Source organism: Chiloscyllium punctatum, chromosome 45, assembly GCF_047496795.1.
Source record: "Chiloscyllium punctatum isolate Juve2018m chromosome 45, sChiPun1.3, whole genome shotgun sequence".
Taxonomy (NCBI): Eukaryota; Metazoa; Chordata; class Chondrichthyes; order Orectolobiformes; family Hemiscylliidae; genus Chiloscyllium; species Chiloscyllium punctatum.
Genome location: NC_092783.1, coordinates 37,215,467 through 37,503,824, shown reverse-complemented (window position 1 = coordinate 37,503,824; position 288,358 = coordinate 37,215,467).

Genomic DNA, 288,358 nt, shown 5'->3' with positions numbered 1-288,358 from the left:
CATTTTGTAAGTCACTCTTCCTCTGGAAGATCTTTTATCTTTTAGATATCCTTCACAGAGGGTGTTAGCATTGCTAAATGCAATATTTTGTCTATTACCTTCCTCCCTTTGCAGAGGCCTATTCTCTGTTAATTTAGGTAGTTGTCCCACAACCTCATCTGAAAGATGTTTTAAGAGCTGTTGTTGCACAATGGTAGTGTCCCTACCTCTGAGCCAAGAACGCCTTAGTTTAAAATCCCACCTGCTCCAGGGATGTGTAATAACTTACTTGAACAGGTTGGTTAGAAAATATCCTGAAAGATATCTAATCTCAAGAATGGAACACAGCTGCTGTGCTGAATGTTTCAATGAGCTCAGGGGATTGTCTTTCTAACTCTCCTTCTCAGTTTCTGCTTTTTCTGTCAAACTTTGTTGATTTTTGCTTTCTGAATTTTCCACAATGTTGATAGGAGTGAAAAGCATTTCTCCCAATTCTGTAAAGTCTACAATTTCATTCCCGCTGACAGTGTGAAAAAAATTCTATTGTGCTAATCTAGGTAATTGAATGAGATTGATATTGAATTGTGGTACTAAATCGTTATGAGTTCTGCATTGGCACGAACCATTGGATGATCCGGGGATGAGGAAACCCATTGAAATCTTCTACCAGTGGCACCTTGACAATTGGTCAACAATGCTTTATTCTGAACCAGTTGGTCTCTTGAAGCTTTCGAACTCCTGTTACTTTAAGAACCTTGAGGATAAGGTATGTCTGCAGGTTTAAAAGCAAGAAATGTTGTTTGTAAATGACAGGCATGTATTCAACTACTTTGTGTTGTAATGTTATATGTAGCATTAAGTATCAATTCGGTATTAGTTGGCTTTTGGATGGGACGTTAAATTTGATAAAGTTAGTTTGGAAGGTTTATTTTATGATAGCTTTGAGTTCAGACTTTTGGTCAGGATAGTGATCAAGAGCAGAAACAAGATAAAGTGCATGACTGCTATTAATTGGGGATGAGAGATTGTTTTCTGTGATAATAGAATCCTTTAAGTCAGCATTAGATAATCCAGCCAAAAGGATGATGTATTGGTTGTCTACACCTATCCTGATAATCTGCTTCCAACTCCTATCCAGCTCAGCTGCTGGTTGTATACCTGGTACAAAGGCTTTGCCTTTATAACAACATGTTGAATTATGATATGCATGGTGAGTACCTAACACTTTCTTCAGTGTCATAGCAGCTGAAGTATTGCTTATGTACATAGTTGTCTTCCTCCTTGACATTTTATGGGGCAGCATTACCCTTGTGAGATGTATACTGCCCAGATGTATACTGGGTTATGCAATAAAATCATAAGAAAGGTGGTCAATCAAGCTCTTGTGGCCAGTAGCCATAGTCTGGTCTTTCATGGTAATAAAAATAATGATAATAAAATAAATGAATAGGGAGTGTGGTTCTGGAAAAGCACAGCAGGTCAAGGAACATCCAAGAAGTAGGAGAGTTGACGTCTCAGGCATAAGCCCTTCGTCAGGATCACATTCCTGATGCTGACTGATCTGCTGTGCTTTTCCAGCACCACACTTTACAACTCTGACCTCCAGCATCTGCAGTCCTCACCTTCTCCTAAATGAGTAGAGAGAGACAAGACACCATAATTGTTGCTAGGGTGCAAGGCATTACTAAAAATTGAGTATGATTCAACATCAACTGTTCATTGAGGAAGTGGAACATTTGATGTTTGTGGTGCATCTCTGAACCAATACCCACAAAACAATATTTGTGTAGTCAATGGTACCTTGAACTTTCAACCTTCTTGGTAAAGCTTTATCTATGTTTCTCCTGTTAATCTCTGAAAAGAGGTAATATGATGTATTCCCATCTTCTTACAAACAGTGTACAGGTCATTTCCCTTGTAGAAGTGGACGGCAAAATGTGCAACAATCCGAATGCCCTCTGCCTCAGCTTGGAAAGATGTGAAATTGTTCATGGTCGTGTTTACCTTTAAGCTGTTGGCAACATCGACTTCTTCCTGCTCAAAGACGGCAGGTCTCTCTGCAGCAGGTGACAGGTTTCAGTAAACACTTCAGTCACCAAAGAGACTGCTCTTTACTTTGGTCGAGACAGTGAAATTGTTCCCAATATAGTCAGATCTCCTGCTGAGAACTCTTCTCTTCTCCCTCACCTCCTCCTTCCTTCTTATCTTCATTTGCATCACCACAACTTATTTTTCCTGTGATGCTACAGCGGAATAGGAAGTGCAATGCCCATGACTCAAGTGATTGGAGCTGAATCTTTGAAGTGAGAATCAAGGCTTTTGCAATGTGCTACACAACCCCCTGCAGTCTTCACCAACTTTAAATAAGCAGTGCAAACCTCAGAGTACCAGTTCAGCAACATCCATTGAATTCAATCAGCAATTCATTTGAAAATAGTTAATGATGCCTTTAAATAATCAAGTTCTTGGTGGTGTTGGTGGGGAGGGTTCCTTCCTGTGGCTAAATGCATGTTCAGTTGCACAAGTTTACAAGAGGGAGTTAGCAGGAGAAAACAAAAACAAAAGTTGCTGGAAAAGGGCAGCAGGTCTGGCAGTATTTCTGGAGCGAAGCCAGAGTTAATGTTTTGAGTCCAGTGACCATTCTTCAGAACTAATTGTAGCCCAAAAAAGATTAGTATATATGCTAAAGATAGGTGAGGGGAGCGGTGAGGAGGGAGGAGTAAATGATGAGTGGAGATGGAGCCCAGACAGAGAGGAAAATAGTTGTGCAGTCAAAGGAAAGGGGAAAGGTCAGCCTGAGAGAATCAGTAGCTGCTAATGAAGAGTGTCAGTGGCTGATTATGGATTAGCTCTGAGCCATATGATGACAAGGCCTGGTGCATGTGGTTTGGGGGAAGGACATGGGAGAAGTTGCTCATGTCTGAAAATTATTGAATTCGATATTGAGTCCAGAAGACTGCAGGGTTCCCAGGTGCCACAAACCAGGCCTGTCAACACATAAGCTGCTACCACAAACAACACATTGTCAGCCAGTAATGGCCCCCATTGACAGCTCTTCATCATCACAGGCTGACTTTTACTCTTTTGTTTGTCTGCCCAAATGTTTTTCTGTCTCTCTCTGGAGTCTATTTCCACCTATTGTATACTCCTACCCTCTCCCACCTCCACCCTCATGCCCATCCCATCTTTAGCATGCATCCCTAGCTACAATCAGTTCTGAAGAAGGGTTACTGGACCTGAAACATTAATTCTGCTTTTCTTCCATTAAGGCTACTGACCTGATGGGTTTTCCAAGCAATTTCTGGTTTTGTTTCTGATTTGCAGTATCCTCAGTTTTTGGGGTTTTACTGCTAAGCAGCAAGGTTGAGGTTGTAAGTCAACTATTATAGTATTAATATTGCCTATTGACTAGCATCACAACATGTCCACTTTGCTTATTGGGTGGATGTTGCCAAACAGAACACAGCAATTACCACTGCCCAAGAAAGACAGTCCACCCGTTGTCTTTCTCTTGCAGAGAGCTTACTGCAGCTCCCATACTTCTTTATACATTTATCTTGTTAATCAGCATTCTCTTCTAGCAGCAAATTCTCTTTGTCTGACAGGTTTTACATAGTCAAAAATCACAAGACACCTGGTTATGGTCCAATGGCTTTTCGAGCATAGCACCTTCATCTGGTACTAAGTTAACATTTTCAAATAAACCCGTTGGACTATAACCTGGTGTCCTGTGATTTTTGACCTTGTCCGACCCAGTCAAACACCGGCACCTCCACATCCAGGTTTTACATAAGCTTCAGTGAAAGTTGAGGAGGAAAACCATATTTAAGGAAATAGTCTCATCTTGCAGAACTAACACCTCAGCATCCTTGCAATTTGTATCGGTATGTAGCAGTTATCACATAGCACATTGTTAATACAGGCAGTTGTTGTTCAAGTGTGGATTGAGTCACTGTGAATGTATTCATTCTTAACAAACCTGTCAACTTTCATGTCTGCCTGTGTCATCCTGCAGTGGCATATTCATTACAAAGACACAGCATTTTTTTCTCTCAACTTCACATTCTTATCACTAACCACAGCTTCCATTTCCTTATTCATTTACTCACTCAAAAACTATCTGTTTCAACGATTTCCTTACACTCAGCTGCAAAATGGTAACTAGCTGGTGATTAGATATGACAAGACATTATAGTTTAAGGATTTACATTAGCAAGTTTGACAAATACAAGGTAAGGGTTACACTTGTATGAAACGAGATATAGCATTGCTAAACCAACAGATTTCCTCATCAATCAAGTCAATCGCTATTGCCATGACTAACTCTTTCCACACCATTTTATTACAGACTTCACATCTATTCCATCCAGAGGTAGAAGAAATAAAGCATTTGTATACAAAGGAATCAAAGGAGTGCATGTGAAATAGATAGTGCCATGTTTGGAGGAGATGATTTGGTAGTATTGTTGCTTAGCTATGAATCCAGAGACTTTGATAATCTGGGTTCAAATCCTACTGTGGCAAATGGTAGGAATTTGAATTTATCTTTTTTTTAAAAAATCTGGAATTAAGAGGATAATGATAAGCATTGTTGATTGCTGGGAACAACCAATCTGGTTCACTAATGTCCTTCAAGGAAGGAAATCTACAGTCTTTACCTAGTCTAACCTACATGTGACTCCAGGTCCAAAACAATGCTTTGAATCTTAAATGCTTACTGGGCAATTAGAAAAGGGAAATAAATGTTGGATTAGCCAGTACTGTCCATATCCAGTGAATGAATAAAATTTAAATAAAAAGAATTTCTTACCTGCCAAGTGCTGACAATCAGTTGAAAACCTTGTTTCCATGGCCTGTAGATATCATATGATGAGAAATTGAATTCCTTTAAGAACCTTTATTCTAAGTTATTCATTATCATTGTCAGGAGAGGACTTGAAGATTTATTGACAGATTTTAGACTAAGGTAAATACATTCAGATGAAAAAATATTCAGTTGGCCAATGTCACAGGCAGATTGGTTTCCTGATATTTATTCCTCTATACAGGATATCGGATCTGGCTGCTTTTACAATTAGTTTCTATCTTACATATGCTACAGATTTCTTACTGTGGGAAACATAGCAAAACTTATGAAATATCTGGAAAATCTGACACTTCTGATTATATTGCAGAGAAAACTGTACATGACCACATAGCCATTCCAATGATGAATCCACCTCTTTTAATGGTAACATGTGCAAGTTTTCTTCCAAAATCTTAAATGCAAAAGATAAATAGATATTTTTACTTTTATTCCAACCATTGACATTTGTGAGTGGCAGTTGGATGAATAATAATTTGGAGACATTATATCACAATATTTATCAATGTTATTGCTGTTTTGATGCAAGTAATGATTGATCAAGTTTATTGCTTCTTTCTGCTTTATTAGTCAATAAGCTTTAGAAGAGAAGTTCTGAAGAGGGGCCATTGGACCCAAAATGTCAACTCTACTTTCTCTCCACAGATGCTGCCAGACCTGCTGAGATTCTCCAATTATTTCTATTTTTTTTCAGATTTCCAGCATCCAAATTTTTTTGTTTTTTTTGTTTGACAATTTGATTTCTCTGTCTGTTTCTAGTGCAGTTACATCCATATCTTTCATCAACTAAGGAGAAGAAAACTGTACGCACCATTCCAGATGCTGTCTCATCAATATCACATACATCAGCAGTAAAACTTGACTGAAAGAAAAATCAGATAAATGTACTGGTTTGATTAGTCTCATATTCCTTAAAATGGAGCTCTAGCATGACCAGTGCTTTCATGTCCATGTCTTCCTGGTATATTTAATTTTTTATCTCTCTAAAATAAGACTCTATTAGAGGCTACTTGCTTTTCTTTTCCATTCATGTGCCAGCACACCCAGAACTCTCTCTACTATGAGGTTTGCAAAATCTCTCCATTTCATTAAGATGTTGCTTTTCTATTTATTCTGCTGAAATTAACAAGTTCATACCTTTAGACATTATACTCCATTTGCCAATATTTTGCTCACTCACCTTAACCTATCTCTACCCCTTTGCTGACTCTATTTGACAACTAAGTTTCCTTCCCATCTTACAGCCACCTGCAAATGTAGCTTCCACAAATTAGATCTCTTCATCAAAGTCAATGATATAAATTGCATGTAATTGAGGTCCTAATGCTGATTCCTGTGTTAATCCATTAGTTACAGCTTGCCAACCTGAAAAGACTCATTTATCCCCACTCTTTGTTAGCTAACCAATCCTTACTAATGCTAACATGCTACACTCTGTACCATGTGCTCTAATCTTGTTTTAGTACCTTGTAAAAGGTGTTTTGGTATCCCAGCACATGGCATCTATATCCACCTTGATTATTTCTTTCTCAAAAAACTCTGATAAATTAATTAAACATGATTTCCCCTTCACGAAGCTATGTTGATTATGTCTGATCATATTATAATTTTCTAGCTGTCCTGAAAAATCACCTTAATATTGGATTTTACAACTTTCCCTAAAACAGATATTAGGCTAACTGACCAGTGTGGAAATTTCCTAGCTCTTGGATGGCAAGAGAGTTGGGAAAATAGAATGAGGTTGACCAAAATGAGATTCTTGGCATTTCGAAATAAAGCCTGATTCACAGAGAATGACAAGATGCCTATCTGCGAACACTAACATACCATTGTTATCTAATTGCACCTCATTGATATATAGGTTCCTAATCTCCCATCCCTGATACAAACTAAAGGGAATAATTTCCCAATATGAAAGAATGATTACCTGGCATATCAAGCTCGCTGCTTGCTCCTCGGGACCCCAATTCTGGATTGTAGGACTCCACATCTCAGGACATGCTCCATGGGCATTAGTCGCTCACACTCCCTGTTCCACGGAGTTTTTCATTGTACGTGTACCAGCCTCACTGCACTGTCATGGCACATCTCCAAACCATTTACAGTGTAGTTCTGCACTTCAGTGTTGCACTTTTTACTGTAATGCTGCTGTCAGGACTGTTAGCTCACAGGCACAAAAGCCCATCACATGGATATGACCCAAGTGTAGCTTGCTTTCTCTCTAAGTATTGACTCACTTTGCACCTACTTGGATGCTCACAGGATCTCTGCCTTGCCTTTAGCTGCTTTGCCCTCTTGACCAGAGCTTAAAAGCCCCCTGCACATTTGTCTTCCCTTGCCATTTAGCACAGTGACAAGCTTGTCATGCAGTTCAGCAGACATCAGTTAAGGGAGTCAACATATTGCTGTACTTTGTCAATTGAAGATCTGCACTATGTGTTGGCAACTTATATGGAAAATGCACTGCATGCACATCAACCAAATGGCCATGTCTCAAAGTCAAAGTGGAGTGCCCCACAGTCAAGTCAAGGGAGGCATTGTTCAGTCAAACAGTCAAGTCAGGATCTGATGTTGAAGGCAGCACCTGAGATCAGTGCAGGGGTTTGGACAGGGTCAGTCAGCCATGGGGAGTGGTCAGGGTCAGGTCATCTGTAACACGATGGTTCATGGTTTGGGCCACAGTCAATCCAGTGGGTCCATTGCAACCAATCAGGGAATTGTAAGTCAGTAAGGGAGCTGTGCAGAGTTCAATCAGAAGTCCAGTCACTCTTGGGCTCAGTTCACTGAAAGTCAAAAGAGGGTTTTCAGGGGCCACCGCAATTGGTGGGGAAACTGGAGGATTCAATTCCTCAGCAGCACACTCAGAGGCAGAGAAGATAATAATTGTGAAAGGTGGTTACTCCGCATAGAACATGGGGGAGTCAATATAGCATGTAAGCAAATGTGGGTAGACTCATTGACAGTCAATATCAGCCTGAAGTCAATGGGGGAATGACAGTGTACTATTGTATCTGACATGATGATGTGGTATCACTAGCTGGCAAGGGGTAAAGTGGGGAGACAAGCAGTTAAATAAAGTGATTGGATAAGAATACGGAGAAAATCAAAACTTTGGTGTTTGATGAGAACAGCAACCAAGAAGATAATATGAAAAGTTGGAGCATCTTCAGACGAGAGGCTGAGTCTGTGACTCACTCCGTGAAGTGTGATCACTACTTCCTTCCATCATCATCAAAAGTTCAAGTGATCAATGGCTGCCTCCGCCATTGGAATGGATGGGGGTAAGTGTTTCATTCTGCGAAGGAAAGGATTTACTTTCCTGCGATGTGAGACCCTTCAAACGACAGAGAAAAACCCTGGCTCCAACCAAATTTACCTACATGTTACAGCATGACAAATCAATACCATTGAAGGCTTGGAGGCACAAGCAATGTTCTGCGACCTAGAAAAATTCACCTTCATTGCCAAAGTATCAGTTGCCTTCTAAGGTCCCGTAAACTGCACAAGGTGCAGTTGCTGAATTTCTTGGACTGTAATATGTCTACACCATTATCTTATATGCAATGCTGCCTTTATTGGGTACTGTGAGGGTTGGGATGGGTACAAAGCCCTCATTATTGATGTCAACTATACAATCTACTGCTGCATGTGTTCTAAAAGCTTGAGCAGCCAATGTCTGAATCAGGGCAATATGTACAGCTATCCAACTAGCTTCCTTGGCAGGGGCCACCATATCTCAAAGTTTGGAGGTCCCTTTTCAAATATTATTTGTGTCCTGCAACTGCTGACTGATAAATTTACTGAGGAGATGTTTTGTTTCTAATATTGCCCACAAGTGCTGATTGAAACTGACCCCAGTGGAACCAGGCACAGAAGATGAAGCTCTGCTCCAGACAACTGGAGGCTGCGTGAGGCTATAGGCTGAACAATGGGGATCCATTTGAGCCACAGCCTTGCAATGATGAGGATATTCTTCAGACAGAACAAAATTGTAAGCAGCCTGCAGGACAGCAGTGTCAGGCACAGACTTATTTGTGAACCTTCTTCAATGGAACGGAGCCATGGGAAGTTATCTTTCACTGACTGTAAATGTTTTGATGCTGCTGAGGCCAGCATCTCCTTCAAATGCAGCTTAACATTTTGATCTTTCTATGCAGTTCATGCTGTTTGGTAAATGTTAAAGGTTGATCCTTGCAAAGTTTCATACTGGTATCAGCAAAATGAACGCGATAATGATCATTCAGACAGGGTTAGAACATTATGTGCTGCTAAGGATGGCTACCTTCATTGCCTTCGCTCCTATATTTGTAACTAAAATGACATTCATTCACACATCTCCATGAGGAAAACTAAGATATATTTATAGATGTAGTAATGCATTTATAACATTATTATACTGCATATTTCTTTACATTTATTACACTACAAGTGCTATGTATGTGCCTTAATAAGGTTTTCTCTTTCTTTTCTCTCTCAAGGGGCAACTTTTTCAGCAGAGGTTGAAACTTGTATGGAATGAGCTGTCAGAGGAAGTGGTGGAGGCTGGTACAATTGCAACATTTAAAAAGCATCTGGATGGGTATAGGAATAGGAAGGGTTTGGAGGGATATGGGCTGGGTGCTGGTAGGTGGGATGAGATTGGGTTGGGATATCTGGTCGGCATGCACAAGTTGGACTGAAGGGTCTGTCTCCGTGCTGTACATCTCTATAACTCTATGACTATGTCTTGGTGTAATCCAGGCTCTCCAGCTGGAATGAAGGATGCTAACTTCCCTTTCTCAGCCATATCTAGGGAAATGCTTGAGAGACAGGAACCATGCAAGGCAGTTTCAGGCTGATTGCAATTGACCTTGAGCACAACTGCCTTTTTAAAATGGTCGCTAAGCCAGAAATCCCTGAGGTCTCAGCAGTGGCGAATGTCCATCTCTGGCAAGAGAGAATATAACCAAAGCAGGGTACCATAGACACATGGTACATAGCTAATGATGCAGATTGGTGTCACAATTTCAGGACAATCCCCAGTTTTAAAAGAAAAGCTTGAAAGAAAATGGCCTTTTGTGAAAAACTGGTCAACCTGACATCTGTGTAGGCAGGATTTCCCAGGAGGCCTGCCAGAATAAAGACACACCTTCTTCTGAAGACAGAGATCCACAGAGGTATCAGACAGCCCGACCAATAATATGGCACCCACCAGATATCGTATCAAGGCACAGGTATAGAAATGGTAATGAACTCCGAAACTAGGAACAATGGAGCCTATCTAGTTAATGGGATAACAATTTACTTTAATCTGAAAACAGTTTGGGAGCCTCCAGGAAGTCATCAAAATTTCAGTGAAGTAACTTTGGGACAGTATCAACCCTTTTGTTTCCACAAATGATGAGATTAAACCGGACCCAGCAAACACTGGAGATGCTTTGTGAAATGGAATTATCTGAGGGGCGGGGCTGGCCGGCTCTTTGGAATTGCAAGGGCAAAGGGGGCAGCAGGGCCAGCTATCAGGGTTCTTTTCCTTCATCATTCACATCACTCTGAGCTTGCTGCGTCTCTGAGCACCAACCCTTTGGGGCTGAAGACATTAACCCAATCAGTTACTTTGGATGTCCTCAACAACACCTGAGGCAGAGAGGGAGCCCCACCGAACAAGCAACAAGTCCCTGTGAGATCGTAAGAACTTTTCTCAGGCCTGGGACACTTGTGGTGCTTGCTTAGGCATGGGGGGAGAGTGGTTGTGTAATTCTTAAAGTGTAAGTACCCTGTAAATTGTGTAAGGCTAAAGATTTATGTTGCGCCCCCTTAGTTTTCTTATATTTTATATCATAGTATAGAGTATAAGTTTCATTGCAGTTTTGTACAGATTGGGCAAGTTGAATTTTTTTCTGTAATAAAGTTCACTTGTAACTTGGAACTCATATTTGAGTCCGTCTGGGTACACCAATTCTGGCTGAGTTCACAGCAGATCCCAGACTATAATTCCACTGTAAAGGCCTGAAGGGTGATCCAGGCGATTGGAACCGCCCACTCAAGGGGGATTGCTGGCCAGGATAAGCAGTTTGATCTCTTTTTCTCTCTCGGGGGTACTGCCCGAGTGGGTAGGTACCAGGTGGCTGCTGTCCCAACAACAAGAGAAGAAATCGTTCAGGCATTGGTGGCAGCTACAACTACTGTGTGGAGATATGTTCCGACTTGCTGTTCAGGCTAGAAACCATGAGTTTGGTTCAGCGCTCTCTCTCTCTCCAGCACAGATGCCCTAGTGCAGCATTCTGGGTCTTTGAAGTTTCAGAGCCTGCTGAAGAAAGACCACCACAGTTATCAGTGAACCCCAGACACAGGCCTGAGTGCGGAGTAAAGGAAAGAGGTCCCTCCACAGTGGGGAGAATGGCAGGAGAAAACATTTAATAGCTCATGCATAGAAATCTCCCATGATACTAGCCAGAATTGACACCACCATTTTCTGGGAAAAAGTGAGGACTGCAGATGCTAGAGATCAGAGCTGAAAATGTGTTGCTGGAAAAGCTCAGCAGGTCAGGCAGCATCCAAGGAGCAGAAGAATCGACGTTTCGGACATGAGCCCTTCTTCAGGAATGAGGCTAAATGAGGAAAGTGTGCCAAGCAGGCTAAGATAAAAGGTAGGGAGGAGGGACTTGGGGGAGAGGGGTGTTGGAAATGCGATAGGTGGAAGGAGGTTAAGGTGAGGGTGATAGGCCGGAGTGGGGGTGGGTGCGGAGAGGTCAGGAAGAAGATTGCAGGTTAGGAAGGTGGTGCTGAGTTCGAGGGTTGGGACTGAGACAAGGTGGGGGGAGGGGAAATGAGCAAACTGGAGAAATCTGAGTTGATCCCTTGTGATTGGAGGGTTCCTAGGCGGAAGATGAGGCACTCTTCCTCCAGCCATCGTGTTGCTATGGTCTGGCAATGGAGGAGTCCAAGGAACTGCATGTCCTTGGTGGAGTGGGAGGGGAATTTGAAGTGTTGAGCCACGGGATAGTTGGGCTGGTTGGTCCGGGTGTCCCAGAGGTGTTCTCTGAAACGTTCCGCAAGTAAGCGACCTGTCTCCTCATATAGAGGAGGCCACGTCGGGTGCAGCGGATGCAGGAAGTGATGTGTGTGGAGGTGCAAGTGAATTTGTGGCGGATATGGAAGGATCCCTTGGGGCCTCATTCCTGAAGAAGGGCTCATGTCTGAGACGTCGATTCTCCTGCTCCTTGGATGCTGCCTGACCTGCTGCGCTTTTCCAGCAACACATTTTCACCACCATTTTCTGGCAAATTTCTGGTTTCCTGCTTTCTGTTTCCCTCCTTTCTCGAATAAATCTATCCTATTACTTATTTTCCAATTCAGAGAATCTCTTCGTAGTCAGATCTACATCATCAGTGTGACCATTTATGATGATGACCAGATCCTTTCCATCCCACTGAAACTTTATTTCCAGCTGAGTCCTGGCTCTGGACTGACAGCACAGCCTTCCAAAAGCATGCTCTAATTTATACCACAGAGAAATGTTCTTATCACACTTATTAATTTGTTCTCCCTCTACCCCATCACCACATTTACTCCCCAGTTTCAATTGTTTCTAATACTACAGAACCATGATGAGTTCACTCATCCAAGTTGCAGCTCTCATTTTATGCATATAAGCCACCGGAATCTTGAACCCGTTGGACAATTGCAAATACTCAGACTCCTCTATTTTTACCATCTCAGTCTCCTTACCCAATACGCTTGCATTCACACCCTCCTGTCCCCGACTGCTGACCTAGTCAGGTGATTCTACCGTAAAGGCTATGACTATCTTCTTTCCAGGTAATTTTTCCTGACCCTGATGATTTGCAGCATCTCTTGCTCGGACACCTGCTAATTAAGTCAGAACTGAATTTCCTTCAGCTGTAGGCATATTGTTGCAGATATCATTGCCTTGGATCTCATTTTTACCCCTCAGATTCCACATAATCTGCAGCAAAACCATAATCATTAATTTACTTTTCTATCTTAATTAATTTCTATTAATCTTCCCTAATAATCATAATAGATTTTACTATTGTTACTAAACTTTACTAACATGAATAATGCCTTACCATTACTAATAAATCACATATATTTGTTTGGAGATAAGCAAGAAAATTATTCATTAAATAAACAACTATCTGTTGCCTGGTGACATTATATTGTGAGTTTTCTCAGAATGCAGCAAATGTCCTTTGCAGATGAAATCTCACTCTTTTAGGTGCTGCTGTTGTACTCTCCTCTTGTGCCCTTTATAAAATGAAGGGTAGTTGTCTAGAGTGGATGAGGTTGGTAGGTAATATGGGAGTTTGGGTGCAGAGTGGGTACAGTTAGTAGTTAGAATGTATAGCTGGGTGAGGTGGGTATGTGTCTAAGATGGGAGAGAGCTTTGTGGATGGCAAGGTAGTTGGATGGGTAAGTTAAGTATATGGGTAAGATAGACTTATCCAGTATGTTCAGAGGTGCTCCGCGAAGAGTTTTCTGGTCAGCCTTATGGTGTCATTGGGTTGAGTTGGGTTTTAGATCTGGGAGGAGGCTAGTCAGATGGTGAGGGGGCTAACTGGTGACTAGGTTGGTCACCAAGATTTGGCAGAGTAGTTTGATCAGGTCAGTGGACAGTCAGGTGATCAAACAGTGATAGCCAAGTCAGGTAAGGATATAGTCAAGGGGTCAGAAATGGTGATTTTCAGTCAGATAAACATTCATCAGTCTGGTTCAGTTTTAATCTGTCTAACATTTCCTGGGTAACTATTCAGACAAATATATCAGAATTTCTGGTGTCTCTGACTCCAGCTCAGCACCAGAAATATTTGAGGATGATCTTGGAGAGGAAAGCCTATTAGCATTTGAAACTTCCAAGGATTGGGACTTCTGCAGGATTCCGATGTTTATTTTCAGTCGTAAATCTGGTTTCTAATGACCCAGAGTTTGGAAGATTTGGCTCAAGTATAAATGCATGTTTGTTTCTCTCATGATCAGGTTGTCACTGGATTAACAATAAAATATGTAAACGCATACTTAAGTCCAAGCTCAGTACACCAGATCTGATGAAAGATCACAGATCTGGAATGTTCGCTCAGCTTCTTACTCCAGGGATACTACTCCAGGCTGAGGATTTCCAGAAAACCTTCTGTTTTCTTATCAATGAACGACAGCAGCTTTCCTGTTTTCCGTTCGTCTGTTAGGCACTGGGAATGATTTTCCTCACAGCATATGGCAATACAGTATTAGTTCCACATTAGCTTCTTAGTGTTGTGATTATTGATAAACCACACAAAGATATTGTGGAACACATTGAACCTGATGTTATGTTTCCAATTATTGAATTGAAATAAAGTGCCTTATGGAAACATAGATACATTGAGGCTGCAACAACGCTGGTTTTCTAACCCACAGTAGGTTCTCCTTTGCAAAGCTGTCATTTAAATAACTTGAAATGCATGAAACTTATTAAAATCTAACTAATTTGGCATGATAGATTAGATTTATGCTCCAGTGATCACAACTGCAGCTGTGGCTTTTTTATTAGATGATTCTAAAGCATCCATTTTATTAGAATAATGATTTACCTTTATAATTAATAAAATTTAAACGTTCTTATAAACAAAGATGTATTGGCAAATATTGTTTAGCATTTCACAGTTTGAAATTGTGTTGTGTTTTATTGTTTGCTTTAACCCTTTTCTGTATCAAAGTGCAAGTTTCCTGGAGCATTCATTAAAATGACTTTCCTGAAGAACATTGAATTCTAACTGGAAAGGAGGAAGAAATTTATTCCTTGAGATATTCATTAATGCAAAAATGCTTCAAGTAGACCATATGTGGTAATCTTGCTGAATTGTTGGGCTAAATTTGACCAAGAACTAGCTGAGATAATTTCTTGGAGTTTCATGAAGGCTTTCTCCCTATGGTCTAGCGAGTTATCTCATGTAATTCTTTGTAGCTCACTCATAATGTAAGCACCACACAACTGCAGCTCTGTGCTTCCTTGCTCTCAGCAGTGCCAGAAGTACTTGCCACTGCCACATGGGATTCACATTGCCAGAACCATATATAAAGTCCAACTGTGCACCAGGTCAAACATTACCAGCCACAAATAATCCTTTACAGTACATATAGTGGGAGGGAAATGAGAAAGGAAACCTTCTGACGGCACAAGTGACACCTCCTTGGAAATAGATCATCCCAGTTATAAATGGATTAGCCCTTTACATCGTCTCCTGGCTGATGGACTGTTGCAGAAACTGCAGCTGTGAGAATGAAGAATGAAGCAGGTGGCTCTAGTGATCACATTCGAACCCTGTTCAAAGGAGTGCTACTCCTTCCCCAATGCCCAGCATGGCATAACATCTTGCCATTGTTCAGTGTGAGAGCATCACATATACTAAAATCTTCAAACTTTTGATGGCATTAAGTTTTAATGAGCAACAGGAAAAGTGAGGAAAGAAGGGGAGATAACCTACATTTATTTCTGAGAATATCAAGGACTGCTTGCCTTCTGGTCAACATAAAATTTCAGTCAATGAATGATGTTCTCACATTTATTGGCAGTGGGTTGTATGGCTTGCTGTGCCTGACTCTACACAGCTCCACCTTGCTGAAGGTGATGTTCTTCCTGCTCCATGTCCTCCACATCCTCCACAAAAGTCTGCATCCTCTCTCCTGGCTTGCCATCATCCATCATATTGCTAGCTCTAGTTCAGTGACCACAGTATGAAAGGATTATGCAGCAGACTCTGTCTAGATTGTACTGCAAGCGCCCAATAAACCAATCCAAATATCAGAACCTTATCTTCACGAGGTCTATGAAGTGGTCCAGTCTGGCTCTAGGGGTGAAAGAATGAGCTGCAATTTTTAGGTTCTGCCTCATACTGGCGATGTGGAACAAAGTCATTCAACTATAGTCACAGAGAGTAGGCATTGTCTCCCAACAGCCATCCTTGTAAGGCAGCCAGCTGTTGAACTTAAGCAGGAACTTAACAGTTATCAAGAATATAGGCATCATTGCAACTTTCAGTGATTTTGGCACAGATCTCGGAAATGTTGCACCAAAGATCACAGATGACTTGTATATTTATTGAATGGAAGTCTTGTCTATTGGATGAAGTCAACTGCTTATGTATGCTGCTCTCAACACAACATGTGTAGAGTGCATAGTGCCCTGCACAGGAGAAATCCAGCAATATTGGTAAAGACTACTGCGGTTGCTGCGTCATTGACCTTGTCATGGGGAAACAAGGTAAAGGAGTGTGGCTACCAGAGATTGCAACAGTAACAGCCTTGATATGCCTGCTGTTGAATACTGAGAGATCCCACACAGGTCACAGTGAATCCTTGGAAGCAACCAGTTGCATAAAAATTTAGCACAAATGTCATGTTGCCATCCATTGTGAGAGGATGGTCAACCATCCTAAAAAAAGTACACTTTTCTGTGTGAGGATGTTTTGTGTCACCATCACAGAATGGTGCCATCTGTTGGAGCAGGACTTGTAAACTCGCAAATCCTGCCCCAGCAGATGGCACCATTCTGTGATGGTGACACAGAACATCCTCACACAGAAATGGTGCACTTTTCTTTGAGAAAATGCCATGGAGGATGATGGCCTCCAAACCTCCTGTCCCTCCCCTGTATCCTGAGGGGATCTTCAGGCTGCAACTTCTTCAAATGGAGGTTGTTTGGCAGCTGCTGAAGGTTGTTCTTTGTCCTGGGCTTACTGTTACATATTTCTTTGTTTTTTGTTGCACTGCGGCTACAATAACGATGACCATTTGCTGTAGATAGATGCATTGGTCACTATTCTGAACAGCCCTTGGAGGAGTATCAGAATCAGAACAAATTCTTAGTGATGGAAGTACTCAGCACTCACATCCCACAGAAATGACAGTTTAACATAGCCCTCCACACTGTCAAACATTATGGACTTAGGCAAGTAAGGCCATGGAATGCATTGCCACGGACCTTTGATGTAGTGGACCTTTATGCCAAAGTATGCAGCAGAAGCTATGGCACAGATTGTAACTACAGTAGAATTGTTGAAGCATTGCCTCACAGCACCCTCCATCTCAAAGAAACCTCACACCCCACTTCGTCCCCAGTAAAGGCAGCATTGCATAAAAGGGTACGTTGTCAAATATTTACAGTTCATGGTGACAGGAATCCAGTTCCATGCCCTTGTGCAGCTTTGAGACTTTGGTTTGTATTTGTGAAAAATCAAACAAAAAAGAATTATTGCTCACAGGTGAGACTTTTAAGGTCACCTGTGATTCCCTCTACCATATTGAGGTAACTGTGATCAAGTCATAAAGACCAATGACCTATTCAAGATGGATTGTGTTCAATATACGCTGCATGCAAGATACAATGATTGTAGGAGTCTTTAATCTGTAATGTGTAAGGGCCTAATTAATGCAATTGCCATATGAAAGGGAGCACATTACTCGCAAGTGGAACCCACATCCTCAGACAGAAATGAAAGTACTTAATCCATCCACTGCTGGTTTGGTGGCAGCCATTTTTCATTTCCATTGTACAATTGTAATCTAAATGGTGATGGAAAGCAATGCAGGTCACATTTTTCAGTGAGTCACAGGTTCACCCTGATAGTTCAGGTTACCCAGTACAACATTCATTCCCTCCCACCTTGGACTTCCTGTAGGACTTTCTGTCAACCTGTGTCACAAATACAGGTGAAGATGGGATTTTGTGCACTTATGGAATATCGTTAATCTTTGTGATGATTCTAGGAATTACAGGAATGATTTCTACTGTGTTACCCCAGTGAGGTTTAATAATATCTGAAAAATGTTTAAAAATCAACAGACAAAATATGCAACTCTCTTGTTTTCAAAGACACTTATAGAAAATAGAAGAAGAGATGGAATTTTGATTGTAGAACTAAAGCAGGCTGGAAAAAGGTTTCTTTCTCTCTTTGTCTCACCAAAAAGAAAAGTCCAGTGACAACACTGATTGGAGAGAAAGGTCAGGAAACTGAGGACATATATGATGCCAGCAATATTCTCTGCTGCTGACAGTGCCAGAAACCAACAAACCACATCAGGGTAAAGTGTTACACTTCAAGGACACCAACAGACTCAAAGTTTTTATTCTTTTAGATTCCTTTTGTGACTTTGAGAGTGAGCATAAGCGTATGTGTGTGTATGAGTATACACGTGTATATTGTGTGTAGATATGTATGTGTGTGTCTATGGATGTGGCTGTGTGCATGTGTATGACGGTGAGTGTGTGTATGTGTGTGTACATATCTAGGTGTGTCTGCGTGCATGTGTGCATGTGTACGTATAGACAATAGACAATAGACAATAGGTGCAGGAGTAGGCCATTCTGCCCTTCGAGCCTGCACCACCATTCAATATGATCATGGCTGATCATCCTTAATCAGTATCCTGTTCCTGCCTTATCTCCATAACCTTTGATTCCACAATCCTTGAGAGCTCTATCCAACTCTTTCTTAAATGAATCCAGAGACTGCGCCTCCACTGCTCTCTGGGGCAGAGCATTCCACACAGCCACCACTCTCTGGGTGAAGAAGTTTTTCCTCATCTCTGTCCTAAATGGTCTACCCCGTATTTTTAAACTGTGTCCTCTGGTTCGGCACTCGCCCGTCAGCGGAAACATGTTTCCTGCCTCCAGAGTGTCCAATCCTTTAATAATTTTCTATGTCTCAATCAGATCCCTCTCAGTCTTCTCAACTCAAGGGTATACAAGCCCAGTCACTCCAGTCTTTCAATGCAAGGTAATCCCACCATTCCAGGAATTGACCTCGTGAACCTATGCTGCACTCCCTCAATAGCCAGAATGTCTTTCCTCAAATTTGGAGACCAGAACTGCACACAGTACTCCAGGTGTGGTCTCACCAGGGCCCTGTAGAGCTGCAGAAGAACCTCTTTGCTTCTATCCTCAATCCCTCTTGTTATGAAGGCCAGCATGCTATTAGCCTTCTTCACTACCTGCTGTACTTGCATGCTTTCCTTCATTGACTGGTGTACAAGAACACCCAGATCTCTCTGTACTGCCCCTTTATCTAAATTGATTCCATTTAGGTAGTAATCTGCCTTCCTGTTCTTGCCACCAAAGTGGATAACCATACATTTATCCACATTAAACTATATCTGCCATGCATCTGACCACTCACCTAACTTGTCCAGGTCACCCTGTAATCTCCTAACATCCTCATCACATTTCACCCTGCCACCCAGCTTGGTATCATCAGTAAATTTGCTAATGTTATTACTAATACCATCTTCTATATCATTAACATATATTGTAAAAAGCTGCGGTCCCAGTACTGATCCCTGCGGTACCCCACTGGTCACTGCCTGCCATTCCGAAATGGAGCCGTTTATCACTACTCTTTGTTTCCTATCAGCCAACCAACTTTCAGTCCAAGTTAGTACTTTGCCCCCAATACCATGCGCCCTAATTTTGCTCACTAACCTCCTATGTGGGACCTTATCAAAAGCTTTGTGAAAGTCCAGGTACACTACATCTACTGGATCTCCCTCGTCCATCTTCACAGTTACATCCTCAAAAAATTCCAGAAGATCAGTCAAGCATGATTTCCCCTTCATAAATCCATGTATATGTGTGTATGTACATATATGTATGGGTCTGTGCATGTGCATACATACATGTGTGTTCGTATGTGTAGATATGTATGTGTATCTATGCAAGTGGCAATGTGCGTGTGTATGACAGTGAGTGTGTGTATGTGTGTGTCTATGCATGTGGGTGTGTGTATGTCTGTGAGTGTATACATATGTGTGCTTGTATGTGTGTGTGCATATATGTATGCGTGCATGCATGTGTGTGCATGTGTATGTTTGTGTATATGTACATATATGTATGTGCCTATGTATCTATGTGTATGTGCGTGTGTGTGTGTGCATGTGCGTGCATATTTATATGCCTGAAAGCCAAATATTTGACATCATAAATAATGAACTTGTTCCTTTTAATTAAGTAAATCTTGTGACTGGCTCCTGAGTGCTGCAGCAAAAATGAGTTACTCACACTTTACTTGGTGAAAGCTGTGGCTACTTGCTAAAAAGAGCTTAAATCATTACTGGGACAAACTGGGGAGGTAGGAAAAAGGTGAGCTGATTCACACCTGCTCACCTGGTCATAGCACATGCCAATGTACTGCATGCAGTTTGAAGCCAAGCCACAAAGTTCCAGAGCTCCTTGAGATCATGCTGCAGGGTCATTGGCAGTCTCTTCCATTGAAAGTTAACAATTCTCCATCAGTCCTCTCCTGATATTGTGATATTCCTTCACAGGAACACTAGATCAAACAAAGGCACCTGCTAAAAAGGAGAATAGTTCAGCTTATCATTGGAAGTGTTTTCAGAAGCGTTGTTGGATGAAATTGTTTTGAATTATTTTTCCTGCAATATTTTTAACTTTAGTACTTTGTTCAGGAGAACACTGTGACAGTCTGCAACATAGAAATGAAAAGGAGAGGAATGTTAAAACAATGCTGATGTGCAGATGGGGAGTTTGGTTAAACTAGTTGAATAGGTTGATCGTGAATCCCAACAGGATTTAAAAGGTGTTTCCTCTATCTCTGCCCATTCCTTATCCACTAGAGCTGCCCCTCACAGGCCTGGTGGCAAGGACTGTGCCATCACAGCAACAAGATTATGCAGAATGCAGCAGAATGGCATTAAATTGGACTCAAGCTCTAGGATGGACTGAAGGTTTTTATCCTTGGATAAAGTGTTTGCTCTAGGATGTTCCCAGTGGCAGAATGTCCCTCATTGTACTCATGGTGTGGTAAAGAAGGGGGAGGTGAGGATCGAGGGTGAGTGGAAGTTATTAACAGGATATAGAGCAAGTAGCCCTCACCACCAAGTAGGCAATCTCTGATTCATTGTGATGGATCAAATGCAAGTCAAGGTGAAAACTTTGCAATTACTACAAGGATTCATCGACATCATGTTCCATGTATAGTCATACACACAAACTACATACCGAGTGATTGGTAATCCATGTGGCTGTAGTATATCTCTCCGGTGATAGGTGGGGTTTGCAGATCTACATGTGCCATTGGGAACTCTGTTCGCTGATGCAAATAAACAGAAACACTCCTCTCCTGCCTACAGGGTCTCTGCAACCACTCAAATGTGGCATGCATTGACAATATTTGCCTGTTCCAGCCCGCAGGAACTCACTGGAATAGAAACTGAAGTTGTGAAGCTGTCAATCCGGCTGTGGAAGGTGGTAGAGTAGCTACCTCAGACACTATGCCTAGTTTAGCAGTAGCTTAAGAGAAATGTTCCATGTAAACACATGCTGGGTACAAGCTTTTATTCAGACCCCTCTTACTCCTCCCTCTGCATGAAGCTGTACCTCTGTGTTTCATTCCCTTGTCTCAAAGGACCTGTTGTAAAAAAGTATCATGCTGGAAAAGCACAGCAGGTCAAGCAACATCCGAGGAGCAGGAGAATTGACATTTCAGGCATAAGCCCTTCATCAGGAATGTTACTGTAGCTCCTGGAGGTTAGCATTCCACCAACAGGTCTTCAGACTCTTCCAAAATCCTTGTCAAAGTTGAGCACCATTTCCCACTGAACCCTAAATCTCTTTGAGCAGCACTGAACACAATGCTTCCATGCATTCTGTGGAAGCAAAAACAAGTAAAATGTATCTCAACTGCAAAGGCTTATGAATCTTAAACTGGCATGTTAACCATGAAATCAGTGTTAAATTTTGTATCATGTTACAATCTGCCCACTTAACTTTATCCCTGGTATGGCATGCCCTTAGTAGTGCCCTTCGAATCATGCGGCACAATATTATTGGGGCTGCAGCTTTTACAGCGCTGGCACCATGCTTTGCACATGATGTCCTGATTGTTGTGGCAGCCATTGGCCACATGTCCAATAGAGGATCAGGAATGGGAAGATTTCAAATGGAGTGGTGTCCTTGGCAGAATTGGCAGGGGTTGAGTGGGGTTGGAGCCACAGGCTACAGCAGTAGGATGAAACATGGGCTGGAGGAGGAGAGCCTCCAAGGAAGTGAGGGCCTAGGGTGGAATAGCACAGAACAGCATTAGGGTGTAAGCTGAGTCTCAAGAGGCAGTAGTTCAGTTCCCTTAAATAGAGTGCACCACCATTGAATCCAGCCTCTGGCTGGTTCCTCTCTGGGACTTATATTGTGTGGACTAACAGAGGCAGATCAAGTCCAGAGCAGCTAAGGACTTGTTGATAAAACATGTTATTCCCCAGAGAGACATTTCAGAAGCAAAGGCTAGCCTGTTAAAAGCAAGGCATTCCTGCTTCCCATTGTTTAATAAGCAAGTCCAGAACATTATCATTTCAAGACAGAGTTCAGTTCTTGATGGTTTTCTGTGGTTTGGAATGTTGAATAAGGATGATTCTCTGTAAGGAATTTGTCTCTTCAGGATTAGCTATTTTTGTTGTTGAATGTTTAGTACCAGTGGAATGAAGCATCATTGGGTTGGAAGCTTTTTCTATTTCAATTTTGTGACTTGAAACAAACACCAAGGCTGATGCTCCTTGCAGCTCTGACAGATAATGCCAGTGGCAAACTTTCATTCACAGTAAGAGGATTTGAGTGTCAAGTGTCTTGCTGATGTTATACAGAGCCTTGGTGAGGTCACACCTTGTTTGGTCTCCTAATCTGAGGAAGGACATTCTTGCTATTGAGGAAGTCGAGCAAAGGTTCGCCAGACTGATTCCTGGGATAGAGAAAGCGAGGAGAGCAGATGCTGGAGAGTCAGAATCAAAAAGCATGGCGCTGGAAAAGCACAGCCAGTCAGGCAGCATCCAAGGCGCAGGACAGTCAATGGCCTGATGAAGAGCTTATGTCCAAAACGTCAACACTCCTGCGCCTCGGATGCTGTCTGACCTGCTGCGCTTTTCCAGCGCCACACTTTTCAACTCTGATTCCCAGGATGGCAGGACAGACATATGAGGAAAGATTGGATTGACTGGGCTTGTATTCACTGGAATTTAGAAGAAAGAGGGGGAATCTAATAGAAATGTATAAAATCCTGATGGGATTGCACAGGCTGGATGTGGGAAGAATGTTCCCAATGTTGGGGAAGTCCAGAACAAATAATAAAAGGTAAGCCATTCAGGACTGAGATGAGGAAGAATTTCTTCACTCAGAGAATTGTGAACCTGTGGAATTCTCACCAACATGAATTTGATGGGCTTTTATTCCTGATGAAGGGCTTTTGCCCGAAACGTTGATTTCGCTGTTCGTTGGATGCTGCCTGAACTGCTGTGCTCTTCCAGCACCACTAATCCAGTATTTGATTTTCAGCATCTGCAGTCATTGTTTTTACCTTGATGAATTTGATGGGGCCAGTTCATTGGATATATTCAAGAGGGAGCTGTACATGGCTCTTGTGGCTAACGGGATCAAGGGGTATGGGGAGAGGGCAGGGAGGGGATGCTGACATTGCATGATCAGCCATAATTGTGGTGCAGGTTTGAAGGACTGAATGGCTTACTACTGTTATTTTCTATGTTTCCATGCTTCTAACTGCCAGAGGTGTTGTCTTTCAGACACCAAGGTGCCATCTACCTGCTTGGGTGGATGTAAAAGCTGCCCAGACACTAACCTGAAGAAGAGCAGGGAAGTTAGAACTGAAATCCTGGTCAATGCTTATCCCTCAATCACAAGAACAGTTTATCCAATCAAAATCTCATTGCTGTTTGTGGGAGTTCGGTAAGCACAAATTAACTGCTCTGTTTATTATACTAAAGTAGTAAACCTACACTTCGAAAGTTCTTTGTTGGCTGTAAAGCACTTTAAGACATCTGGTGGTCCTGAAAAGTGCAATATAAATGCAACTCAGTGATTCCCCAGCACAGAATTGTTTTGACTTGGTAAAAGTAATGTCAATGTTAGAAGTATCTTCATTTGTTTCCTATCTAGGATTTCAGTGCCTCTCCACCAATACTCATAATCAGGAGTGTACACCTGATATTTCTGCTGCTGAATTGACTCCTGTTGCAATCTCATAACTGTCCTATATCCTGCTAAAGCTTTTCCAATTGCCTACTAGATTACCTGCCATTTCTAGTTGCTGAGAAGGGTACACTTGAAGGATAGACTCAAAGACCTGTAAAGCAATTTCATTCCTCGTGCTTGACATTTACATTTTTAACCTTAAGTAACTACACTAAATAAAAAAAAAGCTGCAGTTATTTCTTTTAGAGCAGTGCTGGACCAGGACTGAATCAATCACATATAAAATAGGAATAGGATCATGTCACTTTGGCTAAAAAATCAAATATGGTTGCAGGAAGGTAGCTTTAAATGTTTCCTCTTTTTATCTATATTATTTTCTTAAACATTCAGGTAAAATCATAGATATGTATTATCTATTTCTGACACCTTGTAGTGTTTGTTATTACATGCCAGTAGATTATAAATGACTGAAACTTCAGAGCTAAGAAATATGCTGTTTACTATGAGGCCACCTAAATTCTATACAGAAGTTGGCACATCAAAATAAAAATCCAAGTCAGGAACTGGGAACAACGTTCCAATTTATTATTGATGAAGGTTTAAAAGAAGTTATCTGCAGCAAAAATATTTTTGAAATAACATTCGCTTCCTCAGCATTTTACACATGAAATCAAAACAAACACAAATTACAAGATTTCAGAAGTAACATTGTTCACTATTGTTACATGTTTTAACAGGAGGAACATTACAGCTGAGCTGTTTAGCATAAGCCGATGAATAAAATCACCAGGTCTCTGACTTTGATATCAAGAAACAACTTCCAAGTTGACATTTATTAATATTGAAGTATTTGATGGGTAGGTGAAGCACCAAAATTAATTAGGAGTCCAACTGACCAGAATTTTAAGGTTATTTGTGAACATTCAAATTTAATCTGATTCATAACACTAAGCCCAAGGTTGTTCAGGTTGATTGATTAAATGCATGCACATTCAATTCAAGGCAATTTAGATATGAGGAACAATTCTGTGTCTGAGGAAGTCCAATAATGAGACTTTCTACTTCTTTCTGGTGTTTACACATTCCTATACATAATGCGAATCAGTTTTCCACTTGGTAAACTTGTCAGCTTTGGGACCCATAATACTTTACAAAGTCAAAATTCTTAAAATTATTTATTTGAAAAAAAAATTAATCACTTATTTAGAATTCTTTTCTTACTTCACATTCTTCAAGTTGAACATGTTTGATGACACATGATGTGAGTTGATTCCTGATATCATAGGAACAAGATCCAGTGTTAAAGAACAGTGAAGTCCCAAACATTACATTACTGTGGTGCTTCCCTCTCTCCCTTTCCCTCAAACAAAAAAAGAACAGAAAGTGACAGCCTGTTGAAAATGTGGTTGTGACTTCAAAACAACAGAGCCTCAGCAGTGATTTCAAAATGCTGCTATTGAGGTCAACATGTGGGCTTTGATGAGCTTCGGGCTTCACTAAGGAAGGCGAGCAGCACTTAGGGATGTCAATGTAAGGTCTTTCTTTTTCTTTTAATCCAGTAGTTACTAGAGGGGTAGTAAAGGCAGTTAATGCAGTGGTATGTTCCTCCCATGAGACGTGGAAGATCAGGGACAAGTCAAATGTCCCTGACGACTGTGCCTGTAGGAAATGTGTCCACCTGCAGCTTCTCTCAGAACACTTTGGAGTTTCAGTTGGAATCACAGAGAAGCATACAGGAGGCACAATGTTTTATAGATAGCAGTTTCAGGGACGTGGTCACACCAGATGTTCAACCAGGCATATACATGATCATCAGGGAGGGTAGTATAGTACTCCCCTGTGGCTACTGCCTTCTCAAACAGGCATATGGTTTTGGATACAGTTGGAGGGTGATGGCTTCTGAGGAGAAAGCAACAGTAGCAGCCAGATCAATGGTTCCACGATTTGCTCTATTGTACGTTCGGAAGGCTTGGACTGCAGTAATAGGGGACTTTATAGTCAGGGGCACAGATAGGTGCTACTGTGTCAGTGACAGATTACAGGATGGTGTGTTGCCTTTCTGGTGCCAGGGTTAAGAATATCTCAACCATGGAGGGTGAGCAGTCAGACTACGTGGTTATACTGATACTAACAGCATTGGCAGGAGGAGTGATGAGGTCCTGCAAAGGGAATTTAGGGATTTAAGTAGAAATTTGAAAACTGCACCTCTAGGGTTCTAATCTTGGAAATGCTCTCTGTGCCACACACGAGTGAGGCCAGAAATAGAAAGATAATGCAACTGAATGTGTAGCTAAAGAGCTGGTGTCTTCTGCTTTCATTTGTTGACAGATACTCATTGAGTTGCTATTATTGGTTAAAATAAAAAGACTTGGTGACTTTTCTCTGCAATCCTTTCAAAGTGAATAACGTCTCTAAGGTTTTGTGGCCACTACTGAATACAGTGCTGTGGACATAAAAATAGAGGAAGTTAGAAACATTCAGCAGCATACATAGAGAGTTAAAGAAAATACCATTTCCTGTCACTAACCTTGCATCAGAAATAAATTCTACCTAAACCATTGGGCAGAACTTCCCAGCTTGTTGAATATGAAGCAAGTTGGAAAAAAGTAAGTTGAGTTAGGTGGATAAACAGGTGGAGTTGGTATCCCAACATACACCCCCATCTTATGGTTTTCCCTGGCCTAGTTGCAAATGCATCGAAGAACCGTTGTGAGTCAGGTAGAAAAATAACTTAGAAACTTAGATTGTTCAGATGTCAGTTTGCAGTAAATTCTGAATTTACCAATCGTGAAATCTGTTTTCTGACATCAACAACTCACCAGTGTCCTTGAGAAAAGCTTCTTCAGTGAAACTGGCAAGCTATAAAGACTCTGATCAGTTACACTGAAGAACTTTGACAAAAGGTACAACAAAATTAAGAGAGAACTAACATGACTTTGTCTTCACCAATCTATCTATTGCTGGTGCTTTCTGTTCATTACAGCATTAATAGGCACGGCCCAGCACATCAGTGAAAAGCACAAGGATGATACATTTGTAATCAACCGCAGCCAGAAGTGCAGAATAATAATCCATTTTAGCCCCTTCCTTCAATCCCCACTGTCATAGAAGTTAGTTATGAATACCACTTTTAGTTTTGGGAAAGTGGGAAAAAAAATGAAAATATACAGTTTTAAATCAAGGACTGTGGAAATTGCAATGCTTATTTTTGACTTGATGGGGCTCATTGTATTTTGCATCTACACGCACCCCTTATTCAAGCAGTATGGAAAGAGGCTACGCACCCTGGTTCTGTGTCCAGGAGCAGTTTTATATAGTGAGAAATGTTTGATTGCCTTTTCAACAAGGACCAGTTGTTCATGTGTGTTCAGCTTTACCCAGCATAACAACCATTTCTTCAAGGTGTGACAAAGCTGCTCCTTTAACAAGGGTATGCAGTCTTCGTTTTTTTTTAAGAGACGTCATAAATGACACAGACTCCAAAATGACTGGGGTGTAGGGCTTTAGGACCAATTTGATAATAGCCAACAGATATTGCCCCAGGAAGAAGCTTTCAGGTTTAAACAAATAAACACTTGTACAATGAAAGAGGTGTGGCCATTTCTCCCAGCTCAGCTTTTCTTTAGCTTGTTTTTTTTAGTATCAGTGTGAAAAAAAAGCTGCTGGACCCACAGAAGCAGGACCAAGCTGTTACTCTCTCTCTCTCTCCCTCTCTGACTTCTATCTTATAAGAACCTGTGTTTGATTTTACCTTTTGTGACAAGGGGTGTTTATGGGGATTTTTGCAAGTATTTGGAACAGCACCATTAATTTGAGATGATCTGTTGGGTTTTCGGAGAGCTTAAGTTATTCGGTAATCTGTTTTCTGTTATTTGTGTTTCATTCAGTAATCTTATAAATAAATTCTGTTTTGTTTAAAGCTAAGTGGGTTGACCAGTACCATCACTCCTGGAATATCCACTAACGCTTGTTTAAAACAACTAGCAAAGTTAGGGTCTGAGCTATCTTCTTGAAATGTTTTGAGGGGGTCTGGCCTGGTTGATAACAAATGGTTCTTAGACAAGTGGCTACAGCCTTGTGTTTGTACAATCTAACAGAAGCATTAAATCAGTGAATGAGAAAATATCCCTTTCTCTCTCTTTTGTGAATGGTGAAGAATATTCCAAACAGCAAGGTACTCTTCCTCAGACCCTGTGCAAGTTCCTTCTTGAAATAAAAAGAAACATCTTCAGAGACACTAAAGAGCAAATCTTCAACCGGTGAATGAAAGATTGAGAAGCTGAGTGTCCATAACCTCTTGTCCTCATTGAAGAGTTGAAAGGAACTGAATGAAATAGCTCATTAATGTCTGTAATCCAGACTGGTGCCAGAACTGTGCTTCAATGACATTTTTCTCTGATTTTCCCCACCAGCATTATTTGGTTGTCTCATTGTGTGCCTGGTTTATGTGTGTTTGGAACTTACTTTAAAAAAGGGTTGAATTTAAATTATAGAGTAATACAAGTTAGTATTTTGTGGGGTTTTTTGTCATTGTTTAAAAGCCAACTGTTTGCAAAAAATAGCTTTTTTTCCTCATTAAGTGTAAAAATATGATGAATGATTTCTATTTAACCTGGATTAAACAGTTCAGTATATTGGATAATTTCCTTAAGTCTTTTCACATTTGTGATGATCCTGAAAATAGCAGGGTTTAATTTTCAGTACATTACCCCTAGTGAATTGTGACAAAATTTGGCTTATCCAGGATTTTGGAACAAAGATAATGTAAGATTGTACATGTACTTAGAATAAGTGTTACAGGTTGGATAAACAACAGGTCTTGCACTACAAAAAAAAAACAGATAGCTCTAGAAGCTGATTAGGTTTCTTAAGAGCTGTCCCTGATGAACTTGCAAGAAATCTCAAAAGCCAGGTTGATTGATTTGGCAACCAGTCTAAAAGTGGAATTGTCTGCCAGAGCAAAGAAGGCAGAAGTAATTGAAAGATGAGCACAGCATTTTGTCTTAATTGAGATACAAGAGGGAACAGATATTCCAAATAATGAGGCGTCAGAATCTGTTCATATTGAGTTTCATTTAAAGCAGATAGAGATATAAAAAGACATGAGAGCTTAAAACCAGGAAAGTGAGACAAACTTGAAAAGAATGGAAATGGAAATGAATGGAAATGAAAACAAGAAAACTTAGAAAGGGAAAGAGAAACTAAGAGAGATCATAAATATAAGATTAAAATGCTAATGTCAGATGCTGATATAGGCTGTAATGAGAAAAATCCTTATCCTATGGTATCCATAATGAAATGTTTAAAATAGTACAGGTTCTACTAAGATTTGACAAATAGAATATGAAGACATACTTTATTTCATAAAAATATCCAGACAAATAAATTGATCAAAACAAAACTGACATTGCCCATGTAAAGTGAATTGACAGGTATAGCACTTGAAATTTATGCCTCCCCATCTGAGGAAGTTCTAGGGTTTATAATATGATTTGAAAAAAAACACTATACTACGGGCATGAGAGTTAGTTTCTGAAACACAAAGTAATATTTTCGTAATTTAAGGAAAGAGCCGGGACAAACCTACACTAAATTTGAAAATGTTAAGCAAAGTCATTTTAACAGGTGGATAATTGCATTCGAAGTTGAAACCATACATGAAGTCCTCAGAGATATTATTTTATTCAAAGAATTTAAAAACTCGCTACCTTTTAAGAACCTATGATGATAACTAAATAATTGTAACTGTAAAACAGGCAGCAGTGTTGACTGATAATTATGAGCTGATAGAGTAATAGAGTCATAGAGCTGTGAGCTGATAGAGTTATCACATCATAGAGATGTATAGCATGGAAACAGACCCTTCAGTCCAACTCATCCATGCTGAACAGATATCCTAAATAAATCTAGTTCTATTTGCCATCATTTGGTCCATATTTCTCTAAACCCTTCCTATTCATATACTTGTCCAGATGCCTGTTAAATGTGGTAATTGTACCAGCCTCCACCACTTCCCCTGGTAGCTTATTCTATACATGCACCACCTTCTGTGTGAAAAAGTTGCCCCTTAAGTCCCTTTTATATCTTTCCCCTCTCACCTTAAACCTATGCCCTCTAGTTTTGTACACCCCCCCCTTGTGATCTTGTCTATTTACCCTATCCATGCCCTTCATGATTTTATAAACCTCTGTAAAGTCACCCCTTAGTCTGCAATGCTCCAGGGAAAATAATCTCAACCTCTCCCTATAGCTTAAACCCTCCAACCCTGAGAACAACCTTGTAAATCTTTTCTAAACCCTTTCAAGTTTCACAACATCCTTTCTATAGCAGGCAGATCAGAATTACATGCAGTATTCCAGAAGTGGCCTAACAATGTCTTCTACAGCCACAACATGACCTCCCATCTCCTGTACTCAATGCACTGACCAAAAAAGGCAAACATACCATCTGCCTTCTTTATTATCCTATCTACCTCTAACTCCACTTTCAAGGAACTATGAACCTGCACTCCAAGGTCTCTTTATTCAGCAACACTCTCCAGGGTTTTACCATTAAGTGTATAAGTCCCGCTTTGATTTGCCTTTACAAAAGTAAGCCTTTTCCTATCATCCTCATTACCTTGACAAGAATAGAGGATGGGAGAGTAAAAGGAAGGTAAGCAATTGGGATAAAGAAAGGACAGCTAGAAGGACCTTTCCTAAAGGAATGTGCTGAAGGTGAAGATGAAAATTGAAGGCCAAAATACTTCCATTGTAGTAAAGTGGTACACAATTGTTCAGACTGCTGGAATGGAGAGAGAAGCCTATGAGACACACTGGAGTTTGTAACAGTGATTCTGAATAGGGAACTGAAAACATGATGGATCAAATTACACCTTTAATTGTAAGCAGGAAACAGAGGTATAAGTGCAGGTTAGGTGAAAAGGGCAGATGAGAGATACTAAGAATTTTTGTCAAGAGTGCAAATAACTTTTTCCTTCCAATGATGTTGCTAAACCCCTAATTATTTTGGTAAACATGATAGATGAAGTCTATATTCTGGTTTCACTGTACAATATGCAATTGGAATGTGGCAAATTATCTGGAGCAGTGGTTATAGGGGTTGTTAAGGAAATACCTATAAATGTAGGTGGCTTACTCCTGGGAAATTAGATGGCTATTGTAAAAGTTATACCGTCACCTATGTCACAAATCAAGTGTAATTCTGTAAAATGTATCATACATGCCGAGTGGTAGGTAAACCTCATCATTCAGTCCACTGTTCATAGGTTGTGTAGGACCATTACCAAAAACAAAAGCAGGGCATCCAAAAGATCCTTGTAATTATAGTCATGGCAACCCAATTCCTAGAGGCTATTCCTTGAAGGACAGTGAAAGCTAAGATAGCAATGGAAAAATGAACTCAACTTTTTTATTTGTTACAGACTACCAATTGAAATGAAATCTGACCAAGATTCTAAATTCATGTCTGAAATCATTCAAGACACAATCAGCAACTGGGTAAAAATGATTTAAGTCTACCAGCAATCATCCACAATACTAAGAGATTTGGAGAGATACAATCAGACTCTCAGAATAATGATTAAAACTATTGTCATGAATACCCAGAAGATTGGGAGGAAGGATAAAATGTCTTACTATTTGCTACCAGAAATTTCCCAAGTGAATATTCAAACTGATCTATGGCCTTGAGAGAAGATGCCATTAAAATTGATGAAGGCAAATATCTTAAGCCAAAAAGATGAATAGGACTATATGTTATATTTCTAGAGAGACTCACATGAAGATGGAAAGTCACGCAGGAATACGTAAAAACACAAGCAAAACTGAGAGAATTGATTAAACAAACAAGTCATTTCAGACGGGAGATGAAATGTTGGTATTATATCCACTACAAGACAGACTACTATCAGTAAAATTCAGTGAACCATAAAAAGTTGTTAGGTGGTCTAGTAAAGTAACTCAACTTTTCGATACTTATGAAGATAGGAAGAAAATATATTGAAATGATATTACAGCAGGAGACAAAACAAGAAAAAGATGTTTGTCACATGGTAAGAGTAGTATAGGATGATAGAGAGAGTAAGTGTGAGATTGAAGGACAAGTGGACATTTCACAAAACAAACTTCCTCCAATTTTACTCGTCAATATGAATACTAAAACATTTAGAAAGATATTCAGTTGGTTACATCTATGCTGTTTATCAAATTGCCCAGGTGAGGAAGTTTGGCAGTGTGATACATCATACTTTGCTTTTATTTCAAAACATCTTTGAACATTTTACAGCAGAAAATTTATGAATTTGGATGATTTTCTTTTCTGTAACAATTCAGGAATCAGGAAGGTAGATTCAGGAGGGATCTCAGCCAGAGATTTGACGCAGACCCATTTTAAACTCTTGTGGGACGTGGCTGGGCCAACATTTATTGTCCAATCCTAGTTGCCTTCCAGAAAGTGGTGCTGAGATGCTTTCTTGAATTGTAACATCCATGCGCTGTAGGTAAACCCAAAATGTCGTTAGGGAGGGAATTCCATCAAATAAAATAAAGAACTACAGATGCTAGCAATCTGAAACCAAAACAGCAATTGCTGGAGAAAATCAATGGGTCTGGCAGCCTGTGGGGAGAAAGCAGAGTTAACATTTCAAGTCCAGTTACTCTTCATCAGAACTGGAATTCCCTCAAACTGTTTCCAAGTCTTTTGTCTCCAGAAACAATAGAATTTCTAGCTGCAACTCAACAATTGGATTCAGTGAACATGGGTACAGACTTTTCCTTTTCTCCCCACTCACTGTAGAAGTGAGTGATGTGATTCACCCTGCATTCCATCCAATCTAGAGGTCGGCAATGTTATATTTTATACTTAGCAATATTACAGCAACATCATATATTCATCTGCGATAGAATCTTTTTCATTAACATTAAAGCTGTTAAAGCAGGTCAGTGTGACTAGTCCTGCACTACTCCAGCAAAGGTCTAGCAATATATTGTTTGGCCTCCTTGGGCACTGCAAGCTTTGTCATGATATAGATGAGAGAATGTAGTCTCTCAAGTTCCACCACTCCATGGCTCACTACATAATATAAAAATTACTATATCAAACAGCCAATTAGCCGATTACCTGTTTTCGCTGTGGTAGGCTTAGAATAAAAAGATCCATCAAGCAGGTTTCTTTGATAAGAAAATGATTAAATTTATTGCACAAGCTTATTCATTTATTGTACAATAAAACCCTTTCATTGAAGATGCAGAACTGGTTAATGTTCACAATGTATAATTTGAAAATTTAAATGTTTGTCCTTCTTAATAAACCCAAAAGGTGTAGATGCATACTCATATACATACAGAGAAACACATACGCTCTTCAGGTAAAGAGAAGAAATGGATTTCTCCATGCAAAAATTCACTTTAGAATCATAGAAACATAGAAATTTGGAGCAAACGATTTGTCCCTTTGAACCTGCTTCATTATTCAATATGATTGTAGCCACTCAGTCAACTCAGTATCCCATTCCTGCTTTCTCCTTTTCTTGTTTGGATCAGTTAGCATACTGAGATATGTGCCTAAGTATATACCTGCTGACCTTTTCGTGATTTAACAAGCAGGTCCCGAATACTCCATTTATGCAACCAGCACATTCAATTTGGAACCCACTGATAAAAATTGAATCCCTGCGATGCAACCAGTGATTTATTTTGATGCAGTAGGTTAACAACTGAAATCTATAGATTAATGTTAACACTACACTTTTATAGTCAAAATACCACAGATATGATCAAATCATAAAGAGGAAGCTAATAAGTAAGTCAATTACAATAAATTATGAAATGAGAAATTTGATTGTGTTATGCTTTTTTTTAATGATCTTTCTGTTGTGAATTTCAACTCTCCACACATTATTTGCAACATGTTGCCCTTATCTATAACCTTGACTCCTGCCATTCCTCAGATTTTTTTTTCCCCTTTCTCTGTGAATACACTTTTTATTTTGATCAAGCTAAGGTTTATTGACTAAATGTGCACAAGTTATGTGTATCCCATGGCTCACAGCTTGATTCATTCATGGCACAGCAAGACTCTCTTTCATCAGCAGGTTAAGAAAGAATATTGTGTGTGATAACACAAGAGAAAACCTTGCATTAAAACAGAAAAACAGACTCTGAATTTGTGGTGCTGGAAGAGCACAGCAGTTCAGGCAGCATCCGTGGAGCAGTAAAATTGACGTTTTGGGCAAAAGCCCTTCATCAGGAATATAGGTAGAGAGCCTGAAGGGTGGAGAGATAAGTGCGAGAAGGGTGGGGGTGGGGAGAAAGTAGCATGGAGTACAATAGGTGAATGGGGGAGGGGATGAATGTGATAGGTTGGGGGGGGAAGGGTGGAGTGGATAGATGGAAAAGAAGATAGGCAGGTAGGACAAGTCATGGGGACAGTGCTGAGCTGAAAGTTTGGTTCTGGGGTGAGGTGGGGGAAGGGGAAATGAGGAAACAGTTGAGGTCCACATTGATGCCCTGGGGTTGAAGTGTTCCGAGGCAGAAGATGAGGCATTCTTCCTCCAGGCGTCTGGTGGTGAGGGAGCGGCGATGAAGGAGGCCCAGGACCTCCATGTCCTCGGCAGAGTGGGAGGGAGAGTTGAAATGTTAGGCCACAGGGCAGTGTGTTTGATTGGTGCGGGTGTCCTGAAGATGTTCCCAAAAGCGCTGTGCTAGGAGGCGTCCAGTCTCCCCAATGTAGAGGAGACCGTATCGGGAGCAATGGATACAATCAATGATATTGGTGGATGTGCAGGTAAAACATTGATGGATGTAGAAGGCTCCTTTAGGGCCTTGGATGGGGGTGAGGGACGAGGTATGGGCGCAGGTTTTGCCATTCCTGCGGTGGCAGGGGAAGGTGCCAGGATGGGTGGGTGATTGAAGGGAGGCATGGACCTGAACAGGTATTCATGGAGGGAATGGTCTTTGCGGAAGGCGGAAAGGGGTGGGAAGGGAAATATATCCCTGGTGGTGGGGTCCGTTTGGAGGTGGCGGGTGATTTGGTTTTTGCGAAGATTGGTGGGGTGGAAGGTGAGCACCAGGGGTGTTCTGTCCTTGTTACGGTTGGAGGGGTGGGATCTGAGGGTGGAGGTACGGGATATGGACTAGATGCGTTGGAGGGCATCTTTAACCACGTAGGAAGGGAAATTGCGATTTCTAAAGAAGGAGGCCATCTGGTGTTTTCTGTGGTGGAACTGGTCCTCCTGGGAGCAGATACGGTGGAGGCGGAGGATTTGGGAATACAGGATGGCATTTTTGCAGGAGGTAGGGTGGGAAGAGGTGTAATCCAGGTAGATGTGGGAGTCGGTGGGTTTGTAAAAAATGTCGGTATCAAGTTGGTCATCATTAATGGAATTGGAGAGGTCCAGGAGGGGGAGGGAGGTGTCAGACATGGTCCAGGTAAATTTAAGGTCAGGGTGGAATGTGTTGGTGAAGTTGATGAATTGCTCAACCTCCTTGCGAGAGTACGAGGTGGCACCAATGCAGTCATCAATGTAGCAGAGGAAAAAGGTGGGGAGTGGTGCCGGTGTAATTACGGAAGATTGACTGTTCTACGTAGCCAACAAAGAGACAGGCATAGCTGGGGCCCATACGTGTGCCCATGGCTATCCCTTTGGTCTGGAGGAAATGGGAGGATTCGAAGGAGAAATTGTTAAGGGTGAGGACCGGTTCGGCCAAACGAATGAGAGTGTCGGTGGACGGGTACTGTTGGGGACGTCGGGAGAGGAAAAAACAGAGGACTTGGAGGCCCTGGTCATGGCGGATGGAGGTGTAGAGGGATTGGATATCTATGGTGAAGATGAGGCGTTGGGGGCTGGGGAAACGGAAGTCTTGGAGGAGGTAGAGGGCGTGGGTGCTGTCTCGAACGTATGTGGAGAGTTCCTGGACTTGGGAGGATAGGACAGTGTTGTGGTAGGTAGAAATGAGTTCATTGGGACAGGAGCATGCTGAGACAATGGGTCGGCCAGAGTGGTCAGGCTCATGGATCTTGGGAAGGAGGTAGAACCGGGCAGTGCGTGGTTCCCGGACTATGAGGTTGGAAGCTGTGTGTGGGAGAGCTCCTGAGGTGATGAGGTTCTGTATGGTCTGGGAGATGATGGTTTGGTGATGGGGGGGGGGTTGAGTCATGGTCGAGGGAGTGGTAGGAAGAGGTGTCCTCGAGTTGGCTTTTGGCTTCAGCGGTGTAGAGGTCATTGCACCAGACTATCACTGCGCCCCCTTTATCTGCTGGCTTGATGGTGAGGTCAAGATTGGAGCAGTGGGATTGGAGGGCTGCGCGTTGTGAGGGTGAGAGGTTGGAGTGAGGGAGGGAGGTAGACAGGTTGAGGCAGTTAATGTCCCGGCAGCTGTTGGAAATGAAGACGTCGAGGGCGGGTAATAGGCCAGCGCGGGGTGTCCAGGTGGATGCAGTGTGTTGGAGGTGTGCGTAGGGGTCCTCGGAAGGTGGGCGGGAGTCCTGATTGTGAAAGTAAGCTCAGAGGCGGAGACGGCGGAAGAATTGTTCGATGTCACGGTGTGTATTAAATTCATTGATGCATGGACGGAGGGGGATGAAGGTTAGTCCTTTGCTGAGGACTGATCATTCGTCCTCAGTGAGTGGAAGGTCTGGAGGGATGGTGAAAACTCGGCAGGGCTCGGAGCTGGAATCTGGTGTGGGTGTGGAGCTGGGAGTGAGGGCGGAGCCTGTAACTGGAGTGGGTCTGGTGGTAGGGGGAATGGGAGTAGAGCCATGAGCAGGGGTACTGTTCCCCTCAGGGTTCTGGGGGGGCGGGGATGGTGACAATGGGATCTGTGGGGGGGCGTGTCAGCAGAATGCAGGTGAGTGGCATTGGTGGGGGCGGAAGTGGTGGTGACCACGGCAGTGGCGGGGGCAGATGTCAATGAATGTGTGACATCAGCGATGATATAAGGGGTGGAAGTGATGTCAAGTGTGGTGCATGAGGAATTGTGAGGGGCAAAAGTGGCTGTGGGAGTGGCCATCATGGGGGCAGAAGTGGCTCCGTCCACGCATCAATGAATTTAAGACATGCCGTGACAGCGAACAATTCTTCCGCCGTCTCCGCCTCTGAGCTTACTTTCACAATCATGATTCCTGCCCACCTTCTGAGGACCCCTTCGCCCACCTCCAACACACTGCATCCACCTGGACACCCCGCGCTGGCCTATTACCAGCCCTTGACCACTTCATTTACAACTGCTGCCGGGACATTAACCGCCTCAACCTGTCTACCTCCCTCCCCACTCCAACCTCTCACCCTCACAACGCGCAGCCCTCCAATCCCTTTGCTCCAATCCTGACCTCACCATCAAGCCAGCAGATAAAGGGGGCGCAGTGGTAGTCTGCACTGACCTCTACACCGCTGAAGCCAAACGCCAACTCGAGGACACCTCTTCCTACTGCCCCCTCGACCATGACCCCACCCCCATCACCAAACGATCATCTCCCAGACCATACAGAACCTCATCACCTCAGGAGATCTCCAACCAATAGCTTCCAACCTCACAGTCCAGGAACCCCGCACTGCCCAGTTCTACCTCCTTCCCAAGATCCACAAGCCTGACCACCCTGGCCGACCCGTTGTCTCAGCATGCTCCTGCCCCACTGAACTCATTTCTACCTACCTCGACACTGTCCTATCCCCCCTAGTCCAGGAACTCTCTACATATGTTCGAGACAGCACCCACACCCTCCATCTCATCCAAAACTTCCGTTTCCCCACCTCACCTTCACCATGGATATCCAATCCCTCTACACCTCCATCCGCCATGACCAGGGCCTCCAAGCCCTTCGTTTCTTCCTCTCCCGACATCCCCAACAGTACCCTTCCACTGACACTCTCATTCGTTTGGCCCTTAACAATTTCTCCTTCGAATCCTGCCACTTCCTCCAGACCAAAGGAGTAGCCATGGGCACCTGTATGGGCCCCAGCTATGCCTGTCACTTTGTTGGCTACGTAGAACAGTCGATCTTCTGTAATTACACCGGCACCACTCCCCACCTCTTCCTCCCCTACATTGATGACAGCATTGGAGCCACCTCATATTCTCGCGAGGAGGTTGAGCAATTCATCAACTTCACCAACACATTCCACCCTGACCTTAAATTTACCTGGACCATCTCTGACACCTCCCTCCCCTTCCTGGACCTCTCCATCTCCATTAATGATGACCAACTTGATACTGACATTTTTTACAAACCCACCGACTCCCACAGCTACCTGGATTACACCTCTTCCCACCCTACCTCCTGCAATAATGCCTTCTCGTATTCCCAATTCCTCCGCCTCCACCGTATCTGCTCCCACGAGGACTAGTTCCACCACAGAACACACCAGATGGCCTCCTTCTTTAGAGATCGCAATTTCCCTTCCCACATGGTTAAAGATACCCTCCAATGCATTTCGTCCACATCCCACACATCCGCCCTCAGACCCCACCCCTACAACCATAACAAGGACAGAACGCCCCTGGTGCTCACCTTCTACCCCACCAACCTTCGCATAAACCAAATCATCCGCCATCATTTCCTCCACCTCCAAACAGACCCCATCACCAGGGATATATTTCCCTCCCCACCCCTTTCCGCCTTCCGCAAAGACCGTTCCCTCCGTGACTACCTGGTCAGGTCCATGCCTCCCTTCAACCACCCGCCCATCCTGGCACCTTCCCCTGCCACCGCAGGAATTGCAAAACCTGCACCCACACCTCCTCCCTCACCCCCATCCAAGGCCCTGAAGGAGCCTTCCATATCCATCAAAATTTTACCTGCACATCCACCAATATCATTGATTGTATCTGTTGCCCTCGATACTGTCTCCTCTACATTGGGGAGACTGGATGCCTCCTAGCAGAGTGCTTTTGGGAACATCTCCAGGACACCCGCACCAATCAACCACACCGCCCTGTGGCCCAACATTTCAACTTTCCCTCCCACTCTGCCGAGGACATGGAGGTCCTGGGCCTCCTTTACCACCGCTCCCTCACCACCAGACGTCTGGAGGAAGAATGCCTCATCTTCTGCCTCGGAACACTTCAACCCCAGGGCATCAATGTGGACTTCAACTGTTTCCTCATTTCCCCTTCCCCCACCTCACCCCAGAACCAAACTTCCAGCTCAGCACTGTCCCATGACTTGTCCTACCTGCCTATCTTCTTTTCCACCTATCCACTCCACCCTTCCCCCCCCACCCCCGGCCTATCACCTTCATTCCCTCCCCCACTCACCTATTACACACCATGCTACTTTCTCCCTACCCCCACCCTCCTCTCACTTATCTCTCCACCCTTCAGGCTCTCTGCCTGTATACCTGATGAAGGGCTTTTGCCCGAAACGTCAATTTTAATGCTCCTCGGATGCTGCCTGAACTGCTGTGCTTTTCCAGCACCACTAATCCAGAATCTGGTTGCCAGCATCTGCAGTCCTGTTTTTATTTACCTGAAAAACAGTCTAATAGTCGAGATACAGGAAGGTGGGGATAAATCACACATAATGAAATGCACAGCTCGTTCTATTAGTAGATTTCTTATATGAGCAACCTTTAAAACAGTAGATCAAATTAAAAAACAAAGAAAAAAATTAAATGCTATGCTTGATGTCTGCTAACAGATTCACCTATTCCCAGTCAATCTGTTTGTTATTGTATTACACATTGTTATTTCTGGTAAGAATATGAGGCACAGATGGAGCACACAAGCATCAGAGTTCAGAAAATAAGAAGACATTGTACTGTAGTAATCAAACTCTACTCACAACACCGACTAAATGATTTCTTTCCTACACAACCTGTGCTCTTTCCTGAAATTACATTGCACAGCAATAGGCAAAAATGAGTACTGGAAAATTAATTAGCAAATTCTTCTTTTGAATCTGGGAACAGTCTGAAAAACCCAAAAGGAATTAAAGCTTGTTCCTATTATCTGTAAAAAGACAGTTTCCACAGACTTTAAAGATTTTGTCTGTCATTCCAACATTCCAATCAGATTATTGCTTGCAAATTCATGAATAGTCCTAAGGTTTCTACTTTCTTTCAGTCTACCTGAGATAACCTTGGAAAAGTAAGGTGCCCAAAAATTTGAGCAACAAGTGAAGCTCACCATTTCATGTTGCTATTATGCAATAGCAACAAGTTATCCTGCACACTGCACAATAAAGTCATGTGGTAAATGAATTTCAGGGTTTGAGTAATGTCAGGCATTTATGTTATGCATCTAATGACCGGTAGATTATATTATATAGTTTTGCACTTGAGTTGTTCGCTACAGGCAAATTACTAACCATAGCCAATGCTTGCAAAACCGGTTGTATTATTGAATGGTTCTGAGGTGTTAATGTTCATGCTAAATTGGCTCCACCCATCTTATGATACCACACACAATAAGTAGAGACAAGGAGGTTTACTCTGGCTTTCAGAGACAGCAGATTTATTTGTATCAGCTTCCTAATGTCCTGGTAATTATACTTGACCAATGCGTAATGGTATCATGCAATAAACTTTCCTGTTAAAAAGTAGTACCTCTTCTGTAGTAGTTATCATGAAAAAATATATAAAAGTTTATATCCGAATAGATTCAAGAGCAGCTTCATCCATGCTGTTATGAGACTTTTGAATGGACTTCTCAAAGTTTAAATTTAATGTTAATCTTGCTCTCTGTGAAACTTCTCTGCAGCATTGCATTTTTTGCTCTGTTTTATTATCCTAATGCACTTTACATGGTATGATCTGCCTGTATAGGACACAAAACAAAACTTTTCACTGTACCTAGGTACATGTGACAATAATAAGTCAAATCAAACCAAAACACAACCTTGAATCCCCAGTCTCCAAATTATGTAGGAAATGAAGATTCAGTTGTAAAAATATGGTAAGTTGAAATAATGAGAATCTTTCCATCGAGAGAGAAAAGTCTTTTTTTACACCCAAGGTTTGAATGGTGAGATTAGAGTCTCATTCATGAGCAGCAAAAGACCCATTTTTAATCATTTACATCTCATTAATGCCTAATTGCATTTCACCTATAAACAGCTTCCTATTTCCCATGCAGTATAACAAAACTAGACAGTACCAATTTCTGACACAAAAGCCAGATGGTACCTGATGTCTCCAGCCCACTACTTGTTCCTCTGAACCACCATCTTGGACAGCATTACCCAACATATCAGGGTATACTCTGTGAGCAGCAACTGTCTGCACCCCACTCCATGGAGGTTGGCATCAAATATGTATTAGCCTCATCATATGGTCATGACATAACTCTGACCCACTTAGAATACATTAGAATGTAATTCTCCATTTAAATATTGCACTTTGGTGTGCACCAGTACTGGTTATTTCAAGGCCACTTTACCCCAGGGACAGGCACCCTTTAAATAATAGAATCCCTGCAGTGTGGAATGAGGCCATATGACACATCGCGTCCACGCCAATCTTCCAAAGAACATCCTACCCAGATTCACCCCCTATCCCTGTAACCCTGCATTCCCTATGGATAACCCGGCAAACCTGCACATCCCTGGATACTATGAGCAATTTAGCATGACCAATCAACCTAATCTGTACATATTTGGACAGTGGGAGAAAAATGGAGCACCTGGAGGAAGCCCATGTAGACAAAGAAAGAATATGCAAACTCCACACAGACAGTTGGCAGAGAGTGGAGTCAAACCCAGGTAACCTAGCCCATGGACAGAAGTACATCTAGGGTTACGTTGCTTGCTCTCTTAGTGCTCAGTTACTTTGCACCGATTTACTTCTCTGTCACACAGTGCTTTGCCACCACAAGCTCATAATCCTTCAGTTCTGCTTTGCCTTTTGGTGCAGGCATAAAGCAAGGCAACTTGCGATGGTTGTCAGCAATGATCAGTCAAGGAGAGGACATGTTGTTGGACAGCGCTATGCTACATCAATCTCACATCTAATAATATAAATACACTACACATGCTTCAGCCTAGTCATCATGTCTCCAAGTGGAATGGGATGAATCTTCAATCAGGTCTATAGGAAATGTCTTCAGTCAGGTGGTTTGTTGACTATACAGGCTGCTATGTTGACAAATATTGTTATAAATATGTTCTTTGCTGTTCTTTATTAAATTTAACATTGTTGCCGTCTTATTTGCTAATAGTTTCCCCATCAAACAATGATACTCCAAAAGAGCATTGGGATCAGTTTAGTTGAAACAACTGAAGAAGTGACATAAAAGACAGTCCTTGAGTTTTGGAGAAATGTTCAGCACGAAGGTTCCAGCTAATAGACTGTCAAGGGCCAGCTTAGCAAGGAGGTAAACTTTAAGTTTTGATACACTGAGTATTTGAAAGTACTGAGCTTTCAAAAAATTCAAACGTACACACCTGAAAACACACTAATGATTTTTCTGTAGATAGTAAAATAAACCCCAGTAGCCTATTTATTAATTGATGTCAACATAGCTACTGATGTATCAAACTGGAGGAACAGGAGTGAGGCAAACTGCATTGCAAATTTTCTAAATCTCAGACACTAATCAATTTATAAGAAATAGTTCTGCAATGTTAAGTTAATGGGCATTGAATCTTGCACATTTCCAATCAAATCTCATAACTTTGTATGTTTGGGACAATAGTCTCCAACATCACTGTGCGCTTATTGAACATTTTTTTTCCTTAATGATGCATTCTCCATTTGTCGTCCATCAAGGATCCCTGTAGTTCAATTCAATGTTTAACATTGCAATGATAAATGGATCTAATTAGAATTATATAGCCTCAAACTGCAGGGGTATTAGCTAGTTATATTAAAATGTTATTGTGAGCATATATACACAAAACTATACAGATCTGCCTTAATGTATCTCCAATCCCATAATCCTTGATTTGCAATATTTCACAAACTGGGCCTGTCTGGTGAACCATCATTAATTTTCTACGTTGAGGCAGAGCTATCAGCCATGGTTGATTTGCTGACGGAAATTGTTTCAGTTCAGCCGTGCATGACTCCTTTAGAACTTAGTTAGTAAAGGCAGACAAAAGGCTTGTTGAAGCTCCAGGCATGGTGTACAGCAGCTCTCCTTATTATCAGACATGCCTTAGAGCTGGAATTCAGCTTCACAGCCAAATAACAAGAAGGACACAGCACCCCATCTCAAATGTATGCATTGGAAGTTAACTTCATTCATAATTTACTTTAAGGCTGTAACTTAAATGGGATACAAAAATACTAGGACTCAAGGAAGCAAGTCATACATGGATATAATTTGGATAGCTATTTCTCCAGTTTTTGGTCTTGTCGATTTTTGTTTCATGATGCTCGGCTGCATAATACCAGTTGTATTAATGCAATGGAAATAGAAAACAAATGGTGCATTCAGAACTTCCAAACACTTCAAGTGTTGCTCACCCAGTGTCCTCTCATTGGTTGAGGGCACTGTATTCCTGATTAAGGGCTTTTGCCCGAAACGTCGATTTTACTGCTCCTTGGATGCTGCCTGAACTGTTGTGCTTTTCCAGCACCACTCTAATCTAAACTCTGGTTTCCAGCATCTGCAGTCATTATTTTTAACCGGCATTAACAGGTGTGTAATTTACTTGCAGAAATGTTTGATGTGGGCAGATAGAGTCATAGAGTCATAAAGTCATACAACATGGCAGCAGACTCTTCCGTCTAACCAGTCCATGTTGACATGTTCCTAGTTTGTACATTCTCTCCGTGTCTGCGTGGGTTTACTCCGGGTGCTCCAGTTTCCTCCCACAGTCCAAAAATGTGCAGGTTAGGTGAACTGGCCATGCTAAATTGCCTGCAGTGTTAGGCGAAGGGGTAAATGTAAGGGAATGGGTCTGGGTGGGTCAGTGTGGACTTGTTGGGCCGAAGGGCCTGTTTACACACTGTAAGTAATCTAATCTGATCTAATCAAACTAAACTAGTCCCATGTGATGCAAACTTCAAGGAATTATGTAAGTGAACCCCTAGGTTTCTCTATTGTACAGCACTATCCAAGGCCTTAGTTTAATTAAACAAATCCTGCCCAAAATACAATACCGTAATTTATCCAAATTAAACACCATCTGCCTCTCCTCAACCTATTGACCTGAATGATTAAGATCTCTTTGTAATCTTAGATGCCTTCTTCACTATCCTCTATATCATCAATTTTGGTGTAATCAGCAAACTTACTAACCATGATTTCTATATTTTCATTTACATTGTTTATATAAATGACAAGCAAAAGTGGACCCAGTACCGATCAATCCCTGTGGAACACTGCTGGTTACAGGCTTCCAGTCTGAAAACAACCTTCCATCATCACTCATGCCTTCTAGCATACAACCAATTTTCTATCCAAATGGCAAGGTCACCCTGAATCCCATATGATCTAACTTTACTGATTCATCTACCATGCAAAACCTTGTCAAAGGCTTTACTAAAGTCTAAGTAAATAACTCCACAGCTCTGCCCTCTTCAATCTTTTTGGTTACTTCATCAAAAATTCAATCAAAATCATGGTGTCTAATATTACTCTGCTTGATTTGACAGATTCCTTTCTCCAATCTAGACCATGCAAATTTGTGGGCGGCACGGTGGCACAGTGGTTAGCACTGCTGCCTCACAGCGCCAGAGACCCGGGTTCAATTCCTGCCTCAGGCGACTGTGTGGAGTTTGCACGTTCTCCCCGTGTCTGCGTGGGTTTCCTCTGGGTGCTCTGGTTTCCTCCCACAGTCCAAAGATGTGCAGGTCAGCTGAATTGGCCATGCTAAATTGCCCGTAGTGTTAGGTAAGGGGTAGGGGTAGGGGTAGGGGTATGGGTGGGTTATGCTTCGGCGGGGCAGTGTGGACTTGTTGGGCCGAAGGGCCTGTTTCCACATTGTAAGTAATCTAATCTAATGAACAGCTTTACTAACTAATCAGAGCTGCACATACATTACCTATACAAGGAACACCCTCCTTTAATGGACAGTATTTAAAGTTCTGCATCCAACTTGCAGGAAAGATACCTTTGATGAACTTTGAATATTGCAAAGATTTTGGAAGTGCTGTGGAAGTGACGTTTTTGTGAATTGTTGGATTTGGCAGGGAATTTTGCTGTATCATCTCATTGATGATAGATGATTTAATGACCTGGTGTTACAAATGATGCAACAGGTACAGAGACTGTAATTGCAATTGCTTGGCGCTGTCAATACCACTTACAGATGGAACAGAGGTTTCAGAGGGGGGCATAGGAATAAGAAGGAGGACTCTTCTCAGAAAGCCATACCCATCACATACTTTCATTAAGCACTGCTTTATCTCCATTCATCTGAAGATTTACCAAGACGACAGCCAATCCTGTGCTACCTCTTTCAATAGGACCTCCCATTCTCATATCAGGATATGGATGGTGCTGCCAGTTGCGCTCAAGACCACTGTGACTCTAAATCTCTATGGAACTAGATCCTTTCAGGTAGAGCAAGTGCCATGCAGACATATCTAAGTACACCATGCACTGGTGCATCCATGGTGTAATGAAGACTTAAATGTCAAGAAAAGCAGTTTATTGTTTTCTCTAACCAAAGAGAAGCAGGATGATCATTGTAATGGCTTTGCCACTGAGCTCCTGTTCAAAATAAACCCAAACATGATGTGAGCTGAACGGTAAAGGTTTAAATAGTCTGTTTCTCTTTCTCAATGAATTGTACTATATCTAACAGTGTCTTATTTTTTAAAAAAAATTACTAGCAAATGCAAGCACAAGCCCTAGGCTGTAAATGCTATAGTGGCAGAACAAATATTCATTATAACTTGGTTGGATTAGTTACTATGTGAATATATGCTAATTTGAAGAACTTGTCCAATGACATCCAACTATGAGCAATCAACTCTTTCTGCTGAATTATGACAAAATGATAAGTAGCAAACTGATTTCTAAAACTATTCACAAAATTATAATAAGGTGATTTTATTTCATGCAAGCTTAAACCCAAGTGAGCTTAATGCAATCCACTCTAAGGGCAAATAGATTGTTTAATTGACAAATGGAGCAGGACAAAACCCCAGCTGTCACTTTTCCATTTATTGTCTTTAGAAATAATGTAGCAAATGAGATGTTGGAGGATAATTAAGCTGTAATTATACAGTGATATGGGTAATTTCACTGAGTGTAAGCAGCTGAAACTGTGTCTGCAGATCAAACAAGGTGCTTCAAAAAATAACATTAGCTTTTTGGACTTCTACTGAAAGGAAAAAGAGAGAAAAACAACTTAAAATAGTCCAGTACAGAGATGAAATGCTGAGTAGATTTTATTGAGGAGTAGATGCTGTCCTGGCCACACCAATGGTGGAAGTGAATGACAGTTATTAAGGTCACTCACTTAAGGATCAATTCAACCATCCGCCTGTTCACAGTGGGAAAGATCTAACAGCTCATTAGTTTTAAACTATGAGCTGTCCATATTTTTTGTTTACATTGAAAGTACCATCTAATCATTAATCAGTTCAGGTTTTGGATAAAAATTTACGCTAGCATTTATTTCACTGGTCTCACATTTATAGAAATTATATTCCTAATGTTTTCCCAAGAATGATTTCGATGAGTCACCCGACATTATAACTGTAGAATTCCTTCAATACAGCAAAAGCTTTAGGAATCCCTGATGAAACCCAGGCGTGCTCCATGAATAGCACATTATGCCAGACCATTAAACAACAGAAACAAATTCCAGAAATTGCTGGGAAAATTCTGCAGGTTTGGCAGCAGCATCTGTGGAGAGAAAACAGAATTAACATTTTGGGTCCAGTGACCCTTCTTCACAACGGAACCCGCATTAAACTGCAGGTTTGAGGAATGCATCTCCACTGACAATTCAACTGACATAGTGGAATGCATGAAGATGAACTATGAATCTGTCAGTTCAACTGAGAAATCATGGTAAAAGGGGAAAATTGTTTTGCTTTTCATAGATCAGTGATTAGGTAAAACTTGATCAACATGTGTATAATCATCATCTTGTCAATCCCAATAGCACACCTCAATCCTCCTCCAAATTAAGCCAGGAGGAAAATGCAAACAAAAATATAGATGGCCTGTCAAACTTAATATCAATATCAAGTAATTCAAATACCAGCCAACAAATCTGAAGTAGAAAGAGGGATTATTTCTACCAACTAGTTACAAAAAGGATCACATGAACCAATGTGGTAATACCCTTTGGTCATCACATGGTTCAAGGCAAAACACAAACATAGACACAACTAGTTGCTGATATCCTTCCTGGTGATCTTGTGCGGACTCAAGGAAAGATCAATGGCTTAGCCAAACCCAGCAGCAACCCAAGTAATTTGACAGGATAGATGAAAAACATGTTTGAGGTAAAGATTGAAATACATCCCTTTGAAAAGGAAAAAAAAATGTATAATTAAAGCCTGCTGTAATCTACATGTGCTATATTTTCCTTTGAAGCTTTGATCTGCTATTTTCTTTTGAGAAGAACGCAGCATGTTCCAAAGTGCTTCAATACCAGTGACTATTTTGAAATATAGGCACTACCATAATTTAGGAAATGCAACAGCCAAATTGCGCACTGCAAGTCCCTGCAAACATTAATGAAGTTCATGAAGAACTCATCTGTTTTAGATGTTGTTTAAGGGATAAATATTGGGCAGAATGTTTTTGCAGAATATGAAAAGAAAAAGGTCCTAAAATCTAATTTGAGCTGTTTTACCTTTGACAAGCATTTCTTGAAAGTCTTCTATCTAATGCAAATATGTTGTCAATCATGATGACATCCAAGAAGTTCCAATTCATATGATTTACTTGACTGTTATAAGCATTTGATTGTCACCATGACTGACAACATATTTACTGGTCAGATCCTTCATAATACAATCAGTCAGTTTTTCAGTAACAGAAGCAAAAAAAAAATGCAAATGAGGAAAAATATAAGCTTCTTCAGTTATTACCATTGTATTCAAATTTATTAAGTAAAACAACTGCAGTTAATGGCTGGAGTTAATCTGGCAGATATAGTTATGATATACAGTTAGTGCTGATGTAACATAATACTTCCGTTCTCATGCAATTTTACATTATAAAAAAATCGTGCAATAGCTGTGCTATTTAAACTCATGAGGCCAGAATCGCATTATAGCCAATACAGGTAAGAAAAATTTGCATTCTACAAATAACAGCCTAAATTTTTCAATGCGTTAAAACCAATTCATGTTGAAGAAACACACATTATAGCATAACTGACTGTATTCAATATTTTCTTTCATTAACAAATGAAAACAAATATTTTTAGGCAGTTGCTATTATCAACCTTTTAATTCTAAATTATCGAACTATCAGCTATACAAATGACTATTTTTATGCTAAATTATTTCATTGCATGTGGGCATCACTGGCAAAACCATTGAACTGATGAACTCACTTGTAGGCAATTGAGAGTTCACCAGATCATTGTGAGTATGGAGACACTGGGCCAGGTAAGCATAGGAAATGTCCTCCCCTAAAGGATGTTGATGATTCAAACGGGTTTTCATGATAGTTTCATGCTCACTGTTACTGATACTAGTTTCACCCCAGATTTTATCCATTAAATTTAAATTCTATCAGCTGATCTGGAAAGATGTAAACCTAAATTCAAAGAGCTGGGTCTTTAGCTTCCGAGTTTAATGACATTTCCACCACACTATCATCTTCCCTTAGTAAACCATCTCATAAAACCAATGCCTACTGGTTTCGAGGGGAGGCAGCGATGTAGTAGCATTGTCACTGGACCAGGAATCCAACTCCAAGAGTAATATTCTGGGGCTGTGGGTTTGAAATCCCCCATTGCAGATGATGAAATTTGAAATCAATAAAAAAATTCTGAAATAAAATACTGACGTACTGACAACTCTGTAACTACTTGTCATTGCTGTAAAAACCCAACTGGTTCACAAGCATTCTTTAGGGAAGCAAATCTGCCATCCTTGCCTGGGCTGGAAAATTGTGACTCCAGACTCACAGCAATGTGGTTGATTCTGAACTGCCCTCTGGGTAATTAGGGATGGGCAATAAATGCTGGACAATGACACCCACATCTCATAAATGAATTTTAAAAACTATACATATGTTCTAGTGCCTAACTTAACAATAGAGAATGTTGATATATTTCTTGTCTTTAATAAAAAGTACAACCACCAAATGCTAATGCGTATGATGATAATTGTACATCAGCATCATCTCATGAATTGTTGTAACAATTTGTCATATCAGGACCCACTGCACAAATGAGCAGAACTCAAAATGGCAAAGTAAAGTTGGGGTGGCATGCTGTCTCAATGGTTAACGCTGCTGCCTCACAGCACCAGGGACCCAGGTTCCAATCCAGCCTTGGTGACTGTCTTGCACATTCTCCCTGTGTCTGTGTGGGTGTGCTCTGGTTTCCTCCCACAATGTAAAGATGTGCAGGTTAGGTGAATTGGCCATGCTAAATTGCCCATATCATTCAGGGATGTGTAGGTTAGACGTAAACATAGAATAACAGGGTAGGGTGGGTTACCTTCAGAGTAGACTTGTTGGGCTGGATGGCCTGTTTCCACACTATGAACATTGATTTGTGCAAAATACTACTTAATTTAAGAAATCTAATTGAAACTTAATGCCTTGCACTCTAATAATCATAATGGATTCAAAAATGCTCTTGAATTTATACTCAGAGAGCAGCAGATCTCTGCCAATCTTCATAACTGCTCTTTTTATAAAAACAACAATATTCCACAATCACATGAATAGAAAATGTGTGCAGAAATTGTATAATGAACATCATAGGAAGATTCAAATGACATACTTGTGGGCACTTGACGGATTGTCTTGAAGAGTTTCACATGAGTTAAGGAAAGCAAATTCTCCTTGAAGATGAATACATGAATATCTTGTTGTATTTATCTTCCACTGCTAACCTTATAGAAACAGTGCGAGAGAAGTATGTTATTCAGTTACCAAGGCCCAAGTCTTAAGTGGTGACCAGTCAATCTCAAGGACTAGCACAAATGTTTGTTACATGTTAAAAGAGCCAGAGCAGTCAGGTTTATCTTGTCAAAATGTTAAAAAAAAGAGTCAAACCTAAGTTTATTAGGTTTAATTACCTGGAGGCAAGTTTTAAACCCAGCTAATGAACTTCAGGTATACTTTGCATAGTGTAAATATCAAGCGTATTGTACAGTGAATGTTCCACTGATATATGACTGAAATCAATTTTGCAAAAACAGAGCCTCACAAGACAACAGTTACAGCTGTTTGGTGATCCCATTTCAAGTATGCCAATGGAGATATTGTAGAATCTGATAGAATGAGATCCAGGTCCTTAACAATGGATTCTCACCTGAAAATATGTCAAGTTTAGACATCAATCAAATACGGGATGACAGGCCATACATTTGACTACATCGGCACTAGTCATCAAAAGAACAAAGAGTGCATGAAACCCTTCAATCATGAACAATGTATGTGATTAGGAAAATACTTGAGATTATAGACCACCCACATATTTACTGAAAGGAGGTTTTTCAAAGATGACCTTGATTCTGCAGGTTCATTAAGAATTTAAGATTGCCATTTCATTCTACATTCTAATGTTTTTCTGCATTCCAAATTCAATAATTTAGTTTGTATAAATGGCAACTGCTGATGACCACTCACATAAATTGTTTGCCATTTCCAAGCTTGGCCCTGGAATGTAATTTCTAAGTAGGAAGAGAAATATCTGATCTAGAGACAGAAGAATACAGAAATAAGGCTGAAAAGAATGGCAAAGTATTTATGCTATTAGATGGCAATTCCCAGCAACAAAGTTGTTCACGATTTGTTTGCCAACTAATTATTCACTTACAGTTTAATGAGAAATAAAATGTCTTGTAGTATCAAAATCTTCATTATTCTATACAACAATATGTCCAACATCATATAAATTGCAAAGCAACAATTTGAAAAAAAGCCTGAATACATTAAAATGGATATTTCAAAGTCTGTATTGTGTTGTTTCAACATTTTTAAATCATCCTTTTCCACTTTATGGCATTATTTTCCTATTTTTTGCTTAAGAAGTCCCTACTTATTTGTACTCATTCTTCCTGAAAACAAGCGAAATTTTCAATTTGCTCATAGTTTTGCAGCACAAATACAAAATATACATTTAAGTGACAAATAAATTACCCAGTTTTATTCCTTTCCAAGAGCTAATCTCTTGCTTATTCATCTGAAAGGTCAACTAAATATTCATACTTTGCATAAGCCACAATGGACAGACACCTGGCTTCCATCAAGGAATTAAGATAGCCAGGTTGTTTTGATTCTGTTGTCTATCATTAATTCTCTATTCCATTATTGACAGTACCTACTTATTGCACTCAACTGTACTCGAGAAAGGAATTCTTCTTAGACTATAGTGTTCAATGGTATCATTTTCTTCTGCATTGCACATAGCTTTCCATATTATCAAGATAAAGATTAACCATGAAGGTGAGGAAGTACAGGACAAGACTTATACACAATGATCTGTCAGCTCAAGCAAAAATTTCCCAAATAGTTTATATTCATAATAAATAATTGTTATGCCTAGACCCTAGACAAAGTTCCCCAAATCATTATGATTCAAGCTGAGATGCATCCTGTTAAACTGTTGGGTTTAGGAGGAATGAACTGGCTCCTCTTCCTTATTCACCAACCCCTTGGATTGGTTTGAACAATGATCATTTGGAAAGGATGCCTTCCCATGTGGGTATCTTTCACTCAGACCAATTGCATTTCTGATTTAAGAAGGAGCTAATGTATCCAGATGTTCTTTAGATAACAAAAAATGTAACACATGAGAACAAATGCATGACATCTGTATTACTATATAAGAGAAGAAATATTAATGTAACACACATAAACACAAAATAGAAATAAGAGGTGAGCCCAAAAAGATAAAATTAAAATGAAGTATGGTTCTATCTCTGAATTGTTTATGCAGGGCAGCTAGAGTGATAGTGCAACTGTTATTAGTTAGCATCAGGAGCATTGATGAGTGCATTTGAACAGTCAATTTTCAAGTTTCTTGACATTGTAGGCTGATTGAAGTTCTTTTGCACAGATTCCTTTTTTTTAAACTGGTTTGCTGCACCTAGAGTAAAATAAAAGCAGGGGTGCTTATTGATTGTTCTCAAGATGTGACTTAAACAACATCCACAGTAACCTAATTATCAACATATAGACTCGTGTTGAAGTTCTCTTTTAGTCCTTCTTTTGTATAATCCTGAAAGAAGAAACTACAAAAATGTCAGCAAGAGCTGGCACTCTGATGGAAACAAAGGCATAGTCAATCACCTCATTATTTCAAGTTTCCACCTTCAGGTGTTACATTCCATCAGTTCCACAAAGATATCCTTTGCTAGACCCAGTGAATTTACACCTGTCGTGATTTTGTTGCTATAGCAGTCCTCTTTTCAAAAACAAAACACGATGTGGAGGTGCCATTGTTGGACTGGGGTGAACAAAATCCGAAGTCACATGATGCCAGGTTATAGTCCAATCTGACGAAAGTGCAGTGCTCTGAAAGCTTGTGATTTCAAATAAAATCTGTTGGATTATAACCTAATGTCATGTGACTTCTGACCTTGGGAAAAAAAACCTTTGAAATGAAGGCTGAAAAAACATTTAATATTTCATGGTTCTGATTCATCACCATAACAAATTGCAAATTCTATTCCATAGCTTCTCATATATTTTCATGGTTCTGTTCATGGTTTTTAGCAAGTTGGCTAGCTCAGTTGGATGGACGGTTAGTTTAGAGTCATAGAGTCATAGAGTCATAGAGATGTACAGCATAGAAACAGACTCTTCGGTCCAACTCGTCCATGTCAACCAAATATCCCAACCTAATTTAGTCCCATCTGCCAGTACCTGGCCCATATCCCTCAAAACCCATTCAGATGCCTTTTAAATGTTGTAATTGTCCCAGTCTCCACCATTTCCTTTGGCATTTCATTCCATACACATACCACTCTCTGCATGAAAAGGTTGCCCCTTAGGTCTCTTTTATATCTTTTCCCTCTCATCCTAAACATATGCCCTCAAGTTCTGGACTCCCCCACCCAAGGAAAGACAAGAATTGCATGCAATGTTCCAAAAGTAGCCTAACCAATGTCCTATACAGCCGCAACATGACCTCCCAACTTCTATACTCAATACTCTGACCAATAAAGGAAAGCATACCAAACACCTTCTTCACTATCCTATCGACCTGCGAATCTACTTTCAAGGACCTATGAACCTGTGCTCCAAGGTCTCTTTGTTCAGCGACACTCTCTAGGACCTTACCATTCAGTGTAGATATCCTGCTAAGATTTGCTTTCCCAAAATGCAGTACCTTGCAGTTAACTAAATTAGACTCCATCTGCCATTCCTCAGCTCATTGACCCATCTGATCAAGATCCCATTGTAATCTGCAGTAACCTTCTTTGCTGTCCATGACATCTCCAATAGTTTGTTATGTAAAATGACACCAATAATGTGGCACCTGAAATAACTCCACAGAGGCCAGTATCCTGTCACCACATTACTCTTTATTTGCACATGAATATTGTTGCATTTAGTGTCAAGTACCAGAGTGTCAGCACATCTGATACCCAACTTTTTTTATATGTCAGCTAGGGTTCCCTGATTGGACCTGATTAACAGCCCCAATCAGGGAACTCATATTCAAGAGCCCAAGCTGTCTGACCTCATTATAATTACTACAGGCTCACTTCTCACACTGGCTGAGGTTATCATGAAAGATTCTCCTTCTCCCCTCATATGAGATATGGTGATCATCTTATGGTGAAGTATGGTGAAGCCACCACCACTTGTCTCTCTCTAATGGGAGAGAAGCCTTCTAGTCTGGTAAGACAATGTCCACTTTACCTTTACAAAGTTGATTAAAATGGGAGTAGTAAAAAGCATTGGATGTAAGTTTTATACAGACACAGAATTACATATAATAAACTACTATGTCAATGAACGTCTCTCTGCCAAAATGTTAGGATTGGAGCTAGAATTGGAACACCATTTATAAGTCCTCCAGCGAGGAGACAAGCAGACTATGAATGCCCAGGCTGAGCCTACATTTGGACCTCATAAAAGCCAGGTAATAACCATCACCAAACCAATCATTACCATAGTACTTTGCAATTACAAGATGGATGGTCAATAGAATTATCAAGGTCTACAGCAAATTAACAAGGTCACTTCAATGCTTATTCCAAAAATAATTATTTAGGGACATCATCATCTCCTTGTTGCACATCATCTGACTAGGAAATATGCCATCTTTGCCTTCTTGTCTTTAGATTAATATTCTGGAATGACATAACTTCTTTATGAAAGCACCATTCTCATAACTGCAGCAAGTTAAGACAAAAACGTCTACAATTCCATTCTCAGAGAAAGGCCAGAAATGTGGGTGGTATCAGTTTAAATTACAATCACTTGATGTTGGTTAGATAATCAGCCATTCTGATTCATCTCCTGCTGTTTTCCAGTGGACCTGGCAGACATCCATCAATAAATCTTCTCCATTTCAGACTGCATTTAGTCGATGAGCACAAGGGTGACCAACATGAAAGAATTTACAAGATGGTTTACTCACACTTACACAACCAAGACAAATAATACCTGCAAAAACCAACAAGAGGGAGAAACAGACTTGACCACATCATCATAATCTGCCTGCTACAGATGTATCTGTCCACGATAGTACTGATAAGACTAACCACTACTCAGTCCTTGTGGAAATGAAGTCCCATTTCACATTAAGAGTATCCTCCATCATGTTGTGTGGCACTACTATAAATATGATAGACTTCAACAGATCTACCAACACAAGACTGGGCATCCATGAGGCACTGTGGACTATTATCACCAGCTGAGATGTACAATATAGAACCTCATGGTCCGGCATATCCTCCATTCTACTATTACAAAGTCATGGGTTCGAATCCTGGTTCAATGAAGAGTGCACGAGAGCATGCCAGGAGCAGCACCTAGCATAAGATGAGACTGAATCTGATGAAGCTACAACACAAAACTGTTTGCACTTCAAACAGTGGGAGAAGTATGAAACATACAGGTCTAAGTAATTGAACAAAGAACTGTTCAGATCCAATTTCTGCAGACTGCCACATCAAGTCATGAAGGTTATTGGATAATTAAGCAACTATCCGGAGGTGGAGCTTTCACAACCACCCAATGTTTGTGGAGCCCACCACATCAGTGCAAGAGACAAGACTGGAGTATTTGCATCCTCCTTCAGCCAGAAGTATTGAATGAATAATTGATCTTGGTCTCTTCTAGAGGTCTCCAGCATCATAGATGCCAGTCCTCAGCCCATTCAATTCACTCCATGTGAAATAAAGAAACAGAAGAAGGTATTGTCTGCTGCAAAGATAAAGAGCCTTGACAATAGCTACATCTAATGGACTGCAGCAATTCAAGAGAACAGCTCACCATTACCTTGTCAAGAGCAATTAGAGATGGGCAATGAATTCTGGCCCAGTCAGCAATACCCACTGTGAATGAATAAAAAACAGCACAGCAAGCATATAATGCAAAACTGGTCATGTCCCCAGCTAAACTGTTCCAGTACAGCTACAATACTGGAACCTATACCTAATTCTCGTATACCTAGTCAACAAAAAGTCTGTACTTTTCTCTCACTTACTCCTAGTCATTATAACCTTACTGCAGAGTCTCTTCCAAGGATGTCCACCTTGAAGAAGTTCTCCTCCTTCCTTCACAAGGATCTCAGTGAGTCTCTCTCTCTCTCTCTCTCTCATTGCACCCTCCAGGTCATCTCCTCTGCCCTGAAGCTCTTCAACCACGTCCTGAAGCAGACTTGCTACCACAGCTGCACCTCCTTCCTCAGCGCCTGCCTACAGAACCGACTGATCCCGCAGGGATTCCGGGCTACATTCAGATCAACACAATTTGGATCTGACCAGAACAACCACTATCTACAGCAAATCCAAAGCCTCCAGAAATGGCTCTTTCTCCAGATCCTCTGCTCCACACTCGCAACCATGCGCTGCTATCTACTCTCCCTGCACTCAGCCATACCCCAGCTCAGGGCTACACTGTCCCAGACCTGCAAAGGACTCTGCTATTCACCAGTTTCCTCATTGCCCCAACCCTCATCTCATTCCAGATCAAACCCTCCAACTCGGCACCATCCTCTTGACCTGTCTTATCTGTCCATCTTCCTTCCCAGCTATCAGCTCCACCCTCTGCTCCAACCTATCACCATCATCCCCCAACCTGCATCTACATATTGCCTTCCCAGGTACCTTCCCCCCAGCCCCACATGCCTTCTTACTTATCTCTCAGCCCCTTGCCCGCACCCTCCACATTCCTCATGAAGGGATTATGCCTGAAACATCAACTCACCTGTTCTTTGAATGCTGTCTGACCTGCTGTGCTTTTCCAGTGCCACATTTTTCGACTGATCTCCAGCATCTGCAGTCCTCACTTCCTCTAAAAGTCTACAAAAGGCAGCGCTAATCCAACCCAGTCAATTACTATGCTGTCAGTCTACCCACTCATCAGCAAATTGATGAAAGGGGTTGTCAACAGTGCTATGAGGTGGCCCTTGTAAAGAATTACCTGACAACATTTTGTTCCACAAGGACCACTTAGTTCTTGGCTTCATTACAGTCTTGGGCTAAACATGGACACAAAAACTGAACTCGAGACATGGGCTGAAAGTGATTGTCCTTGGCATCAAGGCCCTTGCAAAACTGCTGTAATGGGGATCGAAGAAAACCTCTCTGTTGACTGGAGTCATGCCTACCCAAAGGAAGCTGGTCATAGAGTCATAGAGACATACAGCACGGAAACAGACCCTTCAGTCCAACTTGCCCATGCCAACCACATATCCTAAATAAATCCAGTCCCATTTGCCAACACTTTGCCCTACCCATCCAGATGCCTTTTAAGTGTTGTAATTGCACCAGCCTCCTCCACTTCCTCTGGAACATTATTCCATATGCACACCACTCTCTGAGAAAAAGTGGCCCTCAGATCTCTTTTAAATCTTTTCCCTCTCACCTTAAACCGATGCCCTTTAGTTTTGAACTCACCCAGCCTGATGAAATGACCTTGACTATTCACCCTATTCATGCCCCTCATGATTTTATAGACCTCTGTAAGGTCACCTGTTCAGCCTCTCCCTATAATTCAAACCCTCCAACACTGGCAACAGAGTTGTAAATCTTCCCAAACCCTTTCAAGTTTCACTACATGTTTCCTATTGCAGGGAGACTAGAATTGCATGCAGTATTCCAAAAGTAGCCTAACCAATGTCCTGTACAGCCATAACGTGACCTCCCAACTCCTATACTTAATGCACTGATGAAAACAGGAAGCATACCATGAAGGATGGAGGTCAATCATGTCAGCCTCACGACATTGTTGCAAGACTTGTTCAGGGTAAGATTCCAACCATCTTCAGCTGTTTATTCAGTAACCTTCCCTTCATCTAAAAGTCAGAAACAGGGACATTCAGTGATGATTGCAAAATGTTCACTACTGCCATGATCACCACCACTTCCGCCTCCACCAGCGCCACTCACCTGCATTCTGCTGACACGCCCCCCACAGACCCCACTGTCACTATCCCACACACCCCAGAACCCCGAGGGCAACATTACCCCAGCTCATGCCTCCATCCCCATTCCCCCCACCATCACACCCACTCCAGGTACTGGCTCTGACCCCACTTCCAGCTCCACACCCACACCAGATCCCAGCTCCCGGCCCTGCCGAGTTTTCACCATCCCTCCAGACCTCCCACTCACTGAGGACGAACGATCAGTCCTCAGCAAAGGACTCACCTTCATCCCCCTTCATCCACGCATCAATGAATTTAATACACGACGTGACATCGAACAATTCTTCCGTCGCCTCCGCCTCCGAGCTTACTTTCACAATCAGGACTCCCGCTCACCTTCCGAGGACCCCTTCGCCCACCTCCAACACACTGCATCCACCTGGACACCCCGCGCTGGCCTATTACCTGCCCTCGACCTCTTCATTTCCAACTGCCGCCGGGACATTAACCGCCTCAACCTGTCGTCCCCCCCTCCCCCACTCCAACCTCTCACCCTCACAACGCGCAGCCCTCCAATCCTTCTGCTCCAATCCCAACCTCACCATCAAACCAGCGGATAAAGGGGGCGCAGTGGTAGTCTGGCGCACTGACCTCTACACCGCTGAAGCCAAACGCCAACTCGAGGACACCTCTTCCTACTGCTCCCTCGACCATGACCCCACCCCCCAACACCAAACCATCATCTCCCAGACCATACAAAACCTCATCACCTCAGGAGATCTCCCACCCACAGGTTCCAACCTCATAGTCCGGGAACCCCGCACTGCCCGGTTCTACCTCCTTCCCAAGATCCACAAGCCTGACCACCCTGGCCGACCCATTGTCTCAGCATGCTCCTGCCCCACTGAACTCATCTCTACCTACCTTGACACTGTCCTATCCCCCCTAGTCCAGGAACTCCCCACATACGTTCGCGACACCACCCACGCCCTCCACCTCCTCCAAGACTTCTATTTCCCCGGCCCCCAACGCCTTATCTTCACCATGGATATCCAATCCCTCTACACCTCCATTCGCCATGACCAGGGCCTCCAAGCCCTCCGTTTTTTCCTCTCCAAACGTCCCCAACAGTACCCTTCCACTGACACTCTCATTCGGTTGGCCGAACTGGTCCTCACCCTTAACAATTTCTCCTTTGAATCCTCCCACTTCCTCCAGACCAAAGGCGTAGCCATGGGCACACGTATGGGCCCCAGCTATGCCTGTCTCTTTGTTGGCTATGTAGAACAGTTGATCTTCCGTAATTACACCGGCACCACTCCCCACCCCTTCCTCCGCTACATTGATGACTGCATTGGCGCCACCTCGTGCTCCCGCGAGGAGGTTGAGCAATTCATCAACTTCACCAACACATTCCACCCTGACCTTAAATTTACCTGGACTATCTCTGACACCTCGCTCCCCTTCCTGGACCTCTCCATCTTCATTAGTGACGAACGACTTGACACTGACATTTTTTACAAACCCACTAACTCCCATAGCTACCTGGATTACACCTCTTCCCACCCTATCTCTTGCAAAAATGCCATCCGTATTCCCAATTTCTCCGCCTCCGCCGGATCTGCTCCCAGGAGGACCAGTTCCACCATAGGACACACCAGATGGCCTCCTTCTTTAGAGACCGCAAATTCCCTTCCCATGTGGTTAAAGATGCCCTCCAACGCATCTCGTCCACATCCCGCACCTCAGCCCTCAGACCCCACCCCTCCAACCGTAACAAGGACAGAACGCCCCTGGTGCTCACCTTCCACCCTACAAACCTTCGCATCAACCAAATCATCCACCGACATTTCCGCCACCTCCAAAAAGACCCCACCACCAGGGATATATTTCCCTCCCCATCCCTTTCCGCCCTCCGCAAAGACCGTTCCCTCCGTGACTACCTGGTCAGGTCCACACCCCCCTACGACCCACCCTCCCATTCTGGCACTTTCCCCTGCCACCGCAGGAACTGTAAAACCTGTGCCCACACCTCCTCCCTCACCTCTATCCAAGGCCCTAAAGGAGCCTTCCACATCCATCAAAGTTTCACCTGCACATCCACTAATATCATCTATTGTATCCGTTGCTCCCGATGCGGTCTCCTCTACATTGGGGAGACTGGGCGCCTCCTAGCAGAGCGCTTTAGGGAACATCTCCGAGACACCCGCACCAATCAACCAAACCGCCCAGTGGCCCAACATTTCAACTCCCCCTCCCACTCTGCCGAGGACATGGAGGTCCTGGGCCTCCTTCACTGCCGCTCCCTCACCACCAGACGCCTGGAGGAAGAACGCCTCATCTTCCGCCTCGGAACACTTCAACCCCAGGGCATCAATGTGGACTTCAACAGCTTCCTCATTTCCCCTTCCCCCACCTCATCCTAGTTTCAAACTTCCAGCTCAGTTACTGTCTCCTTGACTTGTCCGACCTGCCTATCTTCTTTTCCACCTATCCACTCCACCCTCTCCTCCTTGACCTATCACCTTCATCTCCTCCCCCACTCACCCATTGTACTCTATGCTACTCTCTCCCCACCCCCACCCTCCTCTAGCTTATCTCTCCATGCTGCAGACTCACTGCCTTTATTCCTGATGAAGGGCTTTTGCCCGAAACGTTGATTTCGCTGCTCGTTGGATGCTGCCTGAACTGCTGTGCTCTTCCAGCACCACTAATCCAGTATTTGGTTTTCAGCATCTGCAGTCATTGTTTTTACCCAGGAACGAAGAAGCACCTACTGTGGATCAGCGGTCAAAACTAAAATCTTTTCCCTAGTACTTTCCACAGTCATTGAAAAATTTATCCCTTTTAAAGTATTATTAGAGATCATAACAATCAATTGAACTTTAAGTTAACTTGCACTGCTACTTTTGGGTATGACTATGCTTCAGTTTAAATAAGTGAAAACTATTTTTCCGGAAGATTGTTGATGCCAGCTACACTGATTGCAAATGTCCTATTAACAGCATACTACATCGAACAAATCAAATTCAGACCCAATAATTGATAAGAAGGCACATTGGTTAAAATGGTCAAGATTATTATATGTTGAATTGAAAATATACCAACTACAAAACCGTGTTTTATTCAACATTATCTCAAGATTGTTATCTTATATGTAATGTTAGTTCAAAATTGGAAAGTAATCTCACAATTAGTTGCCTATATCAGCCTAGACAGCTGCAATAGAAATACAGCCTCTCCTTCAATCCATCTTTTTTTTAACTTGTATAATGTCAGAGTGACATTATACAATGTCAGAGTCTTACGAGGCCAAGATGTTGTTTTCTGGATGTAAGCACCTGCTTTTTCTCAATGTCTGTTGCAAATTGTTTGAGAAATTGTTTTTCAAATAGTTGCTTTCCAATTGGCTTAATTCACTCTCCTATTTCCAATAGACAGGAATGTGGACCTGAAACACTTTGAGAAGTCTGACTGTGGCCTGTTATGCAACTATGTTCCTTTCATAGTCATACAGCACGGGGAAACAGGTCTTTCAGTCCAACCAGTCCATGCTGACCATAATCCCAAACTAAAGCAGGCCCACCTGCCTGTGCTTGGTCCAGATCCATCCAAACATTTCTTATTCATGTCCTTATCTATATGTCTTTTAAATGTTATGACTGTACAGCATCCTCCACTTCCTCTGGAAGTTCATTCTACACACAAACCATGCTCTGTGTGAGAAAAATACCCCTCATGTCTTTTTTTAAAAATAATTTCTCCTCTTATCTTAAAATATTGCCCCCTAGTTTTGAAATCCTGCACTTTCGGGAAAAAAAGACACCTGCCATTCATCATCTATACCCCTCATGATTTAATAAACCTCAATAAGGTCATCTCTCAACCTCCAACACTCCAACACTCCAGTAAAAAAAGTTTCAACCTATTCAGCCTCTCCTTATAACTCAAACCTTCCATTCCCAGTAAATCTGTCCTGAACATTCTCCAGCTTAACGATATCTTTTTGTTGTCCATCTCTGAGAAACAACAATACATACTTAAACAAAGATATAGTGAAGACTCTATAAAACCACTATTCATTTATGAAATACTTAAATGGATAACACACACTTTTAACTGCTAGAGATATCTCAATCACTGTCATTCACTATCCTGATTTCTGTATCTAAACCCAATTGTTATTACCCGGGACAGTTTGCAGCTGGCCAGGCTGAAACTGCTTGACATCTTCACCATGCCTCCTGATGTAGGGAACCTTCTCACAACATGAGTCATTGAGGTGTTGTTAAACAAAGAGATTTCTGCAGGCTTTTTATACACAAGTCTCTGAGCCAAGTACATGTCTTTCTTGGAATTATGCTTCCAAACGTTTTGTCCAAATGCATACTTTCTTGGGATTGTCTGTGCATGTGAGCAATCGCAAATGCATGCTTTATCTGATACAGCCAGCAGTTTCTGGCTTCCTGCAGTTTTAACTCTTCGTTGATCTGACTGATTCAGCATAATTCCATTCATAAAGCAGCCCATTGTTTGGCCTCCTTTTAGCTCCTGTTATCTTCAGCCTTATCCAACACTCTCGATCTCTCTGCCCACAACATTCCCAAGGCCCTACTTTTAATTGTGTAAGTCCTGCCCTTGTTAGTTTTAACAAAATACAATCTTTTACATTTATTCAAATTAAACTCCAACTGCCACTCTACAGCCCTTTTGACCCAACTGATCAAGATCTCTTTGTAATCTTAGATAGCCTTCTTCACTTAGATAGCCTTCTTCACCAATTTTGGTGTCAGCTGCCTTCTACATTCTCATCTTAGTCATTTATATAAATGACAAGCACAAGTGGACACAGCACTAATCCCTGTGGAACACTGTTGGTCACAGGCCTCCAGTCCGAATAACAACCCTCCACCACTACCCTCTACCTCCTACTGTTAAGTCAATTTTGTACCAATCGACAAGGTCACTTTCAATCCCATGTGATCTAACTTTACTAATTATTCAACATATGGACCCTTGTCAAGGTTTTACTGTAGTCCAAATAGACAATGTCTATCGCTCTGCCCTCAATAGTCTTCTTGGTTACTTCCTCAAAAAAACTCAATCAAGTTTGTCAGATACAATTTCCCTTCTGTGACTATCCCTAATCATTCCTTGCCTCTCTAAATACATATAAATCCTATCTTTCAGAATCACTACCAATAACTTACCCACTACCAATGTCAGACTATAATTCCTCGGCTTCTCCTTACATCCCTTGCTAAACAAAGGCACAACATCAGCCACACTCCAGTCATCCAGTGCCTCACCCATAGTGATAATTCATACAAATATTTCAGCAAGTGGCCCCATAATTTTCTCCCTAACTTCACACAATTTTCTGGGATACACTGGATCAGGTCCCGGAGATTTATTCACCTTTGCATATTCTAAGACCTCCAGCACTGCCTCTTCACAAATGTGAACTGTTTTCAAAACATCAATATTTACTTCCCAAGGCCCTAGCCTGCATTTATTTCTCCACTGTAAAAACTGATGTGAAATATTCATTTAATATCTCTCCCATTTCCAGAGGTTCAACACAAAGACAACCTCTTTGATCATTCAGGGGCCCTACTCTCTCTCCAGTTGCTCTCTTGCTCTTAATGTACTTGTAAAATCTCTTTGGATTATCCTTAACCTTATTTGTCAAGGCTACCTCATGTCCTTTCTTTGCCTTCCTGATCTCCCTCTTAAGAATGCTGCTGCACTCCAGTTGTCTACATCTAACATGCGATTCTTTTTTATTCTTAATGCAATTTTTTTTTCATCCACAATTAGGAATTATGCTTTCAGCAGTCTAAATTGTAATCTCTGAAATTTCTTTCCTAAATCTTTCTACCAACCTTTGCTCTTATAAAGTCATAGAATCATAGAGATGTACAGCATGGAAACAGATCCTTGTGTCCAAATCGTCCATGCTATCCAGATATCCTAACCTAATCTAGTCCCATTTGCCAGCCTTTGGCCCATATCCCCCTAAATTCTTCCTATTCATATACCCATCCAGATGACTTTTAAATGTTGTAATTGTACCAGCCTCTACCACTTCCCCTGGCAGCTCATTCCATACACACATCACCCTCTACGTGAAAACGTTGCCCCTGAGGTCCCTTTTATATCTTTCCTCTCTCACCCCAAGCCTATGCCCTCTAGCTCTGGACTCCCCCACCCCAGGGGAGAGACTTTGCCTAATTATCCTATCCATGCCCCTCATGATTTCATAAACCTCTATAAGGTCACCCCTCAGCCTCCAATGCTCCAGGGAAAACAGTCCCAGCTTACTCAGCCTCTCCCTGTAACTCAAATCTTTCAACCCTGGCAATATCCTTGTAAGTCTTTTCTGAATCCTTTGAGGTTTCACAAAATTCTTCTGATAGGAAAGATACCAGAATTGTATGCTGTATTCCAAAAGTGGACTAACCAATGTCCTGTACAGCTGCAACATGAACTCCCAACTCCTACACTCAATGCTCTGACCAATAAAGGAATGCATACCAAAAATTTTCTTCACTATCCTATCTGCCTGTGACTCTACTTTCAAGGAACTATGAACCTGCACTCCAAGGTCTCTTCATTCAGCAACACTCCCCAGGACCTTACCATTAAGTGTATAAGTCCTGCTAAGATTTGCCTTTCCAAAATGCAGAACCTCACATATATTGAAATTAAACTCCATCTGCTACTCTTCAGCCCATTGACCCATCTGATCAAGATCGCATTGTAATCTGAGTTAGCCTTCTTCATTGTCCACGACCATCCAATCTTGTTGTCATCTGCAAACTTAATACCATTACCTCTTATGTTCACATTCAAATCATTTACATAAATGACAAAAAGCAGTGGACCACGCACCGAACCTTTTAGCACTCTATTGGTCACAGGCCTCCAGTCTGAACAGGAACCCTTCACGACCACCCTCTGTCTTCTGCCTTTAAGCCAGTTCTGTATCCAAATGGCTAGTTCTCCCTGTATTCCATGAGATCTAACCTTGCTAACCAGTCTCCCATGAAGAACCTTGTCGAACACTTACTGAAGTCCATATAGATCACATCTACCACTCTGCCCTCATCAGTCCTCTTTGTTACTTCTTCAAAAATACTCCATCAAGTTCGTGAGACATGATTTCCCATGCACAACATCATGCTGACTGTCCCTAATCAGTCCGTGTCTTTCCAAATGCATCTATATCCTGTCCCTCAGGATTCCCTCCAACAACTTTCCCATGACTGATATCAGGCTCACCAGTCTATAGTTCCCTGGCTTGTCCTTACTATTTTTCTTAAATAGTGGCACCACATTAGCCAACCTCCAGTCTTTGAGCACTTCACCTGTGACTATCGATGAAACAAACAGTAAGGGGCCCAGCAGTCACTTCTTTAGCTTCCCACAGAGTTCTAGGGTACACCTGATCAAGTCCTGGGGATTTGTCCACCTTTATGCACTTCAAGATATCCAGCACCTCATCCTCTGTAATACGGACATTTTTCAAGATATCACCATCTATTTCCCCACATTTTATTTTTTCCATGTCCTTCTCTACAATAAACACTGATGCAAAATACACGTTTAGTATCTCCCCATCTCCTGCAGCTCCACAGATAGGCTGCCTTGCTGATCTTTGAGGGGCCTTATTCTCTCCTGAGTTACCCTTTTGTCCTTAACATATTTACAAAATCCCTTTGGATTCTCCTTAATCCTATTTATCAAAGCTATCGCATGTCCCCTTTTCGCCCTCCTAATTTCCCTCTTAAGTATACTCCTACTGCCTTTATAATCTTCTAATGACTCATTCAATCTCTCCTGTCTACACCTGACATATGCTTCCGTCTTCTTGCCCAAACCCTCAAATTCTCTAGTCATCCAGCTTTTCCGACACCTTACCAGCCTTTTCTTTCACCCTATCAGGAATATACTGTCTCTGGACTCTTGTTATCTCATTTTTGAAGGCATCCCATTTTCCAGCCGTCCCTTTACCTGCAAACATCTGCCCCCAATCAGCTTTTGAAAGTTCTTGCTTAATACCATCAAAATTAACCTTCCTCCAATTTAGAACTTCAACTGTTAGATCTGGTCTAGCCTTCTCCATCACTATTTTAAAACTATGGAATTATGGTCGCTAGCCCCAAAGTTCTCCCCCACTGACACCTCAGTCATCTGCCCTGCCCTGCCCTTGTTTCCAAAGAGGAGGTCAAGTTTTGCACCTTCTCCAGTAGGTGCATCTACATACTGAATCAGAATATTTTCTTGTACACATTTAACAAATTGCTCTCCATCCAAACATTTAACACTATGGCAATCCCAGTCTATATTTGGAAAGTTAAAATCCCCTACCATAACCACTCCATTATTCTTACAGTTAACTCAGATCTCCTTACAAATTTGTTTCTCAATCTCCCGCTGACTATTAGGGGGTCTATAGTACAATCCCAATAAGGTGATCATCCCTTTCTTATTTCTCAGTTCCACCCAAATAACTTCCCTGAATGTATTCCCAGTAATATCCTCCGTAAGTACAACTATAATGCCACTCCCACCTCCGCACTCCATTCTATCTTTCATACAGCATTTGTATCCTGGAACATTAAGCTGCCAGTCCTGTCCATCCCTGAGCCATGTTTCAGTAATTGCTATGATATCCTAGTCCTATGTTCCTAGCCATGCCCTAAGTTCCTGTGCCTTCCCTGTTAGGCCTCTTGCATTGAAGTAAATGCAATTTAATATATCAGTCCTACCATGTTCTCTGCTTTCCTCCTGCCTGCCCTGACTGACACACACCTTTTCCCAACTGTGCCAATCTCAGATTGATCTCTTTCCTCATTATTTCCTTGGGTCCCACCTGCTTTACCCCAACCTTATTAGTTGAAGTCCTCTAGCTCTAGCAAATCTCCCTGCCAGTATATTAGTCCCCTTCCAATTCAGGTGTAATCCATCCTTCTTGTACAGATCAGTTCTACCCCAGAAGAGATTCCACTGATCCAAATATGTGAAACCTTCTCCCCTGCAATAGCTCCTTAACCACGCATTAATCTTCTCTATCCTCCTATTCCTACTCTCACTAGCCCGTAGCATTGGGAGTAATCCAGATATTATGACCGTCAAAGACCTCCTTTTTAAATTCCTACCTAACTTGCTATATTCTCCCTTCAGAATCTCATCCTTTTCCTTTCCTATGTTGTTAGTTGCAATGTGTACAATGACCTCCTGAAAGTTTTTAGTTGATATTTGCAATTGTTGCTTTTTTGGTTCAGTATTAATGTTTGTCTGATTATACTCCTTGAGATATTGCTCTATGGCAAAGTTGGTATGTAGATGTTACTTAGCTCAATTGACTGGACAGCTGGTGTTTAATGCCTATAGCCTACGTTCAATTCCCACATTGGCTGAGGTTCCTATGAAGATCTCTCCTTTTCAACCCTTGTCTGAGGTGCAGTGACTCTCTGGTTTAATCACCACTAGGTGTCTCTCTTGCTCTAATAAGAGAACTTCCCTCTGGTTACCTTACCTTAGCCTTTGAGTTGAGACTTTGACTTCTGACAGTCCACCTGCTGGTAATTCATCCTCTTTTGTTCGATGAACTATGGAAGTGCCTTGTCACTCATTGTTAATTTTCTCCTTTATTTCAATCCCCAGGAAAGTACTAATCTTCTCATTAAAATTCACTTCTTGACCTCTTACTATCTTAGTGTTTCTGCTCATTTTATCAGTGAGTCTGACCAATTTTGACGCTGGAGTGCTAGTCCATAATTCAGGTGAGCAAATTGCTCAACTACTTGGAAACTGATTCAACCTGTTTGTATTTGAGCTTGCTCCTGTTCAGAAATGTGCAGTACTTGGATTGTGGACAAACTAATGCTATCCATCTGGGTGGACAGGAAATCTACAAGTTGCCAAAATTTGATAATTGCTTGGGATCAACACACAATGAGGTGCTTTTGAAGCATTATTCTGCTGCTTCACTACAGTTTTGGCTGAGTGAGCCCAGGATGTCTCCATGTTTTTCTATAGTCTGTTTATAATCCTGTTTGCCCCCTGTGTCTCATTTTCTGTTCACTGCACCTGCCCTGTAGAGCTGCGAACTGCTGGCCAACTCCTGCAGGTTTGCCATTATGTTGAATGCTTTCCTTCCAGATTTTTTTTCCCTTTTGCAATCATTACTCAGTTGAAGCTGTTATCTTGTGTGTCATTTGTCAAATATCTTTCTGCACATGTAAGTTCAATGGCAACAAAGTTTTAACATTACAAAGTTTTTATACTCCACAACTTGCCTTATTGAATCAGGTGGACCTGACTCTTAAGGTACTAAATTAATCAAGTGGATTTTTCCTGCCATCTTTGTACAAAATATCTCTGACTTATTATAGATCCAGGTTTTGATTCCAGGCCAAATTCCTATTTGGTTTTTCCATCCACTTAGTTACATGCTGACTCTGAGAACAACCACTTGGATTTTGTGCCAATATACTGAACATAGGACTTTCAAACTCAACCAAACTCAAACTCAAATCTTTTTAAAGATTTGGTTCACTGTTCCATATTGTATATAAAGTATTCTTTTTCTGTCTATTGGAATCTGAACTATTTTGGGGATAATATTCCTTAAAGTAGCTGTGCTTTATTTTTGCATTACAGTACTCATTTTTTCAAAAGACGTTTTCACACCTTAGTTTTGCAACAAGCAATTTGTTTGACATAGAATGTCCTTTAGGCACTCCTACATCAGTTCCACGGTTGGGTGAGAATTAGCACTTTTTGTAGAAGAAAGAGTGGCAAATGCAATTTGAAGTAAGACATTTGCCATTATTCAATCTTTTCCCATGAGACCTGAGCACACCCACTTTGGCAGACCTGCATTCTTCATTTCCACTTCATAACGGAAGCAGTCAGTTTGTTTTGTCATTGCTTGAAGCAAAATTTGCAGATAATAAGGAGCATTACAGCAGCAGAAGTAAGCCATTTAGCCTCCCTGAACCTGTTTTGTAAGACCAACCACTGTTTCATGAGACCCACTACTGAGAGAGCTCTGTCCATGACCTGATGGTAAACAGTATTTTCTTTTTAACACCAAGACTCTCTCAATCTCCTACACATCAGTTTATTAACCTAGTAACCAAAACTTATTTTCCATTTTTATGTCTTTCTGTACAGAGGTGAGACATTTGGCAGTAGCACAACATTTTTACCAGCTATTAACTGTCTTTAAAGTGAACACTTTCACTGAAGACAGATGTCTTTATTGAGACCTCATACAACAATCCCATGTCTCATATGAATAGGAATGTCATCCAGGCCATAAATGTGCAAATTGAATCGATAGATCAAAAGACCTAAATCATTCAAGTGAATACATACCTTGAAAACAGCTTAATGTTTTCATTTTGTGCTAGTCTACCTGATGGTTAGAAATTCAAAATCTGTAATTTTCTCTCACGCAAATAGTGCTATGATACTGACCCTGTAAACACAATAGCCATCAATATAACAACTCATCACTTGTCAACTTGTCATGCCCCCTCTTGAAAGAAGCATCACAAGTACATTGAAATAAACACCTGTCTATCTTGCTACCAGTGCACTGCCAATTTATTATTATTGTTTCTTGTTGGCATTGTTCCTTGATAGATTGTAGAGTACAACTCCATCAGCTTAATCTATTTCAATTATTTACTTCAGCAGAAAGAGAAAGAGTGTTCACAACCTATCTTTTGATAAAGGGACCTCAGAAGCCACCTTAGGCTGTGTTTCTCCCTATGCTGGGTCAGGAGATGACCCAGCAACCATTGTCCATATTTCAGATCTCAGGCAGATAGAATGCTCCTGCTCAGTACCTATCACTTCCTGAGGCAGTGGAAGTTGATGAGGTTGCATTGTTATGGCATCATCCTGGATTGACTCACCCAAACAATATCTTCTCATTATGCTGATTCAGTGTGGCTTAGTGTGTGGGTGATCATGCCTCATAAATTTGTTAGAGGTCTTTGATTAAATGACCAGGAAAGTTGATGAGGGCAGGGTGGTAGACGTAGTCTTTGTGGGTTTCAGTAAGGCCTTTGATAAGGTTCCACATGGCAGGCTACTCTGGAAAGTTAGATCGCATGGAATCCAGGGAGAGCTGGCAAATTGGATACACCATTAGCTTGATGGTAGGAAGCAGAAGGTAATAGTGGAAAGATTCTTGCCAGACTGGAAGCCTGTGACTAGCAGTGTGACTCAGGGGTCGTTGTTGGACCTATTTCTGTTTGTTATCAATATCAATCGTTTGGATGATGATATTAATCGTTTGCAGACGACACTAAAGTGAGGAAAGTGAGGAAAGTTCTCAGAAATTGCAGCAGGATCTTGATCAGCTGGGGAAGTCAGCCGAGAAATGGCAAATGGAGGTTAATGTAGATAAGTGTGAGGTCTTGCATTTTGGAAAGTCAAATCAAGGGAAGAGTTTTATGGTGAATGGTAGGGCCTTAAGGAGTATAGTGGAATAGAGGGGTCTTGGAGTTCAGGTGCATGGATGTCTGAAAGTGGAGTCACAGGAAGGCAGGGCAGTGAAGAAGGCTTTTGGCACACTGACCTTCATCAGTCAGGACATTGAGTATAGAAGTTGGGAAGTTATGTTGCAGCTATACAGGACATTAGTGAGGCCACACTTAGAGTATTGTGATCAGTTTTGGTCACCTTGCTATTGGAAGGATGCTATTAAACTGGAACAAGTGCAGAAGAAATTTACAAGGATGTTGCCAGAGCTCAAGGGACTGAGTTATCGGGAGATGTTGGACAAGATTTTCTTTAGAGCGCAGGACACTGAGGGAGGGGCTTTATAGAAGTGTATAAGACCATAAGAGGCTTGGATAGAGTGAATGCACACAGTCCTTTTCCCAGGGTTGGGGAATTGAGAACTAGAAGGCATCAGCTTAAGGCATGAGGGGAAAGAATAAATGGGCCAACTTTATGGAATGAACTGCCAGTGTAAGTGCTTGAGGGGGGTAGATTAAATACATTTAAGAGACATTTGGACAAATGTATAGATAGGAAAGGATTAGAAGGCTATGGGTCAAGTGCAAGGAAATAGGGTTAGCACGAATTGACATTTTGTCCGGCATGGGCCAGTTTGGGTCAAATGGCCTGTGTCCATGGATAGGACTCTATGACTCTATGATGGGAAAGAAAAACAGAAATTGCTGAAAAATCTCAGCAAGTCTGGCAGCTTCTGTGTGGACACAGCAGAGTTAACATCCAGTGACCCCTCTTCAGAACTGATTATAGCCAAGAAAAGATTGGTATCTGTGCTGAAGATTGGGTGGGGGGAGGACAGAGGAGCAAATGATAGGTGAAGATTGATCCCAGGGTTAAAAATCATATAACACCAGGTTATAGTCCAACAGGTTTATTTGGAAGCACTAGCTTTCGTAGCGCTGCTCCTTCATCAGGTGGTTGTACAGTATAAGATCGTTAGACACAGAATTTATAGCAAAAGTTTACGGTGTAATGTAACTGAAATCATTTTTTGAAAAAGATTATTTGAATCCCAGAGAAAGAGAACAGCAGTTTGCCAGACAAAGGTATGACGAATGGTTAAACTGGCAGAATCAATAGCTGCTAATGGGAACTATTAGTGGCCGACAATGGGTTGTTTGTGGTAGCAACCCATGTGATGGTGCAGCCCTAAAATTATTGAACCTGATATTGAGTCCTGAAGACGACATAGTCTGCTTGGGGCCTAAGGATCTTCTCCTACCTCTTTCCCCAGCCCCATACACCTGGCCTTATCATCATATGGGTTGCCACCATATTTCTTTTTAATGATTATTCCTTGTAGCAGCAGAATCTAGTCCAACAGAAATGTCACTCAGTATACAATGGCCTTTTGAATAGGAGGCTGATAGGGAATGGGTCTGGGTGGGTTGCTCTTCAGAGGGTCGGTGTGGACTTATTGGGCCAAGGGGCCTGTTTCCACACTGTAAGTAATCTAATCTAAACTGTCAAGCTAGTTTTCAGTCTGGGATTTGAGTTGTGCAGTAGTAATATCAGCTGGTGTCGTAATACCCCAAAACATTATACAGACATTGAAGCAATTTTATAAAACAGAAATGCAGCAATCAATTTACACAACACCAATTTCCACAAACAGCAATTCGTTAATGACTAGTTAATTTGCTTTACAGATTCTGCTTGAGGAAGAAACATTGGTTTGGGACAACTCCACAGCTTGTTTCTGAAATCAGACGGCAGCATCTGTTATATCCAACAGGCGCCATGATGACTCAGTGGATAGCACTGCTGCCTCACAGCATCAGAGACCTGGGTTTGATTCTAGCCTCGGGTGACTGTCTGTGTGAAGTTTGCACATTCTCTCTGTGTCTTTGTGGGTTTCCTCCCACAGTCCAAAGATGTGTAGGTTAGGGTGGATTGGCCATGGCAAATACAGGGATGGGGTGTGAGCGGATGAGATGCTCTTTGGAGGGTCTGTGTGCACCTGATGGGCTGAATGGCCTGCTTCCATGCTGTAGGGATTCGATTCTATCCTAAGAAAGCAGACATGACCCTTACTTAAAGCATCAACTAAAAAAAACACTTCAAACAGTGCAGACCTCCTTGAACACCACTGTGGAGCATCAAACTAGATATTATTTTTTCTGCTTAATTCTCTGCAATGGATCTTACATCCATAACCCTCTGATCAAAGGTGACAGCTGAACAACACCAGATGCGATAACTCTACAACCAAATCTGTTTGCTTTGTATTCGGTGATTTTTTTTTAAAAAAGAACTGATTATTCCTTTTAACAGCAGAACCTAATCCAACAAAAATGTCACTCAGTATACAATGGCTCTTTAAATAGGAGGCTGTTGGAGTTACCTGAATAAATTCAATGCTTTATGTCCTTCATGGGCCTCAGCAGAGTTAATGGCAATGCAAAGTAATGTACAGTCAACTGAGGATTATGTTCAGTCCATGATTGTTCCATCCTTGATACCAGAAAATGAGCAGTAAAACAATTTTACAGAGCATTACAAGGGCCACTCTCCATTTCATAGTGGTACGAAACCTGTCTGGTCATGTTGTTGGCAGATCAAGATAGATCTGAAGATGAGCCATTCCTGAAGAAGGGCTCATGCCCGAAACGTCGATTCTCCTGCTCCTTGGATGCTGCCTGACCTTCTGCGCTTTTCCAGCAACACATTTTCAGCTCTGATCTCCAGCATCTGTAGTCCTCACTTTCTCCTAGATCAAGATAGATGCCTCGGATCAGCCCTTGCAATCCCAGCATGCCTAACTGGCCCTGGAAGTGACTTGAAACACTCGGATTTTGAATGATGTGGAGGTGCCAGTGTTGGTTTGAGGTGGACAAAGTCAGAAGTCATACGATACCAGGTTATAGTCCAACAGGTTTATTTGAAATCACAAGCTTTCGAACCACTGCTCCTTCATCAGGATTTTGAATAGAAGACCTGCATTAGTTGTATGAGCAGAGCAGAGACAATTTCTCTATTTTATAAAACTGCTAAATGGCAAATTCTTGGAATTATTTAATTTGCAGTCTAAGGAACTGGCAACAACTTCTGAAACTAATTTGCCTGTGGTACAAATAGCTCTAATCAAACAATTATAGTACAACCCATGTTCACTTTTTTTGGGCAGGGATTCAATCCATTTTGCAAAGGTGCTGTGATGTCACAATGCAGTCCAGGCCGTCAATTCATCAAACATTTGTATAATAATATCACTCTTTTCACTGAATTTCATGCCATATATGTGATCAAGTTAATTAACCACAATTAGTTGCTTTCAGGTTCTTCATAATTGCATGGCTGTGAAAACAGATCAGTACAAATGTTTGGTTGCATTGCAACAAAGTTGAAAGATAATTTTGCCTTAGTACCAGAACAGGGACAGAAATCTTTGGTTCCTGTGCTGCTCCTGGCCCGAGGCCCTGCTTTCACTCTGAGGATAGCAGGGTCCGTAGACCACAGTTATTTGTCTTGATGTATCCCTATCCTGGGCCCTTGTAATACTATGGAATTCTGTGAAAACCAGTAAAATGATTATAAATGTATGACATTGTCCTATTTAAATATGTATACCATTACTAAACTTTGATGTACTTTGATATTTATTTGAAATAAAAATATAGGTTGATACCAATAAAAATGCCACATTTTCTGCAGTGAATGTCAAATAACATTCTTAATGTTCTACATAATTCAATTAAACCAGCAACTAATAAGTAACTATATAAATTACATCAATTGTGTGTTGCTGCACAAAATTAACTTACAACTGGTAGGCTTTAAATATTTTAACTTTTACCAACACTAATCACTGACCTATAGGAGTTATTTTGCAAAACATGCTGTGGTTTACCACACTCATTTCAGTCATATTTGAAATGCTACCTTGATTGTCTTATCATAATAAACAAACTTTGAAATCATTGGGACATGTAAATGCTATTTAGAACATAAAACATAGAACAATACAGTGCAGAACAGGCCCTTCAGCCCTTGATGTTGTGCCAACCTCTGAACTAATCTCAGCCCATCCTCCTCCACTATCCCTTCATCATCCACGTGCTTATCCAAAGATTGTTTAAATATCCCTAATGTGGCTGGGTTAACTACATTGGCAGGCGGGGCATTCCACACCCTTACCACTTTCTGAGTTTAGAACCTTACTCTGACATCTGTCTTAAATCCAGCACCCCTAAGTTTGTAGCTATGCCCCCTCGTACAAGCTGACGTCATCGTCCTAGGGAAAAGATTTGTCTCTATCAAATCTGCTCTTAGCCTTCTTCTCTCCAATGATAACAGACCCAAGTCCCTAAGCCTTTCCTCATAAGTCATTCAGTCAAATTCAGTCAATCAAATTTAGAAACACTACACTGAGGAAATCAATCTGAAGGTTTTCCCAGATCCACAACTACTCTAAATTCCATTTATATCACTTTAGTATTTATCGATGAACTTCTTGACATGTAATGGTTAATCCAACAATGACAACACAGTTTCAGCAACAATTGTGATATTTCTAAATGCTCTAAGCTTTGGAAAGTTGAAGGATGTGAAATAAATCAATTATTTTCTTAGGATTTTAATTACTTAATATTTTAAGATACATTATTTACCTTTTTTACTTTCTGCCTTCAACATTTTTAACATTTCTTTTATTTTGATAACCATGGGCCTATATAGTCAGTCATCATAAAAACAGTGCTGGGATATTGAATCATGATTTTGTCTTCTGCAACATTTCAGAATGAATCAGTGACAGCAAACTGAAATGCATTTGTGCTGTAAGATCTTCCACGTGAAAACGTAAGCAAAGTTTGCTTCTATTCAGAAGATAAATTGTTCCCATGAAACCTCAGACAATGCATTGCTGTGGTTGGCAAGATGCCGCATGATCCTCAGTTCAATTCTTGATATAGCTCACCGCATCAACCAGCTACTAAATATTTCTGGGATGGCTCCCTAACTTCTTGGTTTATTACAAAGGAGGTCTCAAGACTATTGTTATTAGGCCTTAAAGCCACACTTAGTATAATATCTTGCTCAGTAATGAACATTTTTGACCAGCACTACACTTTGCCTTAACTTATGGAACTGCTATTCTTGGTATAAGTTTATCGTTATCCAGATTCATGTGAAACTAAAAGTGCAATGACGTCTTGCGGATCAAGAGGTTTATTTTCCGTGGTTCTTTGCAACTTTTCAAATTTATCTCCTATTTCATACACTCAGTCAGAGTCATTGAGTCATCAAGGTCTACAGCACAGAAACCAGCCCTTTGGCCCATTGAGGGTTTGCCATTCAAAAAACACTCATCTAATTACTCTAATCCCATTTTCCAGCACTTGACCCACAACTTTGGCTGTGTTAGATCATAAGTACACATCTAAATATTTCTTAAATGTTATGAGGGTTTCTGCTTCTACCACCCTTAGAGACAGTGAGTTCCAGATTCTTACCACCCTCGAAATGAAAACACTTTTCCTTGCATCCCCTCGAAACATCCTGCCCCTTACCTTAAATGTATGCTCCCAGTCACTGGACTCTCCATCAAGGGCAAACATTTCTTCCTGTCTACCCTGTCTATATCTCATAATTTTGTACATCTCAATCAGGTCCCACTTCAGTCTCCTATCCTCTAAAGAGATTAACCCCAAGAGGTATAGATTCTTGGTTCCGATTCTAAGTTTGTCACAAGACTTTACTCTGACCTTCTCTATTTGCCTTTTTATCACACTTTCTGTTCAAATTATCACCAGATCAATTTAACTCAGGTTATAGTACAAACACAGTTTCCCAGAAAACCTTTGCAAAATCCAGTGATTAATAATCAGATACTAGTCAATAATAGCTTTTACTTTCTAGCTTCTGGCTTCTCACATATTTTCATGATTCTCCCAATGTTGTTATTTATTGTAGCTGTTTTCAGAGCGTGTGAACTTTGGAGGTATGATTAGTAAGTTTGCAGATGACACCAAAATTGAAGGTGTAGTTGACAGCGAAGAAGAATATCTCTGAGTACAATGGGTACTTGATCAGATGGGTCAATGGGCCAAAGAGTGGCAGATAGACTTTAATTTAGATAAATGTGAGGTGCTGCATTTTGGAAAGGCAAATCAGGGCAGGACTTATACACTTAATGGTAAGGTTCTGGGAAGTGTTGCTGAACAAAGAGACCTTGAAGTTCAAGTTCATAATTCCTTGAAAGTGGAGTCCCAAATAGGCAGGATAGTGAAGGAGCTGTTTGGTATGCTTGCCTTTACTGGTCAGTGCAGTAAGTGTAGGAGTTGGGAAATCATGTTGCAGCTGAACAGAACATTGATTTGACCACTTTTGAAGCACTGCGTACAATTCTGGTCTACCTACTATAGAAAAGATGTTGTGAAACTTGAAATGGTTCAGAAAAGATTTAATAAGGACTGGAGGGTTTGAGCTACAGGGAGAGGCTGAGTAGGCTGAAGCTTTCTTCCCAGAAGTGTAGAAGCTGAGGGGTGACTTATAGAAGTTTATAAAATCATGAGGGGCATGGATTAGATGAAGAGCCAAGGTCTTTTCCTTGGAGTGGAAGAGTTCAAAACTAGAGGGTAAAGGTTTAAGGTGAGAGGGGAAACATTTAAAAGGGACCTAAGGGGCAACATTTTTACGCAAAAGGTAGTGCATGTAAGGAATGTGCTGCCAGAGGAAGTGATGGAGGCTGGTACAAGTACAACACTTAAAAGGCATCTGGATAGGTATATGAATAGGGAGGGTTTTGGGGGATATGGGCTAAATGCTGGCAAATGGGTCTGGATTAATTTAGGATATCTAATCAGCATGGATGAGTTGGACTGAAGAGTCTGTTTCTGTGCTGGATAGCTCTATGACTCCAGTAAATCATAGGATTTAAGAAAGCATTAATATAAAGAAACAATAGGTTCTATTCCTTTTCACTTCAGTTATTAATTTGGAATTGCAATAATGTATGGATCAGATTTTGCCAGTATGCACTTCTTTCAAAACAAAAATAATAATTTGATATAAATTGACAGCAGATAACATTAAATGAGAGTGGAAGGCATTTACTTAGAAAAAGGAAATGAAATGACATATTTTTCATAGAATACATAGAATATATATTAAATAATAAAAAAATTTGAAAAAGATGCAGATTCTTAGCAACACTCTCACATCAACAAATGCAATGTCAACAAAACCAAAATATTGTTGAACTATATAGTCAAAAGTGTGGACCACAAGTTGAAAAAAGACAAAATTAAACTGAATGTTACTCCTGTCAGCCTACACCTCTGTATTGTATTCAGCTTGTGAGGTCTAAAGAGAGCTGTTCAAGCTTGGATGCAGTAAGAGGGAATGACTTGGGGGACATAGTCTTCTTGGTTTTGAAGTTATCTTAAAGACATATGCAAGGTCTGGTAAAGAAAAAGTCCAGAAGATTACTTGAAAGTGAATATCATTAAAAGGACAAGGGACTCAGATACAAACAAGCACTGCTCCAAACTTAGAGCTGATATCAAATAATTTTTCATTTCAGAAGGAAGTCAAGAAATGGAACAGATTTACATAGAAGTGAAAAATGAAAACAATTTGCAAACCAATTGAATGGTGCAATGGAAAGAGATGCTATTACTTCATCCATCAGAGGGAGCTTATTTTGGGGCTGAGTAATTTTTGTAAACTGCAGTTAAATAGTGGTTCTTATCGTGAGTTATGAAATATCAAAGTAAAAGTCCTCTGAGAGAGCAGAAAAATTGAAAAAAAATTTAAATGGATCTATCACCCACATAATGATCCAATGTCTTGCAACTTTCAAAGACACAAATTACTTTGTCCTGTATTATACATTATAATGCAAGTCACAGTGTTCATTTCTATCAGCATTTTAAACTGCAAAAGACCTTGCTTTCCTTCGTATTTAATCTCAGCATTCTCTTGTCTTGATTCATTATACAAGTTTAAAATATATGCCTTCCTTTGCCACTAAGTCAAAGCTTTAGCTCAGAATTTGTCCTTTTCTTTATGTTTGTGGGAGTTTGGACTTTTACAGAATTTACTCCAAATAATCAATATTTCATCTCTTATTAGGTTATATGTTTCACTTTAGTTTATTTGTACATGACATATTAGTATCACTTGCTGAACTAGCAATTGTCATCCATTCTTAAACCTCCTTGATAACGCAGTGGTGAGCTCTCTTCTTGAACAGCTGCAATCTATCTAGTGTAGGAATACCCACAGTGTTGTCAGGAAGAGAGTTCCACAATATCGGCACAGCAACACTGAAGGAACAACAGTAATGTTCGTCCCAAGGTCAGATGGCACGTGTCTAAGAGGAGATCTTGCAGGTGATGGTGTTCCCGTTTATCCACTGTCCTTCTCCTCCTAATTGATAGAGGTCACAGATTGGAAAGTGTTTTGAAGGAACCTTGGTTTGTTGGTGCAGTAAAATTTGCAGTTGATACATACTCCTGCCACAGTGCATTGCGATGGAGAGATTACATGTTTTAGGTGGAGAATGTGGTGCCAATTAAGCATGATGTTTTGTCATGGATAAGGTTGAACTTCTTCAGTGTTACTGCAGTTGCACTCATATAAGAAAGCAGACTTTTTTAATCACACTCCTGATCTGTACCTCATAAAATGTGAACAGGTTTTGGAGAACAGGAGGTGAGTGCTCATCACAGAATTCCTAACCTCTAACCTATTCTTGTAATCACATTATTGATATGACTGGTTCAGTTCAGTTTCTGGTCAATGATAACACCCAGATGTTAAGAATGAGATGGCCTCAGACATGGCAATGCTATTCAATGTCAAAACGAGATAGTCAGATTCTTCCTTATGGTGAAGGTGTTTGTGTTTGTGCATCTCAAATTTTGCTTGCCATTCATCAGCCCAAGTCTGAAAGTTTTTCAGGTCTTGCTGCATACAGACATTTCAATATTGAAGAGTTGCAAATGATACCAAACTTTGTGCACTCAACTGTGAATATCGTCACTTCTGATTTTCTGATGGGGGATGGTCATTGATGAAAATGGTTGGACCTATGACACTACCCAAAGAAATTCATTCAGTGATTTCCTGGAGTTGGAATGGTTGACTTATAACAATTACAATCATCTTCTTTTGTGCTCCATATGAGTCTACTAGCAGATTATGTTCTCCCTGAATGTACCGTTGCATGCACGAGACCCATTTTTCCCTGGAAAGCATACTTAAATGCACTGTACATGTACACAAAGTTAACCTATTTAATAGTCATTTATATTTTGAGGTCCAAGTTGTACAACATCTAGATATGACATTTAAAGTTAGAAACACATTTTAACTTATCTGACAAAGGTGTCTGAAATACAGAGCAGCCTTATGCCAAGATCAAGCAACTGACTGACATGTCATGATTCACACAGCCTTCAGACACGGACTTGCTTCACTGAGGATCTCAAACAGTGAGAACCCCAAATTTCACAGAGGTATTGAAAAAGCTGAAACTAATATCCCTTTGACTTGGCATCATGTCAAATTGCCACAGTTCCCCTGACAGCTAAAATGCTGGTCGATGGAGATCAGCTGGGAAATTTAAATGTACGGCCAACCATAAAATCAAGCTTGTTAACAGAACTTCAGACCTCATTTTTGGCTTAAACATCCTGCATTTAATCAGCAATTGATTTCCTAAGTAAGAACATGATGTGAAGGAGCTCTTCTCAACCCAGAAGAATCCTGCCCTTTTGACAAGGTTACTTAATGTGGAAGACTCATCAATGTTTTGTAAAAAAGGGGTTGAAGTTACTGATAAATCCCTATGTCACCTTAGGGGAATGAAACAGTCACCAAAAGATGCGAAGAAATTTGTGTTATCTGTTCTTCTTTTTACTTCAAAAATCATTTAAAAATACACATCCATGGCTGTAGTTTTAAATATGAAATATACTGGGTCTTTGAAAACAATTTTGTTCAGTCTAAGACTAACACAAAACTCAAGGCTAATGAAAGGTCACTAGTCACAATTTACATTATAAAAATGAACATTGATAATCTGAAGTGATTGAATAATTCAACAAATATAAAGCTTATAAATAATGGTATCAATTCATATAATTCTCTGGATTCCAAGTGGGGAATGGTAAAACTGACATTAAAAGTACAATTCTGTATTTGAGATTAAATTGTTTTCGAATAAAATAATAAATACATTTATTTTCTGAAAGCCTCATGTAACCTTGTTACGTAGAAAAACACAATTGTTTATTAGCATTGTTATGGATAGATTAGCACATTTTCCTGGATTCTTGATTACATTATACTCCATGGACTAATTAGTTCTGCTGTGTAAGCTTTTGTTTTTGCATTTTTGATTTTATTTCTTCTCTGCCAATACTTGGCTTAATTATTCTTGGTTGGTGTTGTTTTGATAATGCACTGAGCAAAAAGGATTTGAGGGTGGTGTTATTTTCTTAAAAATTGAGTTGAAGAAGATGCGGTTGTAGCATATCAAAATCACAGCTTCACTGCTCAGGATATTTCCATATCATATCCTGTCGTAAGGCTCTGATGAAGAGTCATCTAGACTTAAAATGTTAGCATACTCTCTCTCTCCATGGGTGTTGTCTGACCTCCTGTGAGCTCCGGCATTTGTTGTTTTCAGTATGGATTCCAGCATCTGCAGTAATTTGCTCCTATATCCTGTAGTAAAGTCATCATAGTTCTATTGGACAATAGGGCTGCTCTCTCATGAGAGAGAAATGATTGTTGGTCGCTTATCCTGTGGGACACTATGCCTCAAGTGAGACAAGTTGAATCCTTCACATGAACCTTGGCTAGTGCAGGAATTGAACCCATGCTTTTGGCATTATGCTGCATCTCAAGCCAACCATCCAAAACAATGAAGCAAGCTAAGCCCCTTACTCTGTGGAAGCAAGAAGCAACAGTTTTACAACCTTTCTTATGGAAACACTGGATTAAGTAAATGAATCACAAATCTCCACTAGCTAAGAGGTTGCCTGAATGAAAAACATTGCTCATGTACATATCAGGCTCTTTGCATCAATCTTAAGATTGTCATTCCTCTCACATTATTCAGGAATATCATGTACATATCACCAAGATACAATGGCTCAAAGAATCCAAAATAATTTTCAGGAGACAAAGACTGGGTGTGAGGTGCTTAGGAACACAAGACTGACCTTTGTATCCATAGCTGTCAATTCCACTGAGAATCTCCAAACTACCATGGATACACCACCCAGGCTGCATCAAATACATTACTCTTGTACCATTACTAGGTCTGGATAACATCCTAGTCAATGCTGTATTTAGTTTAATGTATATGCATGATTATATTCCAATCACAAAGAATCTCTGAAAATTAATTATTTTCATTCAGTCACAAGTGAAAGGAGAACTGAGGGCACTTCCAGAATAAGGTCAGAAGAACATCGTAGCCTGGCCCAATCCGATGGGTAAAGGGATTCTTCATCAAGATTCTCAGTGCAGTGTTTCCTTCCTTGACCCACTTGGCATGCAGTGTGCTTCAAACACTTTATGATTTCCAGGTATCCTTTTATCTCCTCTATTTTTGTGGTTTGACTCCTACATACCAGCCAAGGTCAATTGTGAAGAATCTGATGGATGTGAGTACATGTAACATCTGCGACTGGATAGAAAGGAATTGTTAGGGGAAGCTTCTGAGGAAGTGATCACACATATGGGGTTGAATTATATACCCCCTCCGCCGCCAGGTGTGTTGCTGGCAGGGGACATGTAAAATGTGTCAGTTGGCTCCCTCCCACTCCTGAAACAGTTTGCAGAGATTGGTGGAATGTTAAGTAATATGACTAATAACCCATCCAGACCTAGGCCTATCGAGGAGTTTAAGAGGCCAATTATCGCTCTCTTAGATTAGATTAGATTACTTTCAGTGCGGAAACAGGCCCTTCGGCCCAACATGTCCGCACCGCCCCACCGAAGCGCAACCCACCCATACCCCACCGAAGCACAACCCGCACAACCCACATTTACCCCTTACCTAACACTACGGGCAATTTAGCATGGCCAATTCACCCTACCTGCACATCTTTGGACTGTGGGAGGAAACCGGAGCACCCGGAGGAAACACACGCAGACACGGGGAGAACGTGCAAACTCCACACAGTCAGTCGCCTGAGGTGGGAATTGAACCCAGGTCTCTGGCGCTGTGGGGAGCAGAGCTAACCACTGCGCCACCGTGCCGCCCTAACCCTCAATCTGCTTCCACTCCCAGAAGACATTGGGTAGTGGCAGACAGACAAATTTAGATTAGATTAGATTACTTACAGTGTAGAAACAGGCTCTTCGGCCCAACAAGTCCACACCAACCCACCGAAGAGCAACCCACCCAGACCCATTCCCCTACATTTACCCCTACGCCTAACACTACGGGCAATTTAGCATGGCCAATCCACCTGACCTGCACATCTTTGGACTATGGGAGGAAACCGGAGCACCCGGAGGAAACCCACGCAGACACAGGGAGAATGTGCAAACTCCACACAGACAGTCGTCTGAGGTGGGAATTGAACCCAGGTCTCTGGCACTGTGAGGCAGCAGTGCTAACCACTGTGCCACTGTGCCGCCCACAAGTGTGTGAAGGACTCTCTTAAAAAATATTTTGCTGAGCAGGTTGAAAAGAAAGCTATGATGGTTATAGGCTTCGGATGTTCTTACATTCAGGGGTCCCTAATATGTATTGGAGCACTCTCCCAGTATGGTTCCAGTTCATTCCTTTCTCTCTTGGTATCCAGCCCCCAATCCCAAACTCTGCCCGTGCAATTGTTTTGGGAAGAGAGGTTGAACAAATGGAGTCTGTGCTTGTTAGAACATAGAAGCCCATGAGTCAACCTTATTTAACTATACGGGATTCTGAGTGGATTTGACAGAGTGGAAATGGAAACGTTTCCCATTGTAGGGGCGTCTAGGATCAGACAGCATAATCTCAGAACACATTTAAGACAGAAATGAGGTGAAATTTCTTCTCTCAGAGGGTTGTGAATTTGTGGAATTCTTTACCACAAAGAGCTGCTGGAGCTGAGTCATTAAATATATTCAAGGCTGAGATAGACAGATTTGTAATCAGTAAGGGAATCTGTGGCTATGGGGAAAAGACAGGAAAAGGGGAATGAGAATTATCAGATTGAACACGACCTTCAGTTGCCTGACTGTAAAGTGAGAGGCCAACTTTCTGTTGTCTGCCACAGCCGGGGAAAAGGGAACAAACAGAGTAGACAGCTTCGGAATGCCAATGCCCATCCAGGTACACAAAAGCCTTTTAAAGATGATGCTGGTGCCAGGGATGCCAGTCTATGCTGCAAGATCTGGATAGTGGCAAGCAACAGAATCAGACTGGCATCGGGTGAGACCATCACAATTGGACTGTGGCAGATAGTTAATGAGGTGTCTTTGGGATAACAGCCTCACAGAGAGAAACCTTTTGAAAACTTGATGAAATTAACACAGCCAAAATATTGGAAAACTCATTGACATTGTTTCAGTGAAATTCTATTACTGTCAAGCAACAGCTTAACAGCTTTATTTTTTTACAGAGCTGAGGCTATTTTAATTGCACACATGGGAAATAGGCAGCAGAGTGTCACCCCATCATCAGCAATATGCCAACAGCAAAATCAAATGGCTTCTGATTGCTCACTCACATACATAGATGGGATATCATTAACTTGTGAGTGTTTAGGGTGGGATGTTGGGAGAGGGGATTGGTGGATTGCCAAGGTATGGAGATCTGAGGAGAAATGTGCAGGAGAAAGATGAAAAAGGCAGGGTGTGGAGCTTGGGATTTGAGAATGTTATTCCTGTTCACCCTTCTCACTCTCCATCATTCCTTGAACCTCTTGGGCACTGAGGGACTGCATATTTGCCTTGCACGTCCATCTGTGCCTGCTTCAACTGAGATGCTAGACTATTTGCCTTATTTTTAGTGAAAAAATAAAACTTTAAATCCTGTAGCAGGACTGAGAGGATAAGACTCTGATACTGGGAAACCTTCTTAAGTCTTCTCTCCATTCATGTAATTCCCAAAGGTACAGGAATCAATGTACAATTCATTTATTCTGACCTTTGTCATTTCTGCAAGTAATTAAAGTTAGAAGGGAAACAAGTGATGAATGTTAATTTATTTGTTGATGTCCAAATATATAAAGGGAAGCTAAGAGCACTTGTGGCACAATGTTAATGTCTCTACCTCTGAATCAGAAGGCCTCAGTTCAAGTCATACCTGCTCTAGTGGTGTGTAATAGCATGTCTGAAATGTTTGGAATTAGATGAGTGCATTGGACTTTTACCCACTGTGGTAGTGTCCCTATCTCTGGGGCAGGAGAACCCAGGTTCAAGTCCTGTCTGTTGCAGAGGTGTGTCATAATATCTCTGAACACATTGATTAGAACGTTCATTAGTAGGGAAGCAGCTGGGACTGAGGGAGAGAAATGTTGTACTTATATAATGAGTAACCGCTCTCAAGGATGCGACATCAGTAATTTCAGTTACTTTGGAGAAAAGTGGCTGAAACCAATTGTAACATGTTGAGAGCATCTCCCACTGATGCTCCATAAGTTGAATGTTATGGTCAATGGAAAATTATGAAGAAATATGTACACAGGTTATGTCCTTACCAAAGTAACAAGGCACTTAGAACTGCCATTTCCTAACAAATGCAACATTTTTGGAGTTGGAGACTTTGTAATTAGACATTGAGGAAGGTTTGGATAATCTATTAACTATTTGGGGACTAACTTTTCAAGAAAGACAATCAGTTAAATGCAAGTGAAGCATGAACAGGCTTCAGTGAAACTTAGAAAGCTGGACAGTTACTCCTTACAAGAGTATATATTGGCATTTAACAGACTATATTGGAAATTGGAAATTCTATTTGAATTTTTTTAAAATTTTGGACTGTGATAATTGTGTTGAACATGATAGCCTCCTAGTATTCCCCAGAATTAGGTTTTCAGAAAGAGACAGACTTTTGGAATAGACGTCAGAAGGTTTAAAACAAATTCTTGGGAAGACCTCCCTTCTGAACAGCCTGAATGCCTGTAAATGGAACACTAAGAATTGAAGATTCAAAATTACTCACATTTTGGGACTGTCCAGCTGTAGAACACAAGCATTAGTATGAAAGAAGAGTTTTAACTAGAAGGAATGAATGTTTGTCCACTTTTGGCACCAATGACAGGTAAAAGGATTTGGGCAACTATAACAGAATAACAAATCCCAGGAATGACTGGGGGATGGTTAAAAGCTGTTTCAGATACAATAGTTTTCTAAGTGGAGCAGCAGATTTTTAAAATGACACAGAAGTTGGAAGAGATGGGTGGAGAGATTAATCAGGCAGGTGGAATTGTATTGGTTACAAGAAGCTTTATCCCAGAAATGATTTTTTTTGTTGCAGACTCAAACCTTTTGCAATGTATTAGGAATTGAAAGTACATCAACAGGGTGTGGAGTGAGTTGGTTAAAAGTGTTTCATAGATCCATTAAATAAGTACAAACTCGACTGTTGGCACAATCCCTAGTATACCTAAATATAGCAAGGCGTGTGGTTTTCTGCATGTACCAAAAAACTGCCTAGCTTTCAATCAATTTTGCAAGGCTCATGGCAGAAAAGGCCTTTGGCAGAGGCAGTGAGCTAGAGCAATGACTATGAAGCTGCAAAAAGCTGTGCACTGACCTAAACAGACCACGCCTGAGGACTGCTTTCATAATCCAATGATCAGACCATCTGGTAGCCTGCCAGAGGCATACCCATGAAGTGATTGACAAAACAGAATCTGACTAAGTACACAATGGGACAATGAGCAGTGAACACACATTTCACACTGTCAGTTGAAACCAGCAAATGTTATCTATTTGTTCAGAGTGTTTGTAAAAGTTCAAACTGCCTGTTCTCAGAAAGCTAATGATTATTTGTTATTGGTTAAGCTTGATACAGGGAAAAGTGTGAATATAATGGCTCTACAACTTCCAAAATACACATGCCCTTTGACATGGCAAGCCTAGATGCACAATGTAAATGTTCAGGGAACCATGTTCACCTATTCCCTTTGCAGGATCAACAGTAACGGAGCATAAGTAAAATTAATCCACCTGGATATTGTAGATACTGTTGGTCCAGCAATTGCAGTTATATCAACATGCCATGACCTTGCACTAGTCACAAAGCGTCGAATCAATCAGTCATCAGAGAGACAACAGTATATGCAGCAGACTATTCAACAAACACTTCCTGAACTGAATATAAAAGAAGAATTGAATACTTTGTTTTTTTTCTGAATTGGTTAAACTAGCAGCTCATATCTCTGCTCTGGAAGTTCAAAAGTAAAAGTCGAATCAACAAGCTCAGAATATATTCAGCCTTGAGAATGCCATGCCTGAGATGATGTCTTTAGAGGATGCTTCTTTCAGCTCACAAACATGAATCAAGAGCTGGCAAAGAAAGAAAGGAAATGGGATGAATTACAAACATTCAATGAAAATGTTGCTGGATCACAGAAAGATGTGGAACAACTTCCACATAAAACAAATCTTACACCACGGGAGCAAGTAAGGTTGAACCTCAGAGCAATGCTGGAGAAAATGCTGAGATCATTCAAAAGCTGGGAAGATTCTGTCCAGTGTCTCTTAGTTGGGTTGGCTGATTTCAAACGTCACATCAACTTCATATCAATTGCAATATTGCTCTTGACCTGCTGCCACTTTGCTGCATGCAGTTTTATTCAGTTGAGGTTCTGCCCATTATTACAAAAATATATATGTAATATTCTTTCAATGTTTTGACAATGCAAAATTTGACTGAAGGCATCGAGTCGTGGAGTCATACAGCATGAAAGCAGACCCTTCGGTCCAACCAGTTAATGCTGAACATAATCCCAAACTAAACTAGTCCCACCTGCCTGCTCCTGGCCCACGTTCCTCCAGACCTTTCCTATTTATCTACTTATCCAAATTTTTTTTAAACATTGCAATTATACCTACATTCACCACTTCCTCAGGAAGTTCATTCTACATGTGAATTACCCTCTGTGTAAAAATTTGCCCCTCATGTCTTTTTTAAATCTCTCTCCTCTCACCTTAAAAATGTGTCCCCTAGTCTTGAAATCCCCCATCCTAGGGAAAAGACAACTACCATTAACTCTACTTATACTGCATAAATAGTAATGTCTGGATAAATGTGAAATGTAACTTTAAATTCAGAAGTTGAAAATTCTGTGAGAAAGATATTTGCTTGGGTCGCAATGCTTCAAGTGGCACAATGTAGACTCCACTCTGACCCTAAGGGTCAGGCAACGATGTCAAAGCAGAATGCAATGTTCTCACAGAGGTAGCAAACGTACAGTGTTGTCTGTCATCTTGGAATCTGCCGAAGTCTGAATGGCACAACTCTTTTGCATTTCTTTGTCTTTATGCAATATTTGCAGTAGTACCTTAAGCAATCACTGGTCAGATTAGTGAATGACCCATGTGAAAAATATTCCACAGCTCATATAAAACAAGGCATTTTGTGAATGAAGATGGAGTTTGGCAGCATTCTTGGAAGTTGGAGAAACTGTAATGACTCATTATGTCTCGTGTTGCATCTGTTAATACTTCAGTTTTACCCTTTGCAGTTACAACAAGCGGATCTTTGTGAAAGCCTTCAATTTCTCTTTATCCATTTCACTGTCTATATGTCTTTTTGAAGGAAAGATGCACCAAATTCCACAAAATGACCAAGATTTCATATGGTGCTGTGATGGTTACACTACTCAACCGTGTCCTAAGTTTAATTCTTACTGTACTAAGTTTTAAATTCAATAATTCTCAGATCTTTGCAAAATTTGTCTTATTATTGTAAAAAACGCAATCTTGTCTAAGTGTGAATTCATTCCTATTATAGATCTTTTCTGACAAACCTGTCCAGAGATGTTTTGACATGCCTCTTGACCTGGTGAGAATTGAACCTGTGCTTCCTGGCTCAGAGGGAAGGACACCACCAATGGGTGTAAGATTGATTCTTCTGTTGTGTGAATAGTTCCAATAGGTGGCTCCTCACAACGTACTTCTCAGAGAGTGAGAAATGGTCAATAAAAAGCAGCTTTGCCAGTGATACCAACATCCAAAGATTACATTTGGAAAAAGTGACTTCCACAAAATTGATAGAATGGACCTAATCTTCAAAAATTCTTTGTCGCGATCAATGAGAGGTGAATCAATTCTTTGTTTTGCTTCCTGCTTAATTGGCTGCAACAAATGATTCAAATTATTTTCAAATGTGAGACCTCCTACCTAAAATATGGTGAACCACTGTATGCAGTATCAGTAAGGAACCAATCCAGCATGACTTTTCTTCCATTTACAAAGAAGAGTCATTTTGGATTTGAAATGTTAGCTCTGTTTCTGCCTCCACAGGTGATACCAGGCCTGCTACATATCTCCAGCACGTTTTGGTTTTATTTCATACCTCTAGCATATACAATACTTTACTTTCACCGCAGATATTAAAATCAGAAAATGGAATTTGAAAATCAACAGTCCGTATTTTATCTCTATCATGTCACTTTGCTCCTACAGGTTACAATGTAAAGTATTGTATGTACAAAAAATACAGCATATCAAATAATTAATAAAATCGAAATCAGAATTGCAAGAAAAAAGTGTTTGACAGTCATCCTATTGTGTAAGGTATAAATCTAATAGCATTCAAAACTATTTTTTCCTACACTAATTTGTTTGGATCCATTTTATTCAGTAAGGATCACGTTGACTCCAAAAGAATTAATGAAAAGGATTGCTTCCTTACCTTTACAGATTCATTCCTGAGATAGCTCCTAAGTGCTTCTTGAATCAGTCTAGCATTTCCTCTCTTGATGATTATTGTGCTTAGAATTGGTCAGTGAATTGTCCAAGTGTGTAATTGAAGTCCTTCCCTATACCATAAAGAGTGTCATAAAACAAATACTGTTTCTGACTTGAGGATTTATTAGGTCTTGTTAGCTGCCAAGCTTTGTGGCAATTGCTTGATAGTCGAAGCAATATTTTAGAACCACAATCTCCAAACCAGCTGATATTAGCTTTCATCACACTCTAGTTAATAAATATTCTTTTACCAAGATGACTTCAGTAATCCTTTGATCAAATGTCATCTTTACACAGTTGAACTGAGAAACTGTTGGCATGCAGTAAATGGATAAACTTTGTTTTGTTGACATAGTAGTTGATAAGCTTTGCAATCGATTGACTCTCAGCCAACAAAAAAGCTTCAGCGACTGAAGAAATTCTGATCTCCATTCAACCTGACCTTTTCTTCACTGCATTATGTTTGTTAGAAAACAATTATCTATTACACCTGGTACTTTTTGACTGATTTTAATTAAGACTAAGACAGCATACATTAAAACCTGGGGTTCTAGTTTAACACCCTATTATTTAAAGCATACATATTATTATCGATGAACTTCACTCATTATGATGCACATTATTACATTTCGAAATCAGCTAGATTAAGGAATTGCAGATACAGACATTCATATGTGGCAAAACTTTGTGCGCGTAGATCAATTTGTTATTCACTAATTGTAAGAATGAATATTATTTAATGTTGAAAAAATAGGGAGTTGCATTAAGTAGAATATAAAGACATGAGGAGCAACTTTTTTTTTGACAGAGGGTGGTTCACGTGTGGAATGAACTTCCTGAGGAAGTGGTGTAAGCAGGTACAGTTACAACTTTTAAAAGACATTTAGATAAACGCATAATAAGAAACGTATTGCGGGATATGGGCTAAGTGCAGGCGGAGAGACGACTTGAGTTTGAGGTTATGGTCGGCATGGATTGGTTTGGCTGAAGAGTCTATTTCCATGCTGCATGATTCTCTGACTCTATTGCCAAAAATTAGGGATTGATTAATGATTAGTACCTTCTGAAATGGAAGCCAAAATGCAACATTACTTGTTTTTGTCATTTTCCATTAAAAGACCAAATTGTCTTGTTGCGTCTCCTGAGAGTTCTGACTTGCATGTGTTTTTACCCCTAATGTTACGGGTGCCAAACTCTGAACTCTGAAAGACAATTCTTACATTTCAAATGCACATTCTCACATGGTGGATTCATAAAATGTTAACCTGAACAATAGATATAAAGCAATCCCTTAAGTAGTGAGAAAAAAGTTGATTTGCTTGAAAGGAAAAAAAAAGCTGCATAAAATAAACAACTCCGACACTCTCTGAAGATGTTCATCCTGGTGTGGCAGGTAAAACAATGGGGCTAAATGCAAAGAGGTACAGATGGTGAAAATCTGAAACAAAAACAGAGTGCTGGAAAAAGAGATCGGGTCTGGCAGCATCTGCAGAGAGAAGAACAGAGTTAACATTTTGAACTCAGTATGTCTCTGCATCAGAACTTTGTTGATGTTGAAACAATGCATGCCATTTTCAAGTTGGGAGAGAGCAGAAAATGAGGGAGAAGAAATTAGCTATTAGTTGTCATTCCACAAAATTTTCTTCCAGGTGATTTGTATTAAGCTTAAATTACTTGTCACCTTTTGGTTACATAATCATACCTAGCTCTGTATGAATTTATAAAGAGTTATCTTAGCACCAAGATTTGTATTTCTCTTGGTAATGGCCAAAATCATTGGGGAAAATAATGAGGTAAAGGAACATATCTTTATTTGTGCTTACTACAAAGAGCCCATTGTGTTGAAGCTTTTTGCCTGATGCAATTGTCAAGAATAATACTTTAAGGGAAAAACCAAAATTTATACTCCATGAGAGGAGAGTGGGGCTAATTTGGTTGGCAAGTTGACACTGATTGGTTCGGGCATTATCATGAAGAGTGCAATCATTAATGCTGATTGAAAGTTAACTACCAAGCTTTGTTTAAATTTCAAACCAGACAGGTTGACTCTGATTGGTCAGGGCATCACCCTGAGAAGTGAGTCAGATATTGCTGGACAATATATAACATGTTGTCATTAACCTAGCAAAAATTGTTATCTGAAAGAGTTAATATTTAATTAGGTGCAGTAAGCATCACCCAAAAACAAATGTCACAGTGACATGTTCAGAGTAAAGATGTAGCTGGTAGGAGTCAGACATGAGGCTAGTGTTCTCTTAAAAGTCGATGATTTGGAGTTTTTGGACTGGGGTGGACAAAATTAAGTGTCACACAACACTAGGTTATAGTCCAGCAGATTTATTTGGAATCACTAGCTTTCAAAGCACTGCTTCTTCATCAGATGGTTGTGGTGGTTCATCAGCAACCACCTGATGAAGGAGCAGTTCTCAGAAAGCTAGTGATTCCAAATAAACCTGTTGGACTATAACCTGGTGTTGTGTGATATTTAACTTTAACAGTCAAAGTCATGTATTCTCGGATTCATGTAATCTGTACATAGCTTTAGCAATGCAATAAACTTCATATTGTTTGTTTAACAAGATTCTTCTGATTAGATCAGAAAGGTGTCTGTCCTTATTGCGAAATAGCACTTTGAGCTTGAAACATTGTGAAGCAGTTGCAAGGTTTGTGAAGGTTTGTAGCTCAGGTTGAGATTTAGGGTGTAGGTTTGCTCGCTGAGCTGTAGGTTTGATATCCAGACGTTTTGTTGCCTGGCTAGATAACATCATCAGTGGCGACCTCCAAGTGAAGCGAAGCTGTTGTCTCCTGCTTTCTATTTATATCTTTCTCCTGGATGGGGTTCCTGGGGTTTGTGATGATGTCATTTCCTGTTCATTTTCTGAGGGGTTGATAGATGGGTCCGCTATGTAGATGACACATTTGTCATCACAAAACGAAACAAGATAGAAGAGACATTTAACATCATCAACAACACCCTCACAGGCATAAAGTTCACCAAGGAGGAAGAAACCGACAACAAACTTGCATTCCTGGATGTCACAGTCGAAAGAACGGACAACGGAGAACTACAAATCTGCATATACAGAGAACCAACAAACACTGACCAAAGACTTAACTACACCAGCAACCATCCCAACACACACAAACAAAGCTGTATCAGAACACTATTCCAACAAGCCACCACACACTGCAGCACAGACGAACTACGCAAAACAGAGGAGAACCACCTATACAATGTATTCAAGAAGAACGGATACTCAAAAAATACAGTGCGCAGATTCCTCAAGAACAAGCCGCAACAAGCAGACCAAACACAGCCAGAAACCCTAATCACCTTACCATACATCAAAGAAATTTCAGAAATGACAGACAGACTACTAAGACCCCTCGGAATCCTAGTAACACACAAACCCACCAACACACTCAAACAAAAACTAACAAACTTAAAAGACCCAGTACATCCCATGGACAAAACCAACATCATCTACAAAATTCCTTGCAAGGACTGCCACAAACACTATGTAGGACAAACAGGAAGAAAGTTAGCCATCAACATACACGAACACCAGCTAGCCACAAAAAGACACGACCCTCTCTCCCTCGTAGCCCTACACACGGATAAAAAAAGCCACCTTTTCGACTGGGACAACTCATCTATCCTGGGACAGGCTAAGCAAAGGCATGCCAGAGAATTCCTAGAGGCCTGGCACTCCAACCACAACGCCATAAACAAACACATAGATCTAGATACCATCTATCAACCCCTCAGAAAACGAACAGGAAATGACATCACCACAAACCCCAGGAACCCCATCCAGGAGAAAGATATAAATAGAAAGCAGGAGACAACAGCTTCACTTCACTTGGAGGTCACCACTGATGATGTTACTTATCCAGGTAACGAAATGTCTGGATATCAAACCTACAGCTCAGCGAGCAAACCTACACCCTAAATTGTGAAGCAGTGATGTGGTGAGCAGCAGTACAGTGACAATAATTTAATCACTCCAGGACCAACAACACTCAACTAGAAGATAGATATCCTTGATCCACAGGAACTGCCTAATAAGAAAGTGGTGAAAGTAGTGAGCCCATGTTCCAATTTAGTGAGCAGCAGTAACCAAGACTATTTCTAAATTGTGGCAACTCAGAAAAAAATAACTTTGGGGCCTTGAGGAAAAGGCAGGTGAAATAAAAACATGCTGGAGATCCAGAAGACTTCAAGACAAACAGATGCCACTGACTACTGATAACATTGAACCTTGCAAACCTTGTGGTAATACTAAACACAAAAGAATATTTCAGAGTAAAATCCAGAAAGCAGTTCAGACCTGTCAGACAATGTGCAAGATTAGAAGAAATCTGCAGTGACAAGGTGAGGGTGTAGATCACACTGTGAGACAGTGGTAGTCGGATTGGGGCAGTCCTGACACTGAGTTGAGTCAGTAGGCTGACCAGATATCAAGGATTGCATGAAGCAAAACCTTAGCCCCCCCATTAAGGAAAGGGAAACTATCAATGGCACAGAGATTTAGGCTGAGATAACAAACTTTAAGAAGAAGTTGCAGCTCTTATTTACAGCATTCTTCTACAAAATCTTAGTTAGGCCACATTTGGAATATTGCGTGCAGTCCTGGTCACTACAGCACCAGAAGATCATGGATGCTTTGGAGAGGGTGCAAAGAAGTTTTACCTGGATATTGCCTTGTCTAGACGGTTTATGTTGCGAGGAGAGTTTGGATAAACACAGGTTGGTTTCACCGGAAGGACGGAAGCTCTGGGTCAACCATTAGAGGTCTACAAAATTATGAGAGACATGGATTGGGTGAATAGTCAGAGGCATTTTCCCAGGGTGGGTAGGTCAACTACAAGCGAGCATAGGTTCAAGGTGAGAAGGGAAACGTTTCGAGAAGAAATGCAGTGAAACGTTTTCACCCAGTGGTTAAGTGGGACTGGAACGCTCTGCCAGTGGAGCTGCTGAATCAGGTATGTTCGCAATGTTTAAGGCGTATCTTGATAGACACATGAATGTGAGGTAAACAGAGAGATAGATGCCATGCATGTGTAATCAGTAGTGGGTCTAAATATGGGTTAGGAATCAGTGCAGGCTTGGTGGGCTGAAGGGCCTGTTTCTGTGCTGTATTGTATTGAGTAAGACTACAGTATACAATTCTGGTCTAACACAGACAATTTTTCAGAAAAAAGGCTTTGTTATAACAAAGAAAGGTGGATAAAATCCTCTATTATAACCAGCATGGGTACAAAAACCTCTTCCACTGTCACAAAGCCATGGAGCACAGGAAAATTCACCAGTACAGCAGCAAAGCATGGGGGAACATCTACCACCAGAGAAAATAAATATTTAAAGAAGATAAACCACCTAGTCACTTTAGGAAGTTGTGGTATCAGCAATAGTATTGTTGGGAAGACTTAATTTCAGGAATGGGTCAAATAAAACGTGAAACTGGACATTCTGATGAAAACAATACTTGAGCTATGGAATAGCTTTTGAACTAGACATCAAGACAGAGACGGAGCAAGTAAATACAATTCTGTACAGAGTAGGAAATATAATGTCACACAACACAATCAAGCCTTCCAATCTGAGAAAGAGAAATTTGTGTACAATTTGCAAAACGCTATACATAGGTAGTCAGCGATTTCATGCAAATACCAGAATAAAAAGATGCATTAGTGGAGGAAGTGTTCTTCCTGCCATGGAATGAATATCATATTATTAGCCTGGCATTACTCTTCACAAATACCAAGTAAAGGTGTCATACACTAAGTTATTAGCTGAGGGGAAAACAAAGTCTGCTATCATTAACAAGTAATCTCTTGTAGTTTGAAAATAAAATTTTGAGAAGGAGAATAGAAAATATGTCATTCTAGTGATTATTGAGAAGATAAGGAATGATCATTGTGGGGAAGCAAGCCTTTAACAATGTCAGAGATCATCAGAATGAGACTGACCTCTTTATCAATTCTGCAAACATGTTTAAAATTCTGCAAACAGAGTTTAAAAAGATCCCATCTGACAATTCATTCTAATGTTGATGACGTTACAGTCCTACTTACTCAGAGATGTCATTGCCTTTACCTCAGAAGCTTCACATTGCAGCAAGTGTTGAAGTGATGAAACCAACTATAGAAAGTGAAATTCCTAACTTAAAATTGGTGAAGAAGATATCATTTCCTTGCCCACTTTCCCCCACCCCCAGACTTTGTTAGTGCCTTTTGTCCTTCTCATCTATTAAATCAATCCCCAGATCAAAGAGCAAATTAAAAGGAAGAGGTATCATGAATTTCAATTCCCAGTCTTTCTTGTCAAGGGGCTGTGTTCGTTCGAATCCTGGAGAGTTCTTCCATGAATTGATTTTTCCTGGCTGGTCTTCACTATTGTTCTATTCCAGTCTTCATAAATGTCATAGCCTGAGACTAACCATCTTTCGAAGCTGTCAGTCCACTCCATCAACATGTTCACCTTCCAAGGAAACGATAAGAGAGCACAGATAGCTTGTACATCCTCAAAGAATACAGAGAATGATGTTTGAAATTAATTTCTCAAGCCTAAGACACTTGTGGGAAGGCAGGGGGAGAAGAAGAGATGTAAAGAGTGAAATGTTCATAATTGAATATTAATGGAATACAAACTATCATTAAAAAATTGGTAGAGAAATGTCATTTAATAGTAATTCTGAATTTACTCTGATAGACAGATACAGGACATGTGTGAAAAGAGTTGAAAAGTGTGGCACTGGAAAAACTACAGCAGGTCAGGCAGCATCTGAGGAGCAAGAAAGTTGACGTTTCAGACATAAGCTCTTCATCAGATATTTCATAACTTTTTTTATTCATTCACGGGATGAGGGCATTGCTGGCCAAGCTAGCATTTATTGCCCATCCCTAATTGCCCAGGGAGCAGCTGAGAGTCAACCACATTGCTGTGGGTCTGGAGTCACATGTAGGCCAGACCAGGTAAGAATGGTAGTTTCCTTCCCTGAAGGACATTAGTGAACCAGATAGATTTTTCCAACCATCAACAATGGATTCATGGTATCATTAGATGCTCATACTTCCAGATTTTACTGAGTTCAAGTTATACAATCTGTCTTGTTGGGATTCAAACTCAGGTCCCCAGAATATTATCTGGGTCTCTGGATTAACAGTCTAGTAATAATACCACTAGGCCATTGCTTTCCATGTGATTGGATAGCATTATAATTATATCAGATCACATGGAACTGAAGCCTGAGAGTGCAAGGCTCCAAATGAGCTGTCCTCTCTTACCATCCTCTGTGCATAGTTCTGGTCAATACAGCCTATTGCTGTTCACTCACAGGAGTGTAGACCCCACATTATTACAGTATTTGATGTGCAAGGAGACATCAAGTACACTGGGAATTCAAGAAGTGTGCAATGTCACAACAATAACAGTTACTTACATTTAGATAATATATTTAACTTAGTAAAATCCCCCAAAGCACCATCAAATAAATTTCTACACTGAGGAGATATTAGGGCAAATAGGTTTTAAGAAATATCTTAAAGGAAGAAAAGTTTCAGAAGCAAAATGTTGAGTGAGGTAATTGTAGTTTTTCAGAGCCAACAATTGTGGAGTGATTAAAATGAGGGATAAACAAATGTCCAGAATTAAAGGAATGCAGATTTTGTGAAGGATCACGGGTTTGGAGGACGTTTGCATCTCAATTCACAGTTAAATCAGGACTCAGGAGAGGAATTAAGACCACAGATGGAACACTATTCCCTCCTTATTTTACTTCATAGAGTAACACTGACAGCCTCAGAGGAATAGTATACATTGTTAAAGCTGATCTATCTACATGTTTTAAATCAATTGGGTCACAAGTTAATGCTGGATTAAGATTCTAATTAAGTTACTTTATTTCAGACAGTCGCATTTCTGACAATTAGCAGAAGAGATTAAAATGAGAGATCTTTATGTATTATAAGAGAAACAGTCTGGTCTATAAAAACATGTCTAGTGATCAAGTAAGATAGATTGGAAAAGAAAAAAAAACAGCAAACTGAGAATGGCACCAAAAAAGGGAAAATGGTAAAAGAAATGAAAACAAAGAGATTATCTATGTAACTTATTTATTATCTGAACATATTTGAGCTTTCCCAACTAAGGAAACATGCAACACAGTGGAAAGCAACAGGGGAAGTAATATGTAGTGTACATATAGGATGAAGAAAAGGTAGAACAATCTTCATGAATGAATGTGATTTAGTAACCATTACAGAGACATGGTTGCAGGATGGTCATGACTGGGAATTAAATATCCATCGGTATTAGACTATTCAGAAGGACAGACAGGAAGGTAAGGGAGGTAGTGTAGCTTCGAAATTTAAGGATGACAATAGGGCAGTGGTGAGAGATGATATAGGTTCTATGGAGAATAAGGTTAAATCAATTTGGGCGGAAATTAGAGATGCGAAGAAGAAAAAGTCACCGATAGGCATAGTCTATAGGCCACTAAATAAATATATCATATTGGGGTGGGCAATAAACAAAGAAATAACTAATGTCTATAAAAATACTATGACAATTATCGGGGGGATCTTAATCTCCATGTCGATTAGTCTAACCAGCTCGGTCAGGATAGCCTTGGGGAGGAATTTATGAAATATATCTGCGATAGTTTTCTTGAACAGTATGTAATGGGGCTAATGGGGGAGCAAACTATTCTAGATCTGGTCTTGTGTAATGAGACAGGAATAACTAATGATGTAATAGTTCGGGATCTTCTTGGAAGGAATGATCACAGTATGGTTGAATTTAGAATACAGATGGGGAATGTGAAGATAAAATCCAATACCAGAGTCCTGTGTTTAAACAAGGGAGTGTACAGTAGGGATGAGGGAGGAGTTGGTTAAAGTAGACTAGAAGCAAGTAATTTATGGTGGGAAAGTTGACGAACAGTGGAGTACTTTCAAAGCAATTTTCCAAGTGCTCAGCAAAAGTATATACCAGTGAAAATGAAGGACTGTAGGAAAAGGGGTAACCCACCATGGGTGTCAAAGGAAATAAGGGAGGCTATCAAACTGAAAGAGAAGGCCATACAAAGTGGCCAAGACCAGCGGGAAACTAGATCATTGGGAACATTTTAAAGGTCAACAGAAAGTCATGATAAAAAGCTATGAAAAAAAGTAAGATAGATTATGAGAATAAACTAGTTCAGAATATAAAGACAGGTAGCAAAAATATCCATAAACATATAAATTGATAAAGAGTGGCTCAAGTCAACATTGGTCCTTTAGAGGATGAGAAGGGGGAATTTAGTAATGGGATATGAGGAATTGGCCAAGGCATTGAATGGGTATATTGTGTTGGTCTTCATAGTGCAAGACGCAAATAATATGCCAGTATTTGGCACAGAGATGAAAGTAATGAGGACCTGGAAACAATCATTATCATGGAAAAGTTAATGTTGGACAAGCTAATGGAGCTAAGGATAGACAAGTCTTCTGGCTCTGATGGAATACATCCCAGGGTACTAAAAGAGATGGTAGGAGAAATGGCAATTTTTCCAAAATTCACGGGACTCTGGGGCAGCTCCAGCAGATTGGAAAACAGCTAATATGAAGCCACTGTTTTTTTTAAAAAGAGGGAAACAAAAGATAGGGAATTATAGACTGGTTAGCTTAACTTTTATAGTGGGGAAAATGTTTGAGGCTATTACCAAGGAAGAAATAGAAAAGCATCTGGATAGAAATTGTCCTGTTGGGCAGGAGCAGCATGGGTTCATGAAGGACAGGTCGTGCTTAACTAATCTATTGGAATTCCATAAGACATTGCAAGCACAACAGACAATGGGAATCCAGTAGATGTGGTATATTTAGATTTCCAAAAAGCATTTGACAAGGTAAAAAAGAACTGCAAATGGAATTTTGTCCTTCATTGCTAAAAGGATTGTATTTAAAAGCAAGAATGTAATGTTGCAGCTGTCTAGGGTGCTGGTGAATTCACACCTGGGGTGCTGTGTGCAGTTTTGGTCTCCTTACCTGAGAAAGGATGTACTGGCACTAGAGAGGGTGCAGAATTGAGAGGGTTGGCTTATGAGGACAGATTGAGTAGACTGGGATTATATTCATTGGAGTTTCAAAGAATGAGGGGGGGGGGATCTTCTAGAAACTCATAAAATTATAAAGGGCATAGATAAAATAGACGTAGAGAGGGTGTTTCCACTGATGGTGAAACTAGGGCAAGAGGGCATCGCCTCAAAATTAAGGGGAGAAAAATTTGGACTGAATTGAGGAGGAACATCTTCATCCAGAGGATTGTAAAATCTATGGAACTCCCTGCCCAGTGAAGTAGATGAGGCTTCTTCAGTAAATGTTTTCAAAGTTAAGATAGATAATTTTTTTGAACAGTAAAGGAATTAAGGCTTATAGTGAGATGGCGGGTAAGAGGAGTTGAGGTCACAAAAAGATCAGCCATGATCTTGTTGACTAGTGGAGCAGGCTCGAAGGGCTAGAGGGCCTATTCTTGCTCCTATTTCTTCCGTTCAACATTGTGAATTACTTCCATAAAATTAAAATGACAAATGTTCCTGCATTATAATTTGATCTAGGTGTATAAAAGGTAATCAGATGTATTAAGAACTTAACTGAATATTCTATTCTAATGAAATTTTAGTTTAATTCTGGTTCCTATGCACAATTGTAATTTACAGAAAACAAAGCAAATTGTCTCACAGTAGCTTCTATGTCTTCTCCTGTTATGTCTTGATGGTAGATCTTTTAGTTATTGTCTGTGTTTTTAATGGTTATGTTTTGAATTCTTTAATTAATAAGGATGCATTAATGTAATCAATTTTTTGTTTTACTGTTGTCATAAAACAATTATGGAAAATGAACAGATTGTTTCTTTATTTTAAGCAAGTTTATATGAACATTTTGATTTATGTAGTGTGAAATAAATTGCAGTAAGCCATTTTTAAAACATATCAATACAGTCACCAGGAACCAATATACTAGTGTTTTTGCTATAGAAAATATGTTCCAAAAAGGCATCCAATAGTCATTTATTGTGAATGTGTGAAAATAGGTCTCATTATTGCCAGTCCTTTGACAATAACTTTATGATGCCTTGGAGCTTGGAATAATGTAAAATCAGAGATATTATCTGTGTCAAAATCCTCACCTTTCTTTCTTGTCACCTTTATGCGATTCTGTCCTCCATTTCTGTTTTGTTGACTGACACAGTAATAAAAGCATCTTCATATATTCTTCTGTTATTTCAGAGTTCTCTCTCTTCCAGATTTGCCATTTTGGGATAATGCCAGGTTGGTGTATTATTTATCATTATTAGTCCTGAATTATCTGTACTTTCAGGTCTGATGTAAATACCAGTAAAATGCAGTTCTGCTTTCCCTTCTATTACCTTGAAAAAGACACCTCCACACAGGCCTCATTGCATTTCATTACTTTTACATAGAACTCGTTAAAATGTACACCCCAGCAATAAGCCATTCACTTCAATATGTCTGACAGTGTTTGTGTTCTGAATCTTCTCATTTTGACACATCTAACCCTTTTAGCATGACCTTCTATTCCTTTATCTTTGTGTGCTTAGCTAATTTTCCCTAAAATGCATCAGTGTTTTTCGACATAACTACTTCTTGTGGGACTGAATTCCACATTTTAATCACTCCCTGGGTTAAGACATTTCTCCTGAATTTCCCATTGGATTTATTGATGACTGTGTTATGTTTCTGGACCCTAGCTTTGATCTCCATCATAGAGGAAACATATCTATCAAATCTTCCATAATTTTATAAATACTTTGTCAAGTTTCTCAGCTTCTCCTTTACAGAGAAAGGAGTCCCACTCTTTCTTGATACATATAATCACCTAGCTGTAGCATAATATTTGTAGGCCTTTTTGCACCTCCCCAGTACCTCTATGTCCTTTCTATAATATACAGTCCAGCAATGCGCACAGGATTCCAAGTTTGATAGATTCCAAGTAAAGGCATGTCAAATTCATAACTGCAAGCATGGATTGCAAAATACAGTATAGAATATTCTGGATTGGCCCGCTCTTTCAAAATTCAGCATTAAAATTCTGATAAGATAGCTGGATGGAGTGAGATGACCTTTTTGCAATTTCTGCATAAATTACCTCAAGTCTTCAGAAAACTCATAATTGAATGATTATGGATGCAGGTCTCCTCACCAAGACAAACCCAATCTCTAAAATTTACATCTTCTGTGAGTGGCCTTCAAATAATTCTGCGTGGCTCTGATCATGTGAGTGAAACTGAACATAGATAACAAATCGCACTACCCGAAGAACCAAGGTAAAACCAATCAATCTGTGACCAATAGCTGAAGAGCCATACATTCAGGGATTAAGAAACATACACATCTTTCCTTTCAAAACCACAGACAGTAGGGGTGGGTATGTGGTTTCAATTCTCACTCATCACTATCCATCGCAATAACCTCTATTTTTCAATTGTGTTGGCTGATTTTAAACAACCAATAACGGACAGATTGGGACAGGCTCAGGTATTAATATTAAAACTATGAACCAAACAACTTACCTTCAAATTACCTAGGTCTGAGTTAGCAGTGGCAAGGGAGATAGCCAGAAGGCAAGAAGACAATTTCAATATTTGAATGAGGCTTACAGTCTCTGATTTAAACAAGCAGTTCCAGCTGCTTTAACAGCTTTTGGCAAGCAAATCTATTCACCTTGAGAGGTGAAACCTCTCCTGAAGAGTTTAAACCAGAAAAAAAACATATACACTTACATTGTCAAATGCGCATTAAATTATTAGAAAGATTAATAATTCAACTATCAAATATCGAGAAAGATGATTGTTTAGAATTTTGTGTAAATGCCCATAAAATGTTCAAATTAAAAGACTTATATACTCAAAAGAAGGCCAAAATTGTCTTTGATATAGGGTAAAATATTCCCAGCCCAAGCAACATGAGAATGGACGAAAAAGTTGGGAAAATTAAATGGGATTGAAAATCGCGAGATTCTCAATGGGAGAATAAAAATCATATTCTCCAATCAAGTGTTGAAAAGTGAGATGAGAACCTTACTCATGAGTGGTGAGTGGACTATTGCATGCATTAACATTTCATTATTACCTAATCTCACCTCATTTATATGCAGTTTCCTATTCTCCCAACAACCTAGATGTCAACAATTCCTGATGTAAAATTCCGATTTGTTATCTAACAACTCCAACTCCAACTACTTCCTCTACCCCTCTAAATCAGCCACCCACCCCAACATTTTAGGGCTTAGTCTATGGGCTATCCACACCACACGACCATTGATATTGACATCAGATAAATACCAGTTTCACTGCATCCTCATCACACATATACAGCTCACTTACAAGAGAGTTCTGTATTTCAATACTGCACCTTCTGAATGTATCACTAAGGAAAAAGAGTGGGTCATTCAGTCCTTCAAGCCCACTCTGCCACTCAACAAGATCATGGCTGCTCTGATTTTAACCATGACTTTACATTCTTACATATTTCTAACCTTAACCCTTTCTAACCTTAGCCCTTTCACCCCCTTAGTAATTGAAAAATTATCTACTTCTACCTTAACTGCACAAATTATATAAACATGGCAAGTATAAGAATAATCAGAGGAAGGGAATTCTACAGCAAATAACTCAACTACAGAGTCTCAAAGCCAGTCTGCTAGTCTTCAAGAGACAAGTCAGGATTGTTGTGGAATAATCTGCTCTTGTCTGGATAACTGCACCTTTAACAATACTCAAGAAGCTTGAGAGAATCCAGAACAAAGTAGCCCACTTAATTGGCACACAATCCACCACCTTAAACATTCACACCCACAAACAGCAATGTACAATGCAACCTTTTCAAAATTCAAACAGACAAGTTTTCATCCTTGATTGCAAACTTATTTGCTTGTGTGCCCTTGTTTCTGGGTTATTTTGGTGTAGGCAGATTCGAACGGACAACAGTTACTCAATTGGAAGTGATGGGTATCCATTAGTCAATTGAAATGCCAGTTTAGGCCAATATCTTGACACTATCTGTAAATTTTCAGTCTTCAATGGGGTCCCACAGCAGACAACCAAAAGTTTGCTTAATCATAGAAGCTGCGTCCCTGAGGCAGACTCTTGACTGAGTGCACTATGTAACTTCTATCATTTTGCCATTCCCTTGTGGCCATGATCACTGGATGGTTAAATCGACAGACACAGGCATTTCCCCCCAGAGTTGGAGTCTGGCAGTGATGGACATTTCATTCTCATCTTCTCCAAAAGTCTTTTTTTTCTTATACTTTCTTCATTTATGGAATGTGTCTCACAGGCTGGCCCATCATATATTACCCAAGCCTTGTTGCTCTTGAGATGGTTGTGAACTGCTTTCTTGAATCCTTCTGCACTTAATTTGATGTACGTAGATTCACAATGCAATGGATATTGACCCAGTCACTCTGAAGGAACAGCAACATAAATCCAGTTCAGGATGATGAGTGGTTGGAGAGGAATTTACAGTTTGTGATGTTCCTGTTGGTTTGCCCTGCTACACAGCAGTGGCCATGTGTTTGGAAGATGCTGTCTAAGCAGCCTAAGAATTTCTGCAGTGCATCTTGTAGATACATAAAATAATGCTCGGGAGCATTGGTGGTGGATGGACTGAATGTTTGGGACCGTGTGCCCGTACAGTGGACTGCTGTGTACTGGGTTGTATCAAGCTTCTTGATCATTGGTGCAGCTGCACTCATTGAGATAAGTGGGAATATTCCGCCACACTGTAATAAAACAAAGGACTATGGATGCAGGAAATCTGAAACAAAAACATAAAGTTCTGGAGGGTCTCATTGGCTCTGGCAGAATCTGTAGAGAGAAAGCGTCACACTCCAGACTTGTGCCTTGTAAATGGTGGACAGATTCTGGGGAATCAGAAGGTGAGGTACTTACTTCAGGATTTTAACCTCTGACCTGCTCACGTAAACAAGGTATTTATGTAATAGTCATTGCTTGGCACATGTGTGATGTGAATTTACTTGCTGCTTGTCGGCTCAAACCTGAATATTGTCCAAATATTTTTATAATTAGACAAGGACTGCTTTAGTATCTGAGGAGTTACAAATAGTGCTGATCATTGTCAGGGAATCATTAGGGAACATTTCCACTTTTGACCATATGGTGGAGGGCTGAAGACAATACCATGAGAAACTCCTGCAGAGACATTCTAGAGCTAAGATGACTGACCCCCATCATAATTGTTTTCCTTTGTGCCAGGGTCTGACTTTAACTGGGGGATGGGGGTGGTGTACGGTTAGCTCAGTTGGCTGAATGGTTGATTTATGATGTCTATAGCATGCATTCAATTCCCACACTGGCTGAGGTTGAGCACTCTTCTTCTCAACCTCTCCCCTTTTCTGAGGTGGGGTGATCTTCGCTAACCATCTCCCTCTAATGGGAAAAAAACCCTATGGGGTCATTGGCCTTTGATTCTAACCAGTGAGAGTTACTGTCCCTGATTCCCATTAACTCTTGTTTTGCTACATTTCCTTGATGCCCCACTGTGGCAAAGGTAGCCTTGATGTAAAGGGCAACCACTTTAGTCTCATCTGGTGACCCCACTCTCTCTCTAAATTGCATCAGCAATTACCATCTTTTACAGATTCCATTTTCTCAATGCTAATGGATCTCCAAGTGATAATCCATTATCAGAAATCCACCACTGTTCTTATTTTGACAGTGAGTGGATTCTGTGTCTGTCAATAGGTCATTCCTTCAAAATCACATGGGGCATATTCAGCCAATGTCAGACCTAACCTTGGAATGCAAATTTTGCCTTTTATTTGACCTCTTATATTCTTTTTGTCTCCACTTGCTTCTCAGTTCTCACATGCACATCTTGCTATTTTATTCCTTCAGGCATGCTCATGCCCCTGGTTCATACCTGGCTGAAAGTTTAGGAGGTTTATTTCATAATATATTTTGATAACATTGTTCTGTGGTGTTTCACATTTTACCTCAAAACTTTCCAGTTCATTCTGCTGATTCCATAGCAACATAATATGTGTCCTTGGTTGCCAGCTACCTTTATCTGATAAATAGAAATTTGTCTGTTAATGTTACTTTTCCCCCTTATTCATCTGCTTGCAGTTTAACATGGTTTAGTCATCACCACCTTTTTCTTTTGTTTGAAAGTTCTTTGTGCTATTGGAGATGTTTAAAACCTTGACCAGGTTTCTTTTAGGTTGTTATTGTTAAAGCAGTGATTTTAATGATTTAGAATCTAAGGAATATGAACCACATCATGTTAAAGTAAATCTGAACCAATGTTAATTGGTCTATTCTTAATCTTTAAACTTAGATACTTTAACCACATAATATAATCCATTTTTGTTTCATTCTAAAATTATAAAATTAGCTCTAATTTGGAAAGAATTTGTTTTGTTATTTTTGCCTCATTACCAAATGGTTTCTGCCTACCTTTCATATTTAAGTGAACTTGTAAAAAGATGCATTTTACCATTAGTTTTTGTTGTCTACCAAGGAATCCAAATTTGTGCTTGCCAAAAATTGCAGCTGAGCTAAGTTTTGAACCATTGTGCTATTCATCCTGGCTTTTGAAATCTGTTTGTCTACATTTGAATTTGATATTGAGCTTTTGTGGTCAAACTCAACTAGACAACAAATATTAAGAAAGATTAATCAATCTTTCTGTTATTGGTGCACAGTCTCCTTAACTGTAACATCAATATATAATTTTGCTCTTCGAAAGAAAAGGAATGTTCATGTTGATCAATTGTTAACTGTCCATTTAGTCATGCTGTATCAATAAATATAAAAGGATTAAAATGTGAATATTATTTATGAATGTGAATTGACGACTTACTACCCATCACATACAATAATGAATCACAGCTTCCTCTCATCTTGTCATTCTTTCATATCACCAAATTATTATTGTAATAATAATGTGATTTACTTTTACCTTATTGGTTTAACTTTGTCAAAGAGTAAAGGAAGTCTGTTAAAGCCTTTACTTCTAATAACTGAGCAGCTTTTATGATGTTTTATATACCATTGTGCCTCAAAACAAGTAGCTATTGGTGTCAAAACCATACCTGACAGAGTCAGGATCAAACTGTGAGGCATTGTGGCTATACCTAACATCATCAGTTGTATGATCAAACAGATGGTGTTTAATATGGGTGAATGCTAAGGACCTGCTGTGCAAGTGAACAAAGTCCAAAAGGATCTATCATTTGATAGATGTTAAAACACAAACATTTGAAATATACAGTGGCAGGTGACTAAGAGGATACATCATGGTAATTTTAAAAACCTGGACAATAGACTTGCCTGCTGGTAAAAGGTGATAAAAGCACTGAGATGCTTTGGCTTCCGAATGCATGTGGATAAACTTGGCAATCCACAGGGATACCTTTAACATGTGTCTCTAGGGTATAGGGAACCTATCACAGCCAATAAAGAAATATCAGTTGTTGGTGGATACTAGTGATTTAGAAGCTGATCCATATTTTAAAGTATTTTGTGCATAGATTTTGGGGCAGTTAGATTGTCATTCAACTTGACCAATTTAAAGATTATAATTACTGTAATAACCTACAAGGCCATTTGTGAACAGAAATACATAGCACAAGAAGCCATTTTGTATCCTCTACTAACTCTGAAGCAGATGGGCCCTGAAACCAGACCTCCTGGTCTATGGGTAGGGATATTACCACTGCACCACAAGAGGACCCTTAACATGAAGCATTAACTTAATTATCTTATTAATGGCCAACCATAAAGCAGATTGTGAAAGTAATTAACTTTGACTGAGTTATAATTAAATCAATGTAATCAATAATCATATTAGACAAGGTTACCTATGGATTAATCTACAATCATTACATACATTTGGGCAGCCCGGTGGCTTAGCAGTTTACAGTGCTGCCTCACAGCACCAGGGTCCCAGGTTCGATTCCAGCGTTGGCCGACTGTCTGTGTGGAGTTTGCATGTTATCCCTGTGTCTGCATGGATTTGCTCTGGTTTCCTCCCACAGTCCAAAGATGTGTAGGTCAGGTGAATTGGCCATGCTAAATTGCCCATAGTGTTAGGTGCATTAGTCAGAGGGAAATGGGTCTGGGTGGGTTACTCTTTGGAGGGTCGGTGTGGACTTGTTGGGCTGAAGGGCCTGTTTCCACACTGTAGATAATCTAATTTAAGCATCTTTCTCTTGTAAGAACTTTCCATTTCAGTAGAACCTACAAAAATAAGGGAGGCTTTTGTACCTTAATATGACTCATGAAGACAGTACACCATAGCTTTGCAAGAGTCTAACATCATCAATTACATTATGAGAGAGTACAGAATGTGCCAGAATAGCAGGATTTGGATGCTATTATGTATGAAGCACAAACTCATTCAGGGTACAACTAATAATTAGGAAGGTGAATTAAATATTGCCTTTTATTGCAAAGACTATAAAAAAGAGAGAAGTCTTGCTGCAACTGCATATAGCTTTAGTCACCTTATTTAAGGAGAGAAGAGCTTACATTGAAGGCAGTTCAGAGAAGGTTCAAGAGATTGAATCCTGGGATAAAGGGTTATGTTAAAAGGAAAGGTTGAGAAAGTTGGGCCTTTTGTCTTTGGAGTTCAGAAAAAAATTAAGGTTATCTTTTTGAAACATGCTGGGACTTGGGAGAGTTTGACAGATTAGAGGATGAGAGGATTGATTCCCCTGTGGGGAATCTAGGATTGGGGATGTAGTCTCAGAATAAGTTGGCCATTCCCTAAAGAGTTTATCTAGGAATTTCCTTTTCATTGGTCATGGACTCTGTGGACCATTGTGTGGCTGATAAGCCCAACCCGAGAGCTGCATCTTGAGTCACACATTGTTAAGTGCTCCCAAGAAGTGGAATTTGTCCTTAGTGTACATATCATTGGCATTCCTTTCACCAGTTCCTTTTCTCTACTGCTTCTTACCAACACTACTGTTACAACATGGCGGTAAACCCTTTTGCTAATTAAACCAAACACACAGAAAAGCTCACTTCGCCTCATAATCTGTTAACGTAACAGTGTCAGAGAGCACCCAAATTCCACTATTTAACAAAAAATATCTGCTTTTTTTTAACTTTGGAGTGAGCATTAACCAACTACTATTTACAACTCTAAGCCTCTTTTCTCTTAAAGGTTTGTTATCTACCTCGCACTCTATAACAATATGCTGATCCAATAAAGCCCCTATTAGATATACAGCAACTCAATTTTCAAAAGTTTGGTGCTGATCTTCCTCTGTTTGTAGATCTCCCTGAGTCATCTTCAGTCTACGCTGTACAGATTTTTCATATGAACAAGGTACCTTTGATAGAGAATGTTTATTGGCAGTCTGTCTGACAATGGCAGGTGGTGTTCCTTCTGGCTCACTGTCCAAAATGCCTGCTTTTTAATACCCAAAATATCGGATTGTCTCATTGGTTCAATGTTATCAAAATGGTAAAAAATTAAATTTGATTGGGTTTTAGCATCTTGGGGCATAATTTAAACTAATTGGTTAAATTCAAACTGCTGTGAAAACAATTATTATATCTAGGTTACAGACAAGGGTTACATCTTAAGGTTACATCTTTCAATTCTCCAGAGCACTCTGTCCCTGCTAGTCAGTCATATGATAGGTGCTTGCCAGTTCTCATTCTCTCTTAAAGCTATAGTACATGTCTTCAACTTCATAACACCTCCCCCCTAAAGAAAAAATTGAATCACCATAATGAAAGGATGGCTTCATTTATTTTTCCTATTTCTTAACCCCATTACCATGAAATACATAGCACATTAATCTCAGTTCATATTAACTTGTGCACACATACATATATAACATTTGTACCTGTTCAATCTTATCTATACTTTATTCATTAAGTCTGTGATAATGCATCTGCTATTACATTCTTACAACATGCAATATATATAATTTATAAATTAAAAGTCTGGAAGGATGTTGTGAAACTTGAAAGGGTTCAGAAAAGATTTTCAAGGATGTTGCCAGGGTTGGAGGTTTTGAGCTATAGTGAGAGGTTGAATAGGCTAGGACAGTTTTCCCTGGATTGTCGGAGGCTGAAGAGTGACCTTATAGAGGTTTATAAAATCATGAGGGGCATAGATAGGATAAATAGTCAAGGGCTTTTCAGTGGGATGGGGAAGTCCAGAACATGAGGGCATAGGGTGAGAGGAGAAAGATATAAAAGAGACCTAAGGGGCAATCTTTCCATGCAGAGGGTAGTACATGTGTGAAATGGTAAAAACAATGACTGTAGATGCTGAAAACCAAATACTGGATTAGTGGTGCTGGAAGAGCACAGCAGTTCAGGCAGCATCCAACGAGCAGCGAAATCGACGTTTCGGCCAAAAGCCCTTCATCAGGAATAAAGGCAGTGAGCCTGAATCATGGAGAGATAAGCTAGAGGAGGGTGGGGGTGGGGAGAGAGTAGCATAGAGTACAATGGGTGAGTGGGGGAGGAGATGAAAGTGATAGGTCAAGGAGGAGAGGGTGGAGTGGATAGGTGGAAAAGAAGATAGGCAGGTCGGACAAGTCAAGGAGACAGTAACTGAGCTGGAAGTTTGAAACTAGGATGAGGTGGGGGAAGGGGAAATGAGGAAGCTGTTGAAGTCCACATTGATGCCCTGGGGTTGAAGTGTTCCGAGGCGGAAGATGAGGCGTTCTTCCTCCAGGCGTCTGGTGGTGAGGGAGCGGCGGTAAAGGAGGCCCAGGACCTCCATGTCCTCGGCAGAGTGGGAGGGGGAGTTGAAATGTTGGGCCACTGGGCCGTTTGGTTGATTGGTGCGGGTGTCTCGGAGATGTTCCCTAAAGCACTCTGCTCGGAGGCGCCCAGTCGCCCCAATGTAGAGGAGACCACATCGGGAGCAACGGATACAATAAATGATATTGGTGGATGTGCAGGTGAAACTTTGATGGATGTGGAAGGCTCCTTTAGGGCCTTGGATAGAGGTGAGGGAGGAGGTGTGGGCACAGGTTTTACAGTTCCTGAGGTGGCAGGGGAAAGTGCCAGAATGGGAGGGTGGGTCGTAGGGGGGTGTGGACCTGACCAGGTAGTCACGGAGGGAACGGTCTTTGCTGAAGGCAGAAAGGGGTGGGGAGGGAAATATATCCCTGGTGGTGGGGTCTTTTTGGAGGTGGCGGAAATGTCGGTGGATGATTTGGTTGATGCGAAGGTTTGTAGGGTGGAAGGTGAGCACCAGGGGCATTCTGTCCTTGTTACGGTTGGAGGGGTGGGGTCTGAGGGCTGAGGTGCGGGATGTGGACGAGATGCGTTGGAGGGCATCTTTAACCACGTGGGAAGGGAAATTGCGGTCTCTAAAGAAGGAGGCCATCTGGTGTGTTCTGTGGTGGAACTGGTCCTCCTGGGAGCAGATCCGGCGGAGGCGGAGAAATTGGGAATACGGGATGGCATTTTTGCAAGAGATAGGGTGGGAAGAGGTGTAATCCAGGTAGCTATGGGAGTTAGTGGGTTTGTAAAAAATGTCAGTGTCAAGTCGGTCGTCACTAATGAAGATGGAGAGGTCCAGGAAGGGGAGCGAGGTGTCAGAGATAGTCCAGGTAAATTTAAGGTCAGGGTGGAATGTGTTGGTGAAATTGATGAATTGCTCAACCTCCTCACGGGAGCACGAGGTGCCGCCAATGCAGTCATCAATGTAGTGGAGGAAGAGGTGGGGAGTGGTGCCGGTGTAATTACGGAAGATCAACTGTTCTACATAGCCAACAAAGAGACAGGCATAGCTGGGGCCCATACGTGTGCCCATGGCTACACCTTTGGCCTGGAGGAAGTGGGAGGATTCAAAGGAGAAATTGTTAAGGGTGAGGACAAGTTTGGCCAAACGAATGAGAGTGTCAGTGGAAGGGTACTGTTGGGGACGTCTGGAGAGGAAAAAACAGAGGGCTTGGAGGCCCTAGTCATGGCGAATGGAGGTGTAGAGGGATTGGATATCCATGGTGAAGATAAGGCGTTGGGGGCCGGGGAAACGGAAGTCTTGGAGGAGGTGGAGGGCGTGGGTGGTGTCTCGAACGTATGTGGGGAGTTCCTGGACTAGGGGGGATAGGACAGTGTCAAGGTAGGTAGAGATGAGTTCAGTGGGGCAGGAGCATGCTGAGACAATGGGTCAGCCAGGGTGGTCAGGCTTGTGGATCTTGGGAAGGAGGTAGAACCGGGCAGTGCGGGGTTCCCGGACTATGAGGTTGGAAGCAGTGGGTGGGAGATCTCCTGAGGTGATGAGGTTCTGTATGGTCTGGGAGATGATGGTTTGGTGATGCCGGGTGGGGTCATGGTTGAGGGGGCAGTAGGAAGAGGTGTCCTCGAGTTGGCGTTTGGCTTCAGCGGTGTAGAGGTCAGTGCGCCAGACTACCACTGCACCCCCTTTATCCGCTGGCTTGATGGTGAGGTTGATGTGTGAAATGGGCTGCCAAAGGAAGTGGTGGAGACTAGTACAATTGCAACATTTAAAAGACACCTGAGTGGGTATCTGAATAGGAAGATTTGGGAGGGATATGGGCTGGGTGCTGCCAGGTGGGACTAGATTGGGTTGGGATATCTGGTCGGCATGCACAAGTTGGACCAAAGGGTCTGTTTCTGTGCTGTACATGTCTATGACTCTATAAGACTCCAACTAAATAGTCTCATACTCTTGTCTTTAAATCATTCTAAGAACGTGAGAGGATTGTACACAACCATCTCCAACACATTGTTCATGACATAAGCATTAAAACATTGTAAAGCCAGTACCAAACTCAATAGTTCTTTTTCGATTGCAGAGTGTTTTCTTTGGTGAGTATTGACTTTCTTTGAAAAGTAACCAACTGGCAGTTCAATTCCATCATCGTCTTCATGTAGCAGTACAGCTCCAACTCCTATGTTCCCAGCATCAATTGAAATTTTGAAGGGTTTCAAAATGTTTGGTGTAGCTAAAACTGGAACAGTGGTTAATACTGCTTTTAAATTGTCAAATGCCCCCGGCATTGTTCGGTCCACCGAAATTTTATGTTCTTCTTCAGCAAATCTATTAATGGTGGCAGTGAACAAACCTCCAGTCGTCCCAAAAATAGGAGTCCCTAACTTCCACTTAATCCCAAAAATCGAAGCACCTCTTTCTTTGAGGTTGGTTGTGGAAATTCTTCAATGGCTTTTGTCTTTACATTCCTTGGGGTGAACCTTCCATGATCAATGTTATGTCCCAAGAATGTAACCTCTGCTTTTGCGAATTCTGTTTTCTTTAAGTTTATTGTCAGTTTTCCTTCTCTTAATCATTCAAAGAGCTCTGCCAACTGTAACATGCGATCTTTCCAAGACTCACTAAAGATCACTACATCATCCAGATAGACTGCACAGTTTGTTAACCCAGCCACAACTCTGTTCACAAGAGTTTGGAATGTGGCGAGTGCGTTCTATATTCCAAAGGGCATCACTTTGAATTGATATTCCCATTTGGGTTTACAAGCACAGACATTTCTTTCACTTTTTCTGCCAATAACCATGCAGTAAGTCCAATTTTGTGATATAACTGGCTTGTCCAACTTTCTCCCAATCCTTCAGGTAATCCTAACAGTACACCCTTAACATGTCTTCAAGGTCTGCTGCTACCTTTCTAAAGCTCCCTGGGATTCGGGATGATACGTACTTGATTTAAACTCCTGTATACCTAAGCTATCCATGACTCCCTTGAACAGCCAAGCAGTAAAATTAGACCCTTGGTCTGATTGAATCTCTCTGGGTAGCCTATACGTGAAGATAGCTCCTAACTTCTCTACTGCCCTTTTTTGCCTTATACTCCATAATGGAATTGTCTCTAGAAATTTGGTAGACACATCCATTATGTTTAGCCAGTATTGGTTCCCACTTTTAGTGTCAGGAGGGGACCTACACAATCAATCATAACCCATGTGAAAGGTTCTTCGAATGTGGGAATTGGCAACAAAAGGTGTTGGTTTTAATACTGTCTGTGCCTTATCTACCATTTGGCATATATGAGATGTATGGCAAAAGTTAACCACATCCTTGTGCATTCCAGAAATGTTTTTGTACCTTAGCCTAAGTTTTCCACCCACCTAGGTGACCTCCTACTGGTAGTTCATGTGCTACCAACAACACAATCTGGTGCCCTTCTGCCCATTTCTCCTCTGCACTAACCTGCCGTGGTCTCTATTTTCATCTTAGGATTCTATCTTTAAGATAATAACCCGCATGAATATTCACTGCTTCCTTTTCTCAGTATGTATCAACATATATATCTTTTATTGTCTCGTTTTTCTGTTATAAGTCCCTTAGCCTTTCAGGACTAAACACTTCTGCTTGCCCTCTGCCTGTTAAGGTTTTTTTCTGCACCATTACATCAAACAGGGTGTTCGCTAACGGGACCTAAACTCCTTCAGCTTTCTCTTTAGTTTTTGCCCCATGCTGTAACTCATGATAGTGGGATCTTGTTCCTACACGGTCTGGGAAAATTCCAGAAGACTTTTTCTTTTAACTCCTCAGTTCCCTGATCTTCCTTCGGCTTCTCTACAACAATGTGTGTAACTCCCACCTTGGATCCTGCTAAATTATTCTCAAGAACAAACTGTATTTTTGGACCTGACACTCTGTCAATCCTTCCCCAGTCTTGAGTTGGCGCTCCAACCTGACCTGACACAGGGGAATGCTGAGTTTCTGCCCACCTATCCCACAAATTACCACTTTCTCAGGTAACAGGTCAGAAAGAGTGCAAATGCGTTCATTTCTTACTATTAGAGACTGTTTAGAACCTGTATCTCTCAAAATTATAACTTCTCCCTCTGTTCGTTCTGAGTAAACTTTCTGAGAGGCAATTTCTTTATAGAGATCAGGCACTGACTCCATAGCCAGCCCTTGCCTAGGCTGTGCACTCTCCTGCAGCTCCTTGACTTTTCTTGGGGTCTCCTTTACTATTTTCACTAATGCCATTGCCTTAGCCTCTTTTACCACATCTTTTCGCACAGTGCCTTTCTTTAACGACCAGCACTATGACTTTACATGTCCTACTTTACTACAGCTGAAACATCTCCGTTCCACCCTCTTGGGCTTCTTTTTTAACCTGTGATAAACAATTACCAGTGTTCTCTACTCTTTGTTTTGTAGTGTAGGATCTCCCCTTCTCCCAATTTCTATACCTCAAAAGATGAAGCTAAACTTTACTTTATTCACCAAGGCCATCTCTACTGCTTATCTCATTTCCTGAACTTTCTGTTTCTCCACGTGAATTCGTATAATCTCTGGAAGTGAGTTTTCAAACTCCTCCAGCAGAATAATCTTTCTTAGAGCCTCGTAGGTCTAATCTATTTTTAAGGCCTGCACCCATCTATCAAAATTACTATGTTCAATTCTTTTGAACTCAATGTAAGTCGGACCTTATTTCTTTTTTATGTTTCTGAACCACTGTCGATATGCTTCTGGTACCAATTTATAAGCACTTAAAATAGCCTGTTTAACCTCTTCATAATCTCTTGACCCCTCATCTGGCAGCGCAACAAATACTTCACTACCTCTGCCTACCAGCTTAGTCTGAACTAGCATTACCAACAAGTCCTCTGACCACTCCATCTATCTAGCCAATTTTTCAAATTAAATAAAGAAGGCTTTGACATCTTTCTCATCAAAATGTGGTAATGTTTTAACATAATTATATATCACTACATTCTTTCTTCATCTCCTCCCGATTAAATAAACTTTCCTGACTAAGTCAAAACATCTAAAATTCAAATTCTCTCTCTCTGTCTTCTCTCTGTCTTCTCTCTGTCTTTGCTCAGCTAAGAACCTTCTCTCTCTTTCTTTTTCCTCTCTTTCTTTTTATCTTTTAACTCCATTTTCCTCAATTGCAATCTAACTTTTTCTAACGCTCCTATACTTGCCTGTTTCTCTGGCTCATCTAAGTGTTTGAGTAACACCCTTACAATTTCAGCTTTACTTTTGTCATTGGTTAAACCCAATTCTAACCTCATTGCTAATTCTAAAAGTATGGTCTTTTCTTTCTAAACTTTCTTGGCAAATTTGGGAAAAACATCTTCAAACCCCAGAACCTCTTCAGTAATTTTAAGAGTCATTTCTCTCATTTTTAATTTAACCAACCACAAGTAACTGAAAAACAATTTTTTTCACGTACTTTTTCTTTGTTTGGCAGCAGTTGGAGTGGGAGGAGTGACAGTGAGGACCAAAGACCTGATGGGAAGGTTAATTTTAAAAGATATAAAGGTTTACCTTGTGTATAGGTGGAGCGCACGCTGAGCAGGAGTGGACATGGGATTGTTGGGTAAATGAGACTTTATATTTGGGTAGTTGCTTTACCCAAAATGCTACTTGAGTATTGTCTCCCACCCGTCGTCCTCATCCTCTAACCAAAAAAAAGGTTCTCTGCACCGATTGGTAAGGTGAGTGGTTCCTGTTTTTTGAGTTTTTCAGTAGTCTCCTTGGGAATTTAGAATAGTGGGAATGGAGGTTAGGGCAGTTGAATGTTCCTCCTGCAAAATGTGGGAGTTAAGGCTCACCAGTATTGTGTCCTTGCTGACTGCATGTGTGGGAAGTGCACCCAACTCCAGCTCCTCGAAAACCGCATTAGGGAACTGAAGTTGGAGCTGGATGAACTTTGGATCATTCGGGAGGCAGAGGGGATTATTGAGAGGAGTTACAGGGAGGTAGTCACACCTCAGGTATAAGATGAAAGTAGATGGGTTACCATCAGGGAACAGAAAGGGAACTGATAGGCAGTACAGGGGTCCGCTGTGGCCATTCCCACTAACAACAGGTATACCATTGCGGGGGAGGGGGGGGGAAGACAATTTGCCAGGGTTAAGCAATAAGGAACAAGTCTCTGGCACAGAGTATGTCCCTGTTGCTCAGAAGGAGCAGAGCTTTAGTCATTGGGGACTCCATAGTTAGGGGGACATATAAGAGGTTCTGTGGAACCGAGAGAGACCTGGGAGGTGTGTTGCCTCCCAAGTGCTAGAGTTTGTGATGTCTCTGATCATGTTTTCGGGATCCTTGAGGGGGAGGGAGGGAGGGCATAGCCCACATGGCACCAATGACATAGTTAGGAAGAGAGAGGAGGATTTAAAGCAGAAATTCTGAGCTAGGGTGAAAGCTTAGGGCTAGAATAGAGTTGTTATCTCTGGTTTGTTGCCCTTGCCACAGGCTAACGAGGTGAGGAATGGGGAGAGAGAGGAGTTGAACATGTGGCTACAAGGATGGTGCAGGAGGGAGAGTTTTGGTTTCCTGGATAATTGTGGCTCTTTCTGAGGTAGGTGGGACTCGACAAACAGAATGGCCTTCACCTGAACCAGAGGGGTACCAATATCCTGAGGGGGAAATTTGCTACTGCTCATTGGGTGCATTTAAACTGGTTCAGCAGGAGGATGGGACTGAAACTGTAGTTTGAGCATATGGGATGATGAGAGCAGTGAAGTCAGAACTAAGATTTCAAGATCACAAGAAGGCACTGGCAGGCAAGAAGTTGGTTTGAAGTGTGTCTCCTCCGAAGTCAGGAGCATTTGGAGTAAGGTGGGTGAACTTTCAGCATGGGTTGGTATCTGGGATTTCAATGTTGTGGCCATTTCAGAGATATGGGTAGAGCAGGGACAGGAATGGTTATTGCAGGTTCCGGGATTTAAAAGTTTCAGTAAGAACAGAGAAAATGGTAAGAGTGGGGATGGTGTGGCACTATTAGTCAAGGACAGTATTATGGTTACAGAAAGGACGTTTGAGGTCTCATCCACTGAGATAGGATAGGCTGAGAAACAGGAAAGGAGAGGTTACCCTGTTGGGAGTTTTTCAGAGGCCTCCAAATAGTTCCAGAGATGTAGAGGACAGGATAGCAAATATAATCCTTGACAGTGGATCCCAAACAGATCCTTGTGGTACCCCACTCATAACTGAACTCCAGGACGAATATTTCCCATCAACCACCAATCTCTGTCTTCTTTCAGCTAGCCAATTTCTGATCCAAATGGCTAAATCACCCACTCACGAGTACGTAGACAGGCCAACAAGGAGCGAGGCCACATTAGATTTGGTACTGGACAATGAAGCCAGCCAGGTGTTGGATTTGGAGGTAGGTGAGCACTTTGGTGATAATGACCACAATTTATTTATGCTTACTTGAGTGATGGAAGGGGATAGCTATTTGCCACAGGGCAAGAGTTATAGCTGGGAGAAAGGCAATTATGATGCGATTAGGCAAGATTTAGGATGCATAGGATGGGGAAGAAAATGCAGGGATAGGCACAATTGAAATGTGGAGCCTATTCAAGAAACAGCTACTGTGGGTCCTTGATAAGCATGTACTGGTCAGGCAGGGAAGAAGTATTCGAGCACAGGAGCCTTGATTTACTAAGGAAATTGAATCTCTTGTCAAGTAGAAGAAGGCTTATGTTAGGATGAGTCATGAAGGCTCAGACAGGACGCTTGAGAGTTACAAGTTAGCCAGGGAAGAGCTAAAAAAAATCTAAGAAAAGTCAGGAGGGGACATGAGAAGTCATTGGCAGATAGGATCAAGGAAAACCCTTAAGCTTTCTATAGGTATATCAGAAATAAAATAATGACTAGAATAAGATTAGGACCAATCAAGCACAGCAGTGGGAAGGTGTGTGTGGAGTCAGAGGAGATAGGAAAAGTACTAAATGAAAACTTTTCATCAGTATTCACACGAGAAAAAGATAAAGTAATCACTAAGGTCGGTGGAGTTGTGGATAGTGATGAAGGATGTTGAAGGTTACAGACAGACATAGATAAGCTGCAGAGCTGGGCTGAGAGGTGGCAAATGGAGTTTAATGCGGACAAGTGTGAGGTGATTCACTTTGGTCGGAGAGCAAAGTACTGGGCTAATGATAAGATTCTTGATAGTGTAGATGAACAGAGAGATCTTGGTGTCCAGGTACACAGATCCTTGAAAGTTGCCACCCAGGTTGACAGGGTTGTTAAGAAGGCATACAGTGTTTTCGCTTTTATTAATAGAGGGATCAAGTTCCGGAACCATGAGGTTATGCTGCAGCTGTACAAAACTCTGGTGTGGCCGCACTTGGAGTATTGTGTACAGTTCTGGTCACCGCATTATAAGAAGGATGTGGAAGCTTTGGAAAGGGTTCAGAGGAGATTTATTAGGATGTTGCCTGGTATGGGGGGAGGGAAAGTCTTACAAGGAAAGGCTGAGGGACTTGAGGCTGTTTTCGTTGGAGAGAAGAAGGTTGAGAGGTGACTTAATAGAGATATATAAGATAATCAGAGGGTTAGATAGGGTGGACAGGGAGAGCCTTTTTCCAAGTATGGTGATGGCAAGCACGAGAGGGCATAGCTTTGAATTGAGGGGTGATAGATATAGGACAGATGTCAGAGGTAGTTTCTTTACTCAGAGAGTAGTAAGGGTGTGGAATGCTTTGCCTGCAAATGTAGTAGACTCACCAACTTTAAGTGCATTTAAGTCGTTATTAGACAAACATATGGATATACATGGAATAGTGTAGGTTAGATGGGCTTCAGATTGGTATGACAGGTCAACACAACATCGAGGGCTGAATGGCCTATACTGCGCTGGAATGTTCTTTGTTCTATGTTCACTATCAACCTGGGTGGCAACTTTCAGAGATCTGTGTACATAAAGACACCAACATCCTTCTGCACATCCACACTACCAAGAAACCTTCCAATGACCCAATTTTGTCTTCCTGGTATTCTTTCCAAAGTGAATCACTTCACATTTATCTGCATTCAACTCCACTTATCACCTCTCAGCCCAATTCTGCAGTTTATCCAAGTCTGCCTGCAACCTTTCCACATTCTTCCACATTGTGCACCACTCCACCGATTTTAGTGTCATCTGCAAACATACTAACCTATCCACCCATGCCTGCATCCAAATCATTTATAAAAATGACAAACAGCAGTGGTCCCAAAACAGATCCTTGTGGCACACCACGAGTAACCAGACTCCAGACTGAATATTTTCCATCAACCACCACTTGCTGCCTTCTTACAGAAAGCCAGTTTCTAATCCAAACTGCCAAATTACCCTCAAGCTCATGCCTCTGCATTTTCTCCAAAAGCCTATCATGTGGAACTTTAACAAAGGCTTTACTGAAGTCCATGTATACCATGTCAACTGCCCTACCTTCATCCACATGCTTGGTCACCATCTCAAAAAACTCAATGAAGTTTGTGAGACATGACCTGCCCTTGATGAAACCATGTTGGCTATCTTCAATCAAACTGATGCTTGCTAGATGATTTTAAATCCTATCTCTTATAACCTTTTCCAAAACTTATCCTACAACAGATGAAAGGCTCACTGGTCCATTAATATCTGGGTCATCAATACCGCCCTTCTTGAACAAGCGCACAACATTTGCAATCCTCCAGGCCTCTGGTACTAAACCTGTAGACAATGATGACTCAAAGATCAAAGCCAAAGGCTCCACCATTTCCTCCCTAGCTTCCCAGAGAATCCTCAGATAAATCCCATCCGGCCTGGGGGACTTATCTACTTTCACACCTTCTAGAATTGATAACACATCCTCCTTACTAACCTCAATCCTTTCAAGTCTAATAGCCTGTATCTCAATCTTCTCTTCTACAATATTCACCTTTTCCTGAGTGAAAACTGATGACAAATATTCATTTAGCACCTCTCCGATCTCCACAGGGTACACACACAACTTTTCACTTCTGTCTTTGACTGGCCCTATTCCTACCCTAGTCATCCTTTTATTCCTCAAATACCTATAGAAACCTTTAGGGTTCTCCTTTATTCGACCTGTTAAAGACTGCTCATATCCCTCCTCGCTCTTCTTAACTCTCTCTTTAAATTCTTCCTAACTAATCTGTAACTCTCCATCTGAACCATCTCGCCTCAACGTCACAGAAGCCTCCCTCTTCCACTTAACAAGAGATACAATTTGTTAGTCCTTGACTAACAAAGCCACACCTCCCCCTCTTTTACAACCTTCCCTGACCTTAATGAAAAATTCATTCCTGATGAAGGGCTTTTGCCTAAAACGTCAATTTTCTTGCTCCTTGGATGCTGCCTGACCTGCTGTGATTTTCCTGCACCATTCTAATTGTAACTGAATTATAGTCACTCTCTCCAAAGTGCTCATCTACAACTAAATCAAACACCTGGCCTGGTTTATTGCCAAGTACCAGACCCAGAGTGGCCTCCCTTCTTGCCAGCCCTTTAACATACTGTGTCAGGAAACGCTTTTGCACACATTGGACAAAAACTGATCCATCCAATGTACTAGAGTTATAGCTTTACCAATCAATGTTGGGGAAGTTAAAGCCCCCATCATGACCACCCTATTCCTTTCACTCCTACCCAGAATTGTTTTGCCAATTCTCTCTTCCGCATCCCTGGAACTTTGTGGAGGCCGATAAAAAAACTCCCAGCAGTGTGACCTCTCCTCTCCTGTTTCTAATCTCAGCCCATACCACCTCAGTAAACGAGTCCTTGTCAAAAGTTCTTTCAGCGACCATTGTACAGTCCTTGACTAACAAAGCCACACCTCTCCCTCTTTTACCATCTTCCCTGATCTTAATGAAAGATCTAAACCCTGGAACCTGCAAGATCTATTCCTGACCCTCCTCTATCCATGTGTCCGAAATGGCCACAATATCGAAGTCCCAGGTACCAATCCATGCTGTAAGTTCACCTACCTTATTCTGGACACTTCTGGCATTGAAGTAGATACACTTCAAACCAGCTTGCTATCTGCCAGCATGTTCTTCTGACCATGAAATCCTATCCATGTCCTCCCTACTCACATCCTTCTGTGCACTGGAACTACACCACAGGTTCCCATCCCCCTGCTGAGCTTGTTTAAACCCACTCAAATAGCACTAGCAAATTTCCTACTGAGGCTATTAGTACCCCTCTAGTTCAAGTGAAGACCGTCTTGTCTGTAGAGGTACTACCTTCCCCAGAATGACCCCCAATTATCCATATACCTGAAACCCTCCCTCCTGCACCATCCCTGCAGCCACATATCAGTTGATAGCTCTCCCTGATCCTTGCCTCGCTATCACGTGGCATGGGTAACAAACCAGAGATAACAACTCTGTTTGTTCTAGCTGTCAGCTTCCACCCTCGCTCCCTGAAATCCTGCCTTACATCCCTATCCCTCTTTCTACCTATGTTGTTGATACTTATGTGGACCATGACTTGGGGCTGGTCTCCCTCTCCCTTCAGGACCCCAAAAACATGATCGGAAACATCACAGACCCTGACACCTGGGAGGCAACACACCAACTGTGAGTCTCTTTTGTTCCGAACTAACCTTCTATCTAACCCTCTAACTATTGTGTCCCCAGTGACTAACACTCTCCTCCTTTCTCCCCTTCCATTCTGTGCAACAGGGACAGACTCTGTTCCAGAGACCTGCACCCCAATGCATGCCCCTGGTAAGTTGTCCGCTCCAGCAGTATCTAAAATGGTATACCTGTTTTTCAGGGGAACGACCACAGGGGATCCCTACACTGACTGTTTTCCCCCTTCTAACAGTTACACAGCTTTCTTTGTGCCAAGGAGTAACTACTTCCCTGTAGTTATCTTATCTATCACAGACTCTGCCTCCTATATGATCCGAAGTTCATTTGGCTCTCACTTCAGTTCGTTAACGCACTCTTGGAGGAACAAGAGTTGGGTGAACTTCCTGCAGATGCACTTGGATGGGACACTAATGGCATCCCTTACCTTAAATATCATGTATGAGGGACATTCTTGAAAGTTGCCAACCAGGTTGATAGGGTTATTAAGAAAGCATATGATGTGTTAACTTCTATTGGTAGAGGGATTTTGGAACCATGAGGTCATGTTGCAGCTGTACAAAACTCTGGTGCGGCCACATTTGCAGCATTGCAGACGGTTCTGGTCACCGCGTTATAGGAAAGATGTGGAAGCTTTGGAAAGGGTTCAGAGGAGATTTACTAGGATGCTGCCTGGTATTGAGGGAAGGTCTTATGAGGAAAGGCTGAGGGACTTGAGGCTGCTTTCATTAGAGAGCAGAAGGTTGAGAGATGATTTAATTGATACATACAAGATAATCGGAGGGTTATATAAGGTGGACAGTGAGAGCCTTTGCCCTCGGATGGCGATGGCTAGCAGGAGGAGACATAGCTTTAAATTGAGGGGTGATAGATATAGGACAGATACCTGTGGTAAGTTCTTTAGTCAGAGAGTAGTAGGGGTATGGAATGCTCTGCCTGCAACAGTAGAAGATTTTAAGGGCATTTAAATGGTCATTGGACAGGCATATGGACAAGAATGGAATAGTATAGGTCAGATGAGCTTCAGATTGGTTTCATAGTTCAGTACAATGTCGAGGGCCGAAGGGCCTGTACTGTGCTGTAATGTTCTATGTTCTATGTTCTAATTTTTATTTAAAGATCTAGGACACTAATTGGCAAGTGTTTAAATCTGCTGGGACCTTTTGTACCCCAAATCTGTTCCAATCTATCCAAATCTCCCACTAGATCAGTCTAAACCTGTCCAAATCATGGACCCGAGCCCCCGAACTGTTACAACACAGAGATGAACCCTTCTGCTAATTAAACCAAACACCTGGAAAAGCCTACCTCCCCTCATAATCTGTTAAAGAAAGGGTGGCAGAGAACTACCCAAATTCCACTATTTAACAAAAAAAAATCAATTTTATTCTTTAATTCTAAAGTGAATATTAAACAATAACTATTTACAACTGTAAGCCTCCTTTCTCTTAAAGGTTTGTTATCTACCTCACACTCTATAACAACAAATTCTATAACTCTATACTGATCCAATAAAGGCCCTATTAAATTTACAGCAACTCAATTTTCAAAACTAGACAGTGGCTGTCATCTCTGGTGTTGATCTTCCTCTGTTTGTAGATCTCCCTGGGTTGTCTTCGGTCTTCTGCTGCACAGATGTTTCATATGATAAAGGTACCTTTGATGGAGTGTTTTCAGGCAGTCTGTCTGACAATGGCAGGTGGTACCCTTTCAGGCTAATTTCCAAAATGCATGCTTTTTATATCCTAAACATCAGATCTTCTCATTGGTTCAATGTTGTCAAAACAGTAAAGTACAAATTTGATTGGGTTTTCTTATCTTTGGGCATAATTTAAACTGATTAGTTAAATTCGAACTACTGTGGAAACAATTAAGGCATCTAGGTTACAGCCAAAGGTTACATCCTAAGGTTACATCTTTCTATTCTTCAGTACACTCTGTCCCTGCTAGACAATCACATGACAGGTACGTGCCAGTTTTCACTCTTTCTTAAAGGTACAGTACACACCTTCAACTTCATAACACTAGTGAAGAGCAGTGTCACTTTAAACAAGGGATTCAATCAAGTCAATTTCTTCTAAAATGAGTGTCTCCCATGCATTGACACCTATGTTGCATTTCTTGATGGAGTCTTTGAAATGCTTCCCTTGTCCTCCTCTCACCCAAGTGCCTTCCTGGAGCTGGGAAATATGAGTTACTTTGGTCGTCAGAACTCAGGCATAGTAAGCATGTGGCTGGCCAAGTGGAGTTCGTTTTGGATTATCATTGCCTCAATACTGCTATTGGCTGCTTCAAGGACATTGATGTTAATGCACCTGTCCTCCCAGTTGATGTGTAGTATCTTCCTCAAACAGCATTGATGGTAATTCTCAATGGAGTTTACATGAAGTTCACATTTCTGAGGCATATGGAAGAGTAAGAGGATGACTATATTTTCCTAAAGGATTTTGATATTAGCACAGATACCACATTCATTGAGGACTCACAACCTGAGGCATCCAAAGGTGGCATTTGTAGATTGAATGCAATATTGAATCTCCACAGCCTTGGATGAGACGTGACTTTCCAAATAAGGGAAATGTTCCACATTTGAGAGGTTTTCTCTATTTAATTATATTTGAATCAAAGGATATTGGGAACAGGTGGACTATGGAGCTGAGACCAAGATTAGATCAGTCATAATATTCAAATACGGAGCAGTCTTGAAGGGCCAAATAGCCTACTATCATTCCCATTTTTAAAGTTCTATTTGAACTATTGGTTTATAAAGCTTTAACTTAAGTTTCCATTTTTATGTCTCTATTCATAAATGCAAGGATTGTGCATGGTTCTTAAACAGATATGAATCACAGTTGTCCAAATCCATCTCTACAAATCTGCAAAGAAGGCAAAAATGCCAGTTGAAGATCAACTGGAAGAAAACTAAGAGAGATCAGGACTACCCCCATAATCTACGATACCCACAAATATGAAAAACAAGAGAAGCAAATCCTTCATGCAACAAGCATTTACTACCACCTTCTGGTGAGCATGATCTGGTATGAACTGGTACACATAGAATCAGTCCAAAATCTGTACTATCAAGTTGGACTTGGTTCAGTGATCTGAACACATCTTCCCCATTCTGGAAAATAAAAGCTGGATGATCAAGTATTGATTTCTAAATGTAAAATCATAAATGAGTGGCTGGATGTTAGACCTTGGACGCCATCAACAATTCCAAGGCATCGACATTAAATTCATACTGGGGAAGAAATAGGACCCAGTTGCATCCATCAGTGGGGATCAGTTTAAAAATCAATTAACTCAAAATTAATGATCTGTCTGAAACAACTGTGTTAGGCTCCTTACTCCTATAAATGAGAGGCCTGTTGCCCATTTTGGGTTTCCATTCTGAAGTTATTCTGTGTTGAACAGCACAGGTATTGGACCTGATTCATTAGGGTTGATCAATAGTTATTGCAGCATTAGCAGCCATTGCAAACAAAAGGCAAATTTTTGTAATAAAAAAACGCACATTTTAGAAACAGTTTTGTGTGCTGTAGAGTGGATCTATCCTGGTTCTCTTGTAGGTAGATTCCACTTCACTTATATTCAGAATTGACTATCGGGCATGGTAGCGGTATGTTATTGGAGTGGTAGTCCTGAAGCCGAGGCATATGATCTGGAAATGTGAGTTCAAATTCCACCACAGCAGCTATGGAATTTAACCACAATTAACTAAATAAATTTGCAACATGTAACCCAGAATGAGAGCATTAGAGAACAGTGTGACACTTGTCCTTCTTACTTGACACTGTTCATTGCCAACAAAAGCTTCATCTGGGTGTGATTCATCCCTTGTTACAGCTGATTAAAGTGAGTAAGGACCATTTGACTAAATTGCTGGAATGATTAAGTGTGTCCTCTGACAATGCAACTGATGCATTTGCTGCTGTTTGTCAAGTTTCTTTCAAAAGATTTTGCATTGTCTGGTGATTTTCTGCTTTTATTTCCATTTTATCCAACTGAGCAGAAAGTCGGTATTCTTCCGATGTTTCTCTGTGTAAAATCAAACCTTTCTTGATAGTTTGTTGGAAATATTTCAATGCTGGTTCTATTCACTTGCCAGAAACAGACCCTGGTTTGATGTAGTACTGAAAATGTGTTGCTGGAAAAGCGCAGCAGGTCAGGCAGCATCCAAGGAAGAGGAGAATCGATGTTTCGGGCATGAACCCTTAGAAGGGCTTATGCCCGAAATGTCAATTCTCCTGTTCCTTGGATGCTGCCTGACCTGCTGCGCTTTTCCAGCAACACATTTTCAGCTCTGATCTCCAGCATCTGCAGTCCTCACTTTCTCCTCCCTGATGCAATACTGTGAAGGAAGTGGGAAGGAGGATTGCGAGATTGGATACGAGAATGGAGCTCATCAGTAGCTGGACTTGCTACTGAAATTAACCACCAGCCATTTATTCTTCAAGCAGATTTTCCATTAAATAGCCAGTTGGTTAAAGGATTGGCAGTCCATAAAGCATTAGGAGATAGATGTCAGGTGAATAGAAGATTTAGATCTAGAGTTAGAGAGGTTTAGTCAAAGATTATAGGGATCTTGGACAAAGAAAAGATGCGATTGTTGGAGATTGAAGGTGGATTTCTTTTACACTAAGTCTGTTGTAGGAACAGCAGCAAGCCATTCAGTCCATCAAATCTGCCCCATTATTCCAGATCATGGTTAATCATTTTCTCAACATACTTTCCCACACTAGCTCTCTATCACCTTGATATCATTATTCTCCAAAAGTCCTTAAAATGTTATCGAGAATCTTCTTAATGAGTAAGCTTCCATAGCCATCTGGGGTCTAAAATTTCAAAATATTCACCACCAACTGACTAAGGATAATACCTCTCATCTCAGTCATAATTTCATAATAACAGGCAGGCTGTTTATATTCAGAGATTCGAGTCAGGAGCCAGGGGAAACATCCTATCTCTACACCCATCATTGGGCCAAGAAGCAGGAGGTATATCCATTCCATAGAATCCCTGTAGTGTGGAAACCAGCCAGTTGGCCCAACAAGTCCACATCAACCCTCCAAAGAGCATCCCACCCCAACCTATCCCCCTACTCTAACTCTGTAACCCTGCAAACCCCATGGCTACTACACCGAACCTATACATCCTTTGACACTATGGGTAATTTAGCACGGTCAATCCATCAAAATTGTACATCTTTGGACTGTGGGAGGAAACCAGGGCACCCAAAGGAAACCCACGCAGACACAGGGAGAATGTATAAGCTCCACACAGACAGTTGTCTGATGGTGGAATCAAACCCAGGTGCCTGGTGCTGTGAGGCAGCAGTGCTGACCACTGAGCCACCATGCTACCCATGTTGAGCCATGCATTGAGTTTTCTCACACAATTCTGTTGTTCCCAGTTCAGTAGGGGCATGAAGAGAAAAGAAATTGATTGACAGGACGTTCTCTAGCCAGCCAAAATCCCCAACATCCTGACACCATATTTAGCCTTTCACATACTTCAAAACAGGAGCATCATTCAATCATTGCTCATCACCTTTACCTACCACCAAAAATGTCAGAGGGCAGGCAAGATATTGTACCTCATTTTAGCAACACTCCCCACATATTCTCCTGAAGACCATCCTGGAAAAGATGGAAAGTATGGGTGGCAACAAAAACTTATCCTAACTAATAAAGGCTTGACAAAGTTGGTTACAAAGTTTGGTGCCCATGGTGACTCAGAGAGAATCTGGCTCCAGTCCTACAAGGGGATAAATGATCTGCTTTAATCTGCCAGGATTTGTACCAGCTTGCCTTCCCTAGTCAGGATTGGTGGCATCAGTTAACACGACTAGCTCGTTTGGGCAGTCTTGTTGGCATGGTGAGGCTTCATCCCTTGCACTGCAAGTATGAACCACAACAGGCAAAACTGCACATAACTCATGGCTTAGTTGACCTGGACACTCTTCACCCTTTATAGGTGGGCATTTGCACAGTGGATCATCTTATTTATGAACTACACAATTGAGGAAGCTTGTACTCACTGGAGATTGTGGAAAGTCTACCCCAGCAGGTACAGGCATCATAATCATGGTCAGGTTTGACAGGTGAGACTTTATCCCAGAGGACTAAGGTTTTAATGAATATTCATGGAATGTTAATGCAGATATTTTAAATCAACCTACTCAGGGATGTTATAACGCACCTAGGTTTCCTGCCTCAGAGGCAGAGACATTGCCACTCACAAATAAGGGTCCTCACAAATACTATTTCAGGATTATCTGATATCAGTATAATGTCTCAGCCACAGGAGAACATTGACAACAATGCAGCTGTCCTCACTGGAGAATCAGCCTTTTGTCCTCAGACTCTGGAGTAGGTTTGGAACCTAGAACCTTGTGATTCAGAAGCCAGCATGCTACAGTCTGAGCCACTGCTGACATCAGCATGTGGTTAGCACACTAATGCAGATATTGTCCATTCAGAACCTGTCATTACACACCTTTGGACATGATAGGACTTGAACCCAGGCCTCTGAGTTTGGAAGCAGGGACATTACCACTACATCACAAGCATCCCTCCTGTTCAGAGATACTATTACACACTTCTGGAGCACATGGGACTTGAACCTAGAACTACCTGCTTGGTCTTGAGATAGGGCTACTACCATAGGACCAGAAGTGAAATTCACAATATTCTATTGTGTTATGCAGCACTGCCAGTATACTAGTTGAGTTAGGGTGAGAACAGATTTAGTAGCTCAAAATTGGACATACATGAGATATGCGGCTATTATTTGTAACTGAATTATATTCTAACATAGTCTCTTGTTTAATGGCTGGTAAATCCTTCAGTCTAACATTATAACCAAATCCTGGGATTAATCATGCCTCAATGTGGAAGGTAGAACAGCATGCAAAGAGCTCCACCAAACATACTGACAACTGAGATGCCAACCTGGTGAAGCTGCAATACAAGACTACACGCGTGCTAAAATCAGAAGCAGCATGTTTATAAACAGAGCCAAGTGAATACACAACCAATACATCAGATCAAAGTTCTGATGTCCTGCAACATCCATTCATGAATAGTGATGGACAGGCAAAAAGCTAAAAGAGGGTGGAGACCCCCCATGAATATTCCCATCCACAATGATGAGGGAGCCCAGTATACTCTTGCAGTGAACAAGGCTGAAGTATTTGCAAAACCTTCAGCCAGAAGTGGTAAGTAAATGATTCATCTCAGCTTCCTCCTGCGATGTTATTAACTGTTATTAGTACCAGTCTTCACCAAATTCAACTTAATCTTTGGGTAGGGAAAAGTCTGCCAGGGTGGTGTGAAGTGGGGAGAGGGGTGGGATGATGCTGGTGGGAAGAGATCATCAACATTCTGGCTGTAGTGCTGAAAGTTTGTGTTCCAGACGATGTTGAGGACTATCTGGGCCATTCCTTCTTGAATGAACACCCTGCACTGTGCCACCCCCTCTAGTTGGAATGTCCTGTCCCATTGGCACAGGAATGATGATGGGTTTCACAATACAATGAAGCCTATCTTATTGTTGACTTCAATTAATGCAAACAGTGCGGTGTTTAATCCAGCAATACTTGCGTGGACAGTTGCATTTGTGACAAGCAAAATCATTGAGGACAAGGTCAAATAGGCTAGTCAAGCTGTTCCACTGCAACTACAGCAGTGAAATCTACTTAACAAAGTGGAAAATTACTTAGGTATGACCTGTCCACAAAAATCAGGACATATCCTATTCAATGAATTACTCTCTGATCAGTGAACTCTGAATTGTCAGGGGAATGATGGATGTGGTCATTGACAGTGCTATCAAGCAGCACTTACTCACCAATAACCTGCTCACTGATGCTCAGTTTGAGTTCTGCCAGGATTACTGGTTCCAGAGATCATTACAGCTTTGTAGGAGTGACTGCCTTTCGCACAAAAACAAACTTTGATCAAGTGTGTCATCAAGGACCCCGAACAAATTTGTAGTCAGTCTGAAATAGTGAAAAGCTCTCCAGTGGCTAGAATCATAGCTAGCATAAAGGAAGACGATTGTGCTATTAAAAATCAATTATCTGAGGCCAAACAAGAAATGATACAGTGGTAGTGATGTCCCTACTTCTGCGCCACAAGATCCGGGTTCAAGTTCCACCTACGTTGGAGGTATGTCACAATGTTTCTGAATAGGTTAATTAAAATAACTATCACTGCAGGAATTCCTCAGGTCAGTGTCTTAGGTCAAAACCAGCCTCAGCAGTTTCATCAATGACTTTTCCACCATTATAAGGTCACCAATGCAGTTGTTCGCAAATGATGAGAGGGTATTTAGTTCCATTCACAACACTTCATTGTAAAGCAGGCTATGCCTGTAATCCAGCAACATTATAACAGTATTCAAGCTTGGGTGCTGAGTAGCAAGCAACGACCATACCATCAGGTGCTAGGCAATGATCAGCTCCAAGAAGAGTGAGTCTAAACAATTCCCCTTCCTCTAACTGTTATCTAAACCCCTGATACCAATATCCCTGTTTTCATCAACAACAAAAACTAAAACAGAAGTTGCTGGAAAAGCTCAGCAGGTTTGGCACCATCTGTGAAGAGTAATTGAATTTAATGTTTCAGGTCCGCCGATCCTTCCTTAAAACAGGAGCTGAAACTTTAGCTTTGATTTCTCTGCACAGATGCTGCCAGACCTGCTGAGCGTTTCCAGTAATTTCTGTTTTTATTTCTGATTTACTGCATCTGCAGTTCTTTCGGTTTTTATTTCATTGTTTCCATGGTTCACCAGAAATGCAGTCATACCAAACTTAGAAAGTAGAAATTTTGATATTCCTGAGGGCAGGTTGGTGCTGCGTAGAGGGTGCTGTGCTGCTGTGGGCACCCTTCCTGGCACATATGCTTCGGACCACACCACACATATATATGTGAGAGGAGTCAGGCAGCCCAACCACTCATGGGCCAATTACAGCCCTTAAGTGAAAAATTGATCCAGTTGCTGATGACCATTTGATTGAATTTTCCTCTAGATAGGATGGAAGTCTTGCCTTCAGCTAACTAATGCCCTGTTGAACCTTAACAGCTATGTAGTAAACCTATCTGTCAGATCTGTCACTGAATCTTTCACCAGGAACAGCTAAAAATGTTCTCTGAGACTTGGTACTTGGTAGTAAGGAATTCATCTCTTGAATCTTCATGCCTTTGCAATGGAGTATTTTATCGCTTGCCTGAGTGTTTGCAGCTCCAACAATTATCAATAAGTTTAATGCCTGCCAGAAGAAAACAACCTCATTGAATTACATCAGATCCACCCTCTAAACATTCACTCCTTCCACCACCAATACATCATAACTGTACCATTCACAAGGTGCACTGCGGCAACTCAATGAGTTCGTTTGACAGAAGGCTAAGGGCAGCAAGTACCTTCATTTGCATGTTACCCTTTGAGTCACACGAAGCCAACTTCAAATATAACACTTCCTTTTTCATCACTGGCTCAAACCCCTGAAACTTCCCATGTAAACTGCTGTGTGAGGATATCTTTATCAGTTTGTGGCTCAATAATATGGATGACCTTACCTTTCCCATGGGCAGGTAGAGATGGACAATAGATGATGGCTCAGTGGTTAGCATCGCAGCCTCACAGCACCAGGGTCACAGGTTTGATCCTAGACTTGGGCAACTGTCTGTGTGGAGTTTACACATTCTCCCCGTGTCTGCTTGGGTTTCCACCGCGTGCTCTGGTTTCCTCCCACAATCCAAAGACGTGCAGGTCAGGTGAATTGGCCGTGCTAAATTGCCCATAGTGTTAGATGCATTAATCAAAGGGAGATGGGTCTGGTTGGGTTACTCTTCGGAGGGTCAGTGTGGACTGGTTGGGCTGAAGGGCCTGTTTCCACACTGTAGGAAATCTTAATCATAATCAATGATGCCTAAATCCCATGAATGAATAAAGATTATTTTTGTGGTAAAAAGATATTTACATTTTACATATATTTATGAAAAATACAGTTCTGCCTCTCCCAAAAAAAGAGACAATGTAGCAAAATTTTTGTTCTTACACTTGACAGGATAAATGCAAAAATACCAACTTCCAAAGAGAACAGCAATTTATATTGCATGAGAAATAAGGTGAACATTGTAAACTGACAGTTAGCAAAATTCATTTTCACACTCCAGGAAGTGTGGTTCAGTCATGGAATAACATTTAATATTCACAGAATCCCTACAGTATGGAAACAGGCCATTCAGCCCAACATGTCCACAGTGACTCTCCAAAGAGCAACCCACTCAAATTCACTCCCTTACCCTATCCCTGCAAACCCACAGCTAATCTGCCTAATCTACACTTCCCAGGACACTATGGACAAATTTAGAATGGCCAATCCACCTAACCTGCTCATCTTTGCACTGTGGGAGGAAACCAGAGCACCCGGAGGACACACGCACTGGTAGAAGGAGAATGTGCAAAGTCCATATAGAAGGTTGGAATTGCACCCAGGTCCCTGGTGCTGCAAGGCAGCAGTGCTAACCACTGAGTCACCACTTACCTTCCACAGCCATTTTATTAATTCATTGGATGAAGGCATCACTGGCTGGCCAGTTTTTATTGCCCCTTCCTAATTGCCCAGATGACAGCTTAGAGTTAACTACATTGCTATGAGTCTGGAGTCACATGGAGTCCAGACCAGGTGAAGACGGCAAATTTATTTCCCTCAAAGACGTTAGTGAACCAGATGGGTTTTTCCTGACAAGCGACAATGGATTCATGATCATCATTCGACTCTTAATTGCACATTTTTATTGAATTCAAATTCCACCATCTGCCATGGCAGGATTTGAAGCTGGGTCCCCAGAACATCAGCTGGGTCTCTGAATTGGATGCCAAGAAATTGAATCCATGCAGGTTTTTGTTTTAAATATATTCCTGTGCTTTTACCCAATGTAGCAAAGTAGTGTTACATTTTTCCAGAGAATTTGGCAATATACCTACGGCAAGGACATTAATGACTTCCTAAAATACATCAGTACAGAGAAATATTGAAACAGAAATATGAATCAGCCTCATTGGAAATATCCAACTGGAGTCACTTTGAGCTGAACATTCCCACTATGACAGACAATACAATATTTCTCCTTCCACAAATTAAAATGTTAACTTTGCGTTGCTCTAAAACTTCCTTAAAAATCAATTTTAAAATGCTTACAGCCCACCAGTTAAGCTTTTGCCTTTTACTAACCCCAGGTGATAACATCAACTGCAGAATAAATACTGAAGAGCAAGCAATGACTTAGCAATTAGTTCCACTGCCTTAGCATTTCCTTGTAGCTTGTAGTGAATCCACCTTCCTCTTACCCACCAGCCCCCAACCCCCTTGCCAGTCAGCATCACTGCACCCTTGGGTGTACCTTTGACTACTTTACACCATCCTGTTCAAATGCACTTTCAGACTCAGTCCATATTTGTCAGTGTAGTCCTGAGGGACTTTCACAGGATGAGCATGAACACTATAATCTGAATAATTATAATCTTCAGCAACTAGGTCCTCTAACGTCCTGAACAACAGTCACTTTAACTTGGATTTTTGCACTAAGTGTTGGTCTGGCTGCCTTTCAAAACTGGGACTAGCACCTGCCACCATGCAGGATACTCTAGCAGACACCTAATCATCCAGGCATCTATGTCATATCTGCTAACTGGCTGGACAATATATGATTTTATTCAATTGGCTGCCGCAGACTCACACTGGTATAGTGCTGCTCTCCTGTTGAGGTGTCAGGAGCCACAATACCACAATTAAATTCCACTCCACATTCTTGATGTTATTGAATGTCAGTGTGGGATCAATGGCCGAAATGGAACTACATCAGCTAACCCCCAGTCATCTGGTACTTCAACTGTGGCCAGCAAAGTATTAGTACTGCCTTAGCATCCTCAATTGGTTTGGGGAGGTGCCATGAGGATTGTAAGGGATAGGCAAGTGTAGGATGCTATCCATGGATGCAATCCATGATTCCCATGGATTGTGTCATGAGATGCTGTTTCATGGGCAGTAACATAAAGGCTCTTCACAGCTGGCAGTGAGCTGAAATTACCAAGTATCCACTCTGTTATCTAATTTGTTTGGTGTTTTTAGTAAGATAGAAAGCTGCAAATTATTGAGATATGTTGTACAGTTAACTATCCATTCAACAAGCAATAAGTCTCCTAAAAAGACAACTTATCAATGCCCAGCAAGAGTCTCACCTCAACACCGAGCACCCAAAGCCTTTCAGTTAGAAAATACTGGGCAAAGTTTCTTTGACACACTTTTGGGGCAATGACATCTTCCTGATATTTTTCTCTTGAGATTCCCATATATCACTGCTGCATTACAGTAGAAATACTCCCTTAAATGCCTATCATAGTTATATTTATTTTGATATGTAAAGAATTTAAACGGAGCCTTGATATAAAATCTATTACTCCAATTTGAGCACTCAGACTCTCCATTACAAAGGCTGACTGCTTACAGCTCTCTACCATTGCTTGTTTTCACCCATGGCTTGGTCCATTTGCTACTGAAACCCATGTCCATGCATTTGTCACTTCCAGGCTTGACTATTCTGATACACGCCTGACCTGTTTTCAATCACTATGCTGTTAAATTTAGCACACTCAAAGCTTTGCTAGTTCCATACTATCCTGGAATAAGTCCCACCTTGACCATCATTCCTATCATTTCTGTTTCATTTCCTGTCATTTCCTGTTCATTTCTGTTCACTCTCAACCTCACGTTGCCTGCAATTTAAGATTATGATCTTGTGCTGAATTCTTTTTTTGTCGTCACATCTTAAACTCTTACAATCCTGACCCAAGAACTTTTTGTTTCTTAGATTCGGGCTTGCGCCCACTACAACCAGCTTCCCCTAACTGCCTTGCTTTCTGTCATCTGGACCCACATATGTTGGAATTCCCTCTTCACTTCACTCTCTTTAAGATTCTCATTTAACCAATTTATTTAATGAAAGTCTTGGTCACCTCCTCTTATATTTGTCTGAGTTTTAATATTGCCCGATTGCACTTGTGTCAAGTGCTTTGAAACATTTCTCGGAATTTATTGCCCCATATAAATGCAATGTTTTATTTGTAAGTAAGCATGACCAGACATTTTGAAAAATGGAAGCAAGGTTTGCAAGCAGGAAATATATGGCCAATACAAAATTTCTAAAATAGTGTAAACTCACCTGTGTTCATTGTGTGCTTTCAAAGATGGAGTTAAGTTTAGTTCTTAGGCCAAAAGGATCAAAGGGTAATGAGAGACAGTGGGAACAGGGTGTTGAGTTGAATAATCAACCATGGTTGTAATGAATACTGGACCAGGCATGAAGTGCTGAATACCCTACTGCATCTCTTATTTTCCAATTTTCAATGAATGAATCCCAGTCATCCTAAGCCAAGTTATTAGACAATATCTATATTGGAGATTAGTATATGCAGAAGGTTAGCAAAAAGTAGAAAAGTGAATTAAAAGGATTATTTCCACCCAAAAGACAAACATAGTGTGTTGATAATCAATATTGAAAATTCAGCAGTTTTGGAGTGTTAATCTGTTTGAAGATAACAGTGAAGGATAAAAATGTCAACTACTGTTACTGTTACTGCACTAGTTATTTTTAATCAATGTTGTCTATTTACTGTAAGCATATAAAATAAACCATGGAAAGAATGTAACATATTGATATGGTCACAATACCAAGGTGAGTATTCACGGGATAAAAAGAAACTTGAGTTTATGCCGTAAATTCAGTTGAACCAAACGAGAAACCATGTTTAAGAAATTTCCATGCCCTATGGGAATCAACTTTAAAAAGTTTAATACTTAATCTAATTATCCATATTATGATTTTACTCTGCAGGATGTGTAAAGCTCCAACTCTAATGTTATGCTGTAATATAGCTCTTGGCTAACTAAACTGTTTACAGCTAACATCTTATCAGTCACACACTTTCCACTATCATGGTTCATCTAATTTTTGTTTATAAATTAGATATTTATTCTATTTCCTGACAATTACAATAGTGTTGAAGCGATATTATAGGGCTCTGATTATGCAGTGGAACTGTAGTGAAGAAACACTAAAAACAATCATAACTTCGATTCTTTAAAGCATTTTACTGCAAAATTGAGCTGCATAGTGTCCGATTTGGAAATTACAAATATTCTTTAGGAACTGAAATGGCATGTACTGAGTGTATGCACATTTCTGCCAAGTTTGTACTGGACACAATCTTAATGAAAGTGCAGCTAACACCAGACAGATACAGAACATGCCAAAACAAGGCCAGGTTGAGGCTACCTCCATGGTTGTAATATCGCTGGTGAAAGGTTCCTTAGTTTCAGTGGAGAAGGTACAAAAGACCTTGGAGGAAAATATTGAGTATGACTGAGCCTAGAAATCCTGGCTTCAGATTGTAGCATTTCAATACAGACAGCAATGATCTGAGCTGGCTTGAAATCAAAACAACAGCAAGTGTTGACTCACAGCATTGGGAGTACAGTATGAATGTTGTTATTCTGAAAGCAGACAATAGGTTTATGCCCCTTGGAGATTCTACCACTCTCCAAGACAGCAGATCAAGAATTCAAGTAACCTACTGTGATGTTCTGCGAGTCCCTTTGAATGTTGGTGGCCATCAAGATCAAGGAGAGAAATATTGAGTCACTGCTGCTTCTTCTGTTTCTGGGCCCCTCATCTCTCCCTCCACCTCACATCATTTGGGTGCTCAAAACTGAGAACCATAGTCAAAGTTGGGTTGAAATGTTTTTTATACACACATACTCCAACTAGTCCATGCCAAACTAAACACCTCCCACCTTAAAAATATGCCCCCTAGTTTTTAGCTCCCCCATCTCAGGGAAAAAACATTTGCTATTCATCTTATCTATGCTCCTCATGATTTTATCAGACAATTACACACAACTTAGTTGTCCATTTTATGCCACCAACCTCTTTTAACCTTACTAAACCTGGCCTAATGTAATATCTGAACAAAATCACCTAAAAGACTTTGTTTAATACAAAATCTATGCTTGATAAACATGATAAAGAGATAAATATTTTCCCATTTTGTTAAGATATTAAGAAGGAAGAGGTTTTCGGTTTCATTAAAAGCACTAAAGTAGATAAGCACCCCCCCCCCCATCCCCCAGGGGACTGATGGGATCTATCCCAGGATAGAGGAGGACACAGGACAGGGATTGCTGGAGTGTTGACAGAGACCTTTATAGGAGAAAGTAAGGACTCCAGATGCTGAAAAATGTGGTGCTCGAAAGACAAAGCAGGTCAGGCAGCATCTGAGGAGCAGGAGAATTGACGTTTTGGGCATAAGCCATTCATCAGGACTGATCCACATGGACTCCGGACTATATTCAGACCAACACAATTTGGACCTGAACAGGACAACCACTACATACTACAAATCCGAAACCTTCAGCAATGATTCTCTTTTCAGATCCTCCGCTCTACAATAGCAGCCATGCGCCACCACCTAATCTCCCTGCAGTCAGCCCTGCCTCAGCTCAGAACCAGACCTGCAATAGACCTCTGCTGTTCTACATCTTCAGAAGAATTCACATGCTCAACAAACATTTTTTCTCCATCATATCGGACAAAAGATTCTGATGGAGGGCTTTCACCCAAAATGTCAATTCTCCTGCTCCTCGGATGCTGCCTGACCTGCCATGTCTTTCCAGGATCACACTCTCGACAGAGACTTTTATAACCTCTTTAACCACAAGTAAGGTCACAGAAGACTGGAAATTAGCCAGCGAAGTTTCTTTGTTAAAGAAGCACAACTGGTATTTTCGAGGAAATTGTAAACAAGTGAGTTTACATTCATCATAGTGGAATTATTGGAAAAGATTCTGAGGAACAGGATTTACTTGCACTTTGAGAAGAATTAGTGATATTTATTAGTTATAGTTAGCAAGGTTTTATGCAGGGGAGATCTTGTCTCACAACCTTAATTAAGTTTTTTGAGGAAATGAAGAAGATGATTGATGATGGTAAGGTAGTTGATTTTGTTTACATGTACTTTGCTAGTACATTTGACAAGATCCCTCACAGTAGGCTGGTCCAGAAGATTAGGTCACATGGTACTCATGGTGAGTTGGTAAGTTGGATACAAAATTGATAATAGAAGACAGAGGGTAGTGTGGAGAGGTATTTTCTGAATGGAGGTCTGTGGCCAGTGCTGTTCCTCTGTTATTTGTAATATATATAAATGATTTGGATGAAAATGTAGATGATCTAATTAGTAAGCTTGCAGACAATATGAACATTGATGGAATTGTGGATAGTGCTGAAGAATATCAAGGATACAGCAGCATCTAAATCAGTTGGAAAGTTGGGTGGAGAAATGGCAGATGGAGTTAAATCTGGAATAGTGTGAGATGATGCATTTTGAGAGGTCAAGTATAACAGGAAAGAATACAGTAAATGGCCAGACACTTAAAAGCATTCATATACAGAGGGATCTTGGGGTCCATGACAATAGCTCCTGCAAATGGCAACACAAATGGATAAAGTGATAAAGGAGACATTAGGCATGCTTGTCTACATCAATCAGGGCATGAATTATAAAAGTTGTAGTTATGCTGCAATTATATAAGACATCAGACCATATTTGGAGTATCTTGCGCAGTTCTGGTCACTGCACTATTAGAAGGATTTGGAGAAATTTCACAGGATGTTGTCCAGATTGGAGTCTATTAGGTACAGAGAGTGAGATTGGACAACTTGGATTGTTTTTGTTAGAGTGTCAGAGGTTGAGGGGTGACCTGATTGAAATATGTAAAATTATGAGAGGCATGGACAGGGTGGATGGTCAGAATCTCTTTTCCAGAATGGGAATGTTAAATACTATGGGGCATAGGTTTAAAGCGAGAGGGGTAAAGTTCAAATGAGATACGCGAGGTAAGTTTTTTTTATATAGAGGGTGGTAGGTGCCTGGAAGACACTGCTACGAGAGGTGGGAGAAGCAGATATGATAGGAACTAATGTGCAAAGGTCAAAAGGGTCTCTGATGGGTGAGGTGAGGTGCATTACATAACCTCCCCAACACTATAGCAGTCTCCAGATAGGTTTACCAGAACAGTCCATGAATCATCACAGAGTAACAAAGGTAAGAGGGTCTAGAGAATCTGGCACATCCTACTTGTCCAATTATTGGGTGGTACTTTCAAATAAGATTGGCTGCTTTAGATACTAATCAAGCAGATTGATGGCCTGGTCACCTTGAGAGGCACAAATACTGATGCCCTACTCTGTCTGTCAGAGTGGCAGCTGTCTGGGCCAACTTGGCAACAAAATGAGCTTGTGAGTCTTCAGTCTGAGTTTCCAGTGTAGCAGTGAGAGCTTTGGTGGCAGCTCCTTGATGCTGAGGCATATGTCATTAGATGGTGAACCTTGGTTTGGTCCACAAGTGTTTTCATAGAGATACCTACCATTGTTCAGTCTAGAAATGAGGATCCCCAAGTGCTATACAACTTCCTATGTTAAGTGACTATTGGACTTCTCCAGGCACTTTGACAAGAAAAGCCAGCTCTGTAGCAATATGTTGAAAACATCAAACTTTGTTATGTAGCCTCATCAACCACCTTCAGCAGCTAGAAGAATATATTTTTTGCTTCCCCTTCTAATACACTATGCTTCCCTCCACCCAAGATATAGTGCAGTCTTACCTAGTCCCTCATCATGTGCAGATCCCACCTCCAACCTAATCTCTACGACTTGTGCAATGTTAATGTCTCAGCTGCCCGGTCTGTGTAGTCATCAGCTGTGCATTTATCTTCACACTCTGTTGGTTTTCTTCCACTGCTTGGTCTGTTTGCAATTATTGAGTATCTGAAAAAAGAAAGGAAGGGCTTTGAGAAGCAAGAGGCCCATACTTACAATGACTGCAATGTATAACTCAGAAGTGATTGTTGGATGAAGGGGAAGTGAGCTATGAGTAGGTACAGTCGGCATGACAATATCATCAACTTCATTGGTTTCTCCTCCATATCTGGCCATGGCTTCAGACATAACCATTGCAATAAGGCTAGCACCTACCCTTCAATGGGGTTGGGACTTGAATTGTGTCAGTCCTCCTCCAGTTAACTTCTGCTGTCCCTAGTTGTGCATCAGCTTGTCCTGTACAAAAAAGGGGAACATGTCAATCAGTGTTATGAAACCCCATTGAATGATGTGGTTGACATGTTTGAACATGGCAGTATGTGTCAGCTATGGGAGATTTATAGAATTGCTGTATTGTGAGGGTAATGGGGAATATGAAAGTTAGGTATGAGTTTTAATTGATAGGGATTATTGGTAGATAGATAATGGGGATGGGGAATTAAGGAATGTTTGGAGCTCGTGCTCTTATTGGTAGGATAAAGAATTAGAAGATTCACTTGATGATTTGCCACTTGTGTGAGGTCACTGAACTTGCAGGACCACGCCAATTTAAGAAGAGTGGGTTAGCTTTAAACCATTCCACTAGGTTATTTTGGGCTGCCTGCTGATGAGTGCAGCCAACATACATTGTGGGTAAAGCTGGTTGCATGCAGCAATCATGCTAATCAACAGACAGCACAAAAGGGTGATATGTTTCCTGAATTTCAATTAGCAAGGCTGGTTTAATGGTACATCACCCATCCTTGCATTGATTTTAGAAAACTATTCAATTTAGCTTCCTTGCTGTTCATATTTGTGTTTCAGTATTAATCCAGCAGATTTATAATAAAACACTCCGTGGGTTCCAAGGCTCTGAAGATCAATAAATTTGACAGTCTTTGGCAAAATAATGGCTGATATTGGAAATGTGTCAATTTGGTATAGTTGTGACTGTTCTTCTAAAGTTGTAATGTCAATACATTGTTAGAATAGAGAGACCTTTGCTCTACATCTAACTTGTGTTTATTATGATCTGAAGCCATTTCATATTGATACCGGCAGATAATGAGAAATATATTTCATTCTACAAATCTGACAGTTTCACCAGATGATCACAACACCAATGACTGACTATAACAATTCTAGGTCTTGTTTTTATAACCAAGTTTATTTCAAGATGCAAATAGTGTTTTGGATGTTAGGTCAAAAACTATTTCAAGAAGCTAGTACACAAGAGAATAGTAAATGTTCCAGTCTTAGTATCACAACATTCTATTTTTCAAAATGGAAATGTATCAGAACGTGAATTCTAAGGTAAAGCTGAAATACTTAAGTTCTTTAAAAGAGGGTCCAACTATCAAGTTTTAAAGAGGACAGATGATTTTTGCCATCCAAATGCTTAGTTCATCCATCACACTTACAGTTTGAAAACCAATTTAAACCAAATTCTTAAAGTTTACATTAGATTAGTCAGGGATATGGGGTTGTACCTTTTTATTGCACATGATTATGAGCTCCTTATGTGTTATGAACGGATTTATAGGAACAGTCACTGAATCACAAATATGAAGACTTTGTGCAAATTGATGTGTTGTTCCTTCTTTTTCCTTAAGTTTCTCTCAAATTCATTATCAAAGCATTATCATGTTCAAACTGGACATATTTAAGACCTAGTCCACAATTATCTAATGATTTAAATCAAGGAAATGAATCAAGTTTACAGATGACACAAAAATAGATGGAAGGCAAATGATGAACGTAACTCTCAAAAAGTTTACAGATGGACAAAGATGGGTTACGCGAATGAACAAAGAGCATGCGGATAAGATATCATGTAGAAAAATGTGAGGTCATGCACTTTGACAGGAAGAATAAAAGAATTCAGTATTATTTAAACAGATAAAGACTGCAGACATTTGTAACAAAGTTACAGCACAGACAGAGTTGGGAGTCTTCATACTTAAACCATAAAAAACTAGCATACAGGTTCAGCAGGTAATAGAAGAGGCAAGTGTATTGCTTATCTTTATTTCAAACTAAATAAATGATGAGGTCTTGTTCAAAGTATAAAAGGCACTAGTTACTCCACACCTAAAATATCATGAACAGTTTTGGTTCCCTTACCTACGGAAAGATATACTGGCATTGCAGGCCGTCCAGAAAAGATTCTCTAATTTGAGTGTGACTATGGAAGAATTTTCTTATGAGGAGAGGTTGAGTAAAGATACTGAACACAATGGAGTTTAGAAGAATAAGAGGTGAACTTACTGAAACATAAGATTCTCAGTGGGCTTGACAGGATAGATGCAGAAAGGCTGTTTCCCCTGGTGGGAGCATATCGAACCAGAAGGAATAATCCTAGTTTAAGGGGTTGTCTCCTTAAGACAGAGATGAGGAGGATTTTTTTTCTCTCAAATGGTGAATCTGTGGAATTATTTAATGCAGAAACCTGAGAAGACTGGGTTAATAAGTATATGCAAGTCTGAGATAGACCAATTTTTAAATTGGTAAGGAATTCAAGGGTAGGGGGGAAAGGCTGGAAAATGAAGTTGAGGATTATCAGATCAGCCGTGATCTCATTGAATGGCAAAATAGAGTCAGTGGACTGTATGCCCAACTTCTGTTCCAGGATCTTATGGTCTATAGTCTTCAGCCTTTAACAGGCAAAACTGCTTAAAGAGAAATTTCCATTTTGCCTCAAAGCTCTACTTCAGAGGCTCCACAACAGGAGATAAAATCTTGAAATGGGCTCATAATAGATAACACAGGAGACTCCATTTTCATACTTAATTTGGCAGGACACAACTGTGTGTGACAAATACACTAAATATCTGGAATGATAAGCTAGTCTGTACGGAAACTTGCAATGATTGTTGTTAAAATGCTTTGAGTTTACTAATGCCCTGTAGGGAATGGAATCTGCTGTTCTGCGTGGATTTGGTCTATGTCTGACACCAGGTCCAGAACAATGTGGCTGACTCTTCATTGCCCTCAGAAATAGTCTACCAAGCCACTCAGTTCATGGGAATTTAAGGATGGGCAGCAATGCAGTCTTTGCTGAAAATGTGTTGCTGGAAAAGCGCAGCAGGTCAGGCAGCAGCCAAGGAGCAGGAGAATCGACGTTTCGGGCGTGAGCCCTTCTTCAGGAAAGAAGGACTCCTGAAGAAGGGCTCATGCCCGAAACGTCGATTCTCCTGCTCCTTGGATGCTGCCTGACCTGCTGCGCTTTTCCAGCAACACATTTTCAGCTCTGATCTCCAGCATCTGCAGTCCTCACTTTCTCCAGCAATGCAGTCTTTGCCAATGATGTTACTATCCCATAAAAGGTGAAGATAATGATTGCTCAAAAAGCAGCCACTTTATAGTGGAGAGTTCAGTGCTGCCATTATGCTGGTCACAAGCCCAACCATAGAATTGACTTTTATCAAAGAAAACCTTAAACAGCCACATTTATTGGGTGCATATTAGAAGCATTCAGCTTGAAATAAATGCGTGATGGTATTACCATTTTAAGACTTCTCTATGGTCATGAATGACAAACAGAATGCAACACTGCAAATTGTGAAAACTTGACCAATTATTGCACCAGAAAACATCAGTTAACAGATTAGCTGTCAAATACAGACTGAACCAAGGTTAATGATGAAAAAGCTATTGTTCCAGACTAAAGATTTAAGCTTGCACAGCTCAACTTAACATTAAGCTCAGTGTAAACTTTCATTTCATACTCAATGATGCGCATTCTGGTATAAAAAACAAGGCACATTCTGTCATTAACCTCGTACCAAAAATTAATTAATCTTTATTAGTCGCAGGAAAAAGCCGGGTACAAGGTGATGAACAAGCATTAGTTATCTGTATCGTGCGGGAGCTGATTGATAAGGTACATTTACTCACAGTTTCGAGATGGCAGAGACATAGTAATGGAATCATCAAAGATCGATGCTATGTGGATTGTCAGAGCTACTCATTTGGTCCTTTGCTTCATCTCTGGAACAGCTGCAGCTACTGATAGTGCTTTGATGCAAGGATAACAAATCTCTATGTGCGTGCATTACAGAAGACAACTAGGTACAAGGAAAGAGAGTTGTTCCTTGCACAAAAAGAGATTTCTGAACCTATATTGATCAATGTCTGCCTTAACCACAATACAGAATTAGAGAGTGGAATCTATAGTTTTAAGATGGAAGATTTGTTATTTAATAGAAATATCGTATCAAATAATTTGTGTAATAATCGTTCCTGATGTTAAGTTGCTTCACTTTCACTCATCATGAGAGAAATATGTATTCTTCAAATGACATAAATTGTGGAATTCAATGTTTGAGCTGAACTTACCACTCTTTACATTGATGTGAAATCTTCACACTTCAATTTCTTCAATAACTGCTTTTTTAGAAACAACTTGGAAAGGTATGCCATAACTCCTGGCATTAAAATGTCAAAGGTTGGAAGTCTCAAACGGAGCTCAAAACAGAATTAGTTGTAACTACTATAGAGGAAAAGAGAAATAAATAAATGGGTGTCAGATCTGAAGGAGAACCTTGTTGCATCACTACTAAATATTAATTATTCTGTTAAGCACCGTGAAAGAGAGAATATTATTGCCTTTTAAGGATTGCTAGGCTTCTGAATGAAGAAAATTAGCTCAAGCTAACTTCATTAAAAATTTAGAACATCATTTTCAAATTACTGAGATAAATTCCTATTAATAAAACCATCATAAAAGAACAGCTATTGCTGTTAAAAGTACAATGCTGTTTGAGTTGCATTTACAATATAAGGACATGTTAAGGAGACAGTATTCAGCAATGTGTGACAAAAGACAGCCAAGATAAGTCAATATTCTCCAATTACCTTGAAGAAATGGAAGCATATCTTTTCTGAAAGAATTACACGGCTGATCAGCAACTTGTTACTTCATCAGAATTAATGCAGATTGTAAACGAGTTATTTCTGTAATTTGCTGCACAGTTGGAGGAATCACTAAGTTATTCACAGATGCAAAACAACCTGAAAATGTGAATGAGGAGAAAACATCCAATGAATACCCGGAAGAGAAAAGCAAAAGAACAGTTTGAGTAAAGCTATTAAAATTGACACGTGAGGAAAGAAGAATTAATAACTTCTCCACAAGAGACATTACCTGATATCTTCACTTCTCTTTCCTTCTTGGACCCTGCTACTTTACCCAATCTTTGGGTCACCTGTTTTAGTGCTTTTATTTGGCTCAGTGTTATGTTTTGTCTGCGTACAATCCCATGAGCCTCTTTTGCAACATTTTGTTCAGTGAAATAGCAAAAATGCAAATTATTGTTGCTGATATACTGTGCATTTCCAGCATTTTCATTTTTATCTATGTGGCATCTAATGGGTTTAATCACCTGTAAATATTTAATGCAAATTATAGTCTTCAACTCTGTTTGAACAGTCATTTCAAGTACATGCTCCTCCTTCCACACAACTTGGCCAGCCAAGCTGAAAGAGTTGATAATAAGGTTTGCAGGATCCTTGGGTTTATGAATAAACAGGAAGGGAGGTGATGTCACACCTCTATAAATCATTGGTCAGACCACATTTAGAGTATTATGTTCAGTTCTAGACACTTTATTTAAGGAATGGTGTTAAAGGCTTGGACAGAATGCAAAGAGGATTTATTAGAATGATACCAGGAATGAGGGATTTTTAGACACAGAAAGTTTAGACAAATTGGGCTTTTCTCCTTAGAACAAAGAAGATTAAGAGGTGATTGGATTGAAATATTCAAAATTATGAGCAACAGTGTAAAGAAGGATATTTTGTTTCCATTAGTTGGTGTGTCAGTAACTAAAGGTCACAATTTCATGATTATCAGCACGTGAACTATAAAATGAGATGAGGAGAAATTTCTTCACTCAGAGTTGTTAAGACTTGGAATGCTGGGAGAGTGGTGGCAGTTTGCATAAGAGGTTTTGAAAGACAGCTGGATTTTTTTTTAAAAGTGATGAATATAGAGGGACATGGGGATAGAGCTGGAGAATGGAACTTTTTGGGTTGCTCATTTTGGAGCTGGTACAGACACAATGGGCTGAATGACCTCCTTCTGTCTGAAGAATTCTATGATTGTACAACTTGCACAGTCATTTCATGCAACTAGAATTCTAACCATTCCTGTAACTTGAGGCCAAAGAGGAACCAAGATATTTTTATACATGTTACCTACAATCTTCAAAACAGAAGTTTTATATAAGAAATAAAATCCTGATAGACATTTTGATTTGAGCAATATGGAGAGGCTGAAAAGGCTGGGGTTATTTTCCCTGGAGCATCGGAGGCTAAGAGGTGACCTTATAATCTCATGAAGGACATGGATAGGGTGAATAGACTGAAGAGTCCATGTCTGTGCTGTACAGCTCTATGACTCTATGTGTCCATGATATCATCGCTGTATCCTAGCATGGAACCTGGTGATATAAAGGGCTCAGTCTCCATCGTAACTGGAGACATCTGAAGCATGCTACTGCTTGTAGTCAAACTTACTGTTAGTTCAGATACTGAAATATCTGTGCTTGAAATATATGGAGTGGTGTTAATTGTTAAATCTTTCAGAGCAAAGCTACTCATGCCTAGTTCTTGTGTTAACATAAGTATTGCCTCATCAGGTACAAGTAGTCTGTTGAAGGTGAAAACCCACATTGTGGTGGTAGATTATGGTGGCTGCACAGTGAAAAGCTGCACCAGCTATTTCTAAAAGAATCCAAGTTCTCAGTGAAAGACAATTGGAAATGTCACGGAAGATCGGTCAGTCAACATCTCTGAACTTCAAAACATTAGAATACTGACAACACACATTTCTCAGAGTAGAGATCTTCGAACTAAACAGACAGATCATACAAGTACATTCTTTCTGTTTAAAGGTGAAGTTACATCAAGAGCCAAAAGCCCAATCTTTCTTTCTCTTTCAAAAAAAACCACCAGCATTCTTTCTTAATTAAAAGTCAAAACACTGCAATCAAAAGGCTTCTTACAGTATTACATGTATCTTTTCAAATGTTACTCTCAGATTCTCTTGAATGAAATGTAAGTTTTAAAATACTATATGTACTATAAAATAGTTTCTAAACTAATAAAGTTTATCTGAGTGCAGAGGTCATTGTTCTGTCATTTTCTCTCTCAAATTTGGTAGCTTGGCAGAGCAAATCTAGACATAAATGCCATCTAGTGGCTAAGATCTGCCCAGCAGTATATTCATTCATGAAGTAGTCTGAAAGTCATTAAACTTAGTAAAGGAATGGCAATATTGAAAAGCAAAGTAAAATGTAAGCAAAAACAGGAAACTAAAAGGACAGAATAGCAAAACAAGATTTAAAGAGAAAGAAACAAACCCTGCACTCTACTTCAAAAAAGCAACAGACTCTCAACCAGAAATGGAAGGCAAACAGTTAATTATGGATCAGGCACAAAATTATACTTTTACTGAATTTTGAATGTCAATGGTTAAAGATCCCTAGAAGAGATTTCTAAAATTCTTGCTCACAGTTGGCAAAATTAATCCATCCAGTATTTATTTGGATGATAAGCATGATTCAGAAAAGAACTGGGGGTCAATGCTTGAAAGCAAATTCAAGATAAGAACTAACTTCAGGTTTAACAAATTGCAGGCTGTGACATAGAAACAGAAATCCCAAAAGGCTGTTGACATGCTAATACAAGATGTAGCAGCAAAGGGCATGAGTATGATTTATCCAAAAAAAAGGCTTATCAAATTGATCTCTGGATCAATTACAGCCTTTGAGAAGGATCTTATGAACAGGACAAAGGGCCATGCCATTGAGATCTTACTTGAAGATTAACAGAATGATGAAGCCATAGAGGCACACTGATGATAATTACATATGTTAGATGCAGCCAAATCCATTTTAGTATTCAACAAAGTACATTAAATGAACATGGACTCTAAAAGGTGTGGTTTGTTACAACTGCCCAAACACTGTCCATCTTTTCTTTCACATATGCAAAGCACGTAAATACATCAGACATGCCCACAAAATCTGATTTCAATGGCCAAGTCAGGCCTCAGACAAAACACAGGCAGTCAACAAGACTGTACAACACCACAAGAGAAGGTAAGATGCTGGAGAGTCAGAGTCAAAAAATGTAGCACTGGAAAAACACAACAGATCAGGCAGGATCCGAGGAGTAAGAGAGTCGATGTTTTTGGCATAAGCCTTTAATCAGGAATAACAGGAATTACAATAACAAATATCATAACGTTTGAAGAGCTGGGATGATACACCTTAAAAGCTAAAACCAATGTGGGAGCTAGAGCCAACATTTAGCATCTTGAAAGACATGCACCTCAGGAAGTGGCCCTTTACAGGGCAGCCTACAAGAGAACATCTCAACATGCAAAGGATCACCAATTCCATGCATTGGTGCAATCACACCACTATGCCTATGTGCAGGATCAGCTTGGCTTCCTGAAATCTTCAACATGGTAGATACCAATAGCCCAGTAGTTACAGGACTACCTGCATGCACAGCACTCAGTATAGCTACAATTTTTATAATTCAAACCATAAACACTGTGTTGAAAGAGAACATGCTTGATACAATCAAATCAATCAACACTTAAGGTTTTCTTAATGTAGATCAGTTACACTTTTCAAGAGCTGGTGCAAACCGTTGAAATCAGTAGCTACCAAAAATGAGCAACAATAAAAGTTGCAAATATTGCATCCAGAGATGACAAAAAAAGGCCTAACAGAATTAAAGTTCATTCATTTCTGCCATGCAGAGACAAACGTGGTGTATCACAGTAACACATTTTTAGGGGCAAACAAATCCTAATACCAAAAACACTAACCCCAGATATTATGTCCTTCTTAAACCAGGGATATATGACGACTGAAAACACAAGCCAGCTTCACATAAATCTGTATTAGATTAGGGATAAAACAGGATATTCAATGACTTGTGATAGCTCGTGAGGCATGCCAAATGTATCAATTCCTTCAGCAGCCTCTTAATCCAGAATACATTTAAACTACTCCATGAACAAAAATAGCAATAGACTTATTCATATAGCATTGGGAAGATTGCAGCATGATGAGTGATTACTTCTCCAAATTTCCCACTTTTTGCAGACTTTGCAGCATAAGCAGTGCAGGTAATGCTAAAATGATGATTGCTATTTTCAGTTTATTCAGCCCTTTTGGAACAGATAGTGCTGGATACCAATCAACAGTTCATAGATGAAGTATTTCAACACGTGCGAAGTTAGGAATGACCCATATTGCATTGCCATCCCACCAGCCCTGGCAAAATGTACAAACACAATCAAATTAATGATCATCAAGTATCCCAGCAAGGAAACAAGATTTTTGCATTGCATTTCTGGAATTTTGTTCAACACCAAAGAGATAGGATTTGCAGAAGGCAAATGCTAATTACTTTGTCCAGCAACCAATTGCCTAACTATTCGGAGGTACAGGATGTTCTATTTCAATGTCAGAGGAAATGAAAGAGATACAAGATCATGAGTAGATAAAGAAGTACCACAAGTAGTTAATGGAGAGATGGCTAGTCAGACATACAAATACTTGGATACCAGCAAAAGTTTCCAAAATGTGCCATCAGCTCAAATCATACTAAGTTATTACTGATCAAGGAGTCACATCACAAGGGAACATAAACCAACTCAGACCAATGCATGACATGTAAATCACACATAAAGAGGGGAAAACATTGATGATTTTAATAATGTTGAATGATAGCAATTAGCAGAAAGACAACTAAATTCTCAATCAAGAACAATTGAATACAATCCATACTTCTCTAGACAGTGTTGCACCTCACTGGGGTAGTGTGCTGGAAATGAAAGCTTATTATTCCCGGAGTTGTCACAAAAGTTAAAGTTTTTTTTATCAAAAATGTAGAATTTTGCATTTCTCCCATTTGTTTTACACCTAGGTTGACAGAAAGAATGTACCATGTTTCTGTACTTAACAAGAACTACTATTTATTATAAATAAATGATAAGCCATTGATATATAACTTACTGGTTAAAACACCACTCCTTTATAAAACTCCCCCTACACACATATGGAGACAGACAAAAAAGTATCAGTATTATGATTAGAGGGAAAAACTGGGAAAGCATTTCAGTTGTCACTATCTGGGGTTCTCAAAGATAATCCTTTTGGGCTTCTCAGGATTTGCTGCTTCTCCATCACTCTTTTCCAGATACTTATAACTCCTTGCAGGAGGCACAGAGCAACAGGTTCACAAACTATAAAGTCTCTGGCTTATTGGTTAAAAAGCAACCACAACTGTTCAGCTATCTGGAACTAATCACCTAAGTGTTGGCAAACAGAAGGTTTTTGTCATCAACAATTGGTCACCACTGCACATACCAATCAGCTACTGCTTGCTGCTGCTTCTTTCTTTATGCATACTCCCAATTCCAGCTCATTTTCAGTAAATTCCTCTACCACTTGACCAAGCACAGAACAGCCCCACTCACAATCGGTGTCAGTTTTTAAAAACTTCAGTATTCCTCCCTACAGTCCTTGGTTTTCAAATTAGTCCCTGTCCTATTTCAGTTCACAATCAAACATATAGAAAAATAAAATAGATCTGGTCTTTACAACAGGTCTATGATCATTAGATCAGATTGAGTAGTCAAACCTCCAAAGCATTATATTACAGTTTTAACACAGTGAAATTTGATTCATTAAATTTAGGGGCTTTGTTTTACCTGTTTGTATAATTATCAAATTGAAAATAATGACCAATGTGCAAACATATATATCTGTTAGGCACTTTTTTTTTCTTTGGAAAAAGGACCGTGTTCTGCTATCTCACAGAAAGTATGCAGTACCCTTAAGAAACATAATTATTACATCATCACCATTTCATGCTTATGGCCTGAGGTTACTAAGATCTCAGTCTCCATCTTAACTGAGGCCACTTGAAGCATGACATGCTGACAGAAGCATGTTACTCTTTGTAACCAAATTGCTGAAGTGCCTGTTATGTTAATGTATTTGTCTATATAGGAACTATAATTAATTTTTGTTAAATCTTTCAGTACCATGTAACCCACATAGCTCTTATGTTATGGCAGCTAATATAGGTATTGGCTTATCAGGTATAATACCCTCCTAAAGGCAAAAGCCTACATCATGGTGGCAGAACAGTTTGCTTGCATTGTGTTCTTACAAGCGATTTTCACATTTCGTCATTCAAATTACTTATGTGCTTACATTATAAGTGACTCCAACAATTTCAAATGAGATACTTTAAAGGGAAAGATGACAACTTCCCCTCAGGTAGTCCTGCTACACTGTGTGAGAAAAGGCACATAGGAAAGCTTTTTCATGTATATCTGCTCCACAACAACAGATGCTACAACCAGGTTGCTTGGCTACACTGTCAATGGAATAAAGAAATTTACCACAAGAAGTGGTGACCAATTGTTGGTGACAAAAGCCTTCTGTTTGCCAACACTTAGGTGATTAGACCCCCTTTAGTCTTCCTTTGAAATGAAAAATTCAGTACTCTTAATTTTTTTCAAGTTCTAAACATTTTGAAGATTAATGCATTGCAGAAGGATGCAAGAAAAGGAAAGGGAAAATAACTTGCCATAACTAACCAGACTTTGCATCTTTTTGTTGATGCCCAACTCCCAAGGTACTGCCATCAGTGTGATGATAGCTCACACTGAAGTATCAGTCTTTTCTATTAATAAATCGGGGAGCACTAAGAAGTGGGATAATAATAAGTAAAAGAGATTACTACTCTGCAAATAGCCTTCCATTTCAGACACTTGCAATCACAGCCTGTTGATGGGTCATTAACCATCCAGTCATCTTCTTATTATTAGCAGGTTTAATTCACAACTCAGTTTGCATTAATGAAGACAGCTGCACACAATCCTTTTGATGATTCTGGATTACAGCTGGATTTATTTCAACTGTTAAAAAAATGAATATGCTTCCTATTAAAGTAAATGCTCTGTTTCATATCTAAGTTTTCATGACTATAGCACTTTGTTTTTTCTTCAATGATTCCTTAACCTAAAACATTTCAAGACAGGAGGTAGCTTGATGTCAAATTGATATTTCGACTTTATAATCCAAATATTTTACTAACAAAATGAGGTGCTGGAATGCATTTGATAAATAGGACATTCACAATTCTGAATCTCCAAGTATACAGAAGTAAAAGTACCTATGCCTTCCTTGAGGGAGAATGATATTTCTCAACAAAATTAACAATTTTCCTTTGTAGCACAAGTATATTCTCAGAGAAGGTAAAGTAATACATTTTCATTAAGGGCTCCCCTGCAGCAGAGTATCTTCATTAAGGTATTCTCTCTCACCAGATTTACTTAACAAAACAAAATGCACAAACTGTACATGTTGAATCATCTCATAAATTACTGTTAATCCTAGGTTCACAGGACCCCCTTTAGTCTTCCTATGAAATGAAAAATTCAGTACTCTTAATTTTTTTCAAGTTCTAAACATTTTGAAGATTAATGCATTGCAGAAGGACGCAAGAAAAGGAAAGGGAAAATAACTTGCCATAACTAACCAGACTTTGCATATTTTTGTTGATGCCCAACTCCCAAGGTACTGCCATCAGTGTGATGATAGCTCACACTGAAGTATCAGTCTTTTCTATTAATAAATCAGCTTGAACTGGCAACTCCTAACTTCTGTCAGCAATCTATCAGATGGAATCTCTTCCATTCTTTGATATTTGGAAATTGGCACAGGTAGAGGAGTTCACAACTACTGTCTACACTAGCTCCAATCAATTCCATTAAATGCTAATAACAACACTGAGAAGGTAGTGGCCTAGTCCTGTAAAGGGGTGTCTGTTATTAGGAATAAAACTGAGTTTGGGGTACAAGCGAAGAAAATCTAGATTCATAGAATGATTCATCATAGAAAGAGGCTATTCAACCCAGTGTGCCTGTACCTGAACTTTGAAAGAGCAGACTAATTTGACCTACCCTTCTGATCTTTTCACACAGTCCTGTAGGTTTCTTTTCTCTCCTTTCAACATTTACCTAATTCCTTTTTGAAAATCACTATTGAATCTGCTTTGATCACCCTTTCAGGCAATGCATTACGTGATCACAACTTATGTTAATTTTTCTTTCCTCATGCGTCTTCAGTTTCCTTTGCCAAATACATTAAATATTTGTACTGTAGTTAGACCACAATACCATAAGATAGAACAACAGAAACAGACTATTTGGCCCATCACATCTTCACTATTTAATCATGGCTGATTCATTTTACAACTCTGTTCTCCTGTCTTCTCCCTGTCCCTTCGATTCCCTCACTAATCAAGAAGATATATATCTATGTCTTAATTACACTCAGTAACTCCACAGCCTTTTGTGACAATGAATTCCACAGATTAATCACCCTCTGACTGAACAAATTCTATCAGTTCTAAAGGTCATTTCTTCACTCTGAGGCTGTGCCCTCGGGTCCTAATCACCTAACAGTGAAAATAGCTTCTCCATGTCCACTCTATGTTGGCCTCTCATTATCCTGTAAGATTCAAAGAGATGCCTTCTACCCCCATCCTTCTAAACTGCGTTGAGTACAGACCCAGAGTCTTCAACCACCCCTCATATGACAAGCCCTTCATTCCCAGGATTATTCTTGTAAACCTCCTCTGGAATCCCTCCAACACCAGCACATCATTCCTTAGATACAGCGCCAACCTCTCTATTGCAGGAAAAGATAGTCCTCATTTTATCTATTAGAACCTTTCATGATCTTGAGCACCTATACCACATCTTCTCATGTTACAGCTGTATTAAACGTTAGTGCGGCTGCACTTCGAGTATTGCAAACAGTTCTAGTTGCCCCAGTATAGGAAGGATGTGGAAGTATTGGAAAGTAAGATTCATCAGGATGTTGTCTGGAATGGAGGGAAAGTCTAATGAGGAAAGGTTGAGGCACTTGAGGCTGTTTTCATTAGAGAGAAGAAGGTTGAGAGGCGACATAATTGAGACATACAAGATGATCAGAGTATTAAATAGAGTGGACAGTGGGAGCATTTTCCTCGGATGGATTGGCTAGCACAAGGGGACATAGCTTTAAACTGAGGAGTGAGGGATATAGGACAGATGTCAGAGGTAAGTTCTTTACTCAGAGAGTAGTGAAGGTGTGGAACACCCTGCCTGCAACAGTTGTAGACTCACCAACTTTAAGGGCATTTAAATGGTCATTGAACAAACATGTGGATAATAATGAAATAGTATAGGTTAGATGGGCTTCAGATTGGTTTCACAGGTTGGTGCAATATCAAGGGCTGAAGGGCCTGTACTGCGCTGTAATGTTCTATGTTCCTTCCCTGTTCTCAGGACAATAATCTAAGTTTCTCTACTCATTGATACAGCAGAGGTCTTTCTGCTTTTAAACAGACTTCTCAACATGGCCTGCCACTTTTAAGATGTATCCTTCTATTTAAATTGTGTCATTCAGTTCCTATTGCTTCTATTCATTCTTCTTAACAACACACATCACTTAGCACATCTCTGATTAGACTTCATCTGCCATCTGTCTTTCCATGTCATCAGCTCCTCAGGTTTTAATATGTTTTCAACAATTGTGTCATCTGCAATTTTTGAAATGATGCCCAATATGCCCAACTCCAGGCCATGAATATATTTCATAAAGATCAGTGGTCTCAACATCAAGCCTAAAGAACACCACTGCACACTTGCTCTGACCTGAAAAACAATAATTCGCTATTCCTGTCTGCTTTCTACCCCCTAAACAATTTTGTATCCCTGCAGCTACTGCTCTGTGGGATTTGATTGTACTAACATGTCAATTGGATGATAATAGAAAAGGAAATTAATTACAATGAATTGAGCTCAGTAAGCATTATAAAACCCACATCACTGTCTGCAAGATATATCTTTGTATACAGCTCTGCCAGTATCATACCGTTGGGGTTGTGCCTGCTAGAACCATCTGAGATGCCTTGTGTAAACGCAATACCACCCTTCTTTTATTGGTATTTGTCTCATTTACTAATACTAGTTGAGGAAGAATGCCCACACAAATCCTCAGCAAAAGATAAGCTCAGTCTTAATAAACAGAATCAGTTTATTATACAGTATTTAATAGTATTTTGTTATATCTCCTGGTCAGTTGTGTCATATTACCTTTAATGATAACATCACTGCATCATATTACATGGTCTAAGTACATAAAGGTCTCATAATTTATCTTACTCTGGGGATCACTTGAAGCATTAAACTCCACTGGACCATACTTCCTAATGTAATCTAATAGCCTAATTTTAGACAAAATATTTTTGTATTTGAAGAATGTAACATTTATATATAATAATAGCCTGTAATACACAGCTGATAGATTCATCCATTGAATGATAGTCATGCCGATTTCTTATGTTACAGGAGATAACTTAGGTATTGCCTCATCAGATCATCTTGTGTGTGACAAACTCACACCAAATAGCTAGTTAAATTGTACCTGAAAATCCTTTATAAAATGTCAAGCTGGATTTAGGAATAAGTACACATTACAGTTAGCTACATTGATTTAGCACTTAACTGGAACTGAACTCAAGCACAACAATAATACATTGGTGAGCTCCTCCCAGCAGCAGAATCCTATGTCGTGACAGGTAGAACTTATAAAGTTATATCAAAACACTATTAAGTACTGTGTAATAACTGATTCAGTAAGGAAAAAGACTGTCCAGTCCAACCAGTCCATGTCAACCATAATCCCAAACTTAACTAGTCCCACCTGCCTGTACTTGGCCCTGCAAACATTTCATATTCATGTACTCATCTAAAGGTCTTTTAAATGTTAGAACTGTACTCGCATGTTGTGTTATCAGTTAACCATATCAGGTACTACGTTACACAATATCTCACTCAAAGGTTTTTGTTATTACTAATTTATTTACACAATTATTTCAAACAAGAAGTTTTATCACTATGCCATCTTCTCCTAAATCTGTGACTCCACACATAGCTGACCACGTGTATGAGTTGGACATCTGCTACATTCACAAGTAATTTGTTATTATACTGGAACTCTGCTGGCTCTTTAATTTCTTAATAACCTTTTGAAAAGTACCAGTGTCATTTGTGGTCTTGATAATTATCTCTCTTGGAGCATCTTTACTTTGCAGAAAAGATAGTTGTGCTTTGAGATTTTAGGGCAATTGTTACAATCAAGGCAACCTTTCAGAGATGAGTTAAGGATCAACCTCATTGCTATGAGTCTGGAGTCACATGTACCCTCAAGACATGGGGTGGCAATCTCCTTCCCCGGTGAATTTCCAATAATCAACAATGGTTTCATGGTCATCAGTACATTTTTAATTGCAGTTTTTTTAAATTAAATTCAAATTCAGCTATTGGTTGTGATGGGTTTTGAACTAAGGATTGTTAATAGAGTGAAAATACCACTTCGCTATCACCTTTCCTCTATACCTTCACACAGTGTGGCAAGAGAGGCTTCCCAAGGAAGTTATTGCATGTCTTCATAAGGTACACATCACCTAATCTAACTGAATATTGCACAACCAACATTTTCTCCATACATTTAGGGGAAAATATTTTGCCATTAAGTTCACATGATAGCATCCTTTTCCTCAAAGACAAGACACTCTTGCACATCACAGATGATAGCCTTACACTCATACAGTTCAGTGTGTGCATGTGATAGATTATCAGCACCCTGAGGTGCTGTTTTCACTGTAATCATTTACTTGGTGACCCAGTCCAATGAATCCCATCCCCAGACTTGAGATAAAGGATTGAAGTGGGGTGAGAATTGCACTGAGAGAAAGCATGATGATTTGGTGAGGTTAGTGTTATTGTCAATGCCAACATCTGCAGACAATGGGTCAAGGAGGTAGGTGGCTGTGGAGGATGTAGGGACATTATAGTGAAGACAGAGTTTGATGAAAGCCAATCAGCCAGCTCCAGTGACCAGGTACCTGCTCTGACTTGCATGTCAGGAATTTCTGCCAATATAGTTTCTCAGGAAAGGAGAGAAGAATTAGAAGTGACTTAGAAATAATGCGAGTTGGGCTAATAACAAAGTGCAAATGCAAATAAGGTAGCCCAAGGACAATAGCAGGATTCTGAAATTGCCATTTAAAGCTTAAGGATAAAACTGGAAAACTTTTATCATGCCAACGAGATATTGAGGTTTTCATTCTTACTACATTTGCCCATTTTGATTGCCATTACCCATACTGCACCGGGGAGGGGAAAATTCTACATATTATCTTGATCCATATCTTATTTAACACCTATTCTCTCAGACATAAATCAACTTCAAATATTATTTCACTTTTGCAATTTTTTTCCATGAGAAATTAACCCTCCCTCAGTGTGTGTAGGAGAATCATGGAGCTAGCAAGTCACCCAAAGGGAACAGAGGAGCGGTTTGCATTAAAATAACTAACATGATAACCTCTTTAAAGCAACTGATCTGTACATTTTGACCTTTTCTTTCTTAATGAGTTTTCTTTTTTTATTATTTGATCATGCACCATTATTTGAGAAACATAAGGACATAATCTTGACATGATTACTCACTCTCTGTAACATCAGGTGAAAGATAAATTCCTGTGTACAACTCTCTATCTAGGTTTTAACAGTGGCAATTAAATTTGGAAATTCACCAAAACTGTATTATATAAAACCTTTCAGAGCACAAGCAAAAAAACAACACACTTCAGAATGATGAATGCCTACAGATTCCAAACACAACAGAAGGTGCATTAAGCCTGGCAGATATTGCATTTATATTGTATTATATATACCATTACCTTTGATTAATGAAGCAGCTGATCGATTCTGATAAAGACTTTATTTAAAAGAATCTAAATAAACTGGATATTATCTGACAAACTGGAAAAACAGCTAAATAATATCTACAAAGGACTATTGTGAAAAGCCTCAGAAGTTAAGGTGCTAGCAAGCCTTTAACTGGAAAATAACAATAAGAAGAACATAGAAGGCTGAAATCTGCTGGGTGTTTCTTCAAGGCAAAAGAAAATCTGGTTTCACAGTTTTGATTCGAACTATGTGAATGAAAAAGAAATTGTCCATAAATTGAATGCAACTCTCTACCAGTACAAAATACAATATTTCTCAAATAATAATTATCTCTGCATGTGATAAATAAAGATAATCATCACAATGAGCTCCAGCTACAGTCACTGACAATACAACTATACAACTGACAATGATGATAAAACAGAATATTTAGAACAGAATGAAATCTAAGTTATAATTGTATATTAAAAGCACAAAGTTTGAAAGAAATGAGATTATTTTGTTAGTCTACGCAGTATTATTGTATAGAGTCATATAGTTATAGAGCATGGAAACACACGCTTTGGTCCAACCAGTCCATGCTAATCATGATCCCCAAACTAAACTAGTCCCATCTGCACTGATTAGGCCCATATCTCTCCAAATATTTCCTATTCATTAACTTATCCAAATCATGTAAATAATCCTAAAGAACGTCTGTAAAGTATGTTATCACATGAATACATGATGCACATTCATAGTAGGTACTGGGGTGGGTTAAGATGTGAAAGTCAAAAACACAGTAATGATTCAGCACACTGATTTCTTTCTCACTCTGTTTTGTGCAGAGAAGTAGGTTATGCACTGGAAGGAAGCAGGCTCCTGTTTTGAGTATGCAGGTATGTTCCTGTCAAGTGCTTTCTGCTACCTCGTTGTGTTCCTGACTGCCAGTCAGACAATTACTACAACTTGCTTTTGTGTGGGAGTCTGTGGCAGATCATTTGGCTGAGGTTTGATGTGAAGATTAACAGGCCCTCCACATTCCAATACTTCTGAGTTTCCCCATTCTCCCATCACGCTGCCCACTTCCCTAGTAATATTGGACCTGTTAATGCTGATAAGATAGCACACATAGGAATTTAATACAGTTTCATGAATTGTTTTTACAATAATGGCATTTAAAATAATCTACAGCCTATAATCTATTTCTGTGAGAAAAAGTACAATTGAACTAGTTGTGGCCATTCTTGTTTTAAAATGACAAATAACCATTAATTAATATGGACTATGCAATTTGAATACAAAATTTAAGGATGTATTAAAATGGCTAAATGACCAAGAATTTAGGTTGAGCCTATTTTGTAGTACTAACCGTCAAACAATTATTTGACAGGTAGTCCTCCTATAACACTGTAGTTGCATTCCAGCAAAACCACGCTTAATAGAAATAATGGGGCCTTTGGGAAAGGTGGGGTGTGATGATGCAGCTACTTTAACAAGGTTATGCTGTCCTTGGCAGTTTTTTCAGAGAGGTTGTGAAACAGCACTTTGGAAAAGTCTGGGTTTAACTACTTGACAATGTTTTCAAGTTTTTTCAACAAAACCCTTGTACAATTAAAGGAGGTGGCCAGTTCTCCTAGCTCAGCCTTTCTCTGGTTTGGTTTGGTTTTAGTAGCCTGGCTGTTCACTGAAAGCAATCAGTTAATGAGGCTGCTCGTCCAAGAAACAGCGACATGAAAGAAGGTGTTCCACGTTGAATCTCTCTCCGACATCTCTCTCTGTCCTGTAAGATTCTATGTTTGATTTTACCTTTTTTGCCAAGGGGTGTTTATGGGGATTGCTGCATGTATTTGGAATAGCAGCTTGAAATTGGGATAATCTGTTGGACTTTCAGATAAATTAAGTTATTCTATATTCTGATCTCTTTTATTTGTGCTTCATTCAGTAATCTTGTAAATAAATTCTGTTTTGGTTAAAACTAAGTAATTTGGCTAGCTGCATCACCTCTGGAATATCTGTTTTACACCTGCTTAAACAAGCAAAGTTAGGGACTGGGCTTATTTGTTGAAATGTTTTGAGGGGGTCTGGCCTGGTCCATAATAGGGTTAGGGACAGAGCAACAAAAAAAAAATCACTCATGGTCGCTCAAAAATCACCCAAAAGTCTAATGTAAAGTATAGCATAGCCGGAATGAAGGTTAAAATCATATTTATTAACAAAACAGAAGTAAATTTAATACATACATTTTAAAAATGTAAGAAAGCTGCTCTCTATACAGTACATCAAACCAAAAGCTGCTCTGCTGGCGCTGACATCAATGTGCAAAATGGCATGAAAATGTCATGCATGCATGGAATGGTACATATACAGAATGGCACTAAGTTCTAATGAACGTGCAGAACAATGCGTGCAAACTGATCCCTACTGAAATTGCACAATTCCCACAGAGGTAATCATTCTCAAAAATGCCATTCCCTAGTTCATCAGCAATTTTTATAGCCGAATCGCACTGACGAAATGCGCGTTATGTCAGAACAAACTGTATTTTCAAGCCTGATTTGAAGAAGAGATTTTCACAGTAGTTTTGTTTATTAACTTTAACCCTTTTTATTACTTAACTGAAAATTTGTAGATAGTTAGCCACCATTCAGTAAACAGATAATGTCCAGTGCAGTGGCACATACTATTAAATCTATGCGACTAACAGATTGTTGGTGAGCAGATGTTTAAGTACATTTTCGATGGTCTCTGCTCACCCTGAGACTCACTCTGCTTCATATGGTCTATTCTTCCTTTACTGTTGTGTCTGCTATAGTTTATCAATAAAACCTTAATTAGTTTCTGAAAAAATATGCAAACTGTTTAAGCCATATTTCCATCCCATGCTGACTTCTCTGACCTTTTCTTTGTTGGTATAAAGGATTCCAGTAAACTTTTGAACATTTTATTTGAAACCAACAGCATGATGCTGTCACAAACATATCATTAAAATGATGCATTCGGCAGAAAATGTTTTTATGAATCAATACTTCTATTGGTAGTACAATAATGATCTCACATGCTCCAAATTGCATGCCTGAGAGTGACAAATTGCTGATTGTGAACTCATCTTTAGTTAAATATCCTGGTAAGGTTTCATTGAAGGAGTAAGGAGCTCTTACCTGTGTTGCTAACATCCTATTCTGATTGTACCAACTGCATGTGAGGTTGGAACAAGAGTCACCAATTCATATAAGTTCAGACCCACATGATCTGTTCTTAACAATTGTAACAAGAATAAAACAGAAGTGCTATAGTACTACAGGTTGTTGTGTTAACTGAACTATAGGAAGGACATGATTTTTGTTGCAATTTCCAGACTTGTTCAATTTATCAGTGGAACTTAAGTAATTCCTTGGAGAAATGATAAAGAAATCAAAAAACAATTCATCCTTAGCTTTGAATCCCTGTCATTTCATCACTCAGGAAAATAGGTCATCTAATTGAGCAACTTCATTATTGACATGTATAATAATATATGCCATTTATTATGAGGGAGAAATTGTTGCTTGCCCAATCTTAAAATGCAGAAGTAAAGATGACCATACCTATTATCTGGGTCCACATCCATAAATTTTATCATCTCGTCTTTTAAATGTGACATTATAAACATTATTTAAGGTCACTTTAATCAACAATGAGAGACAAGTCTAAACTATGTGGAAAAGGTCATGAGGTAACCTCGCTCAGCCAACATGCCTAGTACCATTGTCTTACAAAATGGCTTTTTTTTAAAAATCATCTTAGATTCCCAAAATGCAAATTAAATTAATAACATTCCTGGACCTCAAGCTCTAGGGATCAACACACAAGCATTCAATACATGACAAGCAGGTATACACTTAAATCAGACCCCCCCTAGAGATTTAACCTTTCCACAAGCTTCTGTCCTGTCTCTCCCTCCCTCTCTCTCAGCTATTGTCCCTTGAACCCTTAGGTCAGGGAGTTTACAGAAGAATGTTTTCTCTTACTCTCTCACTCTCTCTCTCTCTCTCTCTCTCCGTCTCATGTATGAACATCTTCCAACTTTCTTACTATCTCAGTTTCAGCCTTTGTGTTTTCCTCGCTTGTAAGGGTAATGAGACATTCACATTCCAGGCAGGCAGGGACAAGGTAGGACGAATAAATTAAACTGCATTTATTTCAATGCAAGGGGCCTAACAGGGAAGGGAGATGAACTCAGGGCATGGTTAGGACCATGGGATTCGGATATCATAGCAATTACAGAAACATGGCTCAGGGATGTGTAGGACTGGCAGCTAAATGTTCTAGGATACAAATGCTACAGGAAGGATAGAAAGGGAGGCAAGAGAGGAGGAAGGGTGGCATTTTTGATAAGGGATAGCATTACAGCTGTGCTGAGGGAGGATATTCCTGGCAATACATCCAGGGAAGTTGTTTGGGTGGAACTGAGAAATAAGAAAGGGATAATCACCTTATTGGGATTGTATTATAGACCTCCTGATAGTCAGAAGGGAAATTGAGAAACAAACTTGTGAGGAGATCTCAGCTATCTGTAAGAATAACAGGGTGGTTATGGTAGGGGATTTTAACTTTCCAGACATGGGACTGCCATAGTGTTAAGGGCTTAGATGGAGAGGAATTTGTTAAGTATGTACAAGACAATTTTCCAATTCAGGATGTGGATGTACCAATTAGAGAAGGTGCAAAACTTCCCCTACTCTTGGGAAATCAGGCAGCGCAGGTGACTGAGGCGTCAGTGGGGGTGCACTTCGGGGCCAGCGACCATAACTCTATTAAATTTTAAATGATGATGGAAAAGGATAGACCAGATCTAAAAGTTGAAGTTCCAAATTGGAGAAAGGCCAATTTTGACGGTATTAGGCAAGAACTTTCAAAAGCTGATTGGGGGCAGATGCTCGCAGGTAAAGGGACGGCTGGAAAATGGGAAGCCTTCAGAAATGAGATATTGAGAATTCAGAGAAAGTATATTCCTGTTATGTTGAAAGGAAAGGCTGGTAGGTATAGGGAATGCTGGATAACTAAAGAAATTGAGGGTTTGGTTAAGAAAAAGAAGGAAGCATATGTAAGGTATAGACAGGATAGATCGAGTGAATCCTTAGAAGAGTACAAAGAAAGTAGGAGTATACTTAAGAGGGAAATCAGGAGGGCAAAAAAGGGGACATGTGATAGCTTTGGCAAATAGAATTAAGAAGAATCCAAAGAGTTTTCACAAATATATTAAGGACAAAAGGGTAACTAGGGAGAGAATAGGGCCCCTCAAAGATCAGCAAAGCTGCCTTTGTGTGGAGCCGCAGAAAATGGGGGAGATACTAAATGAGTATTTTGTATCAGTATTTACTGTGGACAAGGATATAGAAGATATAGACTGTAGGGAAATAGATGGTGACATTTTGCAAAATGTCCATATTACAAAGGAGGAAGTGCTGGATGTCTTGAAACAGGTAAAGGTGGATAAATTTCCAGGACCTTATCAGGTGTACCCTAGAACTCTTTAGGAAGCTGAAGAAGTGATTGCTGGGCCACTTGCTGAGATATTTGTATCATTGATACTCACAGGTGAACTACCGGAAGATTGGAGGTTGGCTAACGTGGTGCCACTGTTTCAGAAGGGCGGTAAGGACAAGTCAGGGAACTATAGACCAGTGAGCCTGATGTCGGTGGTGGGCAAGTTGTTGGAGGGAATCCTAAGGGACAGAATGTACACTTATTTGGAAAGGCAAGGACTGATTAGGGATAGGCTTTGTGTGTGGGAAATCATGTCTCACAAATTTGATTGAGTATTTTGAAGAAGTAACAAAGAGGATTGATGAGGGTAGAGTGGTAGATGTGATCTATATGGACTTCAGTAAGGCGTTCGACAAGGTTCCCCATGGGAGACTGATTAGCAAAGTTAGATCTCATAGAATACAGGGAGAACTAACCATTTGGATAAAGAACTGGCTCAAAGGTAGGAGACAGAGGGTGGTGCTGGAGGGTTGTTTTTCAGATTGGAGGCCTGTGACTGGTGGAGTGCAACAAGGATCGGTGCTGAGTCCTCTACTTTTTGTCATTTATATAAATTATTTGGATGCGAGCATAAGAGGTACAGTTAGCATATTTGCAGATGACACAAAAATTGGAGGTGTAGTGGACAGTGAAGAGGGTTACCTCAGATTACAACAGGATCTTGATCAAATGGGCCAATGGACTGAGAAGTGGCAGATGGAGTTTAATTCAGATAACTGCGAGGTGCTGCATTTTGGGAAAGCAAGTCTTTACAGGACTTATACACTTAATGGTAAGGTCCTAGAGAGTGTTGCTGAACAAAGAGGCCTTGGAGTGCAGGTTCGTAGCTCCTTGAAAGTGGAGTTGCAGGTAGATAGGATAGTGAAGAAGGCATTTGGTATGCTTTCCTTTATTAGTCAGCGTATTGAGTACAGGAGTTGGGGGGGGGGGGGGGGGTGGGGGGGGGGGGTCATGTTGCGGCTGTACAGGACATTGGTTAGGCCACTGTTGGAATATTGCATGGAATTCTGGTCTCCTTCCTATCGGAAAGATGTTGTGAAACTTGAAAAGGTTCAGAAAAGATTTACAAGGATGTTGCCAGGTTTGGAGAATTTGAGCTGCAGGGAGAGGCTGAACAGGCTGGGGCTGTTTTCCCTGGAGCGTCGGAGGCTGGGGGGTGACCTTATAGAGGTTTACAAAATTATGAGGGGCATGGATAGGATAAATTGGCAAAGTCTTTTCCCTGGGGTTGGGGAGTCCAGAACTAAAGGGCATAGGTTTAGGGTGAGACGGGAAAGATATAGAAGAGACCTATGGGGCAACTTTTTCACACAGAGGGTGGTACGTGTATGGAATGAGCTGCCAGATGAAGTGGTGGAGGCTGGTACAATTGCAACATTTAAGAGGAATTTAGATGGGTATATGACTAGAAAGGGTTTGGAGGGATGTGGGCCGGGTGCTGGCAGGTGGGACTAGGGGTTGGTATATCTGGTCAGCATGGACTGGTTGGATGGAAAGGTCTGTTTCCATGCTGTACATCTCTATGACTCTATATCAGTCAAGATTGGGGAACTGAGCTTCATAAATTCAAATCTCCTCAGTGTGGTATAAATGAAAATGTATCAGGATTGTTCTATTACATGCATATTCCATTCAGCTTATTAAATTACAAGTTATTTTCCTATTGTGTATGAGTTTTGTTCAGTGCCTTCAATATAAATCAGAAATTCAGTCATCCAACATCCAACTGTAAAATATGTGCAGCTTCCAGCCCTTGGGATCAAAAGGAAGTACTGCCATCCATTCCACAAGTGAACAAATGTATTCACCTTATTTACACTGAACCATTGACACTAAGAACAAATATCCTTCATTCTTCAGAACAAATGCTACCTCCCCCCCCCCCCCCCCCCCCCACCCCCCCAAAACCCTATGGTCATGCGCTTTCCTGCATATCATGTTTAAGTTCGTGTGTGTGTAGTAGTTTTGTAAAATGTAAGGTTACCAACCTTCTCAGTTCCACTTCCCAAGAAGGTTTCGGACAAGTTATTCAAAACTACTTTTTATACCAAAGTCACATAATATAACCACTGGAGACCTAAAAGACAAGATGTTGGAAATAACCAGAAGACCAAGTAGCATGTATGCAGTGTTATGATTCCAGTTGACATTGCGGGATGTTTCTCATAATTATTCATAAAGAAATCATCATGGCGACAGAAGTACTTATGTGATTGCCATTAAACTCCTTTTGACACAGATCAAACCCATATATCACTGGTTCAAAATCCAAACTCTAAATGTTAAATCTCACTCCTTATATCATGACTGAGAGATTGATGCTTCAGATTTAATTTGACTTTGGAAAACACAGAAATGTAGAAGGGAACAGGTTGGAAAAAATATAAAAAGGGAATGTCAGTGTTGAGGTGAGTGGAGGAAGGATCAACCAACAAAGTTAATGTTACAAGGACAAAATGATGGGACAAGTGAAGATTTAAAAAGTGCGGGTAACTGACAGATGAACAGCCTGAAAACAAAATTGAGGATACAGTAAAGCTGAGACCTGAAATGCAAATAATTTGGCGGATGGAACTAGATTGGGTTGGGATATCTGGTCGGCATGGACAGGTTGGACTGAAGGGTCTATTTCCATGCTGTACATCTCTATGACTCTATAACTATATAGTCATAGGATGGCATTATGGCTCAGTGGCCCACACTGCTGCCTCACAATGCCAGGGGCTTGGGTTTGATTCCAGCCTTGGGTAACTGTCTGTGTGGAGTTTGCACATTCTCCTTGTGTCTGTGTGGGTAACATTTTTGTGCTCCAGTTTCCTCCCACAGTCCAAAGATATGCAAGCTAGGTGGAATGGCGATGTTAAATTGCCTTTAGTGTCCAGGGATGTGTAGGCTAGGTGGATTTGCCATGGGAAAAGGTGGATCTCAGTGGGATGCTGTTTGGAGGGTCAGTGTGGATTCAATGTGCCAAAAGGCCTGCTTCCATACTGTAGGCTTCTATGATAGATTTAAAATTGCCACAAAGCTACAAGACGCAGAGTGGAAAAAAGTTTCTTGAATAATTTATATTCATCATTATTCAATTTCAATTCAGTGAACTGAATGAGTTACAATATTCTCCTATTACCACTGGGCCCTGGCTTTGAAGTTACCCAAAACTGAAGAGATAGAAGTCTCTTCTCTGATGGATTTGAAGATATAAAATTAAATTAATTTGGTTAATTACAACCCAGTTTTTCATTGGTATGGATCGCTACCCACAATTTGGCACAAATTGGAACTAAATTGACAGTCATAGTCAGATGCCCTAAGGATAACTAATTTGGAAAATGTTATATGTTGCACTGATGCAATAGGACTGCTCTGTTGACGTTTGATGTGAAGGAACATTAGATAGAGTTTTATACTGCAATTATGATAGAGTGCTAGAAGTTAATGCCAACAGAAGGACAATATTCTTTTACATTAATACCCCTGATCATGCTTAATAACTTTGAAAGCATAAAAATACATTCTGGACTGGATGAATTTTAATATATGTGAAAGATTCTGTAGATATATTCAAATTGGTAATTAAATGAAAAATGGATTATCAAACAATAGATTGAATCCTACATTTTTTTGGCCAAGAATGAGCTGCATCAAGTGTTTTGGAGGGACTGTTGCCAAGTAGTCCAGGAAATTTTGTGATGTATATGATCAAAGGCACCACAATAACTACCTACCCTGCCCTGTGGTGTCCCTCTCAATCAACTGTCTGCCCATCTTATCATGCACTGTTCACAGAACAGCTCATCACACAGCAAATATCTGTCAAAGACCAGCAACCTTGGCACCCACACCTTATTTAAAAGGCGACTGTTCACTAGTGCTGCTCTTTCCCCATAGTCATTGTGACAAACAATACTGACATTATTGAACATGGGAGAGTCAGATTTTGTAAAATCTTCAAACAGATGTTAACTTTAAGCTTTGTTAGACAACAGGAAAAGCAAAGAAGGAACAAACAGAAAAGCTCCACGAAGCAAAAGTTGCTTGGCTTTGCAACAACAAATGTATCACAATGAATGCTGTTTCCACCCAATTCACATCTATTGACTCAGTGTCAATTAAGGCCTGTCTAGCAGGTTAAGCCTGATGCTGCATGGCTCCAGCATGCTGAAGGTGATATTCCTCAATCTCCTCATCTTCCTGCCTGGAGTGGGTAGCTTAAAGTGGTGAGACAGGTGGATAAAGTGATTACAAAGACATATAGGATACTTGACTTTATTAGCTGAGGCATAGAGTTTAAGTACAGGGAGGTGATGCTGGTACTACATAAAATGGTGTTTAGACCACAACTAAAGTATTGCGTGCAGCTCTGAAATCCAGAACCTCCACCACAATCTGAGAGGACCTGCTGCTGTGATAACTTCATCTGGACACAGTTTAGCTCCTGCTGGAGATTGCTGCTGATCCTGGATTTGCTGGTACTGTCATTCTTCTTCTGTTTCACTGCAGCTTTGTTGAACAGCTATCACAGAGAAAATAAATCCTGTCGTGGATGTATCCACTGGGGACAGTTGCAATGATCTTCTGTGGAGAATATCACAGAGCGCTCTTTAGGTAATGGGACCAATCAGCAGACACAGCAGACACAAAGGAGACTTTACTACAAACCTCAAGATAGTAGTACATGGGATACCATTACCTGCACCTCTGACATATTAGTCCCTATTCAGATATATGTTGACAAATACAATCAGAGATCACAGTGCGGTAGGATTATTGAAAACTTACACCCCCTTCCTCACACCCACCCAAGAAATGCAACACCTCGTTTCAGTTTAATGTCAGAGGACAGCGGCTATGCACCCTTCTACAGCCTTTGAGACTTTTCAAATATACTTGTGAATTGTCAGCTGCAGGTAAGACTTTAAGAATCACCAATGATCACTCTTCTTCACAGATGACCCATTCACTGAGGCAGGACATTAGAAATCAGTCATCACTAAAGTTCAATATTTTATCAAAATACACAACGTTCCCAATTTATCTGCTGGATATGGCCAGAACATATGTGATTCTCTTCCCAAATAGTTCAAATTTCAAAGGTCTACACGGGGTGGTAATGGAGGAACTAAAATATACTTTGCTGATTTTAAGAATTCTGTACAATCAGTTGTATGTGAACATGAGTGCACTAGTCTTCCTCTTGGAATATTGCGTGACTAGAACAATGAACAGAAGCCACACAGAGTAAGATAAATTGCTCAATGAGGGTGAAGGACTGTTAGGGATTATCTGCCCAGATTGTTCAAGGAGCAATTCTCCAACCGAAACGACAGCAATGAACCAAATTATAGATGTCAGTACTTTACTCAGAAAGTCCTTACTGATTTTGGCAGCTGCAGCCTCAACTGCAAACTTTAAACAGGGCAATGACTCAACCGTAAACTTTATACAGGGACAATGCCTGTGGCTCTGATTCTGGCATCTTCCAAGCTGATGCAGAGACAACAGTACCTGATCATGGCTTCCCTTCCACACTTGCACAAGAGAGCTAATTGAGACTCTCAATTCAAACAGAAATAAAATACTTTAATTTTGTCCTTTCTTATCAGAGATAAGCAAATTAAGTGAGTATTGAGGGTTTTGAAGGTTGGCTGTCTACACTTTGGTTCTGAAGGCAATATATAGCTTACATATTGCTTTGTGAGTGTCACATGTTAATGCTGCCATGAATCAAAGCCAAAAGGATTTCAGTGCCCGCTGTCTCGCTGGTTGTGACCACAGGTAAGTGGACCACGTTGGGCAGTTCTAATATCCTGGCAGAAGTCACAATGCCTTCATTACATGATCTTAAGTGGTACTCAGTAGTTCAGTTGTATTTCAATCACCATGGCTACTGAGTGACAAGACCTATCCATTGAATACATGGATTATGACTTTAGTCTGCAACCAATATTCATGTTTCTCTCTTTGGGGTCTATACGGATGAGGAGGATGCCTAACAGAGCTGAAAGTGTGTTGCTGGAAAAGCGCAGCAGGTCAGGCAGCATCCAAAGAGCAGGAGAATCAACGTTTCGGGCATGAGCCCTTCTTCAGGAATCCTGAAGAAGGGCTCATGCCCGAAACGTCGATTCTCCTGCTCCTTGGATGTTGCCTGACCTGCTGCACTTTTCCAGCAACACATTTTCAGCTCTGATCTCCAGCATCTGCAGTCCTCACTTTCTCCTAGAGGATGCCTAACAGGAAGGGAAGGATCATATTTTGGGGGGCTTATCAACACAAACAAGCTGAGCTTGAGAATCACTGCTGGGCAAGCAATTAGGGTAAGTGTTTCCTTCTGCGAGGGAGGCAACTTCAATTTTGAGCAATCTGAGACCCTTCAAAGAGCAATAACTCTCCATGAAGAACCACACACTAGAACAGAAACACACCAGTCAGCACTACTAGCTATGTACGTCTTAGGTATGAGCCTACTGTCTTCAGTCCAAATCCTTGTCCAAAGCACTTGTCACCATATTATCCAACAGAATGAATGAATCCCACTAATGGCTGTAATGGATTAGCAATGTTTTGCCACTTGGAAAGATTGACCCGAGTTGCTAAAATAACAATCACCTACCATTTATTCAAAGCCTGCTCACTTCACAGCTTGGGCCATCGACTTTTATGCAGGGCTAAGGATGTTGGGAATCTGTGTTTTCGATATGTAGTTGTGGCTAGACAAGCATTCATACTCACAGCTGATGGTGAAATGTGAAAACATAGTTACAAATTTTAAAACATATTTGCATTGGTGAGTGACCTGTGCTACTTCAGTGCCCTCCCACTGTGTCTCAGTGCAGTCCCAGTTCTGGAGCATGGAAGGTAGGAGCCTGCATTATGCTGGAGCCCATTGGCTTTGAAGGTTTAGTTGGCTGATCACAAGGGCATTTACATCTAGAGGACCCAGACATGCTGAGTATGTCCAACCCAACAACAGGTGGACCCAGCTCAACGTGACTTCCAACTGGCAGGTTGCAGATAGTCATTTCTGGAGTGTCCTAAAAAGAAACTTTTGCATTGACTTGTGTATGATTCTGCTTCTGTCTGTCTTCATTGCATCAAATGTAAACTAATAATTGAATCAATTGACCCTGGTCACCTCATTATTCAATTGGCATATGGGCGCAAATGTGAGTTTCTTTAATGTGCTGTCACAATGGTAGGATGGAAGGAGCCTCTTTCTTCAAAGGATAGCCTTCACCAATCAGTGACACCATCAATCAAAAGGTAGCAACCCCCTTCCTTCCTCCTTGCATTCACTATAAAACCTTACTTCCAACATCCTTTTCTATGATGCCCAATCCCTTCCTACCAACACCCTCTTATCTTGGTCCTGGATCCAGGGCTACCTTCTTCATCGGTCTGCGTGCTGTCCTGCAGTGTGCACTGCCAAACTCTGAAGCTACAAGGCAGTCTGAAGGCTGGGCCTCCTTCCACTGAGAGGCAGAAGTCTTCCTACCAGCTTGTTAACATCACCTGCAGCCTAATATCGCTGCAGTGTGACGGTAGTTTTGGTCAGATGATTACTGACTGTTTTTTTCTGTCAGTGCAGATGACCTCCACCATGCCCCCACCCATCCCCCCCTTTTATATGCAGTCCAAGGTCATATACCATGGAAGAGAGCCAAACATTACTTTACAATATAGAAATACTGAAAATGATAATAATCCTGTCAATAATGTGTCAAGCTTGAAATTGTATCATTATATAATCAGCTTCAGTGTTGTGACTGTTTCTTGTGAAATTGGACATTGCTCTTTGAATTTTCTTAGAATGTCTCTTTTAGAATTTTAATCATACCATTTACATTAATCTCTATCCACAGCCAACGTGACTAGTTGTCATTCTGAGTTTGAAGATGAAAGCCATTTACTTCTCATTGAACATTTAGTTAACTTAAAAGTTTTAATTGTTGAACAGTAATTATTCTTACTTACAGATCAATGAATGGAACACCTGATTTAAGGACAATAATGAACTAAATTGTATGAGCACATCAAAGATTTTAACACATCAATGATTGTTTTAATATTCAACTTCAGATCATCACTATTGTGAGAAGAGCTATGACATACATTTGCTTTCTTCATTATTCATTTTTGAGTATAACCTCGAACAATTGGATTTTGAACCTAGATGCTCTATAATTAAACATCAATTAAAGTCTAATTGTTCTGCAGAAAACCCAACGAGATAACTCAAATAGTTACATTTTGCAATTTGGTGCAAAAATAACTATACCAGCATTAAAAATGGTTGTGGCCACAGGCTTAACAACTTTTCCACATTTGTCAGAAATTTTAATTGTAACTTCATGAGATTGCGCAGTAATCATTAATTCACCAGCACGAGAATAGCCTACAACAGTCAATCTTTTAAAACTATTGATGCAATGATTGTAATGATGTCAGCCAGGTGCACCTTATAGAATGCGATTATGGTTATGGTTTCCTGAATATGGTTGTTAACCTGGTCCAATCAAGGAGCCCTGGCTGACAGATACAAACAGGAGAATGGGCCCGGGTGTCCTTGGAGGAGGAGCACGCGGGTGTCCACTGACACCACAAAAGAAAAGAAAAAGAAAAAAAAGAAAAAAAAAAATAATTGAAACTATTAGGGGAAACTGATGATGCATTTGTATTCCTTCCAAAAAAAAAACAAACAGGAGATTGGGCCATGGAGGGGGTCATTAGGGCCGACTGCCTGCCCCTCTTCTGCGGTTACATTAGGGCCCGGGTGTCCTTGGAGAAGGAGCATGCAGTGTCCACCAACACCCTGGAGTTGTTCAGGGAGAGGTGGGCGCCGCAGGGAGTGGAGTGCATTATTTCCCCCTCCAACTCTATTTTGATTTAGTCTCTGCCCTCCCCTTCACTGTTTTGATCACACAGCATTGCCCTTTGATGTGAAGGGCAGTGCTTGTCACTGGCCACTTGGGTGTTTTCCTATCTTCCTGGTGGTGGAAATTGAATAAAGATTCGTGCACTTTGTGTCTTTCACTGTGTCCCACACCTGTACACACATACACCATGGGTGCTGAGAAAAATATAAGCACTACTACAGTTAGGAGGTAGTGTGGGGGTTAAATAAAAACAAAAACAAGAATGCTTCTAGTTTGATTTAGTCCCTACCCTCCCCTTCACTGTTTTAAAAAAAGAAAAAAAAAGAAAAAAAAACAAACAGGAGATTACGTTAGAGCCCGGGTGTCTCTGGAGAAGAAGGACGTGGTGTCCACCAACACCCTGGAGTTGTTCAGGGAGAGGTGGGCGCCGCAGGGAGTGGAGTGCATCATTTCCCCCTCCAACTCGATTTTGATTTAGTCCCTGCCCTCCCCTTCACTGTTTGATCACACAGCATTGCCCTTTGATGTGAAGGGCACTGCTTGTCACTGGCCAATCGGGTGTTTCCTTTCTTCCTGGTGGTGGAAACTGAATAAAGATTCGTACACCTTGTGTCTCTCACTGTGTCTCACACCTGCGCACACACACCATGGCTGCTGGGGAAAAAATAAGCACTACCGCAGTTAGGCGGTAGTGTGGGGGTTTAGAATAATAGGGAAAAAGAAAAAAGAAAAAAAAGAATGTCAGAGGTTTTGTTCACTAAAAAAACACAAACAGGAGATTACGTTAGAGCCCGGGTGTCTTTGGAGAAGGAGCACGCGGTGTCCACCAACACCTTGGAATTGTTCAGGGAGAGGTGGGCGCTGCAGGGAGTGGAGTGCATTATTTCCCCCTCCAACTCTATTTTGATTTAGTCCCTACCCTCCCCTTCGACTGTTTTGATCACACAGCATTGCCCTTTGATGTGAAGGGCAGTGCTTGTCACTGGCCACTTTCTTCCTGGTGGTGGAAACTGAATAAAGATTCGTGCACCTTGTCTCTCTCACTGTGTCTCACACCTGTAAGCACACAACATGGGAGCTGGGGAAAAAATAAGCACTACCGCAGTTAGGCGGTAGTGTGGGGGTAAATAACAAAAGTTTAAAAAAGTAAAAAAATAAACAGGAGATTATGTTAGAGCCCGGGTGTCTCTGGAGAAGGAGCACGCAGTGTCCACTGACACCCTGGAGTTGTTCAGGGAGAGGTGGGCGCCGCAGGGAGTGGAGTGCATTATTTCCCTCTCCAATTCTATTTTGATTTAACCCCTGCCCTCCCCTTCATTCTTTGATCACACAGCATTGCCCTTTGATGTGAAGGGCAGTGCTTGTCACTGGCCAATCGGGTGTTTCCTTTCTTCCTGGTGGTGGAAACTGAATAAAGATTCATGCACCTTGTGTCTTTCACTGTGTCTCACACCTCACACACACACAACGTGGGTGCTGGGGAAGAAATAAGCACTACCGCAGTTAGGCGGTAGTGTGGGGGTAATTTAAAGAAAAAAAGAAAAAATATAAACAGGAGTGTCAGAAGTTCTGAATAAAAAATAAACAGGAGATTCAGAGGTCTTCTCAGTTTAGGGGACTGGGCCACAGTCGGTGTGTTACTATTGGTTTCTGTGCTTTTTTGGGGGTGGAAACCTGATTCTTGAACTGGCTGAATTATTTAGCCAGTTTGTTAAGTTGCATTCCTTTAGTGAGGACTGATTTCTAAACTCCTGATGCACACAGTGTGTTTCAGGTGTAACTCAGTTCTCATTAGGGGAATGTTGTTTCACTGGCTGGGTACAGCCTGTGTGTTACTCTTTTTTTCTTTTTTTAACTTTTGAGAAAAGGACAATGTTAATTTTGTGGTAGGGCTCAGCCCTTGGACTCTAGTTTTCTTTGTTTTTTGTATGAGCCCTCACTGTTTTTGGTGTTTGAACTGAGCCCTTGTGGAAGACATACATTTTACCAGAGGAGCTGTTCCTGTGGGGAGGCCTAGCCCTGGGACTAGGCCTCTGAAGATTGAACACCTGTGTGTGTGCTGGGAGGTGAGCACTTGCTGTATCCTGAAGTTTCGGAGAAGACCTTATCTTCAGGAGTGGACCAAAAACCCTGAGAGTTAACTGCACCTTTAAAATGTACTGTGTTCCTGTGAGTGGCCCTGGCTCTCCAAGGATGTGCCAGGGCTCCATGGAGACTGAACACCTTTGTGCTGCAGGGTGTGCATTTGCTGCCTTTGGGAGTGGACCCTGCAGTGTGGAGTGGACTCCATTTCTGACAATTCACTTGTAAACTGGAGTGGACTCTGTTCCTGAGAATGGACTCTATATTTGGACTTTGTGTGTACCAGAAAGGACTCTGTTTGTTCACAATTAATTCTATCATACTTCTTGTTGGGCTTATCACCTGCACTGTCTTGTGTTGTCCCAGAGTCTTGCAGCCTTTACTGTGAGCTGGGAGGCTCATGGGTTGTCCTGAAAGCTGTCACCCCAAAGCCAGAGGGTGGGTAGGCCATCCTGTGAACCTGAAGGTTGGTTAGGCTGTCCTGAAAGCCCGAGGGTGGGTAGGCCACCCTGATGCCAGTCGCCCTAAGAGCCAGAAGGTCGGTAGGCCATTCTGAGTGCTGTCGGCCTGATCGGGACAGGCTGTCCTAGAGGTGCTCAGAAGGTGTGTCAGAGCAGCCGAGAGCCAGAAGGTGTGTAGGGGCAGCTGAGATCCGGAAGGCTTGTGGGCTGCCCTGCACGCTGTCGTCCCTGGGAAGGGGACGGGCTGTCCTAGAGGTGGCTGGAAGGTGTATCAGGATAATCCATGGGCCAGATGGTACATCGGGGTGGGTGAGAGCCCAATGGTACGTAGGGGCAGACCGAGAGCCAAAAGGTGGGTAGACCGTCCTGACTGCTGTCACCCCTGGCAGGTACTGGAGCGGGCTGTCCTAGGGGTGGGGTCAAAAGGTGCTGAGGGCAGTTAGTGAAGCCAGAAGGTGGGTAGGCCGTCCTTAGCGCTGTCATCCCGGGCAGGCTGTCCTAGAGGTGGTCGAAAGGTGCTGAGGGTGGTTAGTGAAGCCGGAAGGTGGGTAGGCCATCCTGACCACTATCTCCCTGGGCAGGTACCAGGGTGGGCTGTCCGAGAGGTTGTCGAAAGGTGTGTCAGGGCAGACCGAGTGTCAGAAGGTGCGTGGGGCAGGCTGCCTTAGAGTGGCCGGAAGGTGGGAGGGATGGGGGCTTCTGTATTATGTGTTTTTTTTATGTAACTGGATTGTCTTTTTATGTACAAACGTCATTGTTGCTGTCTTGTCATGCTTGAAACTGGGATTTGAGGTTTGTCCTCATTCCCCTGTAAACTGGTTGAACGTTAGGGTTTGGGGCCTTGTTTTGCTGCTCCTTTCCCTTGAAAAATTGATGTCTCTTGTGTACATTGTAAATGTTAACTGTTTTTTGTAAACTCTTTTTTTGTAATTATTTAATTTTAAAAAAATAAACAGGTGATTCAGAGGTCTTCTCAGTTTAGGGGACTGACTGTGTGCAGGCTGGACCACAGTCAGTGTGATACTGTTACAGTCATAGAGTCATAGAGATGAACAGCATGGAAACAGACCCTTCGGTCCAACCCGTCCATGCCGACCAGATATCCCAACCCAATCTAGTCCCACTGCCAGCACCCAGCCCATATCCCTCCAAACACTTCCTGTTCATATACCCATCCAAATGCCTCTTAAATGTTGCAATTGTACCAGCCTCCACCACATTCTCTGGCAGCTCATTCCATACACGTACCACCCTCTGCATGAAAAAGTTGCCCCTTAGGTCTCTTTTATATCTTTCCCCTTACCCTAAACCTATGCCCTCTAGTTCTGGACTCCCCGACACTAGGGAAAAGACTTTGTCTATTTATCCTATCCATGCCCCTCATAATTTTGTTAACCTCTATAAGGTCACCCTTGAGCCTTAGATTCTGCTTTTTTTTGGAGAGGGATAACCTGATTCTTGAACTGGCTGAATTATTTAGCCAGTTTGTTAAGTTGCATTCCTTTAGTGAGGACTGATTTCTAAACTTCTGATGCACACAGTGTTTCAGGTATAACTCAGTTCTCACTAGGGGATTGTTGTTTCACTGGCTGGTTACAGCCTGTGTGTTACTCTTTGTCCTTTTCTCAAAAGTGAAAAAAGAGAAATGTTAATTTTGTGGTAGGGCTTAGCCCTTAGACTCTAATTTTCTTAATTTTTTGTATGTATTTTCACTTTTTTTGGTGTTTGGACTGAGCCCTTGTGGGAAAAAAATACATCTTGCCAGATGAACTATTCCTGTGGGGAGGCCTAGCCCTGGGACGAGGCCTCTGAAGATTGAACACCTGTGTGTGTGTGCTGGGAGGTGAGCACTTGCTGTATCCTGGAGTTTGGGAGAAGACCTTACCTTCAGGAGTGGATCAAAACCCCTGAGAGTTAACTACACCTTCAAAATGTACTGTGTTCCTGTGAGTCGCCCTGGCTCTCCAAGGATGTGCCAGGGATCCATGGAGACTGAACACCTATGTGCCCTGGGACTAGGCCTCCTGAAGATTGAACACCTGTGTGTGTGTTGGGAGGCGAGCACTTGCTGTATCCTGGAGTTTGGGAGAAGACCTTTCCTTCTGGAGTGGACCAAACCCCTGTGAGTTAATTGCACCTTTTACAATGTACTATGTTCCTGTGAGTGGGCCTAGTTCTCAAAGGATGAGCCAGGACTCCATGGAGACTGAACACTTGGATTCTGTGGCTGCCTTCAGATGTGAACTCTGCCCTTGGTTGTGGATCCTGGTCTTTAGCAGTGGACTCTGCAGTTTGGAATGGACTCCATTTCTGACAATGCACCTCGTAAACTGGAGTGGTCCTGGGAATGGATGCTATATCTTGAAGACTCTATATTTTGACTCTGTGTACCAGAAAGGACTCTGTTTTTTGATAATTAACTGTATCATGTTGATTTTTGGGTCTATCACTTGCACTGTCTTTTGTATCCCTGGGTCTGGCAGGTCTTACTGTGAGCTGGGAGGCTCATGGGTCATCCTGAAATCTGTCACCCCAAGAGCCAGAGGGTGGGTAGGTCATCCTGTGAACTTGAAGATTAGTGGGCTGTCCTGAAAGCTGGAGAGTGGGTAGGCCACCCCGATGCCAGTCGTCCCAAGAGCCAGAAGGTGGGTAGGCTGTTCTGAGCGTTGTCGTCCCGAGAAAGGGTGATCGGGACGGGCTGTCCTAGAGGTGCTCGGAAGGTGTGTCAGTGTAGTCCACGGGCCAGATGGCATATTGGGGTGGGTGAGAGCCCAATGGTATGTAGGGGCAGACCAAGAGCCAGAAAGTGGTTAGGCCATCCTCAGCGCTGTCACCCCGGGCGGCTACTGGGGCGGGCTGTCCTAGAGGTGGTAGAAAGGTGTGTCAGGGTGGACTGAGAATTGAAAGGGGCATGGGGTGGACCAAGAACCGTTGGGGACGTGCTGCCTTAGAGTGGCCGGAAAGTGGGAGGGACGGGGGCTTGCTGGGTCTGTATTGTATGCACTGTTTATGTAACTGGATTGTCTAATGTACAAATGTCATTGTTGCAGTCTTGTAATGTATGAAACTGGGATTTGAGGTTTGTCCTCGATTCCCTGTAAACTGGTTGAACAGTAGGGTTTGGAGCCTGGCTTTGCTGCTCCTTTCCCTTTTAAAATTGCTGTTTCTTTGAATACAGCTGTAAATGTTAACTGTCATTTTGTAAACTGTTTTGTAATTATTTAATAAATTTTAAAAAATAAACAGGGATTTACTGTTCGCTCTGAGAGCTGGCTCTGGGGGAGCTGGATAAGTGCCATGTGTAAATAAAAGGCAACACAATAGTTGCCTCTGTGGAGTTTTTCAGCATGAGTTCCTCAGAGTAATGTCCAATGCCCAACCACCTTCAACTGCTTCATCAATGACCTTCCCTCCATCATAATGTCAGCAGTGGGGATATTCACTGATGATTGCGCAATGTTCAGCATGTTTCTCAACTCCAGATACTGAAACATGAACCAATGCAACATGGACAACAGCCAGGCTTGGCCTGACAGTGGGCAAGTAATGTCTGCACAACGCATGCCAGCCAATAACCATCTCAAATAAGAAACAATCTAACCACTGTCCCTTGATGTTCAATGGAGTTACCATCACTGAATCACCCACTATCAACATCCTGGGGATTACCATTGACCAGAACCTCTGTTGGGCTATGGTTACAAGAGCAGATAAGATGCTAGGAAACCTGCAGTGTGCAACTCACCTCCTGATTCTCCAAAGCCTGTCCATAATCTAAAAGGCACAAGTGTGATGGAATACTCTCCAATTGCCTGGATACATCCAGCTCCAATGCTACTCAAGAAACTTGACATCATCCAGGTCAAAGTAGTTTGCTTGATTGGCATTAAATTCACAAGCGTATACTCTCTCAACTACCATCACTCAGTAGCAGAAGTGTGTAATATGTACAGGATGCACTGCACAAATATACCGACAATACTTACACAGCATCTTCCAAATCCACAACCAGTTCCATCTAGAAGGACAAGGGCAATAAGTACATGGGAATACCACAACCTGCGAGTTCCCCTCACCATCATGACTTCAAAATATATGCCCGTTCCTGCATTGTATTATTGGACCAAAAAGCTGGAATTCCCACTCAAAGAGCATTGTAGATCAGCTTACAGCGCATAGACTGTGGCGGTTCAAGAAGACAGCTCACTACCACCTTTTCAAGGACAACTAGGGATGGACAATAATGTGGCCAGCCAGTAACATCCACATCCCACACGTGAATAAAACAAAACTGGATTGAGGTGTACAATGTTATGCATACGTAGGGCAGATGGGAAGGAAACTTTCCTCTTACTCAAAAAACAAGGTAACATTTTTAGGGTCAGGAGCAAGAGGTTTACAGGGATTGGGGAAATATTTACTGACAATTGTCACAAACTTAGTTGTAATACTGATTAATTTACTTTATTTCATATCCAAAAAACATGAACAAATAGCAGATCATCAATCATGTGAATTACAAGTTTACTGAGTTTAATATCTAGGATAGACAATGTGTGCACAAATTGATGTTGATTATTGCATTCTTTTTATTTTAATCAAAGAAAAATCAGGTGTCCTTTGATCCAAAGTTCAAATGGCTTCACATCTTTTATTTATTCTGTGATTAACAGGCAAGTGTTAGATCTATATATATAATATAGATGTTAATTTACTGTCAGTTGTTTTGTGAATGCTCTGACTGTATGAATAATACTTGAGAGCTGCACAGATTAAAATGTGGTTTACCACCTGTGGATGCAAGTTGTACCTGAATTTCAAACTTGCACATGTGCCAATGTGTTGCCAAATAAATTTTAAATATTGTGTATTTTGATCCTATTCAATTCTTTGATCATCCACTTTTCAAAGGAATCCAATGGGTAACAACATTAAAGCATTGAAAGCTTGATGAATAGTCTATGTCACACTAAATGACAGAAAAGCCTATTTAAGAAAATGGACTGTAAATTATCAAGTGTTTTGTAGGATACACTTAAACTATGTCACTGAAAATCCAGTTGTTTGTATCCACAAAAACGTGGTAACTCTTCATGATCTTTTCTAAGGGTTGTATCTTATACTCTCCAATACCTTTCCTGAATGTGTTGCATTTCTTATTTCTATTTACAATTTTGTAATTTAAATACATTCCTGTACTCTGTCAGTAAAATATCTACTGTTACTGTACTGAAAGAGATAACATGAAATTTAGCTGCCCTTGCACATAGACCCTGCAAATAAATCTGTTCATTCTCTGACCAAGTGACTTTCTAATGGAAAATCACTAAAAAGATACAAGGAGAAATTTTAAACACTCGTACTCAGCAAAAAAAAGGCAGAACAGAAGGAAATAATCTAAGCAAAGCAATATGCTGCCCCTGTTAAAAATCTGAAATTAAATCTGAAAATGCTGATAATACTCAGCTACTCAGGCAGCATATGTGGACAGGAGAACAAAGGTCAGAATTTCCATGCAGTTGACTTCTCTGCTTCAATGTTGATAGAGACTTAAAACTTCAGTATAGCCCTCAAACTATATAGTTGTCATTTTTTGCAACAAATGGAATAGGGGCTGTTCCATATGCACATCCTTGGTTCCTGGAGGCACCTGCCTTATGTATACCAGCAACTGCCTCCATTCATGGTGATTTTGTTTTGGTGGGTCTCTGACACCTTAATTGTGCAGATTAGATCTGGGAGGTGCAAGTAGATTTGTAGTTTTGTTTGTGTATCTCAGTTGCACATTTGGACAGACGAGGTTTCACTTTTGATATGGTCAATGGATATCATGGAAGAGGCCATATCCCCTCTAAAACATCCCCTGGGGTTGTTAAAGGTAGAAATTAATATGTTTAAGAAGTGCATAAATGTATTGGAAATGTCAACTCTATCAAAGAACTGCCAAGGTATTATCAAAACACAATAGAGTGGTCAAAACTCATTGGAGCTTTGAAAACTCATTGGAACTCTGAAAAGTATCAGGGGAATCAGCACTGTTGAACATTAAACATTTTGAAAAGTGTTTTCATTTTAAAGTTCACTCTGTAATCATATGCGTGAGGGCTATCATTACAGGCATTGTGCTGCATGACTTATTTTGCTACCTACTATTTTCACAGTGGGGTGACTGTTAAGTGAACAATATGATTGGTCCATTGGAGTGATTAATAGTCCAAATAGTTATATAATACAAATATTTGATTTGAATAAGAAATTAAGAACTTAAGAAAAATTAATGTTGTTGTTTTATAAATTCAAGTGAAATTAGATGATGAGTCAACAAAGTAGTGCCATTTTATAATTTATTTTATTAAGTGGTAATATAATGAACACACATACAATTTTATTTTATTTCTGCATGACTCCTGAGATCTGCCCACAAAGAATAGTAGGTGCATTGGCATGAGAAAGTAAAGGAAAAGCTAATGAAAATGATCACCATGAAATTCTCGGTGACAAATCAAAACAGAAGACAACTTCAGAAAATGATCCATAAAGCATTTCAGACCTGACAGAAGGTATTCAGTTACAGAAGAAATCCATAACTCCAAGGCAAAGGTACAGGTTATATTGCAGGGAGGTGTCTGTAGGACCAATCAGAAGTCCACATTGAGTTAGTGAGTCAACCAGTCATTGAAGACTGCATGGGTTAAAGCCAAGCATCCCTTATACAAAAGAGAAACTTTAAACAGCTGAGTAATTCAGATTGAAAGTGCAATTTTTAAAAAAATGTTGCAACTCTCATTAAGCATCAATGGATGCAATAAAGTAAGCCTGGAAAAAGTGGAATAAAAAGGATCATGACAGAACACAATCTCCAGTAATGGAGAGTTGAGAAAGTCACTAACCTAGCCACTCAAAGCAAATGGATGGCTGGTTCAAATTTATTTCTGGCAACAATTAGAATACAGTGGGAGTCTCAGCAAGATTCCAAAATGTAGGAAAGCCTTTACATCTACAAAGCCTGTGGACAGCCTCCAATAGTACAGAAAAAATAAACAACTTCCCTTACTGCAGTATGAGCCTCTTCACAGAAGATACATCACCTAATCGGATTACGAAGTGGTGGCATCAAAAATAGCATTGCCAAAACAAGTTTAACTTGGAGATCAGCCTAATAGAATATAAAATCACCCCTTGTGGAGAAAATAATTGCTGAGTTATAAAATATCGTCCAAACTGGAACATTAAACAGAAGCTGAACAAATAAATACACTTCCGTATGTGACTGGAAGTGTAGCAAATGATATCATTGCTCACCAGGTGATAAGTGAACATCAGATAAAATTGAAGGGTTCCTAAATCTTTCAAAATTATTTTGACTCAGTAATGTTGGAATTTTTCAAAGGGTGAGACTTAATATAGAGCACAATATACTAATGTATCTGTGAATGATTTCATTAATGATCACTATGTGCTGGTTGAGAGATATGGCTATGATGCCTTAAAATCAGAATCCAAAAGAGACAGGATTGGTGTAGGAAGATCATAGAGTATGATCTAAAGTCAGGCAGAATTTTTTTCTGAGCTTGGTAAACTCATAGTAGAACTTAAACAAAAGGCAGAATTTAATACCATAAATGAGATGGAAAGCTGGGACCATAGTGTTTGGTTGAAATGTTTACTATGGTTATCAGAAGTAAAGAGAATTTAGATTCAAAGAGAAAACAATTGTTTTAGAATCAGTGCAAGAGATGAGGTAGCAAATGAATCATCGACATGATTCATAAGGATGTATCATGACAGATAGGCAATGAAAGCATTTGCAATTATGTCAAATTATCAAATGAAAGCATTTGCAATTATGTCAGTGAAAAACTATCCACTCCAAATTCAAGTCTGCCATTAAGGAGCTGAGGTGATTAGGAAAGAACAAGGTCAAGCCAAGTGTCTGGTCTCCCCACCTTCCAAAGAAGATTCCGCAAACAATAATAACTAGTATCAACTCAAGTAAGAATGCATCTCAGGTAACACAATTGAAGATATGAACACGCTGGTTTCACCAATAATTCAATTATTGAAAGGAAAGGGGAAACCCCAAAATATTGAAGAAGTCAAACTATTTCAGTACTGATCTCCAGGAAGAATGAGAACCAAATTCCACTGACAAAGGTTGAAGGTATGTTGCAAATAACTCTGTGAAAGACATCAGTACATAGAGACAAATAATGTGCAAAATTCAAGAGCCTACAAAGAAAATATTACCTGCCATATCAGGGACCATACTGATGGCTATCCAACAAATAGATGTGCATACTAAGTCCTTTGCCAAAGAAATAGAAGAGGTTACAGATTTCTCAGTTCAAGAGAGAAGTACAGTCCTCAAACCATCAGGAGGACATCTCAAGTCAACTGTCTGCTTCCCAATGAACTACTCTGCTTCCAAGTCCCAAAAACATGTTTCGTGAGAATAACAAGACTTCCAGATCATCTGAAGTTATAATCACAAAGACATGGAGGAGTTAGGGTTGAGCTAAATGTTAAATATCTAAATAAGTGTATAGTAATAATATGAGGAGAAAACTACTTGGGGAAGATGTTGTACATACATTTGACTACTGTAGGCACCACCCACTGTGATAATGTCTCAAGTGTGATAATAATAGGACTTTAAGAGGTGCACTTTTTCCTTTTTTTTAATGAAGTGAGGTTGAGAAAGACATGCTGAGCAGTCTGCTCCTCACCATAAAGTCAACAGCTTGTGAGGCTTTGTTTTTAAAGTGGAGCAATAGAAGCAGCATGAAGGGGTGGGGCCAAGCTCCCACAGAACCAGGATCTTAGCTTAACGTGCAGTGGCTGTTGGGGCCTTGAAGCTGGATGTGGACACTGTTACTCCTCTCTTAGTTACAACTAAAAGCTGGAGTTCTCTTCCTGCTGCTAGAATTGCATGTGAGACAATCCATTTTACTGGATTTGCCTTTGCCAACTATAGTGGAGCAGTTGCCATTTAATATTTAAGAAATCTATTATTCTGTTAAGTTTTCAAATAGATTTAAGTTATCCCAATTCTTCTTTCTTTTGTTTGTATGTTAACTATAGCGTAAGAATAAAGTGTGTTATACTTCAAGCCTGGTAGCTCGACTAAACCAAATTGCATCCAGCATACAATGTCTTATACTTCCCTTTAAAAATAAGAAAAAGTTAGGGCTTAGGCTGTCTTCTTAATATATTTTGAGGGGCTTTAGTTTAGTCCATAACATGAATGTGGTCAAAATAAAGAAGTAGTTGTTAGGAGACAGACCTGATGTTATTGTGTTTCTAACATTCTAAAAACCCTAATTACAATACTGTTATGTTGATCCCTTAAAGACGCAGTCAGGTCACCAATGGCAGAATTTGCCTTACGTTTATGGATTAACTCAATTTGTTTGATGGCTAGCCTATTATACCAATGGTACAGATTCAATTTTCATACAATCAGGGATAGTCCATGGGGCCCTGCATTGTGCTATGCTCTGTACAGAATGGTGTCCCTCAAATTACGTTTCACACAGAGTATAACACAAAGCAGATCTGGCATAACAGAGGCAGATGACTATTGTCCCTTGGAAACAACAACTAGTTGAATTGTTTACCACTGTTTTCGGAAATGAACAGAATTTAGATGAATTTTGCTTATGCCAGTTTTGTAGTTTAGAACAATTGCATTAAAATAAAGTCATCAGTAAAATTCATTGGCTTTAATATCCTTGGAGTACTAGCAATGTGATAAATCAGGCTGACAAAATTCACTAAACATTCAATAATAGAAATATTAGAAAAAAAGCTGCCCCCGTTTGTATGTGACGCTTCACAGTGAAGTGTTGTCGGTCAGAGTAGAAGTACAGCCCAGAAAATAAATTATATTTGAGGGGTGACTAAAGAAAAATTTTGGGATGATAATTACTGGAATGTTAATTCTCAACTCTGCATTGCTGATTTATTACAAAGGTTAGCTCTAACACATAATGATATAATTATGGTTGCCTGTCTCTCAAGTTTAAATAAATAGCTAAAAATCAATTTTCCCCCAGAAAGGACAGGGATATGTAAAGATAGATCTCAGAGGGTGTGTAGTTTACAAATTGGAAAATCTTTGGAGATCCTGAGAAGGAATCTCAACTCATTGGCAGCCTCTTAAAAAGTACCAATAAAATTGGCAGAATTCAAACCCTGGAAGAAGGCATGAGCTACAGGCACACAGTTACCAAAGCTGGGGTCAGCTCGAAAAGCTACATTTGCAAGAGGAGTTGTCCTCAATGCCATTCCATAGTACCACTCTCTGGGTCGGCTTTGGGGAATACCATGGAAATGGAGCCAGTTGTCAGGTCTCGCTGGCCATTTGCACCACTGAATATATCATATCAGCTGAAGTGGCCTGACAGGAGATGACATTACAGTACATCTTCTCAAAGCTTGTGAAGATTATTCCTTTTTGTCACTGCCAGGTCACTGAGGCAGGATCTCCAGCTGCAGGATGGTTGGCAAACATATCTAATCAGACTAAATGGTTTCTAGATGAGCCTGGTCTTGGCATGAAACTCTTTCCTAAAGTGTCATTAAGACATGACACATGGTGATTGGTGTTTTGATTGGCACAATATCTGATAATGAGATCAGGCAGGCATTCACAGTCTGAAGAATTAGAACGTATTGTATTGCTCAGGCATCCTCTTGGCAGAGAAAGCTATATCAGTGTTAACCATCTGCCAGAAAAAGATTCAGCCATTTCTGTCTGAAAATATGAGTTGGCAGTCCTTGATAAGTGAGTATATACATACAGTTATATTAGAAGCTAAATTGCATGGCACCTTCAATTCTTCCAGAAAGACCAATCAGGGAAGTTTTTCAAAGAACTTGTAGTGTGGGATAAAGAAGTAATTTTCAGTAATAACTTACAACAATTGCCATTAAAACTGAATTCTCAACACAATAGAATAAAACATATTTAAGAAGTACCTAAAGTAAGCATAGCTTTATATTAAGAAACAGTATGCTTCCCACAAACCTTTGCTTTCCTATACCACCCAACAATCCTGGCATCTATTTGAAATTAACTGTATCAACATCTCACATCTGTGTGCCAGAACAGTAGAAACTTGCATGCAAGGTTGACACACACTGCAAATGAATGTTGAAATTAAGTACCTGCTCATCTAAGGCAGCTGCTTCCTCTGCCAACAATCTTGCCCGGTCAAAATGCCATAATGTTTAATGTAGATTGCATTCCAGCAAAATATTTTCTACTTGCAGCTGTCCAAAAATCAGAAGCAAATCTTATGTCACATTTTGATGCCATGAACATTCCATTGGCCTCGAGAATCCTGTCATCTTAATCAAAGCAATGACTAAGTACAATGCAGAACATTGAGGAAATTTGCAAACAAATGATTTGTGCTCATCTTCTCCTGGTTTTCTCAATGCTTGAAAAACTTTCTCTGAAACCCTGTCTCAGTCATGAATGTCAATATTTTGTAAGGTGCAAAATTGTGGTTGGGGAAACATTTGAAGTTACTATCAATTTGACACTTTAAATTTAAATTTACAGACAAAATTATAAATACAACACAACCCATTGTCATATTCATTTTACTTTTGTTTTCCTGAAGCATTCTTTTTAAATCGCCTCATTGGAATGTGAAATGTTTTTCCTGCATCTTTGAATGATTTTATGGTATTGGATGATTTGCAATGAAATTGACAAATTGATAAGATTGCAGTTTTCATAAACATTCCATGCCTTAATTAGCAGCTTGAAGTGGTCAAACTTTAATTTTCATGCAAAACAAGGAATGGTAAGAAGGTATTAAGTTGTTCCTTTTCCTAGCCTCTAATTGTTTTCACTGGTCTTTATTTTGTGCAAGTTTTTACTTTCCAACATATCCTAAAAGGATTTGCAGGAAACAAATTTGGTGTAACCTAGCATACTCCATGCGTAAGTTCTGGACAATGTATTGCAAAAACGATATAGAATTACTGCAGAGAGTGTGCATAGAATTAGAAGGCATTTAAGAGAAATATGTGGCTAGGTATATCAAGGAATGATTGACAGGATGGGGTTCTTTTGAAAAGAGAAGGCTGAAGACTGACCTAATAAAGTCTTTAAGATTATGGTTTTGCCAGAGTTCAAATAGAAAGGATATTTCCTGTTGTGGACAAAGGTATAACTGGAGGCAATCAGTATAAGATAATCACCAAGTAATCCAATAAGGAATGCAGAAGAAACCTCTGAGTAGCAAGAATGTGGAACTCAATACCACAAGGAACGGTCAAATTGAATGGATTAGTTGCTTTCAGGTTAAAATAGAGAAGCACTTGAGGGAGAAAAGAATACATAGTTACTCTTGTAACTTTCAGTAAGAAAAGAGTAGGAAGAGGCTGGAGAGGACCATAAACACTGGCACAGACTGGTTGAGCCAATTAGTGTGTGTGTGTGTGTGTAACAAAAATCAAAGAACTGCAGGTGCTGGAAACAAAAACAGAAATTGCTGGAAAATCTCAGCAGCTTTGTCAAAACTGAAAAAAGGATCACAGGACCTGAAACATTGACTCTTGCCTTCTCTCCACAGAGGCTGCCAGACCTGCTGAGTTTCTCCAGCAACTTCTGTTTTTGTTGTAATTTGTGTCTATGCTGTGTATTCTGTGTAGTCCTATACTGATTGTCTGGTGAGAACAGCAGTATAATTTTCACTTTCCCTTGTCACTTATGTCAGTTCAGGATATTCTGGGTCAATGTAATGTTCTTTTAAATCATTGCGATATAGAGCTCTTCACTGATATCATTTCACATTGTGATTTTTCCCATTTAAATAAAAGTAATCCCAAGTATGCCTTAATATATTGTATTAAATATATACTCAAAAATGGCAGTATTTTTAATTTTGGGATAACTATTAGAGTCGAGAGAGTGTTGCTGGGAAAGCACAGCAGATCAGGCAGCATCCAAGGAGCAGGAAAATCAACATTTTGCACATAAGCTTATGCTTGTCGGATGCTGCCTGATCTGCTGTGCTTTCCCAGCTACACACTTTCGACTCTGATCTCCAGTATCTGCAATCCTCACTTGCTCATAACTTTTACAGACCTGAAATGAGCTGCATTCAGTCTAAAGACTCAAACTGGGATATCTTTGCATCTATGTGATAGAATAATCATTGGTCCCACTTTCACATCACTGATTTCAATTACATTGTTCACTCAAAACTTACAGAAAGCCAGGGTGTTATTATGGATTTTCACAAAGAACGGTGATTTAAAATAATCAAGCACCACACAATAATTTTTAATAAGATTATGAATCTAAGTAGCTATAACTATACCATCCAAAAAACTTAATGGTATGAACATTGAAAGATACCTATGTCTTCAATTTTGCATCCAAACGTGACAAAAAGAGTATATTTTCCAATTCTTAGTAATATCAAATAGTATTAATTATGTAAGTACAATGGTCAAATTACCCTAAAGCTACAATTATAATCTTTCTGAATTAGATTTGCATAAATATACATTATAATAACTCAATAAAAGCTTTCATGAATGGAACTATTCCACTGTGTTTCAGTCAACCTTTTCATTCCACTGAAAATCGATCTCTCATCATTCTCATGGGACTCTTCGAGCAAAAACTGAAGAAAGCAATCAATTTTAAAACATGATAATAACTATCATTGATGCAGGTGGAAAGTGCCTTCTAAAACCATAATGAAATTACTGTAAGAAGAAAACCTTCGATAAATCTGAAAGCAGTTTAGAAAATTCATCTACTTTTATTTTTTGAGATAAATGATGCAAATGTTTACTTTGCAATGGAGTCGTAATATAATCATGTGGTAAACCATATCCCAAATGAAAAAAGACATTGAATATTATGTACATTGGCCCAGATTTTCCAGTCTCCAAATGATCAGAAACCAGACATATAACCTGACATTTGAGTCAGTTCCTCACAGAATTCCCAAAACACTAATTGCCTACAAAGTGTGAGTTTACTTGCTCCCTTGGGACCCACTGCAAAAGTTTCCAACTCTGAAGGAGGGTTGGAGACCTCAGACAGGTCTGCAATATTCTCTTGACTAGTTAGTAAAGAAACAATAGATGAAAATAAACCTAATCTAATTCTTGGATGACTGCAAAGCTGACCCCACTTTTCACTAACAATGAACCCAACTCTCTCTCAACCAGGATTCTGTCCCTGGATGCTGAATACCAGTTCCCACCAGACCTGACTGGCACCCACAATAGCTGACCACTCTCCTGACATCACCCGTCTTACCCTACCAACCCAAAAAAATAAAGTGACAACACTTCGTGGAAAGACCACAAAACCCTTCAATCTATCTATCCACTCATGCCCCTACTCACCTTTCTTATCTGTCGGCTTACCTACCTTCTATTGTACTAGCCTGACACCTCACCCTTTTGCCACTTCACTGACCTAACTACTTGCCAAACGATCCACTTACCATCCTACTCACATTCGCCCTACCAAATAACCCATGTACCTCACTCACCCTCCGTGTTTGCCTCACTAACAGTACCATCTGATCTATTCACTCACTCACCCACACATCCGACTCCCCCATAAACACATTCACTAACATACACCCATTCACAAATGAGACATTTAAACTTACCTTACAGCAGTTAGTGCTATAAAACAGGCGCCGATGTAGTTGTTTTGCTGACTCTATAGCACCTATGAAGCTCATAAAGGACTGTACACTCCATATTTCTGAAGAAGTCAAGCTTGAAAGACCTTTCTACAAATACAGGGCAGTGTTGGTGTGGGCAAAAATTTGAATGAAATGGCAATCTAACAATGATTTCCACTGTGAAGATAGTATAAATCAATTCGTTTATCTGCAAGCATTGGACTCTGATCAGTGTTCAAAATAATAGCCAGGTGCATTGGGGAGTTAGTCAGACTAACATATGATTATGTGTCAGTGTGTGGCAGCAAACTTTAGTCTACATTTTGAAAACCAGCTTGTAAAATTCCCTTGTAAAGTTCATGTCAAACAGAATTCTCAGTGGAATCTTACAGCAGGACTGAGCAATGTGGATTAGGGCACGGTTAGGGATGGAATCAGATAAGAAGTTCAGCAATGAGAAGTCCAGCACCAGACTCTCGACTCGGATCTCCAACATCTGTAGTCCTCACTCCAGCAATGCCTATATAGACATTGGGGTAATTTTGCTCCACCTTCAATTCTTTTGCTGATTGATGAGATAAGTTTCTGGTTAGGTAATGGCAAGTTGTCAGTTGGAGGGATTATAGATTGTTCAACATCTTATTAAGTCTGCAACCTGTCTCAACTTGCTTCAAATCCTAAATGCAGCAAACAGGCTAAACACCATGAAATCTCAAATGGAAATCAGAGTGGGGGCTTGGCAACTTCAGCTCGCCAACAGCTGTGAGGATCCTTCAAGTTGGTCAACACCAAACATCATCTCAGGGCATGATCCACAGACCCAGATGCACACCACCCCATGGATCTTAGTATCTGTAATTTCCAAATTCCTATGTAACCATCACGCCATTTCTTTGATTCACTTGCATCAGAAGCACAGACTTGCATTTCAGGGTGCACCAGCAACTAGAAGTGAAAAACTCGACCGGAGCACTGTGCCAGCAGAAGTGGCACATAGCTTGCAGATTGGACCAGGTTGCATCTCAGAGTGACTTGTTTGCTCTCTTGCTGCCCACTCATTTAGCATAATCTACATGCTCTACCTGCATGCTTGCGCCATCCTTACCATGCATTTTCTTGCCATGCTTGTTCCTGCAATGACATTTCAGCCAGTGCCAAAATCTATTTGTTATGTTGTATTTTGATGTGATCTTCAGCACAGACACACAGGCAGGTTGCTTGTCATACTTGTCAGTAGGGAGCTGTCGGAGGTTGGGAGGATTGAGAACTTGCTTTACAGCACACCGAGAATATAACATCTACAGCAATACCACCTGCTTGCACACAAACGACTTTGCATATTCATTCAGTCAAATGGCCATGTTGGATACTGGTGTGGGGTGCTCCTCAGTCTATTCAGGATAGCCTTCTGTCTCTCAGGGTGTCTCATTGCCAGGCACAATCTGTATGCAATCCAGGGGCTTCACAGTACTCAAATGTCCATGTGGACAATTAATGATCAAGGGATAAGTTTGATGAGTGAAAATGTGGGATCCATGTATGCAATATATTAGGATATTGAAGAGACAAATACATGAATCAGGCAAATTAAAACTTCAGACATATTTAATTTGCAATCATTTGCAATGCATGCAGAGTGATGTGTTTTGGATACTAATGCTGGAAAATGCATTTGCACTATACGATTGGTCCTTGCAAATTGAACACTGAAATCTAATGATGATGAAATCAACAGCATCGATTTAAAAAGAGGGCAATGCTGGCTAAAGGTGAACTATTATTTGTGAAATTTATAAGGATACTGTGAGTGATACAAACTATCGTTTCATCATCTGTTATGTAAGTTTAATAATAGTCTGTACTGAATGCAATGTGAAGATTCATGGTTGACGTGGATCTGGGATGGGAAGGGTTTCCGAGTGCAGTGGACACAGTTTTTTTGCTGTAGTGTGTTGGTTCCTCAGCTAGTACAGCACCTTCCCCAAATTGGTTCACATGCTGGGGCTGAAGCCGAATAAGTGATGGAAACCTGGCCCTCCAGAGTGGTGAGCCTGTCGAATTCACTGTCACTGAAAGTGGTTGGGGCCAAAACATTGACTGTTTTCGGGAAGGAGTTAGATATACTTTGTAGGGATAAAGGGATCAAAGGTCTGGGGAGAAAGCAGGAACAGGATACTGAGTTGGATGATCAGCCATGATCATGTTGAATGGTGGAATCTCAAAGGTGAAATACGCCTACTCCTACTTTCTATGTTTCTATGTTATTGGGTTGCTGCATATCTCACTAGATGGAGAAGTGTTCAGCCTTCTTTACAGGGTATGCTATCAAGAACTGAGGTTAACAGTTGTCTTTACTGATGTCTGTAACATGAGGAAGGGGAGAAAGAGAATGAAGATAGGATGGAGGCTTGGAAACAGCAAAGGGAAGATGACAAAGAGTTGTGGGGTAAGGTTTGGGGGCATGGAGGATTGGTAAGAAGAACATCTTTGGGGCAAGGGTAAGAAGAATGACATGGGAAGGAACTGGTGTCCACGTATCTTTTCTTGGGGGTGTTGCTGAATGGCAGCAAACAAAATGATAGAAACAAAGAACAAAGAGAACAAAGAACATTACAACGCAGGAACAGGCCCTTCAGCCCTCCAAGCCTCTATCTAAACCTGCCGTCGATTTTCTAAGGATCTGTATCCTTTCACTCCCTGATCATTCATGTATCTGTCTAGACACATCTTAAATGATGCTATTGTTCCAGCCCCTACCACCTTGGCTGGCAACACTTTCCAGGCACCCACCACCGTCTGCGTGAAGAACTTTCCATGTAAATGTTTCCACTCTCACTTTGAACTCATCGTCCCTAGCAATTGAGTCCTCCACTCTGGAGAAAATGTTCTTGCTATCCACCCTGCCTACACTTCCCATGATTTTGTAGGCTTCAATAAGGTTCTCCCTCAACCGTCTTTTTTCTAATCTACTCAAGTTCTCCTCATATTTAGTGGCTTCCAAACTTGGCAACATCCTGGTGAATCTTCTCTGTACCATCTTCAAAGCATCTACGTCCTTTTGGTAATGTGACGACCAGAACTATATGCAGTATTCCAAATGTTGTCAAACCAAAGTCTTATAAAATTGTAACACGATCTGCAAAGTCTTGTACCCTGTGGGACACCATTGGTCACATGTCTCCATTTTGAGAAGCTCCCTACCACTACTACTCTCTGTCTCCTGTCGCCCAGCCAGTTCTCTATCCATGTAGCTAGAACATCCTAGACCCCATGCAACTTCACCTTTTTCATCAGCCTACCATAGGGAACTTTATCAAATGCCTTACTAAAGTCTATGTATATGACATCTACATCACTTCCCTCATCAATCAACTTTGTCACTTCTTCAAAGGATTCTATTCGATTTGTAAGACATGACATTTCCTGCACAAAACCATGCTGCCTATCACTATGAGCCCATTTTCTTCCAAATGAGTTTATATCCTATCCTTTAGTACCTTCTCCAGTAGCTTCCTTACCATTGACGTCAGGGTCACAGGTCTGTAATTACCTGGATTATCAAGCTGCTACCGTTCTTAAGCAAGGGGACAACATTAACAATTCTCCAGTCCCCTGTTTTCAAGGATGCTGCAAAGATATCTGTTAAGGCCCCAACTATTTCCTCTCTCACTTCCCTCAGCAACCTGGGATAGATCCCATCTGGTCCTGGGGACTTGTCCACCTTAATGCCTTTTAGAACACACAACACTTCCTCCCTCCTTATGCTAGCTTGACCGAGAGTAATCAAAGATCTATCCCTAATCTCAACATCCGCCATATCCCTCTCCTCGGTGAATACCGATGCAAAGTATTCATTAAGAATCTCCCCCATTCTCTCTAAGTCCATGCATATCTTTCCTCCTTTGTCCTTGAGTGTGCCAAACCTTTTCCTTGTCACCCTCTTGCTTCTCATATCTGAATAAAAGGCTTTTGAGTTTTCCTTAAACCTGCTCGCTAAGAATATCTCATGACCTCTTTTAGCCCTCCTAATTCCTCATTTCAGATTGATCCTACATTCCCGATATTCTTCCAAAGCTTCGTCTGACTTCAGATGCTTAGACCTTACGTATGTATCCTTTTTCCTCTTAGCTAGTCTCACAATTTTACCTGTTATCCATAGCTCCCTAATCTTGCCATTTCTTTCCCTCATTTTCATAGGGACATGTCTGTCCTGAACTCTGATCAACCTCTCTTTAAAAGTCTCCCACATATTGAATGTGAATATCCCTTCAAACAGCTGCTCCCAATTTACATTCCCCAGCTCCTGCTGAATTTTGGTATAGGTGGCCTTCTCCCAATTTAGCACTCTTCCTTTTGGGACTACTCTCGTCTTTGTCCATGAGTATCCTAAAACTTTTGGGATTCTGATAATTATTCCCAAAGTAATCCCCCACTAAAACTTCAACCACCTGGCTAGGCTCATTTCTAACATCAAGTCCAGTATGGCTCCTTCATGAGTTGGACGACTTACATACTGCTCTAGAAAACCCTCCTGGATGTTCCTTACAAATTCTGCTCCATCCAATCCTTTAACACTAAGTGAATCCCATCAATATTGGGAAAATTAAAATCTCCCATCACCACCACCCTCTTGTTCCTACATTTTTCTAAGATCTCTCTACATATTTATACCTCATGTTCATTATTGGGAGGCCTGTAGTACAGCTCCAACATTATTACCGCACCCTTCCTATTTCTGAGTACTGCCTAAATTGCCTCACTGCTCAAGTCCCCCATAGTGCTCTCCTTCAGCACAGCTATGATATCTTCTTTGACCTGTAATACAACTCCTCCGCCCCGTTTACCTCCCTCTCTATCCTGCCTGAAGCATCGATATCCTTGAATATTTAATTGCCAATCATTCCTCAACCAAGGGAATAGCAGTAACATCGTACTCCCAGGTACTAATCTAAGCTCAAAGTTCATCTGTTTTACCTACTGTACTTTCTGCATTAAAACAAATGCACCTCAGACCACCAGTCCCTCTGCATTCATCGGCTGCTTCTTGCCTACTCCTCCCCTAAGTCACGCTGACTTCATTACCTACTTCCTTACAGACTTTAGTTACTACCTCTTTACTGTCCACTAACATACTCATTTGGTTCTCAACCCCCTGTCATATAAATTTAAACTAGCAAAAGCACCCCCAAGGACGCTGGGTCCAGTCCAGCCCAGGTGTAGACCATCCACCTCCCCCAGAATCGGTCCCAATGTCCCAAACATCTGAACCCCTCCCTCCTGCACCATCTGTCAAGCCATCATTCATCCCAAATATTCTATCATTCCTACTCTGACTCACATGTGACACTAGTAGCAATCTTGAGATTACTACCTCTGAAGTCTTATTTTTTAACTTGGTTCCTAACTTGCTAAATGCTTCTTTTAGGACCTCATCCATTTTTTACCTATATCATTGGTGCCTACATGCACCATGACAACTGTTCCCCTCCCTACTGAGAATTTACTGTAGTTGGTCCGAGACATCCCTGACCCGTGCATCTGGGAGGCAACATGCCATTTGGAAATTCCGTTTTCAACCACAGAAACGCGTATCTACTCCCCTTAAAATTGAATCCCCTATGACTATAGCCCTTCCACTCTTTCTCCCACCCTTCTGTACAGCAGAGCCAGCCATGGTGCCATAAACTTGGCTACTGCTTCCTTCCCCAAGTGAACCATCTCCCCCAACAGTATCCAAAACGGTATATGTGTTTTGGAGGGAGGTGGCCACAGGGGACACTTGTACTGCCTTCCTACTCTTTCTCTACCTTTTGGTCACCCATTCCCTTTTTCCCTCAGCAATCCTAATGTGTGACCATTTCACTAAATGTGCTATCCATGGCCCCCTCAGCATCGCGTATGCTCCAAAGTGAGTCCATCCATGCTCCAGAGCCATCATGTGGGCTAACAAGAGCTGCAACTGGACACACATCTTGTATGTGAAGGAACCAGGCCACCAGCTGTGCCCCTGAGCTCCCACATTGAGCAAGAGGAGCATAAAAAAGGTCTGAGATCTCCCGCCATTTTTAATCTTAAGCTTTACCTAAATTGGGACTAAAATTATGAAAAAGGAAAGAAAAAGGAAACTTACCAAAATCCTGACCCTATCAGCACACCACAGAGTCCTCTATTTTGGTTAGAGGAGGATGGCAGGTGGGCAACACTACATGGGTAGTGTCTTGGGTTCAGCCGCTGCCCAAATGGAAGTGATGGGTGAGGGGGATAGCTGGGATGGGGCAAGGTAAAGACATTGGTCTGTTGAACAATAAATGAAATAATGTAACTGAGACAATTGTGTTAAGCAGGAAAGTTGCTGCTATCTTGCAGAACATTCCTATTTGTCCTGGAAGCTGCTTTCCAGCCGACCCAGGCCTTATCATTGCATTGTGGGTTTCACCATTGAAAGGTGTCTCCCATCACTTGATAAAAAGTGTCTCTTTTGCCTGCTGCTGGTACTTAATGTTTTAATCAGAATTGCATAGAAACCAGTTTCCAACCTTCAGTTCTGCTGTTGCGAGTTGCATGCCAGAGATAAAGTCCCATCTGTTGTATTTCCTGATAGCAAATGAAAGCCTTCCTTGTGTCTCCACGATGAGGTCAGTAACACCATCTGAACAATGTCGGGAGCTTGGATCAATATTCTGCCTTTTACACTATTTCCCATGCCTTATGTCCAAAACTAACACACCAATAAGCACAGCTTATTGAATTTAACATAATTTCAATATTGATGTTAACTCATTTATCAATTTGATTGTGAGTGAAGAGAGCATCAGGAGTTCTTGGTGTATAAATTATCTATGAAAAGTATCAGCATGTCGGTTGAATATGCAAGGTGTGTTTAGCAAATTAGATAATAAATGTTTCAGTTTATTTTTCTTTCTTCAAACATTATTTTATGTCTCAAAATTAAATGATACGTAAATTATTACAGAGATTCTGAAGCATTTTATCAATTGCAAGAAGCCATGCACCTAGTTGTGTAATGTCAATGGAGGCACGAAACAAACATAATACAAGAAATACTCAGCAGGTCAGGTGTAGCTGTGAAGAGAGAAAGGGAGATAAAGGGTTGGATTTCTGTAGAGCTACACCCATTTCAGAGGTCTTTAAAAAGATGTGTGGGACACAGATGCAGACAGCCTGCCCCGATTCTGACAGAGCCCATATTACAGGCAGTAGAAGGGGAAGGTTTTGGATCCCATAAAACGAACTCTGCAGGTACATTTGAAATTAGTATCCCAAAGATAATGACCCACAGCGAGACAATCACAAATCAATGGTGGAGATATTGCTACTCTTGAAGGTTGAATGAGGTCTGATTATGTGTCATAATCTTAAGTAATTTAGTTCCCTGTCATTGAAACATACAAGACAAAAACAGAATCAGCTGTCAGTTAGGTGAGCAAAACAAACACACAGTGCTGGATGTATTACCTGACAGATCGACTGAAGAAGTTCCGAAAAAAAATATTACTATTAAATTTCATTGGTGACATTCCCCATTGAATGTTACTACAATCGAGTCCATTATGAATTATTGGCTGAGTTTCAGCAGTTCCAAAGCTAGTTACATGAACAGGCAGGGCTTACTTCCTACTTTAATTGACTAGGAGAAAGTGAGGATTGCAGCTGCTGGAGATCAGAGTCAAAACGTTTGGCATTGGAAAAGCACAGCAGGTCAAGTGGCATCCGAGGAGCAGGAGAGTCGATATTTTGAGCATAAGCTCTTCATCAGGTATGTGGATCAGCCACATTCGAAAGGGCAACTCTCCTGCTCCTCAGATGCTGCCTGACCAGCTGTGCTTTTCCAGCGCCACACTTTTTAACACTTTAATTGACTGGTTCGAAAGATTATTAAAATATCAGCTGTCATTGATGTAATTACTGAAAAATGAGGTTGTTTGTTTTCATAATAGATTGAGTCCTTGAGGAGATGTAAAATCGTTCAATAATTATGAATGAGAGTCATTTTTTTTTACGTTTTACTTTCTGCCTATAGTGGATATTGACTGAGTGGCTAAAGTGATGGCATATGGATAAAATGTAGAAAAATAGATCACATCAAGGTGGAACAGGGGTTGAGAGAGATGAGGAATAGAGGCCCTTAAGGTAATTTATAAAATTGGGTCATTCTTACAGAAACACACTAGGCCTTCTAATCAGCTCAGCTTGGCACTCATCTGCCTCAAAGTCAAACTCAAACTTGTCAACACTAGAGTGGAAGTGAAAACCGTGGGCACAAAGGTCATTGCTATGGAGATATGTCTGCTGAACGAGGATATTTCCCAACCTGAGCTTTCCATTTCCATGGCAAAATTCTGGCCCAAAACCTCAGGTTGGTGGCCTATATTGGAATGTGTAAAGAGGGAAATCATATTTGAAACATTTGTTTGGTAGTTTTTATTAAGTTGAATAGAAGGATGGATAAGAGTAAAACAACAAGCAGAATTTTCGAGCCTCACTAAATTTGTGAAAGCTGTGAGGCCTAAAATCTTAACTGTCAGTAAACCTACAGTTCTCCATCTTCAAGGGCTCATTCATCACCTTTGATTGGACAAGAAACCTACCTCCAAGTTAATTACAGATCATCTAATTTAACGCCCTAAGAATGTGGGTTTAGAAACCAGTACTGCTCCAGTTCCCAAGTCCTGAGATTCTTATGATCCCAGATGATATCATTACTGGACAAGTCATTTCCCAGACTGAAATCTACTGTGATGGATTATATTTTGTTTTGGTTTGGTTTTAACAAGGCAGACTCTCACTGAAACATGGGCATGTAACATAGGCATAGGCTTTGCAGACTTTATTTTAATAATAAAAATAAACTTATTGTTCAAAAGCAGTGAAGATAAAATAGAATAAACTAATCTCTTTACTTATGGTACAAATTCAAAATTTTTATACACTGTAAAAATGTAATCTTACTAATCCCAAAACATTTCATTGTCACTTTCAAAAGAAAATAAATTCCTCATACCATACCAAACAGCACACCAGAATCCCTTTTTTTAACACCTCAATAAGGTAACTGTGACTTTAACTCTGAGGCCAGAATTCCTGATAGCTTACTCCCTGAACCTAAACATACTCAGATTTAAATAATCTCTTCAGGGTTTTACTCAGACATTTCTAGTTTTGGACTATCACTACCTCCTGAGTCTAAAGTAATGTAGTTTTGCTGTCTTCTCCCTTTCTCAGCAGCACTTCATTATCTAGGCATCTCCATGAAAGGATCTTACAGGATTTTAAAACTGAAACAAAAATATCTCCCTTTAAGCTATATTCTTTAAGTTTAAAAGCAATCACACAACCCAGAAATTTCTAACAGACGCTTTGAAGTATAGTTCTGTACTGCGCTAAATCATAAAATCCAGAAGGATAAAAACCTGATAGGCTATTAAAGTAGTCCTCACAAACAGTTTTAAAATAAGTCACAATGGCTAGAGAAATATTTGCAAGTTAATTATTAACTTGAGACACACTGAAAACCCATATGTCACTAACTCAAAATTCCAAACTCAAACTCAAATTAAATGATATTAATATCATTTGATATCACACCACTGCCTCAAAGAAATATGAAAATATATATTTAAAAACCATTCCATTACTCATCAAAGGTTATCTTACCACTAATGCAAAGTCATACCAATAGTAGTAGCATACTCCCAAAAGAAAAGGTCAAAAAAAATCTTGTCCATGATGTTGAGACAATAAAGTATTGCAGCTGTTAAAGTGGTTGATTCCTGTTGAGCTGACTTTGGTGGTTGAGTAAATGTGTAGAGATTCTTAGTTCGGCAGTTCACTCAAGGGAGCTTCCTCCAATTTTGGCTTTGTTGGCTGAACACATTTTCAGCAATCAAAAAGAGAGACACTTTATCTCTTTTTAACTGTAAATGCACTGCAAGTACTCTGCTGTGCCTTTTCAGTGGACCCTGAACCCCAGGCTAGCACACTAACATGCCAGCACTCTAGCACACAGAAGTTCAAAAGTTGTAATATATCTATTACTAATTTAAGGTTATGATTTGTTGACATGAAAAATTACCTGGATAGCAAAGTTTACTAACATAGCATTTTTTATTACTTTCTTTCTTGTCTTAAATACCTTACTGATATTAAATGAACTAAGATTGTCATGGGAAAAAGAGTGTTTTAAGTGGGAATATTTGAAAACAACAACCAAGAGAAGGAATGTGCATGATGGGCCAAATGTCCCACCAGTATTATATTATTTCATGTTTCTTTGGCTCTATATTCAGCTCATATTTATATATCCATAACTGAAGGCTGTTCAACCATTGGAAACATCAACATTTTAGTAAGTCACAACAGATACACTAATATATTCGAGGAAAATATAATCAGTCCTCACCAACAAGAATATTGTATTAGATAAACTGAAACAAATATACACCGTTGTATCACAAGCACAATGGCATTGATATTTATGGGGACTGAGGGAGAGAGAGGAGAATGTTTGTTGGAGGAAAAGGGAGCAAACAGATCTCTTCAGAATTAGCAAAGCAACCTTGAAATTACTCTTATCCTACTTTCGCACCCAATTGCTGGCCATTTGACAGACCTGCTGATTGCTGAGTGTAAACGTTAATATTAGTTGACAATGGAGACTGTTAACAATGCACTTCAACAGTGTGCTTGCCCCTTTCCCACACTCCCAAACCCCCTCCTTCACTTTGATGGGTTGCATTGCCATTAATGGGCTTTGCTTGTAAATATCTAACTGTCTACATGGATGTTTTACTGGTGATTTTGGTTAGCAGTTTAAAAAATACTGTCACAGTGACTTGGTGTTGGGAACGTCACTCAGTTGTGTGTGATAGCATTTCTGGGCATAAAAACAAACTACTCTGCTCCCAGGAATCGCATGGTGCAGTGGTGGTGTCCCTACCTCTGAGGCAGAAAGCCCAAGTTCAGTTTCAACCTGCTCCAGAGGTGTGTCATAACATGTAAGATTCAGCACAAAGTCCACTCTGCTCCTCTTAGCCCACAGACTGTGCTACAAGAAAAGCTTACATGCTGCATGGTTATTTCCATCTTCTTTTAGCTACTGTGAATCCAAACACAGGCAGTAGATTTTAATTTTAAATCACTGCCAAACTTTCTGGAGTTCAGGTCTCATTTAAATATTAACAATGATGAACCCTGCACTCCAGAGTGGCTTATTTAAATGATGCAATATTTACTGAGCTTAAAACAGAAATGTGGAACGTTTCAAGAATGTAGCAATCTAACCCCTTTCTCCAACCCTTTCCCGATCTTCACTGGAGGGGATTACAATTCTTTCACATATCTCAGTGAATAAAATTCATCTCAATCAGTATATATTTTATCATGAATCACTCTTTACTGCAAAAGGAACTTAATTTGTTCAGGAGTACACTAAAGCAGAACATTATTTTGCTCAAGTTATCCAATAATATGCGTGATGTTGTGTTGCACAGAATCCTGTGAGAAGATTTTAAGTGACTGAAACATTTTATTGTGAATTTCAAGGTTTTGGAGATTTGGATATTGTTGTTTTGGCTGATCAGCTCTTGTTGAATTAATTAAACTCTTATTTTTTTCACTTCCAGTATTTGTATTTTGATCTTTTCTGAGCAGTATTTCCAGATCCATTCTTGCGAGATGTTGTTTCCACTACTTAAAGTAAATGTATTGGTTATAATGTAATTCAGCAATGAGTGGTAAAACCATCACACAAGCTGCAGTAATGTAGCAAATTCAAGCATAATTGTGCCTTCAAGTGTAGTTTGTAACTTCATTCTCCAGCATCTTTAGAAGCTAAAATTGAAATAGTCCTTTGTCATGTATTAAAGTTTATATAGTAAAATGTGAACTAAGTGTCCATTTTGAATTAGAACATAAACTGCAAAATGAATAAACAACATAAACATCACATATGAACATATCAAAGTGCTTTGATTACAAATCAAATGTCCTCTCTTTTACTTCAAATGAGCTGTGCATATTCGTTACTTGGAATCCAACAGTATAAGCTGGTCAATTTAAAGTTTATACGGCCCACATCACTAGAGTAATTTAAATTACCAACCGAGTTAAGTGCCTGTACAAACCTGTTCCATCATCACATCAACAGTATGCGACATCTTTAAATGTAACACAAAGAAAAACAGGAAGTTTACTGTATTGGTAAATGCAGACCACTGCAGAGGTGCAATGATCCTGTTTAATTGCATGAAATAGCCAGAATGTTTAAAATATTATAAGTGGCTTTGCAATTGGCTTCTATGGTACTGGTGGCTGCCTCTGATAGTCTTGGACTGTATGGCCATTAGTCCAAACTTCATAATGCTCTAAGTTTGTTATGCATACCATGCTTGATTAACTTGAATCCCTTTCACTTTCATTTCATTGAGTGAAAAACTATAGAAATCATCACATAATTAGCACGAACCTGGAGCTGTCCTCCTCAATTTATTCTGTACACAAATTCCATTACAGCCATCTCAGGGAGGAAAATTGCAAGCCGTCTTTGACCTGTAGGACCTTGGTTTTCAATACAACTCAGACTGACAAGATTAGAATTTCTCTCTCTACAAGCTAATGTGGAATCTTCAACATAAATTGTCTGGACAGTGGGAATCTAGTTGCAAGCAGGACAAGACCAAAATTGTCAATCATTTAGCACCAATTGAAATTCAGACTAATTCAAACAGGTCACAAGGATGGCAGACATGGGAAATGGAACTGTCAAATGGTTGCAGTAGGGAATGTTCTTCTGAGGCCTTTGATTGAGACATATTGTTGTTCCAACATTGAGTGAAATGTACTCTTCATTTAACTATTGGATACAAGAGGTGAGAATGCTTAATGTTGACATTGGGTGCAAGAAATAGAAAGAAATATCTTCTTTTTTCCCAGGACTGAAATGCCTCTCCTGAACAGCAAAGACTTATTTTCTTATTAGTGTATCATCACACTGCCCATGACATAACATAAGCTGAAATGCATTATAGGTAATAGTTACAGAAAATAACAAGTTGTATACCATCACAAGATGTGCACTGAAACAGTACAAAGATTATTTCTCTGGCTGTTGGTTGCTAGCCATATTTTACCTTCCATTAATCAAGTTGTATAAAAAAAACTTGCAGAAAATTACACAATATCTGTATACAATAAATTCCTCAAATCTGTCAATACTGTGAAGAGGGAAATAAAATTCCTTCTGAATAGCCATTATTTTATTTTCTTGCAAACCGCAGGTCTTTTGGCATAATAATCAATCTAAGTGAAAATAGAAATAGCACAAAACTTCTGTTTTCAAACTATATCAAAGCAAGAACAGCATACTAAAGGAATTTCTAGAATGAGATTACAGCATACTGAATCACTCCAGTAATTTTTTTTTGTTTGTTTGGATGACCGATTACTTCATTGCCACTCTGTTCAACTTAGATTTCAAAAAATAATCTACTTTGACCCAATTAGAATGACTGGATAGGAAATCATAGACTATTATTTATCACTTTCAGCAATCATTTTAGCTATTTGTTTTTTTTAGACCTGTTAAGAATGTGAATTGGAATTTATAATAAAAGTCTCACCATTATTTTGTTGTACTGTTGGACGCATAGGCTGGAATTTGCAACTTGGGAGTTAAGGTATGATGCCAAGCGAGTAAAATATGACCACTTTCGCATGGCCTGGTGTGAGCTATCGTCTGAAGGCACCTAGGATACAACATAGAAAAAGGGACTCTGAGGATAAAGCCTGTGAACCTTAGAGGATTTCTTAGAGGATTGAGTTGCCACCCAAGTGGATAAGTTTGTTAAGAAAGCATATGGTGCTTTGGCTTTCCTTAACAGCGGGATCGAGTTTAAGAGTCATGAGGTTTTGCTACAGTTCTACTGGTGAGACCACACTTGGAATATTGTGTCCAGTGCTGGTCGCCCTACTATAGGAAAGATACAGAGGCTTTGGAGAAGTGCAAAGAAGGTTTACCAGGATGCTGCCTGGACTGGAGGGCGTGCCTTATGAAAAGATGTTGACTAAGCTCAGACTTTTCTCTCTGGAGACAAGGAGGAAGAGAGGTGACCTGATTGAGGTATGCAAGATAATGAGAGGCATGGATAGAGTCAATAGCCAGAGACTTTTCCCCAGGGCAGGATTAACTGGCACGAGGGGTCATTGTTTTAAGATATTAGGAGAAATGTATAGAGGGGACATCAGAGGAAAGTTCACGGTAAAAACAATGACAGCAGATGCTGGAAACCAGATTCTGGATTACTGGTGCTGGAAGAGCACAGTATTAAGGGCTTTTGCCCGAAACGTCAATTTCGCTGCTCCTTGGATGCTGCCTGAACTGCTGTGCTCTTCCAGCACCAGTAATCCAGAATCAGAGGAAAGTTGTTTACGCAGAGAGTTGTGAATGTATGGAATGCGTGCCAGCGGTGGTGGTGGAAGCAAAGTCATTGGGGACATTTAATTGACTGCTGGATATGCATATGGACAGCAGTGAATTGAGGGGTGTGTAAGTTAAGTTATTTTATTTTACATTAGGATTAATCCTTGGCACAACATTGTGGGCCAAAGGGCCTGTTCTGTGCTGTACCTTTCTATATCCTTTCTTTGTTCTATGATTCACTAGCATAGTGTTTACCTGCATCCTCAACCAACACAGAGACAGTCACTTTATTGAATATTTTGGCTAAATTAGACCTGGGAGCACAAGGTGGTGAGTACATCACTGACATAGGTCTACAGCCAGTAGTGGACAAAATACCTGGGGTCTCTGTATTCAGCCATAAATGAGATGGTCAACCTGTAGATAAGGAGAAGGGAACATCTGGCAGGTATGCAAAGGCCCTCAGTGGACTGAAAGATGAAGGATGTCCTTCCATATTCTCACTACTTGGTCCCACCGGATGTGGCACTTGGCTGTCTCCATGGAAAGGATGGTGGGCACATTGGAGAATATTCAGTGCCTGCTTTAGCTGTGGCTGCTGTAGCATCAAAGGTAAGGGGAGGAATAGTTCCAGGCACCTTGACCTCACTCCAGGTGTCCCTTCTTCTCCTGGGGACAGCTTGGTGCCAACAGCTACAAGGGGGGTAATAGAGAGACACTTCACCAGTTTCTACTCTGAACTCTCCAGATGTGTCCTTCCCCTCCCCCTTCCCCTCTGCTCTCTACCAGTGATCCCATTGCCCCCTGCAGCTAAGGCCAAGGAGGATGCATCTGCACTTGTGCAGGTCCAGGCCTTCAAGATTCTTCACTGAGGACCTCATTCCTGCTAAACTTGATCTATTACTTTACCTGGTATACCCTTAATCTCCTGAAATTATTTCACTAAGGATTCTTTCCAACTAGATCAGGTACTTGCTCTGTAAATCTATTGGGGGTCTTATAACTATCTTCAGCATTATTGCTTTGAGAACCTTTGCCTACTACAACATTACAAGTTTGTAAATGTATATTTACTTGCACGATCCTAGTATTATTATAACAACTGAAGCTGAGAAAGTTCTCAGCGATGAAAGATGTGGAGCATGCACCACCAGCAAAAGGATGGGATCCTTTACAATCACCAGGCCTTGGTATCACTCTGCTACTCGGCAAAGTGAGTGTTTAGAGATCGCCTCATCCATCACAGAACCGTACATCTATTAGTTGGGGCTGATGGTCGAGATGCTTCAGATTATTCTCAAGGACACTGGTGCTAACATTAAAGGTTAATTAAGAGAGGAACCAGGATTTGGGATGTCCAATAAATGGAACCTGGACATACACGTTAGCGGGTCAATGGAGGATCTGTCATGCAACTATAGACTCCAGGAAGGAAAAGTCAAGAGTGCTGTGATAATTCATTGCTTGTGCAGCACTGCAGAGATAGTGAGGGTGTAAGGTACACAAGAAGCAATCACATAGTATGGAGCAACTTTGTGGCATTCACCTGGGAGGGCAATTAATAATGTGATTTGTATGCCGTTGAAACAAGGACGACCTCAGCCTAACCATCATAGAAGATCACAGAACTGGTCAATGCAATACAACTGTTTAGTGCTAATGTTGGTCCTGTATAAGGTTTGCACACATAGTTTAGCTTTGACAGAGTTGTGGATATTAGAACCAGAATAGAAAGTAAAAATCATTATTTCAAATGAAGTAAGTGATATCCAGCTCAGTTCGTGAAGAGTTTTGTATACAGCAAGGAGAGTACTGACAACCAACTGTAGAAATTAAAGCATAAACAAAAAAATGTATCTAGACAGCTCATTCATCCTGCAAATGGGTCATTACAAAATTGTTTTTGGCCTCGATGTCTCAGTGAAATATTGCCTTGCCTCCTTCAACTCTTTGATGGTTTTCCTTGTTCATCTGATGATCTCCACATTCATCTTCTTCCTTAGATGTTTCCTCCTGTTTCTGTAGCTCCTCTTCCACCAACACATTCTCCCTCTTTGGCAAGTGAGATTGTGCAGGCAAGAATGAATCACTAAGATGCAGGAATCTCTGCCTGGGTATACCATATGACACTGCCTAAATAGCCCAGACTTCAGATTTTCATCTTCAGGAGGTTTATGGCCTGTTCTACAACGGCCGTGGTTGAAGCATCAGCAGCACCTCGGAGTCAGCTTAAGGATTTTTTAGAAGTGTCATTGACTGATTGTGGATGGAGTGTCCCTTATCACCCAATAATCAGCCTTGTATGGACCAAAGGCTTTTTTTAAAAGGCTGAACACCTGTGAGTGTTCCAGATGTAAGAGTCATGGAAGCTCCTTGAATATCTAACACAAAACTGCATTAAATGGCTGTTGTGGTTACAAAAAATTGTACATTAAATGATGGAAGACTTTACTGTTGGCAAGGACTGCTGGTTAATGACAATGCACTAACATTGTCTTGAAGTGCATTGCTTGCACCCTGAACTTATGGGAAGCTACTGATGGCTGACAATCCTAATACCCTCACTATTTGTAATTAGCCAGTGGGTCACAGTCAGATTAAAACTGTTAGACTCATTTCCCTGAAATCACAAGAGTTTCCACTTCCCTTGGTAAAAAGCAGAACATCCAAACTAGTGCAGTAACTTCCAGTTCTGCATGTTGGTCAAAAATATAGGTGTCCTCCTAGGAAAGTTTGTGATGGTTTCAAATCTTGACAGTGTAAAGCAATGACACTACAACAAGCACCAAGGATGAACTGGCCTCTTTCTAGGCTTGATCATTCTTTATTGGCTAGTGCAATGAGCATAGGAGATTATGTTGTGGTTGTACAGGACATTGGTGAGATCACTTTTAGAATACTGTGTGCAATTCTGGTCTCCCTCTTAACAAAAGGATGTTGCAAAACTTGAAAGGGCTCAGAAAAGAGTTACTAAGATATTTCCCAGGGTTGGCGGGTTCGAACTACAGAGAGAGGCTGAATAGGCTAGGGTTGATTTCCCTAGAGTCTTGGAGGCTGAGGGTGACTTTATAGTGGTTTATAAAATTATGAGGGGCATGGATAGTGTAAATAGACAAGTTTTTTTTCCCTGGGGTAGGGCACAGGGTTAAGGTGAGAGGGTAAAGATATAAAAGAGACATAAGGGGTAACTTGTTCATGTACAGGGTGGTGTACGTATGGAATGAGCTGCCAGAGAAAGAGGTAGACACTGGTAAGATTACAACATTTATAAGACATCTGGATGGGTACATGAATAGGAAGTATTCAGAGAGATATGGGCCAAGTGCTTTTAAATGGGAGTAGATTTATATAAGGTATCTGCTCACTATGGATGAGTTGGACTGAAGGGTCTATTTCTGTGCTGTACATCTCTATGTATCTATGGCTCTATCTGACTCATCAAGGAGGAAAGAGATTATTTTAGTGAACTCTTGAGAATACAATAGTGACTTCCTAGATGCACTTACACCTTGACATCAATTAAATGCCATACGGGTCTCTAGTGACTCCCCAAAATGATTTGCCATCCAGGGCAAAGCTTGACACTATCCAGGATAAAGCAGCCCACTTGATTGGCATCACATTCACAAATATTCACCCTCTCACCCTAATGCTCAGTAGCAGCAGTGTGTACTACCTAGAAGATGTACTGCAGAAATTCACCAAGACTGCTTAAAAAGAACCTTTTAAATATGACCATTGCCATCTAAAAGGATATATGGTAACATCACCATCTGCAAGTTACCCTCCAAATTCTGAGCCCATACGGTTGACATTAAATCATGTTCCAAGTGCACTCTGTTTCAAGGAATTGTATATATTATCCGTTCTTGAAAATTTTAGCTGTCAATGCCCTCTCTAAAGAAGATGTTATGTCTTTCCATGCAAAGTGGCTCCTGTATCTACTAATATAGTAACAAGTTTACCTGCATCATTTGAGTAATACAGTGTGACTTTTCCTCTTGACCAAAGCCTTCATATCTCTGATCTACCTCAGTCACCTGTACTGCACTCACAGCTGTGTTCATCTCAGGTCTCACATTTGCAGTTAAAACTACATATTGATTTCTGTTTTCACTCTGGGCTCCTTTACTTGGAATCATTCTTATGAACCCATTAAGCCACATATTTTTCTACACATCTTCCAGGATTTTGAACAAAGCTGTCTCATGTTATTACAATGCAAATGCCTAAGCCTTAGACTGTCACTTCCACACTCAACCTTCCTTTCCAATCTGAGAAACAGTTCCCTGGCAATTTCTATCCGTCCCCTAATTACCCTGGTTAATTGCCTTACTCTTGCTCTCTCACTTTATATCCTTTTTGAATTGTGGAACTGATGGAGAAAGTATTTAATCTTATGTATGAGCTTGTAATCACTAGCCATCTCCTTGCTTGATTTCCTCTTGCAATGCTCCGGTAGTCAACATGAGTTCAACCTTATTGGAGAAAGTGAATTTTGAAATATTTCATTTTTCCCTGAGAATTCTCAGCTATAATGTCTCTGAGAACCTTATATGTAGCATTTACTCCTGATACTCATATGCAATGGCCAAATTACTTTGCTTTGCCCCTTCAAACTTATGCTGTTTCCTTCCGTTTCAAATCTTTTGGATGTATACTTCAGGAACAAATATTTGTACAAGTAGAAGAGGCTTCTTTACAGCAACAAGATCCTGCAAGTTAAGATCTTGACCTGTCAACTTAGTCTGCATGAACTGTGTCCAGTTTAACTCGCTGGCCTTGACTGACTGCACTGATGCCCCATGAGAGTCCTCATTGACTTGACCAAGGATGACTCGCCTAACATTTTGAAACCTAACATTTTGCTGGAGCACATTCAGTGTGTCTGCTGCTGAAGCTGCTGGTGCATTGTATAGATGTGACATTGAAATAGCACAGTGCCATACATCAACATGTCCATCCCCTTGACTGATCACTGCTGACAGCCATGTCAAGCTGACTGGCTTGGTATCTGCGTTAAACAGCAAGGTGAGACAGAAATATTTTGAGACTTTACATTGTGAATGAGGCAAAAAAGCCACAGTAATGTTAATCAAGGAGAAGTATGGCAGAAATGCTGTGAACAGCCAAATAGGTGGACAATGAGTGAGCACTAAGAGAGCAATCGATCTGCTCTGAGGTGCACCCTGCATTGGTGCTTGTCCCATGTGTTTTGGCTGCAGCTTTACAATTAGTGTGGTGCTGGAAAAGCACAGCCGCTCAGGCAGCATCGGAGGAGCAGGAGAGTCGACATTTCGGGCATAAGCTCTTCATCAGGCTGTGTTTTTCCAGCACCACCCTTTTTTGACTCTGATTTCCAGTATCTGTATTCTCCACTTTCTCTGCAGCTTTACAATGAAAGATGCCAGTATGCACCAATGTTCACTATTGAAGTGGAGAAGTATATTCTAAGTAAGTTGAAGATGTGCAATCTGGATGTGGTAAGGCTAATGCATGCCTGATGCCAACCTTCATGGGCTGAGGTCCAGGCAGACAGTGCCCATGTAGCATATACTGAGATGTTGTGGACTGCTACCCAAGGCAGAGTCTCCAAAGGAGCAAGTGGTGAGCTGGACCACCAAGAAACTGTTCAAACTTGCATGTTGGGAATTATTACTATACAGAAAAAAAAGTGAGATTAAGTACTATTGGCCTGTTAATGGATGAGTGTCGGCCTCACACTGCTCACGAGTGAGATTCAAAATGTGGTTGGAAAACTGACTTTTTTTATCAACAAGACTCATTTTTATAAATCTGTTTTATTTTCCCAAATGACTCAGCATTGCCCATATCCTTCAGAGGCAGTTCTTTGATACTTTACCAATTATTCATTAATTTACATCCAATCTCTTAAGTCTGAGCACACAAACTATGCTAATAGCCCTAACTCTAGGTTATAATCCAAAGAAGAAACAGTGCTTTGAAAGTTAAGTGTTTCCAAATAAACTTGTTGGACGATAACCTGGTGTTGTGTGATTTTTAACTTATTAGTCCTAGAAATTGTGAATGCTTTCATAGTCATCCTTCAAAGTTCTATAGGCTCTGGAACAGTTCCTGTAATTGGAAGGTAGGTAATATAACCCCACTATTTGTTAAAGGAGGTGTAGAAAAAGCAGGAAATTATAGAGTCTGGTGTCAGTTGTAGGGAACATGCTAGAGTCCTTTATAAAAAATTTAATAGCTAAGCATTTAGAAACATGGACAGGAATGGACAGTGTCAATGCGAAAGGAAAATCATGTTTGATAAATTTACTGGAATTGTTTTTAGGCTGTAACTTATAGAGTTAATAAGAGGAAGTCAGTGGATGTGGTCTAGTTAGACTTTCAGAAGGGTTTTAATAAGATCACACGTAAGACACTAGCATTTCAAATTGGAATGCATTGAATTGGGATGGTGTACCAACATGAACAAAGAACTGGTTGTCAGACAGGAGATTAAAAATAGGAATAAATGAGTAATTTTCCAAGTGGCAGACAGTGACTATTGGTGCACAGTATTTGGACCCCAGTTATTCACAATATATGTTAATGATTTATAAGAGGAACTAAATGTAACATCTCCAAGTCTGCAAGTGACACAAAATTGAATGGGAGGGGGAGGTGTGAGGAGGATGCTGAGATGCTTCAACATGATTTGGATAAGTTGAGTGAGTGGCCAAATGCATGAAGTATAATGTGGATAAATATGAGGTGATCCATTTTAGTAGCAAAATAGAAAAAGTGCTTAGATTTATTGCACAAAATTAGGGGGTGGCAGAGAAGAAGGGAAAAAATCCCTCAAGAGTAGTAGTATGACTACAAAACTAATCTCTCTCTATCTCTTGGTTGAAGTACTTGGGAATCTGTTGGTGTTTATACATTCCAATATTTACTTGCTTGTAAACCCTGGGTGTCCATCTGTTACTAACAGTAAGCATATAGTTGCAGCAGGTGGTGAAGAAGGCAAATTGTATGTTGGCCTTCATAGTGAGAAGATTCAAATGTCGGAGCAGAGATGTCTTGCTGCAACTGCAGGCATTGGTGAGACCACACTTTTAGTACTGTGTGTAGTTTTGGACTTTTTATCTGAGGAAGGATGATCTGGATGTGAAGTTAGTGCAATGAAGGTTTACCAGACTGATTTTTTGGATGGCAGGACTGATGTAGAAAGAGAGTCTGGATCAGTCATTATTGAAATTTAGAAGAATGAAAGGGGATCGTATAGATATGTCTCAAATTCTAATAGGACTAGATAGGGTAAACACAGGCAGGATGTTCTCAATGACTGAGGAGTCCAGAACCAATGGCCACAATCCATTGACATGGGCTAGGTCATTTAGGACTGAATAGAGACAAAACTCCTTCACCAAGAGAATGGTGAGCCTGTGGAATTCTCCGTCATAAGAAGCAGTTAAGGCTAAACCATTGAATGCTTTCAAGAAGGAGATGGATCATCTCAGTTCTTAGAGTTAAAGGGTTCATAACATACAGGGAGAAAGCAGGAACACTGTACTGAGTTGGATAATCAGTCATGATCATGTTGATAGACAGAGCAGGCTCAGAGCAGGTTCAAACAGTTGAATAGCCTGTTCCTGCTCCTATTTTCTATATTCTATGCTTCCATATTATAAGGGCAATGGGAGGAGTGCACTGATAATCAAGCCCCATTATTTCACTACTCCCATCATTAGTTTAAGTGTTTTGATTCAATTATCAAAATGGTCAAATGTTTCCCTTTCATACTGCTATTCAGAATAAAAGAGGCATTCAACAGACGTTTTTTAATGAACTCAAAGTAATCAGTTTATTATTTAAACAAAACTCACCAGTAAAATAAATGGCAAAACTTGTTAGCATCTAATCTACAATCCAAATTTTGAACTTTATCTCCATTTAATTCCAAAGTCACACAAAAGATAAAATATTCTGCAGGGATTATATTTTATGAAAGAGACACTCCTATTGACTCATGATCTGAAAAACAAAGAATAGAACTGAATGAATTCCCATAGCCTAATGGGTTTCTTGTTGAATAGCGGACAGCCATTGACTACTGAAATATCTTCAACAAAGTTTCAGTTCAATAGAAATCAGTCTACACCTAAATCTCTGGGCATCAGTTCAGCTTGTCACGGTTTACAACCAAATAAATATTGAAATGTAAAAACTCTATCAGACTCCCAAGTACTTCAACTGAGAGATGGAGATCGTTTTGTGACCATACTATTACTTTTGAGACTTTCTTTGCCTTCTACTCTGTCCCTTAATTTTAATAAATGAGTCCAAGTTCAGAAAGGATTGTTAAGTAACCATCAGATCAGGAGCCCAATTATCTCTTTGGCACATTTTCCAGTAATGAAGAGTTATAACTCCATGTCTCCTTTCCCTAACAGGAGATTTTTTTTCCGAAATCACTCAACTCTCTGTAATCAGCCCACCCTAAACTGTCAACCTCATTTACAAGAAACCATATTTTCCCTTCTCCTCTTTATAAACCCTTTTTGAATCAGAGTGTTCAAACAGTTCAATTTCTCCAGTTCTCCATGTTGTCCATAACTATAGAGGCAATGCGAAGAACATGTATAATATTTTGCTGGAGGCCAAACACCAAATGACAGTTACTTTATGCAATCAAGTATTTGAAGCACTGGGGGGATTTCAATTGAGCGGAAGTAAATTGGGAAGGTGAAGGTAATTCTAGCAGATGTGCTATGAATGAAATACAAATGCATGTGTACTGGTTTCTCACCAACTGATGGTACAAAGGTTGACACGTCTTCTGAGAAGTGAGGACTTAATTGATCTGCTATATCTTGGCGATGAGAATCTGAATTTTGTACTCTCACCCATTTAAGCCATTAAGTCACCTATGCCTGTCATTATTCTTGTCATCTCTGACAGCAGAAAATCATGTCCCATAGCTTCATGCATTCTTGTGCAGTGCAGTCAGAATTTTATTTCACTTTCAGGTCAAACTTTGAATTGTAATGCAATGGCCGTGTTCGAAACAGAATGCCACTGTAACAGTTCTCTGAAAGCATATGCAGTGATGTGTCAATAGGACAAACAGAACATTAATAGAAATGAGAAGATTATGAGACTGTGAATACTTGGGCTGAAATGAATATTTCTCTATTTTTGATCTGCGTATTAGTAATTAATCCTTGAATGAACAGTACTATTTTGTATTATGAAAGTCCTGTGATTTTGCCTTTTATCCAACCCTTGCGAGTTTTTTTTTCCTACTTTTATTCCTTTACAGAGGAAATAATGAATGGAAGCAGTAATCTCCACTGGAAGGTCATTAAAAAAAATCCTGAAAAACTGAAGTGATCATCACCTAGTCGAGAGAAAATGGGAGACTTTCTTAGATCCACATGCAGGCACAGCTTACATTGGAAAATTAAATGGATTAGGTTGTATCTGGAAATAAACCTGCTCATTTTTCCTATTAGGGTCATGTAAATAATCAGGATCAGGCATTCCATGATCATGACCTTCCAGGTGTAAAATGAATGCAAAGCAAATCAAATTCTATCTAGATTTGTTTCAACTACAGGGAATTCTAGTTTATCAATCTGTTTTTGCACCGGGTGTGCAATAAATGATGCTTCGAATTGATGTTTTACTGTGATGTGGCAGCTGAAGGAACATGATATCAATCAGGGAAGAAAACATAAGGATAAAATATATGGGAGAGCAACAAAACTAGTGATCAAGATGACGAGGTCAAATGAGAAAAAGATAAATGGAGTGAGCATAGTGCAGAAAAGCAGCTTGTGTAAAGCGAGGACAAGACAGAAATTAAGCTTTCAAATGAGTGCTGAAAAATGTTATTTTATATTAAGAAGCCAATGATTAGACATTTTTCACCTGCAATATACTCTGTTTGATATATTGAATATTTTCAGATAATTAATTGAAAATGGAATACCGATTCATGAATGGAAATGCATTTTATGTAATAGAAATTACTTAATGTTTCATTTGTCCCAGACTCAGCAAATAATTTAAAAATGACTATTAATCAGCACACACTTTGTAGGTTAGAATAAACAAAACTATGCAACTAAGAGTTGTTGGATGTTTATATTTTCTGAACATGAATATTTTATACAAATATATCACATAAATCAAAAGCAAATTTATTTCCTAGCAAGGGAAGTTCCTTTGAATTCAAGAAAGAAATCCATCACTACTAATGGCTCGATTTTTGTTCTTATTTATCTAAGATGTTGCGACATATGGTTAAAATGTCATCAAGATTAATTGCAACTGTACTGCTGAGTATTCAGGCATTAAAACATCCAGTCATTTTCCTCCTTTATATTTGTTGCACTGTGCATATATCCTAAAGGAAAACATATTTTCATTTTTGACAAAGTTGAAAGCTATAACATATTTTCCTTGCAAGGGAAAAAAAAACATGCATCCAGTTTTTACTAGCATTAAATGTAACTTGGTAATGTTTGTTGTTCTTGAGAACTAGATGAGAAACATATCATTTTTTGTAGGTAACACAAATACTTTTGTAAATTTATTGTAAAACGAAATTAGCTGTCATTACTTTATGCAGGAAAGTTTAATCTGTGCTTTAAACTCTTAAAATATTTAGCAGGACTGAAAACAAAAAAAAATTGCCGGAGATCACAGCTGTTCAGGCACATCTATGAAGAGAGAGCAAGCTAATATTTCAAGACAGCAGGATGTGTGCACAGATCTATGTCTGGAAGTGTCCCACTCACCATGTTAGGAATACTCAACGAGAATTGACTGACACCGAAAACTGGCATTATCTATTTACTTATCTGTTCTGTGTTATGAGTGTCAATGTCAAGGTTAGCATTTGTTGCCTGTCCTTAGTTGCCTTGAATTGAATGCTTAGTGGTTCACTTGAGAGAGCAGTAAAGAACCAACCACACTGTTCTGGGTCTGGCATCACATGCAGGTCAAACCAGGTGCATATAGTAGACATTCCTTTCTAAAGTACATCATTGAGCTGGATAGTTTTTATGGCAATTGATAGTGATTTCATAAGTTATGTTCAAATTCAATTCAAATGTCATCATGGCTGTTTTGAAACCAAGTCCCCAGACCTTTACAGGGAATGGTACTCCACATCTCACAGTGAATGAACATGGTCTGCCCTTCCCAACCTAGCATCCCAATTTTGGATCCACCCTCCCACCCCAGTCGCAGCCAAAGCCCCAACCCAGATCCAACTACCTGGGGGCATCCAAACACAAATCAGTCTTCAATCACTGGGTCTTTATGCCTTGCTGCTTTGATGGCCATGAGGCAAAAGGCCAAAATCAATGTGATCTCAGGTTGCATCATTCTATCACTATAACCTGCCTCTCTGTGAACGTAAACACCTATTTCATGATCATCTCCATGATCACTAAAAAAGTTAATCACTGATTTAGAACAAAAACTAAAATTTCTTCAAAATTACAGGGGAACTTGTGTAAAAAAAAAGAATTGCTCCTAGCCAGGCTAATGCAAGAATTTGAAATCTATTAAAAGAACAGATGGGTGATATGATCCCTTTAGTCTTCTAAGATGCATTTCAGACTTGCCCCACACCTTGCAATTCTCCTCAACACAAAGATGTTCTTATCATTCAGACATGCACATATAAATAGCTGTCCAAGTTTCTGCATTTGGAGGTAATCAATGTCACCTTTAATACAAAATGCAAGCAGTTTTGTTTGTAAAAAATACTTTTTTATTATGGATATTGATCTCCTTGAACATGATATACAGCTCATGTAGATCAACACATAGGAAACAGAGTTTGAATGAGCAGCTGTGCTCAATCTGAAATTTCTTATTACTTTCCTTTTGTGTGATATTTGTGAAGATTGATTTTTTCAGCTTATTATGCATAGAAAATTGTTTTGTCGTGCTGCTAGGTAGACTTTCTCTTCTCTACTTGGAGTTCCATACGAAATTACTAAAAGTGCAATTAAAATTGAAACTGGGTACTATTAAGTGAAATACAAGGTCAATATAACCATGGAATTAGAATAATGTGGTAAAGAGTCACTTGTACTGACACAGCTCTAATCTTACAAAGAAGATAATGTTGTTTGAACACTAATTAAATCATATCTTTTTAACTGAAAATACATCCTACTCAGTATACAATAAGCAACTAAAATAAACTGACATTTTTTTACATAGTACTCTGAAAGTTTTAATGGTGCTGAAAAAATATTGACACTTATACTCTGTATGTTTCACAATGAGAGATTTGCAGATGATCAGCTACCATCATGCAAAAATATTCCTTTTTGTAAAAATAGTTTATACAATATTTGCAAATATGCTACCTTAAAATCTCTGTTCTTTTACATATCAAGATGATTTTTCCATAGCAGTGGAAATTTAATTCATTGTGATTGCTAAGAGCTCTAGTACTGCAGAATGCTTTGTCCTTTTTTTGACAATATCAGCACCAGATTTACGCAATGCAAGACAGATATAATATCCAATCCTTGAGAAGTTGCAGTGTAGACCTGATTGTCAATGGTGACAGCTTGGGGAACAGTTTCTTAAGTCCATTCACACTGTGGGGGAATATAATATGTAGAATGGTGACATATTTCCAATCCAGGATGGCGAATGGCTTCGAGGGGAACTTGCAAGTGCTAGTATTCTTATGTATCTGCTGCCCTTAACCTTCTAAATTCAAGAATGTTGCTAGGACTGGAGGGTTTGATTTAAAGGGAGAGGCTGAAGAGACTGGGGCTTTTTTCTCTGGGGCGTTGGAGGATGAGGGGTGACCTTATAGAGGTTTATAAATTGTGAGGGGCATGGACAGGGTGAATAGCCAAAGTTATTTTCCTAGGGTGGGTGAGTCCAAAGCTAGAGGGCAGCAGTTTAAGGTGAGCGGGGAAAGACATAAAAAGCACCTCGGGGTAACTTTTGCACCTAGAGGGTGGCGTGTGTATGTGGAACAAGCTCTCAGAGGAAATGGTGGAGGCAGGTACAATTACATCATTTAAAGGCATCCGGATGGGTATATGAATAAGAAGGGCTTAGATGGCTATGGACCAGGTGTTGGCATGTGGGATTAGGTCAGATTGGGATGGTCTGACGCACACAAGTTGTTATGGTCATGGATTTGGAAAATGCTCTCTAAGGATTATCGGTGAATTTCTGCAATGCATCTTGTTGGTGAGAAACTACTACTGCTGCTACTAAATTTTGTTTTTGGGTGGACGGGATGATTGTGACTGTGTTGCGAATCAAGCAGGCTGTTTTGTCCTGGATGGTGTTAGGTTGCTTGAATGTTGTTGGAGCTGCTGTTGGAATGTTATGATCAAAACTCTCTCTAGCTTAATCCTTAATTTTTAGGGGCAAAGTTTGAATTGCTACTAATAGTTTTGGTTTAATCAATATCCTTTTATGGTAGCTAAGTGTTTAGGCATCAGGTATAAATTTATAAATATAAATGATAAATGCTGATATATTTTTCATGAAAAGCTGCTTATCCTTCAAATCAGTTAGTTGCTTTGGAAACTAGAGTCACAGGTAGATAGGATAGTGAAGAAGGTATTTGGTATGCTTTCCTTTATTGGTCAGAGTATTGAGTACAGGAGTTGGGAGGTCATGTTGCAGTTGTACAGAACATTGGTTAGGTCACTTTTGGAATATTATGTGCAGTTCTAGTCTCCCTCCTTTAGGAAGGATGTTGTGAAACTTGAAAGGGTTCAGAAAAGATTTACAAGGATGTTGCCAGGGTTGGAAGGTTTGAACTGTAGGGACAGGCTGAATAGGCTGGAGGATCAGAGGCTGAGGGGTGACTTTATAGAGGTTTATAAAATCATGAGGGTCATGGATAGGGTAAATAAACAAGGTCTTTTCCCTCATTTGGGGGAGTCCAGAACTAGAGGGCATAAATTTAGGGTGTGATGGGTAATATTTAAAAGGAACTTAAGGGATAACTTTTTTCACACAAAGAGTGGTGCATCTATGGAATGAGTTGCCAGTAGAAGTGGTGGACACTGGTACAATTACAACATTTGATTGGCATCTGGATGGATACATGAATAGGAAGGTTTAGAGAGATATGGGCTCAAGTGCTGGCAAACAGGACTAGATTAATTTAGGATATCTGGCCGGCATGGACGGGTTGGACGAAGGCTCTGTTTCCATGTTGTACATCTCTATGACTCTCTGACAATAGTTTCAAAACTTAGATATATTCACTTTTCCTATAATGCAGTCCCTTGTCACACATTTCCAAGAACAAACCAAGAAAAGGCAAAATATGAGTTTCTCAACGAATACATCCTGGGGCCATCACCAAATCCTATTCCATTAAAGGTTCCTTTAGAAAGTCATCGAAGTGTGCAAATGGCATGGACAATTAATATAGTATAACAGCATTAGTTCTGTTCAGTCGTTGCAAAGTTAACATGGATCTATTGTACATTTGTGATTAGTTTAAATTCCCTACAGTGTGGAAACAGAGCATTGGCCCAGTAAGTTCACACCGATCCTTCAAAGAGTAATTCACCCAGACCCATTCCCCCACATTTATCCCTGACTAATGCACCTAACACTATGGGCAATTTAACATGGCCAATTCACCTGACCTGCACATCTTTGGATTGTGGGAGGAAAGTGGAACACCTGAAGGAAACACACGCAAATATAGGGAGAATGTGTAAACTCCACACAGACAGTTGCCCAAGGCTGGCACTGAACCTGGGTACCTGGTGCTGTGAGGCAGTACTGCTAACCACTGAGCCACCGTGCCACCAACATGCTGCCATGTATTCTCCATGAGAGATTGGTGGCAGGATTGGCATTATTACCGATCCTATGCAGAAGGGTGAAGCTAACTCTGCGTCTACCTGACCATCACAATTGACCTTTTATAAACCAGAATAGCTCCTACCAACCTGGAGTTTAATTGCTAATTATATTAAATATAATGTGCCTCCAAACTTGGGCAAACAAGAGATTGACACTAGGTAATGATGTTTAATTAATGAGCTGGTGCAGGTATGATCGGCCACATGGCCTCCTTCTGCACTGTAACACTTCTGTGATTCTAGGAACCTCATTTACCAGAACATTCAACAGTGAATGGAAGCTACTTCACTGCATTATCACCTTCTTGGAGACAATCAAAATGGTAGAATCCAGCACATTGTTTATAAGACCAATATCCTTAAAATATTTCAAAGTATGAGCTGTAAATGGGAACATTTGGGAAGAGAAACCATGCACAGCCCATAAGTGTTCAACATTTGGAACATCAGTCACAGGGAAAGTAAACGCAACAGAGTACACCAACGCTTCAAAATATATTCTTCTAATCCCCTCTGAAATAATTGCAAATGCAGATAAATTAAAAGAGTTGCAGGGATCAGACAAGAAAGTTCATTTGTACTCCTGCAGTCATATAATTTGAAACCACAAATAGAAATTGAATGGATTTGTGAGCATTCTTCCTCTGCCTATATCTCCTTTATCGATGCAATCTTTCGGCAGTTTTTTTTTATTTACACTGTGTAGGAGTTGACTAACCCATTAAACAAAATCAGTATGTTAATTGTGTTACTTCAGCCTCTTCTTTGGAAGTTTATATTTTCACCATGGCATGAGTTCAATCATCCATTGATAAGTCAATGGAAATGAGCACAATTCATTGTGTTTATTTCACAGGTTCTTCTTCAATTTGTCAATTGCAAAAATATTTCTATGAATTTTTAATAATTACATTGTTCCATGTATTAAACTTAAGCATAATCGAAGGAAATGTTTAATATTTGTGTTTCACTGTGGTGAATTTATTCTATTTTACTTAAAAGGTACAATGAACAGATCAATCTACAATTGTTTAACAATGCATTCTTTGAGCAGTACGTTTATCTTGAAAGCAAAATTGTCATCTTGTGGAGATGTCCGAGGATTAATTGTGCCATCTTAATTAAAATTAAGCAATTTGTCACAGGAGTGAAAGCTGTTACTTTCTGATAATATATTAAAGAGTGAAATGGGTATATTAGTCACACAGGCAAAAAGAATCTTATGATAAATGACTGTTAAAATATAGAATGCAACAGGGGTAGCATTAACAACTTCCAATCGCAAAGACAATAAAAAGCACAATTTTTAGAAAAGGTAAATATAGTTACTCTTTTGTAAGCCTTTCATTATATTACAGAATTCTTGGTTAGTGACAGGTTAGTTAACAAGGCAGTTAATAAAATATGCAATATCTTGGGTTTTATAAATGGAGACATTGACTACAAGATTGAGAAATTCTGCTGAACCTCTATAAACAGCACAGCACCTCCTGTTTGAATAATGGGCTGAATTATCCTGGGCTAGCAGCAGCAGATTTGGGCATGGCAATTTGAGGAAATTTGTAAAGATGGCTGTCAGTTTAGTTCCTCAATGCTTTCCTGCCACTCAGTGCTTTATCCACTGGTGGGCTAGCTAGTTTCTTGACAACATGTCCAACAGCAGGTTATAAGACATTTTCCACATTGTAAGAGACTTTCTCAAGAGTGCACATGTCATCTGTTGTGTCAGAAGTCCAAAATTGATCAAAGCCAACTTTGTAGTGAGACAGGCAAGCTCTGCCTCATTTGAGGTTTTACATGTATTTACTAGGAGTAATTCTCAAAAAGGATCTATCCACGATGCATTTACTACATAGTGGATATTTCCACTAATGCTTCTCTACCAGACCCACTGAAGGAACCTCTATGGTGCTGCTTCCATTCTTATTGATGGCCAAGCATAGCCACTTGACATATTTTGGTTGGCAACGATCCTCATGGGCAACCTTCATTGTACCTCCAACACTGGAACTCGGCCAACATCTCTAACTAAAAAGGGCTTCTGAAGGCACCTTATCAATTAGTGTCATGGAGTCATACAGATGTACACATGGAAACAAACCCTTCGGTCCAACTTGTCCATGCCGACCAGATATCCTAAATTAATCCAGTCCCATTTGTCAGCACTTGGTCCGTATCCTTTGAACACTTCCTACGCATATACTATCCAATGTTTTTTAATTGTACCTGCCTCCACCACGTCCTCTGGCAGCTCATTCCATACATCCACCACTCTCTGCTTGAAAAAGATCCCCCTTAGGTCCCTTTTAAATTATTCCCCTCTCAACATAAACCTATGCCCTCTAGTTCTGGACTCCCCCAACACCAAGAAAAAGACTTTGTCTATTTATTCTATCCATGGCCCTCATGATTTTATAAACCTTTATAACATTACCCCTTAGCCTCCAACGCTCCAGGGATAACAGTCTCAGCCTATTCAGCTTCTCCCTATAGCTCAAATCCTCCAACATTGGCAACATTCTTGTAAATCTTTTCTCAATCCTTTGAAGTTTCACAACATCTTTCCAATAGGAGAGAGACCAGAGTTGCACACAACATTCCAAAAGTGGCCTAACCAATGTCCTGTACAGCAGCAACATAACCTCCCAACTCCTATACTCAATGCTCTGACCAATAAAAAAAAGCATACTAAACGCCTTCTTCACTATCCGAACTATCTGCGACTCCACTTTCAAGGAACTATGAAGCTTTACTCCAAGGTCTCTTTGTTCAGCAACACTCCTAGGACCTTACCAAACAGTGTATAAGTCCTGCTCTGATTTGCCTTTCCAAAATGCAGCACCTTACATTTATCTAAATTAATTTCCATCTGCTACTCCTCAACCCATTGGCCTATCTGATCATGATCCCGTTATATTCTGAGGTAACCTTTTTTGATTATCTCCCAAAAAGATGCTTTAATCATCCTGCCACGGGTTACCTCAACTTTCCCAGCACAGAATTCATCCCAACGTCAGGATCACAATCTACCCAGAAAAATTCAGTCCATCTGTGTCTAATTCTGAGATATGAAGATTTTGGAGATTTGTTCAAATGGTTATAGAGATGAGGGATTGCAGTTAGTTTGGTGGATTGGAAAAGCTAGGGCTGTTCTCTTTTCAGCACAGAAGGGTAAAGGAAACTTGATGGAGATGTTTAAAATCATAAAGGGTTGAGATAAAAAGAAACAATTTCTTCTGACTAGTAGTTCAAGAAACAGAAGGCCCAGATTTAAGATGACTGGCAAAAGAACTAGATGCAAATATATAATCATCTGCATATTGCTGAAAAAAATGTTTTTAAGCCTTTCATCTTTTACTCAACAGGTCATCACAAGAAATGTCAATGTAAAATGAATTATACATGATGACAGGATAGCATCTCTACTACTAGAGTCCATTGCCAACCAACCAGACTCAAAGAACAAAGAAGAACAATACAACACAGGAACAGGCCCCTCACCCCTCCAAGCCTGAGCTGACATGTTTTGCGCTTCCATATTAAAACTTCCTTCACTTATAGAATCCATATCCTTCCATTCCCTTCTTATTCAGGTATTCATCCAGTGACTTCTTGAAAGCTGCTATTGTGTCTACTTGCACGACCTCCTCTGGCAGCACATTCCAGACACTCACCACAATTTGTGTAAAAAACTTGCCTTGCACATCTCTTTTAAACTTCCCTTCCCTGCATCTTGAACCCGCATCCCCTAGTAATTGACCCCTCCACCCTGAGAAAAAGCCTCATGCTTTCCACTCCATTCATGACATTCACACTCTTGTAAACCTCTATTAGGTCGCCACTCAACCTCCTGTGTTCCAGTGAAAACAAACTCAGTCTATTCTAACTTTCTTCAGAGGTAAAATCCCCCATAACAGGCAACATCATGGTAAACCTTTTCTGTACCCTCTCCAAAGCATCCCCATCCTTCTGGTAGTGTGGGGACCAGAACTGTACACAATATATCAATGTGCGGCCTAATTGAAGTTATATCAAGCTGCTGCATAACTTGCCTATCCTTATACACAATGCCCCTTCCAACGAAGGCAAGCTTTTTTAAATACCTTATCTACCTGTGCTGCCACCTTTAGTGATCTGTGGGCCTGCACACCCAGATCCCTCTGCATATCAATATTCCTAAGGGTTCTGCCATTCACTGTATAATTTACACCTGTACATAACCTTATAAAATGCATCATATCACATTTGCCCAGATTAAACTCCATCTGCCATTTTTCTGCCCATGCCTCCAACTGATCAAACCTTCTCACTATCCATAACTCCACCAATCTTCGTATCGACCACAAACTTACTAATTAGACCATCTATGTCTTCCTCCAAATCACTAATGTAGACTACAAACTGCAGAGGTACCAGCACTGATCCCTGTGGAACACCACTAGTTACAACCCTCCATTCCGAAAAGTATCCTTCCACCACTACCCTCTGTCTCCTGTGACTAAGCAGTTCTGTATCCATCTTGCCAGCTCACCCTGATACCATGTGATTCACATTTTGTGCCAGTCTGCCATGAAGGACCTTGTCAAAGGCTTTACCAAAGTCCATGTGAACAACCTCAGTTGCTTATCCCTCATCAATCATCTTCATCACCTCCTCCATCACGTTAATGAGGCACACCTTCCCTGTACAAACCATACGGTTTATCACTAATTAGACCATTTGCTTCTAAATGCTTATAGACCTGTATCTGAAAATCTTTTCCAATAATTTCCCTACCATTGATATGAAGCTCACAAGCCTGTATTTTCCTGGATTATCCTTATTACCTTTTTTTAAACAATGGGACAACAATAGCCTTTCTGCAGTCATCTGGGAAGTCACCTGTGGCCAAAACAGATGCAAAGATGTCTGTAAATGCTCCAGCAATTTGTTCTCTTTCCTCCCACAATATTCTGGGTTGAGATCCCATCAAGTCTTGGTGACTTATCTATCTTAGCTCTTTATTAAGATGCACAACACCTCTTCCTTTTTAATAGCAACTTGGCATCGAAATTCAACACTCCCTTTCCTGAGACCATCCTCCACCAATTGTTTCTCTTTGGTTAATAACAATACAAAGTATTTGTTTAAGACCTCACTTACTTCTTCTGGCTCCGCACATAGATGCCCTCCTTTGTCATTGAGTGGGCCAACCCTTTCCGTGGCTACCTTTTTGTTTTTACATATGTATAAAAAGCCTTGGGATTCTCCTTAATCATGTTTCCTAATGACTTTTCTCAACCCCCTTTTAGCCCTTCTAATTCCTTGCTTAAGTTTGTTCCTACCTTCCTTATATACTTCAAGGGCTTTGTCAGTTGCCATCCTCCTAAACTTCACATATGCTTCCTTTTCCTTTTTGACCAAGGCGAAAACATCTCTGGTCATCCAAGGTTCATGCAACTTGCCGTACTGATCCTTCATTCTTGCAGGAACATGCCACCCCTGAATTTTTATCAACTGCCATTTGAAATTCTCTCATGTATCCAATGTGGATTTACCCTCAAACAGCCATTTTTAATCAACATTCTCCAGCTCCTGCCTAATATTGTTGGAGTTCACCTTCCCCCAATTTGACACCTTTACCCGAGGACTGTTGTTATCCTTGTTCATGTGTAACTTTAAACTAACGGTATTATGGTCACTACTCCTGAAATGCGCCCCCACCCCCCCCCCCCCAACAGAAATTTCACTCACCTGTCTGGGCTCATTTCCCAAAACTAGATCCACACCCCTGGTTGGACTGTGTCAAGAAACCCTCCTGAACCCTCCATCCAAGTCTCAAGATGAAGTGAGTCCCAGATAATATAGGGGAAGTTAAAATCACCCACCACAACAACCCTGCTGTTTTTGTATCTTTCTGATATCTATCTGCATATTCTCTCCTCCTTATCCCACTGGCTGTTGCGAGGCCTGTAGTACATCCCCATCATTGTGATTTTACCTTTCCTATTACTAAGTTCTACCCATACTACCTCATTGCATAAGTCCTCTGATGTATCCTTCTTCAGCACAGCTGTGAAATCCTCCTTTAGCAGTAATGCAATTCCCTACCCTTTTACATGCCTTTCCATTGCACCTGAAACATCTCAATCCTGGGATATTCAGTTGCCAGGCCTGTCCCTCTTTCAGCGAAGTCTCCATAATTGCAAGAATGTCATAGTTCCAAGTATAAAGCGATGCTCTGAGTTCATCTGCCATGCCAATTATACATTTTACATTCAAAGGCATCCATTTCGGAACACTCCCCTGCTCTTTTCAGGCAGCATTTTCCTGCCTATTCTTACTCATGTTTGCTCTGGTTTCTACTCTCCCTCAATTTCTGCATCTACTGCCCTACTCCGATTTTCATCTCCCTGCCACTCTAGTTTAAAGCCTCCCTAACCACTCTACCAAGTATACCCCCCCCCCCCCCCCCAAAAGACATCAGTCCTGGTCCTGCCCAGGTGTAACCCATTCAGTTTGCGTCGGTCCCACCTCTCCCAGAACTGGTCCCAATGTGCTATGAAACTGAAACTCAACTCCGCCCCCACCCCCCCCAATCTTTTCAGCCATGTGTTCATCCTGTATATCCTGCTGTTTCTACTCTGACTGGCTCGTAGCACTGGTAGTAATCCTGAGCTAACTACCTGTGAGGTCCTACTGTTCAACTTTCTTCCTAGTTGTCCATATACAATATACTCTTATACAATACAAACAAAATATAAATGAAAAAAAAACACAGCATTTTTACTGTCCAAGAGTCAGGTTGGTTGGCAGATGGCTCCTGATGATATAGGAACTATTCTATCATCCAGTTTAAATGTTACTTTGTCTTCACACTGGCATTTCTCACAAATTATCCGGATGAGTGCAAGATGAAAAGCTTCAACAAAATATTTATTTTTTCAGCAACATTCAAAACGTAGAAACGGTACAATGGTTACCCGATGCATGATTTGGAATTGTATTTCCTGATGATGTGATGGATATAAATTCAAGACTAGAATGAAATGAGACCGTCCTTCTGCACTGTAACATTTTGTTCTGGGAGCATACAGCCTGAATTCCTTATTTCTGAAGGTCAGAAAATTGTGCAGACTGGACTCAGCCCCAGCTGCAGCACTGTCTTATCTTACAAAATCCCACTGGTAGGGGAATTGAATAATTTCCTTTGTTGAATCTTTTCCCTGCGGGGACCACGAGCAGAGACAAGCTTCTGTTGGAATCCCTGCCAGTTCAATTTCCATTGCAACCAAAGGACTGATTTGGGAAGAAATAGGGCCTGCTATCCTTTAAAATGCTGATACTCAAAGGTAACTGATTGATGACAGCAAATTTGAAATTATGACATCTTTTTGCTTTTTTACTTTTTGCCTTGTGCATATAGTGCAGCGAAAAGCTATAGTGATATGAATGAGATTCGCTAAAGGGCTCTTGCCCGAAACATCAATTATCCAGCTCCTCAGATCCTACCTGACTGGCTGTGCTTTTCCAGCACCCCACTCTCGACTCTGATCTCCAGCATCTGCAGTCCTCGCTTTCCCTGAGATTCACTCAGCCTCACTGAGGCCTCTGGAGCATTGAAAACAACAAAATACTCATCCAAAACTATACTAATGCCTCAGCCTTCAGATAATATGATTTGCTGGGTCACCCCATAGGATGGAGGATTTTCCAATCTTAGAGCCAGAATTTTGAGCCAAAGTGCAGTTGCATACAATTATAGTATCCATAAACTGCCCAAGGTGCATCATGGGAACCAACACAAATGGAAACCATATCACATAAGGTGTTTTAAAGCATATTGCCAAAAGCTTTGTCAAAGAGATAATTGTTTTTTAAGGAGTAGCCCAAAGGCGGAGAGGCAGAGAAATTTAAGAATCAAATTTCAGAGGTAAGGACCTCGCGAATTAAAATCACAATTGTCAATGGAGATGCAGTTAAAATTGAGTGTGCTGACAAGGTATTACATGGAAAAGCGTAGTTTTGAGAGTTTTGAGGGCATGAGGAGGTTTCAGAGATACGGAAGAGCCAGATCAGTGAGACAGCTGGAAGCTAGGATAAATATTTTAAAATTGAGTTTCTGTGTACATATCCAGGCATAGAGGCAATAGCAAATTTAGAGATCATTTCAGTTTGTGAAGAGTGCAAGTCGAAGGTTGGACTGAATATCCAAAATGTACTTTAGAAGTTGTGACATTATATTGCAAGCTTCATGAAATCATCTCAATCTCCCTTTGCTTTACTTAGAAACTTGTGGTATTTCCCAAAAATTGTCCAATAACTTTGTCAAGGTTTTGTCTTAACGAATATCTGTACTCTTGTAGAATTTTTAATGACAACAACTCTCATCAACATTCCCCAGCACCAAAAATGCAACTGTTCTAAGTATGGGTCCTCACTCCTTGGGTCCTGAAGTTGCTTTTCCTGGTCCACAAGCAGCACTTTAAAGGCACTTATCTAATGGATCTCGTCCTCTCTCTTTTTACGTAATGTTTTTCCCAGGGCACCAGAAACCAAGTCAACATGGTTACAAACATAAATCTTTTCACAGCAGACCCGAGTCAATAACTTTACAGCTTCTTTAAAAGACCCATACCGTGACAATAGATTTGTTGTCCATGCCTCCCTGACCATTTAGCAAGAAGTGACAGGTTCAAATGTGAGTTGGATTTGGATTTGAAATTTTTCAACTTCCCATCTGCCCCAAATGTCACTGTTTTAAGTAGATAAAATTAACCTCTTTCCAAGACAACATTTTGAATAGCAATGTGTTAATTGGAGAAGTGGTGAAAGTAGTTTCAAAGAATAACATATAATTTGGAGAGAATAAGAGAAGAAAACTACAAGGAAGTTATTCCCATTGTAATAACTTCATTATTACATCCCATTATTTTTATCCATAAAGATAAGATTTACAATTTTTAAAGTAGATGTTATTTTATCAAGATAAGGTAGAAACATCATGAAAAGTTTATTTTCATTGATTTTAATCATTTACAGAAGCTTATACTCTTGACATTTGTGTAATTTCATTCATGTAACATTGTATTTTGGTTTACCATCCTGCTGAGTGAACTGAAATAAAAGTCATGATTTGGTGGACAACAACCACCTGATGAAGGAGCGACGCACCGAAAGCTAGTGCTTCCAATTAAACCTGTTGGATTATAAACTGGTGTCGTGTGATTTTTAACTTTGAAATAAAATGTTAGTGAAGAAAAACTGTTATGTCCTTGGATCAAAAGTCAGGGAGAGTAAAATGTAAAGATGAACGTTTGTTATTTATTAAATTATGAAACTTTCAAAAACAGAGAGCATTTCTAAATTATATATCACAATTAGATTGAGACGTTCTGTTTATTCAAAGAGAAATGAATATGCTTACAGGTGAAATCCTTCACATACATTTATTTTTGTTTTATCACAATCAGCAAGAGAATCTGAAGTTTATTTTGGACATTTTTACAGCTATATTTACATGACACTGAAAAGAGGTTTCAGCACTGTTATAAATAGTTAATACTGTTCGGATCAAATCTCTTTGATACCTAATTTAATGGTTTTGACATTTGGTTCACAGTGCATGAAGTCCCTTTCAATTTGTTTTGGTCAGTCTGGTTGAAGTGTTCAATCACAGAAATGTCAGAAATGCAGATAATGAAATATTTATGGCTTTTGAAACATAATTTGAGAACCTTATTTCAAATTGTCACATGTATTGTGCAAAGCTTTTATACAGAGGCAGGGAGCAGGAGTTGTGATTGTTTTTGAGTTAAGGCCTCTGAAGGGAAAATTGTTAAAATTCTGATTTTGACTGTGGTCATACGTTAATTGATATGGAGACTGATTTGCCATCCAGTTAGAGTCAGTTGTGTCAGGAGCAGAGAGGGTCAGATAAAGGGGAGGACTGATTTAGACACCCCACCCCCCCACCCCCCCCACCCCCACGCCCCCCCCCCCCCCCCCCCGCCTCTGGCAATCATCATTGAGGCTGCCAATTGTCCATGAAAGAATCTGTTCTCTCTGCCAACACTTCTATAACATCAGAGACAAGTCAGTTGTCATTGGAGAGCAAGAGATCTGGCACATAGGGTGGGACCACTGTTCACTTCATTAATGCTGACCTGGATCTAATGTTGGAGGCCATGAAAAAGAGATCGGGTGTCTTCTGCCTGAATGGTGGCTGCAGAAAGCCGCCACATTGCAGCAGTTAGTGACTAATGGGGGTGTGATCTTATAGAGAACACAACAGGTCAGATCAATCACTGATACCCTGGAGTCAATGGAGAATGCCACCTGACTAGCTCAGACACCAAAATTGTATGAAGCTAAATAGCCTGCTCAATGGTTTATATCAAGAGATACTCCTTGTTCCTCTGAATCCATCCACACACTTTAAGGGTTTGTCATGGTGACCTTCAAATAAGGCCAGAGTATTTCCATGACTTGTTGCCAATTCGCTCCCCCACCTCCTTCAATTGATCTACAACAGGCAGTAGGTAAAATCTGTACATTATCCATTCAAAACCTGAATCTACCCTTCTAATAAATTTCAAGTACTTTTCTTGCTCTCAACCGGGAGGTGGAGAGATCAATATTCCACCTGTACTCTATCTTGGTGAATATTACTGATGCCAGGAATCAAATCTCAAAACATTGCATTCTAAACAATGCCATGATTGTTGCCAACCACAGTCCCTCATTCCTGACCCCAGTAACCCAAAACTTTAGCTCATTATTTCTCTGGCAGGAAATCAAACACTTCATTTAATGATGCACTTTATATTTGTTTTTATCCTGCATGAATCTTTATTACTTGATTTAGATTTGATTTGACTTGATTTGATTCGATTTATTATTGTCACACGTACCTAGGTACTGTGAAAAGTTTTGTTTTTCATGCAGTACAGGCAGATCATACTGTATAAAGTGCATTAAGATAATAGACAGAATGAAGAATATTAGGTTATGACTGCAGAGAAAGTGCACAGAGGGAGATTAACATTACATTTAAAATGTGAGAGGTTCATTCAACAGTCTAACAAAAGCAGGGAAGGAACTGTTCTTGTATCTGTTGGTATGTGTGTTTAAGCTTTTATATCTTCTGCCTGATAGAAGAGGTTGAAAGAAATTATAATCAGGCTGGGAAGGGTCTTTGATGATGTTGACTGCCTTCCTGAGACAATGGGAAGTGTAGATGAAGTCAATTTATTAGAAGGTTGGCTTGTGTGATGGGCTGGGCAATGTTCACAACTCCCTATTGTTCCTTACAGTCAAACACTGAAGCAACAAGATGTGGGCAATTATTAACTCACAATTTTAATAATTTGGTTTTATTAATTATTCATATCCTTGTAAATCAACTTTTTTTAAAAAATTGATTCTGAGCAAAATTTAAGTTGTATTATCATTGTTACCAACAAGTGGATATGGATTATAACTCTGCTCTTTTTCAGCATCCCCTTGATCAGTCAGAATCATTTTTAAAATTCTTTCCTTTTGAGCACAAAACTGGCACATTTCAATTAGACCTCATTAAGCAAGACAAAAATCAGAGAGAGTAAATTCCAAGTTTTTCTTTAGTGAAAGGATGGACTTTTATTAATTACTACATCACAAAAATAATAAAACACAATGTCAAATGCACAAATAAATGCAGGTAATGAGCTACAAAAAGAGGAGTGGGGAGTGGTGTCTATGGTATAGAGGGAATGGCAAAGGCAAATGCAGTTAGAGATCTTGAGACCCTTGGGTTGTGAGAATCAAAAGGCCTGAGTCCAGCTATGTGGTTACTGTCTTGTTTCTTCTACAATGGCCAAGTTCCAAGGACCCTGGAACTCTCAGTGAATCCTTGTTGTTGTAGGTTCCAAGTTGCTTTTCACCAGTAAGATTCTGAGCTTGCATGAGATTGGAAGAAAGACAGACAAAGAGCTTCCGGTATCCTTTCTGAAACCAGCCTTCGTTGCTTTCTCTCCCTTTTTGCTCAAAGGATCGCTGTTGATATTGACAGTTGATGTATTGTTTCTTTGTGGTTTCTGGTGTCTGTGTCATTGGGTGGAATCTTACCAGTTATTGAACAATGTGGGCATCAATGAAAATGTTGGGAGGATTACTTGAGAGCAGCAGTAAGGAAATTCCCAACATCAAGAGCAAAGTGTCCATTTTCCAACCAAAAGTTGAAAGATGAGCAGCAAAAGGCATATAAGCTTTCTTATTTTGACATTATCTTACCTCATTGATATGCTATTTTCCATTCTCCCACCTGCTGGATAGAAACTAGATGCAGCAATTCTCAATATGAATGTCAGAGCGGGTACCTCACAATTCCAGCTTCCCACTTGCTCCTTTAGTCCTCCATCTTGGACAGCAGGTACTAATATCTCAGGTTATAGTCCATGGGCAGCATTTGATAGGGACCATGCAAGACATCTGTGGGCTGCCCAATCTTAACCAGATGTATGGCTGGGCTTCAAAGATGGTGACATTCAATACGAACATGAGGCAAGTAGGAGTTAACAAATAAATCACAGTCAAACAACTCATAGAGAACATTAAATAACAAATGCAATGAAGATAGACTCCACTGATTTCTCAGCAACCTACCTGGATGTAAGTGAAATGGTTCATCATTCCAATTCTTCTGTTTCAGAAATTTAGTCTTTGAAGCCCTCAGAAGTTAGGCCTTCACATACTCTCTCACTGATTGCACATGCCCTGGTACTTAATCACTTCACAAGACTGTGTTCCATTGCACTCTAGTACCTACTCAGGGGAACGATCTTTGGGAGCTTCACTAAGAACTGGTTCTGCCCCAGGGCTCCCCCATGATCTGAGATGTTTTAGCTGCCTGTGGGCTTAATGCTACCCCACTCTCTTGTGCACCAAATCATCAATGGATCCAAGGACTTCTTCTGACACCTCGCTTTCTCCAACACATTCTGCCACCTTCTTATCTCTTTCGGAGTTCTCCTGACTGGCTTGTGACTGCTAACCCAGCATCTCTCTTGCATGGAGCCTCTTCTTTCTGTTTCTAACATTCAGAAAAGTAGTAACCTTCTGCTTCAATTACTTACCTGACTGAGATTGGTGGTCTCCTTGCTGCACTCTCGCTGGTCCTTTAATCTCCCTTTTATGCTTGTCTCCATATTATTGGTACACCCGTTAGCCCTTAAAATGGCCAGGTCTTTAAGCAGTACAAAAAAAAACTAATTGGAGCATGCGTGGCGTGTTAGCCATGCTCCAGGCCTGTTAGGGCATGCTGGGAATTGGAGTTCCCAATCACCTTAGTAATGCCATGCTAAACCTCTTAATTAGGCCTCCCCAGAAAGGTAAGCTAGCATTTCTTCACACTACACCAACATGGAGTATGCACAGCATACCAAGTGTGTATCCTTCTCATTGTATACAGATCCAGCATAACTTTGGTGATTTAGAATCATAATCCATCAGATATGAACCTTGATGCTTTGTTTGTGTTTTCAGTTAAATGTTGACTAGTTCCAACACAAGTAAACATAATATTGGCTGTCAGTGTTGTCTCTAAATTCTATCACTTTCAGATACTACTTCTGCATCCAGGAATGTCTTTTGGATGCAAAATGCTTGAAAATGAACAAGTTTATCATAAAACTGTGCCTCAAGTTCAGAACGTGATAATCTTCATGTTTTTAGTTTGGAGTTGCACTATATTAGTAGTCTGAGACTGGTAACTGTAAAGTGCCAGTGATAGTGATCATTACGTACGAGCTGTAGTATGAACTGTTAATCACTCACGTTTGCTGCAGTACAGAGCTCTATACAAACATATGAACATGCAAGCATACTGTTCTATTCCAGTTTTAAAATGATTGCAGATGAGAGTATCCTCTTTCCCATAATATGAAAAGAACTCTGCAGGTAGACATGTAAAATAACCTGTCCATCTGCTCCCTTGAACTTCTAAGCAGCAACTTCATGTTACACAAGGAGATTTCTGTCACATAGCATCAAGCCAAACAAATGTATCATCTATACCAGCAAAATTGCTTTAATTGTCTTTTAGATTGGAATAAAAGCTAACTGTGGCCTGAACCTGCAAAGATTGATTCAATGTTTGCACATAGTTACAGCACAGCTAGCTTTATTATGACAGTTTTTATTTGTAATTCTGAAGTTAGTCCTGCCACGTTTTATAATTTTTTGGCATATAGAGAAGCATGTGGGGTAATTTTTATCATTGTTGCTGCGAGGTAACGTGAAGGAGCTGTTGGCTCATCTACCAGGTAAAAATTTATCCCACGACTTTTTTTCTGTCGGATTACTGTACAGGAGAAGATTTTGAAGATCATCCCTGTTAATTCCATTGGTTGAGTTTGTTCTGTAGGATGTAATTAGTTTTCTCAACAGAATCAGGACATGTACATGTAAATGATCATTTAATGTGCTTAAATAAAAGAACAGCTATTTCGTTAACGAGCCAGATTAATTTAGTTCTAATCAGTTGAAATGTATTGAAAATTAAGCAGAGGAAAACAATCGACCTAAGAATGTAAAAATAGAAGTAGGAGAAGGCCATTGATCCTTCAAGTGTACTCTGCCATTTTATAAGATCGTGGCTATTTATTTATCACAGCCTCACTATTCTGCAACATTCTCATTCTCATTTCATTTTTAAATACCTTACATTAAATGTTCATAATAGATTATTGTTTGAGAGCTTGGATTCTAAAGTGAGTGGATGATGTGTTGCTTTAAGTTTGATTGTATTTGTAATTTGTATGAGTCAAAAAGAGGAATACATAGTTCTTAGTTTCAAGTTGGATTGGCTCTATGAGTGGACATAAAGTGTCCAAAGATCTGTTTTTTCGACTGCATACATTTGCATGAAGGATTTAGAAACTACTTAAAATAGAAACATTATATTCAGAATAAATATTTATATTTAAGCTCTACCTGGGAAATACTGGAAGATTTTAGACTCTGGATATTCTCTGGAGTGATAACAGCAACCATGTGATTTCTACAAATGATACGAACAATTTAGAATCTACATGAGCTAACTGCTGTTTTATTTTACTGGAAATAGAATGACTTTGAAGTAGCTATTGAGTAAAGTTGAGCTTGTTATGAAATTGGGTTTATTGCTTTAATTACTAATAAAATCTAGCTTTGAGAGGAAGTCTCTATGCCAATTGTTTCCCAGGAATTGTCTCTGGATTTAATGTTCTGTTTTCCAGAACCAAAAGTCAGAGAATAAAGAAGACACTCCAGAAACTCCAGTTTCCCCCTGAAATCCTGTTTCCTCAAATAAATCCCTGGGAATTCAATATATTTTCCAAATACCAGTATTTCTGTCAACCTGGTAAAACCTGAGCAGTAGCCTGTGACTAAATCTTAAAAATTTAAATCTAAGTTAATTGGAATCTGAATTGGATATTGATCATCGATTTACAGCTTTCACAATTCAGTTAACAGGAAATTCAGCAGTGAAAAGTTAGCACATTTCATCTATATTTCCTACCTTTGGACCACAGACATTGTATTCCCCTCTAAAACAAAAGTTCAACTCCGCAGAAACTTGTCTGTTTATTGTTGTGAGTGTGTCTGCATGTGGGATTAAAGGAAGGTAGTTTTAATTCTAGATTATAATGTATGTGTTCACTAAATCTTGTCACTTGCTTTAAGAATAAGTTTTGTTCAAAATAAATTCATGATTTTCTGTTTATTAAAAGGTGTCTGATGCTGTATCTTTTATTTTTGATAACAATACGAAAGAGAAGCAAATGGCCATGTTGTCAATTGAACCAACAAATGTTCATTAATGTGACTAATAGAGTCGTGGGAAGTGATTATCAGGGCATTCCTCCTTTCACAATCAGAACAGTTAACTAAAGAAAACAGTCATCAAGTCAATGCTGAAATTGTCCAAACGAGACCAATTGCAGCTGTGCCAATTGAGCAAGGAACTGAAACATCTGGACAGGGTGAACATTCAGTGAAGTTTGGTTATCGATAAGGTTGTTGGGGGGGGGGGGGTAAAATGGGTAGAGTCATAGAGATATACACTTTGGAAACAGATATTTCGGTCCAACTTGTCCATGCTGACCAGATAACTTGTATAAGTCTAGTCCCATTTGCCAGTTGAATATTTCTTTCTGATATTTGTAATAAAACTATTTTGAATTGATCTTGTAAACATTAAGCTTATGTTTTCTCATGTACATTAAACTCATATTCCTTAATTAAAGATACATTGGCAATTTCTTGTAAACCTGTTTAGTGTTTGATAACATTTATGATGATCTGATGAGGCTGATGGTTTGTTGCTGTTGATTTACTTGGAGGGGGGCAATGCCCATGGAGCATGTAGGTGTGTTGTAATAAAGAGAGAGTTGGATGAACAACTAGAGAAGCAAGTGAGAAGCTGCTGCTGTCAGGTTATCCCCCTGTCTTTCATAAATGTCAGGTATGGGTCCCATCTAGTTTGTTGAAGAAGGAGAGGAGAATTGGAAGCTGGATAGAAATGAGCTATTAATGAAGTGCAAATGCATGGAAATAATCTATGTTCATTAACACAATTCTGAATCTTAAGGCAAAAATCAGAAAATATTGTTCCACTACAATCTTCTGAATTTTTTCATGTTTGCCATCTTCTCCTACATTTCTCCCATGGCACACAATATTTGAGGAAGTTGAAAAATCTACCTGAGGTTTTACACCTATAGAATTAGTCAGCAAGAGAAAAAGGGTGATACAGGAGTTAGCACTGCTGCCTCACAGCATGAAGGATTTAGGTTCAATTTCAGCCTTGTATGTTTTCCCCATGTCTGCATGAATTTCTACCATATAACTCAGTTTCCTCCCACAGTCCAAAGAAGGGCAAAGTCATACTAAATTGTCCCCAGTGTGGAACTATGTGGAATAGCCAAGGTAAATGTGGGGTTATTGGAATAGGGTGGGATCTGGGTGGGATGCTAGTCAGAGAGTTGGTGGTGACTTGATGGGCTGAATGGCCTCTTTCTGCCTTGTAGGAATTCTAAGAAGAAAAAGCCAATGCAAAAGGGAGGGCTCCTCTGAGGATGCCTTGCATAGTGGAGCAATGGTAGTGCTCTTACCTATGAGTAAGAAGACCCAGGTTCAAGTCCCACCTACTCCAGAGGTATATCATAACATCTCTGAATAAGTTGAGTAGTTAGTTTAGATACTATGTCAGAAAGGGTAGTCAGGACAGAAATATAATACAGTGCTGAAAGAAATCAAGAGAGAAACAAACATATCAGAAAGATTTGAGAATAAATCAGAAATTGAAAATTCTAAAGTCAAGCCTCCAGTAGTCCTCTGAGGAATTTTCAGCTTGTAGTTTCTATCCAGTGGGTGGGAGAATGGGAAACCCCATACTGATGAGGTGATAAGCAATAACCCATGCAACTAGTTGCGTTCATTAGTGAGAATCTCACCTCGCCATCAAACATTTGTTAGGAAAATGGGACTGTTTAATCTTAATGCTGGGAAGATCCTCGTTGGCCATCTCACCCACTTTTCCCAAATTTCTACTATGGCCTGGGATTGGGAAGAGTCAGCACTTTGTGTCTGTAATTACAGATGGAGGTACAAAACAAAATTGTCCAGTTAGTCAAGATCCTCACAAGAAACTGATGAGCCTTGATGGATCTGGAAGCTACTCTCTTGGTCCTGATGACCTACATCCCAGTTTGTTGAAGGAGGTGGCTGTTGCAGTAATGGATGCATTAGTGGTCATCTTCCAAAATTATATAGGTTCTTGAAAAATTCCAGAACATGGGAGGGTTGCAATTTTAACCCCAGTTTTTGAGAAAGGAGAGACAGAGAAATAAAGGAGAACCACAGGTCTAAGGAAAATGATTGAATCTGTAAAGAATGCTATAACTGGATGCTTACAAAACAATGATTGGATTGAGCAGAGTCTATATAGATTTGTAAAAGGGAAACCATGTTTGATAAACCTGTTGCTGTTTTTCAGGAGGTAACTAACAGAAGATACCTGATAGAACCACCAAATGCATTTGGATGTTTAGAAGGCTTTTAGTAAGGTCCCACACAAGAGATTAGTCAAGTAAATTACAGCCCATGGGAGTGTGGGTAATCTTTTGGCATGAATTGAGAATTGGTTAACAGATAAACATGCAAGAGTATGACTAAATGGTTGTTCTCAGGTTGGCAGGCTGTACCTAGTGTGGAACTGCAAGGCTCAGTGTGGACACCAAGTATTCATAACTTCTATCAATGTGGGAATATGGATGTGGGATCAAATCTAATATTTCCAAGTTTGCTGATGAAAAACAGGTAGATGGAAATGTCTTATCAGGAGGCGGTGAAGAGACTTCGAAGGGATTTAGACAGCTAGTGAATGGGCATAGACATGCCATACATGGTTATCCACTTTGGTAGGAAAAATAGAAATGCAGATTTTTATTAAATAGTGAGAGATTAGAAAACGTTAATGTCCAAAGGGACCTGGGCAGCCTTGGACATGAGTCACTGAAAGATAAAACATCATGCGGCATTAGTTAGGAAGGAAAAAGTATGTTGGTCTTTAATGCAAGATACTTTGATGACAGAAGGAAAGATGTCTTGCTTCAATCATATTGAACATTGATGAGGCTGTACCTGGAGTATCATGTACATTTTTGATCTCCTAACTAAAGGAAGGATACATGTGCCAGAGGAGATATACATGTAATGGAGGTTCACCAGTCATCTTCCTGGATTGTTGGAAATACCCTAAGAACAAAGATTGAGGAGATTGGGCCTGTATTCCCTTGATTTTTGAGAGGTGATCTGATTGAAACACAAAATTCTCACAGGACTCAATAAAATAGATGAAGGGAAGAGTCTTCCCAGGCAGCCAGGGACTAGAACCAAGGAATCCTTAAAGACTTAGCTTAAGAGGCAAGCCATTTAGGATTGAGATAAAGATGAATTTCTTCACAGAGAGGGTGGAAAATATTTGGAATTCTCTACTCCAGAGGCTGCAAAGCTCCATCATTGAGCCTGTTCATAACAGAGTGTGATAGATTTCCAGGTATTAAAGAAATTAGAGATCATGCAGGAAATGACAATGAGCTGGATGATCGGTCATCATCTAGTCACATGGCAAAGTACATTCAAGCCAAATTGCCTGTATTCTTGCTCCTATCTCTTATGTTACTAAAGCCCACCTTGACACGGACTGTCTTTCTCAAATTTGCTTCTCGACATTTCCACGACTGTGGTAAATTGCCTGGAGGCATTCTCTTTATTTCATGTCAATTAAGCTAGCTGAACTGACATTCCTTCGATTTGTTCTAGTCTTGGTTTCCCTTATCAGAGCTTCCAAGAAATATTTACACACGTGTAACAATCTGACTGTCTTTTACCACATCATTCTGCTTCCCTGGCCATTTTTTACAGCTCCCTATAACAGACACTTCCAGTTTTCATGCTATCCTCATTGTTTGTATTGCCTGTTATCAGCCTGTTATACTCAAGTGCTGTTCAGAATTGCTATCTGGATTTGTTTCTTATCAGCTAGCAAACATAAAAGGCTTAACACAGTTTTTGCAGTTCAGCAGCAGTAATGCCCCTTCAAACACCACAACTGGTCTCCATGTTTGGAAAAGGCAAGGTTTTGTTTCAGCATTTTTCACAGCAGGAAGTTTGAAAGCATCTCTTCTCATGAGCAATGTAGCTCTTAAATTCTCAAAGCTTGTTGCTTAAGTTTGGTCCATTTGTAAGTTTCTGGTCAACTTATAGCAAAGCCCAGAGTAGCACCTGTCAGGACAGATCACTAATTCATTCAAAACTTTTGTAGCCAACCAATGCACTTTGGTGGACCACCTGTATTTTGTTCCCAGGAACCGCTCTTACCACCTTCTGCCACCAGGCTTAGTCTGAGAGTTTCTGTGAGTCCTAGCCCTGTGTTTGACTCAGTAAGCAGTCAGGGAAAAAGTGAGGATTGCAGATGCTGGAGATGAGAGTTGAAAAGTGTGCTACTGGAAAAGCACAACAGGTCAGGCAGCATCCGAGGAACAGAAGAGCTGTTTTGGGCATAAGCCCTTCATCAGGAATGTGGGGCGGGGAAGGTGGCTGAGAGAAAAATAGGAGAATTGGGGTGGAGGTGGGCAAGGTAGCTGGGAAGGCATGATATAGACGTAGGTGGGGTGTGAGTGTGATAGGTCAGAGGGGAGGGTGGAGCAGATAGGTGGGAAGGAAGATGGACAGGTAGGACAGGTCAAGAGGGTGATGCCAAGTTGGAGGGTTGGATCTGGGACGAGGTAGGAGGGAAGGGAGATGATGGAACCGATGAAGTTGATGTTGATGCCATATGGTTGAAGGGTCCCAAGGTGAAAGATGAGGCGTTCTTCCTCCAGTTGTCAGTTGGATTGTATTTGGTGGTGGAGGAGGCCCAGAATCTGCATGTCCCTGGCGGTGTAGGTGGGGTGTTGAAGTTGTTAGCCACAGGGTGATGGGGTTGTTTGGTGCATGTGTCAGAGATGTTCCCTGAATCATTTGATGAGTTGGTGTCCGGCCTCCCCGATGTAGAGACCACACTGAGAGCAATGAACACAGTAGAGGAGTTGTTTGGATGTGCAGGAAAATCTCTGCCTGATGTGGACGGATCATTTGGCGCCTTGGATAAAGGTGATAGGGGAGGTGAGGCAGCAGATTTTACATCTCCTGCAGTGATAAGGGAAGGTGCTGGGTGTGGAGGGTGGGTTTTTGGGGGTTGTGGACCTAACATGGGATTTAAGGAGAGAGTCATGTCTGCAGAATGCAGATAGGGGTAGAGAGGGATATATATCTCTGGTAGTGGGGTCTGACTGTAGCAGGCGGAAATGGAACCAGCAGTCACTACAGCCAGCGCAACCACTACGAATAATGATGTCACTTTCAGCTCCGCCACCCCAAGGACAGCAGCTCCCACTGACCATACCACCTCTGCAGTCACCGCCAGGAATACCATAATCACACCCACTACTAGCACCCCCGCACTCACACCCAGAACCACTGCATCCATGATCACTATCAGGGCTGCCACCCCATGATCACCGCCAGGACTACCACCCCCACGATCACTATCAGGACTAGCACCTCCGCAATTGCCGCTAGGATACCAGCTCCCCAATCGCACCCCTCCCCCCACCCACCACCTCCCCATTCACCCCAAAAACCACCGCCTCTGCAGTTAGTGCCATAACTCCTGCTGCCGAAACCTTCATGAGCACTGCCAGCTATGTCACTTCTGCCCGCGTGGTTGCCGCCGCCTATGATGATTCTGCCCCCACCAACATCACTCACCAGAGTACCACCAATGACCACACCACCCCCACACACGCTGTCGAAAGCAGCGCTTCCACTTGCCCCCGCGGTTGCCGCCTAATGTGCCATTTCCTTCCCCGCTGATGTCACTCACCAAGAACACTGCTGTTGAAGACACATCTTTTGCGAACTCCACCCGGAATGTCACTTCCGCTGCCATGGGTGCCACAGAATGCACTGCTTCCAGCCCTCTGACAACCACTGTTAACGTCACTTCCTCTAATGACTTCACCCATGATGTCACCAATAATCCCATGACCACACTCACTGCGGAGACAGTTTCTACTCCATTTCCAACTCCAGCTCTACACTAGGTCCTAGCCCCCAGCCTTTGCACATTTTTACCATCCCTCCAGACCTCCCCCTCACCTGCATCCCATTACACTCCAGGATCAATAAATTACGTATGCATTGCAACATTGATCTTTTCTTCTGCTTCCTCCACCCTTTGTGCTAAGTTTTTCCATCAGGTCATCCGCCCACCCTCCAAGGACCCCTTCTCCCACCTCCAACAAACTCCATCCACTTCGATTCTCCACGCTGGTCTGTAACCCGCCTTTGACCTCTTTATCTCCAACTTCCACTGTAATATTGACAGCCTCAACCTGTCCACCCATCTCACTCAGTTCAACTCTCTACCTCTCAAAGCGTAGCCCTCCACTCTCTCCACTCCTGCCCCATCCTCACCTTTAAACCAGCAGACAATGGAGGGGCACTGTGGTTGTTTGGCGCACAGACCTCTACATTGCTCTGCAGGTGCCAACTCCTCCTACCACCTCTTCAACCACAATCTCACCTTCTATCACCATACCTCATCACCTCAGGCACTGCAGTTGAAGGGCCTCAGGTTGTGCAGAATCTAAAGAAGATCCAGAGTAAATCAACTTTGATATAATTTCTTCCAACTGAGCGAGGCACAGTGTTACTGTCACAACTTGGCCATCTGTTGGATCAAGTCTTGCAATGTGAAGGAATGGATGGTCACCCTGTCCTAGCAGACATCAAGGGGACAGCTGAACTAACCTTTTATACAGCTGGCTACTTGCATAGATCCACTGGAGATCCATTGAACTTCATAACCTTCCATCCACAAACATGTCATTGATGCAATTCGTACCAAGCCATGCCACTTTATCTAATTTCCCTGTGAAGAGATCAGTGCTACAGCCTGGGCAGTCAATTTTATCAACATAGCTGGCTTCCGCAGGTGTAGTGTACTATAGAATCTGCACACGTCATGTTAAGTGTACCATATCATCATGCAGCTGACAGAATGAACAGAAAAAAGGAATCTATTCCATCAAAGTGCAAGTTGTCTGTGATCATCGGTACCATAGCTTAGAAGTCTGTGCCAAGTGCCCTGGCAGCTGCCATGATGCCTGTATCCTTGAGAACTCTCGTGTTGCCACTTCAGATGGAAAATAAATGATGTGATGTACACTGAAGAGCTGAAAGAAGAGTTGCAGTTTTTCGTGGAAGAAGAGGAGAACATTGAGCAGGAGGAACATCACCTTCAGCATGATAGAGAGCAGCAGCGTCATGCAGAACAACCCAATCAGAACTTAATTCACACACACTTCCAGTAGATAAGAGGAAGGCATAATGATCATTCATTAAATGTTGCTGCTCTAAAGGAAAGCAGTCTCTCTCTTACCCTGAGTAAATCGTAGCTCCTCTTTGTTTCTCTTCACTTTTGCTGGGGCTGAATAAAAATGAATGTTTTCAACCATTTGAAGCCTTTCCAACATGTGATGAGCTCAGATGGAACAATGCTGGGCTACACTGGGCATTGAGAAAGGAGTAGCCCTCCCTCAGATGGTTCTCAGATGGGATGACGCTAAAGATGGATTACTTATGTATCTTTAAATCATAGAATTCCTTGTTCCTAAAATAACAATATATTTATGAATGGATACTTGTATTTGCAGTGAAGTGTTAGTTGTGCCACCTACGTTCCCCTAGAAGCAATTGTATTTGATACCCTTCCCACAGTGTGCACAGTGGAGGGCTGCTCCATACTGATACCACAGGATCTAATGCACAGTTGGGCTTTAACAATGCTGCTGGTTAAAGAAGTCCAGGGAAGTCCCGATGGTGTTGAATACTTCTGCCTATGACAAGAGGGAATATAGCATAAAGAGGGCACCATAGAAACAGGGGCATTGGAAACAAGATAGATTTTGGAGAAAATCTCGCAAGGCTTATGGAGAGGAAACTTCCATGAAACTTGCTAAAATTGTCACTTAGCTGATTTCTGATACAATTTGGCTTTGGGATTCAGAACAGCCAATTAAATAATGAGGAATAAGGTAGAGACTTTGCAGGAGGGGTATGAATAATTTTATGCTAAGGAATATAGACGTTGCTGGTAAGGTCAATATTTCATGCCCTAGCATGGAGTGATTTATTAAGCCATTTCAGGGACTGTTAATAATCCACCATATTGCTGTGGCCTGAAGTCATATATAAGTCACACCAGGTATGGCTAGCAGATTTGTTTCCCTAAAAGTCTACAATTTACAACATAAATTGTGATTATCACTATTATGTTCTAAAGATTCATTAACAGTATTTAACTTTAAACTAGCTGCCATGGTGGGGGTTGAATTCATAATCTAGAGCAATAAGGCTAGGCTGTTAGATGAGCACAGGTCAAGCAGCATCTGAGGACCTGGAAAATCAACGTTTTGGGACGGAGCCCTTCATCAGGAAGGGCCAAAACGTTGATTTTCCTGCTCCTCAGATGCTGTCTGACCTGCTGTGCTTTTCCTGCAACACACTCTCAACTCTGACCTCCAGCATCTGCTGACCTCACTGTCTCCTAGGTCGTTAGATGACTAGTCTATTGACATCACCATTGCACCAACATCTCCTCTCAGAATAACTACATTCCCAAAAGCTATTTTCTTTTTAAAATGTGTTTTTAAAAAGCATATAAAGATATGTTGTTTAACATTTTACAGCTATCACTCACTGTTATCACCAATTTCTACTCCTAATCATAGCCTTCAGAAATGGCACCAAACAAAATATATGACACAAGATATTCTAGCAGAAACCATTAACAATGAGCAAAAGAAATTGTTGTCTAATTATTTTTATCCATTAACAAAATCTGAAGCTATTCTCTTAGTAATCTCTATTTAGTAAATAAATCAGACATTGTAAATGCTTTGTCATGTTCCTGTTACCTTTGTAATATTTGGTCATGTAAAACCTATTCCTCTTAATTTAAAACATTTTGGTTCAGTTGTTCTAAAAATCCACACTTTTAGCATAATATACCTACTTTGCAGTGTGGTTGCATTATTCACTTTAAATAATTCAAGTTTTAATGCAGAAATGAACATCATATTATCAGAGGTTTGTGCTCAACATATTGGCAAGTTTCTATTTGAAACTGAGATAACAAGGCAATGTGAACTTGATTCAATCATTTTACTGAATCACTCAGAAGGGAATACCCACACTGGAAGAGAAGGAAATTGAACACCATTAATAACCTTTATTAGGCTCAATTATACATTGTCATGGCTACAGAAGGCTTTGGCACCAAGAGAAGATTTTAGTTTTAAAAATTATAGTTAGAAGATTTTAGAATGATCATTTACGCAAATCCTCTTCAGGATGTAAAAATTTGAACTATCTAACTACATAAAATGAAATGTTGTAGGTTTTCAACTTGCTATCTGGCTGCAATGCTGGAATTGTGGATCCGCTGCCTATTAAGAAAACTACTTGATTTTCACTTCCATTGAACATCACTACCTGCAAGTTCCCCTCCAAGTCATTCAAGATCCTGACCTCAAAACATATTGTTATATATTGGTGGGTCAAAATCCTGAAATTCCCTCCCTTAATGGCATTTAGAGTCAACCTTCTCCATCTGGACTACAGCATTTCAGGAAAGCAGTTCACCTCCACTCTGTCAAGGATATTAAATGCTGTCCAGCCAGTGATGCACAAATCCCAGAAAAAAAGTTTATTTTTAAAAATCTGGGCTTTGAGTCAGATTGCTCTGAAGTCAAGGTCTATAACTATTGCTTGAGTCAATTACTGATGCTGACTTTCCATTCCACACCGAAGTAATACTGCAGAGGTTTAGGCCAACTAATAAGATATTAAACTGAGAGCTATTCTGGTGGCTTAAGGGTTATTGAAGCAAGGGAGCAAACAGCAAGCTTTTTCAATTGTCTCACTATTACTTCCGAGACTTTGCTGGGAGTCAGATAGGATTATATAAATCTCAGTACCTTTTAAAGCACTAGGAATTAGATTAGATTAGATTACTTTAAAATTAGATGATATTTGATGTTATCAGCCTTTTGTTGTTTGGTTTGAGGTCACACTGAATTTGGACTCAAGACAGACTGATCAAGAAGACAGAGTCAAAAATTGAGTTCAGCCTTGGACTTCCAAGTAAAACTCATTATTGTACACTAATATTAAAAGCTGCTGCACACAGTAATTATAGATGTGCCAAGCTCTGGAGTATATTGTTTTATCAGGTAAGGACTACTATTACGGACCAGACCCCCACAAAACATTTCAAGAAAGTAGCCCGTGCCCTAACTTTGCTAGTTGTTTCAAGCAGGTGTAAGTGGATATTTCAGGAGTGATGCACCTGGCCCAACCACTTAGTTTTAAACAAAACAGAATCTATTACAAGATTACCAAATGAAGCACAAACAAAAGAGAACAGAATATAGAATAACTTAACCTATCCAAAAACCCAACAGACTGTCCCAACTTAATCATGCCTTTCCAGTTCCTGCAGCAGTCCGCATAAAACCCCTTGGAAAAAAAGGTAAAATCAAACACAGGGTCTTACAGGAGAGGGAGAGAGATTCCGCATGGAACACTTTTTTCCATGTAGCTGTTCCTTGGACCAGCAGCTTCACTGACTGCCTGCTTTCAGTGACTAGGCAGACTGCTAAAACCAAACCAAACCAAACCAATCCAGAGAAAAGCTGAGCTGGGCGAACTGGCTACTTTCCTTTCATTGTACAAGTATTTCTTTTTAAAATTTGAAAGCCTGATGCCTAACATTATCTCTGAGGTATAATCAAATTGGCCCTAAAACCCTTCAATCCTAAACTTTTCAGAATCACTGCTTTTACAACCTCTGTGAAAGAAAAACCAAGGACATAACCTTGTTAAAGGAGTAGCATCATCACACTACATTAAGCTATCCTCTTTCTGAGTCCAGACCAATGTTGTTGTCTAGTCTGGTCTGGTGTCTCTTCCAGACTGAAGTTCTATGCTGCTCTGACTCTGCCTGTTCTGCCATATACGCTCAGTGATGTGCAGCTGTAAGGCATCAGCGCAAGGTTGCTTCAGGATCCTGAAGTTTTGATTTATTATTGTCGCATGTACCTAGTTACAGTGAAAAGTTTTGTTTTGCATGGAATGCAGGCTGATCATACCATACAAAGTGCATTAGGATAATAGAACCGAGTGAGGAATACAATATTACGGCTGCAGAGAAGATACATAATCAGAGGGTTCAACATTAAATTTAAAACTTGAAAGATGCATTCAGAGGTCTAATAATAGCAGGGAAGAAGCTGTTCTTGAATCTGTCTGTACGTGTGTTTAAACTTCTTTTATCTTCTGCCTGACAGAAGTGTTTTGAAGAGACTATAACTGGAATTGGAAGGATCGCTGATGCTGCCTTCCTGAGGCAGTGAGAAGTAGAGATGGAGTCAATGAATGGGAAGTTGGCTTGCATGATGGACTGGGCTGTGTTCACAATTTTTTGTAGTTTTTTTACATTCCTGGATGGAGCACTTACCATATCAAGCTGTGATGCATCCGGATGAAATACTTTTTATGGCATATAAAAATTGGTGACAGTCTTTACGGATATGCCTTGCACAAGTGCTTGCACAATAATAAGGTCCTTCACAAATACACTCTTTATTTTGTTACATACATATAAATGGCCTACTGTAAAATAAAGAGAAACTCTGCTAACATAGATCTGGTAGTTGATACCAGGGCCAAGGACAGAGATCACAGGCCTCAGTGGTGCCTCAGCCTGAGTCCCTGATCGCCAAAACTGCACACCAGTCCCATCACAAGCCAAGGACAGTAGGCACCCTACAGCATCTGGTTATTGGGCCTGGATGTGACCCCTCCACCTATGCCTGTCCTGAGCCCTGGTTGATTCTGCATTCCTTGTTTCGTTTTTGGAAACGGAACAAGATATTTGCTCTTCAATTGAATTGGGCATATCCTGCTCTGTCTTCTGCGATGTCACAGATAGCATTTTCAGTTACTGTAATTTCATTTTTACTTTATCTCCCTTGGGAAGTTTGTTTACATAAACAATTACAAGCCAGCAGTGAATTTGCCATGATTTTATGCAGAACCAGCCATTTCCCAAAGGAAATTGCTGGCAAAACTGATTTAAACATGGAGTATTGGGCTGTTTCCAATAAAGCCTGTCAGAGAAGCCATGAAAATGTTCAAGATCTAAGCCAAATTGTCTCACTATTAACCCCAGCCTGACCCATTTCAGTGGTGCATTCAAAATGAGTTAGTCAAAAACACATACACTTAACAACTAGCAATTTGTCAGACCCAGTTTGATGGAGAATTGTATATAATCTTATTGTCAGGAAATAGAACGTGAATGTCAATATTTCACATTTTGTTGAGACATCTTTCACTTTTCAGTAAAGCTTAATTGAACATTATGTTTTCTTCCCATCACATTTTCAACATTCTGATAAATTCCACTGGAATGAATCAAGTAACACAGGATACTATTCCACCTCATGAACTGTTCGCTCAAGGGATGCTGCCTTCAGTTGTGATATCCTGGCTCTTCAATGAGGTGACTGATGTATAAACTAGATTATTCACATTGTCAATGGATTATATGGAGATCTGCCCTTCCCTATTACAAAAGAGCCTTATACATTAATGCAGTTCTTGAGAAACCCAATATACAACTGCATAGACATACTTGGCAGCCATTGATATGGTTTTTGTCAAACAATGAGCTCTAGCAGCTTCTTCTTCACACTCTGTATGCATCATGCTTCTTCTGATTGTCAAGTTATCACTCGAAAGAAGAACTTCATCTTCTTGAAGATAATCCACAGCATATGGTTCGCTGTTCAACAGTAAATGGGATGCGTTGATATACAAATTTAGAATGTCCAAAGCATGAAAGACCAACTCTTGACAATGGAAGAACTTCCTATGTGACCATTCAGGGACTTGGATAGAAGGAGAATCATTTGTAGGTGACCACTTTATCCACAATGCTCAGTCAATTGGTTACTTCAATGGTAACCCAACATTGGTTATCAGAGACGTCTGCTCGTCATTTACCTTAATTAAACCCATCTCCAACCTTACACTCCTGCTTGATTCCAGCAAGACATTACTATCCTTCCACCTCTAATTTTCTTCTATTCTCTGAACTGAATCTTGACCTGACTACACTTTTGATGCCAAGTTGGTCCTGAAATATGGTTTACATTCATTTCTGGGCATCTATTCATATAGATCAAGGTAGTCATCAGGAGCAACCATTAAAGTAGGGAATTGGAGAAAACAGTTGTGGGGATTGGAGGCAGCACAGTAGCTTGATGGTTAGCTCTGCTGCCCCACAGCACTACGGACCCTGGTTCAATCCCATCTTCGGGTGATTGCCGGTCTGGATGTTGTACATTCTCCCTATATCTGTGTGAGTTTCCTTGGGGTGCTCCAGTTTCCTCCCATAGTAAAACGATGTGCATGTTAGGTACATTGGCCATGCTAAATAGTGTTCAGAGATATGCAGCGTAGGTGGATTACCAATGGGAAATGCAGCATTATAGGGATATGGAATGGGGTGGGTCTGAGTGGGTTAAAGGATCAATGTGGACTCAATGGGCCAAATGGCTGCTTCCACGCTGTCAGGATTCTATGAGACGGGGCAACTCAGCATATAAAGATGGGAGACAATAGTGTGTTGGAAGACATGCTTACTACACGACAGGGCCATTGACAGATACCATCATTCTGGTTTTGATGAGGGGATTATGCAGCAAAATGGCTGGCATGGCTAAACTGTAAGCTTGGGCCTGAGGGACTACTTTAATGGAAGTGTTGAGTGGGAACATGTGCAATCCTCAATACATCTGAGAATCCCAGAGATAAATAGGCTAATCTTATAACTCACCCTTCAAAGAGTGATCTTCAAGCTTCATCCAACTTGTAAATGTACACTGGAAATGAAAAATACCTGCCACTGCATCCAGAATGGGGGTAGGGGTTTTCTTTCTGTTGAGGCCCATCAAAGGCAACTACATTAAACAGGTAGTTACATAATACAGGTTGAAGAACCTTCAATCATAGAATTCTGCAAGGGAACAACTTCGTGAGATACAAATCCTGGCCACAAGCAATCTGGACTACCTCTAACTCTGTCACTGCACACATATCTTACCAAGGTTCATAGATTGTAACTCTCACTATTGCACACATCATGAGTGCTCGATAGCTCTCACTCACCTCACCCTCCCAAACTATTCACCTTTCCTCTGTGTTGAAATTCCTACTCGTTCACTGGGGTCACATCACCACCTGTCTTGCTCAAGCATCACTACTAAGAAGTACACTTCTTATCAGACTCAATCCCTCTGTTGTCTTATTGTGGTAAACATTGGCTTAAAACAGGGCGAAAGGTCCAAGAGCGGTGGGGGTTGGGGGTTGGAAGATAACAGTTGAGAGTGTGTTGTTGGAAAAGCACAGCAGGTCAGGCAGCATCCGAGGAGCAGGAAAATTGATGTTTCAGGCTGGTACCCTTCATCAGGAATGAGGCTGGGAGCCTTGAGGGTTGAGAGATAAATGGGAGAGGGTGGGGCTGGGGAGAAGGTAGCTTACAGTGCAATAGGTGGATGAGGTGGGGATAAAGGTGATAGGTCAGAGAGGAGGGGTGGAGAGGATAGGTGGGAAGGAAGATTGACAGGTGGGACAGGTCATGAGGCCAGTGCTGAGCTGGAAGGTTGGAACTGGGGTAAGTTGGGGGGAGGGGAAATGAGGAACAGCTTCAGGATGGAGGAGAGGATTTGGGGTGTATAGTGAAAGAGGGACTCACTGAGATCTTTGTAGAGAGAGGAGGAGAATTCTTCAAGATAGGCATCAAGGTTGGAAGATAACAGACTGCTCATTCATTGAAAGGAGCAAATTCTGTTTTAGCCGGAGGACAGCCCAGCCACTCGTTTGGGAATGATGAGATTTCAGGGGCAACCAATCTGGTAAGTTGCACTGGCTGTGTGGCTGTCACAACTTCCACCTCATTCTTAGCCTGCACAAGCTTTTAGCTATCTTCTGCCACTACCTCCTTCTCTGGCTTATGCTGGCTCTAGTGGTCTCAATGACTCGGAAAAGAGGCTGTTGTAGGAGAAGCTAGTGAGCTCGAAGGCATCGTCCACCAACTCAGAGGCCTTCACCTTGGTGGATATTCTTTGTAGACCAGATATGGCAGTGTTATTCATCAAGCAGATCACTGACACAGCTGACTGAGGAAGAAGCACTCCAGGTCGTTGACACTCAGTGGAGTGCTAGAGGTCAAGCTGAGCTATAGGCAGAAGCTGAGCCCCTGGTTCACAGCCTTTTCAGATTTTTTCAAACCGCAGAGACAGAGGCAGTGGGTAAACCGAATGGAAGGATAGAGGAGACCACCAACATGCTGGCCTGTTTTGGAGTGTGTTGCTATCTCCATGGTGACTATCATGGAAACCCTTATCCAGCGCACTGTCAATATATGCACAGACCTACACTATATCACCTAGTGAAAAGTTCTCAACATTAGTGAAGCAGTAAAAGGGAAACGAGAAACTTTAACCTCACTACAGATGGCTCTTGCTCTCAAAATGACTGGATGGTGTAACAGGCACCCAGACAGATGAAAAGCCACTCACAGGATGCACTGAAGCTTCTTCTCAGGGTATTCCAGAGGTGGAAAGACCCTCCTCCACCACCCCCCCCACCCCCCACCCTCCCGCCCCCCCTTCCTAGCCAGTGATCCCAACGCCTGCAATAGTTCAGGTCAAGGAGGGTGGGCCTGCATCTGGGCAGGAGAGTCTGAGCAGACCATGGTTCTTTAGGCTCAAAGACACCAGGTCACAATATTGGAATCTTTCAAGCTAACAGAGCCGAGCACAGAGTTAGATCGCTCCAGACTGACTGCAGACACTGAGGCTGTACTTAGACACAATGGGAGACAGATGAAAAAGAAAATTTACTGAGAACAGGTAGATGGCATGAGTGTGACAGCATTGAAAATATCCTTTCACTTCTGTAAATACATATTTATTTACACTATCATAGCATATTTTTCATTGTCAAATCTGGTTAATTCACACCCATGTCAAGTATAAACAGCTTCTTCAAATATTTCAAGGCTGAAAGAAGTTGTAATGACCAGGTATCGCTCATCTTGGGCAAGCAGTTAACTCCTTGACTGCAGATGTCAGATCTGCATCAGATGTCAGGGATCCTTGAACCATGACATTGGAGATTACAGACAAGGTGTTGCACTTTCATGTAGACTAAGATGCAGCTAAATACAATGTGGAGTGATTGTACCCGGGCCTGGCCTGCACACATCATTTCAAATTTGCAACCACCTTTTGAGTGAAAATAGAGATCGACTGTTCAGTTGTCCTCAAGGTCACAAACTATTTGCGTTCCCACTCTGCACAAAAGTGCAAGCCACAGATGCTGGCAGACTGTAACCAAGTTGGAAAGACCTGTGCACTAAGAAAGCAAAATGAAGTATTCATCACCCCACTGAGTGTCACCTAACTATGTGGGCTTTGGTGTAGGCCTTTGAGCTTAAGGCTTTATCAGCCCACCCATCTCCCCATCCTGAGCTCAGCAATGATGATATTTAAAGAAATGGTCACTAGACAGGACCACCGACTTGACTTGATTTGATTTATTATTGTCACATGTACATAGGTACAGTCAACAGTTTTGGTTTGAATGCAGTACAGGCAGATCAAAACATATAAAATGCTTTAGGGTAATAAAACAGAGCAAGGAATACAATGTTATGGCTGTAGAGAATGTGCACAAAGAGCTAGGTCAGCATTAAATTTGAAATTTGAAAGGTCCATTTAGAAGTCTAATCACAGTGGGGAAGAAGCTGTTCTTGAATCTTATTTTTAGATTACATTATAGTGTGGAAACAGGCCCTTCGGCCCAACAAGTCCACACCGACCCGCCGAAGCACAACCCACCCATACCCCTACTTTTACCCCTTACCTAACGCTACGGGCAATTTAGCATGGCCAATTCACCTGACCTGCACATCTTTGGACTATGAAAGGAAACCGGAGCACCCGGAGGAAACCCACGCAGACACAGGGAGAACGTGCAAACTCCACACAGTCAGTCGCCTGAGGCGGGAATTGAACCCAGGTCTTAGGCGCTGTGAGGCAGCAGTGCTAATCACTGTGCCACCGTGCCGCCCATAATCTGTTGGTCCATGTGTTTAAATGTTTGCACCTTCTGCCCAAATGAAGAGGATGGAAGAGATTATAACCAGGGTGGAAGGAGTTATTGATTAAGTTGGTTTCTTTTCCAAGGCCATAGAATATATAGATGGAGTCAGTGGATGGAAGGTTGGCTTGTGTGATAGACTGGGCTACATCCACAACTGTCTGTAGTTTCTTACAATCCTGGACAAAACAATTGCCACACCAAGCCATGTTACCACCTTTGTAATGGGGAGGCACTGAGGTCACTACCAATGTCTGTGTTGCTGCCATTGTTAAAATTATACCCAAGAACTTGAAGGAAGTCAGAACTTCACGGTAATAGTTAATAGGCGGATCATGAGCTGTATCAATGGGTCTTTTGCAGGATTACAGATACATTGGCTACTCTCTGAACTGAGAAGCCTGTGCATTACAAAGTTGTTTTTTTCAGACACAGCTTGGTGCTTGTGGTCTTTTTGAGATAAACTGCTGATCAATCTTTCTTTTCAGCAGAATAAAATGTTAAATTTATCAATGTCTTGCTACCCACCCATAACAGTGTAAAGGATCTTTTCTTGTGATTTTTCATTGAAATGTTTAAATGAGCTTGCTAAATAATTTCTTTCCAGATGGAATTTCTTCTTACTAGAACATCAGTTTGCCAGGAACAACATGCATGGTAGGAGATTCATTTCAGTATTTATTCCTGGCACTCTGTGCTTTGGTTTGGAGAAAAATTGCAGTGAATTGAAATATAAATCCATTTTCCTTGTTCATTCATGTTCACTCAACTATTCCATCAAAAGGTTCAGTGGTTCCAGTAATCAGGCTATTTACAATATTTCTCAGACTTGAAACTTATGTTACAATATGACCAAAAAATGTCTTCATACTTCAAGGTCCAATTATACAACAATCTAGTTGAACCAAGAATCATGAGAACATTTCTGATTTTGCATTAAATTTTAAAATGATAAAATAGCTTTTACATGATCAGATTCTGAGGTTTGGGTGGCGTGGTGGGGTGGGAGGGGTTTATTGCTGAATCATGGCTAGACACATGGGAAGAGAACTGCATGAATCATCTGAAACACTTCTTCGTCAAATGAAAGTATCTTATTCCCAGAAGGCAGCCTTCTTTGGTAAAATTAATGTCTGTATTTTTATGATAGGCTTTTCCTCTCTATCATACAAAAGTATAGTGCAGGATATGGACAGAATTGTATACCTCTGCCTATGGCAGCTTTGGTCACTGCTGCTTTTCTGCCTTCACCCTGATTAAATCCGACCTTTCTGTCCTGCTGCCAGTTGAAAACCCTAAGTGGGCAATTAACATAGCAGCAAATGCTCTGGAGATGCTCAATGTTCAGGGCGTAATGCAAGCAAATCCTTTTGGTCTCCCGGGATTGCTTTCACAAAGCCACAGGCTTTGTCAAGGATATCTGCACTGGGAAGGGGATGGGCTTACCATGAATCATCCTTTGGCCTTACTGCCAAAACCTTTTCCTTCTTTCACTTCCTGACTCAACTTCCACAAGGTGCCCGAAAGCCCAGTTGCATAATTAATGAGCTGCAGAATTTAAAGTTGTATGAGAAAAGTCACTCCAAAATGTGGCTAATGGGATGCCATGGTCCCCTCACAAAACACAAACTGAAAATGAGAACCTTCTGCCCTGATAGCTTACCGTCAAAACCCTAAAAGTCTGAGCAATGTTTATGCACATTAATATACATTACAAGCTGAGAAGTAGGCATGGTTACAGCACTGTTATTATTCATTAATACGCAATAAGATGTAGGGCTTGTGGACTTGATGGGAAAAGCACCATCAATGGTTAAAGCATGCAATCACAGAAGGCTAAGTCTACGTAAGCAGTTTCTGTAATAATTATGAAAATCAAAATTTATACTGGAGAAAGAATTGATACAGAAGCCTAAAAGACAAGTCTAAAAATTAATATTTGAAAACAGCATTTGTACCCACGTAAGTTTTTTTTATCTATAATACATATATGTCAATAACAATAAGTGAACAAATATTTGACAATGTCAAAAAATTAAAATATAATAGAGGATTAAACAATAAAATATATAAAATTTTACATTGTGCAAGTCAGTCAAGTCCTTGAGACGGTTGTGTTACTCAGTCAGATCTAGGCTGATCTATATTCTTTGAAGAGGTGACAAGTAGGTTAGACCAGGGAAACCCAGTGGATGTGATCTATCTAGACTTCCAAAAGGCCTCTGATAAGGTGCCACACGGGAGGCTGCTGAGTAAGGTGAAGGCCCATGGTGTTTGAGGTGAGCTACTGGGATGGATTGAGGATTGGCTGTCTGACAGAAGGCAGAGAGTTGGGATAAGAGGTTCTTTTTCGGAATGGCAGCCAGTGACAAGCGGTGTCCCACAGGGTTCAGTGTTAGGGCTGCAGCTGTTCACGTTATATATTAATGATCTGGATGAAGGGACGGGGGCATTCCAGTGAAGTTTGCCGATGATATGAAGATAGGTGGACAGGCAGGTAGTACTGAGGAGGTGGGAAGGCTGCAGAAGGATCTAGACAGTTTGGGAGAGTGGTCCAGGAAATGGCTGATGAAGTTCAATGTGAGCAAATGCGAGGTCTTGCACTTTGGAAAAAAGAATACAAGCATGGACTACTTTCTTAACAGTGAGAAAATTCATAAAGACAAAGTACAAAGGGATTTGGGAGTGTTAGTTGAGGGGGCATAGCTTTAAATTAAGGGGGGGTAGATATAGGACTGATGTTAGGGGTAGGTTCTTCACTCAGCGAGTCGTAAGTTCATGGAATGCCCTGCCAGTAGCAGTAGTGGACTCTCCCTCTTTATGGGTATTTAAGCGGGCATTGGATAGGTATATGGAGGATAGTGGGTTAGTGTAGGTTAGGTGGGCTTTGATCGGCGCAACATCGTGGGCTGAAGGGCCTGTACTGCGCTGTATTCTTCTATGTTCTATGTTCTATTCTCTAAAGGTAAACATGCAGGTTGAATCCGTGATGAAGAAAGCGAATGCAATGTTGTCATTTATCTCAAGAGGGTTGGAATATAGAAGCAGCGATATGCTACTGAGACTTTATAAAACTCTGGTTAGGCCCCATTTGGAGTACTGTGTCCAGTTTTGGGCCTCACACCTCAGGAGGGACATACTGGCACTGGAGCGTGTCCAGCGGAGATTCACACAGATGATCCCTGGAATGGTTGGTCTAACATATGAGGAACAACTGAGGATTCTGAGATTGTACTCATTGGAGTTTAGAAAGTTAAGGGGAGATTTAATAGAAACTTACAAGATAATACATGGCTTGAAAAGGGTTGACGCTAAGAAATTGTTTCCGTTCAGCGAGGACACTAGGACCCGTGGGCACAGCCTTAGAATTAGAGGGGGTCAATTCAGAACAAAAATGCGGAGACATTTCTTCAGCCAGAGAGTGGTGGTCCTGTGGAATTTATTGCCGCGGAGTGCAGTGGAGGCTGAGACACTAAATGTCTTCAAGGCAGAGATTGATAAATTCTTGATGTCACAAGGAATTAAGGGCTACGGGGAGAATGCGGGTAAGTGGAGTTGGAATGCCCATCAGACTCGATGGGCCAAATGGCCTTACTTCCACTCCTGTGTCTTATGGTCTTATGGTCTTATATCTGTATCCATTTCCCCACCTTAGTTCCATATCGATTAATACTTTTGCCTGATTAATTCTCATTCTTCTGGACTCATTAATTGACCTAATCTCAACAGTTTATTTTTGAGAACGAGAGTTTAAGATTCCAATGGCTCTTTGGGTGAAGAACCACTTCTGGACATCATCACTGACTTTGCTCCAATATTAAGGTTAGGCTGGCTTATTCTAGAGGTAAAAACAATAACTGCAGATGCTGGAAAGCAAATACTGGATTAGTGGTGCTGGAAGAGCACAGCAGTTCAGGCAGCATCCAACAGGCAGCAAAATCGACGTTTCGGGCAAAAGCCCTTCATCAGGAATATCCATCACCAGAACAAAGTTGATTTTCTCAACCCACTCTATATGAAACAACTTTTCTTCACCTTAAACGGGTCATTTAGGCCATTTACAAAGATTATGGTCCAGGAATTGCTGGGAGAAATAACGACAAGTTAATTGTGAAAGCCATTGCTAGTTTTCAACAGAAACCACCAGCAATTTGTGTTGAAGAAGAAATATGCCACAAGTTTTGAATAACCATAGATTATAGAATCATAGAGGTGTACAGCATAGAAACAGACCCTTTGGTCCAACCCGTCCATGCCGACCAGATATCCCAAACCAATCTAGTCCCACCTGCCAGCACCTAGCCCATTTCCCTCCAAACCCTTCCTATTCATATACCCATCCAAATGCCTCTTAAATGTTGCAATTGTATCAGCCTGCACCACTTCCTCTGGCAGCTCAATCCATACATGTACCCTCTGTTGCCCCTTAGGTCTCTTTTATATCTTTCCCCTCTTACCCTAAACCTATGCCCTCTAGTTCTGGACTCCCCGACCCCAGGGAAAAGATTTTGTCTATTTATCCTATCCATGCCCCTCATAATTTTATAAACCTCTATAAGGTCACCCCTCAGCCTCCGACGTTCCTAAGAAAACAGCCCCAGCCTGTTCAGCCTATCCCTATTGCTTAGATCCTCCAACCCTGGCAACATCCTTGTAAATCTTTTCTGAACCCTTTCAAGTTTCACAACATCTTTCCGATAGGAAGGAGACCAGAATTGCACGCAATATTCCAACAGTGGCCTAACCAATGTCCTGTACAGTCACAACATGACCTCCCAACTCCTGTACTCAATACTCTGACCAATAAGAGAAAGCATACCAAATGCCTTCTTCACTATCCTATCTACCTGCGACTCCACTTTCAAGGAGCTATGAACCTACACTCCAAGGTCTCTTTGTTCAGCAACACTCCCTAGGACCTTACCATTAAATGTATAAGATTTACTTCACCAAAATGTAGCACCTAGCATTTATCTGAATTAAACTCCATCTGCCACTTCTCAGTCCATTGGCCCATCTGGTCAAGGACCTATTGTAATCTGAGGTAGCCCTTTTCGCTGTCCACTACACCTCCAATTTTGGTGTCATCTGCAAACTTCCTAACTGTACCTCTTATGCTCGCACCCAAATCATTTATGTAAATGACAAAATGTAGAGGACCCAGCACCGATCCTTGTGGCACTCCACTGGTCACAGGCCTCCAGTCTGAAAAACAACCCTCCACCACCACCCTCTGTCTTCTACCTTTCAGCCAGTTCTGTATCCAAATGGCTAGTTCTCCCTGTATTCCGTGAGATCTAACCTTGCTAACCAGTCTCCTATGGGCAACCTTGTCGAACGCCTTACTGAAGTCCATAAAGATCACATCTACCACTCTGCCCTCATCAATCCTCTTTGTTACTTCTTCAAAAAACTCTATCAAGTTTGTGAGACATGATTTCCCACACACAAAACCATCTATCTATCCCTAATCAGTCCTTGCTTTCTAAAAAGATGTACGATCTGTCCCTCAGGATTCCCTCCAACAACTTGCCCACCACTGACATCAGGCTCACTGGTCTAGAGTTCTCTGGCTTGTCCTTACCACCCTTCTTAAACAGTGGCATTACATTAATCAACTTCCAGTCTTCTGGCACCTCACCTGTGACTATCGATGATACAAATATCTCAGCAAGGGGCCCAACAATCACTTCTCTAGTTTCCCACAGAGTTCTCGGGTACACCTGATCAGGTCCTGGGTATTTATCCACCTTTACCTGTTTCAAGACATCCAGCACTTCCTCCTCTGTAATATAGACAATTTGCAAGATGTCACCATCTATGTCACCATGGAAGTCTATATCTTCCATATCCTTTTCCACAGTAAATACTGATGCAAAATACTCATTTAGTATCTCCCCCATTTTCTGCGGCTCCACACAAAGACCACCCTGTTGATCTTTGAGGGGCCCTATTCTTTCCCTAGTTACCCTTTTGTCCTTAATATATTTGTAAAAACCATTTGGATACTCCTTAATTCTATTTGCCAAAGCTATCTCACGTCCTCTTTTTGCCCTCCTGATTTCCCTCTTAAGTATACTCCTACTTCCTTTTGTTGGACAATTTGTGCTCAAATCCTGCAATATCAATTGAAAATTTGAAACTTTTTTCCTTTCTTTTAATCACATCTTTCTTTGCCTTTCTTTCCTTCTCAGAGTCATAGAGGTCTCCAGCACAGGAAAAGGCCCTTTAGCCCATCAGATGTATGCTGGTCAAAAACAACTACCTGACTATTCAAATCCCATTTTCCAGCACTTGGCCCACAGCATTGCATGCTTTGACATTACAAGTGTACATCTAAATAGTTTTTAAATGTTGTGAGGGTTTTTACCTGTACAATCCTTACTGGCAGTGAGTTCCAGATTCCCAGTTCCCTCGGGGAAAAAAGCTTTTCTTCACATCTCTTCTACACCCTCTATTTTTATCTTAAATCTCTGCCTCCTGGTTGTTGATCCTTACATCAAGGGAAAAAGCTTCTTCCTGTCTATTGTAATACACCCCTCATTGTTCTATACATCACAATTCTACCCTGTCTCCATCTAATCTGCTCCAAAGAAAACAATCCCAGTCTATTCGACCTTCCTTCATAACAGAAAGTCTCTAGCCCAGGCAACATCCTGGTAAATTTCCTCTCCACTCTCTCCCTCATCTTTTTGAAGAGCTCAAAGAAGTATCATCTCAACTTTCTCTTCTCCACTGACACCATCTCCAATCCAATTTTTGCAAGAATATTAATAATTGTAATAATTTTAAACATTATATTAACTAGCAATTCCTCTTCATGTAGTCATTGACTCTTTCAGGCTTTCAGGATGATTGTAACTCAATTTACTTGCAGAAGGTATTCGAAAGCCAAAAAGTAAGAATGATTGAATATTTTATTTGATAAAAACAGGGTAAAAACAAGGACTGCAGATGCTGGAAACCAGAGTCTAGATTAAAGTGATGCTGGAAAAACACAGCAGATCAGGCAGCATCTGAGGAGCAGGAAAATCAACGTTTCAGGCAAAAGCCCTTCATCAGGAATAGAGGCAGGGTGCCTGCAGAATAGAGATATAACCACTCTCTCCACTCTGCAGAAAATCTGCCTCTATTCCTGATGACGGGCTTTTGCCTGAAATGTTGATTTTCCTGCTCCTCGGATGCTGCCTGACTGGCTGTGCTTTTCCAGCACCACTCTAATCTATTTTGTTTGATAAACCTAGCACAGGTCTATGGAGGGACTGTTCTCCCCTCTGCCTTTAACTAACTTTCTGTATTTTATTTGATCTAATTTCTTCTACATTGTTCATGTTTATTTTTTCTTTACTTCAAAATGGACTATTGTTCCTCTATGGCCAACAAGATCCCAGATTACCTATTGACACCACTGCATTGTTATCAATATGCTGCCTGACCTGCTGTGCTTTTCTAGTGCCACACTTCTCGACTCTGATCTCCAGCATCTGCAGTCCCTACTTTCTCCAAATCACTTCCATAACACTGTCAACTAAGTCATAAGCCAAAATATTCTTTTAAATTTGCCAAGCTGTTGTAAAGCCAACTTCATTAAGAACATCAGATAATACAAACTGCTGATAGTCAGAATTAATTTCGTAATTTTGGAAAGGCAAATCAGAGCAAGACTTATGAACTTAATGGCAAGGTCCTAGGGAGTGTTGCTGAACAAAGAGACCTTGGAGTGCAGGTTCATAATTCCTTGAAAGTGGAGTTGCAGGTAGATAGGATAGTGAAGAAGGTGTTTGGTATGCTTTCCTTTATTGGTCAGAGCCATTAAGTATCAGAGTTAGCAGATCATGTTGCAGCTGTACAGGACATTAGTTAGGCCACTTTGTATGGAATTCTGATCTCCTTCCTATAGGAAGGATGGTGAGAAATTTGAAAGAGTTCAGAAAATATTTACAAGGATGTTGCCAGGGTTGGACAGTTTGAGCTATTGGGAGAGGCTAAAAAGGTTGGGGCTGTTTTCTCTGGAGCATAAGAAGTTGAAGGGGTGACCATTTGAGGTTTATAAAATCATGAGGGGCATTTTCCCTGGGGTAGAGGAGTCCAGAAATAGAGGGAATAGGTTTAGAGTGAGAGGAGAAAAATTTAGAAGGGACCTAAGGGACAATGTTTCCAGATGTAGGTTTGCTCACTAAGCTGACAGGTTCATTTCCACATGTTTCATTACTTTACTAGGTAACATCTTCAGTGGACCTCACGCGAAGCAATGCTGAAAATTCCTGCTTTCTATTTATATGTTTGAGTTTCTTTAGGTTGGTGATGTTATTTCCTGTAGTGAAGTCACATCCTGTTCCTTTTCTCAAGGGGTATTGATTGGGTCTAACTCGATGTGTTTGTTGATAATGTTCTGGTTGGAATGCCATGCTTCTAAGAATTCTCGTGCATGACTTTGTTTGGCTTATCCTAGGATGGATGTATTGTCCCAGCCGAAGTGGTGTCCTTCCTTATCTGTATGTGAGGATACAAGTGAGAGAGGGTCATGTCTTTTTGTGGCTAGTTGGTGTTCATGTATCCTGGTGGCTAGTTTTCTGTCTATTTGTCCAATGTAGTGTTTGTTACAGTCCTTGCACAGTATTTTGTAAATGATGTTAGTTTTGATTATTGTCTGTATAGGGTCTTTCAAGTTTTAGTGTGTTGCTGGGTTTGTGGGCTACCATGATGCCTAGGGGTCTGAGTAGTCTGGCAGTCATTTCTGAGATGTCTTTGATGTAGGGTAGAGTGGCTAGAGTTTCTAAACGTGTTTTGTCTGCTTGTTTGGGTTTGTTGCTGAGAAATCGGCGGACTGTGTTCATTGGGTACCCATTCTTTTTGAATACAAAGTATAGGTGATTTTCCTGTGCTGTGCCTAGTTCCTCTGTACTAGAGTGTATGTTGGCTCATTGAAATAATGTTCTGATGCAGCTTTGTTTCTGGGTGTTGGGATGATTGCTTCTGTAGTTCAATATTTAGTCTGTATGTGTTGTTTTTCTGTAGTCACTGGTTTGAAGTTCCCCATTGGCTGTTTGCTCTACTGTGACACCTAGGAATGGCAGTTTGTTGTTGTTTTCCTCCTCTTTAGTGAATTTTATACCAGGAAGGGTATTATTGATGGTCTTGAAGGCTTCCTCTAAATTGTTTCATTTAGTGATGACAAAGGTGTCATCCACGTAGCGGACCCAGAGTTTGAGTTGACAGAGCTGTTTGCTCAAGTCTCTGCATTACTACCTCTGCTAGGAACCCTGATATTGGAGGTCCCATCGGTGTTCCATTAGTTTGCCTGTAAGTTTTGTTGTTGAAGGTCAAGTGGGTGGTAAGGCATAGGTCCACTAGCTTGATGATATTCTCCTTGTTGATGAAGTGGGTTGTGTTTGGTGTATGTGTCTTTGGGTCTTCTAATAGTGTAGTCAGTGTTTCCTTGGCCAGCTTAATGTTGATTGAAGTAAACAGGGCTGTTGCATCAAAGGAGACCATTATTTCATCCTCTATCTTAGTAGCTTTGATGGTCTTCAAGAATTCTTGGGTGGAGTTGATGGAGTGGCGTGAGTCCTCTACTAAGTATTTTAATCTTTTGTGTAGCTCCTTGGCCAATCTGTAAGTTGGTGTTCCAGGTAGTGAGACTATGGGTCTGAGGGGGGTCCTAGTTTGTGACTTTTGGGTAACCCATAGAAGCGTGATGTGTTGGATCCGTCTGGTTTCATTTTTTGGAAGTTGGTCATATTTATTTGTCCAGATTTCTGAAGTTTTTTGAGTAGGGCTGTGATTCGGTTCTCTAGTTGTGGGGTCAGGTCTATCGCTACTTGTTGGTAAGTATTGGTATCTGTAAGTAGTGCGTTTGCTTTTTCAATGTAGTCTCTTCGATTTAGAATGACTGTCAAGCATCCTTTGTCTGCAGGTAGGATAACAATGTTTTTTTTAGTCTTTCCAGTGCTTTCCTTTCTTGTGTATGGAGTGCGTTTGCTTCCTTTTTTCTGCTAAATGTTGGGGCGACTACTTGTCTGATGGATTGTTGAGTTTCTTCTGTGAGTTGGTTGTCTTTTAGTGTTGTTTCTAATGCTGCTAAGAAATCTTTCTTGTCCGCATCCTGGCAGTTGTAATTTAATCCTCTTACTAAGATGGCTTTTTCAGTGTCTGTTAGGGGTCAGTTAGATAAGTTTTTTATCCATGCTTCTGTGTTGTCATTGTTGTTACTTTGTGTGAGTTTGTCTAATTTTCTTTTCTGCAGGTCTAGTTTTTTCATTTTCTGTGTTTGTCACTGTCTCATATCTATGGCTTGTTGTACTGTGTCTGTCCATTCATGGTCTGTTGTATGACTGATTAAAGATTTTTGATGCAAAATTTCCCGGTTGTATTGATGGGCTCTGTTGTGGGCATCGTTAATCATTTCTCTAAGCATTCTGTGGCTGTTTTGCTTTTCTATTCTTATGGCTAGTGGGGTGTTAAGGGGAGGTTTGTATTGAAGACATTTGGGTAGTACCTGTTTCCTTAGACATTCGTGCAGGAAGTACAGTTGTTCGCAGGTGGCACTTTGTCGGATGGCATTCGTTTCCCATTTTTGGGCCAGTTTTAGCATTTTGCGCCCATAGGTTTTAGTGAGTTTTGAAAAGACTTGTAGCTCAGGTTGAGGTTTTTGATGCAGGTTTACTAGGTAACATCTTCAACAGACCTCATGCAAAGTAATGCTGAAAATTGTTGCTTTCTATTTATATGTTTGGGTTTCTTTGGGCAGGTGATGTCATTTCCTGTGGTAATGTTATTTCTTGTGATGAAGTCACTTCCTGTTCCTTTTCTCAGGGGGTGGTAGATGGGGGTCTAACTCGATGTGTTTGTTGATAGAATTCCGGTTGGAACTCCATGTGAGGAAATGGCTGCCAGACTACTCAGAGCCCTACGCATCATGGTAGCCCACAAACCCACCAACACACTAAAACAGCAGCTAATGAACTTGAAAGCCCCTATACAGACAATGAGCAAAACTAACATCATTTACAAAATACTGCAAGGACTGTAACAAACACTACATTGGAGAAACAAGCATCTTATTCATTTATCCACATTTTAATGGATGCTTTACTCTGTTTATTTTCACAATGCTAAACCCTCATTTAAAATGGTGGTGACAGCAATTTGACACCAGTACATTAAGCATTTATACACACTCCAAGCTTAGATCACTTTAATTCTGATGGAACTGTGCAAAGAAAATCCAAATTTCTTTAATCCAGGATGACTCAGTCCGCTGAAAGAAAATTTATTCATTGAAGTGTATTTTTTTCCAATTCAAAAAGTGGTTTCCAATTATGCAGCTTTGATATTTACATAGAATTTTTTTTATAGCAGAATCTTAACCACAATGATACGTATTACTATCATTCCAAGGTCTTTTCAAGCCCAAAAGTTCTGACCTGTATAAACTACAATGAATGTCTAAGCAAAGCATAAAATGTGACTTGAAAATTCAAGTGCCCAATGATTTTCTAACAAATTAGAACTGAAATGTTATAAGTAATCAAGAAACTGCAAAAGTCAAGTGTTCTTTTAATATTTGGTTAAGAAACCTTGCTACAAATATCTTCTACAATTGTTTTTCTATATATTCATTAATTTACATGATTGTGGTTAGGATTTTTTTGTATATCCCATCACAATAGCATACTTTAAACACCGTAATATGTTCAATGGAAGGATGAGGCAGTAAACAGTTGAACCACAGTGATGTCTAACATGTTTCTGCAATATCATATCTTTTCACGGTTTAGCAATATTTACAACGTTTATTATGTAATTGAACAATGCAATTGTTTCCAAAATTTACACTGTAATGATCCTGGGCAAATAGGATCTACAAATGCAGCTTGCTGGCTGTTATTTTTCCACATAACCGCTTGATTGACATTTTGACAGCTTAGCGTGTTGTTTTCTAATGCCTGGTGACTAGGATATTTCACCAAATTGATACACATGCTTCTCACGTTCCAGATAAGGAGACTGAGAAAGCAACAGAGAAATAAGTGCCAACCTAAACAGTAAAAGCTAAATTTATAGTCAGCACTGAATGTTTTTGCCATCTCCCTAGATACCTATTCCATTTGCGCATAAGGCATTAAGCTGTATCCTGGAAAAAATCACTATGAATAATTACAGAAGCTTCCCTTCTCCAGCCAGATGGCACAAGCAAATTAATTCACAGCAGGTTTTGAAAGAAAAATCCCTTGTCAGTTTCTAGTGAAATTTCTTAAATTGATTTCCAATGTATTTCCCACTGTAAGTAATGCATTTCATTTTCTCCTGAACAAGTAAATGTTTATCAGTCACAAACCCTATAATCACTGTCAACAAAGAGTGTAGCAAGAGTTTAATATTTAAATAATGGTTTATAGTTAACTGATTTTGAGTTAATGATTTTCAATGGATAATTTTGTGGTACTGCAGTTTTTTTTCTTCAACATTCCAAACTCCACACTAATTTAAGTTTTAGTAATTATAGAACATGATAAGAGAAGCTTTTTCAGAAAGCTACCCTTTAATAAAATTTATTCTTCCAAAAGCATTCATACTTAAAAAGCATGTAGAACAGTAACCTTTTGGTCATAATTGAATACCTATACACATTGCTATGAAACTATGCATCAAAAATTTGAAGCCAGATATTTAAAACTGTTTTAAGCTTGATATAAGTCAACATTGAAGACAATCAAATTGATGGTCGGCACATATCTGGCATTTTCAATTTCTAGTTTTTGTGAGATTCCACAAGAAATGTATTGCAAACCCCATGTAGAAGCATGCTAACGATGCACATCTACCTTTTCAAAACCATTGCAACTGACAAGAGTGCATTTCAGAATTTGAAACGTGATTTCCATTATCATGGCAGCTGCAAACTGCCTATATTTACAACTGAATGTCATTGGAACACTCACCCTGTAACTTTGTATAAGAGATCGAGATAATATTAGTTAGAGCAAGAGTACGAGTTTCAGTCTGGAATTCAGGATCCTTACACCCAGATAATTTCTGGGTCCAAGCTGCATCATTGTCAGTGACACTATAGGCTTTTCTTTGTAAGGCACCTAACTGAGCAAGCAATGAGTTTGGAATGCAAGCAGTACTACTAAGTATTGCTGGAGGCAGAAACTAGTTCTGTAGGGTGATTTTCAATGGCCAGTGATGGCATGACTGGATTTACCATTCCCTAGTGGATTGGGGCAGGCAGGAGACCTGAGGAACAGCAGCCTCACAATCCAAATGAATGCTCCAGGACACTGCTCCGGTAAATATACCTTTGTGGCATTATGTAAGCACCTCAGTTTGGCTTTCTTTCTCCCCCAGAATTTCAAATCAGCAGCTACAATAAATAATTGCTCTCCATTGTGCTCCAGACAACATGTTGTGATACAATCATGTGTACTTTCAAGAAAATATACATGTCAAGCATTACTACTTTAAACAGGCTATGTCATATGGAGTCTCATGACATATATCAGCTGAATCATATTTACATACCCAGCCTCTCAATTATTATCATATATATATATATATTATGTATATACATAGTCTTAGCTTCAAATATAGACAGAACTGTTTTACCAAACCTTGTGTGTACTAAGTATATTTATGCAAAAACATTACACAACCATGCAATAATGTACACAAAACCATTTATATTTCTCATTCTTACCTTTGAAACGTTGACTCTGGCCAACTTCAGTCTGCTAACAAGTTCTTCATGGAGATAGATAGCAAGTTACTGGGAGGCATGTGAGTTGACAACTCCTCCCACCCCATTACCTTCCTCCCTCACCCAAACCCTCTTTGTAAGTGGTGGTGCAGGCCGATTGAAAATCCAACTCCATATCACATCAGTCATTTTATAGTGGAAAAAAATATTGCCTCTAGTGAATGAGAGTAAAATACTAACCTGGCACCTCAAATAGACAGATACAACATTAAAAAACTCAACCTTTTTTTTGTTTCTCTGCTCACTGTTAACAGATTCAATTACATAGTGAAATCTATGTTGTAAACGTGTAAAAGAGAACTAAAAGCTAAAATAACTATTCCAATGATAAACCTAAGCACATGTAAAATCTCTAATCTTCACTGATGGCAATAAATTGCTTATGCCCACAGTCAGTTGATACATATACGGGTTTTGTAAGTACAAAATATCAGCAGAATTGGAACAATTCAGAAACTCATTCCACAATGCAATCTATTGCCTAGGAATTGCAACTGCTTTATAACAGCCAACAGTTTTCATACAAGGTCTCCATTATAAATGTAAAATGTTGACAAGAAAATATGAACAAAAATTGTGGCAACAAGTTGAGAAAGAAATACATGCATTCACAAACATTCCAATAATTGGCATAATGGTGGGCATACAAATGGCTATTGTAAGTAAACATTGCACTAGTGTAATGCTTAGCTACTTAATAGGCTAAAAATGTAATAGTTTTCTAAATCAACTTGAGTCATTATCACTGATGCAAATGCTGTAGGGTGATTGTTATTCTTTTTCAGTTGAGTTGAGATTTTCAGAGGGCTTTTTTACCATGAAAACCAACAAGATCTCTTGCTATATCTTACTGAATCTGACTCATTACCTACCTTAACCACCCTTAGGTATCCCATTTGTCTGATGGTATCCCCATCTTATCATACGTTATTACCAGAACAATTAACCACTCACCGATAGTTACTGAAAGACCAGCATCTCTGGCTCCTGTGCTATCTTTAAATAGCCTCTGTGCACTCAGACAAGTATTGTCAATCCAGCATTGCCTTGTATTGCATGTGATGACATAGTAGCAACAGAGCCAAGCTTTTCAATGCATATAGCTGGCAATGCCGACATTCCTCACACACACAACCCCATCCTCTCAACCTTGTTTCTGTCTAACCACCAGGCAACAGTTTACCTGTCCTGAGAGACATTTCATCCAAACACCCTCTCTAAGTAATTGCTACTCTGTCCCAATGTCCACTGAAGAGTACAGTTTGTCATTATCAAATAAAGGAACATAACATACAGACAGCCATTAAGACAATTTCAAACATTATCTTTTTTAAAAATTTATATCCAGTCAAACAGTATAGAGATGAAATGAATATAGGCTGCATGTCACCCCCACCCCCACAATGCAAACCAAAAACTGGCATTCTGACCAATAACTGTTTTATATTTCATGGTGGTCTGCTGACCCAATCCTCAGCCACCGAAGCCAAGTATCAGTCAGGTTAGTAGCAGCTGCACACAATTGTCCACAAGGAGAGCTTGCTTCTCCTCAGTGTCCTTGTTCTTCCTTCTTGGAAGGCTGCTCCCATTCTTCCGGTTTCTCAACACCCAGTACGCTGCCATATTGCTGGCTGTAACTGTGCAGAGCTCAGCATGCCAAGATGATGTGGCACACTCTGTTCAGTTTATGCTTGAGACCCCCCACCCCCACCCCCACAATACCAGTCCAAGTAGCAAAACCAAATGTCAAACTGCCCTATCATCTACTCCACCCTGACCTATGTAGCAGCATGTACACTAACCTGGTGAAAGTGTCACACTAACTGAAGGATCAACATATTACATCAAAAAGGAGTGCTGGTTGCACTTTCAACCCATTGCCATCCCTGAGCCACATCAACCTTAAACTTATTGAATTCAGTAGAATCCGGTGTAATGCTCACATGAGATATGATGAAACAATGTTTCCCTTCTTGCACAGCAACTTCCTTTCGAAGTTTTACAAATGATGGGCACACGTTTGCCAGGCTTTTTGTTAAGCCATTGCTGCTGACTTCTGCTTTATTAAGATGTCAATGTTAAATTTACAAGCACCAATAACCTGGTACAATTCAATTTTGACTAGCATTTGAACTCCAAGCATGTTCACTCTGCATGCAATGCAAATGGGTGAAGAATTAATTGAAAATTGCATGTAGGATGTAGGTGTAGTTTGCAAATGCCTGTTTTATGTACTTGCCCTGTCAATCCCACAATGTCCTGCACTGTTGCCCATCAAACTGACACTGACACTGACACTGTCCACCCTGGGCATTTCCCCAGCCATTTTCCAGTTTCGCTTAACATCGAGAGAATGGCAAATGATGACAGGGAGCGCAGGTGACCTTCAACATTGCCATCACTGGGTCCCTTGGTTGCTAAATACCCCCCAGAGCCTCCATGTCCCACAACAGCCCATTTCCACACATCCACCCCTCTTATGTGGAGACCAACCATACTGAACTTACATCATCGCTGTATCATAGCATTTGACACAGGAATATAAAAATCTCATACTCCATCTTCATTCTGATCAGTTGAAGCATAACAAGCTTTGTAAACATGATGATCTGCTGTAAATAATAACACAACGTCGGCCCAGGCACTTTGGGATCAGAGAAATGTGCTATTTTGCATTTAATACCTAGTTGTAAGAAATATCAAGATTGTGTTAACTATGCTCACTTCCTTATGTTATAGGAGATAAGAAAAGCATTGCCGCATCAGGTAAAATATCCCACTGATGGAAAACCCCCCACATCAACCACTCTGGAATCTGATCTGCCCAGTAATAGCATAAGCTGGAATCATAAACCGATCACAAACTGATGTGCTACCTCTTTAATATCTGCCCATAATGTAAAATTCAGTCATGATCTATAGGCAATAAAAATACTGCAGACCTGCAACGTAGCAGCAATGAACATAGACAAGGCTGTTTTGTAAAACAGATTTCAAAAGTAACTTGTAAAGAGGCCAAATAATTAAATAATGATATCATTAAAGTAAAGTCTGCAGTTCTAATTAACTTGCATGGATATTGAAGTATCTTAATGGAATTCTTAAACTGGCTCAACAACCAGATGTGCAAGTGTGAGAATTAACGTAATATAAAAAAATGATATACATTGTAAGTTAGAACTAACTCCAATGCACTTCTGAACATCTGAGTTAGTATTAGTGACAAGTTGCTAAATTACAGAACTGGAAGCTTTTTTTTTAAATAGTGTCATAAGATTTTCTTTCCATTTTTTACAGCAGCAGCTTCACTAGATTGTTTTCCTGTTCATTTTGTAAAGTCCACTACTTTCTGTCGAAAGCACAGAATTCTATTTTCATTTTTACTTCCTGTGATTCATCTCAGGGGCATCTTTGTTACTTGCAGTGACATGTTGGCATGTTTGTGCTAGATATGTTTGCTAGGTTCAGTATCTTTAACAGGGGTTAATTCTTTTTACCAACAGGGCAGGGGCTGTCATGCAAAGGGTGGGCCATGGATAATACAACACTGAAGAAACATTCACAGCTCTCGAACTGAATTTATCATTTTCTCATATAATCAGTGCAGTCCTGATCTCTGACTCTGCTAGTTATGGCCCAGAATGATTTGCGCAAAGAACACAATAAATTGTCCATACCCAAGAATCAAACAGAAAACCTTAATGCAATAATTGTGGTTACTGATTATCTCATTTACCAGTTTATGCCATTCTCGACTTTGGAGTTGATGGAATATAAAATTTCAGAGACTTATGATAGTAACAGCCATTCAATTTTCCAAACACCACCTTTATCTTCAATATCATGGCAATTGAACCAACTCATTTTGTTGATGTCTGATTTACTCTATTTGCAATTGTGGATCTGGATGCTTTGAAAGTTTTCAATCTATGGAATGGATTTTGCTAGAAAATTGGCTAAGTGTCAATTTTCACAAGTTTTTCTCTGTAAGTCCTAACGATCTCACAAACTCACCATTGCTTTGTGCCCCTGTGGTACCCCGTTCATCATACCCTCCCACTCACTACAGGCAGAAGTATTTGCCACTGCTGGGACTTCTTGACTTACAACACCAACACCAGGTTTAAAAGGCAGTTGTGCACCAGGTCAATCTCTGTCAATCTGCAGCTCCCCTCCATGCTTCCTGTCAAATGCTGCAGACCTGTTAGATTGTGGGAAATTGGCACCCACTTCGCCAACAGGCACTTTGCCAACTCCCTGGAGTGACTGTGGCCCACTTTCTGGAAAGATTTGGATGGACAGCCTGACTGGCGGGTGACCAGAGCCCTCATAGATTTAGTGCAGCTCCCTGGCTCACTTTCCGCAATTCTCAGAAATGGTTGCACTGGACACACAGAGTTGACTGGCCCACTTCTTGGAGTGTAAAGGTGCTGATCCCATGATTCTGACTCCCAGTCCCTCAAGCAATTAACCATCCATGCCTAAACCCCTGGACTGATATCAGAGGCTGCCCTTGACTGACGGATGCAGAACCCACTAACTATAGAGTGTCTCCATGAATTTGACTGAAGATTACTTCCCTGAGGCTTTGAGACATGGCCATTTGGTTTCTGCACATGCAGTATGTTCACCACATAATCTGCTAACACAGTAAAGGTATGAGATCGATGTAGCACAATAATGTTCAGCAACATGTCCATACCCTTGAGTGATGATTGTTGACAGCCGTGACAAGCTGTCTGGCTTTCTGTCTGTGCTAAAAGACATCAGGACAGAAGGACTCTGAGCAGTTAAGCTCCGGTTAAGGAGGCACAGATTCTGGAAAATGAGGTAAAAACAATGACTGCAGATGCTGGAAAGCAAATACTGGATTAGTGGTGCTGGAAGAGCACAGCAGTTCAGGCAGCATCCAACGAGCAGCGAAATCGACGTTTCGGGCAAAAGCCCTTCATTGAAGGGCTTTTGCCCGAAACGTCGATTTCGCTGCTCGTTGGATGCTGCCTGAACTGCTGTGCTCTTCCAGCACCACTAATCCAGTATTCTGGAAAATGAGACCTATTGCTCTCAATGTCGAGAATCTCATTACTCCCAATCTCATATGATATTCCTAACTTTCTTAGCAGTGCACATGTTCAGTGGGAAGAGAATTACTCCCTCAATATCTTACGTGGATATGATCTCCAGTTAAAAGGCCTCCTAAAATTACACTGCCTACTCTCTCGTCCAGTTTTGCGCAAATTATGCCACTTCTTCCAGTTATGCTGTATCCCATTCTTGCACTTATGTCGGGGAGCAACATGCCAAATTCTTCAATTTAGCATAAATTGCTTCAGCACCTGGTATACCGTGTACATAGTTTTCTGTCATTTGAAACAATGAAAAGTACCAAACACTTGCAGAATTATACTAAGAGACAAAAAAAAATCAACCAGCAACTAATCTGGAAGTAGTTTACAATCTCCTTAAGTCAGGCTGCTAGTGACATGACGGATCCTCTTGCTTCTTGACACTTGTTCAACTCTGCATGTTTAAGCTTGGGTTTGACTGGAGCACTTGCAGAGTAGTCATTCCTAGCACAAAAGAGCTTTGTTGTAGTTGTTGGAGGCCATTAATTTCCACTCCACAAACATTATTGCAAAAGTTACTCAGGGCAATGCACTAGCTTCAACTAACACCAATAACCTTCCCTCTATCATAAGGTCAAAAATTGTTTGCTTATAATTGTTCTGCTTAGCTTCATTTGAAATTCAACGAAGCAATCCGCGCTCTTATGTTGGACAAATTCCAGATAAAATGTCAGCGAGAAGATTGTAGATGCTTCAGACAGGAAAACAGAAGGAAAATTAGTTGATCTATATAAATATTAAAAATGTTTAATGAAACTGAACTTTAATGACTCACCAGGCCTAGATAGTTCAAAATCTATTCCAGTTGATTTGGAGACTTGTATTGCTTGGAACAAAAAATCTAATTATTTAGTGATTATAATTAAGTTATTCAAATAACATTGCAGAGAATGCTCTATTTAGCTGGGGAGAAACATTAAACCAACAGATAATTAAGCAACTTTAAATTAAGAGGAATAGACTGCACACTACAGAATACTGGAAGAGGTTAATGATTAAAAAGAAAATGTCATCATAATTTTCTAGAATTCTTTATTTATGAAAATTGTTCCAAAGGACTGGAGATTGTTAGAGATTGTACTCCTGTTCAAATAACAACAAAAGGCAGCTATAGATTAGTTAGCTTTGTATCAGTCATCGGAAAACTGTTAGCTACCAGAATAAATGATAACATCAATGGACATTTAGAAAGGTCATGGGCTAATTAAGGATATCAGCACAGATTTGTGAAAGACATGTAATGCTTGACTAATTGATTCATCAAGGAAATTATTAGGAATATTGACAAAGACAATTCGGTGGATGTGATATGTAATATATATTTGGATTTTTAAAAAGCATTTCTTAAATAGTTACATAAAATAATTGTTGCAATGGTGAGTCCATGTTTTTGAAGGTAGTGATGAGGTGGAAACACGATTAGCTGAAAAAGAGTACAGGCAGTACAATAAAATGGATATTTCTCAAAATAGCATGAACTGTAAAAAATCCTGCTTGTTTCTTAGTTCTGTCTTCATAAATCTATGTAGACCCTGCTTGACTTTCAATCCAAGGTCAGCAAACCAACACCCAAGATGTCTCAACTCACTAATGCCTACCAATTTCAAAATAAGAGGGGCATAATTTTTCTTGGAGTGAGATTAATGCTCAACCAGCATCACCAGGAATTATCCAGAACTGGGACTCAATAACAGAGAGCCCTCAGAAAAGGCAAAAGGCAGCCAAGACTTGGCTTGACATTCACTGAAGCAAAGAAACAGCTGAGACTGCATGTTCCACCAGGACAAATGTGCTCATTACACTTGACATCTGTTGGGTGTTATTACAGAAGAGCCATGTGGCCTCCACTAAGGGAGGTAGGGGCAACAAATGGTAACTGACTAGGTGCAAGAAGAATGCACTCGAGGAGTGATTTTACTTTGAAATGTACGAGAGAATTTATATGTTTATCTAAAGGAATGGGGATAAGGGAATACACAGAACTGCACATTTGAGTTTAACATGGAAACATCAACATCTATTCTTTCTTTTGAATTGGACTATTGTTAGATCACTGCTGAGGCAGAACAGCTTGAAATAGTTTCAGCTGTGGCCAATCTGGCTCAAAGATGGAGGACAGGCACAGCGAAGCTCCTCTGGGTGCCGATACTCAGTCTCAGATGTCTCACAGAAGCAGGATCATTCCAGAGCATCAGAGATATCCAAGTTCCTGAATGTTGGGAATCCCTAAATTTATCTTCATGGAAGAAGATGAAGAAACTCTTCTAGAAATATGAAGAAATCAAGCAACTTTTAAAACTGAGGAATCAAAATAAATTAGTGTTAATAAAGAGATATTACTTGAAAAGTTAACTGGGTTGAAAGTTGATAAATTCGCTAGAACAAATGAACTGTGTTCCAGAAAGTTGAAGGATGTGCATAATGGATGCATTGGTAGTTATCTAGCAAAATTTTATAGATTCTGGAAAGATTTTTGCCAACATTAGTAGCAGAGGAAATAATAAGATCTATTATAAAGGATGTGATAACTGAATGCAAAGAAATTAATGGCACAGTTGGGCAGAGTCAACATGGATCAATGAAAGGTAAACCATGTTTGACAAACCTGATGGAGTTTTTGAGGGTGTAACTTGTAACATAGGTAAAAGAGGACCAGTGAATATGATGTATTCAGATAAGCTCCCACAAAGCAGATTAGATAACAAAATTATGGTGTGTGGGCGTGGGGGTAATGTACTAGTATAGATTGAGAATTGATTGACAGACAACAGAGATCAAGATAAACAGGTGATGATAAGGATGATAGGCAGTTATGAGTGAGGAAACATAAGGATCCGTATTAGGGAAACATGTGGGGGGCCCAGACAAATGATTTGGATGTGTGGATTGTATTGATTCCAAATTTGTTCATGGCACAAAACGAGATGGGAATATAAATTGTTAAGAGATGAAAAGAAGCTTCAAGTGGACTTGGACTAGCCATATGAATGGGCAATAGCATGGTCCATGGGATGGAACATGAATAAGCGTGAAGTTATCCACTTTGGTAGAAAATGCAGAAAGGCAGATTATTTTTAAATGGTGAGAGCTTGGGAATTGTTTTGTCCAAAAAGATCTGGATGACCTGGTTCATAAGTCACCAAAAGCTGACATTCAGGTGACATAATAATAAGGAAAACAGGTGCAAATATTGGCCATCAGTTCAAAGAGATGAGATTACTGGAGTGAAGTTGTCTTGCTGCAATCGTGTAGTTGTGCTGCAATTATCCCCATTCATTATACCATATGCCTAGAATATTGTGTAGTTATGGAATGTTTATCTAAGGAAGGATATACTTGCCAAAGAAGGAATGCAATGGAGGTTTATCATATTAATCCTTTGGATCATGGGATTGTTTTATGAAGAGAGATTGAAGATATTGGGACTGCATTCTCAAGAATGGGAGGTGATCTTACTGAAACTTACAAATTTCTTACAGAGCGTGGCAGGTTGAGTATAGGTAGGGTGTCCTGATAAAGAGCTTGTGCTCAAAACATCAACTCTCCTGCTCCTCAGACGCCATCTGACTGGCTGTGCTCTTCCAACAACACACTTTTCGACTGTTTTCCTGGTTGGTGAATTTGGATCAAGGTGACATAAGCTCCGAAGAAGTGGTAGACTATTTAGAACTGAAATGAGGAAGGGAGAATTTCTTTCCCCCCGGTCCTTCTGTTTTCCCTGTGCTCCCCAAACTGAAAATCCAAAACTGCTGCTCCAGGGTCTGTGATGAGCTCCACAACATGTCCAACCTTCAGTTAATTGGGGGCATGTGCATTGACAAATCCCATTATCCTTTTAAAAGTAGCATCACATTCCGAAGACACTGGGATACAATAGCATCATCTGAGAATGTTACTTTCAAATAGATTCATTCCTGTACTCATCCTCATGACCATCTGAAAATCCAGCCGCTTTTCCAAAGAAGTGAAAGAAAACTCTCAGTGGGTTTAAATATCTCTGCATCTTTACATGACTATAATCTCCATCAATGTTATAATCAGATGAATTTTTAACAACTATTGATGATGGTTTCATGGTACCATTACTGAGATAATCTTTTGATTTATTATGTAAATTTAAACTTCACAAGCTACTATGGTAGGAATTGAACACATCCCCAGAAAATGTTGGCCTTGACATTTGAATTACTAGCCCACTGACATTATTATGAGTCCATCAAACCCAATTTACCTGTAAATGCCACAACCTTTTCCCCCTCATTTTTAGTTGAGTTTTCTTCTTTGCAAGCTCCACATTCCCAAAGTCCCCCACCTCCCGCCCTCCCCCGCACCCCCCCAACCGTCTCACCACCCCGAGTCTATGTGTCTTGTTAATTCCCTCTTCTCCCACAAAGAAATACTTAAAATTAAAACTATGGTGGTATGGATGCTAGAGATCTGAAATAGTGCTCAATAAGTTCAGAAGGTCTAGCAATGTCTGTGTGGAAGGAAACAAAGTTCAGATTTTAAATCCTTGAGGTAACATCAGGACAGTAAGCCAAATTCAGCTTATTTGTGGCTTTCATATATTCTTATATATACAAACATTATCATAGGATATACAAGTAATGAATAGACATTGGAAAAGCACCCACAGAAATGGACAAATATACAAGTATGGCTTTCAGATTACAGACACGAGGGAAATTCCATTCCTTGTTTTTTTCAAATTGACTGTCCAGATATAATGGATGATACATAGTGATTTTGTACATGGATCTGTTGTTTGTTAAGTGCGTTTCAGCAATTCATGACTGCTGCTCAAAATCTTCCTCATCTCCTTTAGTTCTTGGCATCATGAAAGCTATGCCATGTAAATTAATAGTGTGTAATTGATAGTTAATAATAACTTCTAGATATAACGCTAATACGTCACTATCAAAGTAACAAATGCAGAAGTTGCTGCAAAAGCTCAGCAGGTCTGGCATCATCTGTGGAGAGAAATCAGTTTTAATGTTTCGGATCCAGTGACCTTTCCTTGGACGTTCTGAGGAAGGATCACTGGACCCGAAACGTTAAATCTGATTTCTCTCCACAGATGTTGCCAGACCTGCTAAGCTTTTCAAGCAAGTTCTGTTTTTGTTTCTGATTTCCAGCATCAGCAGTTCTTTTGGTTGTTATTTACTAACAAAGCAATATTGTTGTAATGTTTCAAGGGTATTAATCCTTTTACAATAAGGCCATTTCCAATGCAACTGAAAAAATGTAATATAAAATATAATGTTCTTGCAGCGGCATGAAACAGGAATGCTATTAATATGCAAAGCGTTTGAAGTATGAATGAGTACACATCCATTGAACAGCACCACATGCATCGTTTTAAAGCATCTGGTGCATAACAGTGATGTTAGTAAAACAGTTTAGACATCCCTCAGTGTTTGTGGTCTCGACAGATTATTAATGCTTGTTAAATACTTGGCAGGGACTGGAGAGGGGATAAGCATCAGCTAAACAGAACATTATGTAATGAAAGAGGTGCAAATTTAAATGCCTTTAGTCTACAAGTGCACATGCACCATTTTCTCTGCATAAAATGGAGGAATATAAGTCTGAATAAATTAAAATATAACACTATAGACAGAGAAGACAGATAAACTGAAACTCACAACTCCACTTTCCTTCTGACAATAATCAGTTAAATAATTAATTTTTGACAAGTTTAATATATGTATTCCCAACATTACATCAATCACATATCAAACACCAAAAAAGATACAATTATTAAAGATAGCACGCATCAACAAGTATTAATATTAAATTTAATAGATAGCAATTCAATTATCTTTGAGAATCCAGTAAATAAGGAGCTTTTTCTATTCTGGCATTGTAGTTCAGGAAGTTTAAATTGCTGGGCCAACTGCAAGTGAAGACTGTTCAGGAGGTTATAGAGAAAGGTATGGGTGGCTATTATAAATACAGGTCCAACTTCATTCATAAGATAGGGAGAGACAACTAGTTGTGAGTTTAACCTGAGGGTCACCACATCTCAGGCAAGGCTTGGGTTGAGAAGTTGGAATCTTCATGATGACCTCAGCCAGTTCAGGAATTGAATCAACACTGTTGATAACATTCTGCATCATAATCAGCCATTCAGCCAACTGATCTAACTGACCTCAGATAAGCCTATAACCTCCCCACTTTTACTCAACTTTGATTCCACCAGAGTCAAAAAGTGTGGTGTTGGAAAAGCACAGCAGGTCAGGCAGTATCTGAAGAGCATAAGGGTCAAATTTTGGGCATAAACCCTTGGATTCCACCACGGTCACTCAGCTCCTGATATCATTATAGTCTTAGTCCAAATCAGGACAAAAGTGTTTAACTCCAGAGGTGTAATGAGAGTGACAGCTCTTAACATCATTTGACTCTGTGCAGCCTCAAGAAGCCCTCACAAAACTGGAAGCAATGGAAACCAGGGGAGGCTCTCTTGAGGGGGAATATCACACCAAAAATAAAGGAACATGGTGTGGTCATTAGAGATTAATCAGCTTAGCCCCAGGACCTTACTACAGGAATTCCTTAGGATAGATATTCTGTAATTAACATGTTCGGAGATGTTCGTACACATCTCTGGTACAGGTAGGAACTTGAACTTCGGTCTCTTTGTCCAAAGAAGGGACACTACAACTGCACCACAAGAGCCCCATTGGGTTCCTCAAGAAGAGTCATAGGCCCAACCATTTTTAGCTTTGTTTTCAACAAAGTCAGATAGAGAGATTTTCCATGATGATTGCACAATGTTCAGCACCATTTGTGACTTATCAAATATTGAAGCAATCTGTGTTCCAATTCAGAGGACCCGGACAACATCTGGGTTTGGGCTCATAAATGGCAAGTACATTTGCAACACCCAAATGCCAGGCAATAATAATCTCCAACAAGAGAGAGTCTAACCATCATCACTTGATATTCAAGAGCATTACCGTCGTCAAAACCCCCATTATCACTAACCGGGAGGTGGAGGCTACTGTTGATGAGAATGTGAACTGGACCGGCATATAATATTTCAGCTACAAAAGCAGGTCAGAGGCTAGGAATTCTGAGTTGGCTACTGTCTCCCAAAAGGCCTCCCTGCCCATGTTCTACAAGGCACAATTCAAGAATGTTCAGAAATACTCTCAACTTGTCTGGATGACTGAAGCTTCTGTGACATTCGAGAAGCTCAACACTATCCAGGACAAAGTAGCCTGCTTGATTGGTACACCAGTCACCACTTTCAACATTCACCCCCTTAACCAGTGATATGCAGTGGCAGCAGTGTGTTCTACACACAAGGTGTACAGCATTAACTCACCAAGGCTTCTTTGACAACACCTTCCAAACAGATAAGCTCTGCCACTGTGAAGGGCAAGGGCATGAGAACATCAGCATCTGCAAATTCCTTTTCAATCCACATTCCATCTTGATAGTCTTTTTTTAACTATTCTTTCATGGAATGTGAGAATAGTTAAGAATCAATCATATTGATGTGTGTCTGGAGGCCAGACTAAGTACGACAGCAGATCTCCTTCCCTTAAAAATTTCAGTGAATCAGATGGCTTTTTAATAAAATCCACAATGGGTTACATGGTCACCATTAGGACAGCTTTACTTCAAGACTTCTCTTTTAAATTGCATCTAAATTTCACCATCTGCTAGTTTGGGATCTAAATGTATTCCCTCAGTAAATGAGCCTGGGGTTACAGATTACTGGTCGATTGACATTATCACAATCCCATTGTCTGTCCCATTTGGGCTTGGAATGATATTGTTCCTTCATTGTCACTAGTTTAAAAACTCTGGAATTCCTTCCTAATAAGACTGTGGGTGTTCCTATGTCACAAGGACTGCTGTGGTTTACTGGACACAACAAATATTAGACATTACAGCGGGTCAGACAGCATCCATGGAGAGAGAGCAAGCTAACATTTCGAGTCTACATGACTCTTCATCAAAGCTGAAGTGAAACATGGAAGGGGCAGCATTTACACTATAGTTGGGTGGGGGTGAGGTGTGGGGTGGTGGGGTGTAGAGTGCTGATGGACAAAAGATGTTGATAGTTCAGATTAAGTGATTGGAATGTGAGAATGGCAGAACAATGATGTGTCAAACTGCCAGAAATGAAAGAGAAAATAATCCCACTCGGCTGGAGGAAGGGCAGAAAGGACATGTGACAGAGAATGTAACAAGTAAAGATAAAAGAAGGGGAAGAAAGAGAAAATGCAAAATGACCCTGACCTTCCCGTAGTCAGTCATTTCAACACAGCGTCCTGCTAGCATGCCTTTTTATCTGTCCTCAGTGTGCTGCAATGTTCCAGTGAATCACAGCGCAAACTGGAGGGACAACATCTCAAGGCACTTTACAGCCTTCTGGGCTTGACACTGAATTCAACACCTTCAAATTATGAATCAATTCCAATTTCCTCCCTTTGTTTTAGCATTCCCATTGTTCTGGCATTCTCACATTCTGATCACTTCATCTGAACTATCAACATCTATTATCCACCAGCACTCTACACCCCACCACCCCCATACCATCACCCTCCCCCCCCCCCCCATGCCCCCCCGCAGCCCCTCAAACTATAGTATAAATGCTGCCCCCTGCATAATTCGCATCAGTTTTGATGAAGAATCATCTTGACTTGAAGCATTAGCTAGCTCTGTTTCCATGGATGCTGTCTGACTTGCTGCGATCTCCGGCATTTGTTCTTTTCAGTGCAGATTCCAGCATCTGGAGTCATTTGCTCCTACAAAGTTTATCGGCATTGTTTTTGCGAAGTGGATGGAAATATACTTTGAGATGCACAGTGATAAGTTCCGCTGCTAAACTGAGCTACATCATTTTAAGTTTGGAACTTCTAGTTGATTTGAATACTAGGGTGAGTTCAGAGTTAAATTATTTGTTATGTTGGTCTAAATTATTTTCTTATTATTTTCAAAAATCCAATTGACCCATTGATAAGACATTTCTCTGGATTATGTTTTCATCTTTCCAAAGCTATAGGTTTTGTAGCAAAGCCAGGAATGAACTCTTATTATTGTATTTGCTCATGAAGTATTGCAATCCCTCATCAGCTATTCCTTGACTAGGGGATAGATTAAATATTTTCTAAATTTTGGATTAAGCTAGAACCTTGCAAGTGCATTAATCACCAATAAACTTTCCAAAAGAATCACGTGTGGCCATTATTTTATCCACATGCCTTACTTTTAGCATGAACCACCAGTAACATCACATAATGTCAACCATTATGATAATTCCACTCTCTATCCAATATTCCTGGTACTTCCAAGGTGCTGAACTGTAGCATTTTTGCCAGACTTACACTAGATTTTAGATGAACTCACCTAAAAACAATAACTGTGAGAGAAATTAAACAGCAATGTTTAAAAAAAACACACGTTTTGTCTCTACAAATGCATAAAAAGTGCATTTGTATGAATAATGCATCTATACTATAACATGCCCAGTGATGGTGTATTTTACTATTCTTTTCTGATCAAAAATGCAATTAGTAAGAACTAGAATTCTATTAACCATGTGTAACTATTAGTGAATATATTGGATAATGCTATTCAAATTTATAGAAGTTATAAGCTTGCCCTAAAGTTTAATTCAAAGCTAAATTGGCAGAATATCCCAATATCTTAACTTGCTACCCTTCTGCAGAACCTAACTATGGAAACAGGCATAAGAACCTGTTTGTCTGTCTCTCACATCATGAGGCATAGAAAGAAAAAAAAGAAGAAAAACCCATCCAGAGAGTTAGGTCTATTCATTTTACAATAGCTTCTGATGGACAACTTAGATGGAACAAGACAGGCTGAGAAAAAGGTACAGAAATCAGAGTAAACCCAATAGCATATATAAGCTGCCATACAAAACACCTAAGTAAAAAGATCACACCAAATGGACATCTGCGTGACTTCAATGTGCAATCAATATGCAGGGATTGCATTCACTGCCCAAAGACAATACACAGTTGCAAAAAGGAGAAGGTCATTTTGATGCAGGATTTGCTACTGTCAGATTCAGACTGGGGATAGGGATCAAGAGAAGTGACAAGGAAAGATCTGCAGTTTTAATCTGGAGGAGGGGGAACAGACACTGCTCAAAACATCAAATTTGAAGACATATTTGTTATTACAGATGATTGTTACAATTTGGGTGTAAATTTAGTCTGCAATTTTTAAAAGAATATTTTTATTTGATACTATATGCTAAATTACCTGCTTAAAGAATAGTTGCATCGACACAGAAAACAATATGGCTTACAAACACATTTGTTTGAGTGGTCTAAAGGTAGTGGATGTTAATCAAAGCCCAGCCCTTTAAGAGAAAATGATGTGAAATGTCTGTCACTTGTACAAACATCATTGTGCTGCTCTCCTAATTCTGCAAGACATAGCTTCGAGTAAGTCAGCACAGTGGCTCACTGATTAGCACTGCTGTCTCACAGCACCAGGGACCTGGGTTTGATTCCACCCTTGTCTGTGTGGCGTTTGCACATTCTTGCTTTCCTTCCAGAGTCGAAAGATATACGGGTTAGGTGGATTGGCCATGCAAAATTGCCCATTGTATCCAGGGATGTACAGGTTAGGTGGATTAGCCATGCACTTAACCTAGGGAAATGCAGAGTTATGGAGATAGGTTAGGGGATGTATCTGGGTGAGATGCTCCATTTTAGAGGGTTGATGTAGTCTCGAAGGGCTGAATGGCCTGCTTCCTCACTGTAGGGATTCTGTGGTTTCTATATCAAGGGATCTGTCACAGAGACATTTTCCCAGTGGCAGTCTGCAAGTCCATTGGCTTGCAGTCTAAGAAGGCAGGCAATTGATTTGCAGACAGCTCTGCACTTGAAGGTTCTTGGACAAGCTTAGAACTTTCCTTGTCAGTGATGTGGTATCAAACCCTACAGTGAAATTCAGCCCAAAGTGTGTAAACTGAATAAAGAAGTGAACAAAACTATTCTGTTAAGTGACTTTGTTGTCACAGCACATTTAAGTGACTAGAAACCTCAAATGAACAGTACTGAAGCACCAGAATAGATCTGATTGGTCTGGACCTGTGTTACAGTTTCCATTTAATAATATAATGTTCCATTTCTTCCAAAGACATGGCTACAGTCATTAAGAGACCCTCACAAAAGGCACAATAAAACTGAAGTTTTATTCACATGCATAGAAATTATCATATTAAAACTGATCTCTGAACTGTTTCTGTCACAAAACACAAAACTTTAACCTTGCCTTCAAATTAAAGTAAAATACTGTGGATGTTGAACATGTGAAATAGAAACAAGGTGCTGGAGAAAGTCTGGCAACACTTTTAGTTGTTGGACTCGAAACACAAACTCTGTTCTTCTCTCCACTGATGCTGCCACACCTGCTGAATTTCTCCAGAGTTTTCTGTTTTCTCTTATCTATATTGAGACAAACTGCCTGAGCTATTGAATGTTCCTAACTTTTTAAAAATTTTTTCTACCAAATGTAACGTACTCATGACAAAATCTTCTCTTGGACTCACCAGAACTCTTGAAGCAAGAGATCTGTACACAAACCATAGAAATAAATAGAAACCACAGAAATAAATCTGTAAAAATCATAGTAGTTAAAATGAGTCGACTGGAGCACGAAGAGGCAGGCAGTCACATAGCAGAACCAAATAACCTTGGCCTCCCCTTTTTCCGCCCACTTCATTGAGTTGCCATGAATCTCTGCCATGTTCTTGTGGACAGGTGCCAAGATGAAACCAAGCGTCTCTCGCAGAGGCAGAGAAAATCAGTTGTGCATCATTACCATTCCACCTTCAGTGCTTGACACAAGAGTTGGAAATGCAGTGGTCTGAGAACCAGAGACAGCATTTTTCTTCAACTGACAATTTGAGAAAGGTTTGTGCGAAAAACGAGCTCAAACTTTAATATAAACAAGTCTCATTATTATACATTTGAGCGACACAGGAAAATACTTAATTAAAAATTATTAAAACCAGATTTCTTTTCACTTTATGGTTTGCACAGATGATGCACCTCAGCGCTATCAGAAAACATAATTTATAAGCCTGTAATTGCATCTTTGCTCCACTCAACCATTCAAGCTGCACATCACAAGGTACCATCGCTATGTTTCACTTTCGAACATCTAATGAATTCCCTCAGCCTGACTTTCCATCCTTCATGAATGTAAACAATGGCATTAAGACAATTAAACAAAGCCCAGTTTGTGTCAGGAATATGTGGAATATAGAAAATGTTCTGAGTTAAAGAATTTAAGACGGTTTCACCTATTTTGCAGTTTATTTGACTGTGGCTATTATAAAACTTTATTTGAATATGGTTATTGTAAATATGAGGATTACCACATTTGTGCTATTCCCTGTGAAATGTCATGACATATTCCCGAATCAGGTTTATCACAGATTGTATAGAAGGTAAAGTTCACATTTATCCAAATGATGAACCCAACTTTCCAATTCCCAATCCTGATTTGGGTAGACAGTGTCAACAGTGGAGTCCAGCCTTTAATACTGGTGTAAATCTTTAAACCTGGTCTTAATTTTTAATCCGGGTGTGGGTCTTTTATCCTGGTGTGGGTCTTTTATCTGGATGTGGGTCTTTTATCCTGGTGTGGGTCTTTTATCCTGGTGTGGGTCTTTAATCCGGATGTGGGTCTTTTATCCTGGTGTGGGTCTTTTATCCTGGTGTAGGTCTTTTATCCTGGTATAGGTCTTTAATCTGGGTGTGTCTCTTTAATCCGAGTGTGGGTCTTTAATCTTTAATCCAGAGTTTTTGAATCACTGTGGGGTACGAAGGGGTTCTTTGGATTTAGTGCAAGAAGATGGCCCTTGGATTTGACTGTTAGAAATTTGAACTCCTGACAGGAAAGAAGTTTAGTTTGATGGATTAGAAAGGGTATTAATCTTTCATGAAGGGGTCCTTTCACTGCCAGGCTAACCCTGGAAGCTGCTGAAGTATTAGGCTGCAGTTACAGTATGAAATTTTATAGAAATCCACGTCCTGAGACTGAGTTGGTCGCCTATCTCCCATGCCATCTTTGTTCAAACTGTAGGTGGGTGTTCTAAAGATAGATTGGACTCGATGTGGTATTCGTAAAATGCTAATATTCTACCGTGTTGAAATTTTTCTTATTTTGAAAATAATCCCCTCTATTTTCATACCTTTTTGCTATAAATTTGATTTTTCACATTTAAACTTGTTCCTAAGTTTCACTCAATTAATTGTAAATTTCTTTTTTAATTGCAACATTCAACTTTCATCAGAGTCTGCATTTGTCTAACAATAATTGGAACACATTGGCAACTCCATGCAGGCTTTTAGTTTCATTTAAACATAATCTTGCCCATTGGAATATTTTACAATGAGTTTTATTCTTTGGCTTTGGAGACCACATGTTGTAATCCAAAAATATATCTTTCTTCACTTGATCCTTCAAGCAAACAATAGGATGGCACATTCTGACCATAAGTAGAATTCAGCGTCATAGTTTTAACATCAGAGATTGACACTTGGTCTCTACAGTGGGATCATAAATGAGTCACTGGAGCTAGTATTTCAGGGCAGAGCATCAGAAATGTAATGTGATGGGTGATGAGAATGAAATAAGCAGTACAGCCTCATATTTCACTTCAATTTGCACTAAGTTGTGGTACTCTGCTACAGCACAATAGTAGCAATATGAACAATAGCTCTTGCAAAGGAAAGAAAGAAAAATGAACATTAAGTGATCATGTTCAATTCTATAGATTTTGATTGCTCACACCTCATACCAGTTCCTGTTTATTTTAATTGCTTTGCAGTCAATACCATGCACAAAATTTTGGTTAATTTAATAACTTGAGCCATATGTTATTTAATCATTGTCATTACGAAAGCTAACAATGGGCAATCTCATAGATTCTCAGTTTGTGTTCGAAGACAGAGCAGGTTTCCATCTGCTTGCTACTTGAGGGGGCGATCTTACAGAAGTGTATAAGATCATGAGAGACATGGATAGAGTGAATGCACTCAGTCTTTTTCCCAGGGTTGCGGAATTGAGGACTAAAGGGCATCAGTTTATGGTTCGAGGGGAAAGAATAAAAGGGAAACTGAGGGGCAACCTTTTACACAGAGGATGGTATACATATGGAATAAGCTGACAGCTGAAGTGGTTGAGGTAGGTTCATTAACAAGATTTAAAGGGCATTTGGACTAATACATGGATAGGTCAGGCAGCATCCAAGGAGCAGGAGAATCGACGTTTCGGGCATGAGCCCTTCTTCAGGAAACGTCGATTCTCCTGCTCCTTGGATGCTGCCTGACCTGCTGCGCTTTTCCAGCAACATATTTTCAGTTCTGATCTCCAGCATCTGCAGTCCTCACTTTCTCCTAATACATGGATAGAAAAGGGTTCAGAAAAATATGGGCCAATTGCAGGGAAATGGGGTTAGTGTGGATGAACATTTTGGTCGGCATGGACCAGTTTGGGCCAAAGTGCCTTTCTTTACGTTGTAAAGTCTATGACTCTGAGTCCAATAACAAATTATCAAATAATACATCTGTTTGACATTGATTAAAATTAAAGTTTGCAACTTTATAGAACAGATCTAATGCTTTAAACATCTGTCCATTTTCTATACTTTTTTCAGCACCAATTGTTCTCAATGATTGCTGGATTATAATTAAAAACAGGCTACAGAGTACGAGGAAAGTGGTGAGGTCTGGTTGGCAACTAAATAAAAGTTTACTAATTTGGATGTAATTAAGGATATAAGGGTCTCAGAGTTTTTTGATTTGATGTGACAAAACTATTGCCAATCAGGAATAAACCATAAAAGAAATACACTGGTCTTGGAGTAAAAAAAAAGTAAGCACATCAGGGAAGTTGGAAGTTCATTTTTGAGGATTGACTGGGGCCTTGTTTAAAAGATTCCTGAAGAAGGGCTGATGCCCGAAACGTCGATTCTCCTGTTCCTTGGATGCTGCCTGACCTGCTACGCTTTTCCAGCAACACATTTTCAGCCTTGTTTAAAATGGCAATTTTTTCAGTTTTAAATTTGGCTAAAGTTTTCCTGCTTACATGTGGTGTAGTTCTAAATGCAGTTTGATTTTATTTTTGTTTCTTGAACTTTTGGAGATATGTTATGTAAACATGTAAGCTTTTGAGTTACCAATTTATGAGGAGCAAATTCAGAACTATCTCTTGTCCAAATATTTTCAACAAAATTCAACTTATTCAGTAAACAAAAAATAAATTATCAAACAGAGATAATGGTACAAAAGTATGGAATGAGAAAAAAAAAGTTATTGGACCCATCATATACCATTCATCTAACCCTGTACTCTGCCAATCCTAGTGAGTTGAATGAAGAAGGTCACCCTAGTGCAAATCTTGCAAAGAAAACTTTAACATTTCTCTTCTTCCCCCCAGAGCATCTGAGTGCAACTCCTAGATGTTAATTAGTTTATAACCCACAATTGCAGATTTGACTAATTACATTCCAAATGTAATATTCACATACAGCATTGGAAATTAACCATCCTTACTGCGTAATATTCGACCGTTCAGATCTAATCTTATGTATTTACAGCTGTTTTTGAGCACGTATACAGTTCTGTTTAGGAGTTTTTATTGAAAAATCAACAATGTTAGCTGCAAGCGCTCAGAATTTATCCCACGTCTTTTGTGACTCATTGGGAATATGTTAATTTTGTTTTCAAATTTGCTTAAAGTAACTGGCAAGAATTTAGAAGGAAATATCCTTGAGCCATTTTCAATATGCTGAACTAATCAAACTGATAAAAACATCACTTATAAAAGAAAAGAAAGGTTATTAGGTTCAAGCAAATCAATCCCAATTTCATAGATCAAATTATTTTGACAACTTTTCACATTCTCTCTTCGGAAATGCTTGCAATTTTAATTCAACTGCCTAATTCAATGGCTTTCGTTAACATTGACTAAGATAATGGATGCTGTTATAGAATTTCCTAATTCGTGATCCAGGAACATTATAAAGCTAGTTAATGGATGGAAACCAAGTCATTAATCATTACAAATTCAACCCCAGACTTTGGACCAAATCCCTCTAAATTCATACAAATTTACCATGTAAACTTCTATTCAGTGACTGGAAAAGGCATCATGCTGTAAAGTTGAGTGAAATAAGGGTTGAGGAGAAGGGTGAGAGCAGTAACAAATTAAAAATTCTACATATGAATGCACGAAGCATTAGACACAAGATGGATGAGCTTGAGGATCTTTTGGAAATTGGCAGATACGATATTGTGGGGATAACTGAGACGTGGCTTCATGGGGACAGGGCCTGGGAAATGAATATTCAAGGGTACACGTGCTATCGTAAGGACAGACTGACGGGCAGAGGGGGTGGGGTGGCCTTGTTGGTAAGGGAGGATATTCAGTCCCTTGCGCAGGGGGACCTAGAGTCAGGGGATGTAGAGTCAGTGTGGATAGAGCTTCGAAACACTAAGGGTAAAAAGACCCTCATGGGAGTCATCTACAGGCCCCCAAACAGTAGTCTGGATGTCGGATGTAAGTTAAATCAGGAGCTGAAATTGGCTTGTTGCAAAGATGTTACTACAGTTATTATGGGGGATTTTAACATGCAGGTAGACTGGAAGAATCAGGATGGTATCGGGCCTCAAGAAAGAGACTTTGTGGAGTGCCTCAGAGATGGATTTTTAGAGCAGCTGGTACTGGAGCCGACCAGGGATAAGGCGATTCTGGATCTGGTATTGTGTAACGAACCAAAATTGGTCAGTGACCTCGAAGTGAAGGAGCCATTGGGAAGTAGTGACCATAATACAATAAGCTTCAATCTGCAATTTGAGAGGGAGTGGGTACAATCGGAAGTGACAATATTTCAGTTGAATAAAGGGAAATATGGAGCTATGAGGGAGCAACTGGCCAAAGTTCAATGGTGCAATACCATAACAGGGAAGACCGTGGAGGAACAATGGCAGATATTTCTGTGTATAATGCAGAAGTTGCAGGATCAGTTCATTCCTAAAAGGAAGAAAGATCCCAGGAGGAGACATGGGCAGCTGTGGCTGACGAGGGAAGTAAAGAAACATAAAGTTAAAAGAGAAAAAGTATAACTTAGCGAAGATAAGTGGGAAAACTGAGGACTGGGAAGCTTTTAAAGAACAACAGAGGATTAGTAAGAAGGAAATACGCAGAGAAAAAATGAGGTACGAAGGTAAACTGGCCAAGAATATAAAGGAGGATAGTAAAAGCTTTTTTAGGTATGTCCAAGGCAAAAAAATGGTTAGGACAAAAATTGGGCCCTTGAAGACAGAAACAGGGGAATATATTACTGGGAACAAAGAAATGGCAGAGGAATTAAATGGGTACTTCAGATCTGTGTTCACTGGGGAAGACATAAGCAATCTCCCTGAGGTAACAGTGGCTGAAGGACCTGAACTTAAGGGAATTTATATTTGCCAGGATTTGGTGTTGGAGAGACTGTTAGGTCTGAAGGTTGATAAGTCTCCGGGACCTGATGGCCTGCATCCCAGGGTACTGAAGGAGGTGGCTCGGGAAATCATGGATGCGCTGGTGATTATTTTCCAGAGTTCAATAGAATCGGGGTCGGTTCCTGAGGATTGGAGGGCGGCTAATGTTGTGCCACTTTTTAAGAAGGGTGGGCGGGAGAAAGCAGGAAATTATAGACCAGTTAGTCTGACCTCAGTGGTGGGAAAGATGCTGGAGTCTATTATAAAGGATGAAATTACGGCACATCTGGATAATAGTAACAGGATAGGACAGAGTCAGCATGGATTTATGAAGGGGAAATCATGCTTGACTAATCTTCTTGAATTTTTTGAGGATGTAACTCGGAAGATGGACGAGGGAGATCCAGTGGATGTAGTGTACCTGGACTTTCAGAAAGCTTTTGATAAAGTCCCACACAAGAGGTTAGTGAGTAAAATTAGGGCGCACGGTATTGGGGGAAAAGTACTAGATTGGATAGAGAATTGGTTGGCTAATAGGAAACAAAGGGTAGTGATTAACGGCTCCATTTCGGAATGGCAGGCAGTGACCAGTGGGGTACCGCAGGGATCTGTGCTGGGACTGCAGCTTTTTACAATATATGTAAATGATATAGAAGATGGTATCAGCAATAACATTAGCAAATTTGCTGATGATACAAAGCTGGGTGGTAGGGTGAAATGTGATGAGGATGTTAGGAGATTACAGGGTGACCTGGACAAGTTAGGTGAGTGGGCAGATGCATGGCAGATGCAGTTTAATGTGGATAAATGTCTGGTTATCCACTTTGGTGGCAAGAACAGGAAGGCAGATTACTACCTCAATGGTATCAAATTAGGTAAAGGGGCTGTTCAGAGAGATCTGGGTGTTCTTGTCCACCAGTCAATGAAGGCAAGCATGCAGGTACAGCAGGTTGTGAAGAAGGCTAATAGCATGCTGGCCTTCATAACAAGAGGGATTGAGTATAGAAGCAAAGAGGTGCTTCTGCAGCTGTACAGGGCCCTGGTGAGACTACACCTGGAGTACTGTGTACAGTTCTGGTCTCCAAATTTGAGGAAAGACATTCTGGCTATTGAGGGAGTGCAGCGTAGGTTCACGAGGTCAATTCCTGGAATGGCAGGATTGCCTTACACTGAAAGACTGAAGCGACTGGGCTTGTATACCCTTGAGTTTAGAAGACTGAGAGGGGATCTGATTGAAACGTTTAGGATTATGAAAGGATTGGACACTCTGGCAGGAGGAAACATATTTCCGCTGATGGGGGAGTGCCGAACCAGAGGACACAACTTAAAAATAAGGGGTAGAC